Genomic DNA, 243793 nt, shown 5'->3' on the forward strand with positions numbered 1-243793 from the left:
TTCCTCAGAGGGGACATGTGAACTGATCATCAGGGCAGTGATGATCAGTGTAGCCCCAGCAGTGCCACCTCTCAGTGTCCATCAGTGCCAGCGCTCATCCATGCCACCTGCCAGTGCCCATCAGTGCCACATCAGTGCCTACAAAATTTTATAACAAAAATTAAGAAAAAACGTGTTTTTTAAAAAACATTTCAGTAGTTTTTGGTTTAAGAGAAAAAAAAAACCAGAGGTGATTAAATACCACCAAAATAAAGCTCTGTCTCAAAAAAATGATAAACATTTCATATGGGTGTTGCATGACCGCGCAATTGTCATTTAAAGTGTGACAGCGCTGAAAGCTGAAAATTGGTCTGGGCAGGAAGGGGTATAAGTGCCCTGTAGGCTTGTGGTTAAAAAACGCTTCTAAACGCAAACGCACAAACGCGTTATGCAAACGTGGCTAAACAGACATTTTTTAACCTACATTTTCTAGAAGTCGGTTTGCATTGTTCAGAAGTGTCCCATGTACATGGGGCCTAAGTGACAATCCTTATTATCCATAAATAGTGCCAACATAAATGGTGATAAAATAGAATCCCACCACTACTGTGCTAAATTGTACAAAAATACTTGTGATGTGAAAATATACCTACAGGTATATTGCGTGCCAAACTGCTATTGGCTAAAGATCTAACAGAAAAGAACACTTATAGTGCACATTGGTGAAAAAAAAAGGAAACTTTTGAAAAGTGGTTATTAGTGAAAAACCACAAATCTAATTTCCCACAACGTAGTTGCTAATAAAAATCAACAGATATGAAACTGATAAAGATAAAAGTGAACCATATAACGGTGACCCCTAATTGGGGATAAAGTGGAAAATTAGTGGCTAGGTGACACTAATAAAATACTGTATATGGTGAAACGTTTATAAGCCACACAGCGTATAAACATAAAGAGAAAAACAAAAGGAAATAAACTATTTATACGTGACCCCAAAATGCAGGGATAAATAGTGAGATAAGTGACATACACGTGAATCCGTGACACATAAAATGATAGGTCAAAAAAATTCCAGAATCATATATAAATAAAACATCCAACATACAAAGTGAATCTCATCCAGAAATAAAATGTATCACCTAAACAAAAAAGTCCAAAACCACCCAAATGGTGGAGGTGTTCTATAGTCCTTAATGGATGTATGTATATGAAAGGTTATACAGTCATGGCCGAAATTGTTGGCACCCTTGATATTTTTCCTGAAAATCAAGTATTTCACACAAAAAAGGTATTGCATTAACACATGTTTTGCTATACACATGTTTATTCCCTTTGTATGTATTGGAACAAATATAAAACAGAGGCAGAAAAGCAAATATGACATAATGTCACACAAAACCCCAAAAATGGGCTGGACAAAAGTATTGGCACCCTTAACTTAATATTTGGTTGCACACCCTTTGGAAAACATAACTGAAATCAGTCGCTTCCTATAACCATCAATAAGCTTCTGACACCTCTCACCCGGAATTTTGGACCACTCTTCCTTTGCAAACAGCTCCAGGTCTCTCTTATTGGAAGGACACCTTTTCCCAACAGCAATTTTAAGATCTCTCCACAGGTGTTCAATGGGATTTAGATCTGGGCTCATTGCTGGCCACTTCAGAACTCTCCAGCGCTTCTTTGCCATCCATTTCTGAGTGCTTTTTGACGTATGTTTGGGGTCATTGTCCTGCTGGAAGACCCAGGATCTTGGACGCAAACCCAGCTTTCTGACACTGGGCCCTACAGTGCGACCCAAAATCCTTTGGTAATCCTCAGATTTCATGATGCCTTGCACACAGTCAAGGCACCCAGTGCCAGAGGCAGCAAAACAACCCCAAAACATCATTGAACCTCCACCATATTTTACCGTAGGTACTGTGTTTTGTTCTTTGTAGGCCTCATTCCGTTTTCGGTAAACAGTAGAATGATGTGCTTTACCGAAAAGCTCTATCTTGGTCTCATCTGTCCACAAGACGTTTTCCCAGAAGGCTTTTGGCTTACTCAAGTACATTTTGGCAAACTGTAGTCTTGCTTTTTTATGTCTCTGTGTCAGCAGTGGGGTCCTCCTGGGTCTCCTGCCATAGCGTTTCATTTCATTTAAATGTCGACGGATAGTTCGCGCTGACACTGATGCTCCCTGAGCCTGCAGGACAGCTTGAATGTCTTTGGAACATGTTTGGGGCTGCTTATCCACCATCCGGACTATTCTGCGTTGCAATCTTTCATCAATTTTCCTCATCCGTCCACGACCAGGGAGATTAGCTACAGTGCCATGGGTTGCAAACTTCTTGATAATGTTGCGCACTGTGGACAAAGGCAAATCTAGTTCTCTGGAGATGGACTTGTAACCTTGAGATTGTTGATATTTTGCCACAATTTTGGTTCTCAGGTCCTCAGACAGTTCTCGTCTCCTCTTTCTGTTGTCCATGCTTAGTGTGGCACAGACAGACACACAATGCAAAGGTTAAGTGAACGTCTCTCCTTTTTATCTGCTTTCAGGTGTGATTTCTATATTGCCCACACCTGTTACTTGCCCCAGGTGAGTTTACAGGAGCATCACATGCTTGTAACATTCTTATTTATCCGCAGTTGTGAAAGGGTGCCAATACTTTTGTCCAGCCCATTTTTGGAGGTTTGTGTGACATTATGTCGAATTTGCTTTCTTTCCTCCCTTTTTTTGTTTTGTCCCAATACACACAAAGGGAATAAACATGTGTATAGCAAAACATGTGTTAATGCAATACGTTTCGTGAGAAATACATGATTTCCTGGAGAAATATCAAGGGTGCCAACAATTTCGGCCATGACTGTACATAGGAAATCCAACACTGGGTGAAATGCCCCCTGACCTCCATGAAGCGACCCCCACAGGGTCAGAGCGCTTTTTCAAACAATACCGCACCAATCAAGAACTTGGACCCCCTCCTGAAGGTATAGGGTCCAACGTTGAATCAATGCCCCTCACCGATGGACAACGGCACTGCAGGCAGCCTCCTCAGCAACAGCAAATCCTCATACAGCCAGAGAGAAAAAAAAAAAAAAAAGGAAGATGCTCTCATAGTGTAATGATGTTTTAATAAAATTACTAAGGTAATACAAGTGACCACTCACATGTATATAACTTTAGAGAAGCCTTATGTGAAACCACATGCTGTGGGTGTACTTTACATTGATGTCTATTGGAGTACCAAGATGGCGTCCACGCCGGAAATTACATCAGCACGTCCGAAAATTGCGTCACCACTTTCCATGCGTTACGGCACGCTAACACGTGACTTCATCAGGGTTTCACCATGTATAGTATTTTATTAGGGTCACTTAGCCACTAATTTTCTACTTCATCCCAAATTAGGGGTCACTGTTATCTTTATCAGTTTCATATCTGCTGAATTTTGAGGATTTTATTAGCAACTACATTGCGGCAAATTAGCTTTGTGGTTTTTCACTATTAACCACTTTTCAAAAGTTTCCTATTTTCACCAATGTGCACTATGTGTTCTTTTCTGTTAGATCTTGAGCCAATACCAGTTTGGCACGCAATATACCTGTAGGTATATTTTCACATCACAAGTATTTTTGTGCAATTTAGCACTGTAGTGGTGGGATTCTATTTTATCACCATTTATGGATAAGGAGGATTGTCACTTATAAGTCACCTATTTATGGTGTACCTAGGTTACACTCTAGATTCATTATTTTGGGGGTTCCATTGTTATATATGACTTTGGATTTTTCAAGTGCATTCTATATATTTTGAAATTTATATGCTCGTTTTGTGAAGTTTTCTGTTATTTATGAATTTTTAAATTAAGGAGTATATTATTATTAGCGCAGCACCAAATTATTATATTCAACAATTTTCCATTGTGGTATGTGGTAGGGTGTTGGCGGCTGTATATAGAGATTGACATTCTGAGCGCGGGAGGACTATATAGAGATATTTGCATCTAGACACATGTTAACACTAGGCGCATTTAGCGCTTGAGCATTAGACCCTGGTTCACACCTGTGCGGCCGTGATTTGCGCAGACACGAGAAGCCATTCGTTTGTATAGACTCCCGTGCCCCAGGACACGCAGGGAAGAAGTCCCTGCACTACTTTGGAAATCAAAGCCCGCACTGGAACCAAGGTTCCCAGTACGGTTGCAATTTCCAGTGCGGCCAGTATGCTATTAGAATTAATGGCACCCGCCTGCAGGTCCCACATTCTTAAGTGCGGGTGGTGCGGCTGCAGGTATTTGGTATGTGGTAGGGTGTTGGCGGCTGTATATAGAGATTGACATTCTGACCGCTTACAAAGCTATCCACAACACTGCCCCCAGCTACATCACCAACCTCATCCACAGTTACCGCCCAAATCGCCCACTCCGCTCCTCCCAAGATATCCTCCTCTCTAGCTCCCTCATCACCTCTCCCACGCTCGCCTCCAGGACTTCTGCAGAGCCTCTCCTATCCTCTGGAACTCCCTACCACAGCATGTCCGGTCAGCCCCCACCCTGTCGGCCTTTAGGCGATCTTTGAAAACTCACTTATTCAGGGAAGCCTACCCAACCTCCACCTAAGAACTGTACTTGAATCACCTCCACCAGATCATCCCCCACAACTATCACCTTTTGTATCACCTCCCCCTTCCTTTAGATTGCAAGCTCCACGAGCAGGGCCCTCCTATTCCTTCAGTATTGAAATGTATTGTAAGTGTACTGTCTCCCTTATATTGTAAAGCGCTGTGCAAACTGTTGGCGCTATATAAATCCTGTATTATAATAATAATAATAATTTGTGCGAGTCCCACATTCCTCTGTGCGGGTGGTGCGGCTGCAGGTATTTGTGCGGGTCCCACATTCCTCTGTGCGGGCGGTTTGGCTGCAGGTATTTGTGCGGGTCCCACATTCCTCTGTGCGGGCGGTGCGGCTGCAGGTATTTGTGCGGGTCCCACATTCCTCTGTGCGGGCGGTGCGACTGCAGGTATTTGTGCGGGTCCCACATTCCTCTGTGCGGGCGGTGCGACTGCAGGTATTTGTGCGGGTCCCACATTCCTCTGTGCGGGCGGTGCGGCTGCAGGTATTTGTGCGGGTCCCACATTCCTCTGTGCGGGCGGTGCGGCTGCAGGTATCTGTGCGGGTCCCACATTCCTATGTGCGGGTGGTGCGGCTGCAGGTATCTGTGCGGGTCCCACATTCCTATGTGCGGGTGGTGCGGCTGCAGGTCCCACATTCCTATGTGCGGGTGGTGCGGCTGCAGGTCCCACATTCCTATGTGCGGGTGGTGTGGCTGCAGGTATCTGTGCGGGTCCCACATTCCTATGTGCGGGTGGTGTGGCTGCAGGTATCTGTGCGGGTCCCACATTCCTATGTGCGGGTGGTGTGGCTGCAGGTATCTGTGCGGGTCCCACATTCCTATGTGCGGGTGGTGTGGCTGCAGGTATCTGTGCGGGTCCCACATTCCTATGTGCGGGTGGTGTGGCTGCAGGTATCTGTGCGGGTCCCACATTCCTATGTGCGGGTGGTGTGGCTGCAGGTATCTGTGCGGGTCCCACATTCCTATGTGCGGGTGGTGTGGCTGCAGGTATCTGTGCGGGTCCCACATTCCTATGTGCGGGTGGTGTGGCTGCAGGTATCTGTGCGGGTCCCACATTCCTATGTGCGGGTGGTGTGGCTGCAGGTATCTGTGCGGGTCCCACATTCCTATGTGCGGGTGGTGTGGCTGCAGGTATCTGTGCGGGTCCCACATTCCTATGTGCGGGTGGTGTGGCTGCAGGTATCTGTGCGGGTCCCACATTCCTATGTGCGGGTGGTGTGGCTGCAGGTATCTGTGCGGGTCCCACATTCCTATGTGCGGGTGGTGTGGCTGCAGGTATCTGTGCGGGTCCCACATTCCTATGTGCGGGTGGTGTGGCTGCAGGTATCTGTGTGGGTCCCACATTCCTATGTGCAGGTGGTGCGGCTGCAGGTCTTACATTCCTATGTGCGGGTGGTGCGGCTGCAGGTATTTGTGCGGGTCCCACATTCCTCTGTGCGGGCGGTGCGGCTGCAGGTATTTGTGCGGGTCCCACATTCCTCTGTGCGGGCGGTGCGGCTGCAGGTATTTGTGCGGGTCCCACATTCCTCTGTGCGGGCGGTGCGGCTGCAGGTATTTGTGCGTGTCCCACATTCCTCTGTGCGGGCGGTGCGGCTGCAGGTATCTGTGCGGGTCCCACATTCCTATGTGCGGGTGGTGCGGCTGCAGGTATCTGTGCGGGTCCCACATTCCTATGTGCGGGTGGTGCGGCTGCAGGTCCCACATTCCTATGTGCGGGTGGTGCGACTGCAGGTATTTGTGCGGGTCCCACATTCCTATGTGTGGGTGGTGCGGCTGCAGGTATCTGTGCGGGTCCCACATTCCTATGTGTGGGTGGTGCGGCTGCAGGTATCTGTGCGGGTCCCACATTCCTATGTGCGGGTGGTGCGGCTGCAGGTATCTGTGCGGGTCCCACATTCCTATGTGCGGGTGGTGCAGCTGCAGGTATCTGTGCGGGTCCCACATTCCTATGTGCGGGTGGTGTGGCTGCAGGTATCTGTGCGGGTCCCACATTCCTATGTGCGGGTGGTGTGGCTGCAGGTATCTGTGCGGGTCCCACATTCCTATGTGCGGGTGGTGTGGCTGCAGGTATCTGTGTGGGTCCCACATTCCTATGTGCAGGTGGTGCGGCTGCAGGTCCCAAATTCCTATGTGCGGGTGGTGCGGCTGCAGGTGTTTGTGCGAGTCCCACATTCCTATGTGCGGGTGGTGCGGCTGCAGGTATTTGTGCGGGTCCCACATTCCTATGTGCGGGTGGTGCGGCTGCAGGTATTTGTGCGGGTCCCACATGCCTATGTGCGGGAGGTGCGGCTGCAGGTATTTGTGCGTGTCCCACATTCCTCTGTGCGGGCGGTGCGGCTGCAGGTATCTGTGCGGGTCCCACATTCCTATGTGCGGGTGGTGCGGCTGCAGGTATCTGTGCGGGTCCCACATTCCTATGTGCGGGTGGTGCGGCTGCAGGTCCCACATTCCTATGTGCGGGTGGTGCGGCTGCAGGTATTTGTGCGGGTCCCACATTCCTATGTGTGGGTGGTGCGGCTGCAGGTATCTGTGCGGGTCCCACATTCCTATGTGTGGGTGGTGCGGCTGCAGGTATCTGTGCGGGTCCCACATTCCTATGTGCGGGTGGTGCGGCTGCAGGTATCTGTGCGGGTCCCACATTCCTATGTGCGGGTGGTGCAGCTGCAGGTATCTGTGCGGGTCCCACATTCCTATGTGCGGGTGGTGTGGCTGCAGGTATCTGTGCGGGTCCCACATTCCTATGTGCGGGTGGTGTGGCTGCAGGTATCTGTGCGGGTCCCACATTCCTATGTGCGGGTGGTGTGGCTGCAGGTATCTGTGTGGGTCCCACATTCCTATGTGCAGGTGGTGCGGCTGCAGGTCCCACATTCCTATGTGCGGGTGGTGCGGCTGCAGGTGTTTGTGCGAGTCCCACATTCCTATGTGCGGGTGGTGCGGCTGCAGGTATTTGTGCGTGTCCCACATTCCTATGTGCGGGCGGTGCGGCTGCAGGTATTTGTGCGGGTCCCACATTCCTATGTGCGGGAGGTGCGGCTGCAGGAATTTGTGCGGGTCCCACATTCCTATGTGCGGGCGGTGCGGCTGCAGGTATTTGTGCGGGTCCCACATTCCTATGTGCGGGAGGTGCGGCTGCAGGTATTTGTGGGGGTCCCACATTCCTATGTGCGGGAGGTGCGGCTGCAGGTATTTGTGGGGGGTCCCACATTCCTATGTGCGGGAGGTGCGGCTGCAGGTATTTGTGGGGGTCCCACATTCCTATGTGTGGCTGCAGGTATTTGTGGGGGGTCCCACATTCCTATGTGCGGGAGGTGCGGCTGCAGGTATTTGTGGGGGTCCCACATTCCTATGTGTGGCTGCAGGTATTTGTGGGGGGTCCCACATTCCTACGTGCAGGAGGTGCGGCTGCAAGTATTTGTGGGGGTCCCACATTCCTATGTGCGGGAGGTGCGGCTGCAGGTATTTGTGGGGGGTCCCACATTCCTATGTGCGGGAGGTGCGGCTGCAGGTATTTGTGGGGGGTCCCACATTCCTATGTGCGGGCGGAGCGGCTGCAGGTATTTGTGCGGGTCCCACATTCCTACGTGCGGGAGGTGCGGCTGCAGGTATTTGTGGGGGTCCCACATTCCTATGTGCGGGAGGTGCGGCTGCAGGTATTTGTGGGGGGTCCCACATTCCTATGTGCGGGAGGTGCGGCTGCAGGTATTTGTGGGGGTCCCACATTCCTATGTGTGGCTGTAGGTATTTGTGCGGGTCCCACATTCCTACGTGCGGGAGGTGCGGCTGTAGGTATTTGTGGGGGTCCCACATTCCTATGTGCGGGAGGTGCGGCTGCAGGTATTTGTGGGGGTCCCACATTCCTATGTGCGGGAGGTGCGGCTGCAGGTATTTGTGGGGGTCCCACATTCCTATGTGCGGGAGGTGCGGCTGCAGGTATTTGTGGGGGTCCCACATTCCTATGTGCGGGAGGTGCGGCTGCAGGTATTTGTGCGGGTGGTGCGGCTGCAGGTATTTGTGCGGGTCCCACATTCCTATGTGTGGCTGCAGGTATTTGTGGGGGGTCCCACATTCCTACGTGCAGGAGGTGCGGCTGCAAGTATTTGTGGGGGTCCCACATTCCTATGTGCGGGAGGTGCGGCTGCAGGTATTTGTGGGGGGTCCCACATTCCTATGTGCGGGAGGTGCGGCTGCAGGTATTTGTGGGGGGTCCCACATTCCTATGTGCGGGCGGAGCGGCTGCAGGTATTTGTGCGGGTCCCACATTCCTACGTGCGGGAGGTGCGGCTGCAGGTATTTGTGGGGGTCCCACATTCCTATGTGTGGCTGCAGGTATTTGTGCGGGTCCCACATTCCTACGTGCGGGAGGTGCGGCTGTAGGTATTTGTGGGGGTCCCACATTCCTATGTGCGGGAGGTGCGGCTGCAGGTATTTGTGGGGGTCCCACATTCCTATGTGCGGGAGGTGCGGCTGCAGGTATTTGTGGGGGTCCCACATTCCTATGTGCGGGAGGTGCGGCTGCAGGTATTTGTGGGGGTCCCACATTCCTATGTGCGGGAGGTGCGGCTGCAGGTATTTGTGCGGGTGGTGCGGCTGCAGGTATTTGTGCGGGTCCCACATTCCTATGTGTGGCTGCAGGTATTTGTGGGGGGTCCCACATTCCTATGTGCGGGAGGTGCGGCTGCAGGTATTTGTGCGGGAGGTGCGGCTGCAGGTATTTGTGCGGGTGGTGCGGCTGCAGGTATTTGTGCGGGTCTCACGGGTGTCCTGAAATAAATGATTGTTCTGGCCAAAGAAATAAACACCCAAGCGCTTGCCACCTGTAAACGCATGAGACATATTTACAAACACCAGGCCTATTTTTATTCTGCATAAATACTGCAGCCAGGAGGAAAAGCTTCTAGCAGAGTTTTCAAAACGTTGTGTATGAGGCCTAAACAAAACCAATCAGTGTTGGATTACTGGGGGGATGGAAGTATGGAGAGTGCTGATTGGAGAGAACGTCAGATGTAAATCAACAACACAATATCAGCCAAGCAGCGAGAGAACACAAGCCGGCTCAGCGAGGTCCTGTAATAAGACATACACACCGTCAGCCAGTCTTCCTCCTTCGCCACGGAGCTCTCCGGCCTCTTTCTCAGTCCTTCTGTCAGTCGAATTTGGCGGGATGGACTAGGTGACGTAAGTAACGTTTCCCATGGTACTGTGCGCGGCGGCCACTTCCTTTGTGCCTGTTCGGATGGCTCAGTGAGCCCCGCCTGCTTTTGTGGACCGTCTACGCCGTCGTGTGTGGGGTTACGGTTTGCCTGGCTATTACCATTCAGGATCTCGGTGAGGGAATACGGAGAGGAGGAGGAGGTTTCGCCTAAGTGATGGCGGTAAGTAAGTTGCGTGGAGCTGAGGCCTTTTCCGGAGTGAGCGAGAGAGAAGGGGAAAATGGCGCCGCGGCTTCGCCATGACTAGTGCGGCCTATGTACTCCCCCGCCAGCCTGACCCTTCTCTCCTGATACGACTTTGTTTTCCAGCCGTAGTGGCCATGGGCTGGCTGAGGAGAGGGGCTAGGTCACAGGCTGCTGGAGCTGGCCGTCTACACGGGCAGGCCGGCCTGAACCAACTCTAATCTACTTCCAGACAGGTACAATAACATTCCAGTGATGATGGTAACCATTGAAGTATCCGGGCAGCCCTGTATGGTGATCAGGAGCTATGATTCCGGCCCTGTGGGAGATGATTGGATAAAGAGCAGTGTGATGGCGATCGCTGTGTACATGTCCTACCAGGATCCCCTGACTTCTCCACACTGGTCAGCAGTGAGCCTACTGGGCACTCACCACCCCAAAAACCACAGTTAGGCCCTGTTCACAGGGGAATACTTTATGGCCGTTATTTTTATACATTTGTTTCTGGATGAAAAACTAACACCAACTTATTTCTATGGGCTAACAAATGGTCATCCGTTGATATCGGTTTACATCCACTTCCGTTTTTTTAAAACAATAAAATGGAATAAAGCACTATTTTTGTTTAGTTAAAAAAAAAAAAACAGAACAGACTATAAACAAATGTAAACATGTGTGGTCTGTTTTTTGCATTGGTAAAGAATGTAAAAAACTTGAGAAACTGATCTGTTTTTTATCTTTGTTTCATCAGTTCAGTCATGTTTTTTGAAACGGAACACCAGTTTGAAAGGGGCCTTAAAAAGTCAAATCTCCCCCTCCTGTCTAGGGTTGTCACCCCATCGCTTTAAAACTGAATGCATTAACTACTTGCCCTCCAGAGGATTTACCCCCCCCTTCCTGACCAGGCCATTTTTAACATTACGACGTTGCGTTACTTTAACTGACAGTTGCGTGGTCATGCAACGCTGCACCCAAATGAAATGCATGTCCTTTTTTCCCCCACTAATTCTTTTGGTGGTATTTGATCACCTGTGCATTTTTTTTTTTTTTTGCGCTGTAAGCAAAATAACCCAACAATTTTGAGAAGAAAAAAAAAACAATATTTTGGATTTTTTTCATAAAACATGTCTAGTTTAAAAAAAATGTCAAATTTAGGCCAAAATGTATTCTGAGACACGTCTTTGCTAAAAAAAAAAATTAAACATATCCAGTAAAAAAAGTATTTTGTCATAAATTTATGCCAAAATGTATTCCGCTAAATAAAATCCCAATACGTGTAAATTAATTGGTTTACGTGAAAGTTATAGTGTTTACAAATGGTATAGATAATGGGTTGAGAGTTTTTTTCTACTAGTAATGACAGCAATCAGCGACTTATAGCAGGATTGCAGCAGACATGTTGACACTGGGGGGGAACTAACCTGGTGTCACTGATGCCCTGTTGACATCAATACAGTGATCAGTGCTTAAAAAAAAAAAACTGAGACTGTACTAATGGCACTGGGCAGGAAGGGGTTAATAAGAGGGGCGATCAAAGGGTTAACTGTGTGCTGGGGTTTTTTTTTCTAGGGGGTGGGGGGGGGTTTCTCTTTAAGCACACTGATTGGGATGGCTATACTGTGTAAACAAAACAATCTTCCTCCCCATTGGAGATGCTTGGTAATCACCGGGCAGCAGGTAATTAGTGATTGACATCTGCGGCCGCGAATGGCGGTGCAGGTAGGGCACGCCCCCTACCTGGAAATGCGAAATCACGTGTATATACATGATTCTGCACACAGGTGCTGCCCTGTAGCAGTATAACCTTTAAGCAGTTATTTACACAGGTTCTGAGGCTGTTAATGCAGATAAGACACAAAGTGAGTTTTAAGAACTCCTCCACCCCTCCCCCCAAAAGCTTTGGCCCTACTTCTCCTCTTTAAAGTGTTAGTAAACCCTACAATAAACATATTTGCTGCTTCTGTTCTGGTAAATACACTGAAATTGGTTTTGTTATACCTGTTAATCCTGACAGAAATCAAGTAAGCTGATAACCTTCTGTGTGTCCGCTGATTGTTACTTTTTTATTTTCAGCTTTCTTTGGACTACATAACACCTTCCTCTTGTGTTTTTGTAGATGAAATGAGGTGTCCTAAGAATTGAGGACAGGTGGATGATTGAAATGTCTGTCCCCTCCCATTCATAGATCATGTTCTGTTCATAGAAGCAAGTAGTAGTATGGCTTCTATGAATGGCAGACCTGGGTTAAAGCGGTTGTAAAGGCTCAAGTTTTTTTTTACCTTCATGCATTCTATGTATGAAGGTAAAAAACCTTCTGCTTACAGCTGTCCCCCCAGCCCCTCCAATACTTATCTGAGCCCCATTGCGATGTGCATGAGAGCCGTCTGGAGACTTTTCCTCCTCATTGGGTGAGTCAGCCATTGGCTCCCTCTGCTGTCAGTCACAGCCAGTGTGGGGGGGCATTCACCAGGAGAGAGATGCCAGGAGCTCTGCCGGGGGGACCTGAGAAGAGGATCGGGGCTGCCCTGTGCAAAACCATTGCACAGAGCAGGCAAATATAACGTCTGTTATTTTAAAACAAAAAAAAATTGCCTTTAATATCGCTTTAGGGATGGGCATAGTTTTGTACTCTTGATGAGTGCCTGTCAGACCCCTCTATCTGTTCAGTTAACACTGCCCCCTGGAAGAAGGTGGGGGTGGGGCATTGGTGAAGGACAATTTCTACTAAACTAGAAGACAGCAGCACAGGGGGGACATCACATTGAAGGTAAGTAATATCCCTTGTGCTGATTTGTAAATGTTTTGTTTTAACTAAAGTTAGGCTTTAAAGGCATATTCAATAGGGCTATGATGCATACTAAATGTGTTTTACAGTTTACATTCATGTATGATGGATACAATAGCCACATGCTCCACTTGCTGAGTGTGTGTGCGCTAAAAGCACTTTTAATACTTAGTTGCTGACCCCTAAACAAATATGCAGATAGCCTTCTGACTTTCCTGAGTGGTCAGCCAGAGTGCTTTTTTCAGCAGGTTAGAAGTGGCAATTCCAGTATTACTGTCATGACTGGTTTTCTTTGGCTATATAACAGAGCCTGTGTTGAGGTTAAAAATTTGTATTCAAACCATTAATATGTATGTATTTTTTAGTCGAGTGATACAGATCGAGATGGAGGCTCCCTGGATAGCTGCTCGCCCACATTAGAAAAGCGAATGGAAGAATGTGATCCATCGAAGTCCCCTACAACCTACAGACAATTTTCAAGATCTCGTTCACATTCAAGAGAACGCAAACGGAAGGGTGGTAAGTTGAGGGTCTCCTGTGGTGGTGTTTTGTTTTTTTGGACTTTTGACAGTTGAATCCTTTTATTTACCATTATCACTTTACAATTTTTCAGACAATGAAGGGAAGAAACATCGGAGTCGAAGCAGGAGCAAAGAGGTAATTAATACTTTGTAGTGTACATTGACTAATTATATATCGTTGTTTATATTGGGAATTATTTTACTCCATGGTAAGTACTGAAGTATTTAAAAATCATTGAACATTTCACCATATCATTGTGTATGGTGCACTTTATTTTGTCAAATTCTATTTAACTGCATTTATTACAGCTTCAGCAGTATCTAAATTCATTTTAAACTCTGCTGTTAAAGCATAATATAGCTAAGCAGCAGAATTCATGGACTGACTACATTGAAGTATTTGAGTATATAATGATGCAAGGTATTGCATATTTAGTGTTTTTTTTCCCTACCCATTTGTAATGTAGCTGCTCATATCTCTGTAAAACTTATTGCTGAGGTGTAGTGCACTCGTGATACTGCAAGCTTTAATAGTATTCTAACCATATTTGGTGATCACTTGTGATAGGAAGCATTGATATAAAATTGATTATTGTGCCTAGACCACATGATAACTTTTCTGTAATAAATCATACTCAGCGTGCTAAAGCACGAAGAGACTGAACTGAAGACGCTGCTGACTCATAGCAAAAATATAAGCCTACTTCATGATAAGGTAACTATCAGTCATTCAACCTCCTATTTGACTTGTACAATAATTTAAGTAAATTGTTTAAGGATATTATTTTACCGTACGTGTTTTATGTTAAAAGTGAAATCTATTTTCCTTAAGCTATATGTTTTAACAGGTGTCATTCATTAAGACAGAGTTCTTTGTCCAAAGCTAGATTTGTCTTAGAATATGTGGATAGTTGAGCATGGATATATATACACTGCTAATTTGATGTGAAACAGAGCAAAGCTTTGTCATGGCAATAATATAGAAAGAAAACTGAACTTCACCTTTTTAGATGGACTAGCCTTTTAACGAATACTTGTGAAAAAAACAATAATACAACTATTAAAACTGATAATTCATTGTGTTACAGTACACACACACCATTCATCCGTTATCCTTTATTGGTTTTCTATCAGTAGTGTAGGGCCCTTGCCTTTCTTTCAAATGGTGCCATTTACAGGTCTGTGTTTTTCTTCAGCCAAAAATATAATTGGTTTATTAAACAAGGAAGATTGTTATCCTATCATTTTGCTTAACAGTGGTTGGAAATTGAAGTATTAATTGTACCCCATTGAATTTTAGTTTTGCAAAATCAAACTGAAAGCACTATGCATCTAAAAAACAAAACAAAAATAGATATAATCTTATTGATGAATGTTAACCAGTAGGAAAAGCAACTACTAATATATCTCATGTAATAATTCTTAATTTCCACTGTAACCATTGGTATTACGCCAATTTTCCTTTTGCCCAGCAATTGCTATTATTTAATTTTTACCTGACTGTATATTTGCTTGTCTTCTATTAAGAATGATGCAAAGCATCTAGGGCCTGTTCACCAAATACTTCTGTAGGTTAAGAAGGTGCCTGTTCACAATTGTATTTTTATTTTACTTTTTGTATGGATGAAGTATCCAAGGGTGTTCTTTTTATCATGAATTTAAAAGCTAAACTATAGGATTCTGCAAAGCACAGCTTATACTCATAGACAAATGTGAAAAATAAAATGTAAATTACCTCCTCAAAATTTGGGAAGCATAATGCATTGCAGCCACTGTAAAATCTATAATTGGTTCTGTGTGAGGGTTTTCAAACAGACTAACAGCATGGTATGTTCTGCCTTTTACTGGAATTATTTTCTCAGCTGCTACTGCAGCTGACTTACCGTACAAGAGTGCATGGTTCTTTATGGGGAAGTTTGTTCCGAACCATACACTGATCACCCAGAACTTTTTATGGCCACTAACAGGTAAAATGAATAACATTGATTATCTTGTTACAGTGGCATCCGAAAGTGGGTGGAATGTAAGTGGTAGCAAGTTAGTATATTGCCTCTGAAGTTGATGTATTTGAAAGTAGAAAGATTGGGCAAGCATAAGTATTTGAGCGACTTTGATCAGGGCCAAATTGTAAAGGCTAGACATCTGGGTCAGAGCATCTCCAAACCTTCAGCCCTTGTGGGATGTTCCCTTTCACTAGTGGTCAGGACCTACCAAAAGCGGTCCAAGGTAGGAAACCCAGCAACTGGGTCATTAGCAGCAAAGGCTCATTGATACACGTGAAGTTTGGCCTGTGTAGTCCAATCCAATAGAAGAGCTACTGTAGCTCAAATTGCTGAAAGAGCTAATGCTGGTTCTGAATTAGTTCACCAGCTGATAAGGGAAATCAGCTTGGTATCAGCACTGCATCGTCCTTCTTAAAGTAAGCTGGTGTTTAGAAAAGAAATGGGGACTGTAATTTCTTTCTGAAAGTGTTAGTTGCCTGTCTGTTAAGATGGCTAATAGGCATTTTTTGGCTGTGGACAGGGTTCAGCGTGGACAGGGTTCAGCATGGACACCCTGACCGGTCTGCAGCTGCACAGCCCCATATGCAACAAACTGATGCACTATGTGTTCTGACACCTTTCATCAGTAAAAGTTAGTTTAATAAGGGGGGGGGGGGTAGCACCATTACAAGCACCATTGCACAATTCAATTCACTAACTAATAAGGGAAAGCAGTTTGGTATCAGCACTGTATTGGCCTCCTTAAAGTATTACTAAACCCACAACAGTAAAATCAGTCTGTATATGCAGTAAATCATGGGGTTAATCCTCTGCATTGTGTAAAAAGGCAACTTGACCCTGACTTCTCTGATTCTCCCCTTCTTTCAGTGCCCCCCTCTTATCTTCTGATAAGACATATTGTGTGTAGTTACTCTGCACATGCTCAGTTCGGTGTGTTACAAGAGGTTTTTTTGTTGCCTTGAGAGAGTGCATGTGATCAGCACTGTCCAGACAAAGGGTTCTGCATCCTCCTAGAGTAGAATGAAAACTCCTACAAGCTTTAACATGTGCTTGGCTGGACACATAGAAGTCACAAAACTGCTGTAACTGCTGATGATAAAAGGTATTAGCAGTTTATGTTTACTAAAATAATTGCATTTCCTTGTTCTGTGTACTGTGGGAGACCAGATATAGTGAATGCAGGGTCCTTCTGGGTTTAGTAACACTTTAATATAAACCTGTGATGAGATAATAAGGGACTGTAACTGTTGGTCTTCTTTTGTGGAAGTGCTAGTTGCCTGGCTGATGAACTAGCTCTCTTGCTTCTTTACTTTGGGTCACTGAACCGTAACAAATGACGATGGCTAACTTTGAACATATTCTGGGTTAGTGAGAGGATCAGTAAGCAGTGCGAATTTTGAACAGAAGTTGGAATTGTTAGTCTTCATGGTTTTCAAGACAGATTTTGTTTGAAGTTTATTTCATCATCCGTTAATTTCTTTCACAGGGAAAACACAGAACTGAGCCGTTATATTTTTCACTGTGTTCTGCATCTTTGAGATAAGTAATCTGATAATAGCAGCTTTGCTAAGAAAAATACAGGGCCTGCCATTGCTGACCTTATAAAAGTGCTAGTTACCGTGCAGCCATACTGATCCTCTTGACTTTAGTGCCTTAAGTATTGAAGATAGAAAATCGGTGAGACACACAGGCAATTGGGGCTTTCAAAAGCAGCGTTCTACAGTGGGTGCCTCTATATTTGCCCCAGCCTACTTTTCCCTAGAGGTACTGTGATATTGATCTTACAGGGCAGTGTGAGAGTGTCCATTCCATCTGTTGCCTCTCCTCCTTCCTTCGCAACCAGCACTAAATTGACAGGTGTTGACCCAATCATTTGATAGTGCTTCAGCCTGGCATTTTGGCTGATAGAACCAAGCACTGTCTAGGCTGTGGGGAAGGTCACATTCTACTCTGTACTCCAAAGTGCTGGGTACTGTGGATGGCGGCTGTTCCAATGGGGGGGCCGGGGGTGCTGGTGAGGTGAGTATGCGGGGAGGGGGGGGGGGGTTGGGGCTGCTTTGCCATGCATGGGCCAGAAGATAGTGTCTTGTTAAAGACGTGCAGCAGTTGTGTTTTTTTGCTTTTTTTAAGAAGAAGAGCATCTTGTAAAAATACATTGGAATCTAAAAGTGAAGTCAAGGAATAGATTTTTTATTTTTTTTTTCCCACAATCGTCTTCCATGACAGAATGAGATATAGGCATCTCCTCTCACAGGAACAGGAAACACATCACCAAACAGACTTTAAAAGGCAGGCCTTCTGCTAAACTAGTCAGTTTTTGTGTTATTGGGTGTTGATGAGTCTATCTTGGTCAACATCCAAGTGCTATCTTTGTAAATGTGACAGTGGTGCAACTATATCAGAGTTTAATCTGATTATATCACAAGAGCTGAGTCATATTATGTGTTCATATTACTTGCTGAGATCAGTTAAGTGCTCTAATATTAGACTAGTATTTTTAGCATTGTCACGTTTTATATTTTAGGTTGGGTTAAAGGAGAATAGATGGTACTACCATTTGCGTATGCATTAAGAATAATTTATTCCTTCTTCATATTTGTACATAATCAGATCAAATAAAAAAAATTGTAATTTGATGGTTTTTTCTTTATTAAAAGGAGATATCTCAGAAAAATGGCGATAGCTACTATGTAAACCCACATCAGGACACACCTCCCACTATTACAATTATTTAGCAGGCTTGTTTTTAGTCAGGGAAATTGAGAAATTCTCAGTGAACTTTAAGTCTGTGAGGATAGAATATGGGAATTGTTGACTACTTTTAAGGTGAAAGCTCTTGGTTTCATCCATCCTGCACTACTTGGTGATCTGGGATAAGAAAGCAGCCAATCAAAATCTAAAACAACTGATGTGTTCAAAATGTTTATTTTAGGCCAGCTATTCACTAGGTAAAAAAAACACCCAGGACCAAGATGACAACCCCATGAGCCTGCATCTTTCAACACAACTCAGTAGTGTCATTCTGACCAGTTCAAGTTTCATTTGACAGATTACTGCATGTCAGCAGACAGGGCTTCAAATCAAAATTGGTTATTGCAGCAGTCTATTCTAAGAAAATAATTGCGTCAGGAGGGATTTGGACCTTCTCTTCTTGTTGCATGGAATGGTGCCAAATATATAGTAGTTCCAGTTTTCCTAGAAATGCCTTAACTTTCTGCAGTTTTCTTTACGGCTTCTTTTAGTAATCTACAAGCAGTAGAAATCCAAAGCTTGAAGGCTTGGTTTAAGACTTATTTTTGTCACTATGGTAACAAAAGTTACTTCACAGCCTTTGTCACTCGTTTGACACTTATACTAACTCTTTTTGTTGCACTATTTTCCTGAAAGAACCAACTTCTTCTTAAAACAGGGTCGAAGACATGGGTCCAAAGAGAAATCTTCAAAGAAGCATCGTTCTGATGACACCATTGACAAAGATCATTCAGACAGAGTCAGAGAGCGGCTTAATTCTTCAGAAAATGGAGAAGAAAGACATCGTCGCAAGGATCGGAGGCCATCAAAGGGCAGAAGTTATTCCAGGTCCCGATCACGTGAAAGGTAAATTGAATGTGTACTTTGACATTTCAACACACTTATTGTCAGAAATGTTCCACGTTGCAGTTATGGTGTCCGTTTTAGTTCTTTCTAGTCCACGTGTGATGTAGAACAGACAAGTCTTGGCTTACCAGTTACGGCTGTTTTTTAGTTCTCATTGGTAAATGTATCAGGATTAGAAAAATTACCTATTCTAATTTTTAATGCTTTCTGTGTGTGGAAGGTAATAGTAGCATGCACTGAGAAAAATATATTTCTGTTATTAACCTCTTTCTAAAAATGTCATGTTTCAGACGGCATCGTAGTAGGAGCCGTGACAGGAGAAAATCTCGATCAAAGAGCAGAGAAAGGAAACGACGACCCCGGTCACGCTCAGGATCCAGATCCAGACACCGTCATAGAAGCGGAAGCAGAAATCGGTAAGTCTTATGCACTAAGCATTTTTTCCTATATAAATTTTTACAGTGGGAATAAACAAATGTTTATGTATTATCTAGTTATGTTTCTCTTATGTATCTCAGTTTATTAATTTTTCAAAAGCGAAGAGATTAAAGTTAAGACATATGTACCATTATATATGTCAAACAACATACAACATAACATGGGTGTGGGAAGATTTTAAAAAACTACTTGTCAATGGGACTAAATTGGGTTCCCAATTTACTTGTCCCTCATGACAATCTACTTGTCCTGATAAAAAAACAAAAAGCAATTCTGCCACAGTCCCACACTGCCCAGGTGGAAATGGGAGTCGCTCCTGCTTCACACACATGCGATTTTGGATGCTTTTCTAAATGCACAGATTCGCATGGCGGGCTAGATATTATGTGTTCCTATTGAGGTGGTTCACACAGATGCGATCCACAGGCATTGCATTTTGAATACCATTATGAAAGTGGTCCTGTGCGAATTTGTAGCGGAGCGTTCCAGACTTGCATATGATAGAGTAGAGTGGCATGCGGAGATAAGTGTTCACATTGCTATTGACAGGAGTTTCTGCATTAAAGTCAAAGGGAGGTGTTTTTGCATTGAAGTCAATGGAATGCAATTTTACATTGAAGTCAGTTGGAGGCAGTTGTGGAGAGAGAGAGTTGGCAAAATCGCACAGAAACCGGAATGATACTGTGATCTCAGTATACATCTGAGTGAACCCAGGCTGAAGAGGCTGCTTACCCGCAGCAGGGCTAAATGTAGAAAAAAAAAAAAAAAAAATCTGCCCAGTGTCTGGACCTGCATGTCGTGCGGCGCTATAAATTGTGCATCTTTTGACATAAAGATTTATAAACATGGGAACTATACAAGTTTGCATTATATGGAGAAAATGGTGTCATAATAAAAAAAAAAAAAGATACCAAGGATACCTGCAACATTGATGAGAAAACTAGAATAGTAAAAATCAGGCTACATTGAACAGTAACCATATCCAGTAGTATGAGGATAATCCATATACAGATGGTAGAAGACGTATACTAATACTCCAGATGACCTGAACAGCTTATTTTCTATTTATGATATTATTGCTAACTGTTCTCCCAAAGGGAGAAAAAGAAGAGGCCTGAAAAACCAAGGAGGCATAGTAGGAGTCGAAGTCGGACACCACCAAGCCCACCAGCCTTTAGAGGGAGAAATACAGCTATGGATGCCCAAGAAGCTTTGGCTAGAAGGTATTTTTTTAAATATTTATAGTGATGTATTATTTCTTGCCACTGTGTACTTTTATCGGGTCAGTCTTCTTTTGCCATTTTTTTCATAGATTTTTTTTTTTTTTTTTTTTAATTTTATAAGGTAGGCACATTGTCTTTACTAATAAAAGCCAATGTATCAACAACAACATCTGTGCTGTATACAGATATGGCCCATTTGGATATGAAGATTGTTTGGAATGAAGATAATATATAGTGTACTAAACAAATATTCCCCATAAATTAAATTTAAACCACCCAGTATATTGCTTGTGATGGCACACTCACAGATTATTAAAAAGAATGCAAAGTAACATTTCCTTAAATTACAGAAATGGTAGGCTCTGCATTTTTCAATTTCAGTTCTAAGTAGTGTCTAACCTGCAGCCACATCCGGCACTGCAAGTTTCAGAGTTTTGAACCCATTTGTGAGCCCAATTAGTACATCGCTGTGAACAGTTTTTTTTTTTTATTTTTTTATTTTTTTTTAATGGTGTTTTAATCACAACTCGTCAGTTTGTGTTTGAACTGTACCTTCCAAATTTGAAGGGAATTGCATAAGTTGCTTCTATTACACTTGGCAAATACATATGTCTTTTGTGCTCAACTTAACCGTTGTTCCGTGAATAGTTTTTCTGCATCAATTAGTACGTCAGTTATTTTTTCCACATTTTTCTTATATGCTATTATCTTTTCAAGATTGGAACGGGCAAAAAAACTCCAGGAACAGCGTGAGAAAGAATTGGTTGAAAAGCAGAAACAGCAAGAAATTGTAGCAGGTGAGAAAGGTACTATAAGCTATTGAACATTGAAATATTATGTTGACATTTGCTAGTTTAGCATGGTACTTAATATTCCTACAGTGAACTTTTTTCTTTGTTTATTCGGTTATAAAGTTACAGATTTGCTGCCTAGCAGGCATCGTAAAATGCCTTTAAATTTAAAACCCTTCACTGTCTGCTGGATTCTGAAAATCAGGCCCAGTTTGCCCTGGTATGAGGAAGCTTATGTCTTTCACTCTTTCCTCCTACAGTACCTGAGGGGGCCAGTTTTCATGCAGTATTAAAGTGGTTGTAAACCTGAGATGTGAACAGAGCATATCCCTTTCTAGTGTGTGCTTATTTCAGTCCATTCCACTATCATTTCTGTCTGCTGCCTCCTTCCTCTATCTGTATGTGTCTCTTCTGACAGGGTTTTTCTGACACCAAGCACCAAGAGGTAAAAAGGTGACCGGGAAGGGAGCTCCAGCTCTTAGACTGTGATTGACCACCTCTGTGCTCTGTTTCTATTCTTTGTGAGGGGGGGGGGTGGAGGCTATACCTCCCCTCCTCTCCCTCCAATCAGGTCTCTGCTCTCCTCACTGAGCTCTGCAGAGTTTAATTTCAATTCCTCGCCCCCTGCTTTCTGGGTGATCAGTCGAGCTGTATAAATTCTGCACTTTGAGCAGTTGTAGAGAAGGCTGCAGATAAACTGGTATCATTTGTAGGAAGATTTATTTAATCTCTGTATCACTTGAGGCAAGTCACTTACCTGTGATTTTATAAGAGTTTACAACCACTTTAAACCCAAAACAGACATTTTGTTATAGTGAAGCTTACCAGTTCTTAGATGTGATGGCTGTATTAGTTTTTTCCTTTTTTTCGGCTTTCTTCTATTTTCATCTGGTGATCTGACCAATAAGTCTGCTGTTTTTTTCCAAATGAACAAGCTCGCATCTCTTCTAGATTTATTAGTTTACAGAGATGAGACAAACATTTTCACACTGACGGGTGCCTACAATGATCAGTTTTTATTCAATGTAAACCCTTTATCACAAAAGGAAAAAACTGGTGTAACTGACTATAAAGTGTGAGCTTAAGTTTGGCTTCAAGTAGTGATGGGCCTAACACCCCCCTGCTCAGTTCATGGTTGAACATTCGATCCTACAGAATGTTCGACCGTGAAATTTAAACACGAACAATTTACTGAGTGGTATCTTACCGCGTCTGAGTATGTGGTAAGATACCGCTCGGTTACTGAAATACAGCATGAGTTATATTATTCAGTCATGCTGTATTTTAGTTGTGAAACATTCCTTATTGTTTCAGCTGCCAGTGGGGTTCCCCGCTGACAGCTGAATGTAAAAAGAATTGTTGGCATTGCCCGACAATTGAAAATGTTAAAAAAATGATGTGGGGTCTCCCCTGCCATCCATGCCAAGTACTTCTGGTCTGGTATGGATTTTGAGGGGAATCTCTACTCCAAAATTAAAAAAATAAAAATATGGCATGGGGGTCCCCCCAACATCCATACCAGACCCTTATCTCAGCGTGCAGCCTGGCAGGTCAGGAAAAGGGGGGTGGGGATGCGCGAGCGATTGGTAAGCTGTGGTCAGGTGCATTGCTTTGACCAATCACAATGCACTGTCAGAATGCAGTGCATCGTGGGGCGCAGCGGGCGAGAATGCCCGCATCGATCCTGTGTTCAGCGAACACCCGAGCGGTCAATGTTCAAGTCGAACTGATATTTGACTCGAACATTCAGCCCAACATTGTCTGCAAGTATATCTGCCACTCCCCCCCAGACCAACAATGCTGCTGTCTGCTGTGCCTATTCATCCAGAGTGGGGGCACTGTAATACAGGAGGTACATTACTGGCAGAACACAAGATAAAAACAGAGGGAGAAAGCCTTAAAAAAAAAAAAAAAATGAATGGAGCCACCATATCTGATTGGTAAGCTGCACTACTTTACATTTGTTTTGGATTTATGTGACCTAGTGGCATGGTCCTTCAGCTTGTGTAACCTCCAAAGCACTGTATGTGATTGTTTTACAACTCATAATGTAACCTTTTTCATTATTTATATCTTTTTTTCTTCTCTCTTTAGTTGCTGCAGCAGGCAGTGGATCTGTTATCGATGTAGCAGCTTTGTTGGCCTCAGGAACACAGGTCACTCCTCAAATTGCAATGGCAGCACAAATGGCTGCTTTACAGGCAAAGGCATTGGCAGAGACTGGCATTTCTGTTCCTAGCTATTATAATCCAGCAGCTGTAAATCCAATGAAGTTCGCAGAGCAAGAAAAGAAGAGGAAGATGCTTTGGCAGGGCAAAAAGGAAGGGGTAAGATAATTTGACACAGTTATCCTAATACAAAGTGTTTTAAAACTTCATGCACCATTGCAGTAACAGAATATAATGGTGATCTAAGATATAGATCTCTATTGCAGTAATCTGTTGGTGATGGATGCAGGGCAAAGTCCTGCTACAGGACGGTTGCTTGAGCTCACCAGTAATCCAGATGTTAGTAGACTTCCTATGTAACCCACAATGCAGAGCACATTGCATTTGAATAGAATGACCAGGTGCTGATTGATTTGTGGCTATGCAATGATCACTCCCAACAGAACTTTCATTGATGGCTAGTGGTTCTGCCATCAGTCCCATTGGAAGCACATACAGCCAATGAAACTATGCACCGTTTTAAAATGGTGCTGAAACAATTAGTGCCTGGGCTTGCTATTATGCTATGGAGAACTCGCATTCATAATCTTGTTATCTGCAAGCACTAGATCAATATTGAAGTGAATAAGCGCTGAGCAAACTGTTGGTGCTAAATAAATCCTGTATAATAATATTGAAACTATTTTATGATGGGACAGAGTAAATTCAGTACAACAATATCTGGCCTCAGAAACTCACAGCTGTGGATATTATGTAATATTTCCAAGCACAGGCTTCACTGACAGTACCTGTATGCTGAATGCCTACTTTCTCTTATGTTAAAGTGACTCTGTTGCCAATAAAAAAAAAAAAAAAGAAGAAGAAGAAAGACCGCCTGCAAAATACTTGCAGAATAATACTTGTGTTCTGCCATCCATGCCTCACCAGAGCTACACTATCTAACACTTTGAGCTGTTTCAGTACCTGCGTCCCTAGGTGTATGCTGCAGTTTAACCTACCAACTGCTATGTCTTTGTTTTGTCATGTAGCTATGGTTCTGTGGTGGGTGGAACCACTGCACACAGTGGGGGAATGTGGCTTCTGATGCATCTGAAAAAATCTAATATCTGCATCATCTGTAGCATTGCAAAATAATGAGGGCACTTTCACACATAGTGTGGTGACAGGCATTTTACTGCATAGTAAAATGCCTGTTACCACAAGGACACACAGAAAACAATTGTTTTCTGTGGTTCCCATTCACACTGCAAAGCAGCCCACAGCTGTGATAAAATGCATGCTGCATTTTATCACATTACTGTAGAGAACTGTACGGCACTGTAGAGCTGAACTTTTGTACACTTCAAATAAAGTTTGTACAAAAAAGGCAGTTGTTTTTGATGCCCTGAATCACACACCACACTACCGCAGTCGGGAACAGTTTGCAGCTGGAGAGGTGTAAATAGGTTTGGCATCTGTCTGTTCCAGTGTGAATTCACTGTGAAGATTGGAGTCCCTGTCTGCCAGACAACTAGGTAATTTTTGTTTTTCATTGGTCTAGTGATAGGATTGCCTTAAAATGAACAGAGTGCTGAAAATCTAAACTGCCTTAAGCCAATAGCTGGCATTTGGTTAACAGTTCTTAGACTCTCCCTGGGCTAAAATCAATGGTTAAAATGAGTATTGGCTACAGTGAATATATAGAAAAAGTAACACTATAATACAAAATTACAAGATGTTACTGTGATTTTTACCTGATTGTCTTTTGTACTCAGGATGCTGTTGTGGAGCCTGCACTGCCCCTCCTGACTGATGTACTTGGGCTTTGTGGGGGGCTATTTATACTGAGTGCGTAGCCCCTTTTTGGAATGTTTCCTGTGAACCTGTTAATTTGAGGGTAGCAGTACCCTCTTGTCAGCTGTCACTGGGAGTGAGGAAGCCAGCTAGCCACTGCGTCTCCACTTTCACCAGTCAGTCACACAGCAATCTGGACACTGTGTGAGCTGCAGCTTATCTTACCGTCTATTCCCTGGGACTTGGTCTGCTTGAGCAATCTTTTTTGCAGCCGCTCCATCTATCCTGGTCCCTGGGGTTAACTTTGATGTAGCGGTTGTCATGCTCCCTTGTGATGCATGTGACTTCTGCTTTACCTTGGCGAGTATGTTTTATCTGTTTTTATTCTGTGTGGAATTTACTACACTATAGATATATAGAAAAAACCTCAGTGCAATATGGTGTTAATATGATTATGCAGTGATGTGCTGCCCGCATAGAATGTGTTCCCACCTATAGTAAATAAATGAAAAGGTGTATATGCAGCGCACAAATAATGCTCTAATACATTAGTGTTAGAAGTAGATGTATACCATAGACATATGTCATTGTGCGTAGTAAATAGATATACTCCAATAAATACCAAATATACATACAAAATCGTGCAAATCCTTGTGTCATAAGTGACAAACGCATGTGCCCAAAGGTGCGTTGAAATTATCCAAAATTTAACCTATGTCCATCAAAAAAATTAGAACATATTAAGTTCCAAATTCATCATAAATCACACAAACATCCACATTGTGAACTTGCTGTATGCTGTGTTTGAAATTCACCATAAGCTAGTAAACAAATCCAACCAAAGTGCAGTAGTGTCTACCTTCTCCCTCCCCCCCCCCAACACACTATTGTGCTCACCTTAATGCCTGGCCTATATTCCAGGTCAAACTGCGCTTTTCCCTGTTGGCTAGGTAGGTATATAGCTGTAACTGTTCTTCCACCATCACCTTACTATCAGGTGTGTTACTGCTCTTTCACCGTCAGCTTACTATCTCCTGCAACTCACAAAACTACAAAGCCATTCACAACACTGCCCCTAACTACCTCACCAACCTGATTCCCAGGTATCACCCCCACCCGTACCCTTCGCTCTTCACAGGACCTCCTTCTATCTTGCCCCCTGGTCTCCTCCTCCCACGCACGTCTGCAAGACTTCTCCAGGTCCTCCCCCATCCTCTGGAACTCACTTCCCCAATCCATCAGACTGTCACCTTCCCTCCTCGCCTTCAGGCGCTCCCTGAAAACCCACCTCTTCAGGGAAGCCTACCCCACCCTCACCTAACTGCCGTTCTCCTTCATTCCTCCTACCACTCCATCCCCCACAGCCACTTCCTCCTGTACCACTACCCCCTCCCTCCTAGATTGTAAGCTCGAAAGAGTAGGGCCCTCTAACCCCTCGTGTGCTGTTTGTAGTTGCTGTACTGTTTCATGTATTGTCCCCCCCCCCTCTATTGTACAGCGCTGAGCAAACCCTTTGGCGCTATATAAACTCGATGTAATGTAATGTAACTCCATACATATGAAAAAGATACTCCATATAGTGTAGTTTTGTAAATAAAACAACTTTAATAAAATACAAAAATTTCCACTCACATTTGATAGTGTCCAGCCGGGACACTGCATGATAAACTGTGTGTTCGAATGCTGTTTTCCTATACCAAGACGGCAGCCCGTGTGCTTCCTGTATTGCGGCTTGCCGTCCCCAGCGTACTCTACGTGTTACATCAGACATTAAGGTGAGTGAAATAGTGTGTCGGGGGTGTGTGGACACTGAAGAGGGACACTAGTGCACTTTGGTTGGATTTGAATATCACATGGAGCACGGCAGTTTAATAGCGTATGGTGAATTTCAAACACAACCTACAGCACATCCTACAGGATTTGCACTTTTTTTGTATGTATATTTGGTATTTATTGGTGTATATCTGTTTACGATGCACAATGATATACGTTTATGGTTTACATCTACTTATAACACTAATATATTAGAGCATTATTTGTGCGCTGCATATACATTTTTTCATTTACTGCACTATAGAGTTTGCGCGATCTCTCCCCCCTGCCCCTTGGTATTAAGAATGAACACACTGTTCGACTATGTTTTTTCATTAGGATGCCTCTGAACAGCTGATAAACATGTCTCCGGTTTCGGTTTTAGTACTGCTAGGTTGCATTTCTGTGACAGAATGTTTTGCACATCTGCCTGATCAGTGTTTTATATTTAGCATGCATATATCTTGTACCGTTTGAGCAATAAGGAAGAACTTTGCAATAATTGTACTGTTGTTAATGAGGTTTGCATATGGATGTTAAGCTTTAACATTTTGTTTTTTAGGATAAATCTCAGTCAGCAGAAATCTGGGAAAAGCTAAATTTTGGAAACAAGGACCAAAATGTTAAATTTAGAAAACTAATGGGAATAAAGGTGCGTAATCTCTTACTGACTTCTAACTTTAATTCCTGTTTTATGGGGTAAGTGGGGTGTATTTGGGGAAGAAGCAAACTACTATATAGAGTTTTGTTTAACACAAGTGTGCTCCATTCTCCAGTTAAAAAATTAATAAATCTTTTGTGTTAATGGCTTTTTGAAGAGTGTATGCATTTACTTTCTCAGAGCTAAAGAAAGAATAAGCTGGAAGCTCCACAGCTCTTAAAGTGAAGCTTGGTGCTAGAGGTGTGACATGGTTCCCTTTCACAGAGCAGTGCCTGCCTGTTTCCACTACCAAAAAATAAATGCAATACTTTGTAATTATTGTCTTCTGCTAGAAGTGAGCTTGGTCTTTCTTCAAGAGACATTAGCTTCAGTAATTTGATTGACAGGGAATATATATTTGCATATCAGGAGTTCTGAATTCACTGGTTGCAAGCTTTGTTTCGGGTTAGTTTCTCAAAAAATATTGAAACCAGATACAGCCAAGCACACTTCATTTTCAAGAGGAGGTCAACAGTGGCACCCTACATATACAGTTAGGTCCATACATATTTGGACACAGGCACAATTTTAGTTTTTTTCAGGCATTTACCAAAACATATTCAAGCTAGTTTTATATAATGGATATGGGCTGAAAGTGCACACTCAGGTTTAATTTGAGGGTATGTACATCCAAATTGGAGGAAGGGTTTAGAAATTACAGCTCTTAAGAGTAGCCATCCCCCCTTTTTTTTCAAAGGACCAAAAGTAACTGGACAATTGAATCAAAAGCGGTTTCATGGCCAGGTGTGGGCTACTCCTTCGTTATTTCTTCATCAATTAAGCAAGTAAAAGGTCTGAAGTTGATTCTAAGTGTGGTATTTGCATTTGGAATCTATTGCTGTGAACCTACATCTTGCGTTCAAAGGAGCTGTCCATGCAAGTGAAACAGGCCATTGTAAGTCTTCAAAAATGAAACAAATCCATCAGAGAGATGGTAGCAATATTAGAAGTGGCCAAATCAACAGTTTGGTACATTTTGAGGAAAGAATGCACTGGTGAGCTCAGCAACATAAAAGGTATGGACGTCCACAGAAGACAACAGTGGTGGATGATCGCAGGATCCTCTCTATGGTAAAGAAAAACCCATTCACAACATCCAGACAAGTGAAGGAGACTCTCCAGGAGATGGACGTATCATTGTCAAAGTCTGCAATCAAGAGAACTTCACGAGAGCAAATACAGAGGGTTCACCACAAAGTGCAAACCATTCATAAGTCTGAAGAATAGAAAAGCCAGATTAGCCTTTGCCAAAAAACATTTAAAAAAGCCAGACCAGTTCTGGAAAAGCATTCTTTGGATGCATGAAACTAAGATTAATCTGTACCAGAATGACAGAAAGAAAAGTGTGGAGAAGGCTTGGAACAGTTCATGATCCAAAGCGCATAATGTCATCTGTAAAACATGGTGGAGGCAGTGTGATGGCATAGGCATTCATGGCTTCCAGTGGCACTGGATCATTGGTGTTTATTGATGATGTGACAGAAGCAGCCGGATGAATTCTGCAGTGTTTACAGATATACTCAGCCCAGATTCAGCTCAATGCAGCAAAGTTGATTGTACGGTGCTTCACAGTACAGATGGACAATGATCCAAAACGCACTGCAAAAGCAACCCAGGAGCTTTTGAAGGAAAAGTGGAATATTCTGCAATGGCTGAGTCAGTCACCTGATCTCAACCCAATTGAGCATTGCTTTCACTTGCTGAAGTCAAAACTAAAGGCAGAAAGACTCACAAACAAAGAACAACTGAAGACAGCTGCAGTTACAGCCTGGTAAAGGATCAGAAAGGAGGAAACCCAGCCTTTGGTAATGTCCATGGGTTCCAGACTTCAGGCAGTCATTGCCAGTAAAGGATTCTCAACAAAATATTAACATTTTTATTTATGATTATTTTTAATTGTCCAATTACTTTTGGTCCCTTGAAAAACTGGGGATGGCTATTCTTATGAGCTGTAACTCCTAAACGCTTTCTCCAGTTTGGATGTACATACCCTCAAAGTAAACCTTTTTTGGTTAATACTTGAAAAAAACTAAAATTGTGCATGTATATGTGTGTGTGTGTGTATGTATATATGTATGTATATACCTAACTTAACCTCTTGTTGCCCAGCGCAGCATACAAACCAGTTATACTGTGTTTTGGGGGTTTTTTTTCCTTTTACTGCAACCCAATCACTTTCCCACTGCCACTCCTCAGCTCTTCCAATCTTCCAGGGACTGTTGAGTGATCAGGCAGCTGCCCACAGAGGAGGAGGAGGAACATCCATTCCCCTATCTCCTCTGTGACTAATAAAGCGAGAAGTGAAGCAGGTTTAGTCACTTCTTTTCACTGTTGTTCCATGGCTGCTACAGCCAGGGAAGCAGGTGTTCAAACACGATTTGTGTCTGATTAGCTGCCTTGAATAGCTAATGAACCCCTGATGTCTCTATAAAAGAGTACCTGTCGGTGTCCAAAGCTATCTCAAGTGGGCTTCTTCACCCCTTGGATTGCAATAAAGTTAAATGGGGAGGGGTGGTATTAAAAATTGCAGCAGCCACTATTTTATATTCTCCAGTGCCCCTGCTTTCAGAAAATATATAATATTTGGAGGTTCTACATGAGAATAGATACAGATTTTACCACTTGCCTGCTGCCCTATAGCAGAACTACTGCTGCAGGCTGCGCAAAATCATGTGTGTATATATACGTGATTTGCATTTCCGGGTAGGGGGCATATGCACCGCCATTGGCAGCTAGGCATGTCAATCACCAGGTCCCGGTCGGAGATTCTCCGCCGACATCCGGCGAACGCCATGTAGAACTGATGGGAGAAACCTGTGTAAACAACTCAAGTCTCTTTCCTGCCAGCAGTAACATGCTGCTGTGTGTTTCTTTGCACAGCAGCATGTCTCCCTACTAAAACACACACAGTACATTATGTAAAACAGCACACTGTTGACCCTTTGATCTCCCCAGATGTTAACCCCTTCCTGCCCAGTGTCATTAGTAGTGTTTGTGCTTTTTATTAGCACTGATGACTGTATTGGTGTCATTGGGATGTCAATGGCAGTTTCCACCCAGTGTCAGCATGCCTGCTGCAGTCCCGCTATAAGTTGCTGACTGCCACCATTACGACTATTTTTATACCGCCATTCGTAGACTATATAACTTTCATTTAAACCAATATGTAGAAGAATACATTTTGGCCTAAATTTATGAAGATTTTTTTTTTAAATATATGTATGTGTGTGTGTGTGTGTTTTTATTTATGCACAGCGTTGCATGACTGCACGATTGTCAGCTAAAGTAACGCAGCGCCGTATCGCAAAAAATGGCCAGGTCAGGGGGGGGGGTTAATTCCTGTAAGGGCAAGTGGTTCACTGTGGCTTTAAGTATCTCTGGATATTTGATTCAGGTCAGTGATTCAAATTTCGAGGTAATTGAATAACAACCATTCAGTCTTGTATTTTTGTTACAGTTGATAAGGATTGTCCGTATTGCCTTACACTGGGCTCACATGTTAATATCTGTATAATCGCCTCTAGATTTACCAACAGGAGCATACCTGACTGGTTATTAAATTAATTTAATGGATAGTTTGTGTAAAACGTCACACTACAGTCTGAATGTACAGTGTCTATTAGAATTACATCAACCAGTCGCACTCAAATCTGAATTGGAACATAACCGAGCATGAAAGTTTTTAACAGCCCCATCACTTATTCCAAGTGGGGGGGCTACCCAGGTGCCCTATGTAGAGCATGTGCCTTAACTTTCTGGTTCCCTTGTCAGTTTGAGGATTAACAAATGTACTTGCACTTTGGCAACATTATCGGCCTGGCAATTTTGAGAGTGATCACGGTTATGCCTTTCTGCTGAAGCAGTAATCCTTTGATCAATGTGCACAGCCAATGTTTTAACCATTCATATTGTTTTTAGAATGAAGAAGAAGCTGGCACTAGCAGAGTAGATGTGGAAAGCTTCAAAACCTTAAAGCAACAAGAAGAGGTTTTCCGAAACCTGGATGCTCAGTATGAGATGGCAAGATCACAGACTCACACCCAGAGAGGCATGGGCTTGGGTTTTACATCGTCAATGCGTGGACTGGACACAGTTTGAATAAGAAGAAAGCGATGCATCATTTCTGCTACTCTGGACTTCTCACTTCATGTCCTTGTAACCAAAAAGCTAGAACTCTAGCTTGCATGGATGTTTCATTGACTTTAACTTATTAAAAAAAAATCATTTTTGTAAATATCAGTGATACTGGTGTTAGTGTTCTCAAATGATAAATTTCATTAAACTGCAATAGTGAAATGTTTTAGTTTTAAAAGTTTTTTTTTTTTTTTTTGGACATTCAAAAGTGTATGACTATAAAGGTATGGTCATTCATGTTTTTGTGTCTTTCACATCGAAGAGAGCAGGTCCGATCCCACTGGTAAAGCTGAACTCCAGGATTAACAAATAACTAAATACAAGAGTGATATGTATTCCTACTTGAATTAGGTTGTATGTTGTTTCTTTCAGATCTGTGCAATAATCCAGTGTGAAATTGGATTGGTGCAGGAGCTTCTTGTAATATAGACCAGTCACTGTTGCTATCTCTCCTTGTGCAGGGTAACTGGTCTTGTATCTGCCCTCTCTTGTAGTTTCCTGCAGGCAGCCTGCAATGAGAGTACCTGCTCTCTGCCCAGAGTACATGCAGCACAGAGACTAATTCCATTGCTACTTTTAAAGGTAACTGAGTTTGCAAAGAAATTTGGTGTACACAAATTGGATTTACATTCTTTGTGACTATTGAGGAATATGTTTAAATAAGTTTTGTTCTTGTAGTTCAGTTTTAAATGTATACAAATGTTGTGACATTTTCAATGATTATCCCTCAAGTCATTCTGGAGAATTTTTTTTTTTTTTTTTGGGGGGGGGGGGCAAAATAAACATGACTATGGTCTTTCTCTCTTTTTATAAAAAAAAAAAAAGAATACAAAAATTACATACTTTGTACCATCATTTTTGCACAGATTTTCTTTTTAGCCAAGCTCTTGTTGGTTATAGCTCATTATCACTGACTGTAGATGCTAATTGTCCATGCATTCTACTGTTGTAATATACTTAATGGACAATAAAAGATTGTTGTAGAATAAAAAAAAAACTCTCGTGTTTATTTTCTTACTAAAATATTTGCTTACAACCTGTATTCTTAGTGTGCATGTCCATAGAAATGTGATTTTCAGTCTGTTTAACCTGTAGTCGGGATTTAAAGATGAAGATTTGAAGCGTTATTAAACCCAAAAGCAAACTTACTATATTGCAACTTAATAATTCTTAGGTGTGGTGGCTACATTATTATTATTATATTTTATTTTTTTTAGGCCTTTTCTTTCTCATCTGGTGATCCAACCAGTAAGTCTGTTTTTCAACAGAAAAGCTCTCCTGCAAATATAGTAGTTCGTATTGACACAAACCATTTACGGTTGTGTTCAAAATAATAGCAGTCAGATATCACTAACCTGATCAATCACTGTTTTTGGTAGAAATAATATTTCTACATGGCAAATAATTTACTAGCAGGTGTAGTAGAGTAATAGAAATCCAACAGTCATGACATGCATGCTGCTGATTCTGTGTAATTGAATCACTAATTGAAAGGGGCATGTTCAAAATAATAGCAGTGTGGAGTTCTATTAGTGAGGTCATTCATTCTTTGAAAAATAGGTGGCAATTATTGCCCTTATTTAAGGAAGGAAGGCAGCAAATGTTGTACATGCTGGTTACAGTGCATTTCTCTCTGAAATTCTGAGGAAAATGGGTCGTTGCAGACATTGTTCAGAAGAAGTTTTTGGAAAATGTGAAAAGAAAATGAAATTTATTTTTTTATGCAAAGTTGTCAATCTGAGATATTTATAATTCTCTGCATAGGCATACCTAAAATGACACCCCAAAACACATTCTCTAACTTTTCCTGAGTGACAATACCACATGTGCAAGACTTTTTCACAGCCTAGCCACATAGAGGGGCCCCACATCCAATAAGCACCTTTAGGTGTACTAAAGGCAAAAATTACACATCTAATTTCTTGACTACCTATCACAATTTTGGAGGTCCTGGAGCAGCAGAGTCTTCTGAAGACTTAATTTTTTACACAACTTTTTAGAAAATGTGGAAAAAAAATATTTTTTTTTTCTTTTTTACGCAATGTTACCAATAATAAGATATTTCTAACACACTGCATAGGCATTCTTAGAATAACACATCAAAACACATTCTGCTACTTTTCCTGAGTATGGGGATACCACATGTGTAAGACCTTTTCCATGTTTGGACTGATTACAGGACATTGCAACCTGTGTATCACAAAAATCAGAAAACATATATCAATAAAGCATAGTGTAGCTTCACCTACAGCCTGTTTCTAAAAGCTTAACCGACTGGTACATGGCTGCGCACATAGCACTATGTTCACTCGCCAGGAAGTTGAACAAAAGGATAAACCAAAGAGTACCTGTGGTTTCAGTAGTGCAGTTGTCCACAGAGGATGGATGGCACCAGTGTCTCACAGGAAGGTAGCCAGTGGGATGTGCAGATGGGTCAGTACCGGTGCCAAGCATAGATGTGGTGAGCAAACAGGCAAAGCAGTGGTCCAGGAAGAAGACTGGAACATGGTCCATAAAAAGGCCACAGTCAATACAGACAGCAAGTAAAGATGTGGTCAAAGGATTGGTCCAGGCAGAAACATTAAGCTTAGGGCCTTGGTTAGGTATGACTGGACAAAGGGGTAGAGGCCTCTTCCCACCCAAATCTCTTCAAAGCCTCTGGTCTCCAGACCCTTATCCGGGAATTACAAAACCCAAAGAAAACAAAATGTTTTCTCCACTCGGAAACACTACTCTGGATCCCCTCACATATGTGAGACCCCTGTGTTTTTGTGAACATCACTACAAAAGTGGGAGGGCAAAAGATCAGTCCAGGAGGCAGGCAGAAAACATGGTCGATTTAACAGACCGATGTCAGTTCAGGCAGCAGGCAGAGGCATGGTCGATTAACAGGCTGAGGTCAGTTCAGGCAGCAGGCAAAGGCATGGTTGATTAACAAGCCGAGGCCAGTTCAGGTAGCAGGCAGAGGCGTGGTTGATTAACACAGGCTGAGGTCAGTTCAGGCAGAGGCATGGTCAGTTAACAGGCCGAAGTCAGTTCAGATGGAAGGCAGGAAAATGAATCCAGGCAACAGGCAGAAACGTGGCAGAGAAATAGCAGATAGAGGACAAAGAAATATCTTTACCATACTTCACTAATAATGTAGTGAGGTATGGTAGATACGGAAGCACTCTCCTATACAGAGACTAGGCTTTGAGGGACACTGGGGACAACAGTATCGGGTGTCACGTCGAATTCTATTTTTGGAGCATATACAACATTTTTTTTTGAGGATGGCAATCTGCTTTGGTAGGGGGGACGATATCGGGGAAATGTCTTTCATGCAATCAGTTCACTGCATCAGAGCGAATTTGTTCAGGTACGGGGCTTTCGTGATAGATGAGGGATGTGATAATCTCTTCCTGATATTGTAAGAAGGTGACAGGTCTTTGTGTGGACTTCTGGTAAACAATGTAGGAATTGTACAGGGCCAAATGGAAAAGGTAGAAGGATACTTTTTTATACCAGTGGATTGATCTTCTGTTGGGTATGTAGGGCTGTAACATTTGATCATTTAAATCCACTCCCCCCATGAACAGGTTATATTCGTGTATGCATTGGGGTTTTTGGATGGGACTGTGTCTTCCTTGAATTTCCAATGAGCTGCTGTTATGGATAGAGGAAAGGACATACACATCCCGTTTGTCTTGCCACTTAAGGGCCAGGATCTCTTCATTTCTCAAGCTAGCTGATTCCCCCGTTTAGCCTGGTGGCAACCAATTGTTGTGGAAAGCCCTTCCGATTGGGTCGAACTGTGCCACAGGCTAGAGTGTTCTTGAGATAAAGGTGGCGGAAATGGGGCAGGCTTGTATAGAAATTGTCCATGTAAAGGTGGTACCCCTGATTGAAGAAGGGGTATACCAGGACCCAGACAACTTTTCCACTACTCCCCTTATAGGCTGGGCATTCAGGGGGATGTAGCTGACTGTCCTTTCCGTCGTAGATACGGAATTTGTGCACATACCCTGTGGCCCTTTTGCAGAGTTTGTTCATCTTCACCCCGTATCTGGCCCATTTGCTTGGAATGTATTGTTTTATGACCAGCCTCCCAGTGAAATGGATTAGGGATTCATCGACACAGATGTTTTTTTCTGGACAATATATTTCAGAAAATGTTTGGTTGAAATAATTGATCAATGGCTAAATTTTATAAAGTTTGTCGTACTCAGGCTGATCTCTGGGGAAGGGGGGTACAGGGAATTCTCATCGAAATGTAGAAAGTGCATAATTTTTTTATAACGGGTCCTGGACATAGTGGCGGAATAGAGTGGCATGTGATGAATGGGATTTTCGACCAATAAGCATGCAGTTCATTTTTTTTTGTTAGTCCCATATTAAATGCAAGGCCAAGAAACACTTTAAACTTTTGAACTGTGAGGCGTTTTCACTCAAATGGATGGGCATAAGAGGAGTTGGGATTTTGGGTGATAAATTGCTGGGCAAATAGATTGCATTGGTCCACAACTTAATTAAAAAAATCTGCCGTGAAAAAAAAATGGAAAAAAATCAATGGCTGTAAAATTTTGGGTTTCTGCCTGAATGCTTGGCTGGGCTATGAATGGGGGAATTATAGGTGCTCCTGATCCTGTAGGTAGCCACACAGGGTTTAAAAGTGCATCTGGAACAGCAGTATGGGCCCTAATCCTTGGTGGCTGATGCGACACCCGAGTACTAGTACTTGCACTTACACTGCTGGTACTAGCCATGTCAGGATGGTATTGAGCTGCTAGTGGTTGCTTGCTGTTCCTTGGAGCGCCTCATTCTTTTTGTTGGAGCACATTCTTCTTCTGAATCAGAGAGTGAACCGCTGCTGTCTACTGGTTCGTATACAGAATCTGAGTCTAACAGTGAGAGTTCTCTGTTACTCTCATCTGTCATACTCAGAATTTGAAACGCCTCCTCGCTAGTGTATAATTTTTTGTATATATTTTTGAAACTGTGATCAGGAACTACTGGAATGGCGGTGATCAGGACCCACTGGTATGCCAGTGATCAGGATGATGGTGTTGCAGTGAGGGACAGATATCTGGCTGTGGCTGTTCAAACTAGTCACTGTTGGGCAAAGATCAGAGATGCCGTGACTAACTGGCAATGTTTTGTGAGTGTGTGTAAACTGTGTGCAAAGGCTGAAAATTACTCACCGTTAGCTGTACTGGATCTCTCTCCTCACAGACGATGGCTGTGAACAGGATCCACTGGTATGGCGGTGATCAGGATGATGGTGCTGGAGTACAGCAGTCTGACGTCACTGCAGTGAGGGACAGATGGCTGACTGTGGCTGGCACAGACACTGTTGGGCAGAGATCAGGGACACCATGAGCTGGTTGGCAATGTTTTGTGTGGGTAAACTGCGTGCAGAGGCTGAAAATTACTCACAGTTTGCTGTAATGGCTCTCTCTCCTCAGGGACAATGGTGATCAGGACTAGTGTGGTGGTGATCAGGACCCACTGGTTTGGCGGTGATCAGGACCTGCTGGTATGGCTGTGATCAGGATCCGCTAGTGTGGCAGCGATCAGGACCCGCTGGTATGGCTGTGATTGGGACCTGCAGGTGTGGCGGTGATCAAGACCTGGTGGTATGATGATCAGGACCTGGTAGTGTGGCGGTGATCAAGACCCACTGGTGCCGCTGGTGTGGCGGTCAGGATCTGCTGGTGTTGGGGTGATCAGGGACACTGTATGAACAGGGACACTGTAAGGTGATCAGGGACACTAATTGGGCCACTGTATGGCGATCAGGGACACTGTGCTGCGATCACGGACACTGGGCTGCTGTGCGGCAATGACGGACACTGGCTGGGCCGCTGTGCCGCGATCAGGAACACTGCTGGGCTGCTGTGAGGCGATCAGGGACACTGCTGGGCTGCTGTTTGGCAATCAGGGACGCTGCTGTGCTGCTATCCGGGACACTGCTGGGCCTCTGTGTGGTGATCAAGGACACTGCTGGGCCGCTGTGCAGCGACCAGAGACACTGCTGGGCCACTGTGTGGCAATCAGGGACACTGCTGGGCCGCTGTGCGGTGATCAGAGAGACACTGCTAGGCTGCTGTGCAGCGATCAGGGACACTGCTGGGCTGTTGTTCAGTGATCAGGGACACTGCTGGGCAGCTGTTTGGCAATCAGGGACACTGCTGGGCTGCTGTGCGGCGATCAGAGAGACACTGCTGGGCTGCTGTGCAGCGATCAGGGACACTGCTGGGCTGCTGTTCAGTGATCAGGGACACTGCTGGGCAGCTGTTTGGCGATCAGGGACACTGCTGGGCCGCTGTGCGGCGATCAGGGACACTGGCGATCAGGGACATTGCTGGGCCGCTGTGTGGCGATCAGGGACACTGCTGGATTACTGTGCGGCGATCAGGCACACTGCTGGGCCGCTATGTGGCGATTAGGGACACTGGTGATCATGGACACTGCTGGGCCTCTGTGCGGCGATCAGGGACACTGCTGGGCCTCTGTGCGGTGATTAGGGACACTGCTGGGCTGCTGTGCGGTGATCAGGGACACTGGCGATCAGGGACACTGCTGGGCCTGTGTGTGGCAATCAGGGACACTGGCAATCAGGGACACTGCTGGGCCGCTGTGCAGCAATCAGGGACACTGGTGATCAGGGACACTGCTGGGCTGCTGTGCAGTGATCAGGGACACTGCTGGGCTGCTGTGCGGCGATCAGGGACACTGCTGGGTCGCTGTGCGGCAATCAGGGACACTGCTGGGCCGTTCAGGGACACTGGCGATCAGGCACACTGCTGGGCCGCTGTGAGGCAATCAGGGACACTGCTGGGCCGCTGTGCGGTGATCAGGGACACTGGCGATCAGGGACACTGCTGGACCGCTGTGCAGCAATCAGGGACACTGGTGATCAGGGACACTGCTGGGCCGCTGTGTGGCGATCAGGGACACTGCTGGGCCGCTGTGCGGCAATCAGGAACACTGCTGGGTCACTGTGCGGCAATCAGGGACACTGCTGGGCCATTATGTGGCGATCAGGGACACTGCTGGGTCATTGTGCGGCAATCAGGGACACTGCTGGGCCGTTATGTGGCGATCAGGGACACTGCTGGGTCATTGTGCGGCAATCAGGGACACTTCTGGGCCATTATGTGGCGATCAGGGATACTGCTGGGCCTCTGTGCGGCGATCAGGGACACTGCTGGGCCTCTGTGTGGAGATCAAGGACACTGGTGATCAGGGACACTGGCGATCAGGGACACTGCTGTGCCGCTGATGCGGCGATCAGGCACACTGCTGGGCCGCTGTGAGGCAATCGGGGACACTGCTGGGCCACTGTGCAGTGATCAGGGACACTGCTGGCCCGCTGTGCGGCGATCAGGGACACTGCTGGCCCACTGTGCGGCAGTCAGGTGTCACTGAGGTGGAGGGCAGTTTGCTTGCTGCTCGCTCAGGCTACTGGCTCCTTCTCCTCTCACACACAGAACTCCGTGTGAGGAGAAGGAGCCGGAAGCCGCACAGTGCAGCTTCTGTTGACAGTTAGACTGTGTCCTTATGGGACACAGTTGGTCACATGGTATAGGACTGATTTGATTGGTCCTGTACCATGTCACGTGATCCGCTATATTCGTGGGACGCGGCAATCACCAGGCTCGCGCTCTAGGAGCCACGCACGAGCCTCAGATGTGGGAGGCTGTTTAACAACGGCCACCTGCTCCTGGATGTCTCCCATCCAGCCGTTTCTGTACATGGGCTGGACAGGATGTGGTTAAAGTGTTTGTTCACCAATGCCAGAAGTCTGCCAAACAAAATAGGTCAGTTGGAAGCTTTGGTGCATGAACAGAACTATAATTCAATTGGTATTGCTAAATCGTGGCTTCATTCTTTACATGACTGGGCCATTAATAGTCCTGGCTATGTTCTCTTTAGGAGAGACAGGGTAAAAAGGAAAGATGGTGGTGTCTGTCTCTACGTGATAAGTGATCTCAGAGCGAGTGTGAAAGAAGACATAGTTGGTGAAGAGTGTAATGAGGCTGAAGCATTATGGGTGGAACTGCACATGGGGGTGCGTACTACAAAGGTAATCATTGGCGTTTGTTATATGCCTCCCAGTGGTAATGAGGAGGTGGAGACTCAGCTCCTTGCACAGAACGAAAGGGCTGGGACAGTGATAATAATGGGGGATTTTAACTATCTGGAAATTGACTGGAGTAATGGTACTGCAGGAACAGTTAAAGGGCAAAAATGTATGCACCTACTACAGGACAATTTTATGGTACAGTTCATAGAGGCACCAACTAGGAATTATGCTCTGCTAAACCTGGTAATCTCAAACCATGCAGAGCTTATTACGAATGTCCATATAAAAGAACACCTGGGTAGTAGTGACCATAACATGATTTAATTTATTGTTAGTAGTAAACATCAAGCACATACAGGAAAAATAAAAACGCTCAACTTTAAGAGAGCTCATTTTCCAAGACTGAGAGCTGCTCTCCAAGACTTAAACTGGGAGGGAATATTGGCATCGTACACAACACAGAAATGGGAGTTCTTCAAAAAGATTGTGAACACACTGTAAAATATATTCCCATGGGCAACAAGTTTAAAAGGCTAAAAATCAAACCTATGTGGCTTACGGGCAAAGTTAAAAAAGCCATAAATAATAAGAAAAGAGCTTTTATTACATATAAAAATGAAGGAACGCTATCATCGTTTAACCATTACAAAGAATATAACAGAATATGCAAAAAGGAAATAAAGCCTGCAAAAATTGAAAACGACAGATTGCAAAAGATAGCAGGACAAACTCCCAAAAATTCAAATATGTTAAGAGTAAAAAAGTCCGGTCCGAGCATGTAGGCCCTTTACAAAATAAGCTAGAGTGGGTGACTGGGGACAAAGAGAAGGCAAATTTATTAAATACCTTCTTCAGCTCTGTGTATAGGAAGGGGCATGGGGGAGCTCTTGTCCATAATGGGTATGGTATTGACACCCATGATATTGCCCCAGATGATCAACATTGGCTCACAATTGATATGATCCAGGAATATTTAGATAGAATAAAGGTGAATAAAGCTCCGGGACCAGATGGCATACACCCACGGGTCCTTAAAGAATTGAGCTCTGTCATTTTAAAGCTATTGTTTCTAATTTTAGGGACTCTTTAATGACTGGCATAGTACCACTGGATTGGCGTAAGGCCAATGTGGTGCCTATATTTAAAAAGGGATCAAAATCTTTACCAAGTAATTATAGACCTGTTAGTTTAACTTCTATAGTTGGGAAGATACTGGAGAGTTTAATAAAAGACCACATAGATGAGTTCTTGCTGGAAAAAAATATTTAAAGCAACAGACAGCATGGATTCATGAAAGACAGAAGTTGTAAAACAAATCTGATTTCTTTTTATGAGGAGATGAGCAAAACCTTGGACAGAGGGTGGCGGTGGACGTGGTATACTTGGATTTTGCAAAAGCTTCTGACACAGTTCCCCACACATGGCTAATGTGTAAGGTGAAGTCTATAGGCTTGGAAAAATCTGTAAATGGATAGAAAACTGGCTAAAAGATCGTATTCAGAGAGTAGTAGTTAATGATTCATACTCTGAATGGTCTAGGGTTGTCAGTGGTGTACCCCAAGGTTCAGTGTTGGGACCCTTACTTTTTAATATATTTATAAACGATATAGGGTCTGGGATTAAAAATACCATTTCAGTCTTTGCAGCTCACACCAAGCTTTGCAGTGGAATAACGTCCTTACAGGATGTCTCCAATTTACAAGCCGACCTCAATGCACTGTTTAATTGGGCAACTATGCGGCAAATGAGGTTTAATGTTGATAAATGTAAGGTTATGCACTTGGGGGCTAAGAATATGCATGCATCATACATACTGGGGGGGGTACGACTGGGGGAATCAATGGTGGAGAAAGATCTGAGAGTTCTGGTAGATCATAAGCTGGATAATGGCATGGAATGCCAAGCTGCGGTTTCTAAAGTGAGCACAATCCTCTCTTGTATTAAAAGAGGTATAGACTCCAGAAAGAGAGATATAATTTTACCCTTGTACAAATCATTAGTAAGACCTCATCTGGAATATGCAGTTCAATTTTCGGCACCAAATCACATAAAAAACACTGGGAAACTGGAGAAAGTACAGAGAAGGGCAACCAAACTGATAAGAGGCATGGAGGAGTTCAGCTATGAGGAAAAATTAGAGAAAATGAATTTATTCTGTCTTGAGAAGAGGAGACTAAGGGGATGATATAATCAACATGTATAAATACATCAGTGGTTCATACAGTGAACTCAGTGTAGAGTTATTCACCCTGAGGTCATCACAGAGGACAAGGGGGCACTCTTTACATCTGGAGGAAAAGACATTTAATCTTCAAATACGGAAAGGTTTGTTCACAGTAAGAGCTGTGAAAATGCGGAATAGATTCCCTCAAGAGTTGGTTCTGACCAGCTCAGTGGATTGCTGTAAAAAAGGCCTGGATTCGTTCTTGGATACATAGAATATAACTGGCTACTCACATTTATAGGTAAAGTTGATCCAGGGAATATCCAATTGCCTCTCGGGGGATCAGGAAGGAATTGTTTCCCCTGCAGGAGCAAATTGGATCATGCTTTGCTGGGTTTTTTTTGCCTTCCTCTAGATCAATTGTGGGTATAGAATAACTTTTTTTTTTTTGTTGAACTGGATGGACTAAATGTTTGAAGAAATTTGATTTTTAAAATTTTTTTGTTGGATATGTGTTGTAGCAAAAAGTAAAAAATATGATTTGTTTTGTCATTTTTTTTTCTTTACAGCGTATAAAATAAAAACTGCAGAGGTGATCAAATACCACAGAAAGAAAGCTCTATTTATGGGAAAAAATGACAGAAATTTAATTTATGCACTGCTTTGCATGACTGCGCAATTGTCAGCTAAAGTAACGCAGTGCAAAAAATAGACTGGTCAGAAAGGGGGGTAAATCCTCTGGAGGGCAAGTGGTTAAGGTGTCAGGAAAGTCATGCTCAAGCCCTTGCCCAAAGGAATACTCATGCTCAAGGGATTGCCTGTGTGCAGAACAGTCCATAGAACGTATGTGCATTAACATTCTGCATGTGCGTGAGCATGCTTGTTTGATGGACTTTGGCACCCAGTGGCCTATTTAAAGCATTACAGGACTCAGGTTCATTGCTGAGTGGTCGTCGGCTCCTTCTGCTTGTGACCTGACCATGCGTTCACCTGTATCCCGACCCGGCTTGTTGATCCTGCTTGTCTCTCTGTTTCTAACTCTGGCTTCCTGCCTGCTGGTCCAGTACTTCTGCTTACTTGATGCTGAGCTTGGCCTGGCTTTGACTGTGTACTCCTACAGCCCGATTCTTGCCAACCTCTGTCCAACTGACTATATGAGATTCCATATCTCTTTTCTGCCAGCTGGTCTGCTTCAGCTCCATATCTTCTACCAAGATACTTTGAACCAGATCTATAGACACTTATGCCACTCTGTGTCCTGTTATACCCTGTCATCATCCCCAAGGAAAACAGGACAAGAGGTGTAAGAGCAGCCCCCAAGCAGGTACATGACATAAGGTCTCAAAGGAACCTGATGTGAGAAAAAAACACCTTAAATAAATGTGAAGCTAGAGGCCTTTGGAACAGGTTACATAAGGATGAAACTTGCCTTTTTAGAGTGCTGAGGGATTGATGCTGGTCAAGACCTGATTGTAGGAAGGCCAGAATGTAGGGTACAGAGTAATCTCTGGGCTTGAATTTACTGCACTCACACTGGACAAAGTAAGATTTTCAAGTACAATAATAAAGGTAACTTGAAGAGGCTTTTCTTGCCTTCAGCAAGGTAGCAATCACAGACTCAGGGACCCCTTGTAAGGGATTTCCAGCTAAGAGAAGATTGCCGCAGCGCATGAATCTGCGCATGCGCAGGATCCCGACAAGGCATATAGGCAGGCAGGCACTAGGACCCAGGCGCGCCTGTCGGCACTGGGTGGGCTATTTAAAGAGCACCTCCGTGCTGATTCAGTGCTGACTGGTCTTCAGCTCCCCCCCCCCCCCCCGTGTCCTGCTTGCTTCTGAGCGTTTCCTTGTTGCTGACCCGGCTTGCTCCTGACCCAACTCCGACTACTCTCCTGCTCCTGGTTCCTGACTCCGGCTCTGTTCTTGACTCTGGCTTCTCCTTCTGATTTTGTACCTCGCTGCCTGATGGTTGATGACCCTGGCTACTCTATGACCCTGCTCCTGTCCTGTGTCCTGGCTACCTACATTGCCCTGCTGCACATCGGGTATTGCCCAGAACTTGCTCTGCCTGCTATTCCAGTAACCAAATCAGAGGATACTCTGCCTGCCAAAGTCATCATCTGCAAGAGCCGCAAACAACCACCACTGGCGCTCTTGTCCCCCTGGTCCCTAGACTCCCTCTGTTCCAACCTCAGCGGGGTCAGGGCTAGTGACACAAGTGAGGCCGACCTCGTCAATTCAGTCTCCAATCAGGTACGTGAAAGTACCAGTCAGCCAGTGATGGAGTCTGAAAGGGAGGCCTCACAGCTGGGGGACATTCGCCAAGCAGTAACCACCTTGTTCAATGTGATGCATGAGTTACAAAAGAACTTTGAACACCTGGAGAGTAAAATGCGAACCGACTCTAATGTCCTCATAGACACAGACCTCATGACTACCTTTGATGCAGCCACTCAAACGGAAAACAGTATAACCATTGAAGCCTCTGCTCTGCCGGAACCCCGGTAGCCTACGCCTGAGTTCTTTACAGGGGATTGCAAGAAGTTCAGAACTTTTCGCAACTCTTGTGAGTTATATTTTTCCCTGCTCCCCAGGACCTTCTTGTCATCAAACATTAAGGTGGGATTTATTATCACACTCCTCAGAAATGAACCCCAGTCCTGGGCCTACCATCTCGGTGAGTTACATGATCCGGCCTTAGCTTCTGTGGACTCAATTTTTACAGCGATGGCAAAAATCTAGGATGATCCCTTCCGGCGCCAAACCGCTGAAACAATGCTCAGTAAGCTACAGCAAGGCCTGTAGAGGACTATGTCGCCGACTTCCGCATCAGGAGTCCGGATACCCAGTGGAACGAGTCGGCTCTCCGCCATCAGTTCCGCCTCGGTCTTTCCGAGAATCTGAAGGATGAGCTGGCCCGAGTGGGAGTGCCAACCAGGTTGGAGAGTCTGATAGACATGGCAATTCATATTGACCGGCGCATTCGGGAAAGGCAGAACGAGAGGATTAATGGGAAGATTTTGATATGCTCTGAAATAGGGCCTTCTACAAATGTGGCATTACCCACCAACTCCACTAGGAGAAGTTTCTGGAGACCACAGTTATCCGTAGCGGAACGCCTTCGCTGGCAGAAGTCCAACCTCTGCCTCTACTGCGGTGATGCATGTCATTTCATGGCCACCTGCCCGGCCAAATCCCATAAGTCTTCTCCCAGCTGCTTTTACATGATGCACCCTCAAGGGGCAAGTCGGGCGCACCTCTCCTTCCATCTGCAGCTGGCCGAAAGGACAATCATGGTCCCAGCCATCATAGACTCAGGTGCCTCTAGCTGCTTTATGGACGCTCACTTCGCTACACAAAACCAGGTTCCACTCCGTACCAAAGCACAGAGACTTGCAGTCCATCTAGCAGATGGATCTGGTATCAGTTATGGCCCAGTAACACAGGAAACCATGCCAATTTTCTGCCACTCTACCTCGGGACACCAGGAGCTCCTATGTCTAGATATCATTACCTCCCCGATTTTGCCAGTTATCCTCGGTGTGCCGTGTCTGAAGGCTCACAATCCAACCATCAATTGGTTGTCTGGAGAAATCTCCTTTACTTCAGAATATTGTCTGATGCACTGTATTCCTAAAGGGACTGATGAGGCAACTCCTCTCAGCATTCAATCAGATCCTGAAACCATGAAACTTGTTCCTGCAGTATACCACGAATATCTGGATGTTTTCAATAAAAAAAGTGCTAATTGCCTTCCTCCTCATCGCTCGTTTGACTGCCCTATCGAGCTCCTGCCCGGTGCCGAGATTCTCTTCGGTAGAAATTATCCCTTATCTGAAGCCGAATTAGAGATCCTCCGAGAATATATAAATGAGAGTTTGGAAAAAGGCTTCATTCGGCCTTATACATCACCAGCGGGAGCCGGTATCTTCTTCGTGGAGAAGAAGGATCACACTCTCAGACCTTGCATCGATTACCGTGACCTGAACAAGATAACGGTGAAGAATCGCTACCCTCTTCCACTGATCCCCGAACTATTTAAAAGGTTGCGGGGAGCATGCTTCTTCTCAAAACTGGACCTAAGGGGCACTTACAATCTAGTGCGAATTCGGGAGGGTGATGAGTGGAAGACGGCCTTCCAAACCCAATTCGGACACTTCGAATATCTGGTAATGCCCTTTGGACTCTGTAATGCACCAGCAAATTTTCAACACCTGGTAAATTATATCTTCCGAGATTATCTGGATCTATTCCTTATCGTCTATCTGGACGACTTCCTGGTTTTCTCTAGCTCCATAGAAACCATCGGGTTCACGTAAAGAAAACTCTGGATAGACTACGCCAGCATCGCCTGTACGCAAAAGCTGACAAATGCGAGTTCGAGAAGCAATCCATCCAGTTCCTGGGACTTGTGATCACTTCTGAGGGCATCTCTATGGACCCCCAAAAGGTGTCTGCCGTCTTAGAATGGCCCATCCCGGGAGACAGGAAAATGGTACAGCGCTTTATAGGATTTGCTAATTTTTATAGGAAATTTATCGAGAATTTCTCTGGAATCATCGCACCAGTTACACAGCTCACCAGGCAGCATACTCCCTTTAAGTGGACTCCTGAAGCCCAAGTAGCCTTTGAGCAATTAAAAGCTATGTTCACGTCCGCACCTATCCTGAAGCACCCAGACCCTGCTCTTGCTTTTGTCCTTGAAGTGGACGCTTCGCAGAACGCGGTTGGAGCCATATTATCCCAAAGGCAGGGACTCGAATCCCTTCTGCACCCTGTGGCATTTTGCTCCTGGAAATTGAGTGTTTCTGAAAGAAACTATGATGTGGGAGACCGAGAGTTACTCACCATTAAGGCAGCATTGGAAGAATGGCGCTATTTACTGGAAGGAGCATTTCATCCCATCCTCATCTTCACGGACTGTAATAATCTAGAGTATCTTAAGACGGTAAAACGTCTCAGGCCCCGACAAGCTAGATGGGCACTATTCTTCTCCCGCTTCACCTTCCATCTGACATACCGTCCTGGATCTAAGAACAGCAAACCTGACACACTCTCCAGTATGTTTCCTGACCCAGTTGTGCAGTCTGAACCCGACACAATCCTGCCTGCCAAAAACTTCTTACTTCTTCAGACAGACCTTGTCACGCAAATAAAAGAAGCCGTGGATAGTCATCCACCACCCATGAATATGCACTTGCAATTAAGGGACGGTTTGTACTTCCACAAGGAACAGATTTTCGCGCCCGAAGAATTCCGAACCCTTATTCTCCAGAGATGTCATGACCATCCATTAGCAGGTCATTTTGGGATTCACAAGACTTCTGAGTTGGTTTCTCGCTCTTTCTGGTGGCCAAACACAGTAAAGGATTGCCAGGACTATGTGAAATCTTGCATGGTTTGCCTGAGAAATAAATCTGACAAAGCTAAGACTTGGGGCCTGTTGGAATCCTTGCCCGTACCGGAAAAACCTTGGAGCATGATCTCAATGGATTTTATTGTCGAACTTCCACCATCTGAAGGATTTACCACTATCTTCGTAGTGATTGATCGCCTGTCGAAGATGGCTCACTTCATCCCCTTGAAAGGGACTCCATCTGCCACAGAAACTGCCTCCGTTTTCATTAAGGAAATCATAAGATTATTATTATGATTATTCCCCTGAATATTGTGTCTGATTGGGGAGTGCAGTTTACATCCAAATTCTGGAAAGCTCTGTGTGAGGCATTAGAGATCAGGTTACGCTTCTCATCTGCTTACCACCCACAGACAAATGGACAGATGGAAAGGACAAACCAAACTCTGGAGCAATACCTCCACTGCTTCTCCTATTCACAAGATGACTGGGCATCGTTCCTTCCATTAGCAGAATTCTCCTATAATAATTCCATCCATTCCGCTACAAAGCAATCTCCTTTTTTCTCTAATTACGGATACCACCCCACCTTTCTTCCAGAAATACCAGTAGAGGCCGCTGTTCCGGCGGTACAAGAAAGGTTGGAGTTCCTCAGAAAGAATGGTGAGATTCTACAGAAGACAATGTCTGAAGCTCAGACGAGCAACAAAAATTTTTTCGATAGGAAAAGAAGAGGTAACTTGGAACTGAAACAAGGGGATAAAGTCTGGCTTTCCACAGCCAATCTGAAACTAAGTTGTCCATCAAGGAAGCTTGGCCCAAGATATCTGGGAACATTTTCTATCAAAAGAAAGGTGAATCCTGTAGCCTTTGAATTAGAATTACCAAAAAACTTGAAGATTCACCCAGTATTCTATTGCTCCTTGTTGAAACGGCACATCCCAAATGGGTTTCCCAACCGGAACCTGGAGGCGCCTGCGCCATTGCTGGTCGAAGGCAATGAAGAGTATGAGGTTGAGGCTATCCTAAACTGTAGGAAAAGGGGCAGACAGACCCAGTTCCTCATCAAATGGAAAGTTTATGGACCTGAGGATAACTCTTGGGAACCATCCACTAATGTCCATGCTCCGCGGATTCTTCAAGCTTATCTCCGTCTTCACCCTGAGAAACGAGCCCTGGTGGGCATCCGGAGGCTGCCCCTAAGGGGGGGGGGAAATGTAAGGGATTTCCAGCTAAGAGAAGATCGCCGCAGCGCATGAATCTGCGCATGCACAGGATCCCGACAAGGCATACAGGCAGGCGGGCACTAGGACCCAGGCGCACCTGTCACCAATGACGGCTCTGGGCAGGCACTAGGACCCAGGCGCGCCTGTTGGCGCTGGGCGGGCTATTTAAAGAGCACCTCCGTGCTGATTCAGTGCTGACTGGTCTTCAGCTCCCCCCCCCCCCGTGTCCTGTTTCCTTCTGAACGTTTCCTTGTTGTTGACCCGGCTTGCTCCTGACCCGACTCCGACTACTCTCCTGCTCCTGGTTCCTGACTCCGGGTCTGTTCTTGACTCTGGCTTCTCCTGCTGATTTTGTACCTCGCTGCCCGATGGTTGATGACCCTGGCTACTCTATGACCCTGCTCCTGTCCTGTGTCCTGGCTACCTACATTGCCCTGCTGCACATCGGGTATTGCCCAGAACCTGCTCTGCCTGCTATTCCAGTAACCAAATCAGAGGATACTCTGCCTACCAAAGTCATCATCTGCAAGTGCCGCAAACAACCACCACTGGCGCTCTTGTCCCCCTGGTCCCTAGACTCTAAGCTCAGCAGGGTCAGTGTCAGGAATGGACTTGCCAATAGTGGTGGGACTCACCTGCCTTGTGGGCTGCAGTACCAGGGCTGGCCAGCGGGTGCTCTCAACAACCAGAGGTTCACTTCGGCAATTAGCCATCACCTGGGGCTGATTGCAGGTGTATTTAAGGGATGGCCAGACCTGCAGTCTGTGCCTTGGTGTGTGTTTTTCCATGGGCCCCTGTATCTTGTAACCTGCGTTCCTGTTCCTGTTTCTGCCTGACTTGTTGCTGACCCTGCCTGATCCTGACCTCTGCTGACTTCTCCTGTTTTGATCCCTGGCTTGTGACCCTGACCATTCTCTCCGCCTGCTCCTCCTGTACCTACCTGCCCGATAGTTATCGACCCGGCCTGCCTAACTACGTTGTGCTCTACATGTGTATGTACCTGTGTATCTGTATCAGTTTAGGTTTGGGTTTGTTCACCTTGTTGTATGTATTTGTGTTAGCTTGGGGTTTGGTGCACTGCGTTTATGTTTGTATTGTTAGTCTTTAATAAAGCGTCTTATTTATACCATATCTGAAGCTTGCATTTCCCTGTGTCAGTCCACACACTTCTGGTCACACCTGCATCTCTTGACATTACACCAAGGCCAAAAACCTGACCAGAAGTGGCTGCACAGGGAGGCCATCTTGGCTTATTGTTGCTGGGAAGGATGGATCTTGATGAGGTGGTGTATTTATCTTTGCTAGTGTTTGATGACAAAGACTATGCTTATCAGACTCTTAAGGAGTATACCCGGGATCAACTGCTAGAGTGTATAAGGATCGCTCATTGTCTAGTTGATCAGGGCACAGAGTTTTCTGAGGTGCAGCCATTGATCCAGGTTTGTGCTGAGTTGGCTCGGTCCTATACCCCTGAAAGCAGGGATGACTTTTTTCCCCCATTTAGTGTGGATCAAGTGGAATCACTGGTATGGTTGTTGGAGGATGATCCAGATTGTTTCCATGAGCACTATGCAGCATGTCCATCACATGTGCTTATGGATTGCATAAACGCAGTGCAGTCTTTGATCAGACAGGCTAGGTGTAAGCTGAGTTTTGTTAAACCAGTACTGCAGACATGGACAGATTTGTTACACCCAGCCTCAGTTGGCTTGCAACATCATTCCTCTGCTCAAAGCACTCTTCCTGCATCCCCGACAGCACCCCCAGTATACTCTGCTAACTACCACATACCAGTCCCCTGCTCCCACTCGCTGCACCTATCCTTTCTTCAACCCTGTAAAGAAGTCCTCTGTAGCAACTGCTCCCTCCTCTGTTCCATCCTCCAACTCTTCTCTGTCTCCAGCTGCTCCATCCGTTTACAAACCTGCGCTTACTTACAGTGCTCCGGTAACTAAAACCAGGAAAAGGTGAAAGTTCTTTCCAACCAATACCATCCTGCCAGTATCCAAACTGGTCAGCCTCCCATCTGAGAACCTGCCTTCCGTGGTGCAGCCTGGTGTCTCGGCGCCCACAATTCAGCCTGATGTCTCTACCCAGCCTGATGTCTTTACCCAGCCTGATGTCTTTACTCAGCCTGATGCCTCTACCCAGCATGATGTCTCCATTCAGCCTGATGTCTCCATTCAGCCTGATGTCTCCATTCAGCCTGATGTCTCTACCCAGCATGATGTTTCTACCCAGCCTGATGAACTGATCCAGCCTGATGATCCTATTATGCCAGATGACTCGATGCCCGCTGTTCCGCCAGATGACTCGGTGCCCGCTGTCTTGCCAGTTGACTCGGAGCCCGCGGTCTTGCCAGACGACTCGGTGCCCGCTGTCTTGCCAGACGACTCGGTGCCCGCAGTCTTGCCAGACGACTCGATGCCCGCAGTCTTGCCAGACGACTCGGTGCCCGCAGTCTTGCCAGACGACTCGATGCCCGCTGTTCCGCCAGTTGATTCGGTGCCCGCAGTCTTGCCAGACGACTCGGTGCCCGCAGTCTTGCCAGACGACTCGATGCCCGCTGTTGCGCCAGTTGACTCGGTGCCTGCAGTCTTGCCAGACGACTCGGTGCCCGCAGTCTTGCCAGACGACTCGATGCCCGCAGTCTTGCCAGACGACTCGATGCCCGCTGTTCTGCCAGTTGACACGGTGCCCGCAGTCTTGCCAGACGACTCGGTGCCCGCAGTCTTGCCAGATGACTCGATGCCCGCTGTTCCGCCAGTTGACTCGGTGCCCGCAGTCTTGCCAGACGACTCGGTGCCCGCAGTCTTGCCAGACGACTCTGTGCCCGCAGTCTTGCCAGACGACTCGGTGCCCGCAGTCTTGCCAGACGACTCGTTGCCCGCTTTTCCGCCAGTTGACTCGGTGCCCGCAGTCTTGCCAGACGACTCTGTGCCCGCAGTCTTGCCAGATGACTCTGTGCCGCAGTCTTGCCAGACGACTCGGTGCCCGCAGTCTTGCCAGACGACTCGATGCCCGCTGTTCCGCCAGTTGACTCGGTGCCCGCAGTCTTGCCAGGCGACTCGATGCCCGCTGTTCCGCCAGTTCATTCGGTGCCCGCAGTCTTGCCAGACGACTCGGTGCCCGCAGTCTTGCCGGACGACTCGGTGCCCGCAGTCTTGCCAGACGACTCGATGCCCGCTGTTCCGCCAGTTGACTCGGTGCCCGCAGTCTTGCCAGATGACTCGGTGCCCACAGTCTTGCCAGACGACTCGATGCCCGCAGTCTTGCCAGACGACTCGGTGCCCGCAGTCTTGCCAGACGACTCGATGCCCGCTGTTCCGCCAGTTGACTCGGTGCCCGCAGTCTTGCCAGACGACTCGGTGCCCGCAGTCTTGCCAGACGACTCGGTGCCTGCAGTCTTGCCAGTTGACTCGGTGCCCGCAGTCTTGCCAGACGACTCGGTGCCCGCAGTCTTGCCAGACGACTCGGTGCCCGCAGTCTTGCCAGATGACTCGGTGCCCGCTGTTCCGCCAGTTGACTCAGAGCCCGCTGTTGGGCCGGTTGACTCAGAGCCCGCTGTTGTGCCTGGTGACTCGGGGCCCGCGGTCTTGCCAGATGACTCGGGGCCCGCGGTCTTGCCAGATGATTCGGAGCCCGCGGTCTTGCCAGATAACTCGGTGCCCGCAGTCTTGCCAGATGATTCGGAGCCCGCGGTCTTGCCAGATGACTCGGTGCCCGCGGTCTTGCCAGATGACTCGGAGCCCGCGGTCTTGCCAGATGACTCGGTGCCCGCGGTCTTGCCAGATGACTTGGTGCCCGCAGTCTTGCCAGACGATCCAATGCCTGATGACCCAGTGCCCACTGTCATGCCTGGTGACTCGATGCCCGCTGTCGTGCCTGATGGCTCGATGCCCGCTGTCGAGCCAGACGATCCAATGCCTGATGACCCAGTGCCCGCTGTCATACCTGGTGACTCGGTGCCCACTGCCTTGCCAGATGACTCGGTGCCCGCTGTCGAGCCAGATGACCTGATGCCTGGTGACCCGATGCCCGCTGTCGTGCCTGGTGACCCGATGCCCGCTGTTGAGCCAGATGACCTGGTACCCGCGGTCGAGCAAGACGATCCAATGTCTGATGACCCGGTGCCCGCTGTTGTGCCTGGTGGCCTGGTGCCTGCTGCCCTGCCTGGTGGCCCAGTGCCTGCTGCCCAGCTTGGTGGCCTGGTGCCCGCTGCTCCGCCTGGGGGCCCGGTGCCCGCTGCTCCGCCTGGGGGCCCGGTGCCTGCCGCCCTGCCTGGTTGCCCGGTGCCTGCTGCTCCGCCTGGTGGCCCGGTGCCCGCCGTCCTGCCTGGGGGCCCGGTGCCCGCTGCTCCACCTGGTGGCCCGGTGCCCGCCGCCCTGCCTGGGGGCCCAGTGCCTGCTGCCCTGCCTGGTGGCCCGGTGCCTGCTGCCCTGCCTGGTGGCCCGGTGCCCGCTGCTCCGCCTGGTGGCCCGGTGCCCGCTGTTCCGCCTGGTGATCCGGCATCCAGCCCGATGTGCCTCCGTCCGGTGCCCAGCCCGAAGTGCCTCCGTCCAGTGTCCAGCCCGAAGTGCCTCCATCCGGTGTCCAGCCCGAAGTGCCTCCGTCCGGTGCCCAGCTCGAAGTGCCTCCGTCTGGTGCCCAGCCCGATGTGCCAGTCTTTGATATCCCGCCAGTCACTGGACCCGGGCGGTGGAACATTTTGCCCAGCTAGGACTGTTTGGAGCGTCCTGAGGCCGCTCCTTGAGGGGGGGTACTGTCAGGAATGGACTTGCCAATAGTGGTGGGACTCACCTGCCTTGTGGGCTGCAGTACCAGGGCTGGCCAGCGGGTGCTCTCAACAACCAGAGGTTCACTTCGGCAATTAGCCATCACCTGGGGCTGATTGCAGGTGTATTTAAGGGATGGCCAGACCTGCAGTCTGTGCCTTGGTGTGTGTTTTTCCATGGGCCCCTGTATCTTGTAACCTGCGTTCCTGTTCCTGTTTTGGCCTGACTTGTTGCCGACCCTGCCTGTTCCTGACCTCTGCTGACTTCTCCTGTTTTGATCCCTGGCTTGTGACCCTGACCATTCTCTCTGCCTGCTCCTCCTGTACCTACCTGCCCGATAGTTATCGATCTGGCCTGCCTGACTACGTTGTGCTCTACATGTGTATGTACCTGTGTATCTGTATCAGTTTAGGTTTGGGTTTGTTTCACCTTGTTGTATGTATTTGTGTTAGCTTGGGGTTTGGTGCACTGCGTTTATGTTTGTATTGTTAGTCTTTAATAAAGCGTCTTATTTATACCATATCTGAAGCTTGCGTTTCCCTGTGTCAGTCCACACACTTCTGGTCACACCTGCATCTCTGACAGTCAGGGATAGTGACACAAGTGAGGCCGACCTCGTCAATTCAGTCTCCGATCAGGTACGTGACACCCCTCTATCCTTTAAGACCTAGGTTTCAATAGTAATGCCTTAAAGACAGACTGTGAAGCAGGATGGAATAGAAGGCTTTGAGATAGCAGATGTGGTCTATTGGGAAGAGGCCAGGTGTCTTCTGAAAGACACGTGAGTTTGTACCAGGTTGTTCTGGGCTAGTTTGGTGCCAGAAAAATCACTGTCTTCCTCTCTCACTCTAATTTTTGGGACCAAGGGATAGCTAGAGCATCAAAGGCCAGAACTACAGAATCCCTTGTTCTGGATACAAACAGAGGTAGTTTGTTGTATATGGAGGCTACGATGTCCACATTTGAAGTCCTCCATTCTTGGTATAGCAGACTGAACACGTCTGGATAAAGAGAAAATTCCAAGTGGTGGCGGTTGAGTCACTCAACCTGCCAATTGTCCACTCCTGGGATAGAATTCACAGAAATCACTGGACAGTGAGTTTCTGTCCACAAAAGAATCTGGTTTGCTTTCAGGTGTAGTGCTTTTGGGGTAATGTAGTGCTTTATGAATAATGAATTATTAATGAATTGGACAGTGTCTGACTCCCGTATATAGTTATGACACAGTGCCTCCAGCCATTATGGCAAAATAACTTAATAATATTAAATAATACAGATACCTTGATAAAATATACCATGATCATGTAATTTTCTGGAATTCTTTTACCAATGTGATTTCTTACCAAATATACAAATATCGCCAATTTGATTAATAAATAAATAATTTTTTTATATACAAAAATATTTATATATATTTTAATACAAACTAATTTACTCGTGATTGGTATTTTCTACACACAGTCAAAGGAATAACCCACGATAAATTGCAATTAGGTCAGTCTTAAAATGTATACAATAGCAAAGTAAAATAACAAAACTCTTGATTTTTCAGCAATTTTCAAAATATTATATTTCGGTATTCAGTGTATTTTCCCACAACTCCCGTGGCCAAAGGGAGGCAGGAAACCTACGTCTGATATAATTAAAAAAACTGAAACACACTTCAAATGCGTCTAAAGAACAATGCGTTTTCAGCATATCAATATAGAGAAAAAAAATACAAGCTCTATTCTACAACCAATACAACCCGATAGAATAAATTAGCACTCAATCTCTCCCTCTACACCATCCAGTATCGATGGTTCAGCAAGATCTATACAATTCCGAAAGCAGTTTAAGCAGTTTATATCACCATGCACAGTACCAGCACTACAGCTTAATAAAAATAGTTATAAAGTTCTAGTAATAACTTTGGTATGAATAAAAGTTATGATACTTTGGCCACAATATCTCACTACTCCCAGGGATAAAGGTCTTTGAGATTTTTGGATGGAACAGTAGGCAGGTAAAAAGTGTTGTTCTTACCAAGCAGCAGTCAATCCACTAGCAAAAGTGTGTGTAAGCAAAAATATCCATTTCAGCAGTCGAAAGTCTTCAAAAAGGGGTTTTCTGAGTAAACAAATATTTTTCCAGCCAGCAAAAGTTCTCCTCTTTATAGTAAGACAATGTTTTTCTTTTCCTTTTTTAGCAAAAGTTTTTCTTCTTTAAAAAAAGGCTCTCCTTCTGTATAAATATTGTGGGGATCTATTGTCTGTTCGGTCCACCCATAAATATTGATTGTCTTGTGGATTGGACGGTCAGAATACTGTTATTTTTAGATGTTCTTTTACCTGTCCACTAGAGGGAGACGAATTTCATGAATGAAGATTTTCTGCTGTCAGGAACACTTATGTGAAATTTAATTAGTGTTGCATCTAAGAAATATGTGTCATGCTGAAATATCAATGTAGCTTTCATAGATATCCTTCTTGATAAAGTCCATTGGTTTACGTTGGGTTATACTTTATGAACCATTCTTATTAGATGAGAATTATACTTCTGCAGTTATCAATGATTATGAAGATATTTGCTATTAAGGAGAATATTCCCATAATTCATCATAGCACTTTTTCAGATGATGCACATGCGTTTTTTCAGTCCATAATAGAATATACCTCATATCTGTTTGCACTCTGATATGTAGTTACATATTGTTAGTTAGTCATTTTGTTTTAATATTTTTCAAACGATCCACCCATAATCACCATTCATACGTTAAGTTATTGGAAACTGGTTGATATTTGGTTAACACTTGATGTGATTTTGTAGTTGAGAAATTGATGTGATTTTATTCTTTGATCATATCAAGAAAATGAATGATCTACGTATATGTAGATATGTTTATGTCTGTTTAAAACCTCCATACAGCTGAGTATATTGCTTTGTTAAGGAGTTTTGGCTCTCACAGTTGAATGGAAGAATTTTACAGTCTGTGTAAACAACTGAGGATTGTAAATGTGGCTTGATCTATTCATTCTTGAGAGGGCCATTGTCTATGTAGCGCATTGGCAAACACTCAATTGATATCCTAGCAGATATTTGACACTGTTGAGAATGAGTGTTAAAGTTCCTGACATTTTCATCTCCTTGTCCTGTTTCACAATTGCAAAAATTTATTGGAAGCTTTAACCTTTTGCCGCCCGGCCAAAGGTCGTTCGGCGGCCGGCAAAATCCCTCAGCGTTCCAGGTGGACGCCATATGGCGTCCTCCCAGGCATGCGCAGTTTGCGCCCCTGCAGAGCCGCGCAGCGGCGCGATCTGTCACCGGCCGTGTACCTCGGACACGGCCGATGACAGATCTGAGTAACGGCCCCGTTGCTGGTACCATGTGACCTGCTGTGACCAATCACAGCAGGTTACATGACAGTTGTATACAATGGATGGCTTCATTCATGCCATCCATTGTATACTAGTGTGTCTAGCTGTGACTGGTCACAGCGATCACATGCAAAAGCTGGGCCAATCACAGCACAGCTGTGTCATGTGATTAGCCGTGGCCAAATCACAGCTAAGCACAAAAAAAAAAAAACCCTGAATGAATCGATGTCATTCAGGTAAATGCTTGGTTATAGCAAAGTAATTCTGTGCTATAAGCAAATTGTGTAAAAAAAAAAAAAAAATACTAATCACTTCCGCCAAGTAGTACAATGTTGTTAAAGTAACATTGTACTACTTTGGTCATAGTGAAATATGAAAAAAAAAAATCTTAAAAAAAAGAAAAAAAATTTAATAAAAAATTAAAAATAATAAAATATTTTTTAAAAAATTATATATATATATTTTTATACTGTCACCAGTCAGTGTCCCTGATCACTGCCATGCCAGTTATATGATGATGCTGTACTGCACTGGTGACAGTATGTAAAAAAAAAATAGTGAAAATCATTTTTTTAATTTTCCGAAAAATTATGACAAAAAAATACAACTTCAAAAAACTCGCCATGCCTCTTATGAAGTATGTCGGACTGTCTACTTTGCAAAAAGTGGCCATTTGGGGGATATCTGTACTGTTCTGACATTCTTGGACCTTAGGAAATTAGATTGGCCGTCAGTACTTCAGGATTGATCAATATTCAGATATATATAAACCATAGTTTGTGAACTGTATAATTTTCCTACAAACTAAATAATACATCCTAATTTGGGTTATTTTCACCAAAGACATGTAGCAGAATACATCTCGGTCTAAATTTATGAAGAACAATTATTTATTTGAAAACTTTTAAACAGAAACAAAGAAAAACGTGTTTTTTTTTTCAAAATGTTCGGTCTTTTTTTGTTAATTTAGCAAAAAATAAAAATCCCAGTGGTGATTAAATACCACCAAAAGAAAGCTCTAGTTGTGTGAAGAAAATGATAGAATTTTAGTTTGGGTACAATGTTGTATGACCGTACAATTGTCATTCAAAGTGTGAGAGTGCTGAAACCTGAAAAATGGCCTGGGCAGGAAGGGGGTAAAAGTGCTTTGTATTTAAATGGTTAAATTAGCTTAATAAGGTTGTTTGGGGAGAACCATCCTCCAGGTCTCTCATTGTCTTTACGTGGCCCTTTGTTTGGTTAGCATACTATTATTATTATTATTGTACAAGATTTATATAGCACCAACTTTTTCCTCAGCGGTTTACAATATAAAGGGAGACAATACAGCAATTATACAGTTCAATACAAGAGGGTTAGGAGGGCCCTGCTCCTTGGAGCTTACAATCTAATATTCTTGCGTCTCCTGCCTAATTGGTCTATTGTTAAGGACAGTTGGGAAAATACCTGTGTATTTGAAATGTCTCACTGGGCTTATACTTATATATCAGATAGCTTATGATTATTTTTTTTTCATAGGTCCACGATACAAGGCAGCCAGGCTCCTCATGCTTCCTTGAAAGTTGATATATGCCACTGTGCACTCAAATTTGGTGTCCCTTTAGAGAGGGGTTCAGGGCTGGAGAGACAGCCTGACAGCTCTGAGCTCCAAGATGTTGATGATGAGCTTTGCCTCCTCCCTTGACCATGTTCCTTGAACTGTCAAGAAGTAAACATTTCCCCAGCCTAACAGATTTGTGTCTGTTGTAAGAACGTTCCAATTGTAGGGAACAAAGGATTTTCTCAATGTTAGAGTTGGAGTAGTGACCCACCAGGATAAGGAATTTCTTGTCTGGGGAAAAAGGAGCATGGGGAAATCCAAGGGAGAAGTCTGCTTTTCCATGATGATAGAGATGCTTAGTTGGAGATTTCTTGAATAGAATTGGGTGAGGGCCAGCCTCATTCTGGGATTTATGTTGGTGCTCAGTTGTCAGGCATGAGCTCTTAGAGAAAGAGCTTTCTTTTCAGGAAGAAAGGTCTTTGCCTGAGATGCATCTAGGATAAGGTCCAGATACTCTAGGCGCATGGAAGACTGGAGAGCAATTTGTTTATAGTTGATCACCCAGCCAAAAGTCTGAAGTAGTTGCATTGTCTTTTGAACATTCACTGAGAGTTGCAAGGTGACTGCATTCTTCAGGAGAATGTCATCTATTTGGCCTGTCATTTGAGTTCTGTCATGTGTTCCCCTGGTCTCAGGGAGGCAATTGCAGACTTTGGGGTCAATTCAGTAAGAGTAAAATGCAGTAAAATCACGCATGTGGAAACAATTGTGTAAATGTTCAATTCACTATAAATTTTGCGGTAAAGTTTCGATAATGTGTTATTTACCTCATATTTTCATGTGTTAAGTTATCGCACCTTACTGTGTCGAAGGTCATTTCCAGTGGGCAGAGCCAGGCGATATATCACTTCTGCTGGATTGTCTTGCCCTGATGGAGAGATAGACAGCTCAGGAACAGAAGCCCAATGTGTCGGACTTGGTTGAACAAATGATGGTAAGTGCAAACAAGCATGTTCACCGCATACAAACTCTGCAAACAACTCTCTGCAAACATGCAAGCCACCACCGGCTAACTGCAGCAAACATGCAAGCCACCACCGGCTAACTGCAGCAAACATGCAAGCCACCACCAGCTAAATGCAGCAAACATGCAAGCCACCACTAAGCTAAGTGCAGCAAACATGCAAGCCACCCCTAGCTAACACTGACGCAACCACAGCTGCCTAACTCTGCATGTCAGAACTGTAAAAACTTTAGGCAGTGAGATAAGGTTGTCCAAGATTAATTGTTCCTTGTGTTAATGTTCTACCTATGCACATGTCCCATGCAAAGCAGCTATACTGACACACCGCGCACACCAGTAGTGGGTTGTATGATTCCATTAACGGTAGTTCAATCTATTGGAGTGCTGTGCAGAAGCATACAGTTTTGTTTTTTTTATGTGTGTGTACAAAATTATTGGTAAAAGTGTTACTTTTGCAATATTGTTAGCCACCCAAAAAATTTGAGATCTATAAATGTAACCTACTGTGTATCGTGTTTCCTGTTTAATAAATGTCATTCATTGATTACAATTGATTGATTATAATTGTCTCATTATATTGCAGATGCCCTCTATGTTAGATTGTGCAGTACAGTCAAGGTACTCAACTTGAATGTTCAAATGCATTATATATTTTTTTTAATTGTTGTTTTATGCTACAACCTATTGACTCTATATTCAGGGTCTTGCACAAAGAAGTGACCAAGAGAAGAGTGTTCCAATGGTCAAGGTAACGTATGTTGTACTTGGTTCTATACCCTTCACATGCTCTCCCTCTATTCCAGCTCCCCTTCCCTCCATCCTCTTTCTTCTCTTGCTCTGTCCCTCCCCCCCATTCGCTCTCTCTCATTCTTTCTCAAAGTCAAATACAAAAATCAAAAGAGCTTTATTGGCAGGACCAAGTAATATGTTAGCACTGCCAAAGCAGTTTCTATGGGAAAAGGTGGAGGGGGGGGGGGGGGGGTAAGTGGTAATATAAGGGGGGTGAGGGAAAGGTTCATGTGAAGGATTTTTAAGTCCTTCTCAGTCTGTGGCATGCTGTTACATATTGTTCAGCTATTTTCACCATTGATTCCTCTGCTGCCAGTAGAATTTGGAGTTTCCTCTTCTCTTCTATAGAAGTGAAGTCCAGGATGAGAGCGGAGAGTCTCTGGAAGTGAGTGTTCCTCACTGATAAGTACTTTGGGCACTATAGCAGGAAGTGGTCTTCGTCCTCCAGGACCCCTTGGTCACATTGCTGTCACAGTCTACTCTCCCTGGGTTTGTAGGTCTGTCTGTGCTGTCCTGATTCAATTTCCAGGCTGCAATAATCAAGCAATAATCATTTTCACACAGAATCAAAGGACATTTGAAAACACCACAGATAATCAAATCTAACAAAACAAATGTACAGTTGTGTTCAAAATAATAGCAGTCAGACATCACTAACCTGATCAATCACTGTTTTTGGTAGAAATGATAGTTCTACATGGCAAATAATTTACTAGCAGGTGTAGTAGAGTAATAGAAATCCAACAGACTCAACAGTCATGACATGCATGCTGCTGATTCTGTGTAATTGAATCACTAATTGAAAGGGGCATGTTCAAAATAATAGCAGTGTGGAGTTCTATTAGTGAGGTAATTAATTCTTTGAAAAACAGGTGGCAATTATTGCCCTTATTTTAGGAAGGAAGGCAGCAAATGTTGTACATGCTGGTTACAGTGCATTTCTCTCTGAAATTCTGAGGAAAATGGGTCGTTCCAGACATTGTTCAGAAGAACAGCGTACCTTGACTAAAAAGTTGATTGGAGCGGGGAAAACATATAAAGAAGTGCAGAAAATGATAGGCTGCTCAGCTAAAATGATCGCAAATGCTTTAATATGGCAACCAAAACCTGAAAGACGTGGAAGAAAGAGAAAAACTACCATTCGAATGGATAGAAGAATAGCGAAAATGGCAAGGACTCAGCCAACAATCAGCTCCAGGAAGATCAAAGAAGGTCTAAAGTTACCTGTGAGTACTGTTACAATTAGAAGACGCCTATGTGAAGCCAAGCTATCTGCAAGAAGCCCCCGCAAAGTCCCACTGTTTAAAAAAAGACGTGTGCTGAAGAGGTTACAATTTGCCAAAGAACACATTAACAGGCCTAAAGAGAAATGGCGCAACATTTTGTGGACTGATGAAAGTAAGATTGTTCTTTTTGGGTCTAATGGCTGGAGACAGTTTGTCAGACGACCCCCAAACACTGGATTCAAGCCACAGTACACTGTGAAGACAGTGAAGCATGGTTGTGCAAGCATCATGATATGGGGATGTTTCTCATACTACGGTGTTGGGCCTATATATCGCATACCAGGGATCATGGATCAGTTTGAATACATCAGAATACTTGAAGAGGTCATGCTGCGTTATGCTGAAGAGGAAATGCCCTTGAAATGGGTGTTCCAACAAGACAACGAGCCCAAACACACCAGTAAACGTGCAACATCTTGGTTCCAGACCAACAAGATTGACGTTATGGAGTGGCCAGCCCAATCCCCGGATCTTAATCCAATAGAAAACTTGTGGGGTGACATCAAAAATGCAGTTTCTGAGTAAAAACCAAGAAATAGAGAAGAACCGTGGAATGTAGTCCAATCCTCCTGGGCTGGAATACCTGTTCACAGGTGCCAGAAGTTGGTTGACGCCATGCAACACAGATGTACAGCAGTTCTCAGAAACAGTGGTTATACAACTAAATATTAAGTGATTCAAAGGAAAGCAAAATCTTCAAACATTTTTCAGTTTATATAGTGAATGTTTGAGTTTGTAAAGAAGAATACAAACACTGCTATTTTTTTGAACAGTCTAATATTCACTTTTCTTCAATTTTTTAGAGGAACAACACAAATTTGATATATTTTTCTTCATGTTTTGATTTGGAAAAGAATGTGTAGTGTTCCCAATGCATTTATGTGTATGGAAATAAAAACTATTAGAAGGATTTTGAGCTTTATTCACTTTTTTCAACACACTGCTATTATTTTGAACACAACTGTATGTATAATAGCGATGATGATAATATCAAAGGCCTAAAATTTTCAAGCTGAACAACAATTATCTACTTATTTTAGCAGTGGACATATATGAGGCACCAAACATCTGTCGGAATGGACATGGAAAAAAAAAAAAGTTTGTGAACACCTAAATCATTATAACGAAATTATGTGATATACTAAAAATTAATCAAGCTTTACTTTATAGGGTTATGGAAGAATAACTATCAACAGTAGTAGTGAAAAGGAAATGGAAAAGGAAAGACCTCAGTGCAAAGGGAAGACTGCAGTGTTTGCTGCACAAGAACTTCGCAGCATCACAGAAATAGATGATGTTGAAGACAAGACATACAAACCATTGGAGGAAGAGAGCAGTGACAGCACTGAAGACAACAGAACAGCAATGTCCACCAAAACGTTTAAAAAAAGGAGATGGGAGAGTAAAAGCAGTGACAGTTTAGAAGAAACAAGCTTGCTCTCGCAGAAAAAAAAACAGTTGTTTAAGACATTTTAAATTCACGCATGCTGAAAACCTAGCTATTATCGAACATATTGTCCCAGTCTTTGGCAAATTGCTTGGCCCTAAAATGTTGAAGACTGAATCAACATGGAAACGTAAGCAGTGGCAGAAAATTACCAACGCTGTCAATGCAATTGGAATAGCCCCACGTACAGAGGACCACATTAGAAAACGCTACCAGGGTATAAAGGGGACTATAAAGAGGAAACTTGCACTAAATAATGAAGAAAGGTATATAGATAAATGTTTTTAATTAAATAAAGGATTATGCTGAGGAATTATTAATAAATGTTGACTAAATTTTTCTCCCAATTTTTTTTTTTTATGTATTTATTGCAGAAAGAAGACTGGTTCCGGAATAGCAAAAACAGTTCAATTCACAGACTATAAGGAAATGCTCATGCCATACATACAGTGCCTTGAAATAGTATTCATACCCCTTGAACTTTTCCACATTTTGTCATGTTACAACCAGAAACGTAAATGTATTTTATTGGGATGTTATGTGATCGACCAACACAAAGTGGCACATAATTGTGAAGTGAAAGGAAATTGATAAATGGTTTTAAACATTTTTTACAAATAAATATGTGAAAAGTGTGGTGTGCCTTTGTATTCAGCCCCCGAGTCAATGACTTGTAGAACCACCTTTTGCTGCAACTAAAGCTGCAAGTCTTTTTGGGGATGTCTCTACCAGCTTTGCACAACTAGAGAGTGACAGTTTTGCCCATTCTTCTTTGCAAAATAGCTCAAGCTCTGTCAATTAGATGGAGAGCGTCTGTGAACAGCAATTTTCAAGTCTTGCCACAGATTATCAATTTTATTTAGGTCTGGACTTTGACTGGGCCATTCTAACACATGAATATGCTTTGATCTAAACCATTCCATTGTAGCTCTGGCTGTATGTTTAGGGTCGTTGTCCTGCTGAAAGTTGAACCTCCACCCCAGTCTCAAGTCTTTTGCAGACTCTAACAAGTAATCTTCTAAGATTCCCCTGTATTTGGCTCCATCCATCTTCCCATCAACATCATGACTAGTTTTCTTGTCCCTACTGAATAATAGCATCCCCACAACATGATGCTGCCATCATCACGTTTCAGGGAGGGGAGGGTGTGTTCAGGGTGATGTGCAGTTAGTTTTCTGCCACACATAGTGTTTTGCTTTTAGGCCAAAAAGTTCCATTTTGGTCTCATCTGACCAGAGCACCATCTTCCACGTTTGCTGTGTCTCCCACATGGCTTCTCGCAAACTGCAAACAGGACTTCTCATGGCTTTCTTTCAACAATGACTTTCTTCTTGCCACTCTTCCATAAAGGCCAGATTTGTGGAGTTGCAGAGTTACCATGAGCCTCTTGGCTGCTTCTCTGATTAATGCTCTCCTTGCCCAGCTTTTCAGTTTAGGTGGACGGCCATATCTTGGTGGGTTTGCAGTTGTGCCATACGCTTTAGCAGTCCATGTCAGCCGAGAAGGAACTGTGCCAAAAACCACCAGTGTGCTGGGTACCCCAGATTTCCCACCAGATCTGGCAATGCCCACTGCCTCCGCAATGAAAAGTGGAGTGGCCCCTCAATACTTGCTATGATTTGTAGCCCCACAAGAAATACTCTGCTGCAGCCCCTCAAGGGTTTGTGCTAGATTCCATCCCCAGAGCCTGTACTGCTGATATACTTGCAGTACAAAATGTCTGCCTCCAGAATGCACTGACCTGCTTGTGACATTACATCAATAGTGCACATGTGACCGTGGCCATTCTACAGTGAATACAGGAGGTGGAGAAAAACTTTTCACTTCCTGAATTTGGCGCTCAGATCCTCCAGGACCACTCCTGTGCTATGTAATGCCCAGGAGGCTGACAGCGTAGACATAAAACACTACACTACTGTGACCTGTAGTCTTACACTACGAATAAAAACCTAGCATTGAGGGACACAGTTTTTTCATTTCTTGGTATCAGTCCAATTATAGGCAATGTTGTAACAATTCTATCTTTGTCCATGTTTGGATTGATACCAAATGTTGGCATACAGGCTGTCCTGCCCCGGGGGTGTCACCAAGGGAGGGTACCAGTACGGACTACCCCAGGGCAGTCACCAGTCCTGCCACAGGACCCTTTATAGGGTCCTATCTTCTTCCATCATGGCAGGCAAAGCAAAGTTCCTTTCCACAGGATCCATTGCAAACCAGCAATGTTACAGGTCATCCCTGTTCAGAGTGGTGTCCAGGTACCATTCCTCCATTCCTCTGACCATAGCGAAGCTGTAGGAAATGGACCAAGAAAGAGCTTGTCTTCAAACCTTAGGTGGAACGTGGAACTATCAAGACACTAGCTATGTTTTTTGTGCAGAGACTGCACAGACATGACCATCACCCAACACACTAGCAAAAAAAAACAAAAAAACTGAAGCCTTGCCTAACGAAGAGGGGTTATGCCTAAGAGGGGACTGTCTTTATTTTTTCCAGTGTCTAATCACCTGAAGGTGGCAGTATAACCCTATCATCATGAATATGAAGATGTCCTGTGATTTACAATAAAGAAAGGATTCATTACTTTTGTGTGTCTTCTAGATGTACCGTAGGTTGATATTCCCTTTTCAAGGAGGCAGCAAGTGTGCAGTCCATGTCGTGTTGATATCAGCTAGGATGCTCTTTAGAATCGAGAGGAGAACCAAAGAAAATAGTTAACAATTCTCAAAGGCCTGTAAATCAGTCCAAATATAGTCAAAGATGTAACAGTTTTATCTGTGTCTATGTTTGGACTGATACCTAATGTTGACACTCTGTCCATCTTAAAGGATAAGTTCATCTTTTGAAAAAAAAAAAACCCCCAAAAAACCCACATTATATATAAATATATATATATATATATATATATATATATATATATATTTTACACACAAACACACACATTTTTTTTTGCAGATAAAAAAAAATGCACAATTTATAATTTTTTTCTAAGGAGCCCGCAGAGCATTGCACCCATGAGCAGCAAATCGCATATGCAATCTCAGCTGTCTGCCCCTTCCCCTCATACGGGAAAGCAATTACCTGACAGCTGGAAGAATAAATGGACTAAGCCGCAATGGCTGAAGGTATTCATTCACAGGAAACGGAATGAATAATGAGGCCATGTGGGGGTGGAGCCTCGCATGGCCGCATTGTTTTGAAATTTTGACAGATTCCCCACCTGTTGTCACAGGGAGGGGGGAAGGAGGGAGAGGTTGCAGCTGCTGTAACATGTTTCACTTGTTTTTATGGTGGAACACGTGACAAGTTCCAAAAGGTGAATTTATCCTTTAAAAAACCACCAGGTCCAGTAATCACTGCATTTGCATTAAAAACACACACACACTATATTGCCAAAAGTATTGGGATGCCTGCCTTTACACACACATGAAGTGAATGGCATCCCAGTCTTAGTCTGTAGGGTTCATACTGAGTTGGCCCACCCTTTGCAGCTAAAACAGCTTCAACTCTTCTGGGAAGGCTGTCCACAAGGTTTAGGAGTGTGTCTATGGGAATGTTTGACCATTCTTCCAGAAGCACATTTTTGAGGTCAGGCACTGATGTCGGACGAGAAGGCCTGACTCCCAGTCACTGCTCCAATTCTTCTCAAAGGTGTTCTTTTGGGTTGAGGTCAGGACTTTGTGCATGCCAGTCAAGTTCCTCCACCCCAAACGTGCTCATCCATGTCTTTATGGACCTTGCTTTGTGCACTGGTGCGCAGTTATGTTGGAACAGGTAGGGACCATCTCCAAACTGTTCCCACAAAGTTGGGAGCATGAAATTGTCCAAAATATTTGGGTATGCTGATGCCTTAAGAGTTTCCTTCACTGGAACTAAGGGGCTAAACCCAACCCCTGAAAAACAACTCCACACCATAAACCCCCTCCACCAAACTTTATACTTGGCACAATGCAGTCAGGCAAGTACGGTTTTCCTGGCAACTGCCAAACCCAGACACATCCATCGGATTGCCAGAGAAGTGTGATTCGTCACTTCAGAGATCATGTCTCCACTGCTCTAGAGTCCAGTGGCGGCGTGCTTTACATCACTGCATCTGACCCTTTGGTGATGTAAGGCTTGGATGAAGCTGCTCGGCCATGGAAACCCATTCTATGAAGCTCTCTACTCACTGTTGTGCTAATCTGAAGGCCACACAAAGTTTGGAGGTCTTTAGCTATTGACTCTGCAGACAGTTGGCGACTTCTGCGCACTGTGCGCTTCAGCATGCGCTGATCCCGCTGTCATGTGGCCTACATGGCCTACCACTTTGTGGCTGAGTTTCTGTTGTTCCCAGTTGCTTTCACTTTGTGATACTTTAGTAGCAAGGAAATTTAATTGATGGACTATTGCACAGGTGGCAACCTATCACAGTGCCACCCTTGAATTCACTGAGCTCTGGAGAGTGAGAGAGAGAAATGAGAGAGAGAGAGAGAGAGAGAGAGAGAGAGAGAGAGAGAGAGAGAGAGAGAGAGAGAGAGAGAGAGAGAGAGAATGAGAATGAGAATGAGAATGAGAATATACCAGAAAATGTTCTCACTGCCATTTAGTCCCATGTATAAGGATCCTTCCCATGCATTGTGCCTTCATCTATTGCTCTGAGGAAGGGAGTTCGACTCCCAAAACACGTTAGCACTTTACCCGAGGACCCATGCTGTCCACGACTGGCATCCTTTGACTTCTTGTCTCAGTTTTTATGACCTTTTTGGCTTGTGAGTATGTGTTTGGTTTTTTAAATAAATTTCACATTATTACATTAATGCACGAGGAGAGTGCGCCCTGTTTTGTTCTTTTCTGCTAGCATCGAGATTCCCCGATCTACCAAGGGCGGCACCTCAGCAAGTGCAAGATTTCATTTTGAGTGCAGCAAGAGAGATTTTAGCGCCGGTTTCTCGTTACTGTTGGATACCAGAAAATGTATAACTAAGCCCCATGAGTACAGTGTCCAGACAATAAATCAAATATACACAGGCTAGGCAAAGACATTCACGTGGATCTGTGCAGGTATCTAGCAAAATAAATAACACCATATAATTTAAAAATCAAGAACAGAGCTGTTAATTTTTTTTTATTTAAAAGTTAAAAAATATACAGTGTTTTACATAGATTTATATTACTGCAAGAAATCATTCAGGATTACAGTGTTTTATTCCAGGCTTTACGTATTCTGTTCCATGGACCTCCTAGGACTGTGGCACTTATAAAGAAGAACACTAGGATCATACCTTTGGCTAGTGTTAGATGGTAGGGCTCCCCTAAAATGAGACAGAAACATCAATTAGTTTTTTACATTTCTACTGTTCTTAATGCATGTCTCAGAGATCAGTCTTACTCGTTTCTGAATTCTACATTTATTTGGCCAGCCCTGGAAAAGCATCTTCACCTTTGCCTAAGGGCCACATGTAGTCATGCTGTTGTCCTAGGTCTACAAATTGCTTTGGTTCCCAGCACACAATCTTTTTGCGAGATCGTGAAACTAATTTATGCAAAAAAAAAAAGTGATGCAGCAGACTCTGACACCACAGATGTGCAGATTGTTATTAAATGTCATTTAAATCACCAAGTTGCTTTATAGCCATCACTAGAGTGAGTAGATTATAATGCAAATAATATTTCCTCTTGTGATGATTAATAGGTAGTAACATAAATTTAAATGGTGAACCAGAAAAGCTCCATTCTGTCTTTTTAGACACTGCTTGTTCTACTCAGAGTATGTACCACAAACCCCTTAAAATTCTTGTATAAGACAGAAAATATTACTTAATTAATCAAACCAAATAATTAGGTATGCCTGCACATTAAAGCACAGTCATAAACAGTAAATTATGTGGAAGCAATCCAATATATGAAGCATGATATGGGTAAAAGGTTGTCCTTGTTCAACCATTATAATGTTATACAGTATAGATGCACATTCTGAATGACTTTATTTAATTATTTTTGGTGCCCGATGTGGTGGTTGTACAACTCTCCTGGAATGTTCATGAACTACAGGATGGTGAGTTTACAAATAATTGTGCTTTAGTGGCAGAAAAATACAGGAGGCTTTGCTTTTGTCTGTTAAAATGTGAGAATGAGGCTACAATCGGCCCCATTTAGACAACTAAAGCATAACTAATAATACATAAAAATACAAACTTGTGCAGAGTAGAAAACACATAAAAATGAGAAATAAAAGTAAAAGTCTACCAGAGTGTGTAACCCAACACCACACAATGATGTAAGCCCTTCAAACGCGCACTAACTAGAGGGTTTTGACCCCTTTTTACAAGTAGGTCAAACAGCGTATGATCTCCCAAGGGTGCTTTAGGTCAAGGAATGGATTCCATGTATTTCTTCAAATGATCAGCTTAATATGGCATATTCGTAATGAAGCAGAGAACATCCATTAACAGCATCTAAGTGTAGTATTTATTTACGGTATTGCACACACAAAAGTAAAAAAATGCACTCACATTACCAGGTGCCTATATTATCGGCACCAGTGTATACAGCTTATATTAGATGTTAGTCACCGCACCATCTTTGTTGGCTGGCATTCCAAGCCTCCGTTCCATGGGCCAGACATGACAAAGTCATATGGGACCCAGAAGTGACGGCGTACAGTACGTTTCACCAGAGCGACGTTTTTAGGAAGTACTGAACTGCCATTTCTGGACAGATTATATTGGAGCAAAAATTCTCTAATTGGACGGCCACAACAAAATGGCCTCCGGTACTCCGGTACTAATAATGAAGGTAATGTGAAAAAAAGTATATGCAAAGATGACTGTATATACCTGTGTAGTATTTTGTAAAAGGATAAGCAAGGTGTTGCCAGCACACATCATTCTTCTCACAGTCATATTCTGTATAATTCGTTTGGAATCTGAAAGCATTGGAGAAGTAATTAACACTGACTTGGCAACAAAATGTAGGAATTAAAATGACATTACTGAATAAAAAGAGGGACAGGGGACAGAATTCTGTTTAACTATATTATACTCCTGCATTTGACTCCTATTGTGCAGTATGCCTGACAGTTATCACCAGGCATCCACTACCAGGGGAAAAAAATAATAAAATCAGTGAAAAGTAGGAAAAGTAGGAAAACCTGCTCCAACCACTATTGTTTCCTTTGGTAAGACATTGTAAAGCTAGTCATACAGTTTTTTTTTCCTTGTTCAGTGTACAGGCTGAAGAACACCACTCAGGCTATAGAGATGGATGGATGAATTTCCCGCTGTGGTTATTGTACTTTGACAGCCAGCCCCTGCTGGTTGATTGCATGCAGCTGCTGTTCAGCTTAAAATTTTCCAATAGGGTCACGGGCCAAAATTTATACCAGAGATAAATTTTGCACGGTTTATGGCCAGCTTTAGCTTCCTGATTGCTGCTCTGCACCCGTCTCTACATGCACATACACTTAACCACTTCAGTACCGGGCACTTATACCCCCTTCCTGCCCAGGCCAATTTTCAGCTTTTAGTGCTGTTGCACTTTGAATGACAATTGCGTGGTATGTACCCATATGACATTTTTACCATTTTTTTCACACAAAGAGCTATCTTTTGGTGGTAGTTAATCACCACTGAGTGTTTTTATTTTTTTGTTAAATAAAACAAAAAAACACCTGAAAAAAACGCACTTTTCTTTGTTTCGGTTATAAAATTTTGCAAATAAATAACATTGCTTCATAAATTTAGGTCAAAATGTATTCTGCTACATTTCTTTGGTGAAAATAATAATAGTAATTGAATTTGTATTTTTTTTTTCAAATGGTTCTATTATTTTTTATTACATTTTTTCTTTTTTTTTACTATTTCTTTTTCAGCACACTGTGACCAAAGCAATACAATGTTACCATAGTAACACTGAACTACTCAGGGCAAGTGATCAGGATTTTTTTTTTTAACACGTTATGATTGCTATTAACAATGTATTTCATTGATCTTTGCAATCATTTTTACTGAATGAAACTGATTCATTCAGTCTGTTGTGATTAGCTGCGATTGGGAAAGCTGATCACATGATACAGATGGGCTGTGATTGGCCCTGTCTGTATCATGTGACTGCCTTGACCAGTCACAGCTTACAACATAATTGTATACAATCGATGGCATGACAGGAAGCCATCCATTGTCTACAATCGACATGTGATCTGCTGTGATTGGTCATAGCCGGTGACAGATCGCGCCACTGCGCGGCCCCGTGAGCAGCTTGTTTTGAAAGGACGTCATATGTCACAATGGCGAGTGTCCCGTCCGGCCATCAATCTGCTATAGGCCAGGCGGGAAGGTGTTAAACAGAGTAATTCAAAAAAGCTAGAACAACGCATTTCTAGCAGTAGTTTCCTTAAGAACTGGGGTAACGAATAAGCATTGTCTTTAGCGTGAAACGCGTTTATCTGCCACTGTATTTCCACTTTTGTATTGGTTTTATCTTGGTTCAATAAAGTGGATTGTTTGGAGTACAGCTGACTGAAAGTCCTGTGTTCTCATCTATGCAGCACATGAGCTGGACTAGCACCTACAGGAGGAGTTGTACTTGGAGACTGGGAGTCTCCCTACCTTGAGCAGTGGTAAATATATATATTTCTTTAAGAACTACTTGCACCTAATTAGGCAGGCATTATGCACCAGTGTTGGGAACATTAATGTCACTTTAACAACCTGACTGTTAAAGAATTACCACCAGTTCTCAGATGAGGAAACTGTCAGTATAAGTAACCATCTCTGAGCTGGTGTACCGAGATATGCCAGTACTCAGAGTTGGGCATGTCTGTGCTGTGAAACGGTCATGAATGTCTCAGCTTCTTGCACAGAACTTTATTTTTGTCCCATTCAGTAGTCAGCTGGGAGATTTCCCAATTAGAATGTGGACAAAGGAGCTAGGGAAAGTGATGATATCATTACCCAAATATGGCAATTCCCATATTTTGAAAATGACTTGTGAGAAGGAGAAACCTGATAATAGACTTGTTCCCCATCAAGGCTGCCTTACTTTTAACTGACAGCACATGGCAGTGAGTGCATTCAAAACCTACTATTGGACTGAATAGCTGTTATGGATTTGCAGAGCTCCTGTGCTCTCTCAATCAAAAGTAAATCCATCAACATATATATTGCTGCGCCTCCCTAAAGTGCAAAAAACTTTTCAAATATTTATATATTCATATAACCTTGAAATGAAGTGAAAGTGCTAATACTATCAAAGTGCAAGTGCATATAGAATCTCTCCCCACATGTGCCCAAACAATATATAAATCTCATAAATCACACAAATATTGAAATAAAGTGCTGTTCCTAAAGTGCATATAATTTATAAAAAATGTCCATAGTGCATGCAATTTTATAAATTAGAGTCCATGTGCTTTTCCAAACTCATGCATAGGTGCATAATCCACCACCATTCAAAATTCGTGCTCACCTCCACTATGTGACTTGCCCTCTTACAGCTCAGAATGTTTATTTCCTTAGATTTGGATTCCTGAGGGTATTATTTCTTTCATATATTGACTCTCTCCTATCCGATAATCTCACTATCAATGATTCAAATGGATCATTCTCTTTGTATGTGACTGGCCCTTTAAAATAGCGGTTTCTGGTCTGCTCAGTTCTGCTCTTCCTGGTGGCCATTATCTCGGTAGCGGACTGTTTTTCTCCTTTCCCAGGACTATCAGCTTCCCAGTAAAGTAAAGCCGACTTGAAGGGAAACTATTCTCTTAGTTCCCCTTCAGGCTCTGGCTATCCCTAATACAAAACTTCTCGCCATTTGCTTTGTCAGTGTGATGGGCACAGTGGGCGAGGAGGAAGTGCACTGAGGCACGAGTGTCTAGTACAGATGCTCCAACCTCAATGTGGGCAATGAGAGAGTCACATACCTGTTTCTGATAGGTACATGAACGGGGCGCAAGCACCACCACTTTCGGTGCCGAGTTCTGCCGAAATTCTAAAGACTGTCTATGACACTCTTAATGACTTCCCTGCAAAGTCTTTTCCAGTTTAATAAGTGCTCTGCAGTGCTTAGAATACAGCTTGCCCTAGGGAAGTTGTGCTTAAGCCAACCAACGATGGATCAAAATTTGGCTGGTTCAGTGGGGATCCATCTATGGGCAGGCTGGTTGAACACAGGTCGATCTTTCTATCATCTTCTGTACAACCAACCTATGACGGCTCGATCAGTGCCATCAGCTATAGCCAGCAACATGGATCATTGTATTCTGACAATAGCTCCATGGCAGGGATTCCCCCATCAACACCGAGTATGTTGATGGGGAAATTAAATCATGTTTTCATTCAACCCTGTGGTTTAACTTAAAAAAAAGCAAAAAAAAAAAGCATCATCTATGGCCTGCCTTACAAAAACAATGATGTCATCAAGCCTATGAGCAGCATATTTTTCAGCTGGAACTAACTTACCATACCTGTTAGGGGGCTAGAAGATAACATTAGAGGCAACATCAGTGCATTTACAGCTCTCAGGACATCTTGCTTTTGTTTGCATCATACACCTGATTTACCTTGTGATAGTAGGAAGTGGCTGAGCTGGGACTTGGATGAACTGCACAGAGTTTGTGAGTGGCAGAGACACATTACAGGCAGATACACACTCCACATTAATAGTTGAGAAACTAAAAAAAATAATAAAACAAGTACAGATCAAATAAAATACATTAAGCCATACTGCTGTTTACAATCATGCAATTCAGAGTGTGAACGAAAGACCAAAAAACACACACAAAAAAAGCTAAAATTCACCATATTCAGTGCACTGCATAGCAGTTGATCTTACCTGACTTTGGCTGCCAAAATCTCTTCCTGCGGAATTCCTTCCACTGCACCTGTCACAGCTGTAATGATCTCAATGTTCATGTTCGATGGTACCTTCAAACACATTACATTTTCTGCAGCACAGATCCCTGTACATGTAGTATTGGGCAACTCATCTAGAAAAAAGTCATATCACTTGATACATTTACACAACCTATTCTTCCACATCATATTTGAAAACAAATATAACCAGAGGTAGCAAATGCTTAAGTAATCAATTCATAAATTTACAAGTACAGTATAACTTATACCAAATTATTATTAATTATACCAAAATTTTTCAAAGAAAGGGTGCTGGCCAAGAAAAATCAACACTGTACCCTCCTCGTCAGTGTGCACATGGCCATAGATAGTGCACATGCATTAACAAAGTTGTCTGAGCCAGGAGAGGAGGCTGTAGCCACACTGCATGACGGGAGCCCAGTCGATCCAGCGATGTGCACAAGAGCCCCAGCTGTCCTGGGTGTCTCTCTCCTCACTGGCTGAGACAGCAGCGAAAGCCACTGGCTTCCACTACTGTCAATCACAGCCAGTGAGCCAATGAGGAGAAAGCGGGGGGAGGGGCCAAGCTGCATCTGTGTGTAAATGGACACACAGAGCAGTGGCTCAGGAGTGAGCATGCTCAGGTACCCCCATAGCAAGCTGCTTGCTGTGAGGGCACTTGGCAGGAGGGAGGGCCCAGAGCAATACACAGAGTTTCATTAGTAAAGACTCTCTTACTTTAGATCATATACAGTATAATGGTATTAACAGAAAACAATGAGGTAACTTTAGACCTAAACTGATATAGATAGAGCAGTGCAATAAATAATGAAATATTAAGAGATTTTAGAAAATATGCAGACATAAGTAAACTTTTTTCCTGAGCTCCACAATACTCACAGATTATAGATACCCATTCACTTGGGTCGCTGACATTTGAGTTGCCTCTCATGGCAATGTAATTGACTGTAACCAGTGACTGCAGGAACTGTAGTGCTTTCTTCCTGCAATAAAGACATTTTATTCAATTAATGACACTTGTACATACTTTTACATTTTTCATAGAATTATTTAGTGTTGAGATATTTTACAAGTCATGGTATATGACTAATGTAACTCTGGGCTGTACAAATCAAGCTACATTTGAAATCTGCTCTTGCTTACTCTGATTTCATCGCACACAGTGAGCTTCTCATTGTGCATTTAAAGATGCAGCAAGTCAAATAATCAATGAATTATGGAGGCTCAGCATCACATGTGGGTGTTATCTAGGGTGGTTTGCATGCAAATGCAGTCTACCTAGGAATGCCAGCTGCTCCAGATTCATACTCGGACATCAAGGCCTTTCAAACCTGTATAACTCCTCCCACAGCTTGCAAAAGGGCTGAAGGTTCTTGAAAGCAGTACTGAGGCAGGGTACTGTGAAGTTTTCAGGAAGCCATATAAAGCTCCTTGCTGGCTCCTCTCATCAGCTCTAAGCTGCTTGCCTTCCACAGGGAAGCACAGAAACTCAGTGATGAGATCGCTGGGTCAAAAATAAGCTATGTCATGAAAATGGTAAAACTTTATTTAAAATCTAATTAGCATTTTGATGAAGAGTGGAGAGAGGAACAGGGGAAGGCAAAATATGAGAATAATAAACTTCAGGTTTAAGAGCAATAATTATGCAAAAACATACTATGCATGCAGAAAAGTATTAACTTAAAACTGAACTCCAGGAATTCAGCCACTTTATAAAATGTTCTGGATTACTAGGGGTTAAGTCCAACGAGGTGTATGCCACCTTCTGGACTTCTCTTTCATTTACAATTTTATTTGTACTGAGTGCCAGGAGTACAGCTGTCACTATGCTTCTGGTGCTCCTACACTGGATCTTCTCGTGTCAGCTCCTGAAGCTGAAAAGTTGTATACAACTACTGTGCCCTTCCTCTTGCCCAATCACTGAGCACGTTGTATTATGTCAGTCCATTCTCAAAATGCAAAGCCCTCTGTGAATGGACAACAGAGGGGAGGATGCTGTGTGTGAAGACAGAATCTCTCCTGTCAGAGCACTGGTAGCATATACAGTGATAGCTGTACTTCCAGCGCTCAGTAAAACCGTCAGATGTGATTAAAAGAGATAAGTCTACGAGCTGGCATGCACCTTGTTGGAGTAAGGTATAGTAAGCCAGTAGAATTTACAGTGGCTGAAATCCTGGAAAACAGCTTTAAACATAAATTAGAAAAAGCATCAAACACATAAAGAGAAGCTGCTCCCTGCAGATGATCTAGGATTTTTTATCCATCACAGTTCTGCTGTGTAAAAACATCTCCTGAGCTTCCAGAGAGATGATCTGCTAGAGAGCTCACAGTCTGTTGAACGAACATATGACACATCCAGGTAATTTAACCACATAACGACACAGTAACACATATATGAGGTGTCCAGCAGGTGGGCTTTAAACCTGGGTGCTGCATATAAGTGTTCCTGTGTTTGTGCTGGAAGGGTGCTGCACAGCGTGCTCCCAGGCAGTGCAGGCAACCACAATTACCCGTACCAAAAGTAAAATAACAAATCCTACAGATTTGTTCACCTGGAGGGTCGGAAACACAATTACTGGGGATGAGGGGAAGGAGGGGCTTTTTAACTTGTGTCAGTATTGTGGTTCATGTAGAGGGCGGAGCTGGTATCTGTCATGTAGCCGTCCTGAAAGATGCTTTGGGAAAAATGGCTTTAGCTACACTTTAAAAGCTGGCAACTCATCGAATCAAATAAAATTAATAATACTCGTGAGCCAAAATGTGATATTCTCCCTGTGCAAAAACGTATAAAAAATATGAAAGAAAAAATAGCTATGACATATATTTGTGATGCATCAACACTCAACACATACTCATTATCTGTGTAAACATCAAAATATCAAAAAATATATTCAAATGTATCGCACTCCACAATGTAAATAATATCAATCATGAACATGTGACTTTAAATAATGCTAACGTGAATAAACCTTGTGCTTCAAACAGTGCAATTTTTTTGTGCATTCCAATATGTAAATAACAATAAATATATTATTAAAAATTAATATAAAGTCCTCTTTTGTGCTTCAAATCTTGCCAGTGCCAATTGATGTGCCGTGCCACACTCCCAGTGCTCAAGAAATGGATGTATGCTCACCTTACTCATTAGCCAGACTAAGTGGCTAATACCGCTTTTGTCCCATCACAATCACAGTGACAACTGACCCCATTACGATGGCCGCGTGCATGCGGTCTACGGGAAAATGGTGCCGGTATTGCCTATATAAAGGAGCATAGTAGAGTGGCATCCAATTGATTCCCCCTGATGAAGCCACGTGACCCTGTGGCGTAACGCGTAGGGGAGGGGCTCTGACGTCACGACGCTGAAGTGAACGAGCGGCAAGTACAAACTGAGGATCTGGGCACAAGTTCATCTGTATGACACTGGAAAGTGTGAGTGTGCAACTTTGTTTTAATAAAAGCACTTGAATTATAAAAGGATAAGGCACTATTGTTGCTCCTTTTTTCTATGATACCCCATTATACCGGGAGGAGGAAGTAATATACAGGTTTACCCCATCCATCCACTGAGGCTCAGTGTGGAGAGCGAGGAGAGAGGGAGACCCCTGGTGGCAGAAAATTGGTAGCACAAGCCTATTCATTCGTAGAAGGAAATAAATACCGTATTTTTCGCTCCATAAGACGCACCTGACCATAAGACGCACCTAGGTTTTAGAGGCAGAAAACAGGAAAAAAAAAATTCTGAACTAATGTACTGCAGACATAGTAGAGGAGATGACCAGAGACTGCGGACACAGTACAGGGGATGACCAGAGACTGCGGACATAGTAGAGGAGATGACCAGAGACTGCGGACACAGTACAGGGGATGACCAGAGACTGCGGACATAGTACAGGAGATGACCAGAGACTGCGGACATAGTACAGGAGATGACCAGAGACTGCGGACACAGTACAGGGGATGACCAGAGACTGCGGACATAGTAGAGGAGATGACCAGAGACTGCGGACACAGTACAGGGGATGACCAGGGACTGCGGACATAGTACAGGAGATGACCAGGGACTGTGGACACAGTACAGGAGATGACCAGAGACTGCGGACACAGTACAGGAGATGACCAGAGACTGCGGACACAGTACAGGAGATGACCAGAGACTGCGGACACAGTACAGGAGATGACCAGAGACTGCGGACACAGTACAGGAGATGACCAGAGACTGCGGACATAGTACAGGAGATGACCAGAGACTGCCGACATAGTACAGGAGATGACCAGAGACTGCGGACAGTACAGATGACCAGAGACTGCGGACACAGTACAGGGGATGACCAGAGACTGCGGACACAGTACAGGGGATGACCAGAGACTGCGGACACAGCACAGGAGATGACTAGAGACTGCGGACATAGTACAGGGGATGACCAGAGACTGCGGACACAGTACAGGAGATGACCAGAGACTGCGGACAGTACAGGAGATGACCAGAGACTGCAGACATAGTACAGGGGATGACTGCTGACCTTTGGGGAGGGAGGGGGAGCGGGTACCTGAACTTGACAGGTACCCGCTCCCACTTCCGCGGAGTTGTTCTTTGACCTTACCTGTTCCTCTATCCAGCCGCGCGCTGTCTACCCGGCTTCTGTAGTGTGGGCGCTCGGCGGACAGCCGGATGCCCAGTGTGCATGCGCGAGAAGCGCTGCGCTTTGTGATTGGTCCGGCGGCTTCTGGGATCTGTCAGGTGTCCCAGATACCGCCTTACCATTCACAAAGAGCACCGCTTCTTGCGCATGCGCACTTGGGACCCGGCTGTCACATACACTACAGAAGCCGGGAAGACAGCGCGCCGCTGGATAGAGGAACAGGTAAGGTCCCATTGCAGAGCTGAGCGGCCGGCCCGGTATTCTGACACGGCGGCGGTGGAAATACCGGACCGGCCGCTCCATATTCGCTGCATAAGACGCACTGACATTTTCCCCCCTTTTTTGGGGGGAAAAAAGTGCGTCTTATGGAGCGAAAAATACGGTACTCAGCATGGAGATTACTACTTAGTCCTGATGGGACAAAAGCGGTATTAGCCACTTAGTCTGGCTAATGAGTAAGGTGAGCGTACATCCATTTCTTGAGCACTGGGAGTGTGGCACGGCACATCAATTGGCACTGGCAAGATTTGAAGCACAAAAGAAGACTTTAAATTAATTTTTGATAATATATTTATTGTTATTTACATATTGGAATGCACAAAATATTGCACTGTTTGAAGCACAAGGTTTATTCACGTTAGCATTATTTAAAGTCACATGTTCATGATTAACTCATCAAATCAGCTTTTAGAATTTAAGAAGATTTATCATTATATGTTTTTATGGGGGGCCAAGTCCTTCTGCTAGGAAGGAGACAGATTTGTGATAGACATTTTTTGTTCCTGGCAGCAGGGCCTGTTTCAGAGACCAGTGCTTCCACATACAAAAAAAATAACTAAATCATACAGTCTGTGGTGCTTCGTGTCTTCTAGAACTGCTTTTACACATGCACAGTCCAGCTGATGGATGACACAGCACTGTAGCGAGGAGCGCCAGCCCAATATCACTGATCGCTCATTCCTAAATACAGGCAGTCCCCGAGTTACATACATCTGACTTACATACGACTCATACTTACAAATGAAGGGAGACAACAAATGAAGGGAGACAACAGGAAGTGAGAGGAAATCTACCCTTAAGAAGGGAAATTCACTCCTGTAAGAGTTATCGTGGGAAATAGTTGTCTCCACTTAAACTTTATCACCAATCCTGGTTTCCACAACAACCCAAAATTTTCAAAATCCAAAATTGTCACAGGGACAGAAAGGAAGGTGAAATCTTCTCAATGGGGCACAGGCAGCAAAACAAACGTTGCAGGGGTTTTAACCCTTCCCTATGCTATCCGAAAAATTTAAGATTTTTTGGGCTGGAGTTACACTTAAAAAATGTACCCGTTCCAACTTACATACAACTATAACTTAAGAACAAACCTACAGGATCTATCTTGTTTGTAGCCCGGGGACTGCCTGTAGTGGAAGCCCACGCAAAGCTGCGTGATCCATTAGGAAGGCAGTGTATGTGTAATGGCACCTCTGATAGAAACAGAGTGGCTGTATCTTTTCTCACAGGAATGCCCATAATTTGAGCTTAAAAAGGGGGTGATGGTTTCATTAGAAAGGAAATAGAAAATGAAGAATGAGATGAGTGGGGAGAAGGAAAATAAAAGTAGAATTAGAGGAGCAAGAAGAGAAAGGAAAATAGAAAAGAGAGGGAAAGAATGGTGTTTTGGTGGGTGGGATGGCTGGTTGGGGAGGGGGAATATATAAATTTATGTATTGTAAAATTGTGTTTTATGAAATGATATATTAGTAAGGTGATCTTCCAATGCCTATATACTGTATATAATTAATACTTCACACTATTGTTTGCAGGAAATTTAGTGTTAAAGTTGTAGTACAATTGAACAGCAATCTCATACCTCAGCTGAGTGCAGTTTTCATTGACAACTTTAAAGACACATCCAGAAAATAAATTTTGTCCAAACAGGACTGGTGTCTGTGTAGTTGTGGAACACAAACTTTCCCCAACTGAAAAAAAGCAGACCATTACACGCTGTTATTTGTAATACAAACTGCTAATAATACAGTACAGTATAGATTAATATAAAGAAAACCTGTACTCAGAACAAATAAACCCTTTAGTTAAAAAAAAAAACAAAACAAACAAAAAAAAAAAACACACACACACACTAGGAATGCTCTGATACCCTTTTGAGTACCGATATTTTCAGACAAGTACTCGCCGACACAGAGTACCGATAGTTTGCGGTGCGATTTGCGTCCATACAAAATGTATGGACGCAAATTGCACCACAATGAATGGCATGCAAATTGAACAGGAATGTGGTACGATTCCTGTCCAAATCGCATTTGCTTTCCCCACTGCTCCTGTGTGAACCCAGGCTTGTTGTAGCCTGAGTTCACACAGGAGCGGTGCAGGAAACCTCCCTGTGGTTGGGGATTCCGATTTTACACACTCCTCCCCTCCCCCCATATTGGCACCCTAGGCACAAGACCTGCCATCCAGCATTATCTAAAGATAGTGTCCCTGTCCTTAGTGAAGATGGGGTGGTGTATGGAGGAGATGGGGTTGTCTCACTCACCCAGGAGCATGATCAGGTTGCTGGAGTGCAGATACTGGATCCTGGCCAGCATGGTCTGCCTGTGCTGCCACATCGTGTCCCTTGTTGTAGCCAGCTCCAGTATTTGAAATGAAAGCACTCTCTCTCTTCTCCTTGCAGAGATGACAGTACAGGCTAGACGGTTTCTGACTGGTCAGCACCGTGACTTTGCTGACTAATCAGATGGCTTTGCTGACCAACCAGATGTTGTCTAGCCCGTACTGTCATGCCTGCACTGAAAGGAGAGAAAGCTGCGGGATTTCAAATCCCCAGACCTCCCCTTGCAAGGATGACACTCGGAGAGGATACCGCAGGCTTGTGTTCCAGCCCCCCCCTTCACAAGGAGTATAAACGGAGGGGAGGATCCAGCCTCCTGTGCTGATCAGTGTGTCTGTGCTGGGAAGGGTTCACGCACCGCTCCAGTGTGAACTCAGGCTATCATAAGTCTGGGTTCACACAGGAGCAGTGGGAAAATTGCATGCGATTTGGACAGGATTCATACTGCATTCCTGTTCAAATCGCATGCTATTTTTGTGGTGCAATTTGTGTCCATACATTTTGTATTGAAGCAAATCTCCCACCCTTCTGCATTCCTCTTGCCATTGCTTGTCTCTTGGGAAAGTGTTCATAGCTGAAAGAAGCTGCAGCTATGAACCAACTGTCTCCTTCAAAGCTCTTGTCAAAACTATAGTTAGAAATTACTTATAGTACTTTGTCCCATGTTTCCAAGTGCTTTCTAATCGTAGTTATGATTACTGACCTGCCCCCCTCTCCTCCTGCCATGGCTGATCTGACAACAGCTTTGAAAGAGACTGGTTGGTTCATAGCTGCAGCTAGGCACATGCAGAACTTTGTCACATAGGGCACAGAACTGTAAAATAAAAATTTTAAATGATAGATCTTTAAGCTGTAGGATGTTTTACATCTTGTTTAATTTTGTAAAAATTCACAACAATTTACCAGGCTTCCAGACGTTCAGAGTTCTTTTTATAAAAGGAGTACTTCCATTAGCAACTATGACTGGCTTTCCAAATTGATAACCTGCAACAAAAAGAAGTAAACTTGGCAGCTATAATAATTTGTTTAATTGGCATGGTTGCAACATCCCAAATGTTTCAGAGATCTCCCAAAGTTTTTGACATTTTTTTTCTCGTTATAACCACATAATCCTATCTAGTTAATAAGGAAACCTCCATATTTATTAAATGCTCATATTGTGTACTTGGTGAACGTAATAGCTAGCAAGTTCCTGGTGAATTTTTAATACTAAATGGCAAAACAAAACTTGGAGGGTAAATATATTTCTTAACTTTTTGAAACTCGCTTGTTTTTTGATAAAACAAATGTAAAACAAAAAAAGAAGAATGCCATCCCACCTCCACACATGGTCAACCTCAGACACCAGGTAGAGTACCAGGGGCGGACTGACCATTTGTAAACTCGGGCACTGCCCGAGGGCCCGGGGTCAATAGGGGGCCCCATGAGATGCCCCTGGTACCTTTTTCATAGGCTTTTTGAGTTTGGGCAAGGACACAGGGACCCCATGATCCCCTATTGCCCGGGGGCCCTATGAGTTGTCAGTCCGCCCCTGTACAGTACTGTATATCCATGGCAAAGGAGAGAGCAAGTGTACAGGTTTCTGCCCTGCTGGTACCAGCTGACTTGCACTTACCAGAACTGGGGAAGGTGAGTACTGAAACAAGGAGCGTCCCTCTCAAAGATCTGGATCCGATGACAGGATCAGGACTCATCAGCACCCCAAGTGACAGCACTGCTCTAACACCATACTTTGTATTACAATAATGATCCAAATAGTGCAGCGCTCAAAGCAATAATATATATAACAACAAATGTGCTCACATGCATAAGTGTCACAACAAATACTATTCAAAAATAAATAATTAAGTGAAATATCTTATCTATCCAAGTGCCACTCAATAATGACTCTAACATATTAGTGCCCATATATTCAAAATTTTTTTTACATAATACCTTATTAGTAACTACCATATAATAAAAACACATACATATACCAGTGCTCCAAGTGCAATACCGTGACCACACTTAATATACTACTCAAAAAACTCAAACGAACTAAAAAAACTAATAATAGTAAGTCCATGCAATGTGTAATCAAAGTGCAAAAAAATCAAAGTGCAAAAAATGCAAAAAAATGTGTCCACATTCAGTGCACCAGCACCTCTTCACCTCCTAAGGCTAGATTGCCTCCTCACCTCCTTAATGCGACGCCTAAGGGCCAAACAGCTTTCAGGATCTCTCTGGATCCTTATCCCCTGGCAGTAAACTCTTCTCCTCACGTTGTGGATCCCTTTAGGGGGCTTCCATTACCCCCGATCAGAGACCTCTGGAGAACAATCGCTCACCAACCAAGTGAGCAGAAAGAAAAGAATCCTCTAAGTGTAGTATTAAAGCCAAACACTTTAATGGTAAAAGATAACATACACAGCCACTCACATATGTCCACAATCTTCTTTTTCCAATCTGTGGGTGTACTGCATGTAAAATACATGCAGTACACCCACAGATTGGAAAATGGGCACTAATATGTTAGAGTCATTATTGAGTGGCACTTGGATAGATAAGATATTTCACTTAATTATTTATTTTTGAATAGTATTTGTTGTGACACTTATGCATGTGAGCACATTTGTTGTTATATATATTATTGTTTTGAGCGCTGCACTATTTGGATCATTATTATTATACACACTGTTTGGGTAGCAGGTTAAGTGCTGGCAGCTTCCAGTAGGTGAACCTTCCCTTCTTAGCGCAGGAGGATTTTTCTGTATACTTTGTATTACACAACGATTTGTAAAAATCGAGTGAATGTCAATCTAAATATTCCCCCTTTGATCTCTCTTTATGTACATATACAGTAAACAGCTACAAGTAGACTCATAAGCTTACATTACACCATTTTGGATTTGAAGTTGAAAAAAAAAAAAAAAAAATTGGTAGCAACATACTCACATTAAAGAATATCGAACGACAGAAAATATAGTAGATGTGATAAAGTGAGTTTATATTTATTTGAAAATATTTCACCTGGGTTGCCAGAGAGCACATTTGATGTACTATTGCTGGTGAGAAATTTAGCTGTAAATCGTTGTGATAGCTTTGCTGTGGGGGAAAAAAAAGGAAAAAAAAACAGCCTTAAACACTACCATGGCTAACACAATCATACATTCCTACATTTTTAAATCTAAAGTCACAAGTATTTCCCTTAATCCACCCACACTACAATAGTGAGACCATCATAACAGATTTCAATTGCAGTAGAATTGCATCTCACCAAAGTACAGGAGGAGAGTCACATTCATGTAAAACTTTTAAAATGAAAAAATAAAAAAGCTGTTGCTGTAACTGATTATAAACTGTGAGCTGGAGTTTGGCTTTCATTTGTTATCGAGACTAACAATGTTGCTGTGTCTCCTGTGCTCATTCATCCAGAGTTGTGCCTTACTAATACAGGAGGTGTACTACTGGCCAGATCACCAGGTGAAAATAGAGTGGAGAAAAAATCCTAAAAAATGAAAAACGAATGCATCCAACACATCTAATGACTGGTACATCTTTGGTTTTGGGTTTAATACCACTTTAAAATGTTTGTGTGCTCCTCTATGACCCTGGCAAATGTTGTTGTTTCCCTTGAGACAGCCAGTCCACGCAACAGTATACCATCATGTCTTCATAGGCACAATTCTTTAAATTCACTTAAAGTGTAATTACAGTCAAAACCTAACAAAGTTAAAATCTACTCCCACCCCCATTCTAAGCCTATTCTATCTACCCTGTAATAGGAAAGATACTTATACTTATATATTGGGAAGTGGCTGTGGTCCAGTCACTTGACTGGAGGGACAGCTGTCACTGGCTGTCCCATAGTAAGCCTATGTGTGACGTCATCATCCAGGTTCTGCAGCCGTTGTTGCTGCCTCTCCTCTACACTGAAGCTGCCACTAAAAAGGTCTTGTGACCAGACCGGAGCAACTTCAGGATGGTTCAGTATAAACATCCTTCCTTTTACAAGGTAGATAGATTAAGCTTAGACTGGGGCTGGGAGTAGATTTTAGCTTAGTTAGGTTTTTACTGGAATTACACTTTAATGCTAACTTGAATGCTTATAGAATAATCAGTCCTTCTGTCAGCAGGCAAACCATACATGCACAGCTGACTGTCATTTAATAGCTGTAAACAGTCTTACCAGATGGCAGACTTATAAACAGTGGTCACGTTTCATATCCTTGGATTACCCATCAAATGCCACCATACCAAAAAAAAATGTCAGCATCGACATAATGTGGATAATAAATTACCCTGATGAGTCAAGCTTATGTTAGCAGTAACGATGGAGACTTGTATTTCCTTTATCACGCTGGCATTCCAAATGAATGTGTAGTCTGCTGACACAATCACATCGCACTGCACAGCTTGAGGCAGGACAGTTCCTACAAAGGCAAGAAGCATTGCAGTCTATTTTAATAATAAAGATGAATTAGAATAAAAAAATCAAGATACACAAGTTTAGTTACACACTATACCTGTATTAACAATGTCCACACTGGTGTTCTGACTCTGTACTGTTAAAATGATAGGACCTGAAAAAATTATAATTATGACCAGGGTCAGCAAACACATACTTTACAATTAAAAAATAGCCTTCACTATGTAGTGAGACATCACAAACCTGAATATTAGAGAAATGATTTCAGGACTGACCTCCATTTCCAGGGTTAACTTGTACGTTCAAGTCAACTGTAAGAACATCTGAACATGCGGTTATATCAGTAACACACGTAACATTGAAATCTTGTAAGTAAGCCACAGGTGCAGCATTCACACATTGTCCAATGGTAGATTTCTGGAAAAAATATTGTTTGGCTATCAGTTTGTCTGAATGTCTAAATGTACAGTATATGCTTTACAACAGCATGGGGAGATACATAAAAACAAACAATCTGGGTGGCCCAGAGCTCAGATAATTTCAACATAAAACAACTTCAACAGTAAGGCTACGTTCACACTAGCCTTGTGTGCAGGCGGCAGAGAGGCGTTTGGGAAGCGTTTTTACCGCTTCCCAAACGCCTCTGCCAATTCTGCACATTACAGCACATGGTGCTGTTCTAACAGGAGCGTTTGCGTCGCGTCGCATTGCGTCGCGGCAAAACGGACGCCTCTGGTCGAGTCAGGAGGCTTTGAAGCCTCCTATTCTCGTCTATGGTGCCGCTCCGCAAACGCCCGGCCGGCGTTTGCGGTGCGGTTGCGACGCGGTTGCGGGGTGTTTGCGGAGCGGTAACACCACTCAAATGCATTATAGGCGTTTGTGGGGCGTTATTAACGCTCGGCAAACGCCTACCAACCGCCGCTAAACCGCGCATGCGGCGTTTGCGGAGCGTTTGCCGAGCGTTAAAAATGCTCCGCAAACACCGGACCAACGCTTGCCAAACGCTATAGGGGCGTTTGGCAAGCGTTGGCAAAACAGCCTAGTGTGAACGAGCCCTAAGTCAATTATGTGGAGTGTGAGAAAGCTATCAATAGTTAAAATGGAACGCTAGCTTTTTTTTTTATGTTCAGAGTGGTAAATAATTAAAAACCGGTGGGATTTTTTTTATACAGGAGTTAGACTTTAAACAGAAACACCTTTCAAACATACCATACCATATACCTCTATCTCTGGGGAAGAAAGTCAAGGTGTAGCCTCCCTGGCGGTATTCCCGAGTGTAGCTCGGGGTAAAGTTTCAGTACCACAAGCGGTAAGCCCGAGCTACACTCGGGAATACCATGCGGCGCTGCTCCGGGATCTGTTCTTCTCTTACCTTGTCCTGCGCTCCCGCGATGTCCCCCCTGCAGTGTCCCCGGCAATGTCCTCCGGCGGATGCCGGCATCTGTCTTCTGGGTTCCGTCCCCTGTGACATCGGGACATACAGGGGACGGAACGGCAGGAAATTTGAAAATGACAAAAAGTGACATTCACTAAATTAACATAGTAAAACATTACTGTATCAAACCATTTCACATACATTTTGTCCCTAGTGCTTTGTCCTGTGCCCTGCCTGCATTTTTACTGTTCTTTCTGCCCGGAAACTGAGAAACATCCATGGCGTCCAAAAAGTGTCCATTTAGGTCAAAATCGGTTTTAGACCGGCTAGAGAACAGCGATAGTAAATTAGAACAACTTGCAGAATTGAGTGATAATGATTCGTGGGGAAATTCGTCATCAGTCACTGAAAACGATTTTGCGACTTTGTTCAGTGATGTGCGAACTTGGCACTTTATTCCAAATTTCAGTGTTTTTGGTTTGATTATATTATTGATTTAAATTATATTATTTTTTTTTAATGATTATTTATTAACTTCTTGCCGACCGCGCATAGCCGAATGACGGCTTCACCGCGGCCGGCCAGTTCTGAGTGGACGTCATATGACGTCCTCCCAGAACGCGCTCTCCTGCGCGCCCCAGGGGGCGCGCACCCGGCGATCTCTGTGATCGCTGTGTCCTACGGACACAGCTGATCACGTGATGTGGTGAAAGGCCGATCCCACCGGCCTTTTACCACGTGATCAGCGGTGTCCAATGACACGCTGATCACAGGGAAATGCAACTGCCGGTTCTCGGCTGCACTTTCCTCACGCTGTCAGATCGTGAGGAAAGTACTGCCGAGAACCGGCAGTTGTCAGAGCGGGGATCGGCACCGATCATCAGGGCACTGATGATCAGTGCCCTGATGATCGGTGCCCAGCAGTGACACCCGCATGTTCTGCCCACCCGTTCCCAGCAGTGCCCCCACCTGTGCCCAGCAGTGCCCCCACCTGTGCCCAGCAGTGCCCCCACCTGTGCCCAGCAGTGCCCCCACCTGTGCCACTCTGCAGTGCCACCTACCTGTGCCCAGAAGTGCCACCTACATGTGCCCAGCAGTGCCACCCACCTGTGCCCACCCACCAGTGCCACCCACCTGTGCCCACCAGTGCCACCCACCTGTGCCCACCCACCAGTGCTGCCCACCAGTGCCACCCACCAGTGCAGCCCAGCAGTGCTGCCAGTCAGTGCCACCAGTCAGTGCCCAGGGGTTGTGCCAGTCAGTGCCGCCAGTCAGTGCCCAGAAGTGATGCCAGTCAGTGCCGTCTATCAGTACCCATCATCAGTGTCACCTATCAGTGCCGCCTATCAGTGCTGCATATCAGTGCCGCCTATCCGTGACCCCTAATTAGTGCTGTCTATCAGTGCCGCCTATCCGTGCCACCTCATTAGTACTGCCTATCAGTGCCCATCAGTGCCGCCTATCAGTGCCCATCAGTGCCGCCTATCAGTGCCCATCAGTGCCGCCTCATCAACGCAAATCAGTGAAGGAGAAAAAATACCTGTTTGAAAAATTTTATAAAAGAAACAAATAAACTTTTTTTTTTTTTTCAAATTTTTTGCACATTTTTAATTTATAGCGCAAAAAGTAAAGCGCCCAGTGGCGATTAAATACCACCAAAAGTAAGCTCTATTTGTGAGAAAAAAATGATCAAAATTTCATATGGGTGCAATGTTGCATGACCGCGCAATTGTCAATCAAAGTGCGGCAGCGCTGAAAGCTGAAAATTGGCCTGGTAAGGAAGGGGGTATAAGTGCCTGGTAGGCAAGTGGTTAAAGTATAATTTATGATTTTGTGTTTCAAATTGTAACATACCCGGGATGTTTACTAGACTCTTGCTCGGACAGATTTCAGTGAGTTATTCCTAAAAATTACAGGCCTACAATAAAAAAAAATACATATTTCCATGCAAAAATATGTACCGCTTTGAGCACAGAAATATGGACATAATCAGACCGCTAGGGAGGTTAATACCGCCAGGATGCACACTTCAACAGAGTCCTTAACATATTGAAAATTCGGTTACTTAAGTTGCTCACCACCCAGTATGTCACAGACATACTGGAACGGCAAGAGGTAATCCTCAACTACACAGCCATTAAATACAGTAGGGATTGAACACTGCAGACTCCACTCAAACATGAAAAATTTGTTTTGTATGAAGTAATTAGTTAAAATTTCTTATGCAATTTAATACAGAATATCAAGATCAAATAAAGTACTTGAAATGAGGGTCCAAAGCTGAAGTTTTTTCCTGTTCCAGAACTGTCTTAATCTACCACTGGTCCCAATCTACAAGAATTATGCTTGGGTATGCCCTACTTGTCCAGAGAGGTGAATAGAAAAAGATTGCAATTCTTCATACATCTGATTAGACAAGACTGAGACCGCTAATCCGAGAACTGTTGATCTTGCAGAAACATTAGTTTAATGAAACCTCTCAATCACTTATCATAAATATTTGAATAAAGCAATAAAATAAGTTTACTTATTAACATGGAGTACATGACTTATAGACAACTGTATGTTTGGTACAAGTTGTCCTTTGCAGCCCACCTGGAGAAATCTTTTCTTTGCTAATAGCAGTGATCTTAACTGTGCGGCTCAGCCAAGAGCACATCAGAAAGTATCCCTGCCAGGTCATCCTTAGCTTGTGCATGTAGTTAGTTAGCAGCCTCTAGCTGCCTGCAGGGTATGAATTTCCCCTTAGGAAATAAAGGGCCACAGTGCAAATGTATAGGATGAAGAGGACCTGGAAAGGATGTTTTCTGAAACAAAGTGAAGCAGATACAGGCAAGACTGCACAGTAAACCTTGCTAAATCAAGGACAAAAGTACAGGGTTTAGACAAAAAAAATGGAAACATTACATGATTTGCAGGTGTGAAAGTGACGACATGTTTTGGGTTGAAATCGGAAGTGATGTCACATTCTTTTGCTTCCGCTGTGTGATGAGACACCTAGCTAACAGCTAGGAAGCTTCACTTTTGTCATTCACTGCGTGCGCTGCTAGAAAACAACTGCTGCAAAAGTGACAGCAGAGCTCAATCTCAGTCTTCATGAGACAGCAGTTGTATACTTATTCCGGGTCACAATCCTGAGCAATGTCCCTTTGTCTCTTTCAGTCAATTGACCATGTTGACCACGCTTATGCTTATCAGACAGCGGTTTTCTGGAAACTGTATATGCTGTCATAATTATTGATACTGTACTCCGTGACATGGCAAATAAATTGGCAACTTCACTCGCAGAGTCACTAGCTAAGCGGGCACCAATAATTTGCCATCTTTGAAGCTCAGTAAGCTCTGGCATGACTCCGTATTACTAGCAGCTCACACAGTGAATGACGAAAGTGAAGCTTCCCACCTGATAGCTAGGTGTCTCATCACACAGTGGAAGCAAAAGAATGTTACATCACTTCTGCTTTCAACAGTCAACATGTAGTCACTTTCACACCTGCAAATCATGTAGTGTTTCCATATTTTTGTCTAACCCCTGTAGGTATTTCTTCATATGTACTGCACACAGGCGAGTGAGGTCATTATTTAAAGTTAAAGCTGCCACTTTTGCATTAGTGAGGTCTGTTGCTGTGTGTTTAATATAGGGCATTAACATTTGTTGCATTAGGGCAGACCATTAAACTTAAATAGGCAGCCTAATGCGCCACATGGACCAAAAATCTAAAACTACTGCATATTTCATGGTGCACGGCAGCACACAGTAGTGTGTCACCACACAGTGGTCTTGATTTATGCAGAACTCGTCCAAAGATCACTTCCAGGGTATCCCCACAACACCCAGTTTAGCAGGGTCTAGATGTGGTACTCCAAAAACCAGACTGAGGGCAACTGCTCAAGAAAGCTGCAATCATAGAAACAAAGCTCCAGCAATGATGTAGAGAAGAATCTTGACTGAATTAAAAAAAAAAAAAATCTATCCACCTTCCTTGGATACTAGCAATAAAAAAGGTATCCTGGTAGTAGGAGGGGTTATCCTGGACTAGACAACAGTTTTTTTGTTTGCCAGTGTAGGCTGATGGCAGCTGTATAACCCAAAGTTTAAAGACTTCCTGTGTTTCTCATTCAACAAGAAAAAATGCATTCTCTTCATTAAGATTTAAAGAAGTGTCCATCGGTTACAGAATGCTAGAACTCTAAATTTACATAATCCAATTATCACATGAAACAGAGATGGAAAGCAGTATTCTTGAATCATTGTTTGTGCTGCACTAAATATTTTATATATTTACACAAGTGGACAGTTCACGTACCTGTGGGATAGTAAAGTATTCACTGAATCCATTCTGTTGTATTAAAATGGGGTTTCCTTGTTTATAACCACTAGATGTTGTTTGAACAATGGACTGAAAGCTCAGATTGAAAAATGGAGTCTGTGAAGGGCTCCTGTATACAAGGAAGAGCAATAAATGAATGCAAAATACACTGTGTATCAAAAAAAAAAATAAGAAAAAAAGTCAATTGAGCCAAATAAATTACTAATATTTACTGCAAAAACACAAGAGGGCGCAAACACCTTGTGCATTATCATAGACAAGTTTATTACATCCACCAAGACAAATGGATACTCACAAAACGGGGGTGTGGAAATTTTTGAAAAAAACTACTTGTCCGGAGACTAAATCGGTGTCTAAATCTACTTGTCCCTCATGACAATCTACTTCTCCAGATAAAAAAAAAAAAATTTAACCATAACCGTATTTAAATCGGAGGTAATATTAGGAATCTTTTAAAAACAAAAGGGGTTTTTAACATTGCACTGTTTATCTCCTCCTCCCCTCCCTGCCTGTCTCCACACTCGGGGACTAGCAGGGGACTAGCAGGGAGGGGAGAAACCTTGCAGTTTTAGACCTGAAGATTACACAAAAGCCCCAAACATTATATATTTTCTAAAATCAGAGACGCTAGAGAATAAAATAGTGGTAGTTCCAATTTTTTATGTCACATGATATTACCGCAAAATTTCAGTAAAAAATACAAAAAAAAAACCCAAAACAATAAATAACCCTATTTTTTTGCAAAATAAAAAATATGAGGTTGCAACGAGTAAATAGATATCCAGCTTGTCAAACATTAAATTTGCGTGCACTCGTGAAATGGCAACGAACTTCAATACCCTATATTTTCTATAGTTGACGATTTTAAAGCTCCCGGTAGGTTATCAGTTTAGCAATACAGAGGAGTTCTGGTGCTAGAATTATTGCTCTCATTTTGGCGTGCACGGCGATATGTAACATGTGTATCGCAATCGACGTTTTCACGTGTAGGCTCCCCAGCATGTGCTTTTACGTTTGTACGTGCGTATATGTGGGGGGGCTTAATTTTTTTACTTTTGTTTTTTTTTTTACGTAATTTTTTTTTTCATCACATAAGGGACAATGCCCCCTATGTGATGCTTTTTTGGTGACAGGTTCTCTTTATTGAGACATCCAAGGTCTAAAAGACCCTGCATGTCTCCCCTCTGCTCCCCTGAATGTAATGCCGTGCGCATTGCACCGCATTACATTCTTTCCCAGCCTCAATTGCCGGGAATCTGTGAATGGGGACCTGGAAGTGATGTCAAACATCACTTCCGGGTCAGGACAAGACGGGAAGGGAAGCGGAAGTGTCCGCTCTCCTCCCTCCCCTCTAGCCGCCAGCGGTGGGGCAGTCCTGGGCCCGCAGATGGGCAAGCGGATCCTGAGAGACAGTGGGCGGGAAAAAGCTTCAAACGGGGGGCGGGAGGCTGGCACTGTGTGGAAGCACTCGGGCGGCAGTGCTGCCGCCCGAATGCTTCCACCTGGCAGGTGAGCCCTGCTGGTTACCCGCAGCAGGGCTAAAGGTAGAAGTAAAAACTACCTGCCCGGCGCCTGGAACTACATGTCCCAGGCGTCGGGCGATAGGAATTACACATCCCTGCTTTGGTAATGCACAAGCTGTTTGCACCCTCCTGTGTGTTTTTGCAGTTTGTAGAAGCAGTCTGCATTCCTAGGTGCTTGATTTTATACACCTGTGGCCATGGAGGTGATTGGAACACCTGAATCCAATGATTTGGAGGGGTGTCCCAATACTTTTGGCAATGTAGTGTATTAGGTAAAATGAGGGATTAAAACACTTACAATAAATGTGTGCTGTGGAAGTCCCGATATTGGATGTAGCTCATTTAGGGGAGAAGCCTGTATCTGATGACACCATCACATTGCTAGAGCCGCTATGGATGTTTTACTGTGGTGAGCAGTGGATCACTTGCTGCCCTTGGCTACCCTTCCCAGCTGCAAATAGTTTCCCTTTACTCCCCTACTGTTCCAGGCTCTATGATGAAGAACCTGCAGCCTGTAATATATATATATATATATATATATATATATATATTTTTTTTTTTACATACATTAATACAAAATATTAAAGATACACAATGAAATCTGCACACTAAAAAGATGCTTACATAGTGTTTCCCTGATAGAAATAGCCAAGAAATGGAGAGTTATCCATGGAGGACTGGACACACAGGAATGGAAACCAGTCTGGTGCATGGTTCTTTTCCTGGACACTACAAAGCTGGTCAAATGGTGGAAAAACATTGCCACCAAAAATTCCAGAGTAACAGGAACCATTAAAAAGTGCTATCATGCTGGAGTTGCATTCCTATAAGAAAATAAGACAAAACATACAAAATCTTGTGAACAGTGCTTTCAAAGTAAACAAATTAAAATAACCATATTAAAAAACTGCCAAAATGGGGCCCAAGGTGGAATTCCAAGAGTTAGGGGGCTAGTGTAGATAACTTATATTGACTATAAAGCATACTTTAAATGAAATACTTTTGGGTTAAATCCTCTGATTAGGGATTATACTCTTACTTTGCCTAACGCAGCTTGGTCATACGTAAACCATATCTGGGTCCAGCAATCTTTTCTCCAGAGCTCTCCAGAGCTAAAAATACTATCAGTACCAAGGTCTGACTATGATCCTATCATACTATATTGCAGCTCCCTTCCGCAAAGGCCCCAAGCTATCAATGAAAACGGAAGTTATAAGGGAGTACAATATTGTACTCCCTTATGATTTCTTATTTCATTGATTTAATATTTTTAGCGGTTTTAGAAATCGCTGTTCCTTTTGCTATCAGCAGTGGGTAATGTGCTCTCTTCTGGGTTCCCAAAGGATGTCCCCAGCAGTGTTGATGTCCTGTTGTTCAGACGAACAATATCTGTTTTTATTTTGCTCTGATTGGTAACCAACAGTGATACTCTTTTGTTGCAAGTGCATTATTGGAGTCAAGGTAGATGTCCAATATTTGTTATGCCTTTTATCATGTGATCTTATCTGTGCATTCTGTCATATAGATATCGTTTTGAGGCATGAGGGTATCAGCTTGTATTGTTTTGTAATCATGTTTTCACTGGAGCCATTGTGCTTGATTTTTATAAACATATATTAAAGTGGTAGTAAACTCATTTTTTTATTTGTAGCTATAGGTTATAATAAAGCTTACCTGTAGGTACAAGGAATATCTCCTAAACATGCACAGTTTAGGAAAAAAAATGCTCTAGGTCTGCAACCAGTGATATCACCCACGCATGCAAACTGCTCTCTGAAGGATGGCAGGCTGAGTACACCGTCCCTTCAGAGTGCTGTGCTGCACCTGTGGCTCATGTTCGCATGCACGGGAGTGACGTCATCGTGGCTCAGCCATTTAAAGGGTTGCAGCTCGTGAACCTGGAAGGAAGACTGGGTGAAGATGGAAACCCTGTCACCGCTGGAGGGCTTAGTCTTGGGGTTATATCTTTCATAATGTGCTAGTATGCTATGCATACAAGTACATTATTACTTTGTCTTGCAGGGAGAATATTTTTTTTTTTTTCTTAAATCATCCTTTTCTACTGCTTTAATTTTTTTGTATCAATAAAGTATTGTAAACACTTTTATAGAATTACAGTTACATATTTTAAGTTTCTGCTAGCTTAAAGTCCCAAGGGGAAATGGATAGGCCAGATTGTATGAACAGTTCTCCTAACCCAATTTATAATCTGTTGTAGACTCCCCCAAACCTCAGATCACCCGCAATAGATCCTACAGCAATCATTAAAACAATGGGACTCAAATACTCAAAATTAAGCAAATTAATCTCGCCCCCCACTTTCTACTCTCAGGCATCCTTTACAACTTTTCTTTCCCTGCAGCCCTTGAGAACCCCTTAGCCTTCACTTGGTGGGCCATTAAAAGGCATCAAATGCAACTGCTTCTCTCACAAGACAGTATTAAATCATTCCCATACCTCCAGAAGCACTGGAAAAACCTCCAAAATGGAATATTATTATTATTATACAGAATTTATATTGCGCCAAAAAGTTTGCTCAGTGCTGTACAATATAGTGGGGGACAGTACATGAGACAATACAGTAACAAAACAATATATGAGAGGTTCCAGGGCCCTGCTCTTTCGAGCTTACAATCTAGGAGGGAGGGGATAGTGGTACAGGAGGACGTGTCTGTGGGGGGATGGAGTGGTAGCAGGAGTGGAGGAGATCGGCTGTTAGGTGAGGGCGGGGTAGGCTTCCTTGAAGAGATGGGTTTTCAGCATGCACCTAAAGGTGAGGAGGGTAGGTCTGATGGATTGGGGTAGTGAGTTCCAGAGGATGGGGGGGGGGGGGGGGGGAGTCCTGGAGAAGTCCTGCAGTCGGGCATGGGAGGAGGAGACCAGGGAGCTAGAAAGGAGGAGGTCTTGTGAGGAGCGAGGGCACGGGTTGGGTGGTATTTGGGTATCAGGTCGGGGAGGTAGTTTGGGGCAGTGTTATGAATGGCTTTGTACGTCTATGTCAGTAGTTTGAATTTAATGCGTTGGGCAATTGGAAGCCAAAGGAGGGAATGACAGAGGGGGGTGGCAGATGCGGAGTGGTTGGTAAGGTGGAGGAGTCTGGGTGCTGAGTTCAGGATAGACTGAAGCAGGGATAGTCTGTGATGAGGTAGGCCGGTGAGGAGGGAGTTGCAGTAGTCGAGTCGTGAGATAATAAGGGAGTGAATGAGTTGTTTAGTAGTGTCTGGGGTTAGGAACGGACGTATTTTGGAGATGTTGCGGAGGTGGCGTCTGCATGAGTTTCCCAGCGATTGGACATGGGGTGGGAAGGACAGATTTGAGTCTAGAGTGACACCTAGGACTTTAGCTTGCGGGGTGGGACTGATGGTGGCGTTGTTGGTCTTGATGGAGAGTGTGTGGGGGGGGGGGGGAGCGGGCTGGGGGGAAAATTAGGAGTTTGGTTTTGGAAAGGTTTAATTTAAAAAGGGGAGTGACATCCAGTCTGATATGTCGTTCAGTAGGCAGGTGATTCGGGCGGAGACTGAAGGTGTGAGGCGAGGGGTAGAGAGGTAGATTTCCATGTCATCGGCGTAGAGGTGGTAGTTGAAGCCGTGTGAGTGTATCAGTTGACCAAGGGAGGAGGTGTAGATGGAGAAGAGAAGGGGCCCGAGCACAGAGCCTTGGGGAACCCCAACAGAGAGGGGAAGGTGGCAGCGTTATAGGTAACGCTGAAGGAGTGTTGGGAGAGATAGGAGGAGAGCCAGGAGAGAGCAGAGTCTCTGATGCCAAGGGAGTTTAGTTTATTAAGGAGGAGGGGGTGATCAACTGTGTCGAAGGCCGCGGAGAGGTCGAGGAGTAGGAGGATTGAGTAGTGGCCATTAGCTTTGGCGGTTAGCAGGCCGTTAGTGATTTTGAGTAGGGCGTTTTCGGTGGAGTGTAGGGGACGGAAGCCAGACTGTAGTGGATCAAGGAGGTTGTTGTCATTGAGGTGGGAGCTTAGGCGATTGTAGACTAAGCGCTCGAGGAGTTTGGATGTAAATGGCAGCAGGGAGATGGGTCTAAGGTGGGGTCCAGGGAGGGTTTTTTGAGTATGGGAGTGATGTGCGCGTGCTTTAGGGGGGAAGGGAATGCGCCAGTAGAGAGGGAGAGATTGAAGATGTGGGTGAGGGAGCAGAGGATGGAGGAGGAGGGTGACCGGAGCAGTTGTGTGGGGACAGGGTCAAGGGGGCAAGTGGTGAGGCGGGCTTCTGAGAAGACCTTAGTGACCTCTTCAGTGGTAGCAAGTCTTAAGGAGTGGAGTGTTAGGGGGGTTTTAGTGTGTGGGATGTTAGGTGTGGCGGGGGTCAGGGCGGTTGCGAGGTCAGAGGAGGGGAGGGTGGAGGGGGTTATCGTGGGAGGGAGGCTAGGTGGGGAGGTAGATTGAGCATTGGCGATGTCCTTACAGATTGCGTCGATCTTGTTATGGAAGTGGTTGGCAATCTCGTGGGCGGTGAGTGAGGTACTGGGTGGAGGTGGGGGGGGGGGGGAGAGTAGGGAGTTGAAAGTGGAGAAGAGCCGGCGAGGACAGGTGGAGAGGGTATTGATGAGGGTTACGAAGTAGGCTTGTTTGGCGGCGTGGAGGGATGAGGTGTAGGTGAGGAAGGTGGATTTGTAAAGGGTGAACGCTTGAGGGGATCTGGTTTTGCGCCATAATCGCTCCAGCGCACAACTGCGTCGTTTAAGATTTTTGGTGTGGTCATTCTGCCAGGGTTGAAGCGGTCAGAATCAAATGCTGCGTGTGGTTACGGGTGCTAAGGAGTCTAAGGCAGCTGACAGCGAGTTGTTATAAGCAGTAGTGGCCAGGTCAGGGCAGGACAGTGGAAGGATAGTCGTAAAGTCGGTCAGCTGCAGAGTGGAGAGGGGCCAGGTTCAGGTTGCGGAGGTTACGGCTGGTGATGGTTTGACATTTGGGGGGGGGAGGTGTTTGAGGACGGGGAGACGGAGAACGTAATGAGATTGTGGTCAGAGAGAGGGAAAGGGGTGTTTGTGAGGTTGCGGGGGGTGCAGAGATGAGAGAAAACGAGGTCCAGGGTGTTCCCGTCGGTGTGGGTGGAGGACTGTGTACACTGTGTGAGTGCAAAAGAAGAGGTTAGGTGGAGGAGTTGGGATGTAGCCGGGTTTTTGATGTTGATAGGGATATTGAAGTCAAAAAGGATGATGGTGGGTAGCTCAGAGGAGAGGAAGAGGGGTAGCCAGGTGGAAAAATCATTGAGGAAGCGGGACATGGGTCCAGGAGGCCGATAGATTACTGCAATCCTCAGAGGGGTGGGAGAGAAGAGCCGGATGCAGTGGGCATCGAAGGAGGAGAAGAATAGAGAGGGGGGGTTTGGGAGGACCTGGAAGGTGTTCAGCGGTGACAAGAGCATGCCGACCCCACCACCTCTACGACCGCTCGGTCTGGTGAATGGGTCCAGACGAGACCTCCATAGGAGAGTGCCGCAGGGGAGGTGGAGTCAGTGGCTTGGATCCAGGTTTCGGTGACCGCTAGGAGGTTGAGGGAGTGGGAGATAAGGAGGTCATGGATGGCGGTGACCTTTTTGCAAACCGATCGGGCGTTCAGGAGTGCAACCTAGAATGGAGGGGTGGATGTGGGGAGGAGGGGGACAGGTATTGGGTTGAGGGGGTTGCGGCAGTTTGTGGGATTAGGAGGGTGCCTAGTGGGTGAGTGAGGTGGTGAGGGACCAGGGTTCGGGGAGACGTCCCCGGCGGTTAGGAGAAGAAGAAGGGTGAGAAAGGTGGCATGGGAGCGGGATGTGCAAGAGCGTGTGAGTCTGTTAGTGGTGGCGTGTGGGTCGGTGGGAGAGTGGAGTATTAGGAGGAGGTGGTGAGAGCCGTAGAGGGGAGATGGAAGTAGTGAGGGTGCGATGTATAGTTGTTTTGGGGGAGTAGGGGGGTAGGGGGAGGAGATTTTGGGAATGAAGGAGAGGAGCATGAGGAGGAGGAGTACAGGTGGCATATTAGGAGGGAGAGATTAGGAGGGAGAGCGAAGTGCTGGTCAGGTGAGGGAGGTGAAAGGTTTCACCTCAGGTCATATTGATGCGGAAAGTCCGTCGTGCAGTGGCGGACCACGTTGACGTAATACTTCCTATACTACCAGATCAACCACTTTATATGGTATGCTTCTCGATTGTACCACCGAATGCTCATTGCACCTAAACCATTTGAAAGCCACTGCAAGAAGAACAAACGCACTCTACAGGGCTAATTTTTATCTTATTATAAAGCACTTACATGTCACACAAATAGCTCCAAGCGCTCATATATGTTCAATTGGGAGCGAGACCTGGGGTAATCCTTAGCCATCTCAGAATCAGTGTTAATTTTGGCAACTAAATTAAAACTATTTTAGTCGACTAAAATACGACTAAAGCTAAAATGACATTTTAGTCAAAAGACTATGACTAAAACTAAATCGAAATTGTCAAAATTAACACTGCTCAGAAAGGGATAACATTTTGCTGGCAGCAGCAAAATGCTCCAATAACTTGGAAATGACACATAAAGTGTTATTCCAGTGGTTTAGGACACCAAATCACATGGCCAAATTCACTCCCACTGCCTCCCCACTTTATTTTCGGAGATGCAAGGCACAGGGCACTCTTTACCACATTTGATGGCTGTGCCAAAAGGTTAAAAGACTATGGATACGAGTATACAACTTAATCAAAACCTAGTTTGTAACCTTTGGGAGGCCTTAAAGCAGAACCTCACCTGAAAAGGGAAGTTCCATTTATTCCTCAACCCCACCCCTCATTGTAAACTTTTTTTTTTCAGGGAGTGGGTACCTACTTTTGACAGGTTCCCGCTCTCACTCCTCTCGGCTCGCCTAAGCAAGTAGAACAGAAGTTTGGCCCCCCTTCCTGCAACCTCTTTGGACATGTCACAGAAAACACAGCACGTCTTGTGCATGTGCAGTGGGGAGCCGCCTATGAGACAGCAGTTAGTCACAGCTGACTTCCCAAAGTCAAAATGGTGCGCCGGGGGGGGGGACCTGAGGATTGGCAAAAGATGAAGACAACACTGGATTCCTGGGCTGGTAAGAACTTATTTTATTAGGTCAGCAGCTACAGTACTTGTAGCTGATATTTTTTTTTTTTAAACAAAACCAAAAGTTCCTCTTTATTAGACCTATCTCTGATCCTGCTACTAATGACAGAAAACTAACAGATTTTATCTTTCTAGCTCTGCATCAAATAGCAAAAACTGGGAGACAGCCTTCCCTGAACTGCATGGAGGTGAAACAATGGATAATGGACACCATGATCCATGAGAAACTCACTTCTATGATACACAATCTAAATACTTGAAAATATGGTCACCGTGGTTTGATTACAATTTCAGTCTGAACCTTGATCTCTCCCTGCTCTTACTTTAGAGATGACATAAATATAGGCCCTACGTAATGGGTGCCTCTGGCCGGGCTCCAGTGCCCCCTCTTTTTGCACCCTACATTTTCTCTCTACTTATATTTTGTCTAGCATTATACCCTTTCCCTGCCTCCTCCCTCCATTTTCCCCTATTTTATTAATGTGCTACATAAGCCAGATATAACTCCCTCTTTCCTTGACAGCTACACTTAGAGATTTGCACTAACACACCCTACATCGGCATCAGTATTAAATCAGGCCTACAGACACATCCTCCCATCCAATTAACAGATATATTTCTGTGTTTCAATGACCAACACCTACCACTGACCTGCATTTTACATGTTCCACTGAATGCAAGTACATGCTTTTCCTCTGTTTATTTCTATTTGGTGCACTTGTTATTGCAGTTGTCAACCAATATACAGTGCCTTGAAAAAGTATTCATACCCCTTCACATTTTCCCCATTTTTTCATGTTACAACCAAAACGTAAATGTATTTTTTTGGGATTTTATGTGATAGACCAACACAAAGTGGCACATAATTGTGAAATGGAAGGGAAATGATAAATGATTTTCAACATTTTTTAGAAATAAATATCTGAAAAGTGTGGCGTGCATTTGTATTCAGCCCCCTTTACTCTGATACCCTTAACTAAAATCTAGTGGAACCAACTGGCTTCAGAAGTCACCTAATTAGTAAATAGAATGCACCTGTGTGTAATGTAATCTCAGTATAAATACAGCTGTTCTGTGAAGCCTTCAAAGGTTTGTTAGAGAACATTAGTGAACAACCAGCATCATGAAGGCCAAGGAACACAACAGACAGGTCAGGGATACAGTTGTGGAGACGTTTAAAGCAGGGTTAGGTTATAAAAAAAATATCCCAAGCTTTGAACATCTCACGGAGCACTGTTCAATCCATCCTCCGAAATGGAAAGAGTATGGCACAACTGCAAACCTACCAAGACATAGCTGTCCACCTAAACTGACAGGCCAGGCAAGGAGAGCATTAATCAGAGAAGCAGCCAAGAGACCAATGGTAACTCTGAAGGAGCTGCAGAGATCCACAGCTCATGTAGGAGAATCTGTCCACAGGACAACTTTTAGTCGTGCACTCCACAAATCTGGCCTTTATGGAAGAGTGGCAAGAAGAAAGTCATTGTTGAAAGAAAGCCATGAGAAGTCCTGTTTGCAGTTTGCGAGATGCCATGTGGGGGACACAGCAAACATGGAAGAAGGTGCTCTGGTCAGATGAGACCAAAATGGAAATGTTTGCCCAAAAAGCAAAAAACGCTATGTGTGGCGGAAAATGAACACTGCACATCACCCGGAACACACCATCCCCACTTTGGAACATGGTGATGGCAGCATCATGTTGTGGGGATGCTTTTCCTGAGCAGGGACAGGGAAGCTGGTCAGAGTTGTTGGGAAGATGGATGGAGCCAAATACAGGGCAATCTTAGAAGAAAACCTGTTAGAGTCTGCAAAAGACTTAAGATTGGGGCGGAGGTTCACCTTCCAGCAGGACAACGACCCTAAACATACAGCCAGAGCTACAATGGAATGGTTTAGGTCAAAACATATTCATGTGTTAGAATGGCCTAGTCAAAGTCCAGACCTAAATCCAATTGAGAATCTGTGGCAAGACTTAAAAATTACTGTTCACAGATGCTCTCCATCCGATCTGACAGAGCTTGAGCTATTTTGCAAAGAACAATGGGCAGAAATTTTACTCTCCAGATGTTCAAAACTGGTAGAGACAGCCCCAAAAAAACTTGCAGCCGTAATTGCAGTGAAAAGTGGTTCTACAAAGTATTGACTCGGGGGCTGAATACAAATGCATGCCACACTTTTCACATATTTGTAAAAAATTTGGAAAACCATTTATCATTTTTCTTCTACTTCACAATTATGTGCCACTTTGTGTTGGTCTATCACATAAAATCCCAATAAAATACATTTAAGTTTTTGGTTGTAAACTTGACAAAATGTGGAAAATGTCAAGGGGTATAAATGCTTTTTCAAGGCACTGAATGTGCTTTGTGTGTTCTGATTTCAATATATCTGTTCTAGCCTTCAAAAATTACTAAAATATATGCAAAATAAATGTAATATTTTTATCAGTAAAAATATTATTTAGGATTCTGTGCCCAATATGTACAACACAGGCAAATGCACGACATTGGAAAATGAAAAATGACAGTGAGTGAATAGGGAGGGATAAGCTGGAACAGCCGCTAGCACAAAAGGACATATCCTCAGTAACAATAGATAAGAAAAAAGTGAAAATGAAGCGAAACAATGAAATAATTAAAATAATGCTCTAGCATTATACTGAATAAAATAAATAAGTAGTGACTTGAGTGAACAAACAGCGACAAGTAATGCAATCTAAGTGAAGTGCTCTATACTGGCCTTAACGCTACAGCGTAGAGAGTTATTTTAATTATTTCATTTTTTCGTGTAATTTTCACTACTGCACTTTTTTCTTATCCAAATGCAAGACATTGCTTTCTACAGGACCTACAGCCACCATCTTGCTGTATTGGAAATCATTACTTGCTAAGGCCCCTTTTTACGTGGGGCAGATTCCATTCCAAACAGTAGGTAATCTGTTCACAGTCCCCCTGCTGATCAGAGCAGAGCAGGTGGGTGACACATCTCTGCTCTATGAGCGGCCAGGAATAACTGGATTCCGTTGTCCATTTACACCTGCTTACCCCCTGATCCAATCTGCCTAAAAGGAAGAAGATGGACACCCCCCCCCCCCTTTTTCTTTTTTTTTTAGTGGACTGTATTGGACCTGAAGGTATGTGGATGTAAACGGACACAAGTTCATTTACATCTGCCTGTCCATAAGAATGCATGGACCTTCTGACTAGGTCTGCCTGAAAAACTGAGAGGTGGACCTGGTCGGATCACTCATGTGAAAGGGGACTTACACCCTGGTCGCATCAAACCCGACTTTGAAATCGTGTGACTTACAGTGAAAGTTGTACGATTTCAAAGTTGGGTGACATGCCGATTTCAGGTGTGATTTGCAAGACATCTGACACAGATGTCTATGCAAATCACACCAAAAGTAGTGCATGTACTACTTTAGAAATCAGTGTGGCTCCGACCAAGTCGGAACCGCACCGATATGACTGCTCTAATTTCAGACAATAGGGTGCAACTTGGCATGCAATTTGCAAGTCGCATGGCATGCAAATCGCATGCCAATTCACATCCAGTGTGACCAGGGACTTTGACATAGTAGCAATCGGTACCTGTCTCAGGCTGTACCTTACCTTACCTTACCGTTGCTAGTGAAGCCTGAATAGCTCAAAACACAATTCTGTAATTCTATAGTTACTGCTTTTGCCTTTACTTCTCCACTCTCACTTTTTGCTGATTTTAACTAAGCCCCAACTGCCAATACGTTCAGTATATTTCTATTCTAAGATAAGCCAAAATAGAAGACAGAGTATAAAATGAGGTAGTAGCAGCAGCCGAGCAGTATTTACGTGACCAGACATCAGAATTTTTTTGATAGGGTTTAAAGAAACTTGAAAAACACACCCGTGTCTAACTATGGGTAGAATATGTGGGAAAACATGTAAATTTCATGGCTCTAAGTCATTCCTTTTTTTTTAGTTAGGCCTAGAATTTTCCAGAACTCCTTTGTAGCAATATATTTACTAGCTAGTAACAAGCTAATATGGCAACTCTTTGGAAGGGATAGTTCTGGACTCCAATAACCTTCCTTATGCAGGCCATACATGGTTCGAATTCCAAACGATTTTTCATTTGAAACTCGAACCGTCGTTTGTTCTGTAATCCGATAGTGCCACCAATGATTTGGAAAATCGGTCGTTTTTCACAAATTTTCCAACATGTCCGATAAACGAATTGGGGAGGAACCAAGAAAATGCCCCATTAACAGGGCAAAAATCGGCCGATTATTCTTAGGTCCGATTTTCGTACGAAAATCGTTTGAAATTTGAACCATGTATGGCCTACATTAGACATGTCCATAATCCCACTTACCTATGTAAAAATCTGCCTGGAGAGCTTGTACCTGTGAACCTTTTGCTTTGCACTGTATCGATACAACTCTACCATGTGTGGGGTGTGTGTCCACCTTTTGCTTCTAAATGGCCTTTGAAAACATAAATGGTTTGGTTTTAGAGGCGCTGATAACTTAATTCATCAGATGCCATGGTGGACACTGCATTAAAACCATCACTTAGATTTCTAAAGTTTATAGGGTGCAGTAAAAAGGATTGAGATCAGTAGAAGGATTGTTCAGGTCAGAAAGGCAACTTTATGTATAAGCACTTTCAAAATCTTGATTTCAGCTGTGTAGGGGATCTAATGGACTTACCTGTAAGCTCCAGGAAGAAAACCTAGCACGGGTGTCATTCAAACCATCCAACTCACATACTAAGCCAGGACATGCCCGACCGTAAGTATTCCCAGTCCTAACATGGTGTACTGTAAAGGTTTTATTCTTGACGTTCACTACAAGAATATATATCACAATAGCACTTAATTGCATAAACTCCTACCTGATCACAACAGCAGAGAATATCACATGCTGCAGCTGTCAGGTTACATGGGCATGATCCTAGAGGTTGGTACACTTGATTGGGTATCACAGTTTCATTATCTGCGAACAAAACAAAACATTTTTGCTTTAATGCTAAATGAACATAATTTAATAATAATATCTTGTTACGGAAATGGGTGGCAATCTCGTGGGAGGTGAGTGAGGTACTGAGTGGAGGAGGGGGGGGGGGAGAGAGCAGGGAGTTGAAGGTGGAGAAGAGTTGGCGAGGGCAGGAGGAAAGGGTGTTGATTAGGTTAACAAAGTAGGCCTGCTTGGCGGCGTGGAGGGAGGAGGTGTAAGTGAGGAAGGCAGATTTGTAGAGGGAGAATGCGTGAGGGGACCTGGTTTTGCGCCACAGTCTCTCCAGTGCGCGACTTCGACGTTTGAGGCGTTTAGTGCTGTCATTCTGCCATGGTTTAAGCGGCCTGGGTTTGATGATGCGTGTGGTTAGGGGTGCCAGAGAGTCTAGGGCAGCTGACAGTGAGTCGTTGTACAAGGTGGTGGCTATGTCAGGACATGACAGTGGGAGGATGCTGAGTGGAGGGGGGCCGGGTTCAGGTTGCGGAGATTGCGGCTGGTGATGGTTTGGCGTTTTTGGGGGGGGGGGGGGGGGAGTTGGGGGAAGGGGAGATGGAGAACGTGATGAGGTGGTGGTCAGAGAGAGGGAAGGGGGTGTTAGAGAACTGGTTGAGGGTACAGAGGTGGGAGAAGACGAGGTGTCCAGGGTGTTCCCTCCGATGTGGGTGGAGGATTGCGTGTGCTGTGTGAGCGCGAAGGAGGAGGTTAGGTGGAGGAATTGGGAAGTGGCCGGGTTGTTGTCGTTGATGGGGATATTGAAGTCCCCGAGGATGATGGTCGGTAGCTCAGAGGAGAGGAAGAAGGGGAGCCAGGCGGCGAAGTTGTCCAGGAAGTGGGGTATGGACCCAGGAGGTCTGTAGATCACTGCGATCCTTAGGGGGTGGGTGAGAAGAGTCGGATGCAGTGCGCCTCAAAGGAGGGGAAGGATAGAGAGGGTGGGTTAGGGAGGACCTGGAAGGTGCTCAGCGGTGAAAGGAGCAGGCCGACACCACCACCTCTGCGATTTAAGAGAAAATCCAGCATATACCATGCCAAAGCATCGGGGTTAACTCATCTCACTCCAACTGGGCTTTCAACATTCAGTCCTGAATATGCAAAAGCAGCATACCATTCTTGATGCAACTTAGAAACAGCTTGGTACAAATCAAAAGCAGCTTGATGCAACTTTTAAGCAAATCAATGCAACTCAAAAACAAATCAAAGCAAGTCAGAAGCAAACTGCAGTGGAATATGTGTGTTCTCTGTGCATCTGGGGAGGCTACAAGTGACTTATATGCTCATAAGAACTGAGCATGATGTCTAAATACATGGCCCTCTCCTGCATTCCAAGCAGAAGTAGAAGTAGTACCGACAAAAGGGATTAAATCAACTGGTGCATTAGAACAAGAACATTAAAAAACAAAAGAAATGAACAGGTAGGCTGTACTCCCTGTACACATTTCAAAGTATAATTTTTATTTTTGCCTGTTTTACCTTTTTTAACTTTTAGGTTTTTAATTACTATACTGCTCTGAAAACCACTATTATGTCAAAAGGACAAAGTCGACAGAATAAACTATACCATTCTCAAATCTATTAAATAGTATACTTAGCAAAGAAGGTTCAGAATCATCACTTTTAGCATAAGGACTCTATAAAGCACTATGGAAAAAGCTGATATCCAATTAATTTATGAGTACTGCTTGGGCCTTGAAGAAGGGGACATACCCCGAAAGCTTGTCCTAAAAACTGTAATGCAGGGCAAATAAAAAAAGTATCATGGACAGTACTCAATTGTTTCTTTCGCAAGTGCACTAATAGGGCTACAATCACCTCAAAAAAGAGATCCAATTCAGTGCTAGCCATTACAGTTGCTGTCTTTGACTAGTACTCATTCAGAATATAATTACATGTTTATTTCACAGCATTACCTGATACAAGCCCTATAAAAGTGGTGTTGATATAAATTTCAGCATGGATTAGTAGACTGCTGATAGGTGTGCCATTCCCACAAGCTGTAACTTGAAGTGTTTCCACAATACACAGATCCTCAGTGCAACAATTAGTTTCATTGATGGTACAGAGAGTAAGATTCTTCTGTGATGTCACTGTGACTTTAAATACATCCTGTCAGAAAAATACAAATGTGTCAGTTTTATCAACAATGTAAATTTATATTTGTGGCTTACTTTTTTATGTGAGAGATATTAAAGTAGTAATAAACGCAAAAACAAAAATTTGATATATTGCAGATTAAAATCGTTAAAGCAGCCGAGAAAAAATGTACAGGTTAACTGCTTGTTGTGCTCTAGGCGAGAGAACAGCCGAGAATAGCGGAGATTTACTCACCTGAGCCGCTGATCCTCCCTGCACAAGACTGGTCCCTCCAGCTCCTGCACCCCCCCCAGGAAATGGACTGTTCCTGATGTCACACTGCATAGACAGGAATAGTTCACTGCTAGATCGTGGGGGAGCACGATTTTTCGGAGGGTCGGCGGGTCAGGTGAGTATGAGCTTTGTGCTCAGCCCTAGAAAAATGAGCAGCTGATCCATGCACGGTGAAAAAGAAATTTTGACCAGAGTTCTTCTTTAAATACTGTGGCTGCATAATTTTCTTATTCCCCTTTATTTTCACCAGGTGATCTGACCAGTAACATACTTCCTGTCTTAGGGTGTCTCCATGCTGGATGAAGGAGCAGCAGAGACACCTTTGAACAGCAGCACTGTCATTCTGAGAAGGTAGTGTTGTACTAGAAGTAATGTACTAGATTTAGATGGACGTGACTAACAAATTAAAGCTGAACTCCAGCTACCACATTTTAAGCAGATGGAACAGTTTTTTTTTCTTTTGGAATAAAAGTTTTACATAAATGGATAAAATTTGACCATTGTAAGCACCCAATTTAGTGTTAAAGGGTTTGTCTCAACACTCTAACTGACACTTTTGCTGGACAGCGTGATCTGCTATAGAGAGTTGAGAAATGACAGACTTACTGGCCAGATTCCTGGGTGAAAAGGAAAAAAGCCCCCCCCCCCCAAAAGAAAAACCCAACGCCACAAACAATGCTGCCGCCACATCTAAGAATTAGTGCATTTTTGCTAAGTATTATACACACTAAAAAAATATATGCATTGTTATGAAAGGACAGCAAATATTTTACTTGCTTGTGCAAAGTTCGATGAATTTATTTTACTCACCATCTGTGTCCCAACATAAGTTGAAGCCCAGTTATCTATATTATTATTCCCACTGCAACTTTCCACAGGTGCGGAAACTAAAATTAGATAATAAACCTTAGTGTTATGCAGATGTTCTTGTAAGTGATTCAGGCTATAAAAATATGCATTTGTTTTAATATAGAGGAAACAACATTCAACTTACTGGTATCTGTAATGACAGCAAGGGATAAATTGACAGAAGATGCATTTGTAACAAGGTATGAAGTCACTTCAGGTCCAGACATGAATATTGTGGAAGGAAAGAACCCTGAAAGGCAGATCATCAGAATTAGGAAAGCACCTATGATTTGCGTAAATTACAATTAACATTATTTACATTTGAGAACAAATCTTTAAAGATTCAAATGAGAACATGCTTATGCCATTAGCAACACATATTACAGACAAGCTTAACGTACCAATAAAGGATTAAACTACCTTAAAGGGGAACTAAACCCTCCTATCCTTTTCAGCCAAGGAAGCTGCCATCTTAGCCTCTGTTTGATCTGCAGTTGCCATGGGGCTGTACACGTGATCAGTTATGACTCCAGCCATTTTTTTATTTATTTATTACAGGTACTTATATAGCGCTGTCAATTTAAGCAGCACTTTACATATATATTGTACATTCACATCTGTCCCTAACCCTCAGGGGGCGTACAATCTAAGGTCCCTAACTCACATTCATACATACACATACTAGGGACAATTTAGACAGGATCCAATTAACATACAAGCATTTCTTTGGAGTGGAGTATGAGAGGAAACTCACACAGGCACAGGGAGAACATACAAACTCCAGGCAGGTGGTGCCATGGTTGGGATTCAAACCAACGACCCTAGTAATGCCAGGCAGAAGTGCTAACCATTTAGTCACTGTGCGGCCCAGCCATTTGATGGCTTGACAGTTCGACAGATGTAGCACCTGTGACAGTTATTATTCATGGAATGCCTTGAATGGAACTTTTGTGAGAAACTTTTAAACTGATGGATTTAGTTCCACTTTATAAAAACCTGTTAAAGAACAGTGTACATTCTTCCCTTCCTGCTGCTTATGTCACTGAATGTCTCTCCAATCCCAAGAAATCTTCAACATGAAAACACACATTTCCTGTAGTGTCCATCTTTATATTCTCCTGCAGCTCTCACTGGTTCTTTCTGCAGACCTTCACATAACTACCGTTTCCTGAAATGCATAAAAGTCATCAGAAGGAACCAGTAAGAGCTGTGGGGGCTAGGAAAATCAACTCCCTTGGAAACTGGGCAGCACAGTGGCTTAGTGGTTAGCATGTCTGCCTTGCAGTAAATGGGTCATGGGTCACCTCCTGCATGGAGTTTCCATGTTCTCCCTGTGCTTGCGTTGGTTTCCTCCGGGTGCTCTGGTTTCCTTCTACACGCCAAAGACATGCTGGTTGGTTAATTGGATCCTGTCTAAATTGGCAATAATATGTGTATGTATGAATGTAATTAGGGACCTTAGATTGTACACCCCTTGAGGGTTAGGGATTGATGTGAATGTTCAATATATATGTGTAAATTGACAGTGCTATATAAGTACCTGAAATAAATAAATAACTCACTCCAGTTTCTGTGTGGACTTTCTTGGTATTGGAGCAGTGTAGGCTACAGGGAAGATAGGTGTTTAGGTTATCCCCTTTTACATGTATGCCTTATTTCTAAAAGTTTACTATATCAAAGGAGTCGCTTTAAAAATAATTATCATTGTAACACTAGCTGCAATGGCGTACAGCTAACCAACAGCGCAGCTAGCAAGGAGACAGCTGCTTTGATAGTGAATGCCTCTCTCTAGCTCCCAACATTTGCCCGAGGCAAGCACCAGCAAGAGGAATGCAGATGGAGGTCAGGTTGATACTATAAACTTTTTTCAGGTTTCTTCCATTCGTTGTCCCTCTCCACATCTTACAAAGCATGCAAAGAAAAGTAACATTATATGGGACATCAAAAACCTAGATTACCCTGGCACACTATTTACCTCCCAAAGCTTTCCGGGTGTTTGGGGGTCCCAAACAAAAGTAAATATTACCTGGCCTCTCAGCTCAGCCCAAATATCACCCAACCACTGAGACTCTAATCTGTCTAACAGCCCACTCACTCAAGATATGGGATAGCATAACATTTTCAGACCAGTCACCTTGCCTCACCCCATCTACCCCTGCAACCTATAATACACAACCTGTCCTCTGCCCAGTATCTGAATCTCCCCAAGCTTTCCAGCAATTGTCAAGAAGGGTCTCCTATACTGTGGCTCTGGCATCATAACTTGCATGCATAACAAACATTATAAATGTATTCTTATGCACTTTTAATTTCAGTGGGCCTAGGGAAAAACATTGTTCATGAACTTCCATGTTAGTCTTTGCCTAATCTGCAATTGCCATGGTGCTGTACATGTGATCCATTATTACACTAGCCATTTGAAGGCTTGGGAGCACAAGCAACTGTGACAGTTATTCAAAGCATGCCAGGATTATAACTGTTTTGGGGAAATGTTAAATTGAAGGCTTTAGTTCTGCTTTAAAGCAGAACTAAAGTCCACAGAATACCCACCTCAACCTTCTAGAGATGTGACCATTAGATCCATCACTGGCCACTGACATCCTTTCCCTGGGCTTCTTCCAGGTGGTGGGTCTTTGTCCTCTTGATAAGCCAGAGGGGGATGATATGACTCCTGCATATGTGCACAGAAGCCACTCCAGCACCACCACAGTGTCTCTTCTGCAAATAAAAAGCTGCCTTCTTGCATTTTTTTGTATTATAGGATTAGTTCCACTTTAACTGAAACTGATTGGTTGCCATACACAGCTGCTCCAGTTTTAGTAAATTCCCCCAGTGTTTTATTTTCATGCATGAGCATTCCAATGTAATCAACATCATAACACATGCTGTGAATAAGGCCTGAATCTTCAACCACTACATCCAGTCAGGGGCAAGGCCAAGCCACAACGTGTGTGTGTTAATAGACGAACACAGTGTGGCTCAGGATCAGGTCCACAGGAGTCCCCCCCCTCCCCAGCAAGTGGCTTGACTGGGAGGGGGTACACAATGGCAGGAGGAGGCAGGAGCACTGGTGGGGGACGGACAGAGCAGCCCTGATCCTACCTTTCTGACGTCCCCCACTGGTACTCCTGGCTCCTCTTGCCTTTGAGTAGCCCCTCCCAGTGGCTGGGGGGGGGGGGGGACTAACTGACCTCTGTGGACTCAATCCTGAGCCATGCTGTGTGTGTTATTAACAAGATGGATTTGATTGACAGCTGCAGAAGCCAATGGCTCCTGGTGCTATCACAGAGTCCAGTAAAGCTAAGAGAGAGCAGAACCGCTGTTCCCAAGCACAGTACTGGGCCGAGATTGGGCTCGGTTAGGTTATTTTGTAAAAGTTTTTTTACCCTGATGAAGAGAATGTATTAAAGTAAAAAACCTTCTACTTTTACAACCACGTTAAGATGATAAAGAGGGCCAGGGGGGAGCTAGGATCTGTGCATAACGATTGCCAATCTTTTCTATGGTGTCCGCTCACATCTCTGTGTCTGTCTGCTTTTAGAACATACGTCTGAGTGCATGCACTGGTACATACCTGTGTACAGCCACATTTGTAACTGCGGTCTATGGGTGGCTGTACACAGCAGCTGCGGATCCCAGGACAGTTTCTACAGAGATCCTGGCTGCTTATGTGTACTGTACAGCCGTGGCCAAAAGTTTTGAGAATAACATGAATATTAATTTCTACAAAGTCAGCTGCTTCAGTGTTTTTCAGTCTTATTGTCAGATGTTACTATGGAATACTGAAGTTAAATTACAAGCTATTCATAAGTGGTAAAGGCTTTTATTGATAATTACATTACCTTATGCAAAGACTCAATATTTGCAGCGCTGACCCTTCTTTTTCAAGACCTCTGCAATTTACTCTAGCATGTTATCAATCAACTTCTGGGCCACATCCAGACTGAAGGCAGCCCATTCTTCAATAATCAATGCTTGGAGTTTGTCAGAATTTGCGGGGGGTTGTTTGTTCACCTGCCTCTTGAGTATTGACCGCAATTTCTCCATGGGATTAAGGTCTGGGGAATTTCCTGGCCATGGACCCAACATTTCTAGGTTTTGTTCCCCAAGTCACTTGGTTATCACTTTGCCTTATGGCAAGGTGCTCCATCATGCTGGAAAAGGCATTGTTCATCACCAAACTGTTCTTGGATGGTTGGGAGAAGTTGTTCTCGGAGGATGTTCATGGTTGTGTTCTTAGACAAGATTGTGAGTGAACCCACTCCCTCAGCTGAGAAGTAACCTTACACATGAATGTTCTCAGGATGCTTTACTGTTGGCACGACAGGACTGATGGTAGCGCTCACCTTTTCTTCTCTGGACAAGGTTTAATCCAGATGCCCAAAACAATCGGAAAGGGGATTCATCAGAGAAAATGACTTTACCCCAGTCCTCAGCGGTCCAATCCCTGTACCTTTTGCAGAATATCAGTCTGTAGTCTGTCCCTGATGTTTTTCCTGGAGAGAAGTGGCTTCTTTGCTGCCCTTCTTGACCCCAGGCCATCCTCCAAAAGTCTTCACCTCACTGTGTGCGCAGATGCACTCACACCTGCCTGCTGCCATTCCTAAGCAAGCTCTGCACTGGTGATGCCTCGATCCCGCAGTTGAATCAACTTTAGGAGATGGCACTTGCTGGACTTTCTTGGGCTCCCTAAAGCCTTCTTCACAACAACTGAACCTCACTCCTTGAAGTTCTCGATGATCCAATAAATGGCTGATTTAAGAAACTTAGCAGAAGCAATATCCTTGCTTGTGAATCCCTTTTTGTGCAAAGCAATGATGAGTACACATTTTCCTTACAGGTTAATTCATATTTGTGTCATTCTCTAAACTTTTGGCCAGGGCTGTACGCATCCCTTGCAGCCTTCTGCATGAGCTTGTTCATGTCCATGAGTTTTAGTGTATGACAACAAGCCCCACTTTCATTGGCCAAACAAAAAGCATAATGCATGAACATGAGCATGAACACAAAAATCCATATCTAAAAAAACACAGGAAATGTAGATGCAAAGCTGTGAACCTGGCCTTAATTTTTAGGGTTCATGTACACGTTTGGAAAACTCTTCTGAACGATGGAAACTGCTGGAAAACGTAGGTTGAAAAACATCAGTTTAGCTGCATTTGCGTTTAGAAGCGTTTTTAAAAGATAACCTCAGGAGATCCTCCCAAATGAGCAGAATGCACTGAAAAACAGTAAAAAATTAACTATTTCAGACATTTTGAGAGAAATAGAGAGAGCAGAAGCAGACAGAGCAGTATGTGTTGAGAAGACCTATCTTTTCTGGTTGTATTCACTATGGATCCCATCATGAGCATAATGCGGCATGTTCTACCATTTGTTCCTTCATGCAAAACCTGGAACTGACTGCACTGGTGTACTGGGTCCATTTGAATACATGGAAAACGCTTTGCATGTAATTCTGATGAAAAAGGCTCTGGACAGCATCTGGATATGGAACAGTTAAAAAATGCTCCTAAACGCAAATGCTTCTAAACGCGGTTAGTCTAGTCCTGAACGCAAGTTTGGTGCATTAAAAAAAACCACTGTAACAAGTCAGGCCCTTGTACCAATGTGAAACGAAATCGGAGCCCAGTAGAAGCCTATGTGGCTGACAGGTCAGAGTGAGCACCTTGTGGGGTCTGATCTCTGCCATCCCCCCATGCCCCACCTGGCAGTAGCAGGCCTACTTGTACAGGCATGACTCTGGCCACAGTACAGGGAGACCAGCCATCCTTATTCCTCACCCGTGATGATCTGGGCCTCTATCCCAACTGTCAGCACCACCATGCCGATGAAAAGCGATCCTGGGACCCCTGGGGCCGCCATCCCTCTGCCCTCCGTACAATCGGGTTGCTAAGAAGCCATGTCAATAGGAGCGTTGCGTTCCACAGTAACCATGGCCTCAACCTCCAATCACACACAGAACCTGAGTCACGTTGGCGGGACCCTATAGCCGGGAAATGATCTGCCCCCTAGAAACTCCTCCCCTAGGGCAGACCGTCTGCTCTTCCAATCAGCGGAAGGCTGGCCATCCCGGAAGTGCTGTGTGTGGAATGAGCTGTGGAGAGGAAGCGACGTGGAGTGTAGTGGAGAGTTTCTCGGTGACATAGGAGCTCGGCTCGGGATCGGCGGACACCCAGCATGGGCTCTCTGTTCCGGAGTGATCCCATGTGCCTGGCACAGCTCTTCCTCCAGGCCGGCTCGGCGTATGATTGTGTCAGCGAGCTGGGAGAGATGGGGCTGGCAGAGTTCAGGGATGTGAGTATTCTCTGCCTTGTCTGTCTGATGTTCCCCCTCCCCAGGAGGTAATGGTGACAATCCAGAGTGACAGGTGCCTCCCATTCACCATCCATTGATTGGTCAGGGGAGGAGTCCTGTCTTATCTGCACATGTCTGTGTGATGGGAACCTGGGAGGCAAACACAGCCAACTGGTGGCCATTCAGTGATAGGGAGGCAATCCTGTGGGCTGTGCATTATACCAAGTGTGCCACTGGCCTGCACTGATTGGTGGGTGTGATGAAGGTGGGCGATGTTACAGTACAATGGAGGGGCAACGTATACTGTCCTCCCCTTTATAAGGAACATCATCTGATAGTATTTACAATGTGTACCTGTAAAGTTGGATCTCGTACTTGTCTGTTTCCCGTCTTCCATATCGCTGGGTGTGACGTCTACATTTAAAGTGTTCCTAGACCCACAACAGTAAAATCAGTCTGTATATGCAGTAAAGCATGCTTGTTATACTCACTGTGGAACCCAAGGGGTTAATCCTCTGCATTGTGTAAAAAGGCTGTTTGGTCTTGTTTTCTCTGCCTCTCCTCTTGTTCAAATGTCCACATGATAAGACAGACTTAACCTGTAGCCACATGCACATGCTCAGTTTAGTGTGTATTGCTAGAAAGTTTTTTTTTTCTCTTGGGGGAGTGCATGTGGTCAGCACAGGGCCAATCAGCACTGTCCAGACAGAGGTCAGGGGTTCTGCATCCTCCCAGAGCAGAAAAAAACTCCTCCTTCAAGCTTTAACCAGTGATCTGCTGAAGTCACAAGACTGCTCTAACTGCTGATGAGAAAAAGTATTTAGCAGTTTATACTTACTAAAATGATTGTGTTTCCATGTTGTGTGTTTGCTAGAGCGTTTATTTTTGCTATATAAACTGTGGGAGACTTTTTCTATTATAAACTTTTGTAAATATAAACTGTGGGAGAACCGATATAGTGAATGCAGGGTCCGGGGTTTAGTAACACTTTAACATTATATCAAACAACATATCTTTAAAGGGCAACTCCAGCAGACTACTGTTAGCGCTGATTGTCCACGAACAGAATAAGCAATGTTCTATGAATGGATGAGGGGAAGACAAAAGACAGGATCCCTTCATCCCCACAGTGTCAGAAGTTGGGCGCTGACAGTAATATCCAACAAACTAATGAATGGGAAGACTTGCCAGAATGCAAGGGAAAGTTAACCCTGCCAGTATGCGAAAGGAGGGAGCCAGCATCCCAAAGTGCTTCCAGTGGCTCCAATCTGACAGAGAAATGGACGCTGGAGCCAGAGTAGCGGCTGATACCATCTTCTACACCTGACTCACTGGGCTAGTTTGATTGGCTTCCATTTCGCTGTCAAACTAATGAATGGGTTATAGTTTGAAGCCCAACTCGGCTTTTTGCATTGTGTTGTATGTTATACTTGTAACTAGGGTGTACCGTAACATGCAGCAAATCAGACCCTTCCGCACCCTCCCCGTGACAGCATGCCGGCGTTCTCCCTTGCAGCAGCTGTCACTTTTGAAAATAAATTAATTAAATTAATTTTTTATATATATCACACATGCACAGCTTTTTTTCTCATAAAATAGAGAATAGTCTGAGTACTGTCTCTTAGTTACAGCCCCTACCCACCTTCCACTACAGCCCCTTTTACAAAATACAGAACAAAGTATCGTTTTGTGGTGCTAAGTAATGTGTTTGAAATTTGTTAATGATAACAAAAAGCAGTAAAATAGATCACCTGCAGCCAGCAACAATAGGACTCCCCCCCCCCCCCAGCAACAATAGATCGAACCCAGCAGCAATAAATCCCCCCCAGTAACAATACACCCCCCCCAAGCAACAATAGACCTCCTCAGCAACAAAAGACTTTCACTTTCCAGCTCACCCCAGCATTCCTGTCCCTTACATACATTCTGTGCTGAAGGTGCCAGAACTGCGTTCCTGCTGAAAATAAATATATATATATATATATATACATACAAAGCACAGATCTAAAGGCTGAGTCTTGCAGAGAAGGAAAGGAGACAAGAGATTACCCATTGTACCGATAAGGTTCCTAAGCAGTGAGTGGAAATTTTTCGGAATATGAGAGAGGACAGCAATTGAACTAGAACTATATGCAGGACGTATTTTTTCATTTTGAACAGTAAGGGAAAAGTAAATCCCACTTCACTTCCTGTCCTATAGCCGCCATAGGAAGTGAGAGAAAATCCCTCCAAAGATGTCACCAGAGCTAGCATCCCCATTGGAAGATTTCCCCTCCATTGTTGTTCTGGTGACCACTCTAAATTGGGGATTTTCTTTCCCTTTTGGTGAAAACAGTAAACGGGACAAATAAATTGAATCTTAGGGAAACCGACAGCAATGAAAACCTAACAGGTTTTCTAATCTCTCTCAACTCTATCTAAAACAAAAAAAACAAGTTTTGCTTTAGTTATACTTTAAAGATAGTGCATGCTTACTTGTCCCATTATGCAGCTCAATTGTGAACATTATGGAGAGCAAATTCTAAGTGACCTCAACAGTGTAAATACTTACCTTTCCAGCTTCTCACGCCACTGAATGCCTCTCCAGGGAAAACAAACACTTTCTGGAGTGTCCATCTCATGGATCCCTAGTATATACAGTCATGGCCAAAAATATTGGTACCCCTGCATTTCTATTAGATAATGCACCACTTCGCCCAGAAAATTGTTGCAATTACAAAGGTTTAGGCATTCTCATGTTTATTTCTTTTGTTTGTAATGGTGTGACACAAAAAAGTGGAGAAACAAAAAGCCAAATCTGACACATTCCACGCAAAACCCCAAAAATGGTCTGCACAAAATTATTGGCACCTTCTCAAAGTTGTAAGAAATAATTGCATGCCAAGTTTGTGACGCTCATGTAATTTGTAATTAAACTCACCTGTATCAATTAACAGGCGCTGACAATACAGGTGAAACTCGAAAAATTAGAATATTGTGCAAAAGTTCATTTATTTCAGTATTGCAACTTAAAAGGTGAAACTAATATATGAGATAGACTCATTACATGCAAAGCAAGATAGTTCAAGCCGTGATTTGTCATAATTGTGATGATTATGGCTTACAGCTCATGAAAACCCCAAATCCACAATCTCAGAAAATTAGAATATTACATGCAATCAATAAAACAAGGATTGTACATAGAACAATATTGGACCTCTGAAAAGTATAAGCATGCATATGTACTCAGTACTTGGTTTGGGCCCCTTTTGCAGCAATTACTGCCTCAATGCGGCGTGGCATGGAAGCTATCAGCCTGTGGCACCGCTGAGGTGTTATGGAAGACCAGGATGCTTCAATAGTGGTTCAATAGTGGCCTTCAGCTCTTCTGCATTGTTCGGTCTGATGTTTCTCATCTTTCTCTTGGCAATGCCCCATAGATTCTCTATGGGGTTCAGGTCAGGCGAGTTTGCTGGCCAATCAAGCACAGTAATCTCATGGTCCTTGAACCAGGGTTTGGTGCTTTTGGCAGTGTTGGCAGGTGACAAGTCCTGCTGGAAAATGAAGTCAGCATCCCCATAAAGCTCGTCTGCAGAAGGAAGCATGAAGTGCTCCAAAATCTCCTGGTAGATGGCTGCTTTGACCCTGGACTTAATGAAGCACAGTGGACCAACACCAGCATATGACATGGCTTCCCAAATCAACACAGACTGTGGAAACTTCACACTGGACTTCAAGCGTCTTGCAGTGTGTGCCTCTCCATTTTTCCTCCATACTCTGGGTCCTTGGTTTCCAAATGAGATGCAAAAGTTGCTCTCATCAGAAAAGAGGACTTTGGACCACTGAGCAACAGACCAGGTCTGTTTTTTTTTTTTTTTTTTTTTTTTTAGCCCAGGTAAGATGCTTCTGACGTTGTTTGTTGTTCAGGAGCGGCTTGACAAGAGAAATACGACATTTGAAGCCCATGTCCAGGATCAGTCTGTGTGTGGTGGCTCTTGATGCACTCACTCTAACCTCAGTCCACTCCTTGTAAAAGTCCCCAACACTTTTGAATGGCCTTTTCCTGACAATCCTCTCCAGGCTGCGGTCATCCCTGCTGCTTGTGCACCTTTTTCTTCCACACTTTTCCCTTCCTCATAACTTTCTATTAATGTGCTTTGATACAGCACTTTGGGAACATCCAACTTCTTTTGCAATTATCTTTTGAGGCTTTCCCTCCTTATGGAGGGTGTCAATGATGGTTTTCTGCACAACTGTCAGGTCAGCAGTCTTTCCCATGATTGTGATTCCTACTGAACCAGACTGAGAGACCATTTAAAGGCTCCGGAACCCTTTGCAGTGTTATGGCTTAATTAGCTGATTAGAGTGGGACACTTAGATCCTATAATATTGCACCTTTTCACAATATTCTAATTTTCTGAGATTTTGGATTTGGGGTTTTCATGAGCTGTAAGCCATAATCATCACAATTATGACAGATCACGGCTTGAACTATCTTGCTTTGCATGTAATGAGTCTATCTCATATATTAGTTTCACCTTTTAAGTTGCAATACTGAAATAAATGAACTTTTGCACGATATTCTAATTTTTCGAGTTTCACCTGTATATAAATCACACAGGCAACCAGTTAAAATGGTGAAAAATGTACTCAACCTTTCTGTTGTGTGTCGCATGGAGAAGAGAGAGAGCAGTAAAGAATTTTGTCTGAGGATGTGAGAACAAAAATTGTTGAAAAGCATGGACAATCTCAAGGTTACAAGTCCATCTCCTGAGATCTTAATGTTTTGTGTCCACTGTGCGGAACATTGTCAAGAAGTTTACAGCCCATGGCACTCTAGCTATTCTCCCTGGACGTGGGTGAAAGAGAAAAATTGATCAAAGACTGCAATGAAGGATTGTTTGAATGGTGGATAAAGAACCTTGATCAACTTCCAGACAAATTCAAACTGACCTTCTGGCACAGGGTAGAACTGTGTCAGCTCACACTATACGTCACCATCTGAATGAAAAGGGACGCTATGGTAGGAGACCCAGGAGGATCTCACTGCTGATACAGAAACATAAAAAAGCCAGATTGGAGTTTGACAAAACTTACCTGAGGAAGCCAAAATCCTTTTGGGAGATGTGCTGTGGACAGATGAAACAAAATGTATAGCTTTTTAGTAAAGCCCATCATTCTAGTGTTTTTAAAAAGAGAAATGAGGCCTTTAAAGAAAAGAATACAGTCCATATAGTCAAACATGGCTATAAGGTTCACTGATGTTTTGGGGTTGCTTTGCTGCTTCAGGCACTGGATGTCTCAACCATGTGCATGACATTATGAAATCTGAAAACTACCAAAGAATTCTGAGGTCTAATGTAGGGCCCAGTGTCAGAAAGTTGGATCTCCGTCAGAAGTCATGGGTTTTATAGCATGACAATGATCCAAAGCACCCAGAAATGTTTCAGATAAAGTGCTGGAGAGTACTGAACTGGCCAACAATGAGTCCATAGTGCAGCTGTGGAGAGATCTCAAAACAGCAGTTGGGAAAGAACCCTTCCGATCAGAGACCTGGAGCAGTTGGTAATAGAAGAGTGATCCAAAATTCCAGTAGGAAGGTGGAAGAAACTCATTGATGGTTACAGGAAGCTAGTGATTTCAGTTTTTTGAGCAGTATACACAAGGAGAGAGGCAGGAGAGAAGAGCAGTGTATACAGTGAGGGAGCAGTGTGTACAGACAGGCTTTCTCACTTTCTGGCACTGACTGTCTTTGCCGGCTTTAAGTGTAATTGGTGGCTCTCCCTTTTTTTTTTTTCTTTGTTTACTTTTATCGTGCTGGAGAAGAAGCTGTCATTTGGCCCGATGACCCCACCCCACTTCAGTGGTGTGGCCAAATGACAGCTCCTTCTCTAGCACTATAAAGTAAGGAATAAATAGAAGAGGGCAATTACATTTAAAGTGAGGGAGCCTGTCTGTACATACTGCCCTTCATGGTATACACTGCTCTTCTCCTCTCCTGCCTCTTTCCTTGCACAGACTGCCCCCCACCCCGTAGCTGCATTCAGTCTGCCATATTTTTTTTTCTTTCTTTTTACTCTCTGCTGTCAGCGGGAATGCCTGCTTACAGCAGAGATGAGTCGCTGGTCATTAGGGCGCTGGCGGCTGCCAGCTCCTAACAACCAATGCAAAAACAGACCGCTTGTCCATTTACATTTGTTTTTCTTCCATTCCTTTTTTTAACAGAACCAAAATAGGGCTTTGATATGTTTAAAAAAAAAAACCAAACTGATATGGACGGATACAAATGTAAAACGGATGATCATCTGTTTATAGGAATGCATTGTTGTCCATTTTTCATCCATCAATAGACAGATGAAAAACAGACATACGGAACATCCATTTGAAAGGAGCCTAAAGCCAAACTCCATGAAACCTAACAACCCTACCTTACAGTGGGGCTGTACCTGCACTGCAGTATTTGACTGGTGGGATTTAAGGGACGTTGGCATAGGGGACTGTGCAAAGCATTTTTACTTACCAGGTCCTGTTCTCCTGCAGGCTCCTCTAGACTGCTAAACAATCTCTTTGCTGTGATTTGTCAGTCTATGGTCCTCTCAGGTCATCAAGACTGATGCAATTGTGGTACAGGCTTTTCATTGTTAAAATAAGTGGCAAGAAGGTTACACATCGGCTTCCAGCCACCTTTCAATCCCTCTTTGAAAAGGGATCTCACATATTGCTTTTCAGAAAGGCGGCAAAGGATGCCACTAGTGTAATCAAGCCCTTAGAGAGCTCTTCCATCTCTACCAGTCCTGACAAAAATTGGAGAAACTCTCCATAACAGAGATACAAATGACAACACAAACCTAACAAAGGCTGTACCATTTTATGTGGTTATAAATACTACATTTTTAGTTGTATAAGGTTTCAACTATCTAGATTTCATTGTTGTATGTCTCTTAAGAGGGTGACTTTCACCTCTGCTTTCCCTGTGCAGTTGACAGGTGTCCCAACAGGAGACAAGAAATATCCTCAGTGGGGCACTTACAGCATTTTATCCTGTTCCTGACTCAATCCAAGACTAACTAGTTTGTATTTGGTCTTTACTTGGTTTGCAGGTTCATGTTGCTAATTGAGAAAATAACATACATACCAAAGTGATAGAAAACATTTAAGTAACTTGGTGTAATAGCATCTGCAGTGAAAGAAGTAACTATTTCAACATCAGTCCAAGCCAGCTGGGGAGCCTTCTTATCACAGCTATTTTATGCCCTAAAGTTGCAAATTTCTAGAGTTTGAAGTGTATGTAAACTCTAACAATGAGCTTTTCTCACTTTGCTCCCTTTTACTCTATTAAAGTGATGTTAAAGGTTACATTTTTTTTAGACAGACACATAGTTACCTGCTCTGTGCAGTGGTTCTGCACAGGTCAGCTTTGATACTCTTCTTGAGTTCCCCACTTGACACTCCTGGCTACTCCCCCTTAACCAGTGCCCCCAATAGCAAACTGGTTGCTATGGTGGCACTGGTGTGTGCTCGCTCCCGAGCCCTGCTCTACGCATCCTTAAGACAAATAGAGTCGAGGCTCAGCCCTGCCCCCCTCTCTCTCCTCACTGGCTGAGATTGACAGCAGCAGTAGCCAATGGATTCCACTGCTGTGTCTCAGCCAATGAGGAGGGAGAGACCAGAGATAGTCGAGGCTCCTGTGCACATTGCTGGATCGAGAGGGAGCTCAGGTGAGTACAACCCCTTGGCAACCACTTTAAATATACCATTCAAAGTGTGATGTTAATGTTGGTTCGATACGAATAACAAAATTATTTGATCTTTCCAGAAATTTAATGCTGTCTTGTGCATGCTGTGGAGTTATCTTAAGCAAGCTTATCCTCCCTGCGCAGGTTAACTCTGTACACTACAGAACACCTCCGCCCAGTGTGGTCCTATCACACTTTCTTTCCTAGGGTGACAACACTGATTTCTCTATAGATAAAGTACAAAGAGTGAGCATTGTCATCCTATGTCCGGAACTAAGAGGGATAAAACAAATTGCAGTTGCCACATCTAGGAACTGATAAACTGCAATGTATTACATATTTTGTACTTTGGTTTTGATAAACCTTAAGGTGAGGCTGTCCTATGCAGAGAAGTAAGTTTGCTTTAATTTCCTTGTAAAGCTTTTGTTACCCAGCATGCGTAAAGCATGGGTTCACTTTAAGGCTTACATTTATACTACTGTCCTCAAGCCTCACTGAAAAATCATGCTTTGTGAACATGTAAATTGCTGTGCTTTGCATGGCAACCAATTAGCTTCTATCTTTCATTTTCAAAGCTTAAAGTGTTACTAAACCCAGGACCCTACATTCATTCTATCATTCTGTCTTCCACAGTACACAGAAAATGGAAATGCATTTATGTTAGTAACTATAAACTGCTAAATACCTTTCTGATCATCAGTTAGAGCAGTCTTGTGACTTCTATCAGTGTTCAGCAGAGCACTGGTTAAAGCTTGTTGAGAGGCGTTTTTTCTGCTTTAGCAGGATGCGGAACCCCTGACCTCTGTCTGGTCAGTGCTTATTTGCCCTGTGTTGATCACATGCACTCTCCCAAGGAAAAAAAAAAAAAACCTCTAGCAATACACACCAAACTGAGCATGTGCAGAGTGTCTCCACGCCATATATCTTATCAGGAGATAAGATGGGAGCACTGGTAGAAGGGGAGGTTCAGAGAAGTCAGAATCAAACTGCATTTTTACACAATGTAGAGGATTAATCCCTTAGGTTCCACAGTGAGTATAACAAGCATGCTTTACTGCGTATATAGACAGATTTTACTGTTGTGATGTTTAGTAACACTTTAACTGAACAAGTTGAACATAGAAGCTGATTGGTTGCCATGCACCTCTGCTCCAGATTCGTTCTGCTCCAGTTTTGATAAATCTCCCTGATTGTGACTTCATCTTTGCACTGTGGGGTTACCTTAAAAACGAGCACTAGTGATGGGATTTGAAGATGGGTTTGGGAAATTATGCTTTCAGACAAAGTAAAATCTAATGGCAGTATATTATCAATACCAGTACCGTTTCCTATTTATCATGGGAAATCCTAGATTGTAAGCTCGTAAGAGTAGGGCCCTCTTACCCCTCGTACGCTGTCTGTCTTTGTTGTACTGTGCCATGTATTGTCCCCCCCTATTGTACAGCGCTGAGCAAACCCTTTGGCGCTATATAAACTCGTAGTAATAATAATAATAATGTTCTGAGCTAATATGAGACACCTAATAGATGGTTAACACTACATTTCAGAGAACAATAACTGGACGGTTCAAAAATCCACCCCATGGTACACCGGGGTAGTGCAATTCACTTGGCTGTAAGAATTAATTTGGCTACCTTGTTAAAAATAACAACTGGGCAGAGTGGCTATACAAAAAGCTACCTCAGAGAAACCTATAGGGTTCATGTCAACAGGCATCCTAGGTAAATGATGCATTTCACCAATCCTCTTCCAGGACAATAACCTGAGAGATGATTGGCTCCTTCCTTTACAACAGTGATCTCAAAACTGCGGCCCATGGGCTGGATGTGGCCCTTTGCTTTCCTTTTATCTGGCCCTTAGGGCATATTCCTTCCACTGATCCCAATAAAGCAATATATTCTTCCCACTAATACCAATAATGAGGCACTATTCATCCTCTTACTGCCCACAGAGCTTATGTAGTTTACCACCAAGTATGGGACATTTTCTATTCCCACTGGCCACAATCTGGCCCTCCTAAAGTCTGAAGAATTGTAAAATGGCCCTTTGCATAGAAAAATTGGAGACCCCCTGCTCTATAAGATACAAAAATGGTGAACAACCGCTCAACCATCCCCTGTCCCTCAGTTTTGATTGTTTCCCATCATTCAGAAGAAGCACATTTATTTTGGGAAATAATTTTGTTTACTATTTTTACGAAATTGACTAACACACTGAAACACATGAATAAATGGCCTTAGATTGTGTTCTTTTCCTTTTGTGTTCTTTTTTTTCCTTTTTATTTTTTTATTTGTTTTCTTCATGACATCACAACTATTACCTGCTGGAGTGTCTTGCTGGCCTCAGCAATTTGTTTCAGGCAATGGTTGTATGTATTATAAAAATATAGAATATGATCATAGTGATTTTTCTGCATGTGTTTGGATTGCTAGTGTGTTTTAAACAAATTTAAATCCATTTTAACAGCTCAACCCTCATGTAAGTGCCTTTCAGAAAAGATTTGTTGGTGAAGTAAAGAAGTGTGAAGAGTTGGAAAGAATATTAGGTGAGTAGTCAAAAGATTAGTGTTTGGGTTTTGTGGTATGCTTGTACTACTGCTTTCTTTGTTTTGTGCTTTTATAAGCATGTGGATTGCGGCTTCACAGTCAGGAGGCCACTAGGCATGCCTGAGCAGCGCTGTGCTTTGTGAATGGTCCCATAGTCTTCTGGGACCTGTCACGTGTCCCTGAAGACTACAGGGAAGGAGGGGGGTGGGGACTACAACTACCGCTTCCAATGGCAACAGAAGTGGGAGCAGATACCTGTCAAAATCAGGTATCTGCTTCCCAATACCCCCCCCCCTCCCAAAGTGGAGCTCCACTTTAAGGTTAATGTTCATATGAAGCCATTTATTATCACATAGTTGTTTGGCTCCTTTTTAAATCATAATAACATAAATCACCAAAATGGCCCTGATCATAAGTTTACATAGCCTGGAATGTTTGGCCTTGGTATAGACACAAAAGGTGACACATACAGGTTAAATGGCAATTAAAGGTTAATTTACCACATCTGTGGCTTTTTAAATTGCAATTAGTATCAGTGTATAAATAGTCCAATGAGTTTGTTAGCTCTCATGCGGATGCACTGAGCAGGCTAGATACTGAGCCATGGGGAGCAGAAAAGAACTGTTAAAAGACCTTAAACAGGGTAATGGAACTTTATTAAGATGGAAAAGGTTATAAAAAGATATTCTGATTTAAAAAGGCACCAAACAACTATGTGATAATAAATGACTTGATATGATCACTATCCTTAAATAAAAGACCGTTTTGGGCATGATCAGTCTATATTTTCAATATGAAAATGCCAAAATTCCACAATTTCGGCCAGGGTATGCAAACCTTTGAGCACAACTGTATACATAATTAAAATTAGAAGGGAATATTTAAGCAAAATTCAAGAATGCCTGATCTTGCATAAGACTGGATGCAATGAATTATGATTTGCATTTAAAAAGGATCTGAACCCTTGAAGCTGTACCCAAAATGCAAAGTCACCAGCATTGCATGTGGGCGCACTGTAGCTGTTCATTTCTTTGTAACTACGGTTACTAGCTTTACCTTGTTCTGTGTCTTTGTTTGGGATGGCCATATTAGTAGAGGAGCAGGGCTTTGCTTCCTGATGTGAGAGCTAGCCCCTGATGACTGGTGGTCTAATACCTAATGGGGAAATGCTGGATAAGCAGCAGGAGAGGTAGAGGAAGCACAGATCCACAGCAACACTATACTGACATCAGAAAATCCCACTCCAAATCTTGTGAGACTAGCAGTTGCAGTCACAGTGCCTTTCACACTGCAGATTTACAATTATGAGGTTGTAGACACAGGAGTCCCTAGACTCAGCTGCTTACCAGGAAATGCTCTGCAATTTTTCAGGAGGAATTCATGACAAAAGGTACGTTTTCTGGGTACTGCTTAGGCATAATTAACAGCTCTGTTCCCTATAACATAGCTAATCTCCACTTTTTGAGTTAATGTCCACTTTAAAGAGACATTATGATCACTTTTCAGTATACTCCTATCATGATAATATATAAAATTGGCAACTGCTGATGCTGACCATGTTATAGCAATTTGTAATGCTTTTGCTAAGTAATGGAGCAATAGTTTTCTTCAATTCAGAGGCTTTTGATGACACACAGCCTTGCTATTCACTTAAAGCTCCATCCCCAGCCACGCAGCATGTGTTAATACACCACAACAGGCCAGGTAGAAGAACATAGTAGAAGATGAACAAGGGCAACAAAAAGTTTATTGCAACTCTACAGTGCCGTCCACGCTTCACAAAACCATCTTCATTTTCTACATGCTCAAAAATACTGAAAAATATAGCTAGTTGGACAGCAACGTACGTGATATAAATATTCTTCAGGTAAACCATGCCATGTAACAATACATATACCATACCTGTGGGATCCCTCTAGAAGTTGAAAATCACTGCAGTAGATGCCACTACTACATTTGTCTACTCTTCTTTTGGTCCCGTGGTATGTGGTTTCACTACTGCATTGTGAACACAAGGTCAGCATGGGTGTTATACAGAGAATACTTTGCATTTTTTTCAGTGGATACAAAGCATTTTCTGATTGGACGAGATGAAAAGCATGAAGCCGCTATCATGATGACTTGGTCCTGGTATAAATGTTCACAGCCGGTGATTGGCCTTCACATAAAAGTGATCCAAGCGGCTTCACAGCTGCCAAATCACTTTTACTGGGCTCAGAAGGGGCTCCTTCTCTGCTGCTGCGGCCCCAGCGGAACAGGAGAGCCTGGGACTACTGTAGGTAGTTGGATTGGCTGCTCACAAAGGAGATACAGGGACATCTGTTCCTCCATCTTCTCTATGACAAATGAAGCTGGAAATGACAAGTATTTCATCATTTCCAGCTTCAGTATTTGATCCGATGCTTTGAAGGGCGGAAGAGGGATCCAGTGGTGTAATAGACCTCTGATCTCTCCATAAAGAGTAGTTGTCACTGCCAAAGCTATCACAAGGGTTGTTGTTCATCCCTTGTTATAGCAATAAAGTTGAATGAAAAAAAAATATTTATTATACACATTTGTGAGGTATCGCCAGAAATTTAGAGTGAAAGCAGTAATTCTAGTGCCACAGCACACATTTAACTCTAAACTGTAAAGACTTTTAAGAGTCGCCTATAGATAAGTTTATGTACCGTAGTTTGCTGCCATTTCTGTGTGTGCAGTTTTAAATCTTGACACGTTTTGTATCTGTTTACTCGGCACATCAGCTTTTTTGTGTTCTACCAAAAGTTGAGTATTATATTGTGTTTGTGTGCGCTAAAATTAATTTGTGTATTTTTTCCTGAAAATTTACATTTGATAAGTAGCTGATCAAATATTGTGTGGCATAGACATTTTCAACAACCATCATTTTATTATCAATGGTATCTGCTGTCAGAAAAAAGGAGATTCTAAGTAAGTTTCTAGCAAAATCATGCTGAGTTTAACATACAATGTATGTGAAAAATGTCAAAATTGCCCCCAAATGGCAAGCGGTAAAGGAAATGTGTGTACACACACTACAATACAATAATTTTCCTCCTCTCATTGAGCCCTTATCAGGTTTTTACTACCATACGGGGCTTTGATAGAGTGCCCTCATTTCTTGTCCTGCTGACAACATTTTACCAAACAGGAAGTAAATGTAACTCTCCAACAGCAACGAAGACAGAAATTAGGAAGGTGTTCCTTTTAGTGGAGTAGGGTAAGGCTCCATGTACACTGCAACTGATAAACTCATGTTTAGGAGCTTTTCAGCAGCCCCTGAACTCTCCCTAATGTTTTCCTATATGTCCATGTACACTATGTCATTTACAGTCATTTACAGGCAGTTGAGTTTACAGTCGTTTTTTTTTTTTTTTGAACGCACCAAACTTGCATTCAGGGTAGATTTTATCAGCGTTCCAAACGCTTGTAAATGCGGCTAACCACGTTTATAAGCGTTTGGAACATATTTTTAATTCTTCCATTTCCAGATGCTGTCCAGAGCCTTTTTTCATCATGAAAAATGCATGCAAAAAGTTTTCCCAGTACTCAAATGGACCTGTTACACCATACTTAGAGGTTTCGCATGAAAGAAAATATGTTAGACACTGCTGCAATAATTTCTGCACAGAAATGAGCTGGAACACATCCAAACATCACAAAAAAAAAAGACAACTAATCTCAACAAACACTGCTCTCTCTGCTTCTGCTCTCTCTGTTTCTCTCAAAATGTCTGAAATAGTTAATTTTTTACTGTTTTTCAGTGCATTCTGGGCATTTTGGAAGGTCTCCTGAGGTTATCTTTAAATAACGTTTCTAAATGCAAACGCTCATAAACGTGTAAACGCGTTATGCAAACGTGGCTAAACTGATGTTTTTTAACCTACGTTTTCCAGCAGTCTGTTTCCATCGTTCAGAAGTGTCCCATGTACATGGAGCCTAAGGCTAGAACCCCTGCCAAATTTTAATCATGTCTTTGTCCCTGTTTCAGATTTTCCCTCACCTCTTGTCTGATAAAACCTTTGTCATCAGGAAGCAAGAGTAAATCTCACTCTTTTTAGCATTAAAGACATGGACTTTTAACCTTCCCTATGCCCTACAAAAATGGAAAATCCATTTTTTTTTGCCTTGAGTTACATTTTAGGATTTGTTCAGATAGGATTATATTGTGTCTTTTTTCTTTTTTTTGTTTTGTAATCTAAATAAAGCTACACAAGGAGAAGGCTTTCCAGTTCATACCAGTGACAGCAGACCATTTCCACATTTGTACAGGAATTTGTGCTGTGTCACATGAAAGTAATCCTTTACATAAAACAAAGTACAAATGTCTAGCTTGTTACAGTTAGTAAACGGATTGCTATGTGCTAATGTTTTTCTTGATGGAAATCACATGTTTAGTCATATCTTCTATAACAAGCGCATGTTCTCTTATCAGTAAAACTGCACATAGCAACCTCACCAAAGCAATTATAGATTAAGGAATTGTAGTCATTCACAGAAGCAAACTGGTAGTTTTCATTGCCGTTTCTTTGTTTTTGCTTTTTGTTCTGTTTTTTTTTTTTTTTTTTACTCAATGGCTTATAGCTAGATTGGTGCAAATTTTTAAAGATTTCTTTTATTTTTATTTATTTTGCTTAAAACAAACTACAGTGTTCCCTCTGTCCTTATCTGTGATTTTTTTTTTTTCTTTTTTAATACTGTTCAGTGTGAATTAACATACTGTTGTTTGGATCTTGTACAAATGTGTTTTGCTGTCATTTTTGTCTTTTTGTTTTTTTACTTGTACCCAACTTGCTGTGTTTATTATAATTTAAGTTGAGAAAAATATTTCCATTTAAAACTCCTGATATATCTGAACATTTATCTATGCAGATAAATTTTGCATTCATTTTCTAGCCCTTTTCCATGGAGAAAAGTGAGTTATCTGAATGGCAAAACTCCACATATTAAAAGAAAAACTTTATATATGCAATTACTTTCTAAAGCCAAGGTATGTAGTGGTATTAAATGCAGGAACCCCTGTTATGTTTTGCTTAGCATCTGTTTTAAAATATGTATGCATCTGATTGCTCTTTTCTGCTTCCTATTTTAGAACTTGTTGGCAGAGAAAAAGACGAGCTTCAGTTAGCAGTAGTTTAATATAATTTTTTGCCCTTCTCTACATCCGCTTCATGTCCAGAAAAGGTCACTTATGTATAGATTGCCTTATGGTGTACATAAGATCAGCCAATGGTGGCACCAGATTTGCTATGTTTTTATGGTGCCACCAATAACAGAAAAGGGGAACTGTTGGTTACCGTGAGCAATATGGCAATACTTTTTTGAAGTAAGCCACACTGAAGGACCGCAAAAAAAAAGTGTTGGCTTTGCTTTCACATTTTTTAAATCGCTTTATTTCATTTTGTGAAAGAGGAATTTACAGCTACATTTGCTAATCTAATGCGTATAATAGACCTTGAGAGGATTTAGTTCCTTTTTTTTTTTTTGGTAGAGTTTGGATTACACCCTACATTTGTTGTATAATGCTTTATGTGCCGATGCTCCTGGCTCCTAACTCCCCCTGAGTGCCCCAAAGCAAGTTGCATGTTGCATGCTCTGGGGGCACTTGTGCATGGTTGCTCTTGACCCGCCTCTGTGTATCCATATGATTTTCAGAGCCCTGCTCACTCCTTACTGGCTGTGATTGACAGTAGTGGGAGCCAATGCCTCCCGCGGCTGTCTCTAAGCCAATGAGATGTGAGAGCCTTGGCTCTCGTGCACATCTATGGATCAGGCTCAGATCGGTATGGGGGAGGCGCTGCGGTGGAAGTTGCACCCAGAAGGTTTTTTTACCCTCTTGCATATAATGCATGAAAGTAAAAATAAAAAAAAAGCACTTTAATTATATTTATTCTCCAACCTTTTAAATGTACTTGTTTATTTTGATAACAGGGTATCTGGTTCAGGAAATCAAGAAATCGGACATTCCAGTACCAGAAGGAAATATGTTGCCAGCAGCCCCCCTTCCAAAACATGTGCTAGAAATTCAGGTAATACTCACAGGATTGCATCATGTGCATTTATTTGTAAGCATCACAGGACGTATTGAAAGAGAAGGTTTAGGTCAATTACACCTTAATGCATTTAAAACCTAGCAAAAAAAAAAAAAAAAAAAATGATTGTCTCTTCATATATATATATATATATATATATATATATTACACACACACTGTGTATATACACAGACACACGGAGGTATTTTTCTGTCCGTGTGGTATCTGTATTTTTAACTGCTTAATGATTGTCTCTTCATTTACTTTTTCATTTAACTAACTGACTTAATGTCATCTTAACAGCCTTAGCATTATAGGTAAAAACAACAAATGAAATTGTAGTGCAAACAAATGCTAATACACCATCCATATAAGTAAGCCTCTGTCCCTCTAGATAAATGTGAAGATACAGTTGTGTAGCATAGGTAGTTCATAAAATGTTCATAAGGAGTTCATAAAAATTGCAAAGGAAGGGTGTTGCACTTCAATAGGCAGCTCCACCTGAGACCGGAACGAATCTCTGAAATAGCAAAAAGGAGTTCAAGGTGTGCCAGCTAAGTGCAGGATCAAGGAGTTCTTACGATTAAAAGCCTAATGCAAACTCGCAGGATGTAAGATCAAAGTACTTATCTACAGCCATGCCACATTGGATGGAAGCCGTGCCCTGGAAGAGCTGCTTGTGACCGCAAACAGCATGTTGTCATTGAGCAAACCAAGTCCAATGTTTCAGGGAGTCAGGAGAGCCACTGTGGATGTCACGCCTGGGGTGGGCTGGTTGCTTCCATCAAATGTGGCATGGTTGCAGATTAGCTCTTTGGTTTTATATTCCTGTGAAAAGTATTGGGTGTGATAACAAGAAGTGGTGTCATCCCTATCAGAACATATATGGAAAGACCCTCTTTGTATGGGACTTTAAAGGCACAGACAAAACCAGTTATGTCATGGAAAAGATAAAAACTTGTTAGACCATGTTTTATTTATGCAAAATGTTAAAAGAAACATGTAAACACAAAATATGGCGGTAATACACGATGCCACTGTCACAGTAAATACATAAATGAGAAAAACAAGGAACAAATCATGTATGCACTTTACGCATTTCGAGACAGATAATAATCTCTTCTTCAGAAGTGCTTAGAATGCATTACACCTTTAATAAATATATAATTATTTCATATATCTCTAAGTAGGAGTTACAGTCTCAAGTGCATAAATTTCACTTACATAACCCCGCGGAGGGGCGGAGAACATGAGGAAACTGCCAATTGGCTAAAAGCATAAGTAGAGTAGATGTGGCCGATATCTCCAAGGTCCTCCCAAAATTAAGATATAAAGAAAAGAGGAAGAGGAACGTTGCCCCACTCGCTTCCTAGAGGAACCCCTTCATGGCCCCAAAGGGGCGACCATTAGGGATTACACAGAGGTAGCAGTGTATACAGAGAGACTACCTCACTGGCTGTCACAATGTCGGTGCCGATTTTTAAATGCAATTTCTGGCTTTTTTTTTTTTTTTTCCCTATAGCTCACAGAATTAGCTGTCACTTTCCCCCCCAGTGCTAAAGGAAACTTTGTTTCTTTTATCTCGGGAAAGAAACTAAAAGGAATCTGTTTCTTTTAGCTGGGAGGAAAGTGACAGCTGATTCTCTGAGCTATAGTGAAGAAAAAAAAGCCGGTAATTACATTTAAAAACCGGCACTGATATACTATACAGTGACAGCCAGTCACTGTATACACTTCTCCTCTCCTGCCTTTCTCCGCCACCACCCCCTCACATCTGCAGTACACAAACTCCTGTATCGGCACCTGTAGTGGCTAAATATTTCCTATCGGCACAAAGCCGATAGGGCTATTTTCGGCCGATATGTGTCGGTGGCCAAAATTTTGGTGCATCCCTATCCCTAATGGTCGCCCTTTTGGGGCTGTGAAGGGGTTTCTCTTGGAGGCAAGTGGGGCAACGCTCTTTTTTTTTTTTTTTTTTTTTTTTTTTTTTTCCCCTATTCTTCTTTTCTTTATATCTTCATTTTGGGAGGCCCTTGGAGATATCGGCCACATCTACTCTGTTTATATTTTTAGCCAATTGGCGGTTTGCTCATGTTCTCCACCCCTACGCAGGGCTATATAAGTGAAATTTACGCAATTGGAATTGTAACTCTTACTTAGAGATGTATGAACATACGATAATTATTTATTTATTATAGGTGTCATGCGTTCTAATCACTTCTGAAGAAGAGATTCTGTCTGTCTGTCTTGAAACGCGTTAAGTGCATGCATGATTTGTTCCTTGTTTTTCTCATTTGTGTTTTACTGTGACATTCACATCATGTATTACTGCCACATTTTGTGTTTACATGTTTATTTTAATATTGTGTATAAATAAAACATGGTATATAAAGTTTTTATCTTTTCCATGTAGTTTGGTTTTGTCTGTGCCTTTTTAAAGTCCAATAAAAAGAGGAATTCTCACCAAGCTGCTTGGCGATATTTTGTAGCCCAGACCAGCCTTATGTAGATCTACAATCTTGTCCCTGACATCCTTGGACAGCTCTTTGGTCTTTGCCATGGTGGAAAGTTTGGAATTTGATTGTTTGATTGCTCCTGTGGACAAGTGTCTTTTATACAGGTAACAAAATTAGATTAGCAGCACTCCCTTTAAGAGACTGCTTCTAATCTCAGCTTGTTACCTGTATGAAAGACACCTGGTAGCCAGAAATCCTGCTGAATGATAGGGGATCAAATACTTATTCCCCTCGTGAACTTGGAAATCAGTGCATAATTTGTTAGACATGCATTTCTTTTTAATTTTTTTGTTGCTATTCTGTCTCTGTGTTACAATACATCTACCATTCAATTTTTAGACTGATCATTTCTTTGTGAGTGGGCAAACATTCAAAATCAGCAGGGGATCAAATACTTATTTCCTTCACTGTACATGCCCACTGTTTCCACCAGGTTGCCCATTTTCAGGCCCTGAATCTGGTCATGAGACCTTAGGGAGATGGCTAGGGGTTCTGCTGCGTGGGATCTTTGCCTTGCTTTGGGAGGACAATAATTAGGGCTTCACGCATTGCTGCTGGTAGCATGGCGGATTCAAAGATACCATTTATATAATGTAAGCAGGTGTGGCAAGATACATTCAGAGTATGTGGCATAGAATTTGAGTGGTAGCCCATCAGAACCAGGACCCTTCACAGAGGTCATTTGGGACACTGCCACTGCAATCTCATCCACTGGGAGAGGGGCTTCCAACATTTCCTCCTGGTCTGGTGTTAACTTGGGGAAGTGTAATGATGTAAGGTATGCTCTCGTGGCCTCTGTAGAGTGGTGCACCTGGGAAGGATGTAATTTAGAGAAGAACTCTCTGAATTCTGTGGTGACTAAATGAGGGTCAGTAATGAGGGCCCCGTCCTGGGTACGTAAGGATACCATCACCGGGGAGTCTTGGTGGACCAGATATGCCAGTAATTTTCCTTCCCTTTCTCCATGTTCAAAAACACATTGTTTGCTAAAAAAGAGGTGTTGTTTGGCCTGTTCAAGATGTAGCTGGTCAACCAAGCATGTATGTGACTTTAATTCTGCCACTGTGGTGGTGGAGGGGCTTGTGCAAATGACTCTTCCAGTTGTGCCGGGTGGGCCGCAGCGGTGTTAAGTACCTGTTTAGAGGTACGCTTCAGGCCGGAAATACGAAGAGTAAGCAATGTCCCTGGTGTGGAGCTTGAATGCTTCCCACACGGCTCTGAAGAGGGCAGTTGAGGCATTAGTAATAAAGAAAAATATTGCCATTCCTGGGATAACTCTTCTGAGTCTGCCAAGGAAAGAAGCAGGGTTCAGGAAAGAAAGGTAAAATCTGTGCGGGAATGGGTGGTAGAAAAGCAGGAGTAGACCTAGTGGGAGTGATATTTAAAGGACAACGACTCTACTAACTTGAAATCTGTGAGAATTTGGTACGCTACTCAAACATAACTGGCCCATCATAAATAAAAGCAAATATATGGTAAAGACCTGACTGGGCACTTCCCTAAAGGTGAACAAGTGAGCAATACCTTCAATAGACGTTGCACATAAATCAATAACCCAACCTACAGTGACAGTGGAAAAAGTAAAAGCCCAGCTGAGCACCTCATCAAAACATAAATTGACTACTAAAGGGTACTCCTCAAATCATCAGTGAATAGGAAAACAATTACATTAATAATAAAAAAAAACATACTCCATTACTGATAAACACCTGGCCGAGCTTCCACCTGAATGGGAACGGTAGTGAAAATAATAAATAGTGCTTGGATTCAGCATGAAATAATTACTATAAATTGTAAAATAAGCTATCACCCCGCTGAGCAATCTGCATAAAATCAAATAAGTACAAAAAAATAAATAACGGTGTACAGTCCCAATAGCGTATAATGTGCCACAAAATTCTTTAATATTCAATCAATCTTCCAGTGAGCACCACTTGTGCAACTCCACCAGCTAGCATGCGCGTTCACCTCTAACTCTGACCTGTGAGTAAAATAGGTCATAAACGCTTTTAGATCAACTTTTACCAGCATCTTCCTTGAATGTCACCTCCTCCTTTAATGCTTTAAACAACTCCTCTGTTGTGAACCATATTCAACAGAATAAATCACAAGGGGCTTCCCATAGTGTACTAAGTTCTTGCTTTAATGAATATAAGCCAGATAAAAGCTAATCACATATTAAAATTGGGTCTGCAGACCCTTACTAGCCTGTATCATGTACCATATAGAGATGGGTGTACAAAGATGGAGGCTGCCATCCGAAACCTGAAACAACGTCATTTGATGATCCCTGTAATTCTTGATGCAATACGTCGGGCAAAAGCATGGTGATGACAGTACCCAGTGACCCCACCCCTTCGTTTCCTTTACCTCCAGGAAAAGTGACCGCTCATATATAGTGAAGAAAAAAAAAAGCTGGTAATTATATTTAAAAACCGGCAATGACATATAGACAGCAACCCCCCCGCACATCTGCAGTACACATAGTCCCCGGTATCGGCTACATGTTTCCTATCGGTAAAATGCCAATAGGTCTATTTTTGGCCAATATGTTTCGGTGGGCAAAATTTCGGTGCATCCCTATTTTTTATTATTATTATTGTTTACCTATTCACTGATTTGATGAGCACTGTTTAGTCACTTATTTTATGTTTTGATGAGGTGCTTAGCCGGGCTTTTACATTTTTCACTTATTTTTTTTACTTTTTTTTTTTTTTTTTTACACTTTTATTTTTTTCATTGTCACTGTAGGCTGGGTTATTGATTTATGTGCAAAGTTTATTGAAGGTATTGATAGTGGTTCACCTTTAGGGGCAGTGCCCAGTCAGGTGTTTATTATATATTTGCTTCTATTGATGATGGTGGGTTAGTTATAATTGAGTAGTACAGCATCCATTTATTTATATATTTTAGATTTGTGGGAACACAATTGGGTGCTTGCTGCAACTCGTACACATAGGTTTTGAGTCTGGCAACGCAGGAGGGTTTACCCATATTTGTGAGGATTCGGTACATTCGAGTATTATGGCCTCTTGGGGAGTCATTAAAGTGGTTCTAAACGCTTAAGGTTTTTTACCCTCATGCAGTCTATGCATGAAGGTAAAAACCTTCTGTGTGCAGCATCCCCCCAGCCCCCCTGAATACTCACCTAAGCTCCCCCTCGATCCAGCGATGTGCACTGGAGTCTTGGCTATCTCGGGACTCCCTGTTCTCATTGGCTGAGACAGAAGTGGGAACCATTGGCTCCCACTGCTGTCAGTCTCACCCAGTGAGCCATTGAGACGAGCGAGAGGGCAGGGCTGAGCCATGGCGCCGTATGTGAATGGACACACGGAGCAGCGGGTGCCCCCATAGCAAGCTGCTTGCTGTGGGGACATCCGGAAGGAAGGAGGGGCCAGGAAAGCCTGCGGTGGTCTCGAAAAGAGGAGAATCTGGGCTGCTCTGTGCAAAACCAGTGCACCCAACAGTTCAGTGTATACATGTTTGTTATTCTATTTCTTAAAAAAAGATAAGCCTTTAGAATCACTTTAATTATTTGACCTGACCTGTCAATAGCCAGGTCCAAGAGTAAAAGTCCCTTAGCCAGATTGCAGGCGTTGTTGGGTGTTGGGACATATAAGCCAGACCCTCGTTGATCACCACAGATGTATAAGGTGGAGGAATATAATGTGCAAATAGGAGTACAGGGTGACCTGTAGGAAGATAAATCTGCTGTGTGGGTCCGTGCTCATCTTAATTAATTCAAATGGGTCCAATTTGGCTACTAGAACCAAAACATCCTGGGCATAGGAAGAATAGGTGGCATGATAAACCCAGCCCACCCAGTGGCATTTTAGGACCAGTTGTAATTGGCCTGTAATGTGGGTCGCGACCAAAACAATTATCCGCCTTCTGGGCTTTGTGGAACGTTAGGATTGCTGTGCGTTTCATTTTGTCCCGCATACCATGGACGTTCCACATTAAAAGTTAAGAGTGCTATAGGGTGGACCAATAGGAGAGTGGACAGGAGAATAGGTATCGGACTGACATGGCAAATCGCCATACAATAAATATATACATTAGTAGATGTGCAACAACTTAGACTAATAGACTTCATATAACAAGTAATAATTGGGGGCAGAAAAAAAAGTACATTGCAATAAAGAACTTAGCATATTTTACCTCCCACCCAGCTCCCGACCTCCAAAACTTGGCCGGAGCAAACAATCCGAAACTAAGAACAGACAACATTATGTTCAAGCTCAAAGTCAGTAGTGTCTATCAGATCCACACCAACCCTGTGGATCCACGAACCTGACACTCCAAACTGCTGGGGGGGGGGGGGGTGGGTTTGGTGACTTCTCGCTGGTGTGAGCTACTGAGTGAGGCACACAATAAGCCCTTGAGATGTAATTTAAGGAGTACTAATGTGGCCGTAACATCCATAAAAGAGGAGAGCTATGTTCAAAGAGGTGTTAATGTTCATGCTAGATGGTATCCAAATAAAGGGAAAATCCAGGGGGGAAACATACTTGGGTGAGGGGGAAGGAATAGCAGGAGACATGGACAGTAAACTGGTGCAACTGGTCCACATAGGCAAAATTGGCAGAAGATGAATAGTCTCCAGGTTGGGTGCACATTAACAGATGGCTGGTGACAAGCCATGGTCTGAGATCTGGCCATGTGGAGAAGGGGAAAAATAAAGATTGAGCAATTGCCGAATCGCACAAGATATGATAATTTTTGGTAGATAAGTGAGAAAATACAGGTGGGTACTCATGGAGAGACTACCAGTTGTTGTTCAGGCCAGAGTGGTGTCTGTAGTGGATCATTGGTCAAGCCATGTGGATGTGGCCTTCTGCCTCCACGTGAAGCTTGGCAGGATACAGCATGGCGTACTTGAGGTGGTGTACGCAGAAGCGTCTTTTGAGCGCATCAAAGCGGGATCTTCATCATTGCACCTCCACTGAGAAGTCGGGGAAAGCAGCCACCTTGACATCCTGAAAGGGAATATTGCCTCTTTCTCTTGCCAGTCGAACAGTGTCTCAGTCATGGTAGTTAAGGAGTTTAGCTATGAAAGTACGCAGTGGTGCACCTTGCGGTGGTGGATGTGCAGGCATGCAGTGGTTGGCATCCTCCTGCAAGCCTACAAAGTGAAGGTTACAGCGCCACAGGTGGTTCTCCATATCATCCTGCTTCTGGGTGATCTGCTGTAACTGGTGTTGTTTATGCTCCATGGTGTGCTGGAGCGGGTGTGGTGTGTCTTCCATTCTGCCGATGTGGGTCTCGGCCTTTGTAACCCTGTCCTGGAGTTCATGAAAGTCCAGAAGTGTTCGAGAAATGTCAATCTTGACCTTGTCTATTTTCGAGGTAAGGGTCACCATCTTCCCCCTGAGCGTCCGGCTCCTTTGGCAGAATTTCTCCAGTTTAGAACTGGCCCCTGAGGCTTTGCGTGCGGGAGACGTATATCGGATAGGGTAGAGGAAAACTCTAGAGCCAGAAGCAGGTTAGAAGGATCAGCATATTTAGCAGGATACCGGTGGAAGGATAGAATGAAGACTGAGCTCTCCTTGTGTGCGCCATCCTCCACATTCCAGACCCCCCCCCCCCTCGCATTTGGCTTTTTAATCATAATAAACCACTTGATGCTGCACTTAGCTGGCGCCCCTTGTGTTCCTTTTTAGCGTCAGAGATGTTAGTCTTAAAGACTGTAAGAATTAAAAGTAAAAATCTTTTGCATTCCCTGTACAGCAGAGTTTAGTCTGTATAAGAGAGAAGCAGTTCAGATGCTAATCAGTTGTGCTGCAGTGTAAAGAGCCTGCAGATGGAAGATGAGAAGAGAGTGACAGGGAGATGGGCTCATTCGTTTGCTGCTTCTCCTTTCACTGGCTAAGCACAGGTTGGGAAACTGTCAAGACCTGTTAGTGGTACATAAAAAAAACAAGTATCATGCCCTTCCAGTCTGGGCTGTCCTGTGTAGCAGAGTGGTGTCAATATCAGAAGTGACAGAAATATAAATCTTTTTCCAGTTATGCATTTGACATTTTTTAGCTGTTTGTCTGAAATTTTGCACTAAGTAAACTGCTAGAAGGCTTTTAAAAGACTTTAAATAGGCTGTGTAATCCTTTTAAAAAGGAACTAAAGTGTGTAAAAAAAAAAAAAAAAAAAAAAAAATGATGAGCAGGTAGGCAATTTATTGCAGATAAGACATGCTGTGTCTCTTTTGCAATAACTGCTTGTTCGCAGTCTTCTTTAAAATGTACCCTGAGCTATGCATGTGCAGCACAGGGTACATTCTTGGCATGTGTAACCTCAAAGTTACATCATCTCATGCAGGCCAGTTAAGGCATCCAAAGACTTGTCACCTGGAAAAAGCCAGGGAGAATTATTAATATTATTATACAGGATTTATATAGCACCAACAGTTTGCACAGCACTTTACAAAATGAAGGTAGACATTACAGTTACAATACAATTTGGTGCAAGAGGATATAGAGGTCCCTGCTCATTAGAGCTTACACTCTAAGAGGAAACCTGTTGATACTGGTGAGGTTCCTCATGGACATTGAAGTGGAGGGGGGTATTTTTTGCTTTAATTATGCTTTAATACTTCATTAAAACCAACCAAAATTAAAAACGCAAAAATCTGCACAAGAGAGATAAATAACTTACTGTAGGATGTCATTTGTGCTGATGCCTCTTCTGTTATGTGAAATTTCTCTTTGTCCATTCTCCCAGCCACCTCCACCACCATAATGTTCCTTTGCGGTAGGGGTTAACAGAATTAAGGGGTTGTCATAGGCCAGTGGTCGGCAAGCCACGGCTCGCGAGCCACATGCGGCTCTTTACAAACTTAAATGCGGCTTTTCTGTGTGCCGGGCGCCCGCTCCCCTCCCTCCTCTCGGGCGGCCGCCCCAAAAGTCAGGACTCTGCAGCTGTCAGGATGTAGGCGGGGCAGCGTGACGAACTCCTCTCCTCTCACAGTCCGCCCTGAAGACCAGAACGGCGCGGGAGCACGGCGAGAAGAACGCGCGGAGCAAAGGTAAGTGAATTGACACAGGGGGGACTTGGGGACTTAATATGGGGGATGAATTACTATGGGGAATGAATTACTATAGGGGGGTTGAATTACTATAGGGGGGATGAATTACTATAGGGGGGATGAATTACTATAGGGGGGATGAATTACTATAGGGGGGATGAATTACTATAGGGGGGATGAATTACTATAGGGGGGATGAATTACTATATGGGGGATGTATTTTCAGTTTTAAAAATGTGGCTCTCCAAATAAATTTCAATCGTGGTTTTGGCGAGATTTGGCTCAGTTGAAAAAAAAGGTTGCCCACCACTGTCATAGGCTATCATCAGGAATGCCCCACTATGCCCGCCCTTTCTGCACAGCTCTGCTTTCATAAAAGCTGTACTACAGCTTCTATAACTGGAAACTGATCAATGAAGGCCAAGCGGATGATTGATAGGTCTGCTTCTCCATTCATAGATTCTGTTTTATTCATAGAAGCTGTAGTATGGCTTTAATGAATGGTGGAAAGGGCAAGCATAATCGGGCACTCTTCATGACAGCCTGTAAAAGTTGTAATAACCCCCACTGCACCAGAGATGAATATTTGTGGCTTTAGTTCTGTCACCTGGCCAGTGGTTAGACGTGGACATTCCATACCAGGGTTTCTTGTAAAAGGACTTTAAACCCACCATTTAGCCCAAATAACAATTTAGCTGTGTGTGCCATTTGTATACTAATCCTTCTGCTTCAGTGGTCAGCACTGGAGGTGTCATTCTTCAGTCATGAATCCATAAAGTACTTGCTGTTTATAGAAACATTAATTGCTGACAGTCTGGTTTACAAATGTATAGCAGAAAATTGATTTAGGGGTTCATTAATCCTTAACATGCCTCCTACTCTCTCTTCTAGGAACAGTTACAAAAACTAGAATCTGAATTAAGGGAAGTGAATAAGAACAAGGAAAAGTTACAAAAAAATCTCCTGGAATTAACAGAATATACACATATGCTGCGAGTAACCAAGGACTTTGTACAGAAATCAGCAGAGGTATTCATCCATGAATATGTTCTTCTATTCAGCCTTTAGCTAATGTTATCTGGTTTAAAGGGCAGCTGCATGGAAAAAATATTGTATATACAGTTGATACACTTGGATCAAAGAGACATCTCACAAAGGGATTAAGTCTTTCCTTCACTATCACTGGAAAGTAATAACAACAGATGCCAGTCTTTCAGACAGGGGAAGAGTAATCCAGTTTCTCACAGTCCAGGGAACATGGTCCCCTGCGGAAGCCAAGCTTCCCATCAATATCCTAGAGTTCAGAGCAGTTCGGATGGCTGTGCAACACTGGACCCCACCTTCCCCTTTTGCGAGGACACCCAGTCAAGATGCAGTCAGACAATCCCACAGCTGTGGCGTACATCAACCACCAACGGGGCGCCAGCTGTTTATCTCAAGGCCCTCTATTTCATCCTTCTTCACAGTCTCTTACTTTAACAGCATGGCTGTTGAAGCTCAGGCCTTTAAAGATAGAGGGGTCGCTAAGTCTGTTATTCCTATCTTGCTAAAGGCACTTTCAGGAAGTTGAATAAAGAATGGTGCAGCACTAATATTTCTCTCTCCTTCTATCATAAACAAATGAAAAAATATATATTTCATTAACCCAGCTCAGTAAACTCACCATATAACAATGTGTCATCTGAATCCAAAGCAAATAGCATCAAACAATATGGCACTTTGACATATATTGCAATTAGTGTCCTTTTTAAAGTGTTAAAATCAAAATCTTCAGCGGTAAAGTTTGCATTCCACCTCCCTGTGAAATGGTAGAGATATTCAAATCCTTTGCAAATGACAGTGCATATTACATGTGCCACCCACTGTGGAAATACATTCACCTTCTAGGTTTGACCTGAACTAATATATACAGTCAGGTCCATAAATATTGGGACATCGACACAATTCTAACATTTTTGGCTCTATACACCACCACAATGGATTTGAAATGAAACGAACAACATGTGCTTTAACTGCAGACTGTCAGCCTTAATTTGAGGGTATTTACATCCAAATCAGGTGAACGGTGTAGGAATTACAACAGTTTGCATATGTGCCTCCCACTTGTTAAGGGACCAAAAGTAATGGGACAGAATAATAATGATAAATTAGACTTTCACTTTTTAATACTTGGTTGCAAATCCTTTGCAGTCAATTACAGCCTGAAGTCTGGAACGCATAGACATCACCAGACGCTGGGTTTCATCCCTGGTGATACTCTGCCAGGCCTCTACTGCAACTGTCTTCAGTTCCTGCTTGTTCTTGGGGCATTTTCCCTTCAGTTTTGTCTTCAGCAAGTGAAATGCATGCTCAGTCGGATTCTGGTCAGGTGATTGACTTGGCCATTGCAAAACATTCCACTTCTTTCCCTTAAAAAACTCTTTTGGTTGCTTTTGCAGTATGCTTTGGGTCATTGTCCATCTGCACTGTGAAGCAGCGTCCAATGAGTTGTGAAGCATTTGGCTGAATATGAGCAGATAATATTGCCCGAAACACTTCAGAATTCATCCTGCTGCTTTTGTCAGCAGTCACATCAATAAATACAAGAGAACCAGTTCCATTGGCAGCCATACATGCCCACGCCATGACACTACCACCACCATGCTTCACTGATAAGGTGGTATGCTTAGGATCATGAGCAGTTCCTTTCCTTCTCCATACTCATCTCTTCCCATCACTCTGGTACAAGTTGATCTTGGTCTCATCTGTCCATAGGATGTTGTTCCAGAACTGTGAAGCCTTTTTTAGATGTCGTTTGGCAAACTCTAATCTGGCCTTCCTGTTTTTGAGGCTCACCAATGGTTTACATCTTGTGGTGAACCCTCTGTATTCACTCTGACGTTTTCTCTTGATTGTTGACTTTGACACACATACACCTACCTCCTGGAGAGTGTTTTTGATCTGGCCAACTGTTGCAAAGGGTGTTTTCTTCACCAGGGAAAGAATTCTTCGGTCATCCACCACAGTTTTTTTTCTGTGGTCTTCCGGGTCTTTTGGTGTTGCTGAGCTCACCGGTGCATTCCTTCTTTTTAAGAATGCTCCAAACAGTTGTTTTGGCCACGCCTAATGTTTTTGCTATCTCTCTGATGGGTTTGTTTTGTTTTCAGCCTAATGATGGCTTGCTTCACTGATAGTAACCGCTCTTTGGATCTCATCTTGAGAGTTGACAGCAACAGATTCCAAATGCAAATTGCACACTTGAAATGAACTCTGGACCTTTTATCTGCTTGTTGTAATTGGGATAATGAGGGAATAACACACACTTGGTCATGGAACAGCTGAGAAGCCAATTGTCCCATTACTTTTGGTCCCTTAAGTGGGAGGCACATATGCAAACTGGAGTAATTCCTACACCGTTCACCTGATTTGGATGTAAATACCTTCAAATTAAAGCTGACAGTCTGCAGTTAAAGCACATCTTGTTCGTTTTATTTCAAATCCATTGTGGTGGTGTATAAAATGTTAGAATTGTGTCAATGTCCCAATATTTTTGGACCTGACTGTATCAGACAAGTCAAAATAGGCTTATGTAGTTTCCCACGTTTCTATAGATCACAGTTCTTCACATAGGTAATTCAACATTCCTCATGAGCAAGGTGAGAAAAGATTCCCAGACAGGTCACAGCTTACTCAATAGGAAATTCAGTATTTTTCACAGGCAAGTTTAATTAAAAGGATTAAAGCCCAAATACATGAAATATGTTTTGCAGTGCAGGTATCAGAAAGTATGTTGCAGATGGCTAGTAAGAAGTAAAACTTCACAAAGTGCCCAGAGCTGCAGTGATGCTAGTCAGTGTCCAGAGCCAGACCCTCCTTCTCCACATAAATGAATTTCAGCTCCTTAACCTGTAATCACTGCCCATTCTTGAACTGAAGACTGTGTACTATAGCAGAAATCACATTGAGCAGCACCAGTCCTGCCTGACATGGTACATCATACCGACTTCATCAGAGGCTGAGACAAAGATATGCAATAATACCTGAAATCCTCCTTTGCCTGGCATGAACACAGACACTTTAGTCCCAGAGCGTACTCTGTGCCTTACATTCTTTTTTTTTTTTTTTTATTTAAATATTTATTAGTATTTGCACAGAAATAACAATAGAAAAAAAATAACGAAAAGACATTTTCAACTCTATCCTCATAAATATACAATTATTTCTTATGTTTTCAATAACCCCCCCTCTTAAAATCTTGACCCCTCCCCCCCCCCCCCCCCCCCCCCGCTCTGCATTCCCTTGTCTTGTATCCAAAGCAAGCGTATCCTACTAGTTTGTTCTCTATGACGTTCTATTTTTCAATTTCTCCTACTTGTTACAAAATTTTCCCATTTTTCCCATCTCGCGAGATGTATCTCCATCTTATCTTCCTGTATATAAAATATCCTCTCCATCTCCCTAGTCCAGTTTACTCTCTCTATCCATTCCTCCTCTTTCGGTATTTCTCTTTTCTTCCAATATTTGGGGATCAGGCTTTTTGCTGCGTTCAAATAGTACCCTAAACCTAATTTCTTATATTTACTAATTGGTATTTCTGAACTATGTAACAGGCATATCCCAGGGTCTAACCCGATATTCATTTCAATGATGTTCTCTATTAAATATATTATTTTTTTCCAGAATATTTGAATCTTTGGACATTCCCACCAAATATGATAAACTGTCCCCACTTCCCCACACTCTCGCCAACACCCCTGTGATTTCTCCGCACTTATCTTTCCCTCCACACTCGGAACAATGTGCCATCTTGTCAGACATTTATAATTTAATTCCACATCCCTCAAACTTACATTTCCGTGAACTAATCTATTTATTTTCTTCTGTTTTCCTTCATCTAGTACCACCCCCATGTCTCTTTCCCAATTCACTATGTGCAGTGGTTTAATATTTGTGCCTAAATCTGTGAGGATTCTATATACTTTGGCTATTCCATGTTTCCCATCACCCCGTGTGTCCAGCAACCTTTCAAACAAATTCCAATCCTCTTTCATTCTCAGGGGTTTTTTTAGATTTCCCCAAAAACGTTTTAATTGATAGTATCGCCACTCATCCAGCCTAGTGAAAATATTTCCCTTTTCCTTTTCCAGCTCTTTAAAGGTCTTCAATTTCCCATCCCCCATTATATCTCTGAGTTGGACGTCCTCCTTTGTAAACCATCTACCTGCTATTTCTTCTCTACCTGGTGGAAAAAATTCTGTATTTCTTAGTGGCATAAGTATAGAGTTAAATTCCCATCTCATATATTTGTGCATTTTATCCCATTCCCTTAATACATTTACAGTGTACAAACTTAAATCCTCCTTCAGTCCTCTATGTTGTGTCGGTAACCATATTATACTATTCAGTTTAGTTCCACTAAGTGTATTCTCAATTTTTACCCAGCTTTTCCCCTCTACATTGAACGTCCAATCAAAGATTCTTCCTAATATTACTGCTTTATAATATCTCTTTATATCTGGAACTCCCAGGCCACCCTGCTCTTTATCTCTACTTAATACCTCATGGGACACCCTCGGTTTTTTCTTCCTCCAGATATATCCCGTTATCATTTTTTTTATCACTTTAAAAAAAGCTTCCGGGAGTTTAATTGGTATCATTTGGAATCTGTATAAAATTTTTGGTACGATTATCATTTTTACCAAGTTTATACGTCCTAACCACGATGGGGTTCCTCTCTCTAACGCTTTTAATTCCCCTTTTACTTCATTCAATAGTGAAATATAGTTTAGCTTATACAAGTTTTTATACGACGTGCTGAGCCTTACACCCAAGTACTTTATATCACTTTCTTTCCAAATAAAGGGAAACTCTTCTTGTATTTTTTCCTGTTCACTTTTTGGGATATTTATGTTTAAGATCTCAGTTTTTGTTGGATTGATTTTTAAATTTGATAATTCTCCATATTCCTTCAACAATTTCATTAGATTTGGGAGTGTGATCCTGGGGCTCCCCACATAAAACAGCAGATCATCAGCGAAAGCTGCCACTTTATGTTCTACACTTCCTATCTGAATTCCCTTTATGTCTCCATTTTTCCTTATTGTTGATAAAAGAGGCTCTAATGACAAAACATATAATAAGGGAGACAAAGGGCAGCCCTGCCTCGTTCCATTTGACATCCCAATGGGTTCTGTTTTTTCCCCATTTACTATTACCACTGCCGAGGGTTTACTATACAGTTTTCCAATCCATTCCCTCATTCTACCTCCTATTCCTAGATCTTCTAAGGTATCCATCATGAAGCCCCAGTCTACTCTATCGAAGGCCTTTTCTGCATCAATTGAAAGGGCCACCGCTGGTACCTCCCCATTTTTACTTCTCTGAATCAGCATCAGGGATCTCAACCCATTGTCCCTGCCCTCTCTTCCTGGGACAAAGCCCACCTGATCTCCATGTATCCATGTAGGCATAAACTCCTTCAACCTATTCGCTAGGACCTTTGCATATATCTTGGTGTCCAAATTCAACAGTGAAATGGGCCTATAACTTGAACATTGCGAGACGTCTTTCCCTTCTTTATGTAACAGTACCACATGAGCCTGCAAAGATTCTCCCCTCATGTCCATCTCTCCTCCCAGGGCATTCATATATTTTTCCAGTTTGGGGTTTAATATTTCACTAAATTTTTTATAATACCCTACTGTATAACCATCTGGGCCTGGGCTCTTCCCCATCTCCATACTTTTTACTACTATCCTTATCTCTTCTTGTGTAATCTCTGCTTCAAGGGAGTTTAGTTGGTCTTCTTTTATTTTTGGTAATCCTGCATTTTTTAGATAAATCTTCCTTTTTTTTTTCTTTTTTTCCTTATCCATATTATTTACTTCATCATATGGAGTGATATTATACAACTTCCTGTAATAGTCCGCGAACGTCTTTGCAATTTCTTTATTTGAGTGGACCATTTCTCCCTTAGGGCTTTTTATTTTATCTATATAATTCCTATTTTTTTTTTTCCTTAAGGTTCTCATTAAATATTTTCCTGGCCTATCTCCCCATTTATAGTTTTCGCTTAACACTTTATTATACACTCTCCTTCTCTCCTCTTCCATCAGGGTTTCCAGTTCCTCTTTCTTTTTTATTATCTTCTGCTTAATTTCTTTTAGCATTTTATTTTTATATAGTTGTTCTAACTCCGATATATCTTTTAAGAACCCACTAATTTTTTCTCTTCTTTCTCTTTTTTTTCTTGCCCCAATTGCAATCAGAACTCCTCTTATATATGCCTTATGAGCCTCCCATACTGTTGCTTTAGACACATCCTCTGTCTCGTTCTCTTTAAAGAATCTCTCAATTTCCTTCCCAATCCTCTGTGCATTATCCTTGTCCATGAGAAGTGCTTCATTCAACCTCCAACCTACCCCTTCTGTTCTCCTCCCCCATCCCATCCTCAATACAACAGGGGCATGATCCGAGAGCGTCATTACTCCTATATCTGCTTTAACCATTGAGTCTATAAAGTGATGTTCTATCAATATATAGTCCAACCTTGAGTATATCTGATGTGCATTTGAGAAAAATGTGTAGTCTCTATCTTTCATATGCAAGATTCTCCATGAATCTACCAATTGGCATCCATGGATCACCTTCTTTAATAGTCTCAGAGATCTACTCCCCTCTCTTTGTACCTTAGAATTTGTATCAATTTGTGGATCCATACAAAAATTAAAATCTCCCGCCACTATTATACAACCCTCTTTAAAATCCATCAACTTTTTTAACACACCCTTCAAGTACTCCTCTGGTTTTTTATTTGGACAATATATATTAGCTACTGTGCACTCCACCCCTTGTATTTTACCCTTCAAAAACAGATATCTCCCCTCTGGGTCCACTTTTCTGTCCTTTAATTCAAATCTTATATTTTTTCTGAACCCTATTGCCACCCCTTTAGCTCTCTTAATTGGGGAATCTGCAAAATACCATATTGGGTAATCTCTAGATTTCAGCTTCACCTTAGATTCTATCTCAAGATGTGTCTCCTGCAAAAAGACCACCGAAACTGCTTGATGATGTAATTCCTTAAATAACCTAAATCTCTTCCCAGGACAATTTAATCCCTTTACATTATAAGTGATAACTTGTAAATCTTCCATCTTTTTTTTTTTTTTTTAGAGATCACATAACTATCCTCCTTCTCTTTACCCTTGCTTTTTATACCTCTCTCTATCCTGCAGAGTATTTCCTTTATTATTCTTTTCCCTCCCTCCCTCCCTCAACTCTCCCCAACCCCTACCCTTCCTAACCCTCCCCCCCTGCCAGCTCCCCCCCCCCCTCCCTCCCGCCTCCCCACCCCCCCCAGGCTTCCCATGCCTTTGGATCATATTCCACCTTTGATCCCTCTATGGGGGTTTGACTCTGCCCATGACCGCTTACCTCCCCCTCCTCCCCAATATCCCCTTATCTGTTAATTCTCTATTTCCTCTTTTGACCAGCTGCCACTTTCCTGACCCACAAAAATCCAACTCTCCCTCCTCCACTTCCCAACCAGGTATCGTTTGTCTCTGCAGTCCAAGTTTGTCACAAAATTCCTCCATGTCTTCCGGGAATTTTAAAATAGCTGTAGTTCCATCCCTCCACCCAATTAAACTTAAGTCACGACCCCATCTGTATTTCACATTTTGTTTTTTCATCTCTTCTAATAGGGGTTTCAGTGATCTCTTCCTTCTCAGAGTCTCTGCTGTCAGATCTGCAAAAATTTGGATATTTTTCCCTCCATATGTAATATTTGTTTTTCCTTTGATCTTTTTCCATATCTCTTCTCTATCTCCATAATTATGAAATTTAACAATTATATCTCTCGGTTTTTCTACCCCTTTTCCTTGTTGGTACTTCCCAATCCTGTATACTTCATCCAGTTTGAACATCTCCTCATCCGAGTTGTCCATTATGAAGTTCAAGATTTTGCCAGATAATTCTTTTAAATCTTCCCCCTTTGTCAGTTCCGGGATTCCTCTTACTCTGATATTATTTCTCCTTTCTCTATTTTCTTGTTCTTCCATCCTATAAAGCAATCTCTTGTATTCTTTTTTATCTTCAATTATCAGAAAGTATGTTGCAGATGGCTAGTAAGAAGTAAAACTTCACAAAGTGCCCAGAGCTGCAGTGATGCTAGTCAGTGTCCAGAGCCAGACCCTCCTTCTCCACATAAATGAATTTCAGCTCCTTAACCTGTAATCACTGCCCATTCTTGAACTGAAGACTGTGTACTATAGCAGAAATCACATTGAGCAGCACCAGTCCTGCCTGACATGGTACATCATACCGACTTCATCAGAGGCTGAGACAAAGATCTGCAATAATACCTGAAATCCTCCTTTGCCTGGCATGAACACAGACACTTTAGTCCCAGAGCGTACTCTGTGCCTTACATTCTGACCTTCCACCAATCATGTCTTGACCAGAAATTGGCCTTACGCACTCTGAAAAGGTAGGTTTCAGCTTTGGCCATCCTTTTTCAAAGACCCCTGGTTTAGCTTTCTCTTGTAAAAAATTTTCTTCAAGGTGTATCAAGCATTAAGCCCTGGTACAGCACCCTGTGCTTCCTTAAGATCTCAACTTGGTTCTTTGTGCCCTGCAGAAGCCTAGTCTGTACCATGTGATCTCCAGCATGATCTTGACTTCTATTCAAGTACTCAACACCCCTGTCACCTAACCTAATTGCTAGCCAAAATGAAAAGGAATCATGTTTAACCTTTGTACATTTGTATTTGTAATCTCATTCTCATTAAGGTTTGTGTTCCTTTTTAGTATGAAACCTCTTCACAAACCATTTATGAGGAGTTTCCTGCTTTGGAAAAGGAATCCTTAATGGACTATACTTGTATGCAGAGGCTTGGAGCAAAACTGGGGTAAGTAGATAATAGTCATGATGATCTGGACCCTTCTTCTCTCAGGTCCATAAGACGTAAGCTTGCAATTTTAGTATATTCAATAATAGTAAAATGCAGCGCTAATAGATATGATGATGATAATTAGTAGGTAATAGACATAAAAAACATGCGCTGTGGAGCGCTAAGAATATTTGTGTAGGTAGCGGCTAAATGTGACGCATAAGGTGCAGTAATGACACATAAATATAAAACGTCCAATAATAGTAGAAAGTCCAATAGAACACATATAGGTGAATTCAGTGACTCCGGTGGGTAGAAGAAAAAGGTATATATTGTACTAACCAGAAAGCGCAATAATATGCGCATTTGAGTAAATTACACCACTCCTGGTCATCTGTATCCTGAAGGCAACTTAGAGAATCATCTGGTACTTGTCAGCGCCAACCAGTGACGTGACGCTGCACAGGCCACGAGGAAGGCTGGCGGCCATCTTTTAATATTGTTACAATTGCCAGATGTGAGTGCAATGCTTTTGTGTATTTGAAATTCACCCAACTTAATAAAAAATACTGCACTATTAGGCACTTTCTTTTTGGCTTGTTCATTTATGAGCCATTTAAGGTGGATTTCCTGGTATTCCTTTTTCCTATTACTGGTCCATTCTCACTGGATTGGAGATATCCTGGAACCTGGAGATATGCAGTTGGATGATCACCTGATGTGCTGACAAGTACCAGATGATCCCCTAAATTGCCTTCAGGATACAGATGACCAGGATTGGTGTAATTTAAGCAAATGTGCATATTATTGCGCTTCCTGGTTCGTGCAATATATACTCATTTCTTCCACCCACCAGAGTCACCGGATTCACCTATACAGTATGTGTTCTATTTCACTTTCCACTATTATTGGACGTTTTATATTTATGTGTCACTACTGTACCTTATGCGTCATATTTAGACGCTACCTACACGAATGTCCTTAGCGCTCCGCAGTGCACGTTTTTTATGTCTATTAACTACTAATTATTATTATCATATCTATTAGCGCTGCATTTTACTATTATTGATGTGTACAAGGATTTGAGGTTTGATCTTGATGCTAGCAGCTTATTCATTTACCTAGCGCTTGTTTAATTCACTACTACTTTTTATTGAATTTTAGTATATTGCTTGTTATTGCTGCTGACACATTTCCAAGGTACAGTATGTGAAATTTCCTGCATATCACACTTTAATTTAAATGCCTGCCAAAGCTATGCCAGGCTGATGTAAATACTTTTTCTTCCAAAACTTCATTCAATCTGGCAAGGAGCAGGTGCCTGTGAGGTGTAGATATTGGGGAAAGCATGGGCTACTTAGCAGAGCACTGGGTAGTACCAGCTGCCTACTCCTTGTCAGAGCTCACTTCTAAGTAACTTTGATTTTGATGGGGGAAGAAAAATCCTTGCTGAGGCACTCCTATCAATATGTATTGTGGGAGTAGCAGAATCAAGGATGATACAATGACTTTATTTTGTTCAGATCCTCTATTTGAATGCACGTGCTAATAAAACCATGGCTCGCCAGACATATGGACTCAATACTTGCCAGTACGTGTCACCATTTCACAAAATGTTTCATGGATCAAAATGAAATTCAGACTTGCAAACATTTCATATGGGTTTTCGAAGTACATAAAATTCTCCCAAAGGATACACCATAGTTATACATCCATGACACAGTACCTGCCAATGAAATGTCTCCATAGCACAGTGAACTTTTCCAAATGTAGTCTCACATATACTATATATTGCCAAAAGTATTGGAACATCCCCCAATTCATTGGATTCAAGTGCTGTAATCCCCTCCATGGCCACAGCTGTATAAAATCAAGAACCTGGGCATGCAGACTGCTTCTACAAATATTTGTGAAAGAATGCGTTGCTTTCAGGAGTTCAGTGAATTCAAGCATGGTGCCATGACAAGTTGTCACCTTTGCAATAAGTCCGTCTGTGAAATTTCCTTGCTACTAAATATTCCACGGTCAACTGTTAGTGGTATTATGACAAAGTGAAAGCAACTGGGAACAACAGCAACTGAGGCATGAAGTGGTAGGCCACGTAAAATGACAGAGCGGGGTCAGCACATGCTGAATTGCACCATGTGCAGAAGTCGCCAACTGTCTGCAGAGTCAATAGCTAAAGACCTCCAAACTTCATGTGGCCTTCAGATTAGCACAACAACAGTATGTTGAGAGCTTCATGGAATGAGTTTCCATGGCCGAGCAGTTGAATTCAACCAAGTGCAATGCGAAGTGCCAGATGCAGTGGTGTAAAGCACACCACCACTGGACTCTAGAGCAGTGGCGATGTGTTCTCTGGAGTGGCAAATCACGCTTCTCTGTCTGGCAATCTGATGGACATCTCTGGGTTTGGCATTTTTCAGGAGAATGGTACTTGCCTAACTGCATTGTGCCAAGTGTAAAGTTTGGTGGAGGGGGATTATGTTGTGGAGTTTTTTTGTTTTTTTTTTTCAGGGGTTGGGCTTGGCCCCTTAGTTCCAGTGAAGGGAACTCTTAAGGCATCGACATACCAAGACAATTTGGGGAAGTTTGAGGGTGGCCCTTTCCAGTTCTAACATGACTGTACACCAGTGCAAGCAAGGTCCATAAAGACATGGATGAAAGAGTTTGGGTTTGGAGGAACTTGACTGACCTGCACCTTGAGGCCTGACCCGATAGAACACCTTTGGGATGAAGTAGAACAAAGACTTCGAGCCAGGCCTTCTCGTCCAACATCAGTGCCTGACCTCACAAATGTGCTACTGGAAGAATGGTCAAACATTCCCATAGACACACTCCTAAACCTTGTGGACAGCCTTCCCAGAAGAGTTGAAGCTGTTATAGCTGCAAAGGGTGGGCCAACTCAATATTGAACCCTATGGACTAAGTCCGGGATGCCATTAAAGTTTTACATTGTAGGATGCAGCAAAGTCTTTAATTTGAGCTTCATCCCCAGGTTCCTACTTTTCAAACTGATTGCAGGGAAATCCGAGGATACTTAAACCTTTCTCAGCATATTTGGCGTGAATTTCTACAAGCTGAGTGTAGTTTACAGGTGTTTTTCCTCATTTAGATGCTACATTGACAATGATACAGACATAACCCCTGTATTTCTCCAAAGGCAGGCACTCCCAATACAGTTGTGGAGTGAGGGTAGGCTGCTATTGCAGCAATCCAGTGATGTAAAAGATCTGTTGCCATCCCTTTTTGCTCCAGCTTTAATGGAGGCAGACATTTTCATTTTCTAGGTTTCTACTTGATTGGATTAATCAAATATCATCATGACACCTTGGATTTTTACCTCTACCTTGCAGTTTGTTTCAAATGTTTTGGTGAAGCTTGCCCTACATTATTTGTTTATTACATAGACCCATGAGTACAGTGAGATCATATTGGGAACTACATTTTACAGTTTTACAGAAAATCCTTCCACTTTTTCTTTTGGCAGGTTTGTTTCTGGGCTAGTTCACTGTGGAAAACTTGAATCTTTTCAGAAAATGCTGTGGAGGGTTTGCAAAGGTTACACCATTCTCACTTACAAGGAGCTAGATGTGTTTCTGATTGACCATGAAACTGTAAGTAGGTCCTTCCCTGAGAATATTTTTTACATTCTTACAACTAGTGAATGCTATGATCTAAAACTAGAGTTTATTCTGTTTTCTGTCTGTGTACCTGTGTTTAAAGGCTGTATTTAGGGTGTAACATTTCACTATGCAACGTGTCATCTTGCTAGGTAACACTGCAATAATAACTCATAAGATTTACATTTAAAGTCCACTCTAGTGCTACGTGCCACAGCAGTGTTGCTAGCATAAGGTGTGGGCTCACCTATCTTATACAGAACATCAGTAAGTGATGCCAAACTCTTCAACTAAAGCTCTTTAAAGAGGCCATATAAAAATGGGGATGCCTTACTTTTATGGAGGAGTTTAATCGATACATAAAAAAAGGAACTTGAGAATATCTTTTTAGAATACCTAAAAAACTGGATGAAGAAAAAAATGTATGTCTCATTTTTAAAGCATATTTCTGGTGCTACAGTTGCTTCTTAAAGAGAGTTTGTTACCAGCTTTAAAAATTGCAGATAAAAGCACAGAAAATCAAGTATTTTTAATGCTTACTTGCTTCTTCCACCACTACCTTCAGTTTTACTGGGGTTGCTGGTGCCCAGAAGCAGTCTCAGGGATTTTGGATATCTACATAAAATAGGCTTTTACAGATTGCATGAAATGTTAAATCTGAAATTTGCTGTGTTTTGGGGTTTTTTCCCTGAAACCGCACCATACACATGTGTATCACATTACCTGCAGGCATTTGCTACTGCTAAAATAATAAAAATACATATTTTTCTGATGCGCTTTGTTCGCCACCGAATACTGTCCTAAGCACCAATCTTCCAGCACTGTGATGGTAAAACGTCTATATACATCTTATGCGTTTCAAGTGGAAGTCCATTTAGTTGCTAGGGTGTGCATAGTTACTGGACTGTCTTTTAATTTGAGATACTGTACTAAATTAGACTCCTCAGGAATATCCCTTTCAAGGTATCTCAAACAATTAAAGCATCTGCTGAGCTATTGTTAATATCAAATAAGGCACAACAATCTTCAGACAAACCAAAGGTCTTGTGGGAAAAGTTAAGCTCAAAAATGGTTACATTTCCAGAAGGAGGTACTTGTCTTCAGGCAACTTCCACTAGTAAGGGACTATGGTCCGATACAAGTCTGGACAGGAAAGTGACAGTTGGAGATAGTAACCTAGACATCACCAGATCAATTCATGAATTGGATTTAAGTGCCAGGTTCACATATATGTGGGTTTGATGCGGTTTGAACTGTAGGTAATCTGCATGACATGTGAAATAACATTGCTTCCTATGGTGCCTGTTCACATACAGTATATCTGGTGCAGATTCTGTCTCAATTGAAAAAAAAAGTGCTGTCTGATTTCTGAGCAGTGCGGTCTGATTCAGGTGCAGATTACAGGCGATTGAATTCTATGGAAACCATTTTTAAACCGCACATATGTGAACAGGATAAAATCCTGACCTAAACCTGTCCTGAACCTGATGTAAACCTGACCTGAACTGCCGAAGTCGCCAATTGTCTACTGTGTAAATTAGCTGTGAAACCTATGCTTAAGTCAGCATCGCACATGTGTGAATCAGCTCTAAGTGAACAAGAAAGAGAGAAGTATTGCTTGTGCAATTATTTTTTTCCCAAAAAGGGGAACTTAGCCTGTAAAGCCCATAAGGCATAAAGTAGGAGACTTGCTGGTGTGTGCTGCTAGGATTTTAGTACCTTTTGTGTATCATATTGATTGAGTATGGACGAGGAATGTTAAAAGCCAAGAGGTTAATGGGGAGGGAATCTAGTACCAAAAGTATAGTGCACAAAAGTAGCAGCCAGAGAGGGTTGCTTTTAAGTCGGTTAAAGCAAATTAACTGTGCGCTTAACCACTTGTAGAAAAAGTGGGTGGCATAGTACGCCCAACCAACCTTTCCTCTCCTCAATTGCAAGACTACACTGCCAGTCATGTGCGTCTTCTGCAGCAAAGTGATATCTGAATGCCGCTTTCTGGTTCAGGAACCAGAGCACAATTACATTCATATTTAGGATCCTCACACTCCAACTCAGGACTTTTCCACCTCAGGAAAATTCTGAGTCTCAAGTACTACAAACCAGATACAACAATGAGAGACCTCGAGGTCCTGTACGAAATCCTGATTTCAAGCAGTAACAGCAAAAATATTGTGTCATGATGAACAGTTCAAGACAGTGTAATGATGCAGGTGAGATGATAGCAACTGAGGGGAATAAACTAAATCTAAAAAGTAAGTTAGGAGACTTGGAGAAGCAAATATCCAGAAGTAGAGTAAGCCTAAATGGCTTTAGTGAAGTAAAGGAATGTAGCGCAGGAGCTATGAAACCGTTAAGGGCAGCAAACAACTATTCATAGAATGGATTAGATATGAGTTACAATCTAACGGTGCATCTCTTCAGGTGATTGGCAGAAGAGCATTTTCTCCCATCCTCCACATGATATTTCTACCCTATGAAATATCATGTGGAGGATGGGGGAAAACGCTCTTCTGCCAATCACCTGAAGAGATGCACTGTTAGATTGTACACCTAGCTCACCTCTGATAAGAGGAAATGGTCTACCCGGTAGACCATTTCCTCTTATCAGAGGTGAGCAAGGTGTGCAATCTAAAGAGAAGTCAGGGTAGAAACAAAATTGATGTGTTCTCATACCTGAGCAGACCCTGTGCTTTCACTGCTCTAACATGACATCCCAGTAATTATGTGGCCCGGCAATGAACAATGGTGGTGGAGCATAATGAGGGGAAGGGGGTGTTCTAGGTGAGAGATGGTGCACTCATTCCACAACAGACGTCAAAACCCATACCAGCAAATTTGCATCCTGCAGCAGATTCATTGCTTTTTCTATACCCATATGTAGGGATGTTCTAACTGGACAAAACTCCAGCACATCTTGGTAATGAAGGAACTTGCTTACCACCTCTTTACATTCCTACTCATTCCTACTGGCCAGTGAGGCCGATCATCTGAGCCAGTATGAATGTGTGGGAGAGTAGAGGCCGAAGGCAGACTTGCTGTTTTGCAATGGTCTGGCATTTAGAGGTAAATGGGGAAATGAAAGCTGGTGCGGGTGTCTCTCTTTAATGTGGTCATCACTTTATACCTGCTATCACCTTAACTTTTTATTTTTATTATCAAGTAAAAGGGCTACTCCTCCTCTTCTTCTTTAAAATATATATATTACACTGTGAATGTTTTTTTTTTCTATCGCTTTATGGTCATATCTTAACGTATTATTATTTTAAGGTTTAATTTTGATACAGAGCTTTTTTTTTTTCTATTTTTAAAGGAAGAGCCAACAAAATGGTTTGTGTTTCTAATTTCTTATTGGGGAGACCAGATTGGACAGAAAGTGAAAAAGATCTGTGACTGGTAAGTGTTCTGTAGAGAGATTTATATCGCTGTTTCCAGCTTTAACGGTAAAGATGCTGTGACTTTTTTTTTTTTTTTGCACTAAGTTGACCTACACACCCCTCCCTCTATCCCCAGTTGCTTAAACATGATAGGGTACCTTCGGGCAGAATTTTCCAATGCGGTAAGGCCTGCTTTGCTCACAGTGCAGGCACTCTGTCTCTGATACATTGCTAGTGTGCAGGCAGGGAAGTATTAGAAATATATATATATATATATATATATATATTTAGGTCACATGCACAATTTTATTTATTTATTTTTTTCAAGGTATTGACCACAACATATTCACGCTATAGTTTATATAATGGAGTTGGGCTGAAAGTGCACACTCTCAGGTTTAGTTTGAGGGTATCTACATCCAAATTGGAGGAACAGTTTAGGAATTACAGCTCTAGACTGGAGTGCGCTTTCAGCCCATATTCATTATTTAACTATAGCTTGAATATGTTTTTGTCAAAACCTGAAAAAAACTAAAATTGTGCCTGTGTCCAAATATATATGGACCTTACTGTGTGTGTGTGTGTGTGTGTGTGTGTGTGTGTGTGTGTGTGTGTGTGTGTGTGTGTGTGTGTGTGTGTGTGTGTGTGTGTGTGTGTGTGTGTGTGTGTGTGTGTGTGTGTGTGTGTGTGTGTGTGTGTGCGCGCATACACACTATATTGCCAAACATATTGGGACGCCTGCCTTTACACACACATGGACTTTAATGGCATCCCAGTCTTAGTCCGAAGGGTTCAATATTGAGTTGGCCCACCCTTTGTAGCTATAACAGCTTCAACTCTTCTGGGAAGGCTGTCCACAAGGTTTAGGAGTGTATCTATGGGAATGTTTGACCATTCTTCCAGAAGCGCATTTGTGAGGTCAGGCACTGATGTCAGACGAGAAGGCCTGGCTCACAGTCTCTGCTCTAATTCATCCCAAAGGTGTTCTATCAGGTTGAGGTCTGGACTGTGTGCAGGCCAATCAAGTTCCTCAACCCCAAACTCACTCATCCATGTCTTTTATGTACCTTGCTTTGTGCATTGGTGCATAGTCCTTTTGGAACAGTAAGGGACCATCCGCAAAGTGTTCCCACACATTTGTCTTTATGGACCTTGCTTTGAACACTGGTGTGCGGTCATGTAGGAACAGGACGGGCCCATCCCCAAAATGTTCCCACGAAGTTGGGAGCATGAAATTGCCCAAAATGTCCTAGTATGCTGACGCCTTAAGAGTTCCTTTCACTGGAAGTAAGGGGCCAAGCCGAACCCCTGAAAAACATCCCCACACCACATAATCCCCCCTCCTTCAAACTTTACACATTTGGCACAATGCAGTCAGGCAAGTAAGTTCCCCTGGCAACTGCCAAACCTAGACACATCCATTGGATTGCCAGACAGAGAAGCACGAGTCATCACTACAGAGAACATGTCTCCACTGCTCTAGAGTCAAGTGGTGACGTTCTTTACACCACTGTATCTGACGCGTTGCATTGCCCTTGGTGATGTAAGGCTTTGATTCAGCTGCTCGGCCATGGAAACCCATTCCATGAAGCTTTCAATGCACTGTTGAGCTAATCTGAAGGCCACATGAAGTTTGGAGGTTTTTAGCTATTGACTCTGCAGACAGTTGGCAACTTCTGCGCACTGTGTGCTTCAGCATACACTGAACCCGCTCTGTCTATTCACGTGGCCTAACACTTCGTGGCTGGGTTGCTGTTGTTCCCAGTGGCTTCCATTTTGTTATAACACCACTAACAGTTGACCGTGGAATATTTAGAAGCAAGGAAATTTCACAGATGGACTTATTGCACAGGTAGCAACCTATCGTGGTACCACGCTTGAATTCGCGGATCTCTTTAGAGCCATTCTCTCGCATATGTTTGCAGAAGCAGTCTGCATGCCTATGTGCTTTCATTTTTTAAAACTTGTGGCATGGTGGTGAGTGGAACACCTGAATTCCATGATTTGGGGGGGTGTCCCAATACTTTTAGCAATATAGTGTGAATGTGTGTGCCGGTACACTATAAGCTTCAATAGTAAAAACTGCCTTTATTGATGTTTTGTCAAACAGTGACATGTCGCTATTTCTGATGAAGGGACCCCTGAAAGTTCCAAAATGCTGTTGATTGATATGCTAAAGGAATGTCAAGAAAGGCCATTCTTATTGTTGAAGTTTAAAGCCGTATTAAACCCAAAAGCAAGCATTTATTATATTGCAGTTTACCAATTCTTAGATGTGGTGGCTGCATTATTTTTATTTCCTTTATGTTCACCTAATAATCTGGCGGTTAGAGTGTGGAGACAAAACCATTTAAAACTGACGGGGGTGTTTACAATAAGCTTTTATTCATGTAAGGCTCCATGCACAGTAGCATTTTTTTCTGCTCCTAGAAGCTAAATTGTGTTATCCTATGTGCCTATGCACAGTACTTTAGGCTATTTGCATTTTTTGAGCTTCAGCGTCTAGGAGCAGAAAAAAAATAGTTTTTGTAGCAATTTTCCAGAAGAAAAAATACTAAACGCTACTAAAACGCTCTTAACGGGTTTTTTCTAGCTACATGTACTGAAAAAACGCTAATGCTCCTAAGCACTTTTGAATGCTACTAAAAAACGCTATTAACGGCTTTTTTATCCTGCGATGGGTTTTTTCTTTTAGCTTAACAAAAGCGCTACTGTGCATATAGGTTTTTTTTGTCTTTTGGGTAAAGATTTAAGGCTCCCTTAAATCTTTACCCAAAAGACAGAAAAAAACTATTGCTGTAACTACTTAACACTGTTAGCTACAGTTTGGCTTCAATTTGTTACTGTATCTGTACTCTGCTAGTGAATTTAACTCTACCCTACCCCATACTGATAATGCTGCTGTCCAAAGGTGTCTCTGTCCGTCCTTCACCCAGAGTATAGCCAGTCTAAAAGAGGAGATGTTTCATGGCCAGATCAGCAGGTAAAAACAGGTACAAAAAGCCTAAAAAAGAAAACTAATGCAGCCACCACATCTAAGGATTGGTATGCTGCAATATATTACATTTTTGGTTTGGAGTTTAATACTGCTTTAATTTATTGGCTGTGGCACCATGCAGGGGTTGCTCCAGCACCTTGCACTTGGTTGTATAGTGGTCATGTGTGCGATGGCGATATCTTTATGGCACACTTGCATTACAGTGCACAGTAAAGCATTACCAAAATGGTACAGGTTGGATTTCTAGTCAGTTAAGGTTTGCTGGCTTCCTATTCGGATGATTTGGCTGCCTTAACACCATGCATGGCGATACCAATATATAACATGCATTAAATGCCCCAATGCATCAGTTTGCTTTAAATCTACCCTGAACATATATGTTTTGCTTTAAACTGATTGCATCCACATTTAATCCACATCCATATCTAAAATGTTTTCTATAAACGACCATTTATTCACTTTGAAATAAAATAAATCAACCACCAGTATGTGAATCCCCCCCCCCCCCCCAGGAAGTCACACTTTCTCCCTAGAAAGTAAATTAATATAACAAACCTTTCTATCACCATACCACCTAAATAATGATCTGAATATAAACTAACTCAATACTCCCACAATCCGTAAATAAATCAATAATTAAATGAATAAATAAATATATATGATAAACCAAATATAAAATAAATTGTCCAACTAATTTTCAAAAAAGTCAGGCACAAATAATTATATATAAAAGTCCAGTAGGAAGGATTCCAATCCTATTTATATCCTCGTGGTACCTCGAAAAAAAGGAATACTAATATAGTGCATTATCTTTCAAATAACCATATAAAGTGCAAAATTAAATCCGTGCAAAATCCAAACCACTCCAACTGTGATTTCTAGTGATAATGCAAGGAAAAAAAAAAATAATAAAAATGTGTATGTGTGTGTATGTATATATGTGTGTGTGTGTGTGTGTGTGTGTGTGTGTGTGTGTATGTATATATATATATATATATATATATATATATATATATATATACACCTATATATATATACACCTATATATATATATATATATATATATACACCAATTAAATAAATAAAGTGAGCACTTCAAAACAAACATACAGTGAACACTCCAAATAGTGATAATAAATACCATTACCCTCTGGTAGTATTCATAAGTTTATCCGATATCTCATGCGTGCGTCTAGGGGACGTGACGTTAAGACGCACGCACGGAAACTGGAAGTGCAGCCGCGGCCATTTTGACTGCTGGAGAACGTTTTTTTTCTATGCCCACTGACTGTAGGGCTGGTTTTGCTTGATACTAGGAGCTGATATTCACAAACCGCAATGTAAGTTATTTATTAAATTTATCCCTACACTCGGAAAATCTATTACAAGAGTCTTCTTTAACTTTATGAGGAATATGGAGGATGGGCTCCTGAGGTGAAAGATTACTTAGAAATTATACTGTTACCAGAGATATCGGATAAACTTATGAATACTACCAGAGGGTAATGGTATTTAATATCACTAGCAAACACAAATGCTCCTGCGCTTGGGGATGGACTCGATGCTACAACCACATTAAGAATGTCCTGGAACATGCACACCTTGCTGCCCTCAAATGGACCGGGGGAATCCAAACACACTGAATGGGGAAAGAACATAAAGAGGGCGCACAGGCCTAGTGCATTACCATAAAAAATGTTTAATAAAAAATAAAGTAGGTGTTGTACTCACAAACAACAATATAGTCAAGGCACATCATAAAAGAACAGCTGGATCAACACCGCGCTGAGTAACAGTCCGCAATAGGGAGTTTAGACATCCAAAAGCCTGACGCGTTTCGAGGACTTGCCTCTTCCTCAGAGCCAACTGACCAAATGTCTGCTCCCTCTTTATATGCTCACTACTAGTTAAACCAAAGGTCACATGGGCCGTCCTGGACACTCCCCTGTGCAGGTGGAGGAGTCACAGGGGCAATCGACATAGTGTAAGTAAACACGAAAGGTCTATAAAAAAAAAAATATATATATATGTATGTGTGTATAAATAAAACCATTGAAACTAGTGACAATCATAAAATCATATGAACCATAAGAAGTGTGCACAGTGAAAAATGAATAAATAAATGGAAAGTTACACATATATAAAAAATAATAAAAATCCTTCCCTGGTGATGCACTGCACTGCTCGCCTTTAAATAAATGGATGGATGGATGAGCAACGCTACAATGCTGCCTAGTGCTCTGCTTGCCAGAGACAACCATGAGACATGGATTTAATATAGAGAGTAGAACTGAAACCCAGCAGAGACACTTATTTAATATCACTATTTGGAGTGTTCACGGAGTGTTCAAAAGTTAAGTGAACACTCAGTGACTACTTCAAAACATACAGTGAAGTGCTCACTTTAATTATTTAATTGAGATTTTATATATATATATATATATATATATATATATATATATATATATATATATATATATAAATTTTCCCTCGCATTATCACTAGAAATCACAGTTGGAGGATTGGAATCCTTCCTACTGGACTTATATATAGAATTATTTTTGCCTGACTTTTTGGACTTTTTTTTGAAAATTAGTTGGACAATTTATTTTATATTTGGTTTATCACATATATTTATTCATTTAATTATTGATTTATTTACGGATTGTGGAGTATTGGGTTAGTTTATATTCAGATTATTATTTAGGTGGTATGGTGATAGGTTTATTATATTCATTTATTCACTTTAACAGGATTCACATTGCAGTCAAAGCCATTGTTTTCTGCTGAGAGATGCATTAAATTACCTCAACATCTTGTGTAAAATAGCTTTTTTGCTTTTGCATTACAGTTACCATTGTCACGTGTATCCATACCCAAACTCCTCAGAGGAACGACAGGAGATAATATCAGGATTGAATACAAGAATTCAAGACTTGCAAGCGGTAAGCTGAGCTTGCAACCATGTTTAGGACCTCCTCCTGTCCTCTTATCCGTAACATAGATGGATGTGGGGTCTGCAATTCTCAGAACAATATGACAGATAGTAGTAAAGCATGGCAGAGAACACAAAGTTATCAGCTGACGAGTTCTAGCAAGTGGCACCCTCTTCCCAAAGGTGCTCTAGCATCTCCCCCTCTGTGTATTAAAGAGCACCTCTGCCACTCAGGAGGCACCTTTTTTTCTTTTTTTTTTTTTTTTTTATTCCATTTTTTTATTGCTTGACTAAGGTGGATAGGCTAATGAATGACATACCGATCTCTGCCTCAGACAATTAGAGGAAACCTTGTATTCATTAACAAAAATACAAGGCTTCTCCTGAGTGGGGAAGGCACTAGAGCAAGCGACTCTGTTTAGGAGGATGCTGCTGGTGTATCCATTGAAAGAGAACACCACTTCCTGTATGCAGCATAAGCTACAAAAGTAAATTATAATTATACCATCGGTCACATGGACGTGGCACAATTAATTGCAAGCAGCAGGAAAAAAAAAAAAAAAAAAGAGGTGAAATAAAGCCTTCTGTAAATAAATGAGTTATTTTAGTTAGTACTGTCATAAATTCAGGTACCCTGTGAAGAGAAGTTGCTGATTTAGTGCAATGCAGAGTGCATAGTGCTGTAGTAATGACAACAAAATCTAACAGGTGGTGCTAGAAATCAATGGGACAATGGCACAAAGGTTGTGTTTGCAGCTAACCAATAATCACTGAATATACAGAATTTATCTTCATATTTTAGATATTATAAATAACAAATACAAAAAAACCCATACTTTCAGATGCACCATAAGTAAATGGAGCATAGTGTGGCTATACATATCCCAAACAACAACAATCCCAATAAACATCAAAAACATAGGACCAGAAAAGTATGAAAGAGAATTACAAAAATATAAATTTTATACACACAATACCAACATTTTAATAAATAGAACCTCCCAGACCCAACAATTTCCTACTATGTGATTAAAATAAAATGACATTATCTCCCTCCCTCAGCTGCACACATAGCTGCATGCATATACATTTTTAAGTTTGAGAGTTCCACTCATTAAATTTTGGTATTGTGTGATGCAGTAAAATTTTTATTTTTATAAAATGTACACCTTTCTTGTCCTATGTTTTTGAAAACTTAAATATCGCCCTTTTTTGCACTTCTTTCCGTTTCTGTCTATGGCAAGAGCCTCATGCTTATTATTATCAGTCCTTGAAAGACAGAAGGTCAGTATCGCAGTAAAAGCGGTTTTGTTTTTATTTATTTTTTTCTATTTAGTTTTGTCTTTTAATGGGCTATTTAATATTTTTGGCTGGAGTTCTGTGTTAATAACCTACCCATCCTGGTGCTTATACTTGCCTTCTCTTTGCTCTCCTTCCACACACTGTGAAATATAGAGTGCTGAAGTTAGGAAGGAGCATATGAGATGCTCCTCGTTCCCATGATTGCAGTGCTGTGTGCTTGAGCAGCAGAGGATGGGAGAGGGATCCTAGTTCTGTGAAAGCTTTGACCAAATCAACATGGATCTTACATAGTGCCTTTTCTCTTTGTTCCAGTGCTTGGGCAATGCACAAATTCCCTTTAAGGGTTTTAAAATCCTAATAGACTTTGAAATGATTATTTTTGGCTGCATAACCAATGTTTCAATGTATAACTCAAATATATATTCTGTTCCTTGTAGGTGATCTCCCAGACTGAGGACTATCTCAGACAAGTTCTTTACAAGGCATCAGAGTCCATCTTCAAGTGGGTTATTCAAGTGAAAAAAATGAAAGCTGTTTACCATGTGTTGAATTTATGCAGTTTTGATGTCACCAACAAGTGTCTGATTGCTGAAGTATGGTGTCCTGTAGCCGATCTTCAAACTCTGAGACATGCACTTGAGGAAGGCTCAGTAAGTCCTTTTATTTGTTGTGATCTTTACTGCATATACTTCATTTATAGTTTTTATGTCCAATTTGTTATTTGTACTATTCAATAAACATGAAGTGTGTGTTTGCATGATTCAGCTAGCCTTAAACTGTACAATGGGCTGTAAAAGTATGTTTGGCCAGATTTTTCATGTGATTTTGTACAGTTTGAGAGATCAAAGAACAGAACTGTAACCATCACCAAACCCAACAAAATGTTTATATTGTTTTGCACTTTGTATGCAGTAACAGATTGTAGTCTACATTCAGTGTAGACACATAGTAGGTGTTGTGGAAAATTCTTATGCTATAAATCACTAGAGTAATTCATGGGAGCTCTTTTTAAATTTCAGTAATTCTTGTTGTTTGTTTTATAGCTTTTATTCTACCCAATTTTTCTAGTGATGGCTGGATCAGTTATATTACTAAACTGAGAAATCAGATGATAATGCCCTCTTATGTATGTTTTATATTAGTGCATGGGCTCATTACAGATCACGCATGCAGGGATGAGTAGATCTTCTTGTGCTCAGAATTGCAGGGATGATCTGACAGAGAATATCAGGGCACAGGCTTGATATTCATAGACCCTGCGTTATATATGTATAAGTGATTGGACACTGCCAAACCTTTTGAGGACTCGACCCCTGGGTATTCCCCTTTAAATCTACCCTACTCTGTGAGTCGCCAGTTTTTTGCTAGTGATGAACCTCTTCTCTCTTACAAATGAATCACTCTTAGCTTCACTAATTTATTGGTTTACTCAACCAACATTTTAATCAAACTCCACACATAATACAACAATGAGGCAGTACCTCCAGATCGTTGGGACCTCAGTAAAACCTTGGGAGCTGTACCCAGGCGGCCTGAAAAGTTACTTTGTATACTGGTTACTGCTTTGACGCTCACCTTGGCATTTACAGGTCCAGGGCCATGGTCCCTCTCTATTTCAGACTCTCAACACCCAACCAGGGCTATGCCCATTATGATGGGTAAAGACTTGTCTCTTTGTAGGGACCAGAGATGTAGACCGGTAAGACAGGGTCACTCTTTATCGCTGATCATTACTGTAGTATCATAGCAAACACAAGATATATTACCTCCATTACTTTCTTTGCACTATTTATGTGTATCCCTAATAGTATGTGTTCACATGTAAAAATTATCTGAAAAAATTAGATTTGTGTGGCATTCATTTTTTACAGTGTAAATTTTTCAAAGTTGACACTAACATTCAACCACTCAAAGCTAAGTGTTAGGTGGATAAAAAGGTGTTGTGTCACACTGCAGGTCGCACAGTTTCTGGCGCTCCAGCCTTACTTAGGCACTTCCTCCTACCCTAGACACACCTACTTGTCTCCTAACAAAGGGAGTAAGCACCTTTGACAGGTACAAGAAGTCTGCTGGCTCTTTGTTCACCACCATTAGGTGCAGGTGCATGTTCTAATGTTAAGATTTTGACATGCATGTGACCACATATTATATCTCTCTACACTATCACTAGATTTAACATGTGATGCTTATTTTGTTAACCCATTCAGTAAGGCACCTAACATTGGGATTGTTTACCTTTTTACCACATATCTATGGCTGGAATAGGATGTTTGGGGCGGGGCTTAGCTTATCTGCTTCACACTGATTGGTGGATAGTTCTTTAAATAGTTTTTGTTCTGCCACATATTGTCACATGCCCGATGAAGGGGTCCTGCGAGACTCTGAAACGTCGCAGTTGCTGTAACTATGTGATTGCATATTTAAGCTTTGGACCCATAACTGGAGATCCTCAGTGTGCTGGTGACATACTTCCCACCTGTATCACACTGCAGGTCACACAGTTTCTGGCACTCCAGCCTAGAGCCCTTTTACTTAGGCATTTCCTCCTACCCATTTACCATGAGAACTTTGCTACAGGACGATCTGCACTCTGGTTTCTCCTTCTCAGACACGCTTACACCCTACTCCATAAGTACTCCACAGGGGAATAACCTCATTGGTTGCAGAGGAGGACACCAAGCTTAAAGGAGCAGTGGCAAAAGCTCAGGCTCTGTGGGTGGCCTGAAAATCACTCAAACCGCTTAGTGACAATGGATTCCTTTCAGCGGGACAGAGCTCCATTTTAACACAGGTCTCTGCAGCTGTTTCTGCCTCTATCTTAGGCATCCAACAAGCTGTATTCCTTACAAAGGCAGACTTTTCTGCAACTATGTCACAGTTTCCTAAACAACTAATGGCTTTGTCTTAGGCCTAAAAACGCCAGGTTCCTTCTCCAGCGCCACCGTCTCTACCTGAGTCCAATCCGATATTATCACCCTAGATCAGACAAACATAGAGGGGAAAAAAGAGCATACAGAATCTGTTTTGGAGACGGTCTTCGAAGATTCCTATCCCCCATCTACTACTTCTATTTGTTTTCCAAACTGCAGCTAATTGGACTAGGGTAATGAAATGTACTTTAACTTTGCAATTACCCTCTGCCTTGCTTTTTTGTGTAGATGCCTTAGAACAAGTTATGACTCAAATCTCCAGACTGGCTCTGACTTCTGTTCATATGCACAGAATATTGTGGCTCAAAGCCTGGTCAGCTGAGGCTACTGGTGAAAGACTCCTCACACATATACCCTTTGAAGGAGGACTTCTCTTTAGTGTGGCACTGGACAAATTAATTAAAGTTTTCACAGGTGGAAAGGTTCCTGCCCACCTAAGGGGCCTCTACCTCTTTAAAATGCAGATCACCTCAATCTTCTACCCAGGCTTCAACATCTAAGCCAAAGTCAGCCCTCCCTTTTGGCACAATACTTGGCTCACAAAGACCCCCCCCCAAGTCTTCTCCAAAGCCGTCCTCCCAATGAAGAGGCGACCTCATGCTAAGTAGTGGAGCAGGGATGTCTGTCAGTTTTCCTGGTTTGCTTATCTCTCATGTCCTAGACCTCTGGGTTCAGTCCTTTGGTTTGTTCACAGTCCAAAAATCCAGTGGGGTTTTTCATCCTATCCTGGACCTAAAATCTCTAAACAAATACCTGCAAATTCTGTAGTAATTGGCATCCATAAGATATCCAAGGTGCCTGCAAAGGTACTTGAATTTCTTCTAAGAACTCTCAGCGCATCCAGGTCACAGGTTATCTAGACAACTTTCTTCTGAAGGACTACTCTCCCTTCCACAGGAAATGTTCACAGGACCATTAAGATGCTGATCTTGTTGGCATGAAACATAAAAGCATGCTCCTTCTCTTGACATGTCCATGCTCCTGTCCAGCCAAACAAGGAACTCCCAATCTTGATGGTTTTCCAACCCAATCTTGACATGGGGGAAGCTATTTCTGCCATACCACTGGAAGCTGAGAACAATATATGCCAGTATCTTCTGCTGGTGAGGAGTATTCAAACCCTCACAGTCCAGGAAACATGGTCACCGGAGGTCAGATCTTGGAGCTCAGAGCAATCAACATGGCTCTGCAGAAAGGGACCCTCGTTTTTCAGGGACAACCAATCAGGGTGCATTCAAACATTGCCACGGCAGTGGCCTACATCAAATCATCCTCTTGCTTTCCTTTCCTTTATAAAGACCTTTTATTCAAGGTGTCTCTCTGATCAAACCTCCTTACAGCACCCTGAGCTAACTTGGCATCTCAATTTTGCTCTCTTTTTTTTTTCCCCATTTAAGTACAATCAATTACCTACCATAAAATAATAATAGCCCCAGCAATGTATGGATAACCCTGGTGGGGGCCAGAGCCTCCACCAACCCAAAAAGACATATCATTGGATTCAGGGGTTCCAATCACCTCCATGAGCACAGGTGTATAAAATCAAGCATCTAGGCATGCAGACTGCTTCTACAAGCATTTGTGAAATAATGGGTTGCTCTCAGGAACTCAGTGATTTCAAACGTGGTACCGTGATAGGTTGCCACCTGTGCAGTAAGTCCATCTGTGACATTTCCTGGCTACTAAATATTCCACGGTCAACTGTTAGTGGTGTTTATAACAAAGTGGAAGCAACTGGGAACAACAGCAACTCTGCCACGAAGTGGTAGGCCACATAAAATGACAGAGCGAGGTCAGCACATGCTAAAGTACGCAGAAGTCGCCAACTGTCTGCAGAGTCAATAGCTAAAGACCTTCAAAATTCCTGTGACCTGCAGATTAGCACAACAATGGGTAGAGAGCTTCATGAACTGGGTTTCCATGGCTGAGCAGCAGCATCCAAGCCTTACATCCCCAAGTGCATTGCAAAGCTTCAGATGAAGTGGTGTAAAGCACGCCAGCACTGGACTCTAGATTAGTGGAGACTTGTTCTCTGTAGTGATGAATCTTGCTTCTCTGTCTGGCAATCCAATGGACGTTTCTGGATTTGGTGGTTGCCAGTGGAACAGTAATTGCCTGACTGCAGTGTGCCAAGTGTAAAGTTTGGTGGAGGGGGGATTATGGTGTGGGATTGTTTTTCAGGTGTTGGGCTTGGCCCCTTAGTTCCAGTGAAGGGAACTCTTAAGGCGTCAGCATAGCACATTTTGCACAATTTCATGCTCCCAACTTCGTGGGAACATTTTGGGGATGGGCCTGTCCTGTTCCTACATGACCGCACACCAGTGTTTAAAGCAAGGTCTATAAAGACATGGATGAGCAAGTTTGGGATGGATGAACTTGACTGGCCTGCAGAGTCCTGACCTCAACCCTATAGAACACCTTTGGGATGAATTAGAGCAGATACTGCGAGCCAGGCCTTCTCGTCCGACATCAGTGCCTGACCTCACAAATGCATTTCTGGAAGTATGATAAAACATTCCTACAGACACATTCCTAAACCTTGTGGACAACCTTCCCAGAAGAGTTGAAACTGTTATTGCTGCAAAGGGTGGGCCAACTCAATATTGAACCCTACGGACTAAGACTGGGATGCCATTAGAGTTCATGTGCATGTAAAGGCACTAAATACTTTTGGCAATATAGTGTACATCCACCTGCTGCGGAATAGGCATGATTGTTAAACGTGTAACTAACTGGAGGGCTTTCGACCTGAAAACTTGATGAGATGGACAAGACCATAGCATGTGAATATAGTGTGCTGGCTCTGCTTTACAGTGCCAGCAGTGGGAAGGGCAGTTAGGATAGATCCTGTGCAATCTGTGGGGCATTAAAAAGAATCTATGCAGGATTTTAAACTGAATCAATCGATCCATAGAAGATAAAAGTTGCAAAATGGGTATTCCCATATGTCCTCCCAATCCTCACTGTCCAACTTCGCTAACTCAACCATCCAGAAGGTCCTCAAAGCATCCAATACATGATGTTTTGTAGGTTGCAGGGTGTTCTAAATATTTAAAAGGGTTTTTTTAAGTGTCTTGTCCCGGAGAAGCGATTCCACATCAAATTGTACATTCCAGGGGGAACTGCCAGATTGTGAGGAGAAAGTGTGACGTAGTTGGAGGAAACGCGAAAAAATAAGAATTAGAAAAACTGAACTGCTGCTTTAAACTATCAAGGGTCTTTAGGACTCCATTCTCGCACATGTGGGCTAAGTAGCGTATGCCACCAGCAGCCCAAAGGGATAGGTTTGGGTATAGTAGAAAAAAAAATCAGAAAGCGTTGGGTTCATCCAGAGAGGTGTATTGGAAGAGTAATTCCTAGAAGAATTCCCTTCAGGAAAAGTGACCCGAGTCAAGACCTTAATAACTGTTTTAACCTCCCTAGCGGTCTGATTATGTCAGTATTTCTGTGCTCAAAGTGGTACATTGTTTTGCATGGAAATATGTAGTTTTTTTTATTGTAGGCCTGTAATTTGTAGGAATAACTCACTGAAATCTGTCCGAACAAGAGTCTAGTAAATATCCCAGGTATGTTAAAATTTGAAACACGAAATCTTAAATTATAATTTAATAAATAATCATAAAAAATAATATAATAATACATTTAATTAAATAATATAATCAAACCAAAAACACTGAAATTTGAAATATAGCATCAAGTTTGCAAATCAAAGTGTCAAAATTGTTTTCAGTGTCTGATGATGAATTTCCCCACAAATCATCACTCAATTCTGCAAGTAGTTCTAATTTACTATCGCTGTTCTCTAGGTGGTCTAAAACCGCTTTTGACCTAAAGGGACACTTTTTGGACGCCATGGGCATTTCTCAGTTTCAAGGCAGAAAGAACAGTAAAAATGCAGGCAGGGCGCAGGACAAAGCACTTTGGACAAAATGTATGTGAAATGGTTTGATACAGTAATGTTTTACTATGTGATTTTAGTGAATGTCACTTTTTGCCATTTTTAAATTTCCTGCCAGTTCCGTCCCCGTACGACCTGACGTCGCAGGGAACGGAACCCAGAAGATGGATGCTGGCATCGGCCGGAGGACATTGCTGGGGACATTGCAGGAGGGACATCGCGGGAGCGAAGGACAAGGTAAGTGAAGAAGAGATCCCGGAGCAACGCTGCAAGGTATTCCCGAGTGTAGCTCGGGGTTTCCGCTTGTGGTGCTGAGCTGCACTCTGGAATACCTCCCTTTCAACCCATCAGTGAAATCCCCTTGCGTGACTTTTCTTGCTAAATAGTTTTCTTGGTGGTTATTACATCCATCAGACATGTCTCTGAGCTGATGACTCTTTTGTAAAAAAGTAAAGAGCCATTCCTCTTTCATCACATGAGGAATGTGCCCAAGACCCCCCCCCCCTTTCTTTTTAAGATGGTATCAGTCTTCTACCTCAATTTAGATGTAATCCTTCCCTCTCTGGGACCTACCCAGACATCCAAAGGAAATTACTCGTCACTACCTGGACGTGGTCAGAGCTATCAGAGTCTACCTCAAAGCTACAGTTTCTATCAGGAAGATTAACTCCCCATTCATCCTACCATCAGGACTTTTGCAAGGGATATCCTGCTGCAAAATCTATCATCATTAGAAAAAGAGGCAACTTTTCTAATTTTTTTTTTTTTTTACACTTTGTTAGGCTGCCACGTGGTCCTCTGTTTATACCTTTTCAAAGTTCAGAGTGCCAATACAAGGTTTTTGCAGGAGCACTCTGTAATTGGATCTGTTCATTCTGTTGGCACAGTTCTGTTTTCCTAATCATTGCCCACAATTCTTACTTATTGCTTGGGGATGTCCCAAGGCCTATGAATATCAAGCCTGTACCTGTAAATTCTATATCTTGGAGTACGGTATGGGGTACAGGCCTCCTTCACGTCTAATCCTGTGTTACACTGCATTGCTTGTTACAAATCTGAGGACTCACAGAATGGGGTAGGAATATAGGGGGATGGCCAGGGTGCATGTACTTGAAAGTTTTGACAGTGTTCAATCACCTGAAGGTACCAGTCTATAACCCAGGGTCTATGAATATCAAGCTTGTGTCTTGGGATTTATAGGCAAGTCAAAATGCATTTTTTTTATTAAACCCAAAGCCAAAAATGTAACATTGCAGCTTTAATTTTTATTTTTTTTTTTTTAGGATTTTTCCACATGGTGATTTAGCCAGTAACATACCTCCTGTATTAGAGTGCCTCCACGCTGGATGGAGGAGCATAGGGGCACCTTTTGGACAGCAGCTTTGTCAGTCTGGGAAGAGGCGAATGTTAGATACATTAGCAGATTTAAATACACAAACAAATTGAAGCCAAACTCCAGCTAATACTTTATAAGCCGTTACAGCAACAGTTTTTTTTGCTTTTTGGTATAAAAGTTTTACATAGTAAAAGCTGATCATTGTAAGCACCCCTGTCAATGTTAAATGGTTTCTCCCATCCCTGTAACTGCTACATCTGCAGGAAATCTTCTTTTGAAAAACAAACCTACTTACTGGATCACCAGTTGAGAATAAAAGAATTAGTCTAAAAAAGGAAACTAATGCAGCCATAAAATCTAAAAATTGGTAAGCTGCAATATATTAAATGTTTGCTTTTGGGTTTAATACTGCTTTAAGGAAGCACATTGTGGTCTGTAGCCATTGCATGCCTTCTTGCAAAACTACTGGTTAGCTGTCTGTCATGCTGATTCTTTAACGTCAGTACTTGTGAGTCACTGTCGTAGAAAAAAAAAACTGCCGATTAGGAATTCTAATCTAGTTTACTACATGCTTGTGGCATATAAAAACCCAGAGCCAAAAAGCAATATGGATTTTCAGAAGCAGGTATTAATGACAGCCTGTGTATGTCTTTCAGTAAAGGTTTCCTTTTAATAAATAACAAGACCTGTAGTTCATTCTCATATGGTTACTGATAAAAGATTGGAGCAAATTTTAAATAAAAAAAGCCCCACCATTTATAGTAGCATAATCATGAGAACGTAAGATTTGTGCATCACACCTAGTGTCCTTTCATTAAAAAAACGGCTTTTATTGAAAAGTTTATACAGGAGGAACAAAATTTGTCATATTAGCTTAATATTTTTTATGTACTTTTAATAAAAGCTGTATTTTAACTAGTAGTGGTCATATAATACAGTTGATGGTGTTCACTGCAGGATCTTCAAATCTCTGTGCTTATGCTGGTATAATACCAGGGCTATCCTTTGTTGCAGGTTTGCTTGCTGGTTTGCTGTAGCCCATGCACCACTTTAGCATGGACAGTATTCATAAGAGCATACCTATCCATTTGCAAAAAGGTGTTTGTAGAAAATCTGATATGTTAAGAAGTGTCCCTTTCTTAAAAGTCAGTTACATGAAAGTAAGGAAAAATATGCAGACTATTACAAGCTGAGCTATAATAGTGTGATACATATCTTCCCTACAAGTGGTCGGTTTCTAAATTCATAAAAGCATCTGACATTCTTTTGTTATCTGCTAGAGAAAAAGTGGAGCTTCTATACCTTCTTTCATAAATCGTATCCCCACCAATGATACACCTCCAACATTAATCCGAACAAACAAATTCACCTCAGGCTTTCAAAGCATTGTGGATGCCTATGGAGTGGGAACTTATGGAGAAGTGAACCCAGGTAAATTTATTTAGGATCTTTTAACTGTTTAAAGCCCAAATCTGAGCTCAATTCCTCAACAGCTGATAACCCCTTCCCCTTTTCCTGTAGTTGCTCCTCTGTGTATGTGTTTTTTTTTTTTTTGTTTTTTTGTTTTTTAAATAATACACTTACATTTTTCCAAAGCTCTTTATTGAAGGTAGTATATCACAGTCACAATTTTTTTTTTTTTCTTTTAACACTGTCCTGGACAAGAAAAATTATTGTATTCTGTAGTGCATAGAATGGTAGCATTATTAGTTTTATTTAAAAGGATAATAATATTTTTTTTTTCTTGACCATTGAGGAATCTTGACTATCTGGTTATACTGCTGCCTACAGGAGGATTGGACACTGGCAAACAAATTGTGGGCCGTCCCAGGATAATCACCTCCTACTCCCAGCATGCCTAAGAGGATAGAAGTCTAAATCCTAAGAGGATAGAAGTATTTTTCTCTGTTCTAAGAAAAGTCTACTTTTTTTTTTCTTCAGTCAAGATTCTTGCTATATCGCTGCTGAGTTTATCTTTATATTCAGCTATCCAGATTGGCATTTTTGCAGCCTCTCATTCCCAGAGCCACTGGACTGAACATGCAGTTCTAGCCTGGAATGTAAGCTTTGGGCACAGCACTCGGCATTGTTGCAATTTTCAGACCTGCTTGTACTGGTAAAAGTTGGCTAAAGAGCTCTTTCCTAATCTAAAGGCTGTGGCAAAGCATCAGTGCATGACCCTCTCTCTGAAGATTAACTTTGTGAGTAGACCATGTGGGTTGAGCACCCGGACTTACCTCACTTCTTGTATCACTGTGCTCCTTTTACACTTTCCTCTTTCTGTGGAGAAACTGACAGAAAGTAGTGAATGCTAGAGTTTTACTTCCAGCCCTTCCAAAATTCATTATTTCCAACTTGCCTGTGTCACCGCACAGATTAGCTGATCTTCATTTAGCCCTAGCAGGTATCTTGTTGCAGGACATCATTGTCCCAATCCCTGTGGCAGGACAATTTCAGGGGTTCTACTCCAACCTGTTCAGTTACCAAACCTAAAAGGGGCACCTGCCCCATTTTGGATCTTGAGACCCTAAATGTTTTCATTTGGGCCCAGAGGTTCAACATGGAATCCACCAGGTCTGAATCCCTATATTATCAGGGAGACTTTCTGTCCTTTGTGAATATTAAGGATACGCATCTGTGCGTCCCACTTTTGCCATGCAAATGTGGGTTCTCTACACTACCAGTTTGTGTCCAGGTCATTTGGCCTTTATTCTGTACCTCGTGTTCACAAAGGTGCTGACTCCTGTGTTAGCCTTACTGTGTTCTTAGGGTATTCCTATTTTGGGATATCTAGATGACCACCTGCTGAGGAAAGAGCTGGCGCTGGTTCTGGTGGACAATGTACAGTGGATATAAAAAGTCTACACACCCCTCTTAAAAAGTCAGGTTTCTGTGATGTAAAAAAAATTAGACAAATTGAAATCATTTCAGAACTTTTTCCACCTTTCAACCTATAAACTGTACAACTCAGTTTAACAACAAACTGAAATCTTTTAGGTGGAGGGAAGTAAAAATAAAAAACTAAAATAATATGGTTGCATAAGTGTGCACACCCTTAGACTAATACTTTGTTGAAGCACCTTTTGAATTTATTCCAGCACTCTTTTTGGGTATGAGTCTATCAGCATGGCACATCTTGACATGGCAATATTTGCCCACTCTTCTTTGCAAAAACACTCCAAATCTTTCAGATTGTGAGGGCATCTCCTGTGCACTGCCCTCTTCAGATCACCCCACAGATTTTCAGGCTCTTGCTTGCACATTCCAAAACTTTTATCTTTTCTTTTGGTGAAGCCATTCCTTTGTTGATTTGGATGTATGCTTGGGTTGTTGTCATGCTGAAAGATTAAGTTTCTTTTCATGTTCAGCTTTCTAGGAGAAGCCTGAAGGTTTTGTGCCAATATTGGTTGGTATTTGGAACTGTTCATAATTCCCTTTACCTTGACTAAGGCCCCAGTTCCAGCTGAAGAAAAACGGCCCCAAAGCATGATGCTGCCACCATCAAGCTTCACTGTGGGTATGGTGTTCTTTTGGTGATGTGCAGTGATGTTTTTGTGCCAAACATATCTTTTGGAATAATGGACAAAAAGTTCAACCTTGGTTTCATCAGAGCAGAACACATTTTCCCACATGCATTCGGGAGACTTCAGATGTGGTTTTGCAAAATTTATCCGGGCTTGGATGTTTTTCTTTGTAAGAAAAAGCTTCTGTCTTGCCATTCTACCCCATAGCCCAGACATATGAAGAATATGGGAGATTGTTGTCACATGTACCACACAGCCAGTACTTGCCAGATATTCCTGCAGCTCCATTAATGTTGCTGTAGGACTCTTGGCAGCCTCCCAGACAAGTTTTCTTCTTGTCTTTTCATCAATTTTGGAGGGACGTCCAGTTCTTGGTAATGTCACTGTTGCACCATATTTTCTCCACTTGATGATGACCATCTTCACAGTGTTCCATGGTATATCTAGTGCCTTTGAAATTCTTTTGTACCCTTCTCCTGACTGATACCTTTTAACAATGAGATCACTCTGATGCTTTGGAAGCTCTCTGCTTTTGTGTAGGATGCGACTAAGAAAATGTCAGGAAAGACCTACTAGAACAGCTGAACTTTATTTGGGGTTAACCAGAGGCACTTTAAATGATGGCAGGTGTGTACTGACTCCTATTTAACACGATTTTGAATGTAATTGCTTAATTCTGAACACAGCTACAACCTCCGTTTTAAAAAGAGGGTGTGTACACTTATGCAACCACATTATGTTAGTTTTTTATGTTTACTCCCCCCTAAAATATTTCAGTTTTCTTTTCAATTGCGTTATTATACAATTTATAGGTCACATTAAAAGTGGAAAAAGTTCTGAAATGATTTATCTTTGTCTTATTTTTTTACATCACTGATCTTGCAAGAGGTTCAGCTGTATACTGAACTATAAAATATCAGCGCAGGAGCTTGCAATACAGTGTGTTGGTCTAATAAACACAGTTCAAGCCAGGGTTTTTTTTTTTCCCCCAAGAGAAACTTAAAATTTTCCACTCCCAAACTCGCATTGTTTAGATGGGAAGTCATCAGACTCTTTGCTTCTGCATGAGACTTCCAGGGCTGATGTTAGCCTTCGCCAAGGTTGTCCCAATGCAACTTTTTGTTGTTGTAGCATAAAGCCTGGTACACAATATAAGTTTGGTTTTTTTTTTTTTTTTTTTTGTTTTTTTTTTCATTCAACCCCACAGGCTGAATGAAAAAACTTAGATTGCTGTACTATCACAAGCGATGTTAGTGCAGCAATCTCCCCCTCTGTACTATTGTGTTTTAACAGACAGAAACCGGTTGTGAGATCAGCTTTTGTCAAACAGGCAGCTGAAAGTCGGGCAGTTTCTTCTGTACTGGCTAATTTTGGCCAATATTTGCCCGTGTGTGGCCGGCATAAGTCTGTCCAGTCCTTGAGCAGACTGATTCACATGGAGGTCAAATGGGGGGGTTGGTCATTTGATCTAGATTCAGTTGGACAACACCAAGGGGAGAGGGAAGAACCGGACGTATCATCATGACAAGAAATGTAGAATGGATCTTGTTCTAGAGAGAACCAATTTGTCATCAAGCACAGGGATCCTCTAGTGGAAGCAGCGGATGCTCTGGTGTCTCCCTGGGATCAGTGCACCCTGATCTACACCTTTCCTCCCCGAAACACCTTCCTTATCTGCTTCACATAATCAAGATTGATGCCATTCCAGTGATCCTCAAACTTCAGGGCTTCCCCAGGTGGAAGTGCTACTTTGGCATAAGACTCATACAAATGTTCTGTGGACTGTTTCTGATTATCTGGATCATCAGTCTCAAATTCTTATTTATCACACTGCTTCACAGTTGCTGTATTTAATGACACAGCAGTTCAAGCCCAGATTCTGAGAGATGGACATCTTTGAATAGGTCATCCCCACAACACTAAACGTCCACTTCTCGCAAGATCTATTACCATACGGTAATACAGGCAGTCCCCGGGTTACGTACAAGATAGGGACTGTAGGTTTGTTCATAAGTCGAATTTGTTCATAAGTTGAATCAGGCACTTTTATAAGCACTAACTACTAACCAAACGACAGGATATTAGATTACGTTTTTGTAATAAGGTTACAGAAAGCAGTAAAACCTCAAGAGGCTCTAAACTGGTGTTTTGCATAAGAACTGCAGCTTGGACACATGTTTGCCTTAACATATTTAACTTTTATGTGCATGTAAATGTTTAAACATCAAATTCAACATTCAAATATTATACTGTAAACTCTTGTACAGTGTAGAGTACAACTTTAAACTATCTTGGCTAAACTACACTGTACTGTAATGTACTGTATGAGAGAACTCTGCTCTCCTTTACACAGCACACGCTGCCCCCTCCCCCCTGCACAGACGGAGGATCACTTCAGTGAGCAGCCTGACAGCCTCTCCTTTCCTCTCCCCGGAGGTGCAGACAGACAGTCTTAAATCACTTTGGAGATAGTGGGCAGACACTGCTAGCCCCACAAGTAACGAGCAATGGATGTCTCTGTCTCTTATGTCTCTCTGATGTCTCTTATCAGCTAGTCTCTTATCAGCTTGCTGCACAAGAATGCTGACAGCTTGACTTCCGGTCCCGAGGGAAGTGTACGTAAGTATGAGTATTACGTAAGCCGAATGTACTTAACTCGGGGACTGCCTGTACTTCACAATTTTATGAACATGTGCAGTTTTAAGGATTGATGCGTTTGGTATCTATTTCTCAGTGCAACCTAAGCCTTTTATATTTTAAAATGTGTTTGTGTGAACTAAAATTAATGTTTGTGTATTTTGACTGAAAATTTTCAACTACAACCATTTTTATATTTCAGGGTCCCTGCTTTCAGAAAATATATAACGTGGGGGTTTTCTATTCTTCAGGCTTGAGATGAGCATTTCAACATGGGTACAAAAATGACTCTGACAATGACAGGGTTAAAGGTCAGGTCTCTGAGCTGCCGATCTTGTTCCAGAGTCTGCCGGCTTCCCATTTATTGATCAAGACCTTTTTGTGTGGTATATCTCATGTGTCTCTTCCTATTTTTTCCCTTGGGACCCTATGGAATCTGAATTTTGTTCTACTGGCAATTCAAAACCTGTTTTACCTATAAAGTATATTCTATTTTCACTCACAAGCTTCTCTTTCATTTGGCTGTCACTTCTGTGAGGTGAGTGAGCTGGCACCCAGTAAAAAAACCTTTTCTTGTTTCACAGCACAAGGTGGCCTCGAGGCCCCGAACTTCCTTCTTATTTAAGGTAGTTGTGACCTTTCACATCAACCGTGACATCATTCTTCCATCCCTCTGTCTGGCTCTAGTTCTTCTGTAGGGGGTTATTGTCCATTGCTTGGATGTAGCTTGTGTTGGGAAAGTTTACCTCACAGTCACTGCTTCCTTTAGAAACGCTAACTCTTTGTCATTCCTGGTGATCCCCATAAAGGTGAACTAGCTTCTCATTCCACCATTTTTCAATGGTTCATATCTTTCATTATCCAGGTTTGTGATCTTGAGGTTTGTGTACCACCCTTTCCTTTCCTTTCAGGACACATTCCACTAAGATAAGTGTCTTTTCGGCTTTTTGACTTAAGGCTATTTTCTCAGGCTCTTCAACCTGAGAGATTATTCCACACCTTGTATTCTAGCCTTCGTACAGTCGCTTCTTGACCAGAATGTGGCACATAGAGGTACCCCCAGTATCTCTACATGCTCACTTCATCAGGGCAGTTAGTCTCCTGGGCCTTTAGACTTCAAGCTTCTGTTGCTCAGCTTTGTAAGGCTACTACCTGGTCTTCAGTTCATACCTACTCCAAGTTCCACCAGGTTGATATCCAGGCATCTGCAGATGTAGCAATTGGATGCAAGGTTCTTTCAGTGGCTCTTTGAAGTGAGTCTTTGATCCTTGTCCTTTTGTTGGGTCTTGTTTGGGGATGTCCCAGGATCTATGAATATTCAGCTTGTGTCTTGTACTGTATTATTTATATTAAAAGAATGTTGACTTGTCTGTAATTGTCATACCTAAGTATAGAAGACCAGGCACCCTCCCCTTTGTTCCTGCAGTCCCATCGCTTGCTAAAAACCTGTGGTCTCATGGAGTGGGTAGGGTTACAAGGGTACGCCCCAGAGGCGGGTTCAAGAAGCTTTGCCAGAGTCCTATCACCTGAAGGTAGCAGCCTGTAACCCAAGGTTTATGAACTTTGAACCTTTTATCCAAACACTTTTTTTTTTTTTTCCTATTCCCTGTCTTCACATTCGCTGGACAGTTTGGTCTGCATGAAATTATAAAGACACTTAATACATGCATTACATTAATTCATGCAGTTAATTAAATCATTGATTGCGTCTGTACAGTTGTAACCTGTCATCTGACGTTTTTTATGTGTGTGTGTTTTTTTTTTTTTTGCAGCTCCCTATACTATCATCACATTCCCTTTCCTATTTGCTGTTATGTTTGGAGATTTTGGACATGGACTTTTAATGGCTCTGTTTGCTTTTTTTCTGGTTCTCTATGAAAACAGTCCTAAATTACAGCGCACTCAGGATGAAGTAAGCAAGTTTTGTTCTTTGACATTCACTTTCTAATTGGCTCCCTGTTGCATTTTTATTTACTGTACTTCTATTTTATATACATTTGTTTCAAATAACAGAACAAATACTGCATATAACCATTTCTAAATCATGCCTGTATCTGAATTATCTATATATTTTCTTACTGACCCTACACACTCAAATTCACAAGATTCAGTAATTACTATATAGTATGATGCCTAGATGAATAACTTATTCACAATATTATCTTTAGTTATTTAGAACCTAACACTAGCGACTGATTGTTGCTAGTTTCTTTGAGATCAAATCTGAAGCAAATTCTGACCAGCAAAAACAGGAGAAACTGTCACAGACTGCTTAGAGACCCCCACCATCAGATTCATTGTATGATTTAATATGCACTTTGCTCCTAAATCCTGTTGTGGGCTGACAACATGCATCATTTTTGTGGAGTGAGTGGTGTCAGCCCTGCTCAGGTGTCTTTGCTAAACTACTCAAACCCTCCTACACACCACCTTTACAACATGGATGCTAGTTGTTCTGTATTCCAAGATAAGGACTAAGTAGAACTGAACAGACTCCTTGACATAACACAGGGAAGTGTGCACAGGATCCCTTGCAATATGAAGCATTTTGCACTTTTTTTTTTTATTAAATTTTAATAGAGCACCTTGGCAGAATCTGACTCTGTGGTGAGCTCAAGATGGTGGTTCAGGAGGGAGGTGCTCGCTCATTCTGTTACCCTTTCTTTTCCTAGCCTACTGGGCTGCATGCTTGGATAGGGGTCTGGTATGGATTTTGGGGGGACCCCCATGCTGTTTTTAGAATTTAAGTTCCGGCACTTTTTTTGTTTACATTTCTGCTGTCAGTGTCGAACCCTGCTGACAGTTATGGTTGTTAAGGATGCAGCCGCCACCCGTTCCTTAACAACCATGTTATTTACTGGTTGTTAAGAATCCTTGCAGGTGCTGGATCCTCAACAACTAGTGCTAACTGAATATATTCCTTGAATAATGCGTGGTTAGACCACAACTTATTCAATGAATGCATTTATTTATATAGTTTAGCGAATTGAGTGACTTGTTTATGCTGTATCTACCGTGTGTTTTTTACTAGTTGTGGTAATACCGCATAAACAGTAAATTGACATTTTGAATATCGCATGAGATATGGAACTGGAAAAAAGGTGTAACATGATCCTTTTATCCCGTGCGATTATTCTTTAGTGAATTAAACCCACAATCCTACAGTTTTCTTCCATAGACTTCTATTTTGTTTACTGTACATGTTTCAGAACATACACACACTAGACTGAGTAGTTTATAGTGTTTTCCCTCATTAACAGATTATGAGGATGTTTTTTGAAGGACGATACATTATCCTGCTCATGGGGCTTTTTTCTATCTACACTGGGCTTATCTACAATGACTGCTTCTCAAAGTCGGTGAACATATTTGGATATAGCTGGAATGTTTCTGTGATGTATACGTAAGTATACAGTTATGAATGTATATTGTAAACACAGCTTATATATTGTCTTACATTTCCAGTAATTATAAATATAAGAAACTTATTCATGCAGCACATATAGATAAAGCCAAAGCAGGTTGTTATAGTTTGTATTAGTACACTATGTACAGCATGTGTTATATTTACAGTATAGATCATTTTTATTTTGGTATGTATGCATGTTCACAGAATAGTCAGACCTCTGTTTTTTTTTTATTTTCCCCAGGAAGGCAGATTTTCTTTCCAACCGGTATTTGACTTTGGATCCTAATGTACCTGGAGTTTTTACTGGAGTTTATCCCTTTGGAATAGACCCAGTAAGTGCCTTTTGTAATTTCTTATGTATGCTTTGTTTATTTCTTCTATTGATCTTGGTTTTAAAATTTTAGTTCTTCGTTTTCTTGGACACCTAATGCATGTCACCATTTTTTTTAGAAGGATAGATCAGGTTGCTTTACTTTTACCTATGCCTTCTTTCGGCTTCTCGATCACACTAAATGTCCTTTATTTCCTGACACAATTTAATTTATTTTATTCTGCTAGCTTTTTTTTATACCATTTTATATTGTATCTTTTTGTTTTGTTTCTCTCTCTCTCTCTCTCTCCTTTTACTTAATCATTCTACCAGTACCACACTTCCTGACCACTTACTCTGCTTTAGCTATGGGGGAGCACTGTTGTCACCCTAGGCTACTCTCTTTATTTAGCCTATAAACCTGTTCTCCTGTTTTCATCCATTGCATGGAGTTGCATGAAGTTTACAGAACTTAGTATAGAAAGCAGATTAAATTGTTTGAGATATATGTTCAGTTTGCATGAAGTGATAATGAGCACTGAATTTAATAAGTAAGCATATAATAAGTGTACTTGCCTTAAAATCATCTTCTTCAAGTCCATCGAAAGATGTAGGAATTTAGAAACATTTGGGTTATTCTGCCACCTACAGGGAGGATGGTTCACTAACAAATAGAAAACGTTCTAAGCCAGCCACCCTATAATCCTTTTACCCAACATGCCTCCGTTTACTGAGCAAGCAGTATATCGTACTAAACAAAGGGGTTCACAAATGGCATTCCTCAATGAAAAATACCAGATGCATGTTAGCATTGCCAAAGCAGTTGAGGAATTATTATTATTATTATTATTATTAGTTGGAGGGGGTGGTAGGAATAAATCCTAGGATATTATTACGGGTGGAGGACAAAAAAAAGAAATAGGAGGCATGTGCAGGAATGTTGTCAGGTTAATAGTATAAAGGTGGTGAGCTCGTGTATGGGATATTTATAAAGTCCACGATTTCCCATGTTCTTTCCAGTCTGTCACACGCTATAATAAATTGTGCACCTATTTTTACTGTCTGCTCCTCTTCTACCAGTGAAATGTTGCGTATTCTCTATTTCTACAGACGTAAAGTCTGAAATGAGAGCAGAGGAAGTGAGTGCCTCTTACTGCTCAATACTTTTGGCATATTAGCAGGAAGTGAGCCTCATCCTCCAGGACCCCAGATCATACTGCTTACACAGTCTACTTTCCCTGAGTCTATCCATTTCACAAGGATTTGATTTTCAGGCTGTGAGTGCTCAGTCTGTTCAGGCTCAGAATCTGTTTGTTTGGGGGTGTTGGAACATCTATAACATACAAAAGGAGAGAGCGCACGGCCACCCTAGTGTAATACTGTATATTGTAATAAAGGTTAAAAACTTTTTCGATTGCACTCACGTTTTCATATAGGTATCAAGCATGTCTGCATGTTAAGTGATCCACTACATGGTGCCTGTAGGATCTGAAGCCTCTGGGTGATCGATCCACTGCTGACCACAAACAAGTGAGGGCTGCGCTGGGAGGCACAGTGTCAGACTGCTGGCGTCCCTCCACACTGTGTGTGCGTTTGCTCCAGCCGGTACCACGCTCTGTAGATGGCTAGTAACTCCGAGGGAGGGTGGATCTCAATGTAGGAACACACATCACGACCACGTCACGGTTGTTATGACGACTCATTTTGGAGGCATGGCCTCCTTTTGTCAAGTCACACCCACTCTCATCGAAGGTTTTATAGGGATCAATGGCTCCTCCTTTCATTCCAATCTTAAGGGACCACTCCACCTATACAGAGCCTTTTAAAAATCCGTCATTCTATACTTCTGTTTGCTATCAAATGAAGTCTGTCCCATGCAAGCTGGACTGCAAATGTAAACTATGTCCAGGTCCTGGGCGGCCTCTTCTCTCTCCTCACCGTCCAGGCTCTGCACATTGCCCAGGACAGAGCTTGTCTCTGAATTTGCCACATCTATACATATGGGGCCAGTTTTGTAGTTTCTCTGTAGTGACTGGTAAGTATTTAGTTTCTGAGAGTTTATCTTTTCCATTCTCTGACCTATTTTTCTTTGGAATTGTTCACTATGTCCTTTTTTATTTGAGAATTTTGTCAGGCCACATTGTTGGAGTTTAGGTGGACAAGATGCTCATTAGCTGTTCCAGGGCTCATGGTTTGCCCTGGTTCTTGTTAGTCTGTAAAATGTTATGAGTTGGGTTTGCTGTTTTGTAAGTGGTCACAGAATAACAGTGCACTAAGGGTAATGTGTCTAGCTCAGCCCAGCAAGAGTTGTTGGAGGTGCTCCGATGCACTTGTAGGAGATGCTAGTGAAATTCCAGATATAATATTTCTGTTGGGCTGGAGTCCCATTTAGGTTGTTCTGTGTAGGTGATAGGGCCCTATACTTCACAAGTAGGCTCTTTCACTATCTTGCTGTATGTCTTCTAACCCCCCCCCCCCCCTTTTTCTTCCCACATCTATTTTCATTAGCACATGCCCTTTTATTTCCTTTTTTTAGTTTTACATCCCCTCCCTAGTATGTTGTGTAGTTTCCAGCTTCCTTCATGTTGTTTATTTTTTCACAGATCTGGAATTTGGCAACGAATCGCCTTACCTTCCTGAACTCTTTCAAAATGAAAATGTCCATTATTCTAGGTGTCATTCACATGACTTTCGGTATAGTTCTGAGTCTTTTCAACTACATGTAAGTGGAAATATGAAGTATGTAAAAAAAAAAAAAGGACTTTTTACTACAATAAACATCAGCCCTGAGCATAATCTCTCTCCCATTATGTCACTATACCTAATGGCCCCATGAAACAGAGAATGGTTAGAAGTTTATTTTATAAAGTTGTGTATTTAACTACATATTTTGCCTTCACTGAGCTGACTGGAACCTTTCTCTGCAAAGCTTCATCCTTCCTCCTGCAATTAAGGTGAATACACCATAGTAAAAAGGAACAGATTGTTAAAGTTCAATTTAATACAGTGTTTCTACAGTTCTGTGCTCTGTGACAGTAAAACATTGTTGAATCGGCACAGGATTTTCTAACTTGTAAAGTCTTAAGCGTGTATGATCTCTGAGAGATACATCACTCTACAATAGGGAGAGCTGCAAGCACGTTACTGCCATACTACAGATAAAGCTTCTTTATAAATAATACACATCATGCAAATGTTGATTATACTTAACATCTTGATTTTGATGTTAAAGAAGCACTCCAGGGAAAAAAGCATATATTTTATCATAAAGTACAGGACACAGGAATCGATTCATAGATCAAGGGTTATATAGCATTTCCTTCAGGTGATAGGACACTGGCAGAAGCTTTGCTTGGTCCACTCCCTAGTACTCCCATATAACTTTGCCCAAACTGTAAGATTCCAGTTTTTGCTAGTGTCCTTAGTTGATGGATACTTTCTCTTCTTGAGGAAGAACTTTTTCCTCTGATTTTATTTACCTCCCTTACTAACACTTTTATCCAGATCTGACTACTTATTGCCTTTATTGCTTATTAGCAGTTTTCATATCAGTGACCCTGGGCTGACCTGCATTGTTTGCTTCGGGCACTTGATCCTATGTTTTGCGCTCACCGTGGCACATGGTGCAACGAGTGTAGGTAGCTGCAGAATACTGCACAGGTCCAGGGCCATTGTGCATTCCTGTGGCAGACCCAGAAGACTGAAACAGGAAACCTTAGCGCAATCAATAAGGGCACGAGCCCCAAAACAACTACAACCAAATGTACGCAAATGAATACAACATACAAGTGAGGCAAAAGTAAGGAAATAAAAATGAATGGAAAGAAAACACTTAATCAGTGTGTCAGAAAAAAAAACAGTGTCTGTATTCCTAAAAATTAGACTATTGACAGTACTGCTGCCCACATCTGTTGTGTTCCCACAAGTGTACACACTGCAAAAATATATCTGAGTGCTCACCATGATGGGTAAAGCACAGACCAGCACTATGCACAATGTAAGATCCTTGTACATACTGGCTCAGGGCTTACATGTCTTGATGGCTCTGTAGTGTACACTACATCATTAGCCTACAAGACATACTGCAGTGCTATGCACATAAGTGGTTCATAGGGCATAGGTGTAGCAGGACATTTACCTAACGTTGTCTCACTATTCAGCCTTATGGTAACGTTATTACAGTGTTTACCTAATGTGAAAACTTGCTTCAATTGGTAGAGCTTTAAGGACTCATACACTCTCCTTCTTTTCCTGGCATTTCTTGCCAAATTTTAATAAAAGTAAGGTTAGAATACAAAATCAATGTGTATCCCTCAGTTGTTTACAAAACAGATAATCAGCCTCCTAGCTTACCCATACATCACTGTGGATCTGACCCTACTCTTCAGGCCTTTGTCTGTCTTCTACAGACTATCCTCTCACCAAAGCTTGGACCATGCACTTGCTGCTCTGGCTATCACCTGTCTCCTAGGTGGGGCCCTCCTGACTCCCAGACAGAAACCTCCTCTGTCTTTCGGTGTGGAGCCCATAACCATATTTAGGTCTTCTCTAAATGCCCAGTGCACATCTTCCAAATTAGTGTGCTGGTAGTTCCCAAAACGAGGACTGAGGATTAGAGATTTCATCCCACCCACATCTCTACGAAATTAAAGTGAGTTTTGCCAACCACTGAGGAAGCTTCAAAAACTGTTTCTCTGAAGGACACAAGCATTGTGGCGCCCCTCAACCTGCCTGGGTGAGAATCCTGTGTGTCAGATAACCATTTTCACAGGGTGGCAGGGCAGAGCGCTGTCACGCTATTCAAAATTGGTGGTCTTTTTTTTCCATCTCCCCAGCAGAAGTTTTACTCTGGCTAGTGTCGTAGAGCTTCTAAGACTCCTAGCTGTGCACTTCCTGTTCCCATTTTCTGCTGCTAGCTTGCCACCCCATCTGTTGCTAGATTCCTCTGAGACATCGGAACATGACAGCGGAAGCACACTGGACAGACATAGGTGAGTCTGCCACAGGCCCTTAGAATAATTCCAGTTCCTATCAAATTGATAGTGGTTCTCGTTCTTATAAAAGAAACCTCTAGAAATGTGTTTCATTTTACCATCTAAAAGAGGTGCACAATAAGTCTCAATTGTCTTCTCTCTTTATTTTGTTTTTATCTATTTCTGCTCGCTGCTTAGGAAGGAACAAGGTTTCCCTTACCCCATTATGACCTTCAGTACAACGTGCATTAGTCCTTTCCTTAAAGGAGGCAACAAGTGCTATATAGGAACTCCTGTCCTTGAATTCTGAACATACCACTAAACACATGATGCACTGGTATAAACTATTTCAGTAGTCAAGCTCCTATATGGTCTCCTTTGACCCAGCCATTTGAGACAGCCCACGAGTAGTTTATTGTTCTTCGGTCCCCATTTCTTAGTCCCTTCTACTTAAGGAGGTTAGTTCCACAACATAGAGCCCTTGCTCCTCTGTTTTGCCATCGCATGTCCTCCCTTGCATCAGCTTTCAGGTTTCATCCCAAGCCCCTTTCTTACCCTGTTTATGTCTGCAGATCGCCAACTTGCCCGTTTTCTGGCCAGAGCAACTATCTGCTTTCCTTTCCCCGGGTCTTGACCTTGGTGTTGAGTAACTTGATTGTCGATTTTGTATTGGAAACAATTGCCATCGCACAGTTCTCAGGGTTCCTTGGGTGATTACCTTTCCACTACATCTGCCATGCTCCGTTTTCTTACGTTGGCCTTCAGGTGCTCGACAGCATTGTTAGGCACATTCCTTATATCCTTACTTCCCGAACGAACACTCTGCATTGGTGCATTCCATCTTTTGTGTCAATGCCCCCCTTACAACTTCATTCATGCAGATGCATTTCCCCCTGCTCTGTAGTCTCTGCTAAGACCATTCGACCTAGTGGTGTGATAGGGAACTTCATTTTGAGTTCTCTACGTTTACCTCGTTCTCTACATCCTTCTGCCTGGTCCAGGTTCAGCATGTCAGTTTGTACTCTGTCGGTCCAGGTCAACCTTGTATATCCTCTCCCCATCTCTTGAGACTTTGCAACTTTCTGCTGAAGATGGCTCTTCCCTGTCACCTGCTGTGATTCTTGCAGAACCTTATTACCAAGCTACCCCATACCTTTCTGTTTTTAAAGGATTTCCCTTCTTTTTGGGTTTTTATAAACATGTATCCTCCTCTGTAAATTTCACATCTCGGAGTATAGAACACAGGTCCCTCCCTTCCCTTCTCTGTGATCTCTTTATTGCTTCCTAACAAAACTGGAGCCTTAGGTGGTGAGCAGGGTTTTATTATTATTATACAGGATTTATATAGCGCCAACAGTTTGCTGAGCGCTTTACAAAATAAAGGGAGACAATATAGCAACAATACAGTTCAATACAAGAGGGTTAGGAGGGCCCTGCTCCTTGGAGCTTACAATCTAAGAGGAAGGGGCTGGTGGTAGAATAGGTAATAACTGTGGGGGATGGACTGGTAGAAGGAATAGAAGATTCTATTATTAACTGAAGGGAAGATAGTCTTTCAGAGATCGCCTAAAAGTGGCCAGAGTAGGCAATAGTCTGATAGATTGGTGTAGAGAGTTCCAGAGGTTAGGGGAGGCTCTGGAGAAGTCCTGGAGACGAGCATGGGAGGAGGAGACAAGGGAGCTAGAGAGCAGGAGGTCGTGGGAGGAGCGGAGAGGATGATTTGGGTGATATTTGGAGACAAGATTGGTGATGTAATTTGGGGCAGAGGAATACTAGAGGGTGGAGCCAGCAAAGCTTTTCCTGAACCTTCCTTCAGGAAAGGAAATGAACAGAAATGTTCCCTGTTGGGGAACATAACAAAAACTGATAGAGGTTATAGCACCAACCTTCTTTATCAAGCTTAAAAATAAAAACAAATAAAAGTGAGTTGAAATTTAAATGTTTTCAATCAACATTTTTTTTCTCCTGCGTTTAGAGTTAAATTAAATAAAAGTAAGATCTTTGCTATACTTTTTTTTTCAGGCACTTCAAGAAGAAATTTTGTGTGTACCTGGTTTTCATCCCTGAGCTTATTTTTATGACGTGTATCTTTGGTTACCTCGTCTTTATGATTGTATTCAAGTGGTTGGCATTTTCTGCAGAGAATTCCAGGGATGCACCTAGTATTCTCCTTCACTTCATTAATATGTTTATGTTCACTGGCCGTGGCAGTGATGACAAGAACAGGAACCAAGATCTCTTCCCAGGACAGGTCAGTGGTTTTTGAGAGCAAAAAACACGGTTGTAACAGTTGCTCTAAAGCTGGGCGTTTTCCATCAGTCAGCGGTTGGATAACAGATTCCTTCATCCACACAAATGAAGTAGATGAGGGGGATTCAGTTATTGTTGCTTCTTAATGTATGCAGAATGACCTCGGCTTGGATAGTCAGTGTTGTATATGCCACTTTGATTTTTAATGAGGTAAATCCTACCAAAACTAATATTTAAATGTTGGGTGGGTACCTGATGAGGTGAATTGCCCACCAAAGTCTCCTTTCTCTCCTCCCCTTACCCTTTTATCCATTATGGAGTTACATATTTGGCCCTCACTTCTCACGGCAATTTTCTGTAATGTAAAAAATGGAAAGTATTTCATGGTTCCCTGTAAGGATATCTTTAGAAAAAATGGATGGAGGGTATTTTAACCGAAGCCAGCTGGTCACAAGAATTGCATCTAATAAGTGTGTGTACTTGCAAAGAAAAAATTACAGAGCAGTTTACAAATGACATCAATAATGTCATGGCATATGCATCTCAAAATACAGTGTTGTATTTTGTAGACATTATGTCATATACTGTAGCTCTTTGTATCAAAAAGATTGCTGGTTAGTAGTGTGTTATAGACTTTATGGACAAAGCATGACAATTCGATCCCCAGGAAAAGACCCCACTAAAATACTGTATGTTTGATATAGACAGAAGCTGTCTATGCCATATGCGCAATGTCTTATACTGCTTTTCATTTAACTTTGTGTTGAAAGCTGTTGAGGTCCAAGTTGTGAAAATCCTTTGTTTCTCTGTCTAGACTGGTTTCCAGATATTCCTTGTAATTGTTGTGTTCCTCTGTGTGCCTGTAATGCTGTTTGGGAAACCATTGTACCTGTACTGGCAACATCATGGAGGACAGACCTTTGGGAATTATAGGGTAGGTGTCCTTTTTTTTTTTTCTTTATTTTGGTAAAATTTTTTAAAGCAATGCTATCTTTTTTTTTTTTTTTTAATACAGTTGATTTCAGACCTTTGCTGTTGTGACAAGTTTTCTACAATTTTCATTACATACTAATGCAATAACATTATCACTCACATTTCCTATCTATACCTTTCCATAGAGCCATGTTATTTTTTTTTTTTAAGACCAAACTTGTGTAGCACAGTGGAAAATTGTTAAATAGAATAATTTCGTGCTGCACTAATAGTAATATATCCCTTAAACCAAAAAATCATAAAGAACATATAAACTTCAAAATATATAAAATAGAATGCACATGAAAGACAAAATCATGAATAACAGTGAAAAGCCCCCAAAATAATAAATCTAGGGTGTAACCTAGGTACACCATAAATAGGTGACAGTCCTTAATATCCATAGATCGTGCCAACATAAATGGTGATAATACTCAAATAGGATCCCACCACTACAGTGCTAAATTGCATTAAAGTATAACTGTGATGTGAAAATATACCTACAGATATACTGCGTGCCAAACTGGTATTGGCTATAGACCTAACAGAAACAAACACTTATAGTGCACATTGTGAAAGGAAGAAGGAAAAATTGTTAATGGTGAAAACCACAAAGCTAATCTGACACAACACAGTTGCTGAAAAGAGATTCATTCAAAATTCGACAGATCTAAAAACTGTTTATGATAACAGTAAACCATAGAACAGTGACCCCTAATTGGGGATAAAGTGGAAAATTAGTGGCTAAATTACACTAATATAATACTGTATATATTGAAGAATTTATAAGCCACACAGCCTATAAACATAAAGAGAACAAAAGAGAGAGTGAACTATTTATTCTTGACCCCAAAATGTGGGGATAAATAGTGAAATAAGTGATATACATGTGAATCTGTGACACATAAAGTAATAGGTCAAAAAAACTCCAGAATCATATATAAATAAAACATCCAACATATAAAGTGAGTCTCATCAAAAAAATAATAATAAACGTTTCACCTGAACTAAAAAGTCCAAAAACCACCTAAATGGTGAAGGTGTTCTATATTCATTAATGAATGTATGTATATGAAAGGTTGTACATAGGAGATCCAACACTTGGTGAAATGCCCCCTCACCTCCATGAAGTGACCCCACAGGGTCAGAGCGCTTGTTCAAACAATACCGCACCAATCGTGAACCTGGACCCCCTCCTGAAGGTATAGGGTCCAACGCTGGATCAATCCCCCTCACCGATGGACAACGGCACTGTAAGCAGCCTCTTCAGAAATATCCCAGAAACAGAAAATCATCATACAGCCAGAGAAAAAAAGGAAGATGCTTTCCTAGTGTAATAACGTTTTAATAAAATTATTAAGGTAATACAAGTGACCACTCACATGTATATAAATTTAGATAAGCCTTATGTGAAACCACATGATGTGGGTGTTCTTTACATTGATGTCTATTGGAGTACCAAGATGGCGTCCACACCAGAAATTACGTCAGCACGCCCGGAAATTGCGTCACCACGTCCCACACGTTACGTTACACTAACATGTGACTTCATCAGGGTCATATAGATATAATTGTTTAGCACAGCCCTGTCTGGTAGAGTAGGAGACCAGATTTATCTCTGCTATAGTTAATAGGTTTTATGCCCTGTGCACACGGGATGAATATCAGCGTCTTCAATAGAAACCAGTTGACATTCGCCCCTTGTGTATGGCAGCTTGTCTGACAGCAATCGCTTGAACGCCCAGCTTCTGTCGATGGGGCATGACTAGGGTTGTCAACTCATCCTTTAAAACCGAACACATATTAGTCACACAGGTTCTGTGGCTGATTAAGGTGGTAATTAAACTCACTTAGTGCCTTATCTGAAATAAATTAGCCTCAGAACCTGTGTAATTAATGTTCAGTTTTAAAGGGATGAGGTGGCAACCCTAGACATGACTGAAAAACATCTGCCATTCGACATCCAATCAGCACTCTCAGCCAATGGTTGCGAGCTGCTCTCTCCTCTTAACTGGCGCACAGCTGAACAGCTTTGTGTGCTGCTTCTCCCCCTCAACCCCCGTTCTGAGGTCAAGGTACTTGTGCTGCTTGCAGTGTAACCAATTACCAATGTGTTAAAGTAGAACTATTTTTTTTATAGTTTTGGATAGAGTGGCATAAGATTAGAACACCTTTCAGGTTTTTTTTATTGTCTGCGCCTCTGGGCAACCTTTCTATTTGTCCTGTTTATTGTTATCACCAATAGTGAAAGTGAAAGAAAATCCCAAATTTTGGGTTGTCACCTAAACAGTGATAGTGGAAATCTTCCTATGGGGACACTAGTTCTGTGAACAACCAGGGATGCCCTCACTTTGGAAGGATTTCCTCTAATTTGCTTCTTTTTTTTTCCCAGAACAGGAGGTGAAGGCAAACCTCCCCAATAGAACACAAAAAAATGACTAGGATTATAGCCCTACCTTACTGTATCCAAAATTATTAAAATAAAAGTTATTCATTATTTTGGATGAATGCAGAGCTAAATATTATCTTATATATTTTTATATATATATATATATACATACACACAGTACTGTGCAAAATTTTTAGGTAGGTGGAAAGAGGAAATACTTTAATTGTGTATTTTAATTTAAATAGTTAATTTACAGAATGCAAAATGACCGAACAGAAGAAGAATCTAAATCACATTTGTTGCGACTGCCCTTTGGCTTCAAACCAGCATCAGTTCTTACACTTGCACACTTTGTACACTTGCACAAAGTTAGGGATATTTTAGGATTTGAGTCAGGTATATGAATAACTAATTATATCAAGTAGGTGCTAATGATCATCAAATATATGTGAGAACAGTCTTTAGCTGAAACTAAAACCACTATGTAGGAGGCTTAAAACTGGGCGAGTAACAGTCAAACTTTGCTGCTAAGTTGAGGTTGTGGAAAACCGTTTCAAGTCACAGGTCTTACACCATGGCAAGACTGAGTACAACAAGAGGACACAAGGTAGTTGTAGTGCATCAGCAAAGTCTCTTCCAGGCATAGATTTCAAAGCAGACTGGGGTTTTAGGATCTCTTAAAGAAGCACAAAGGGCAATGTTGAGGACCGTAGACACAGTGGTCTGCTAAGGAAATGTAATGCAGCAGATGAAAAACACATCATGTGTACTTCCCTTCAACATTGGAAGATGTCCAGCAGTGCCTTAAGCATAGAACTGGGAGAAACCAGTGTAACCCAGGTATACCCATCTACTGTCTGGAGAAGTCTGGCCAGAAGTTGTCTTAATGGTAGAATTGCAGCCAAAAAGCCTTACCTCCTACATGGAAACAAGAATAAGTGACTCAACTGTGCACAAACATAAGAACTAGGGTGCAGAAAAATGGCATCAGGTGCTCTGGACAGATTACTCAAAATCTGATATATTTGGTTGTAGCAGGAGGCAGTTTGGAGAGCAGTATGATAATGAGTGTCTGCAGGCAACAGTGAAGCATGGTGGAGTTCCTTGAAAGTCTGGGGCTGCATTCCTGCAAATGGAGTTGGAGATTTGGTCAGGATCAATTGTGTCCTCAATGATTAAAAATACAGGCATATACTGCGCAATGCATACTAGCACATTGTGCTATTAAAGTGTAGTACCTGCCTTTTTTTTTTTCATAAAAAACACCCCTGCAATGGTCGCAGCTTATATAATACATTCCAGTATATGTATTAACTGTCTTTTGTGTTATGTTGTTATGCAGTGTACTCCCTGTTGCCTCTGTAGCAAGCGCGCTCCCATCTTCAGTGTGGGTATCTGAAGCCCCCTCATCGCTCCTTCCAGGATATGGTGTTGCTGGCTACCCAGCTTGTACCTCCCAATTTTGTGCATGCGCAGTGCGTAAAAAAGCGAGGCACACTCATATCCGCTTATCTTCGCCTGTCATCGCATCGTTTCCGGTTTTGAAATACCACGATGCTAGAAGCGGAGGCTGCACATTGACACCTGGGATTGATAACACTTAAATCCCAGGAGTCAGCGGGCATCCGAATATGAAGTAACTTGCCGCGCCAAACCACAGCAGAAGTGAACCTGTTTAATGAACAAAAAAGGTCATATGCTTTGGGAAAAAAAAAACCATTCCAAACCTTACTGGCACTGTGATCAGCAATGCAGAAGGGCACAACTTAACAAATTGGGTGGAACTCCGCTTTACCTTACAGAGGGAAGGTTTTTTTTTTATTGTCAGACTTTACTTCCATTTTAACACTTCTATTTCTGAAAGCATTCTTATTTTTAAGCATTTTTTCCCACACCTGCCTAAAAGGTTTGCACAGTAGTGTATATACACAGTTTTTGTATGCTTGTGTATACATTTGACACAGATTTGACTATCTGCATATTCATGCTTCTTTTTATTGTTAATGCTTATTCTGTCTGTAGAAGGGATACACGTTAGTTCGTCGAGGCAGTGAAGAAGAGTTGTCTTTGCTTCAGTCACATGACTTGGAAGAAGGGGAAGACCATACAGGCCGTGAGGTTCAGAGGGACAGAGAAAAAGAGGAGGTGGGAACATGCCTGATTTATCCCAATATTACAGTGGGGATCGAAAGTTTGGGCACCCCAGCTAAAAATTTGTATTAATGTGCATAAAGAAGCCAAGGAAAGATGGAAAAATCTCCAAAAGGCATCAAATTACAGATTAGACATTCTTATAATATGTCAACAAAAGTTAGATTTTATTTCCATCATTTACACTTTCAAAATAACAGAAAACAAAAAAATGGCGTCTGCAAAAGTTTGGGCACCCTGCAGAATTTATAGCATGCACTGCCCCCTTTGCCAAGCTGAGACCTGCCAGTGTCATGGATTGTTCTCAATCATCGTCTGGGAAGACCAGGTGATGTCAATCTCAAAGGTTTTAAATGCCCAGACTCATCTGACCTTGCCCCAACAATCAGCACCATAGGTTCTTCTAAGCAGTTGTCTAGAAAACTGTAACTGAAAATAGTTGACGCTCACAAAGCTGGAGAAGGCTATAAGAAGATAGCAAAGCGTTTTCAGATGTCAATATCCTCTGTTCGGAATGTAATTAAGAAATCAGGAATTCAGTCATCAGGAACAGTGGAAGTTAAAGCAAGATCTGGAAGACCAAGAAAAATATCAGACAGAACAGCTCGCAGGATTGTGAGAAAAACAATTCAAAACCCACGTTTGACTGCACGATCCCTCCAGAAAGATCTGGCAGACACTGGAGTTGTGGTACACTATTCCACTATAAAGAGATACTTGTACAAACATGGTCTTCATGGAAGAGTCATCAGAAGAAAACCTCTTCTTCTACGTCCTCACCACAAAAATCATCGTTTGAACTTTGCAAATGAACATATAGACAAGCCTGATGCATTTTGGAAACAAGTTCTGTGGACCGATGAGGTTAAAATTGAACTTTTTGGCCGGAATGAGCAAAGGTACGTTTGGAGAAGAAGGGGCACAGAATTTAATGAAAAGAACCTCTGTCCAACTGTTAAGCATGGGGTTGGATCAATCATGCTTTGGGGTTGTGCTGCAGCCAGTGGCACAGGGAACATCTCACGAGTAGAAGGCAAAATGGATTCAATAAAATTTCAGCAAATTTTGGATGGTAACTTGATGCCATCTGTGAAAAAGCTGAAGTTAAAGAGAGGATGGCTTCTACAAATGGATAATGATCCTAAACACACCTCGAAATCCACGGGGGATTACATCAAAAGGCGTAAACTGAAGGTTTTACCATGGCCTTCACAATCTCCTGACCTCAACATAATTGAAAATCTATGGATAGACCTTAAAAGAGCAGTGCGTGACAGACAGCCCAGAAATCTCAAAGAACTGGAAGACTTTTGTAAGGAAGAATGGGCAAAGATACCTCAAACAAGAATTGAAAGACTCTTGGCTGGCTACAAAAAGCGTTTACAAGCTGTGATACTTGCCAAAGGGGGCAGTACAAGATAGTAACTCTGCAGGGTGCCCAAACCTTTGCAGACGCCATTTTTTTGTTTTCTGTTATTTTGAAAGTGTAAATGATGGAAATAAAATCTAACTTTTGACATATTATAAGAATGTCTAATCTGTAATTTGATGCCTTTTGGAGATATTTCCATCTTTCCTTGGCTTCTTTATGCACATTAATACAAATTTTTAGCTGGGGTGCCCAAATTTTCGATCCCCACTGTAAATTGAAAGTATATATCTTTACATAATGTATGTTATTTTGTCATTTATTATGGTCAGCTTGCTTGGTAAAACCGATCTCTGGGCTAATTTTATTTTTTGTTTGGGTCCCCAAAATATGTGACTGGCCTAAAGACTGAGAGTACTGTAAAGCCAGATTTACTTTAAAAAGTTGACTTGGGCAAGGATCTTCGGATTTAGTGTTTAAAAGTAGTATTATTAGTTATACTTTCATTCATGAAAGCTTTACTTTACCTGAGCCTGATATTTTCAGATTAAATATCAGAAACCACCTGAATTTTGTCTTTGAGGTCCATGGAGTATCCACTAACAAAGACCTGTGGCTGTCTCAACACCTATTAACTACATGACTCTGTTTTTTAACTCTATTATGTGAATATTTGGAAAATGGTATGTTTCACCAGGCATTTGCAATGTTGGAAGATGGTATGTTTCACCAGGCATTTGCAATGTTGAGACAACCTAAAGCTAAGCAAACCTAAATGTATATTTTAATAGTATAAGATTAAGAACTCAGATACTTGCTTGAGGCCAGTTGTAGCTGTTTCTCTAAGCTTAAGAAGTTTTGGGAAGGGTTCAAAGGGTTATATTGTATAAGACATTTCCTTAATCATAAGGTCATATGCCCTTTATCCTACTTTATGCAACACCTTGAGATGCCTTCCTCAGAACTGTTCACACTATGGCAAATCTTACATTATCTACGCTCTCTCCAGAAATCAACTCCAGGTATATTACAGCAAGGACAGCATTTGAAAATAGATGTATTCAAGATATGGAACAGCATGACGGCATATTAATGTTGAGTGAAGACTTCACCAGAGTGAATACAGAGGGTTCACCACAAGATGTAAACCATTGGTGAGCCTCAAAAACAGGAAGGCCAGATTCGAGTTTGCCAAACGACATCTAAAAAAGCCTTCACAGTTCTGGAACAACATCCTATGGATAGATGAGACCAAGATCAACTTGTACCAGAGTGATGGGAAGAGAAGAGTATGGAGAAGGAAAGGAAGTGCTCATGATCTTAAGCATACCACCTCATCAGTGAAGCATGGTGGTGGTAGTGTCATGGCGTGGGCATGTATGGCTGCCAATGGAACTGGTTCTCTTGTATTTATTGATAATGTGACTGCTGACACAAGCAGCAGGATGAATTCTGAAGTGTTTCGGGCAATATTATCTGCTCATATTCATCCAAATGCTTCAGAACTCATTGGACACTGCTTCACAGTGCAGATGGACAATGACCCAAAGCATACTGCAAAAGCAACCAAAGAGATTTTTTAAGGGAAAGAAGTGGAATGTTGTGCAATGGCCAAGTCAATCACCTGGCCTGAATCCGATTGAGCATGCATTTCACTTGCTGAAGACAAAACTGAAGGGAAAATGCCCCAAGAACAAGCAGGAACTGAAGACAGTTGTAGTAGAGGCCTGGCAGAGCATCACCAGGAATGAAACCCAGCGTCTGGTGATGTCTATGCATTCCAAACTTCAGGCTGTAATTGACTGCAAAGGATTTGCAACCAAGTATTAAAAAGTAAAAGTTTGATTTATGATTATTATTCTGTCCCATTACTTTTGGTCCCTTAAGAAGTGGGAGGCAAATATGCAAACTGTTGTAATTCCTACACCGTTCACCTGATTTGGATGTAAATACCCTCAAATTAAAGCTGACAGTCTGCAGTTAAAGCACATGTTGTTCGTTTCATTTCAAATCCATTGTGGTGGTGTATAGAGCCAAAAACGTTAGAATTGTGTCGATGTCCCAATATTTATGGACCTGACTGTAGTGTGGGTGTGAGTATATACAGTTGTGACCAAAATTATTCAACCCCCACTGAAATTGAGTGTTTTGGCCAGTTTGACATTGCTTTTGATCATTCAGTCATCTTGCTTACATTTACATTAAAGAGGCACTTGTAGGTCAGACAAATATAACATAACAGTTATAATGAAATAACCACAAATGTCTTTTCTGTGCTCACAGCATTATCAGTTTTATTCAACCCCCAAGTGACATTCAATCTTAGTACTTAGTACAGCATCCTTTTACAGTTATAACAGCTTTTAAACGTGAAGCATAGCTTGACACAAGTGTCTTGCAGCGATCTACGGGTATCTTCGCCCATTCTTCATGGGCAAAGGCCTCCAGTTCAGTCACATTCTTAGGCTTGCGCACTGCAACTGCTTTCTTTAAGTCCCACCAGAGGTTCTCAATCGGATTTAAGTCTGGTGACTGCGATGGCCACTCCAAAATGTTCCAGCCTTTCCTCTGCAACCATGCTCTAGTGGACTTGGAGGTATGCTTGGGATCATTGTCCTGTTGAAAGGTCCAACGTCTCCCAAGCCTCAGGTGTGTGACGGACTGCATCACGTTTCCATCCAATATCTCCTGGTACTGAAGAGAATTCATGGTACCTTGCACACGCTGAAGCTTCCCTGTACCTGCAGAAGCAAAACAGCCCCAAAGCATGATTGACCCTCCACCATGCTTCACAGTAGGCAAGGTGTTCTTTTCATCATAGGCCTTGTTCTTCCTCCTCCAAACATAGCGTTGATCCATGGGCCCAAACAGTTCTAATTTTGTTTCATCAGTCCACAGAACACTATCCCACAACTTTTGTGGTTTGTCCACATGGCTTTTGGCATACTGCAGTCGACTCTTCTTATTCTTTGGAGACAGCAAGGGGGTACGCCTGGGAGTTCTGGCACGGAGGCCTTCATTACGCAGTGTGCGTCTTATTGTCTGGGCTGAAACTTCTGTACCCACATCTGACAAATCTTTTCTCAGTTCCTCAGCAGTCACACGGGGACTTCTCTCCACTCTACGCTTCAGGTAGCGCACAGCAGTCGAAGTCAGCATCTTCTTTCTGCCACGACCAGGTAGCGTTTCAACAGTGCCCTTTGCCTTGAATTTGCGAATGATGCTTCCTAAGGTGTCTCTTGGTATGTTTAACATCTTTGCAATCTTCTTATAGCCATTGCCCTTCCTGTGAAGAGAAATCACCTCTTCTCTTGTCTTCCTGGACCATTCTCTTGCCTTCACCATGTTTGTAACCACACCAGTAAATGTCTAGAAGGAGCTGAGTATCACAGTCATTTTAAAGCTGCCTAATTGGTGCTTATTATGCTTGATTGCTGCTCGGTGACATCCACAGGTGTTTTCAATACCTGATGGAAAGCACCTGTATGAACCTCTGTTCTTCAGAGTGGTAGTCTTTAAGGGGTTGAATAATTGTGGCAATGAAGAAACCACATAAGAACCATTTACTACTGTATTACATAAACAATTGATGTCATTTTAGTTGCATTTGGGTAGTTACAACGTCCTTGTAGGATTTGATTCTGAATACAATTCCAAATGTACACTATAGTCCCTAAACCCCTTTACAGCATTGGGGGTTGAATAATTTTGGTCACAACTGTATTTCCTTGGAGAGTATGTGGGAAATTTTTTTGCTTTCTTTTTCTACAGACATTGTCTTCCTGGTCACCTCTGCTGCTGTGAGGTGGGCGTCTGAGTTGGCGGTTTTCCCTTGTGAGTCTTCCTAGTTGCTTTTACACAGGAGCAAGGTAGATCTCTCCTGTGTCCTTTCTTTCTGTCAGGGGCCAAGTTTTCTCTTGCCTGACGTCATGCTGCTGCTTTCTTTGTGTCTTTGGCCATCACATAATATGGAGGTTGCGCTGCACTCCTTGGAGGTGGCTCGAGTAGTTGGTATGTTCCATGTCACTGCAGCCTCCTGTGGTGGTCATCTTCTTTTTATGTTCGGACGACCCACAAAAAGGCTTGGCGACTTCCTCGGTCACAGTTTTCCTTTTAATCTGGCAGATATTTTTTTGGGAGTGCTCTAGTGGGGGGATGGGCTCCTCTTTTCTCTGCTGTGGCACATTCCACTGGAGTGATTAGTGCCTTCTGTACTTTCTGGCATCTGTGCTTCGGATTGCAAGGGGCTGCCGAGTCGTCTAGGCACTTTATGGTACATTTTTTTTTTTTCCATAGTTGTGTTTGCATCTCCGGATGCGTGTTTTGGCTGCACAGTTTTGCCAGCTGTTTCGGCTTCCTTGTTTTCCTCCTTTTGTGGTTGCTTGGGTAGTTGGCATGTTTGCCTGATTGCTTCTTTTGCCTTTTGCTTTGCCTACCCCTCGTTGAGGCACTGCTTTGGGACATCCCTGTTTGGTTATAGATCATGAAGAAAGGCTGTGTCCATCAATGAACGTAAGAGAAAATGGAATTTTTTGTTACTGTAAAATCCTCTTCTCTGAGTTCATTGATGGACACAGCACCCACCCCTCTTGGGAGTTTCCCCTTTGACACTGCTTGGGACTGACTGGAGACCAATAGCAGAGAGTGGGTTTTATACCCAGAGAGGACTGCCCATAGGAGGTGCCGAGTTTTTTTTCTGCCTAGGGTCTATTCCTGTCATGGGGCTATAAAACTCTGGGTATGGATCATGAAGAAAGACTGTGTCCATCAATGAACTCCGAGAAAGGGATTTTACGATGAGTAGGAAAAAATCCAGTTTTTCTGTTCATTGCCAATCACTGAAGAAATTCGTGCTTATAATTTTATATTGTAGTATGGTTACACAGGCTGCTTTCTTCAGTTTACATAAGCATTTAAGACTTCTCCACTCCCCCATGCGGCAGACATATTTACAGGTATTATATCATGTCTTGGTCATGTTAGTCTTTTTTTCTTTTATACATTCACTCCCCCTTCGCTATTTCTTCTCAAAGGTGTTTTAGGTAATGAAAAATATACATCTAGCTTTCCACAGCTTGATAGTCCTTATATTACTGAACCTACCTTCATTACATATTGTATGTGAATGGATCACACAGCACAGTCTTTTTTTTTTTTTTTTTTTTATTTAAAATTTTTATTAATGAGTTCCAACAAAATTAAACATTCACCTAATCTTTCAGGTTGCTGGTTCCTCAATTCTTCATTATACATAGTATAATTCAATCAGCATTTAATAACATGAAAGAACCTGTCTTAATACTTAAAATCTCAAATAGTGGGGGGACATGGTCAAGATGGAGACCTGAGCAAACGTGGATGACCGAAGCTTCGCACCAGCCTGTTGCATTTATCCAGTTTTTTTTTTTTTGTTTTTTTTAATAGGGGTCTACCCTTCTAGGTCACACGTTCTACACCTCGGCATCTCGGGGCATGACCAGAGGTTGCTTTGGGACCGGATATAAGCCGCTCTCTGCTTCTAAACCGTCCACGTCTGTGAAAGGGAAAGACACCTCGGGCCGTCCTAACATGGCTACCCAGACTGAAGCAGGGGACCCCACGGTGTTGGAGCCAGATCAATTTACTGCTCTTATGCAAGCCATCTCGGGCTCTCAAACCACGGTCACTGCTAAGATAGACCTCCTGAAGACACACATTGGGCTGATTAGGAGAGACATAGACAAGTTCTGAGACCGGCGTACAGAGGCGGAGAGGTGCATTGGCGACCTGGAGGACTCCATTCAGGAACACCAGTCCTTCCTGCATACCCCCAAGCTCAAGGTGGAATCCCAAGCAGAAGACATCAAGAACAGGAACCGGGCTCCCGGAGGGGGCTGAAGGCCAAGATCCCGTGGCCTTCACAGAGCCCTTACTGCGCAATGCTCCTCCCTCAAGTGCCATTTTCCTCCTATTTTTTTGCATTAGAGTGGGCTCATAGGATGCCACCAGTGAGGGGCCCACCAGGTGCTCCACCATATACCTTCATCTTTGGTCTCCTCAACTTGGGATAGAGAGATGGTGCTGAGGGAGATGCGGAAACTAGAGGCACTGCATTATGAGAATGTTAAACCTATGCTTTTTCCCGATTACTTGGTGGAAACTCGGAAGCTTCGGAGGACCTTCGACCACGTGAAGGCTCAACTTCGCACTCAAGGGTTAAACTGCAGTATGCTATTCCTGGCTCACCTCTGGGTGGAGGATGGTGAGTCTACGTGCTATTTTACCTCTCCTGAAGATGTCTCACAATGGCTTGATACCCTGCCTTTTGCCCGCTGATATGGCCCGCACTTTTACTTACTTCTGCTCACGCCAGGGGCTGCTGCACTTGCATGGTTGAGTTGCTCGATATCTGCCTTCATTGTGCCTTCAACGCTTGCCTAGATTATGCACTGGACTTCACTCTCCTTTTGTATTTTACCCGGGGGTCTGTTTGGTCCTCAGGAGCTATGATTTACCTATGCAAATCTCTCATTTTTATAGCTGCCTGGGGATCATCTCTGGACTGGACTCTACCCTTGGATCTGCTATGGATGTTCGCCCTGGACCTATTTCTGAGGATCCTGCCTGCTTATCTGTTGTGCCAGATCCTTATACTCTCCTGTGCCCATACGAGCCTTCAAGCAACTGATGATGTTGCCTATCCATGGGAGAGATCTGTGAGCATGTTCAGCCCCTTGTTAGCTGGATATTGAAGTCCCCTCCTAGATTTGGGAGGAGGGCAGTCCCTATGTACCTAAGTTTGTGCCCTTACTAAAAACTAAGTGTTTTCTCCATGGCCTTAATGGTGGATCCCATTATTCCACATGCTGCTTACTGGACTGTTTGCGGACTGAACTTGTCAGTTTTGTGCATTTATCTTCACTATCTTTCACATATTGCCCCCCCCCCCCAATAGGGATTGTTCCTATTGTATTGTTTGGTTTTGGGTATTAAGCAATCCAAGTTTTTTGTTTGTTTTTTTTTTGTTTTCTATGGAGATGCAGGAAGGGTCTGGGTTGGGTTTTGTTGTTTGGGGAATGTTCTTAGCAGTGGCTTTCAACTTCAACAGCAGGGTTTTTTTTAATCCCTGTACATGGGTACTGGGTTGCAAGTGGGATTACTCTCTGTATATCTATTGTGCTGGGAGCGTACCTTCCCCTGGGAATTTGGAACCATTTCTATTCTGTTGAGTTGAGATTTCTCTCCTGGAATGTACAAGTGTTGAATGCTAAAATCAGGAGATCTCTAGTCTTTACTTACCTCAAAAAGTACAACCCTCCTCGGTGTATACTTCAGGAAACTCACCTAGTGGACAGTAGAGTTTTGAGCTTAAAGAAACCCTGGGTGGGCCATTATTACCATGCAACTTATCAGCATATGCTCGTGGGGTCAGTGTATTAATCCACAACTCCCTTAGCTATACCCTGTTGGATCTTCAGTTAGATCACAAGGGAAGGTACGTGTTAGTACATGCAGTCATTGATGCAATTGACATGCTTATTTTAGGTCTCTATGTGCCCCCGCTGTCCACGGCATCATATCTCCGTACCTTGACTGCCATTCTGGTTCTGCTATTTGATGATAATATAATTGCAGGGGATTTCAATATACTCCCAAGCCCATCTTTAGATGAGATTACTCCTGATGCTGCTGTGGACTCCGCACACTCTAAGTGAGCCTCTCTACGAAATATGAGTTGTATGGTGGTGGAAATACCCTGATGTCAGAGCCTTCACTTGTCACTCCACTAACACTATGTCTAGGATAGATCTAATATATGTTAATAGTAGCTTACTATGCAAAGTTTAAGAGGTCTCTATGCTCCCTAGAGATGTCTCTGATCATGCCCCTATGATTTCTAGTTTACAAACTATGACCCCCCCCCCCTTTCAGAGAAGATATGGCAGCTGTCCCGCTTCTAGGTCTTGGATGAAAGTCGAGCCCCCCAGTTTCCCCTCAGATACAGGACTACTGGCCCCTGAAAGAAGGTTAGACTTCTCCTGAAATTTGTTTATGATGCATTAAAGGCCTATGTCAGGGGTTGCTATCAGTCTGCTATTTATGCAGCCTGATGAGCTGCTGATTTGGAGAGTGTGGAAAACTAGGCCCAGGCAATTGAATCACAGTATACGGTTACTTGTAATCCTATTACTTACCAGGATATGCAGGTAGCATACCGGGAGGTATTGCTCCTGCGAGTGGAGGCAGCGGGAAAGCAACAGTTGTCCCAATCACAGCGCACTTTTGAGCAGGGTGAAAAAAATGGGAGGCTCTTGGCTTAATTGTCTAAAGAGCAAACACCTACTACCAATATTGCTAGAATCAGAGTTGGAAATTGCCTGTATTTAACTGACCTGGTGGCTATTAACGGCTGTTTTCCTTCCTACTATAACTCCTTGTACTCTTCTCTGGGCTGAGGTCTTGGTCACGGCTCGTTGGTGGTTTGCAGAAGAACTGGCTAACCCTGCAGCCACCTTAGAGGTGGCATTGCTTGGCTCATACACTGAGCTTCAGAACCTGGTGCATCATGGCCCACGATCTAATTCTAACATTCCCCTCCCTATGAAGGCAAACCTTCAGGTATGGGCAACTGTAAGGTCAAAAATGGTAAAGGACAGCTGGTCCCTGTTTACTGCTTACTTATCACACTTCTGTTCTATTCCAGACCCTGTATTGTGGGTTCGATACAATATTAAAACATTGGGTGATATAGTCTCCCTGGGACGATTGTTTACTTTCGACAACCTCAAGCAGAGATATTGCCTTCCTGATCGGATCTTTTTTAGGTTCGTTCAACTGCAACACACCTTCGAGGCCCAGTTCCCTCGTCCTCTAATTCTCAAGGTTCCTACTTTAGAAGATCTTTTGAGGTCAGGGAATGGCGAAAAACCCCTCTCAGCCATATACTCTCTTTTGGCGGAATTGGATACCTCCAAAGTATCAATTTACTCCCCGCAGTAAGCTTATATCTTTACATTGGCTGATGAGGATTGGGAAGAGGGAATACCATGCCATTGGTGATCTCGGCACAGGATAGATTAATTCCAATTAAGTTTTTACATAGAGCAGGGGGCGGATGCTGACAACTCCCGAGCCTCCGGCAGTCCACTACAGCGCCTGTCCTAGCAGGGCCAGCCGCGGCCCACTCCTACCAAGCCGCGGCCTACTCCATCCAAGACCGCGGCCTGCAGCAGAGGACCCAGCCGCCCACCACTCTCCCACTGCACCATAAACGACTGAAGGTGAGCAGTGACGACCCCCCCCCCCCCAACCTCACCCGCACCTGGAGGGTAGAGCGGTGACACCCAGACCCCCCCCTCCAAAGCAACTACAGCACCCAGACTGGCGAGGCCTACAGCGGCCTACCCCTGCACGCTCCTTCGGCAATCCACCCAGCAGTAAGCCTACAGTCCAAAAGACCCACCACGACACGCTCCCCGCAACCATGAGCCTGCAGTCCCCATCTCCTTCTCCTCCTGAACCCACAGTTGAACCCGGCCAGCGAGACCTGACTCAGCCTTCCACGGCATGGCCTGACCTGGACCCTAGGCCCCCCTGCCTACCCCCGTGAGTTGCGACACCTGCCACAGCCTACCAAGATGCGGCCCGACCCTGACCCAAGGCCCCTCTATCGACCCACGAAGTAGACCTGACGAGCGACCCTGCCCCCGGAGAACTGCCCTGCCTCGGTGAGGCCTAACATCCCGGACCTCTTGTGCCCATTGGATGATCAACCCGGCCCTGACCTGAAGCCCTTCGGATGATCAACCCTACCCCGACCTGCAGCCCACCTGACGACCCCCCTCATAACCCTCCAATCTGGGATTCACACAGTCTGGAACTTGCAACCTACAACTTACCGAACTGATCCCTACCCACCCTGATCCTAATCACTTGAACTCCTGCTACAAGAAGCTACTTCAACGTGATACTCCACTGCACGACGGACTATTCGCAACAATGCGCCCTGAAAAACCTTTCACCTCCCTCACCTGTCCGCCACTCCGTTTACCCTCCTAAAATGCCACCTGTACTCCTCCTCATACTCCTCTCCTCCATTCCCAAAATCTCCTCTCTCTACCCCCCTTCTCCTCCAAAACAACTATACATTGCACCCTCACTGCTTCCATCTCCCCACCACGGTTCTCCCCACCTCCTCCCAATACTCTACTCTCCCACCGACCCACACACCACCACTGACAGACGCACACGCTCCTGCACATCCCGCTCCCATGCCACCTTTCTCACCCTTCTCCTAATTGCCGGGGACATCTCCCCGAACCCTGGTCCCTCACCACCTCACTCACCCACTAGGCACCCTCCTACTTCCACAAGCTGCCGCAACCCCCTCAACCTAATACCTGTCCCCTTGCTCCCCACCCCTCCATTCTCGTGTGCACTCCTGAACGCCCGATCGGTTTGCAACAAGCTCACCGCCATCCATGACCTCATTATCTCCTGCTCCCTCAACCTCTTAGCGATCACCGAAACGTAGATCCAAGCCACTGACTCCACCTCCCCTGCGGCACTCTCCTATGGCGGTCTCGTCTGGACCCATTCACCCAGACCCAGCGGTCGTAGAGGTGGTGGGGGTCGGCATGCTCTTGTCACCACTGAGCACCTTCCAAGTCCTCCCAAACCCCCTCTCTATCCTTCTCCTCCTTTGAGGCCCACTGAATCCGGCTATTCTCTCCTACCCCTCTGAGGATTGCAGTAATCAATCGGCCTCCTGGACCCATATCCCGCTTCCTCGACGATTTCTCCGCCTGGTTACCCTTCTTCCTCTCCTCAGAGCTACCCTCCATCATCCTTGGAGACTTCAATATCACTATCAACGTCAATAACACGGCTACATACCAACTCCTCCACCTAACCTCTTCTTTTGCGCTCACACAGTGTACACAGTCCTCAACCCTCTCCGGCGGGAACACCCTGGACCTTGTTTTTCCCATCTCTGCACCCCCCACTACCTCAAAAACGCCCCTTTCCCTCTCTCTGACCACAACCTCATTACATTCTCCGTCTCCCGGTCCTCAAACACCTCCCCCCCCAAACGTCAAACCATCACCAGTCGTAACCTCCGCAACCTGAACTCTGCCCTTCTCCACTCTGCAGCTGACCGACTCTACGACAGTATCCTTACACTGTCCTGCCCTGACCTGGCCACTACTGCTTATAACAACTAGCTGTCAGCCGCCCTAGACTCCTTAGCACCCCTAACCACACGTAGCATTAGACCCCGACCGTTTCAAGCCTGGCAGAACGACCACACCAAAAATCTTAAATGACGCAGTCGTGCGCTGGAGCGACTATGGCGCAAAACCAGATCCCAACAAGTATTCACCATATAAAAATCTGCCTTCCTCACCTACACCTCCTCCCTCCACGATGCCAAACAAGCCTACTTCATAACCCTCATCAATAACCTCTCCTCCAGTCCTCGCCGGCTCTCGTCTACTTTTAACTCCCTACTCTCTCCCCCCCCTCCACCCAGTACCTCACTCACTGCCCACGAGATTGCCAACCACTTCCAAAACAAGATCGACGCAATTCGTAGGGACATCGCCAATGTTCAGACTTCCACCCCACCTAGCCTCCCTCCCATGATAACCCCCTCAACACTCCCCTCCTCTGACCTCGCAACTGCCCAGACCCCCACCACACCTAACATCCCGCACACTAAAACCCCCCCAACACTCCACTTTTTCGACCTTGCTACCACTGAAGAGGTCACTAAGGTCTTCTCCGAATCCCGCCTCACCATCTGCCCCCTTGACCCTGTCCCCACACAACTTCTACAGTCACCCTCCTCCTCCATCCTACGCTCCCTCACTCACATCTTCAATCTCTCCCTCTCTACTGGTACATTCCCTTCCCCCCTAAAGCACGCGCACATCACTCCCATACTCAAAAAAACCCTCCTTGGACCCCACCGACCTGAACAACCTTAGACCCATCTCCCTGCTGCCATTTACATCCAAACTCCTCGAGCGCTTAGTCTATAATCGCCTAAGCTCCCACCTCAACGACAACAACCTTGATCCCCTACAGTCTGGGTTCCGTCCCCTACACTCCACCGAAACCGCCCTACTCAAACTCACCAACGACCTGCTAATGGCCAAAGCTAATGGCCACTACTCAGTGCTCCTTCTCCTCGACCTCTCCACGGCCTTCGACACAGTTGACCACCCCCTTCTCCTTAAAAAAACTATACTCCCTTGGCCTCAGAGACTCTGCTCTCTCCTGGCTCTCCTCCTATCTATCCCAGCGCTCCTTCAGTGTTACCTATAACGCTGCCACCTCCCCCTCTCTGTTGGGGTCCCCCAAGGCCTTGTGCTCGGGCCCCTTCTCTTCTCCATCTACACCTCCTCCCTTGGCTAACTGATACACTCCCACGGCTTCACCTCTACGCCGACGACACGCAAATCTACCTCTCTACACCTCGCCTCACCCCTTCATTCTCTGCCCGAATCACCCGCCTGCTGAACGACATATCAGATTGGATGCCACTCCACTTCCTCAAACTAAACCTTTCCAAAACCGAGCTCCTAGTTTTCCCCCCAGCCTGCCTCCCCCCCCCCCACCTCTCCATCACGACCAATAACGCCATCATCAGTCCCACCCCGCAAGCCAAAGTTCTAGGTGTCACTCTAGACTCCAATCTGTCCTTCCAGCCCCATGTCCAATCGCTGGCAAATTAATGCAGGCTCCACCTCCGCAACATCTCCAAAATATGTTCATTCCTAACCCCAGACACTAATAAACCACTCATTCACTCCCTTATTATCTCACGACTCGACTACTGCAACTCCCTCCTCACTGGCTTACCTCATCACAGACTATCCCAGCTTCAGTCTATCCTGAACTCTGCGGCCAGACTTATCCACCTTACCAACCGCTCTGTATCCGCCACCCCCCTCTATCATTCCCTACACTGGCTTCCGATTGCCCAATGCATAAAATTCAAACTTCTAACCATTGACGTACAAAGCTATTCATAATACTGCCCCAAACTACCTCACCGACCTGATATCCAAATACCACCCTACACGTACTCTTCGCTCCTCACAAGACCTCCTACTCTCTAGCTCCCTGGTCCCCTCCTCCCATGCCCGACTCCAGGACTTCTCCAGGTCTTCCTCCATCCTTTGGAAGTTACTACCCCAATCCATCAGACTGTCACCTACCCTCCTCACCTTTAGGCACACCCTGAAAACCCATCTCTTCAGGGAAGCCTACCCTGCCCTCACCTAACTGCCGATCTCCTCCACTCCTCCTACCACTCCATCCCCCACAGCCATTTCCTCCTGTACCACTATCCCCTCCCTCCTAGATTGTAAGCTCCAAGGAGCAGGCCCCTCAAACCCCTCGTGTATTGTATTGTTACTGTATTCTCTCATGTACTGTCTCCCACTATAATGTACAGCACTGAGCAAACTTTTTGGTGCTATATAAATACTGTATAATAATAATATTTCTCACCTGTCCCCTTGTCGAGAATATATGACTCTAGGGACCCTCTTTGCCCTAAATGCTCCTCGGAACCAGGTACATTTTTGCATATGGTGTGGGCATGCCCACGGGTGCAGGAGTTCTGGAATTGAGTGGTAGAGGATATTAACACGATTGGTAAACTGCGGATCTCTTGTAATCCAATCCAATTGCTGTTAGGGATCTATGACAACATAGAGTCCCCTCAAGCTAAAAGCTCTGTCTTTTACACGGCATTTTATGCTAGGAAGGAGTTCTTACTCCGATGGAAAAAGCCTCATCTCCCGACAACAATGGAAATCTTTGGTTAATGCCACCCTGCCCTTGTATAAACTGATGTACCTGGACCGGAATTGTCCCAATAGGTTCAATAAGAAATGGCAGCTTGGGTGAAGGCAGGACAGCTATCTCTGTAAAAGTTACTGACTACCTGGCTTTTAAAGGGTATTCTCTGCCACCTGTTAATCCGACATGACACCTGCTTCTGGTTTATTGAGGCCTTACTCCTTTTCCTCCTTCTCCTTCATATTATCTCCTCCACCTCCTGTCCTCTGTCCCCTGCCCTCCTCCTCCTCTTCCACCCCTTCTCCCTTAATGCTTTTCCCCTTCTTCTTTCTATCCCTTCCCCCTGCCCTCACCCTCTCTATTAATTCTTCCTTTTACTGGATGCACTGTAACCTATACGTGGGTCATTTCTCCTGAGCATATCCCCCACTGCTGAGACAGGGATAGGAACAGAGTTACTGTCCATCTTTTGAATGTGTGAAGAAGGTGCTGGTACATTGTACTGTGTATATCCTGCTGTTTTGTAATGCGAACCTAATACGCCTTGTATTTTGAATCTGCTGTTCTCACTGTCGAAGATGTACCACTGCTATGTGTACTGCTTTATTAAACTTGAATAAAGTTTTTTTTTTTTTTAAATTCTCAAATAGTAATGTTTCGTAGAGCACTCACCCTACATAGAATAAACCCCAAAGGAAGGGGAGAGGATATAGTTCTCTACCCCCCCCCCCATCCCTACTCCTCCCATCCCCCATTCAAGGGCACGTAACCCAACGCCCCCCCATACCCTCCCAATATAGCCCACCTCTACCAATTTCCTCAACTTAGAGGATGCACAGAAGGATTTCCACAGGGGCCATACTTCAAAGAATTTTTTATGATCGTTTAACATTGCGGTCAGTTCCTCTAGTATCTGCAAATATTGCATTTCCTCTACCCATCCTACCATTTTAGGGGGGGGGGGGAGGGGTCTGAAGATTTCCAAAATTTTGGTATAACAGCCCTTGTGGCCATTAAAAAAAAAACAAAACGTAGGAGACCCTCTTTCACCTCCTTTGCATAGCCAGGGAGGATTGGGGACATTCTTGTGTGTTTTTACCTACTCTTTTCTTTTTTTCTCTTATACTTCTGTATTGCTCTGTATTACCGTTGTATTTTCCTTTTCTTTGGAAAAAAAAATCAGTAAAAATGATTGAAATAGATTATGAGAAGGGTAAACCTGGAAAGTCAGTTAAAACTGAACTCTGGGGAATTGAAAAGAAATTACCCTTACATAGGACCCCCCCCCCCCCCACACACACACACACTGCAAGAGTGAAATTGTTGTTTTTTGCCTAGGTTACCAGTAAAAAGGACCTTTCTTTAACTAATCTTTCACTCCCCCAGCAGCTGACATTCACATCTTCTTCTCTTCAGCAATTTGACTGTGGACGGGCTCTTAACGTCCTCACTTACATAGATGGACTGTTGGTCCTGTATAGTATGTGATGTGTCACAGCTGCAATGACTGGGTGGAGTGCCAAAGAGAAGAGGCTTCGGGGGGACCGGGATAAGGTAAGAAAAAAATGCTTTATAGTGGTACCCTAGGCAAAAAAGATCATTTAACCCAGGCAGTGTAGGGCGAGCCCCAATGTAAGGGTAGTTTTTCAGTTCCCTGGGCTTCAGCTTTAAAGGTAAAAGCCTTAATATCTGATGTAATATGAAATAGTTTTTCAGTTTCCTGGAGTTCAGCTTTAAAAGTAAAATCCTTAATATCTGATGTAATGTGAAAAAATATATGTGTAACTATTCACTCATTGTTTTTGTATTGTTGCTGATCTTTGTTTTTCAGTTTGATATGGCAGAGGTATTTATGCATCAGGCCATCCACACCATAGAATATTGCCTGGGATGTATTTCCAACACAGCTTCCTACCTACGACTATGGGCTTTAAGCTTAGCACATGCCCGTGAGTATCTAATTCTTTTCTTGGGGGAGATTTAAGAAATCGGAAATTCACATAATGCGAAAGGACATAAGCCATAATTTAGTTTCAGTGTAAATCTTGTTGCCTTCATATTTGAAACATTTCTTTTGTATTTGTTTAGATTTGATTCATGTTGTCCTAAACTTTAAATAGAACATAGTAAAAACAATTTACTTTTAGCTATACGTTTGTAATTGTTATCCTGCATAGCCTAGTTAGAGGCTTAAAATATTTTATTTGAAGCTCTAACATTGATACGGATTATCAGGAATATGTACTTCAGATTGTTGGAGTGGCCCGGTCTACATTGCAGTAGTTGCTGCCATCATCACACATGTCACCCATTAGACAAATGCATTAGAATTGTATTATTAGTCATGTCATCTTGTATAGGAAATTACACTTATGATCATGCATATTTTTTTTTTTAATGCACATATCTGATCATTTTTTAAACCAATGAAAGACATTAATTCTTGGTAGCTGAGTCACTTAAAACTGGATAAAAAAATAGCACAAAAGTACATTTTCTAATCGAACACATGGTCCTTAGTCCTTATAACTGGTTTATTTGCAGCTACCTTCAGGTGATTGGACACTAGTGATTGCTAGTGTCCTTAGGTGATGGACCCTGTCTCTCCATTGAGACAAGTCCACCTTTTTCAATTTGAATGATGGAATTCCACCTGGATGATTGTTGTATAAAGATTCCTGCTGCACCATAGCCCATTGCATCTAGTGCAGCTTCTGGATTGTCTCCTCAGCAGAGCCTTGTGGGTCTGAACCTGGACACAGCCAAACGCAAGATGCCGGGTCAGTCTGTAACATTGCCTTTATGCACTGGAACTTGGCACTCCCCTTGTCACATAGTGCAGTGTGTGGAGTTAGCCACAGGCTGCTTTTGGGATCCAGGGCCATGTTCCTGCCTGCAATAGAGCCCTGTTCTTGAAGACCCTTGAGGAAGATATGCTCATTGTAGTAGACAAATTCAAGAACGGGTATATCTCTTTTTAGTGCTGCCCACTGAATCTCTTTTGGGGAGTACATGGCAGAAGCCCTTTAAACATACTGTCCAGGGTGACTTCATTCTCTATCCCCTTCCAAGATGTGTGGGAGCTGCCAGTCATCCTTCCAGTGCTAATACCGGGGAGACAGGAGTACCGGGGTTAATTTTACTTTCTCCTATCACCTTCCAGGATGGCACACCTGAGAGATGAGGGGTTCCTCCCTACAGGAAACACAATCAATTTACAGCTGTTATAAGTCCCTTCCCTTCACCTTGCTCTCCAGTATTGATTGTGTTTCTTCCTACATCGGAACGTTTGTTGTTTTCTGTTATCAGAAGACCAGAGAGGGTCGCATAGTAACCCTGTGAGGCAAGCAAAGGGATGCCCGGGAGGGCTGAACTAACCTGCAGGCTTGTTCCTTCTCACAGGTCGCCACTTGGCACCAGCGCTCCGGTAACAGGGTAGTGTGAACCGTGCTGTAGTGTGCAAAAATGCTGCCCGGCTGCTGTCACCTTTTTTTCCCCACATGGTCTTCAGTACCCACCAACTTGCAGAGGAACTGGAAGAGGAGGCATGCACGCCAAACCCCACTAGGCTACGAACACTGCATGAGGGCTGAGAGACGCCAGAGGATGCCGGGGAGTGAGGACAGTAGGTCGACTGAGAGTGGTCAGCAGATCATCCTAGGATGGCACACATGGCTTTTGCAGCGGAGACCGGGCGAACCACCTCATGGAGAAGGAGGAAGGGATTGCAGCACTGGTGACTGCGGGCAAGTCCAAGTCAGGACTCAGTGAGTGCCTTTCTTGAGGGGGAGTGCTAGGAGGATAGAGGGGGCCCAGATGGACCATGTCTGGTCAGCCTTGTCAGACTGGGTGGGTACCCCAATCCCCCCCTCCCCTAATTAACTATATGTTAAAGCCTGGCAGCCGGAGGCGAATAGGATTATTTCAGAATCCCTGAGCGGAACCCAGGAAGCCCCTGATAGACCTCCTTCTGTACCCGTGGGTTCTAGCTCCTCTAGGAAATGTGGATATAGTGGGGAGAAGCTAGCCAGCTCCTATCCTAAACCATTTTGCTATAGATGCATTAACAAGCTGGCATGGAAAGAGGCTTTAGGCTTAGTGAACGATTTCCTAGCATTTGTGCAAGTGGAGATGGTAGCCACCATCCAGTCTTTTCGAACCTCTGTGGCACAGCCGCAGGACCATCCCCAGAGGAGTTAACCCCTAAAGAAGGCCCATCCTCACAGGAAAGCCTTAATTCCAGAGGGGGCCCAAGTTTATTCCTCCCGTCTTCCCAGATGCTTCCTCCAGCCCAGGCCAGGGATGGAGAGGAGAGTAAGGGAAAGCTGGATAGTCAGCCTAAATCAGACCACAGCTCAGGGGATGAGGTGGATCTAGATCTGGATAGTAAGGCAGGTGAGGAGGCAGGCACCTCTTTCTGCTGGAAGACCTGGGAGGGCTTCTTCAGGCTGTTTACGCCACCAAAGAAATCTCAGAAACCCCCAGAGAGAACTCGGTACAGGACAAAATGTATAGGGGCCTAGTTAAGGCCCATGCTAGGGTGCTCCTCTTCCACCAATCCTTAAAGGATTTAATCCTACAGGAATGAAAGGATCCTGAAAGAAGAATGGTCAGACCCAAGACTTGGAAAAGAAGGTTCTTCTTTAAAGAGGAGGAGAAAAATCGATAGATTCTTTAAGCTTCCCAGGTTGGATGCTGCGATGTTGCAAGTTACCAAGAGGTCTGATCTCTTTGAGGATTCAGGGAACATTAAGCATTTGATGGACCGAAGGTCTGAATCCCTCCTAAGGAAGGCATGGGATGCTAACACATCTGCCAGTGCCCCAGCGCTGGCAGCAACCTGCATTGCCAAAAATACAGACTTTTGAATGGAAAGACTGACCAAACACCTGTCGCAGGGGGCTGCAAAGTCAAATGAAGTGCTAGATTCCCTCTCAGTGATAGGGAAGGCAGTAGCCTACCTGGTGGATGCTGCAGTCGAAGCCATTAAAGTCTCAGCCAAAACAGCCACACATTATTTCAGCCAGAAGGGCTATCTGGGTTAAAGCATGGGAAGGTGACTTCACTTCGAAAGGTAAACCTATGTGGTCTTACCTTTGAAGGCTCCCTGCTGTTCGGCCCAGGGTTAGACATGAAGAAAGAATCCCTAGACAAAAAGCTGGTCCTCACTCCACAGGTAAAATTCTCACTAGAATGGTGGGTGGGACCCCCTAAAAGTCAAAGATGCAAGCTCCCGGGGGTAGGGTGTTCACACCTGGGGGAAGCCAAGGTCCTTTGAACAGGGCGATTTCCCAGTCTTCATCCAAATCCAGGTGCAATAATGCTTTTTTAACATAGGAAATCAAAAACGCCAGTATATACACTCACATTTATGCAGTATTAGTTAGGCATTCCACCACATATTCTGGGTGTATTCACATGTATCCTGGGTGTACCAAGATGGTTGTAGCAACAAAATGGCCGCAGGTGATCCGCTGATTGGCTAATTGGTATCCAAGTAGCATATATAAAGAGAACAGCAGCCACCAATAGTGTTATCCTGAAGAAGTCACGTGGGATATGTGACGCAACGCGTCATTACGGCAGCAGCCATCTTGGTACACCCAGGATACATGTGAGTACACCCAGGATATGTGGTGGAATGCCTAACTAATACTGCATAAATGTGAGTGTATATACTGGCGTTTTGTGATTCCCTATATTAAAGCATTATTGCACTATGGAAGTATTTCTCTCTTCTCTTATGAGCCACGCATGATCTTATTGAGAGCTGTGCAAAGTCTTACTGAGTAAGTTGGAGACAGTAAGGCCATCTGCCTACCAATCCAGGAAGGGGATTACTCATAAGGTATATGTGGAACCCTGTGTGTGGAGGTTGGCTATTTGAGGAGATCTATAACTTAGGATCCTGGTGGTTCACTTAATGGAGGTGAGCGGGCATTTTAGCCGTTTTTAGGATTTGTTTGGAGTGCACGCCACACGGCACCAGTTCCTTAAAAGTAGTGCAGCACTTTTTGTGTGGAGGATTCCTACAGCACTTTATTGGACTTGATTGGACATTTGCTGCTTTATTGTATGTGATCTTTTGATCTGTCCACAGCATTTGATTTTTTACACTGCATATATTTATTATTGTCTCACTGCACATATATATTGCTCTTGAATATTTTTTAGATTATTTTGTCACTGTGTGTATTGTGAATAAGCACTGGTCACTTTATTATCCCATTATTGGGATTCACTTTGTTGGCACAGTTGGTGTGTGTATTATCCCAATTTCTGGGATTGGGGTGTTTGTTTTTTCACTTTATATAGGGTCTGTATTTGTTACCCATTGGATTTATTCACTCAGTTGCACTTTATATTTTGCACTTTATTTTAGATCCTTTAGGATCTTTTCTAGTTGCACTAATATTGTATTATTATTCAATATTGTTTTAGTATTTTAGCACTGCACCATATGTACAATATTCATGGTATGCAATCTTTTAAGGTAAAGGGTTTGGGTGCTAGCAGCTGTGTCAGGCAGAGTTCATTTAGCGCAGGAGGAACCACTACACTTTCAGACCTTGGTTCAACGGTTCGGCAACCCAGAAATAGACCTTTTTGTCCATGGCAGGAACAGGAAGGTAAGGAGATTTTTCTTGATATCCCGAGAGAGTCAGTCGGAGGGCCTTGACGCAGATCTGGCAGTTCAGGCTCACCCCCCCTTTGACGTTGATTCCGAAGCTCAGCCAGTTGTCGGCCACCTCATCCTGATTGCACCTTGGTGGCCAAGGAGCACATGGTTCGTGACCCTAAAAGTCCTCTCAGTGGCACCTCCTTGGAGGCTTCTGATCTGCCAGATCATATTCTTTAGGACCTGGTGCTTCACCCCAAGCTGTAATTCTTTCAATTGACAGACTGGCTAGTGAGCGGCAGATCCTAAAGAGTAAAAGTTGCTCGGACAGAGTTATAGACGCCTTCCTCCTAAGCAGAAAGCCTGTAACTAGGAAAATTTACTCAAAAGTATGGAAAATCTTTTGTTCTTGGTGCAAACGGAATCAGGTATCTTATACCTCTATTCCAATGATCCTGGAACTTCTCCAGGATAGTGTTGAAAGAGGGGTGGCAGTTAGCACCCTTTGAGTACAAATTGCTGCACTTTCAGTTTTTTTTTCTTGACGCTAGAGAACCTTTAGTTAGGAGTTTCTTGGTGGCCAGGGAGAGAATTACCCCAGCCACAAAAGAGAGGTTTCCGCCGTGGGATCTGACCAGAGTGCTAGAACACTTATCAAAGCACCTTTTTGAACCAATAGAGGAGATCCCCTTTAAGTTTTTGACGTGATAATTATCTTTTTTGTTGGCTATCACTATAGCCAGAAGAGTTGTAGACCTATAGAATTTGTTGGTCAAAGAACCCTTTTTGTTGATCCTGTCAAATAGGGTCACCCTTAGGGCAGACCCAATGTACCTGCCCAAGGTAGCTTCCTTATCTAATAGAACACAGGAAATACATTTGCCTTCCTTCTGTGATAATCCCAGGAAAGCAAACAAAGAGAAATTCCACTGTCTTGACGTGCAGAGATGTCTCCTCACTTATTTGCATAGGGCCAAAGATTTTAGGAGGTCCGACCATCTCTTAATTTCTTATGGTGGACCAAGGAAGAGACTTCAAACCTCTAAGGCTTCGGTCTCCAGGTAGCTATTGCCTTAGCTTATGAGACTTCAGGGATCCCTGTACCAGAAAAGGTAAAAGTTCATTCAACCAGGGCTATGACCACATCTTGGTTGAAAAAAGCTGATACCTCCTGTGAACAGATTCGCAGTGCAGCCACCTGGTCCAATCAAGACACCCTCTTGAAACATTACCGGATTGAAGTGCTGTCACAGCAAGACTTAACCTTCAGCCAGAAGGTGCTACAGGCTGTGGTCCCACCGTAGGGTAGGCCTGCAGTTACTTGATTATCCTCTCAGGTGTGCCGCCCTGGAAGGCGATAGGAGAAAAACAACCATTAGACTTACCTGTAATGGCATTTCTACAAACCTTCCAGGATGGCAGGCCTATTTCCCAACCTAGTAAGGGAGGAGAGGAAACTCATGAAAGTAGTAATCGTTGAGTGCCTATGTATAATGATTCCTCTTGTGGACCGGTTTTGGTAGTTCCTTTATTATAAACTGAAGGGAAAGGGAGGGGACTTATAACAGCTGTAAATTGATTGTGTTTCCTGTAAAGAGGAGCCCCTCATCTCTCAGGTGTGCCTTCCTGGAAGGTTAGTAGAAATGCCATTACCGGTAAGTCTGACGGTTGGTTTTCAGGGCCATTGTGTCCAGTAGCTCGCCTGTAACTGCGCCTACAGCACCTGCACTTATTTTGCTCACATGGCACCTGCCGCGCCTGTATGGCCCAAACACATACTGAGCCTGTAATGCCTCGTTTTTAAAAAGATTACTGCAGGTTTATGCCCTGTCTCTTCCCATTTCAAGGTAGAACTGACCAGGCAAAATTTCTTGCCTATGGTCACAATATAGCATCTGTTACCGCACTACCTGGGTTACTGCAGCCCACAAGTGCTTCACCCTCCCTCCCCTATACTCCTGCTGCATTGTTCGTTATTACCTCTCTGAGTGGGCGATATTCAAGAGTACGGCATACCTTAAACACATGGAAAAAGGGTCAGATGGACTTGCTATTTAAGACTTGGTAATTAGTTCCATTGGTAGTGGTAGTTTATTTATAACTTTATTCTCTTTCTTCTGATTGTTGCCCCCACTGTGACTCCCTGCCTTCAGTGGCTATTCTTCTGGCCTGTCGGTCACACAGCTTCCTGTCTTCTTTCTGGTAAATCATTTTCAGCCACAATGACAGATTTCATGGGCAGAATTCCTGGTACTGTTGGCAGGGCTGCTGTTAGATATCATGGGGCTCCATACAGTCTACCTGACAGCCCCCCCACCGCCAGAGAAAATATCAAAATTATATTTATTGTAAAAATACACTAAACACGCTATTAATGTACACAATCCCAACAAAATTCCTGTTAAATCTAAATGCTAAAACAGTACTGAGTTTATAAATAAAGCTCTGTGTGTAATTGAGGTCTTGGGGCTCATTCACATGGGTGCTGTGTTCTGTAGAGTGTGAATCAGTGGTTTGTTTATGTGGCTGGAGGCGCTTGGAGCTGTTTGCAGACAACCTATGTTACACTATAGAAATACTGCAGGTCCTAATTTGACAGGCATGTGGGTGCAGGTATACATACAGTGAGCATTCAGGGCCACTTCCCCACACCTGCACACCTGTCAGATTAAAACGTGTTCATATAACTGCTGTGTCCCCATAGCGTAACAGGTGTCTCCAGCCACATGAACAACCCAATCATTCATGCTGTACAGGCCAGAGGACCTGTGTGAATGTGGCATTTTGACTTTTTTTTTTCCCTCAGCTCATTAATTTCAATGGGCTGCCTAATGTGTGGGAACATGCAAAAATACTGCAGGCATATTATTTTAAAAGTGTGTTGCCCCTAACCGCACAGTAGTGTGGTGCCATGCTTTTTGGTGGCTGTGAATGCATCTGTGTTTACTAGATGTGCGGAGGTGCAATTAAGTATTCATGGTACCTGCACACATCTGCAAGGGGCATTGCGTTTCTTTGCTGTGCAGGAAAATGCATGCTCTTGCATGCATTTCTGCACCACAAATGGTGTGAACAAGTCCTAGGGGCCGGTTCACGCTATAGAAACACAGTCTAGATGTATTCTAGATGCTTTTTTTGCATGTGCATTCCGATGCATTTTTCCAGTTCATATTTTGCTCTTTTTCCTTTTCAATCCAATTAGGGATATGTGCATTCCAGTGCATTCTGGTGTGTTTTTGATGCGTTTTACCGTGTTACAGTACAGTTCTATGCAGAAAAATTTCAGCCTGTTCTACTTTTTTTCTGCAACTGGAACGTACTGGAACTGCAAACGCTGATGTGAACTATGATATTGACAACCATATCACCTACTTTCTGTGCATTTTGGATGCAGAAAAAAAGCTACTGAAGTGCATGTAGTGTTAACTGGTCCTAAAGGTTATTATAGGTAAGGGAACGGGACTGAGCAGGAATTGTGAATGCAATTAGGAATCTTCTAATCATGCTAGATTTGAGCTGTAGGTGATAGGAAATAAGACACATTCAATAAATAAATAGTTGAATAAAAGATAGATAGATTTGCAGCGGGAACAGGTGATGACTGTGGGGGGATCAAGTTGTATAAGGAAAAAGAGGTTTGTAGCAATGAACAGAAAGGGATCAGAAGTCTGGGGGAGAGGAAAGAAACAAAGTTGCAATCAAATGTAAACAGAAGGAAACTTGAAAGTGTCAAACTTGTGGAGCAAAGCAGGAGCACCTCTAACATTCAGAACACTGAGCCGCTGGGTGATTGAATGAGAGGAGGCTAACGATTGAATGACAGGAGGCTAACAATGGAATTTTGCAGCTGCAGATAGGCTTGTCAGCTGCCCGGGCCCCCCTCTGCAGCTTATGGGGCCGGGGCCCCTACAGGAGGGCTAGGGGTACCCCCCTAACTGTTGGTGTCAGCAGGGGTCACACTCGTGTCCCTTTTAAACCTACCCCCCACTCCCCCCAAAAAAAGTCTGCATCACTTTGGTAAGCAAACTTGCCTGTAATGAAGGATGTCTGCACTTTATGCAGGCAGCTGAAGCCTGTAGAAATCTTCACTGCCGAGATGCCCAGTCCGATGCCCAGTAATAATGTCTCTGAATTTCCGGTACTGAGGGGATTAAAATATTTAAGTCTTGTATGAAGCAGCTATGAAAAAGTTCCCAACACAGACACACCCCATCCTCCACCATCATGGGAATCTAGAAAAACAAACATGCATACTCGCCTATATGCTGTAGCATTTGTCCCCCCACTGGCTCTAAGCCCAAGAACTAAGCGCTCACATGACCACTCAGTTCTTGATCCACTCAGAGCAGGGTGCAATGACTGTCAGCTTTTGGAGCTTCCTCTCTCCTCTTGTTCTGCCTCCCTAGCGCCTAACTTCTATGTTGCACAATCTCATTTAGGCTTTCCATTCCCCAGCTCTTATTGGTTTGACAGAAAGGTGGATACCTCGAAATGCATTGTCACAGTAACAGGGGATGCCTAGTTCTACCTGGAAGTGCAATATGTATATCTTAGAGTCAGTATGCTATGTGGTGCCACCTCCCTAATAGGAAACTAGAAAATAGCTGGATGGGAGTTTATAGGCACCAGTGATTTACTTGCATAAACAATATCACATTAAAAACATTTCAGATTTATTTGTTACTTATTAAAAAGCATAGTTTGAGAGAACAAATTAAAACCAAAAACTGATGATCAAATATGTACATAACCAAGCCACCATTAGAGAATGATATATTAAGCAATAATAAATGCCAACTTATCTGGCCTTAAACTGATGCGTTTCGATTCTTTGTTCACAGGGTTAATGCCATGGTGGACTCTGAAATATGAGTATTTACATATATCTCCATCATAAAAAATGCAATACAAATCTTGACCCATACAATACAAAAAACACACAATCATCAGATATGGCAATATATTGGTGGATTGGGTGCTCTCCCCTGCATAGGTCCTGTAGTGTATACTCAAAGGAAGCCTATGTAGCTGTCCCAAGATAACAAAACGATAAACATTATAACAAATGAATTACCAAAGAAAATATCTTGTAATAAATTAAAGGCTATCCTAAAAATAGGCTTACTAGTGATTGAGCGGTAAGAGGAAAAAGAAAATTGGCAAAACATCAGCAAGATGGAGCCTTCACTCCCAGCTTGGATTCTAATGAATAGAGAGGCAAAAGTTCACTCAATATTTCTGAAAAGAATTGTTATATTTTCTATAAAATACTATACTACTGAGTAATAGGACATAGTTACCTAAAAGGTAAATTAAACAATGCCTATTGTCCCACAAGCTAAATAGTCACTCAATCCAACTAAGAGATGGAAGGAAGGAAAAACATCCAGTTTCAATGTGCAATATAAGTGACAAATAATTCATATATCCTAATAATTTTGCAAAAATGCCCAAAAAAACCCAAAAACATAAAGAAAATAAATACAAATGAAAACATGTAACATGGGATGGCTTACTAGATGGCTAACTCCTGCATCACTACTGGTACATAAAAGGTAGCATTCAAGCACACAAACTACTATGTCCTATGATTATCTAAAGGATGAGGCCTTCCATCATGTGACCGCAATTGACCAGAGTTGTGCTTTTTGGTGGCAAAACTGCCCAGTTGCATCAGGAAAGGCGGGAGGAAGACTGCACCTCCCATTATGTGTCCTCTGCTTCGTTCCAGGATGTCTGACCCCACTTTCTGCACTGCTGTTTAACGTCCTTTGTGTTCCATTAAGTATACACTATGGGACCTGCGCTGGGGAGAGCACCCACTTCACCAATATATTGTCATACTCTGATGATTGTGAATTTTGTTTTTGTATTGTATGCGTCACTATTTGTATTGCATCAAATTATGCTTTATAATAAGTATGTTTTTAAATAAATCTGTAATGGTTTTTAATGTGATCTTATTTATGTACGTAAATCCTTGGTGCTTATAAACTCCCATCCAGCAATTTTCTAATTTGTACTAGATAGTGCTGTGTGTGTCACATACCTGGCTGCTTGAGAGGAGGAGCCTAATCGTGGCGGTGTGAGAGAGAGCGATGTGAGCGCTCTCCGCAGGATAACCGCCCTCCTTCCCTTGACGTTCCCCATGGAAGCTGCTAAACTCCCCGCCTGAGATCTTACGGCAGAGGGGGGGTCCTGAGAGTGAAGTGGAGGAGACGGAGCTGCGGGAGTTCTGGACGGTGAGACGGCTGGGAATCTCTCACCTCTGACTGCTGGGAGTGCGGGTGACGGGAGGTGGTCACGTGACCCGCCGAAGGGCAGTACTGGGAGACGGAGAAGCCGGCCGGCTTCCTGAAGCAGAGGGAGACCCCGGCTTTCCGACCCAACAGAAGAGGAGGGAGAGAGAAACGGCTGGCTTCCTTTGAAACTGAAGCCGCTCGGGCAGAGAGATTTACATGACCGTCGGTACCCACGAGAGAAACGGAGAGAGAGAGAAGAAAAGAGCCTCGGAAACCCCCCCCTTCACCTCTCCCCCCCCTCCTCTTCTAACCCCTCTCCCCCCCCTCCCCTCCTGAGCTGAAGGGAAAAGGAGCAGAGCCACACCAGAATGCTGACAGCCTCACTGGAACGAAGCAGCGGGAAGGAGGGTGAGTGAGACTATCTGGATTATATATTAAATCTATTTATGGATAGCTTCTTGGTGTGGCAGAAGAAATATATATAGAGAAAAAGGGGGAACCACCAAATAGTTTGAAGAAAGTAGAATTTACCTAAAGGACTTATTATCAGTATATATCTTAAAGTTTAAAAAGAGAACTCGGATACAGTTAAAAATATGAAGAGCAAAAATAGTAAAGGGAATGCCCCTAAACACGCCCAATCAGGAACAATTAGAAAATTTACATCTCAAGGTAATGTGACCCCAGAAAGAACTCAGGGGGCAGGTGAAAAAAGTATAATGGAGAACAGTATGGATAAAAGCGCCAGATCTCCAGTAGAAATGGATAATAATCAACAAATATCAGGAGAAATAGAGTCAAAGGAAAATGAAGGAGAACTACAAATCCCAAATAAAAAGGAAATGGCGGAAATGTTTAAAAATTTGGAAAAATCAATTAAACAGGAAATGGGAATTATTCGGAAAGATCTGGGACATCTCTTGACTAGAGTAGAAGATACAGAAGAAAAAATCAATAAACATGCTCAAACTCTTTCTGAACTGAATAATCAGATACTAGAGATTAGGCAAGAACAAAAAAAACTGGGATATAAACTGGAGATACAAGGTAACATACACAGGAAAAAAAATCTCAGGATAAAAGGAATTCCGGAGCTTATACAAGATAAAGAATTAAGAGAGACGATACAAAAAATCTTAAACTCCATTATGGGTAGACCTAGAACAGAGACATGCATATTGGACAATATATATAGATCAGGAAAGGCCCAACGAGATCGGGCGGAAGAGAGACCGAGAGATGTAGTGGTTCAATTTAATAAAATTGGAGAGAGAGAAGAAATATGGAAGAAGACAAAAGGAAGATATAATATTGAGTATGAAGGGAAAAATATACAAATCTTTGCAGACTTGACACCTGAGACATTATGGAGAAAGAGATCACTGAGACCCTTAATAGAACAGATGAAAAAACAAAACATACAGTATAGATGGAGCGGCTCAATGTGTCTAATCGGATGGAAGAATGGAGTTACTGCATACCTGAGATTTCCTGAGGATTTGAGAGACTTTTTTGACAAACTTAACATTCAAAAAGTAGAGGTTCCAGGTTGGGAGGTTGAGGGAGGGGAAAACGTCGAGGGAAAAGAGCAATGGCAGCAAATTAGAAGAAAGAATAAAGAAGGGATAGAAAGGGGAACATTGAGGGAAATGGAGGGACGGTGAACCGTACAAGGTTAGAGTTCAACCTCAGGGCCAAGATCCAAATGTGACAGTAAGCTCACAAAGGATTAGATGGTAAAAAATAGGCCTGATGGGAGGGGGGGGTTCGAGGGGGGAGGGAGGAGGGAGGGGCAGGGGAGGGGGGAGGTGAAGAGGGAGGGTAGGGGGGGGGGAGGAGGTAAAAGATGGTATAGGGGGAAGGTTTTAAAAATACTCTGCATAGGGACGAGATGTACTCAAGAATTATGGAAGATATAAAATTTATAACATATAATGTAAAAGGGTTGAATAGTCCTGGGAAGAGATTTAAGCTATTTAAGGAGTTACAACACAGAGAAGCCTCGGTAGTTTTTTTACAGGAGACGCATTTAGAGATTAAGTCAAATATCAAATTAAATACTAGAAACTATCCAACATGGTTTTATGCAGACTCCCCAATTAAGAGAGCCAAAGGGGTGGCAATTGGGTTCGCTAAAAACGTAAGGTGGGAGGTGGAAGAGAGAGAGACAGATCCTGAGGGGAGATTCTTGTTTCTGAGAGGCAGATTACAGGAAATAGAGTGTACAGTGGCGAATATTTATTGCCCAAATAAGAGACCGGAGGTATACCTGAAAGGGATATTAAGAAAATTGAGGGACTTTAAAAAGGGAAGACTGATAATGGCGGGAGACTTGAATTTATGTCTAGATCCACAGATGGATACAACATCTCGTGTGCAACGAGAGGGAGGTAGGTCTATGAAGACTTTGAAGAAGGAGATATATGAAGGGCAACTAGTGGATATATGGAGGATAATGCATGGAAAGGAAAAAGACTATACTTTCTTCTCTAATGCACACGAGATTTATTCAAGACTGGACTATATAATGGTAGAACATCAACTTATCGAGAGGGTGGCCAAAGTAGAAATAGAGACAATGACTCTCTCAGACCATGCCCCAGTTATAATGAAGGTGAGATGGGGGAGACAACTGACAAGGGGGGTGGGATGGAGATTAAACGAGGCCCTTCTATTAGATCAAGAGATCGATCAGCAGATCAGACGGGAAATGGAAAGATATTTTCAGGAGAATGAAACAGGAGATGTTTCAATGGCCACTGTCTGGGAGTCCCATAAGGTATATATTAGGGGTATATTGATTGCGTTAGGAGCAAAAAAGAAAAGAGAAAGGAGTAAGAAAATGACAGGGCTCTTAAAAGATATAAATGACCTGGAACAGATCCATAAAAACAGAATAACATGTGAGATAAGACAGAAGATAATAGGAAAGAAGAAAGAATTGGAGATATTAATGGAAGAAGAGATGAGGAGAGTACTTAATAAAGTTGCAGTGGAGAGGTACAGATGGGGAGATCGTCCAGGAAAATATATAATGAAGGCCCTGAGAAAAAAGAAAACTAGAAATTACATAGAAAAAATAAGAAACCCCAAGGGAGAAATGGCTCACTCTACTAAAGAGATTGGGAAGGTGTTTGAGGAGTATTACAATAAGTTGTATAATATTAAGTCTCAAAACTTAGTAAATAATAGTGAAAATGAGAACAGAGAAAAAAGAAAGGCATATCTAAAAAATGCAGAACTACCAAGGATAGATAAAGATCTATTGAAATCCCTGGAATTAGAAATCACACAGGAGGAAATAAAAATAGCACTAAAAGACACTAAGGTGGGGAAAAGTCCTGGCCCGGACGGATACACCGTGAGGTACTATAAAAAATATAGTGAACTATTGATACCAAAGTTGAAGGAATATATGAATGCCCTGGGGGGAGAAATGGAGATTAGACAGGAATCCCTACAAGCTCATGTAACACTTATACACAAGGAAGGGAAGGATCCTACTCAATGTTCAAGTTATAGGCCAATTGCACTCCTAAATGTAGATACAAAGTTATATGCGAAGGTCTTAGCAAATAGGATCAAAGACTTAATGCCAGAATGGATCCAGGGAGATCAGGTTGGCTTTGTGTCAGGGAGGGAGGGTAGAGATAACGGAATTAGAACTCTGTTGTTGATCCAGAAAGCTAAGAAAGGGAAAACCCCGGCAGTGATTCTCTCGATCGACGCTGAAAAAGCTTTTGATAGAGTAAACTGGAGCTTTATGATGGACACCCTAGAGATCATGGGGGTAGGTAGTAGAATGAGGGAATGGATAGGGAAATTGTATAAAATGCCATCCGCGGTTATTTTGGTCAATGGTGAAAAATCGGCACCTATAAGGATGTCAAATGGCACTAGACAGGGATGTCCACTGTCCCCTTTGTTGTATGTGTTAACATTGGAACCCTTACTAGAAACAATTAGGAGGAATGCAGATATAAAGGGAATACAAATAGGGGAAACGGAACATAAGGTGGCAGCTTTTGCAGACGATCTGTTGTTCTATGTGGGTAATCCTAGGATAACACTCCCGAATTTAATGAAAAGCTTAAAGGAATATGGAGAAATATCAAACCTAAAAATCAACCTGACAAAAACTGAGATCTTGAATATAAATCTCCCGAATGGTGAGAAAGAAAAGATAAAAAAAGAATTCCCTTTTACATGGAGAGATAGAGAGATAAAATATTTAGGAGTCAAACTTTCTGCTTCATATTCAAAATTGTATAAATTAAATTATATTTCCCTTTTAAACGAGATTAAGGAGGAACTGAAGAAATTGGGAGGAGGAATCCCCTCCTGGTTAGGACGAATAAATCTGATAAAAATGATAATTGTACCCAAAGTTTTGTATAAATATCAAATGATCCCAATAAAACTCCCAGAAGCATTTTTTAAAGAAATTAAAAGGATGATAACAAAATTTATATGGAAAAATAAAAAACCTAGAATATCGTATGATTTGATAAGTAGACGAAAAGAGAGAGGGGGACTGGGAGTGCCAGACTTTGGGAGATACTATAATGCTGTAGTTTTTAGCAAGAATTTATGATTGGACACACAATAAAAGGGGGAAAAGATGGGTAAAGATAGAGAATGACTTGAGCGGAGTTGACCTGAGTAGAAACATATGGGCACCAACACAATATAGAGGTTTAAAAGAAACCACGAGCGTGTTTACATTGAACGTTTTAAGGGTTTGGGATAATTTACACAAGTATATGCACTGGGATTTTAATTCACAATTAATGTCACTAAGGAATATAGAATACTTCCCACCAGGTATTGAAGGGAGTATGGGAAAATGGATTAAAAAGGAAGACAACTAAGGGATATTATGGATGGAAAGAAGTTGAAAACATTGAAAGACTTAAAAAAGAGTGGAAGGGAACTTTTTATTAAGATTGATGAGTGGAAATATCACCAATTAAATCACTTTGTTGAGAGTCTTCCGAAACCCATAAGAGGGAGAAAGGAGTGGAACATGTTTGAGAGGTTGCTGGAATCACGGGGAGACGGAAAACGGGGCACGGCAAAAATTTATAAAATTCTTACCGAGTTAGCTACGGAATTAAAACCAAGCTATATAGAAAAATGGGAAAGGGATTTAGGAGTGGAGATAGATGAGGATAAACAGAGGAAGATATATAGACTCACGCACGAGAACACTAGTATGAGAGAGGTGGAGGTAAACTATAAAAGTTTAGTAAGATGGCACATTACACCAATTCTAGAGCACAAAATAGATATAGAGAAAACACAAGAGTGTTGGCGTGGTTGTGGAAAGATTGGTACATGGTTTCACATCTGGTGGGAGTGCCCAAGGATACAAAATTTTTGGAAGATAACAGTCAACTTAATTGAGAAAATCTCAGGAATAAAGATAGGATTAGACCCACAAGTGTGTTTATTACATAAAACAGATTTACCAGTGAATAAATATAAAAACTCGGGTATATGGTACTTTGTGAACGCAGCGAAGGGGTTGATACCCAAATTCTGGCATAGCTTGGAAGTTCCGAAAGAGAAGGATTGGGTAGAAAGAGTAAATCAGATTAGTAGGATGGAGAAACTATACTATACCCAGGAAGATAAGATGGAGATATATAACAGGAGATGGGAAAAATGGGAAGATTTTGTACACCATAGGAATATATATGAAGAAATGCCAGGAGAAGATTCTTAATTTTATATAGATGGAAGTAAGAGAAAAATGCAGAGTGGGAGGGAGGAGGGATGGGGTAGGGCATAAGGGTAGAGGGAAGGGAAAGGAAGAAAAAGGAGGTAACAGAAAGAAAATAAGAGTAAAAATATTATATGAGAATGTAGATGAAATGCATTATGCTCTTCTTTCATGTTCCCCTGTTTTTTTTTCTTTTTTTTTTTTTCCTTTCTCTTTTTATATGTAATTATAAATGTGAAAATTTAATAAATATTTGAATAAAAAAAAAAAAAAAGATAGTGCTGTGTAGGTTGCTCGATGTCCAGCTTGAGCTCTGCTCCAATCCTTCTACATCCTCCCTAATGCTTGTGCATGGTATCCTTTTAGCTTTTATTTTCTTTTAGCTTTTATTTTTTAGTGTTTTATATTATTTTGGTTTGACTTGCAGGTTGCTTTGCACATTTTGGTTTGGTGCCTTTCATGTTATCCACCATTTTCTATCTGGTGGCCATAGCAGCAAATATCTTCTTTGTTATACAAATTTCTGTATATAGTTTTTAGTTAATGGTACTTGTATAATTGGCACTCTAGGATTTGCATTACATTACTTTAAAGCAGGGCTCAGTCACTATAGTGCACGGTATAAATTTTTGCTCATCTTGATAAATCCAATACACACTGTTTTGTTCTGGGATGTAAGATTTATCTAACGTGTTTGGATGGCAACTATAATTTCTGCTGGTGAAGGCTACTCCATAGTTTGCAGCAGGTCATCAGGGGCATTGGGTGGGTCTTATACTGAAAGAACCAGACCCAAAGAATTCTGCCACTGCATGTCAGTGATCCAGGAGAACAGTTGCAGGCCAAGGTTGTTTCCGGTTTGTATCATCTTGGGACTGATCCCGTGCAAACATGGTGAGTTATTAGACAAGGTGTTTTTTGCAATTCTTACCCAATCTTAACCATTTTGAGGTGCATATTTGTGCCAATAAATAGTTCATACTAGCCAAAAGGTATAGAATTTACAGAATTACAATTAAGATTTCAGGGCGGTGGAAACTGTGTGGCAAGAGCCCTGAGAAGCCATGTCTTTGCATACCGCAGGTTGGACATGCCCCCAGCAGAGCAGGCTTCTATGAAGGCCTGACTGTTTTGCCCTTTATGGGAGAAAGGCTTTTTGGTACTTTGCTCTATTTTGTTATTATGGTTTACATTACGGTAGCATGTCTAATTTGTGGGTGATCTAGTACGTTATCAGGGCAGCCCTGATGACATACCACCCTCAAAACCCATGCAATAGAGATGCTACTGCAGTGGAAGCCGTAATCACAAAATTGAGCAAAGTACTATAACTACCTTACCATGTCTCTGAAACCTTTAAAATTGGACTTGGGTGTTCACTGAAAACTAAAATTGGTTATAGTGGAATTTGACCTTCTTTGAAAAGCTTTTGCTAGGTATGCACTAACGTAGACTAATTGCTTCAGGGTTTTATTCCATATCCAGTATTTTGAAAGCCCAGAGTGATTAATTTACCTATTTTCATATTTTTCAATTACAGAACTATCTGAAGTGTTGTGGACAATGGTTTTGAGGATGGGCCTTTATATGCCACACTCCATTCTTGGGGTATTTCTTCTGGTACTAGCCACAGCTGCATTTGTAGCATTGACCATTTTCATTCTTCTTGTCATGGAGGGACTTTCTGCTTTCCTACATGCAATCCGTTTACACTGGTGAGTTGCTTTAAAAATATATTTTTGTTGTCTAGACAATTGTTCACGCATATTGTTTAAAACATTTGCAGATAAAATGGAACCTGTGATGATAGAAATCATTGCTGAGGGACCATTGCTGAAGTAATCAGGGAACTAGAGGTCACTTAGCAAAAACAGGCAAGCAAATGTAAGGCTGTTTCTTTTTGGAATGATTTCCCTTCACTTCCTGTCCCAGAGACCCAATGAGAAAACAGAAATGTCTAAAATGAGGGGAAATGTTTGGATTTTGCCATCATTTTCTGTCTGAGTGACAATAGTTATTAGGACAAACGGAGAGGGAAGGATCTGAATCTCTCTCCAGAGACACAGACAACAATAAAAGCGTAACTATTCCTTACTCTATCCTATTCTAAAACAACAGTGTTATCTGTTAGCTGGAGAATTTTAAATACAAAATATTGATTTCTTCATATGGCTAAATCTAACTGGTTAATTCTATATGTTTTTTCTATCATTTGTATACTGTATTTAATGATGAGCTGTTGATAGCCTTTGAGCATGCAATGTACTCAATCACTGGTGTTTGCATAAAGAATGAATAACAGAGCAATATTTTCTTTATTTACAGGGTGGAATTCCAGAACAAGTTTTACTCTGGTGCAGGATACAAATTTACACCTTTCTCTTTTAAACACATGTCCCTCCATCTGGACAAAGAATACTTTCCATAGACTCGTGCTTCCTCAGTTATACAAAGCAGAATATATGAACCATTTGGTGCCATTCTATCTTGCTTGATGAAAAAAAGCGAGGCAACATTTTTTGAGCCAAAACATTTTCATGGACTTACAGTGGGAAAGGATTAGAACATCTGTTAAGTTTTTAGTACTGTCCTTTTTGGTGATATTTCCTCTTAATTAAGAAGAATTAAGCCTCTGAATATGAAAATAGCCAAAACAAATATTTAAAAGAAGAATGTAAACTCATCTTTTCTGTTGCCCACATCACCAAAACACTTAGTCTTTTTCCCTTAAAGGCTTCCTACAAAACTGACTATTCCTGGCTTGTTGATATCCTGGGTCCCTCACAGCTCACACTGTCATGAGCAGATTTTCAGGAGAAACCATTAAGTACTGTGAGGGGCTCAGGAAATAGGCACTCCAAAAGTGTTGGTTTCCAGGCAGATGTTTCAGGATGATTCCTTAAGAATGGAGCAGGTTTTGGTGGCACAGGCAGAGAGAAAGGTATTCACATTCTTTTGGAGGTATTTGTTTTGGCCATTTTCATATTCATAAAAGGGTTGCTGTAATGTTGTAAGTTTTCTCATTGGAGAGATGTTCCCTTATTTCCTGTGCTGATGGCATCCTAGGGTCAGTGGCAACAGGCTTTGGTTGATTACATCAGTTTGACACACTTCTGAGATTCTTCAAAGTTTATTGACAGCACCTATCAATTTGACTTGCAGTTGATTTTCCTCTGATGTGCATTCGACTTGCTTCAAGCAGGTTTTGCATTCCTGTAGACTTGTATAGGCATGCAAAACCTGCTTGAAGCAAACTGAAGCCTATCAACACAGGCCCTACATGTCTAGCTGTCATCGGGACACTAGGTGAGTTGAAGACTTCAAGAAAAACGAATACACTCCTTCCTGCTGTATCCCAGTCTAGATCAATGTATTTTTAAGTGTTAACTGCCTAGAAATCCTTTGAAAAAAATCTAAGCAAAAGTATATACTTTAACATACTGTACAACTACTGTTAAATTGAGAAAGTAAGCATTATTTTATGATTAGTTTCTCCCATAATTTCCTACCTCTCAGAAGCATTCTATGCTCATTGCCAGATGAACTTATGTGCTTTATCCTTGCAAACTGTATTATAAAAGCTTTGAAAGATATCAGAATTTAAACAGAACTTAGTTTTCTGATTTTTTAATATGTCAGTGGTAAAATGTAAATTATACTAAATCTTTGATAGATAATTTAAGCTAAGAACTAAATATGAATGGTGTTTGTAATATATTTATAAGAATGTTAAAAAAGATGTAAAATAATTCAAATGTACAGTATTTTAAATGTTGTCTTTTCCTACTAAGGTGGACAAATAATCAGATACCTACAAGTATGTATGTTGCTTGTGCAACATTTACATTTTTTTTTTACATTTGCATTCTTTTACTTGACGGAATTTACTTCTTTTTCATCTGGGGACTTTGTAAAGGATATGTTACAAAAAATAAATACTTGATCAGTTTTGACACTTTTAATGTTTTTCTGTCATTAAATTTGTGCCATTTGTAAGGAACGTTACTGTAACATAAGGGAGGTGTGATAAGTATAGTAAAGTTCAGTGAGCTCCATTTTAAAGAACGGCACAGTGGGTAACTGGCACAGTGGTCAGTGATGTCTTCTCAGCACCCCTTTTTTTCCACAAGGTTAAGTACACAGTTCTGTACTACCACTATGCCAAGACAGCTGTATGGATGCGATGGAGTGAGTTGTGTTCATCAGGTATCAAAATTTCCATCACCATAAATACTATTAGAGATGCTGAGACTCCATAACTGCTAACTTAGAGTTTGCCAGATTACCGTCTTGAATGCTCAAACATCCAAGTATTATTGATGATGCAGCACAATTTATATAGTATCAGTTCCTGAGTTCGTTTATATTACAGGTTAATGTCACAATGCTACCACAACTACATCCAGTTGGAACATTGTTTCAGAAGTCTGTCTGCTTGTAAGTTTATGGTTGTTGGGGAGTTCATAAGAGAATAAACCTTCTGTCAATTACAGAGAAATCATTCTATGCTTAATTAGTTTATTATTTTAATTTGTATTCTTAATCAACTTCTCACTGTCTTCCAATTCAACAAAGTAGCAGTACATCCAGATTGGTGCAAACTGAGCAAATCCTTGGGAGCTGTACACAGACCCCATGCTATGGGGATGGCCTGTAATTTAGCTTCAGGCACTGGATCCTGCTTGGGTGCTCACCTCAGTATCCAGTAACGTGTTGTTAGCCTCATGGTGCTTATACAAGTCCAGGGTCATGGTCCACCCCCATGGAACCCAGACACTGAAGACCGATCTGGAGGTCTGCCCACCTTGATGGGTGAAGCCTAGACCCTAAATGGGGACAAGTGACATGAACAGGTGAGACAGGTTTACCTTGCATTAGACCGATACTGTCACCTCATTTATTACTGTTTTCCTGAATAGCATTCATTTCTATAATAAACTATTGAAAGTAGGTAGGTGGTCTTTTTCCTGTTCCTTGGGGGCCCCCTCAAGATACCAACGGTCACACCTGAACACAGCTACGAGATCTTGGAAAGTGAATGCACTCAAGTCACCTCAGTTGCGATTGCAAACACTTCAGTTTTATTGGCATAACATCAGGGTTATTATACTGTAGTCTTTGGGCAAACACATCCTCAGACCATCCAATCAAATACATGTACATTGTTTTACCTTAACTCAACAATTATTTGTATGAGGTTTGCATTTTCACTCTTCTGCTTTATCTATCATACCATATCTGGTCTATCGCCCAGACCATGGCTGTAATCTGACCCAACACCCAAGACCATGGCTGTAATCTGACCCAACACCCAAGTTGTGGTTAAAACTTTTCAGAAGTGAGAGTAAACCTTATCTGCTTTTTTGTAAAGTTTGCAAAAACACTCATTTCTACATGAAGCTGGCATAGACAGTTTTGTTTAGTGTGTACAAATTTCATATATATGTTAAACTAGCATCTTGTATTAGTGTATACAAAATGGATTCAGTTATATTCCATTTAATCCTTTAAACTATCAGGAAATCAGGACTTGTGTTTGAAAACTACAGTCAGGTCCATAAATATTGGGACATCGACACAATTCTAACCTTTTTGGCTCTATACACCAACACAATGAATTTGAAATGAAACGAACAAGGTGTGCTTTAACTGCAGACTGTCAGCTTTAATTGGAGGGTATTTACATCCAAATCAGGTGAACGGTGTAGGAATTACAACAGTTTGCATATGTGCCTCCCACTTGTTAAGGGACCAAAAGTAATGGGACAGAATAATAATCATAAATCAAACTTTCACTTTTTAATACTTGGTTGCAAATCCTTTGCAGTCAATTACAGCCTGAAGTCTGGAACGCATAGACATCACCAGACGCTGGGTTTCATTCCTGGTGATGCTCTGCCAGGCCTCTACTACAACTGTCTTCAGTTCCTGCTTGTTCTTGGGGCATTTTCCCTTCAGTTTTGTCTTCAGCAAGTGAAATGCATGCTCAATCGGATTCAGGTCAGATGATTGACTTGGCCATTGCATAACATTCCACTTCTTTCCCTTAAAAAACTCTTTGCTTTTGCAGTATGCTTTGGGTCATTGTCCATCTGCACTGTGAAGCGGCGTCCAATGAGTTCTGAAGCATTTGGCTGAATATGAGCAGATAATATTTCCCGAAACACTTCAGAATTCATCCTGCTGCTTTTGTCAGCAGTCACATCATCAATAAATACAAGAGAACCAGTTCCATTGGCAGCCATACATGCCCACGCCATGACACTACCACCACCATGCTTCACTGATGAGGTGGTATGCTTAAGATCATGAGCACTTCCTTTCCTTCTCCATACTCTTCTCTTCCCATCACTCTGGTACAAGTTGATCTTGGTCTCATCTATCCATAGGATGTTGTTCCAGAACTGTGAAGGCTTTTTTAGATGTCGTTTGGCAAACTCTAATCTGGCCTTCCTGTTTTTGAGGCTCACCAATGGTTTACATCTTGTATTCACTCTGGTGAAGTCTTCTCTTGATTGTTGACTTTGACACACATACACCTACCTCCTGGAGAGTGTTCTTGATCTGGCCAACTGTTGTGAAGGGTGTTTTCTTTACCAGGGAAAGAATTCTTTGGTCATCCACCACAGTTGTTTTCCGTGTTCTTCCGGGTCTTTTGGTGTTGCTGAGCTCACCGGTGCGTTTCTTCTTTTTAAGAATGTTCCAAACAGTTGTTTTGGCCACGCCTAATGTTTTTGCTATCTCTCTGATGAGTTTGTTTTGTTTTTTCAGCCTAATGATGGCTTGCTTCACTGATAGTGACAGCTCTTTGGATCTCATCTTGAGAGTTGACAGCAACAGATTCCAAATGCGAATAGCACACTTGAAATGAACTCTGGACCTTTTATCTGCTCATTTTAATTGGGATAATGAGGGAATAACACACACCTAGCCATGGAACAGCTGAGAAGCCAATTGTCCCATTACTTTTGGTCCCTTAACAAGTGGGAGGCACACATGCGAACTGTTGTAATTCCTACACCGTTCACCTGATTTGGATGTAAATACCCTCAAATTAAAGCTGACAGTCTGCAGTTAAAGCACATCTTGTTCGTTTCATTTCAAATCCATTGTGGTGGTGTATAGAGCCAAAAATGTTAGAATAGTGTCGATGTCCCAATATTTATGGACCTGACTGTATTAATTTACAGTGTTAAACTTTTCAAACTTGACGATAAAAATTCCACCATTTAGAACTTAAGATGGATGAATATGCATTACATCACCTCACGGGTTGCACTATTACCACCACTTCCAAATAAAGCCCTTTTATAAAGCACTCAGGCATTCCTACCACCCTTTTGTCACAAGGGCTTCGCTACAAAATGGTCGACACCTGGGTTGCTGTGTATTCCTTCACGCACAATCTTACCCTATTTGCGAATCCTACTCTGGGAGTACCCCACAGGGTAATAACTTCACCAACAGAAATGGTGGAAACCAGGCCCAAGGGAACCGCAGCAAAAGCTCAGACAAACATTCACTCTGCTGAGGGCCTGCAAAGCACTCAAGCCACTTAGAGCGATGAAGCTTCCTTGCATCAAAGTAGGACTTAATTTTAACACAGGTCTCTAGATCTGACTCAAGCTCTATTCCAGACACACACTATCCCAGACACACAACAAGCAGCCTAACTATTGGCTTTAACACTGCCATCACAGTCCAGATCTCAAAAGCGCCAAGCTTCTTCTCCACCCCTGCCATCTCTTCCAGAGTCAGAAAGTGAAGTGCCTCCTCTAGAGGACACTGAAATTGAGGGGAATGAAAAGGACCCAAATGCTAGGGGAGACTGCAGACGATTTCTTACCCATCGCCTCACATACACCTGATGTTATGGCTTCACACTTTATTCTACTCCCTTTCAACATGCCCCTTTGGGTACTAAGAGCCTTGCTAAGTCTAAAAAGATAGTTCCCTATCATGAACACATAGAATGGGCAATTTATGACAATTGGATTAATAGATTTTCACGCCTCCCGAGAATCATTGTCAAACTCTTAAGTTACAAAATTATGCTTACAGAAATTTGAGAAGCTATTACAAACTCTTTTTAATCTCACCGGCCCAGCTCTGCAACTGGCTATTGAAGCTATTTCTGTTTCCCAGACTGCAGGTAATTGAACTAGAACAATGAACAAACAGCAGGATCCTGTATGCAGGACCCAACCTTGCCAGAGTATTTGCAGACACTGCCATCCACCTTACTGTTTTGTGTATATGCCCTACAAGCCATACACATATCTCCAGTTGGCTCTCATTCCTATCCATTTGCACAGAATTTTATGGCTAAAGGCCTAGACAGCTGAATCTGCCTGCAAACGTTGCCTCATGTATTTATGCCCTTTGAAGGAGGGTGCCTATTTGGTGAAGTGCTTGGAAGGTCCTTCCTTGGGGGTTCTACCACCTCAAAAAGAAACGCACATAACCACTGTCCTCAGGCTTCATCTTCAAAGCCAATTTCTCTTTCCTTTTGGGGCAAGCCTTGGAAGCCAAAATCTACCAGGTCCACTCCAAAACCCTCCTCACAGCGAAGAGAGCACCCTGACTCCTTAGAGTGGGGGGACATCTGTTTTCCTATCTTGGAGTCACAGATATCCCACACCTATGGGTTCAATTGATTGTTTAAAGGGGCACAAACTAGAGTTCAAAGTTCTACCCCATCATTTTTTGTTCTCAAACCAACTGAAATCTTCCCAAAGACAGTCAATGCCTCTGGAGGACAAGTTCAGTGAATTCTATTCAAGACTGTTCATGGACTCACCCACTCAAAGACTCTATAGTCACTTTGGCCAGGCCCCTCTTCAGGGCAACAACTTTATCTACAACCCCTAGCACTATGATGCTGGTTTTGAGATCCCTAACCCTAGTAGGGTTAGGGAGCATTTCTGAGACCATGGTTTTGCTCCTTGGTTCAGACAGCCCATTGCCTGATTGTGTGGCACAACTTTGCCCCCCACTACTATGTAAATGGATGCCCGTAGCCCCTAGGATTTGTGACAAGGCCATCCTAGAGGCTGTGAGAACATGGGACGTATTCTAATCTCGGTGATAATTGTAGTTGAGCAGCAGCAAAAAGAAAATAAAAAAATCCCCTCTAAAAAAGAAAAAAAAAATCAGTATTTTTATTGCGAGAGAGCAAAGCCACAGACCTAAAGTTGATTTTCGAGCTGATGTTCTGCTTCAAGTATAAATTTCTAGGCAAACACTACAGAGCTGTTGATTGTAAAGATTGTTTTGCTTTTTTTTATCTTATTAATTTCATATTGCAAAATCAAAAACACTGTACAAATCAATACAAATACATTTTCCAAAGGATATTTTTCCCATACCCCCTCCCCCCAAATTTACCTCTCTGACTCTTCTGATTGCCTTTTTCCTTTTTCTTCTTGTTCCTCTATTACTCACTTTACCACCCTTCTCCCCACTCCTCTCCTCCTCTATCTTTTTCCTCCATTTTACACAGTCGCTCTTTCTTTTCTTCATTTAACAACTAGCCTACAGGGCACTTATACCCCCTTCCTGCCCAGGCCAATTTCCAGCTTTCAGCGCGGTCACACTTTGAATGACAATTGCGCAGTCATGCAACACTGTACCCATATGAAAATTTTATCATTTTTTTGTGACAGAGCTTTATTGTGGTGGTATTTAATCACCTCTGGGTTTTTTATTTTTTCTTAAACCAAAAACCACTGAACATTTAAAAAAAACAAAACATTTTTCCTTAGTTTTTGTTATAACATTTTGTAAATAAGTGATTTTTCCCCTTCACTTATGTGCGCTAATGAGGCTGCTAGTGATGGGCTGCACTGATGGACACTATTTGGCACTGATGAGGAGGCACTGGTAGGGGGCACTGATGGGCACTCAAAGGCAGCACTGATATATGAAACTGATAGGTGGCACTGTTAGGCAGCACTGATAGGCAGCACTGACGGGCACTGATGAACACTGATAGGTGGCACTGATGGGCAGCACTGATAGGTGGCACTGACTGGCACTGATGGGTGACACTGAAAGGCAGCTCAGATGGGCACTGGTAGGCACTGAAATGTGGCACTGATGGGCACTGGCCGGTGGCATAATGAGCACTGACGGCTGGCACTGATGGACACTGACAGGTGGCACTGCTGGGGCTACACAGATCATCAGGGTACACTGATCATCAGTGCCCTGATGATCAGTGTACATGTCCCCTCCGAGGAATGCCGATTACCGGCTCTCCTCTCCGCTCAAGCTGTCAGTGTGACAGCTCGTGAGGAAAGAAATGCCGATAACCGGCATTTCCCTGTTTACATGTGATCAGCTGTGATTGGACACAGCTGATCACATGACCGAGCCAACATCTTCGGCTCTTTTCGTTGATCGGTGATCCGCTGTGTCCGAGGGACACAGCGCACCGCCGATCGCCGCACATGCGCGGTTAGAATGGGAGGACGTCATATGACGTCCTCCCAGAACGAGAGAACCGCCTTGCGCCCGTCATTGTACTATATGGCAGGCGGGAGGTGGTTAAACTCATACCAGTTCTACATATCTCTTTGAGATTTTAAACTCACTCCATTTTTCCCATGTTTTTTTACATTTTTCTATTTTTCCCTCTCCTATATGGTAGAGTTCCTCCATCCTATATACTGTATATGCTCAACCCTGGTTCTCCTCTTACCTATCCCGTCGATCCTTCAGCGTTTCCTAAAACTGTGCCACCTCCCCCTCTCTGTCGGGGTCCCCCAAGGCTCTCTCCTTGGACCCCTTCTCTTCTCCATCTACACCTCCTCCCTTGGCAAACTCATACACTCCCACGGCTTCAACTATCACCTCTACGCTGATGACACTCAAATTTACCTCTCCACCCCTCACCTCACCCCCACATTCTCCGCCCGCATCACTCACCTCCCAAACGACATCTCAGATTGGATGCCACTCCATTTCCTCAAGCTTAACCTCTCCAAAACCGAGCTCCTCATTTTTCCCCCTACCCACTCACCCCCCCCCCATCCTATCCATCACTACCAACAACACCACCATCAATCCCGCCCCACAAGCCAAAGTCCTTGGCGTCATTCTGGACTCTAACCTTTCCTTCCAACTTCATGTCAAATCACTTATAAACACATGCAGGCTCCACCTCCGCAACACCGCCAAGATACGTACCTTCCTTACCCCAGACACCACTAAACTACTCGTACACTCCCTGATTATCTCACGTCTTGACTACTGCAACTCCCTTCTCACCGGCCTACCCCAGTGCAGGCTCTCCCCGCTCCAGGCCATCCTGAACTCAGCGGCCAGACTCATTCACTTCACTAACCGCTCCACCTCTGCCTATCCCTCCACTGGCTCCCGATTGCCCAACGCATCAAATTCAAACTACTAACCCTGACCTACAAAGCCATTCACAACACTGCCCCTAACTACCTCACCAACCTGATTCCCAAGTACCACCCTACCCTTCGCTCCTCACAGGACCTCCTTCTATCTTGCTCTCTGGTCTCTTCCTCCCACGCACGACTGCAAGACTTCTCCAGGTCCTAGGGTTCTCTGGAACTCACTGCCCCAATCCATCAGACTGTCACCTTCCCTCCTCACCTTCAGGCGCTCCCTGAAAACCCACCTCTTCAGGGAAGCCCACCCCTCCCTCACCTAACAGCCGTTCTCCTTCATTCCTCCTACCACTCCATCCCCCACAGCCACTTCCTCCTGTGCTACTACCCCCTCCCTCCTAGATTGTAAGCTCGAAAGAGTAGGGCCCTCTAACCCCTCGTGTACTGTTCTTGTTGCTGTTCTGTTTCTTGTATTGTCCCCCCCCCCTCTATTGTACAGTGCTGAGTAAACCCGATGTAATAAATAATAATAATAACCCTTTATAACCAGTCTTTTAGTTTTGGTATCTCCTGGGTTTGCCAAAATTTAGGAATCAATCCTTTTGCCACATTTATTAAGTGAAATACCAGCGTATTCTTGAATTGTTTCACTGTGAACTCTGTATTATGGAATAAACGTACCCAGGGGTCTTTCAGAATGCTCATCCCCGAGTTCTCTTGTATTATCAGAATTATTTCCTGCCAAAACTCCTGTATTCTGGGGCAGTCCCACCATATATGTTCCATTGTTCCCTTTATCCCACACCCCCTCCGACATAAGTGTGATTTCTCTGATTGTTGCCTATGTGCCACATTAGGTGTAATATACCATCTTGCTAAACTTTTTTAATTAATTTCTATTATAGTCATATCGATGGTGCCATGTGCTATTTTAAATATCATCTTTTTTTGCTGTTCATTCAGTTGTGTTCCAAACTCCTTTTCTCATTTTTCCAAAAACAGTGGAGAAGCAGGTCCCGATATTGCAGTAAGAATCTTATAAATACATGAAGTACCATGTTTTCGTATTATACCTAAACATTTGTTCGAATGGATACAGGTTTTCCACCAATCTTAGTGGCTGTGGAAACACTGTAGCAAAATGTCTTAATTTAATATATTGCCACTCATCTAATATAAAAAATAAATCCTTTTTATTTTTTAATTCTTGAAAAGCGCATATTTTCCTTTTTTCCATGTTATCTTTTAACTGTGCATTACTATCTTTAAACCGTTTTCCAATATATTTCTCCCTGGTGGTAAGTAATTTGTTCCCACCAATGGTATTAACAGTGAATTATATTCCCATCCCATTTTCTTATGCATTACATCCCATATTCTAAACATTCTGTGTTAAAGTGCTTGTGTGTTCAGCAAACATACAAAACTGTTGTGGTAGCCAAATAATCCTATCAGTGTCTCACTTAGTGTCTTTTCCATTTTAACCCAACTTTTCCCTTCTGCATTATATTTCCAATTTACTATTCGTGATATTAATACAGAATAATAATATCTCTTAAAATCTGGCACATTTAGGCCCCCATTTACTTTATCTTTGGACAGGACTTCGTATTTTACTCTCGGTTTTTTATTTACCCATATATACCTAAGTATCCTTCATAATAGTTCTTCATAATATTTTAATATTTTAAATAAATTTCTGTCAACCTAATATTTACAACATAAAATAACATATCGTCAGGAGACGTAGAACAAAAAGTTGCAGCGTATGCTATCTGAATTCCTTTTACATCTGCACTATTTTGTATGATCGCTAATAACGGTTCTAGAGATCAAACTAATTACAAAGGAGAAAGCAGACATCCCTGCCTTGTTCCATTATGCATTTTAAAAAACTGTGACAACGAGCCGTTAATCTTCATGGCTGCTGAAGGATGGCTGTACAACTTTTTATCCACTGTCCCATTTTAGGTCCTATTCCCAGTGCCTCCAGTGTGTCCAACATAAATCCCCAATCTACCCTGTCAAAAGCTTCTTCAGCATCAGTCGACAGGACTAATACAGGAGACTTCTCTCTCTTACTTTTTTGCAGGAGGAGCAATGATCGTAACCCATTATTTTTCCCTTCCTGGAATAAACCCCACTTGATCTAAGTGTATCCATTCCAGCATTAGATCTAGCTGCTAAGACCTTTGCATATAATTTCATATCAATATTTAATAATGATATGGGTCTATAACTAGCACATTGGGAGCTAACTGGTATAATTGTAATATATGCCTGCAGTGACTCCCCTTATTTCCATCCTCTCACCTAATGCATGCGTGTGTGTATGTATGTGTGTGTGTGTATATATATATATATATATATATATATATATATATTTTAGGGACTAATTGTTTTTAAAATTTCTTATAAATATCTCACTGTGTAGTTATCTGTTCCAGGACTCTTCCCTAGTGCTGTACTCATCAATGTTGCTTGAATTACTTCCTGCGTTATTGGTTTTTCTAAGGCTACTAATCTTTCTTCTCCCAGTCTCGGTAGTCCAGCTTCCTTTAAATATTTCTGCCTTTTTCTGATACTTTCTGCCTCCGCTTATTTCAAAATTTTTGGTATAACCTGCTGTTATATTTTTGAAATACATTCACGATATCAGTGGTTGAATATGCCATTTCCCCATTCTCATCTTTAATTTTCTCTATAAAGCTCATCAATTTCTTATTCCTTAACCTTCTGATTAGGTATTTTCTTGGTCTATTTCTCCACTGATATCTTTCCTTTGTCACCATATTAAACATTCTCCTTGTTTCCTGTTCCATTAAGTCCTTTAACTCCATCTCTTTTTAGGATTATCTTCTGATGTATATCCATTTCTATTTTCTTTTTGTGTAGTTCTAATTCATATAAATCCTCTGTTAACACCCTAATTTTCTTCATCCATTCTTTCTTTTTTTCCGACCCCTATAGCAATCAGGATACCCCTTATATATGCCTTATGTGCTTCCCACACCGTAGCTACCGAGACCCCTCTGTCTCATTTGACATAAAATACTGCTCTATTTAATTTTTTATTCTTATTTCCATCTCCTGATCCCATAGGAGCGTCTCCTTTAATTTCCACATATTTCTAACCTACTCTGCTCTCTTTCTAATTGTAACTTCATTGTGACAGGTGTATGGTCTGATATTGATATTTCTATTTTAACTTTAACCAGGGACTTAAAGAGTCTATGTTCTATCATTATATAATCCAGTCTAGAATACTTGTGCAGGAGAATAGAAGGTATAGTCTTTCTTTTGGATGTTTAATTCTCCTGGAATTGACACTGGTGTAACATCTTTTTGATGGACTTTAGACATTTACCTCCATCCCTCTGCACCCGTGACGATGTATCCATCCACGAATCCATGCAAAAATGTAAATCTTCTGCCACAATCTTCTTAAAATCTGTAAGTTTTCTTAACATATTCTTCAGATAAACCATTGGATTTTTGTTCGGACAATAGATGTTTGCTAATGTACATTCCAATTTCTGTAATTTCCCTCTCAGAAATAAAACCGACCCTCTGGATCCGCCAACCTATCCTCAATATTAAATCTTACATTCTTGGCTAGCCCAATTGCTACCCCTTTCGTTTGTTTTGTTGGTAAATCAGCATAATACCAGGTTGGATAGTA

The 243793-nt window shown here is 42.6% G+C and overlaps 4 protein-coding genes across 12 annotated transcripts in view; 2 read left to right on the forward strand and 2 right to left on the reverse strand.

The window, feature by feature from the left end:
- The window catches only part of KNTC1 (kinetochore associated 1), a 306855-nt gene extending 296836 nt beyond the window's left edge, over positions 1-10019 (reverse strand). The window contains exon 1 of one of the 2 annotated variants that reach the window (XM_089653668.1): positions 9690-10019. The gene's annotated coding sequence lies outside the window, so the exon portion shown is untranslated. The remainder of the gene's footprint in view (positions 1-9689) is intronic. The other variant, XM_089653667.1, reaches the window with a different exon arrangement.
- On the forward strand, positions 9800-32940 carry RSRC2 (arginine and serine rich coiled-coil 2). 4 transcript variants are annotated; one of them, XM_089653669.1, is made up of 10 exons: positions 9800-9977; positions 13149-13302; positions 13397-13440; positions 18717-18904; positions 19195-19320; positions 20440-20565; positions 21283-21371; positions 23451-23683; positions 27672-27761; positions 31728-32940. In XM_089653669.1, exons 1-10 carry the CDS (start codon positions 9972-9974, stop codon positions 31905-31907), a joined length of 1236 nt encoding a protein of 411 aa, XP_089509795.1. In that variant the 5' UTR covers positions 9800-9971; the 3' UTR covers positions 31908-32940. The 4 variants fall into 4 exon arrangements, with proteins under 4 accessions (XP_089509795.1, XP_089509796.1, XP_089509797.1 ...); XM_089653670.1 differs by having other exon boundaries at positions 21283-21362; XM_089653671.1 differs by lacking the exon at positions 9800-9977 and adding an exon at positions 13944-14019 and having other exon boundaries at positions 13163-13302.
- A 35121-nt stretch (positions 32941-68061) lies between these two features.
- TCTN2 (tectonic family member 2) lies at positions 68062-113965 on the reverse strand. Of its 4 annotated transcripts, XM_089653674.1 has the most exons (19): positions 113776-113910; positions 111835-113213; positions 108138-108242; positions 107954-108030; positions 106687-106882; positions 104658-104758; positions 93346-93545; positions 91175-91307; positions 85768-85909; positions 85590-85646; positions 85365-85496; positions 84094-84168; positions 81988-82068; positions 80326-80434; positions 74704-74807; positions 73784-73937; positions 73512-73622; positions 69790-69878; positions 68062-68265 (listed from the first exon to the last, which is right to left on the reverse strand). In XM_089653674.1, exons 3-19 carry the CDS (start codon positions 108217-108219, stop codon positions 68147-68149), a joined length of 1962 nt encoding a protein of 653 aa, XP_089509800.1. In that variant the 5' UTR covers positions 108220-108242; positions 111835-113213; positions 113776-113910; the 3' UTR covers positions 68062-68146. The 4 variants fall into 4 exon arrangements, with proteins under 4 accessions (XP_089509800.1, XP_089509799.1, XP_089509801.1 ...); XM_089653673.1 differs by lacking the exon at positions 111835-113213 and having other exon boundaries at positions 113776-113962; XM_089653675.1 differs by lacking the exons at positions 111835-113213; positions 113776-113910 and adding an exon at positions 110543-110658.
- Positions 113966-114051: 86 nt separating this feature from the next.
- ATP6V0A2 (ATPase H+ transporting V0 subunit a2) lies at positions 114052-232713 on the forward strand. 2 transcript variants are annotated; one of them, XM_089653678.1, is made up of 20 exons: positions 114054-114289; positions 124471-124549; positions 130482-130579; positions 141011-141148; positions 149909-150009; positions 153482-153608; positions 156925-157007; positions 162838-162931; positions 164661-164873; positions 173668-173818; positions 180321-180460; positions 181809-181951; positions 182199-182289; positions 184871-184989; positions 189263-189491; positions 190305-190424; positions 194874-194996; positions 211997-212114; positions 230292-230466; positions 231077-232713. In XM_089653678.1, exons 1-20 carry the CDS (start codon positions 114173-114175, stop codon positions 231177-231179), a joined length of 2562 nt encoding a protein of 853 aa, XP_089509804.1. In that variant the 5' UTR covers positions 114054-114172; the 3' UTR covers positions 231180-232713. The 2 variants fall into 2 exon arrangements, with proteins under 2 accessions (XP_089509805.1, XP_089509804.1); XM_089653679.1 differs by lacking the exon at positions 194874-194996 and having other exon boundaries at positions 114052-114289.
- The last annotated feature ends 11080 nt before the right edge of the window (positions 232714-243793 follow it).

This window comes from Staurois parvus, unplaced genomic scaffold (genome assembly GCF_062004578.1).
Source record: "Staurois parvus isolate SC_StPar_1 unplaced genomic scaffold, SC_StPar_1.0 ptg000719l, whole genome shotgun sequence".
NCBI lineage: Eukaryota > Metazoa > Chordata > Amphibia > Anura > Ranidae > Staurois > Staurois parvus.

What these genes read in the sequence shown, in the direction of transcription:
- ATP6V0A2 (XM_089653678.1), top strand. Translation starts at nt 114,173, where the DNA reads ATGGGCTCTCTGTTCCGGAGTGATCCCATGTGCCTGGCACAGCTCTTC. An exon ending in AGGCTTGGAGCAAAACTGGG is followed by an intron (nt 150,010 to 153,481) that starts GTAAGTAGATAA and finishes TTCTTTTGGCAG; the next exon opens with GTTTGTTTCTGGGCTAGTTC. An exon ending in TTTAAGCTTAGCACATGCCC is followed by an intron (nt 212,115 to 230,291) that starts GTGAGTATCTAA and finishes TTTCAATTACAG; the next exon opens with AACTATCTGAAGTGTTGTGG.
- TCTN2 (XM_089653673.1), bottom strand. Translation starts at nt 113,857, where the DNA reads ATGGCGGCCCCAGGGGTCCCAGGATCGCTTTTCATCGGCATGGTGGTG. An exon ending in TTTTATAGGGCTTGTATCAG is followed by an intron (nt 104,759 to 106,686) that starts GTAATGCTGTGA and finishes TTTTGTTCGCAG; the next exon opens with ATAATGAAACTGTGATACCC. An exon ending in CATAAGCTTGACTCATCAGG is followed by an intron (nt 84,169 to 85,364) that starts GTAATTTATTAT and finishes TTTCCCCCACAG; the next exon opens with CAAAGCTATCACAACGATTT.
- RSRC2 (XM_089653669.1), top strand. An exon ending in AGAAGCGGAAGCAGAAATCG is followed by an intron (nt 19,321 to 20,439) that starts GTAAGTCTTATG and finishes GTTCTCCCAAAG; the next exon opens with GGAGAAAAAGAAGAGGCCTG. An exon ending in GGCAGGGCAAAAAGGAAGGG is followed by an intron (nt 23,684 to 27,671) that starts GTAAGATAATTT and finishes TTTGTTTTTTAG; the next exon opens with GATAAATCTCAGTCAGCAGA.